The 288358-nt window shown below is 36.6% G+C and overlaps 2 protein-coding genes across 3 annotated transcripts; one reads left to right on the top strand and one right to left on the bottom strand.

Annotated features, from left to right (window-relative positions):
- Nucleotides 1-64917: 64917 nt before the first annotated feature.
- Nucleotides 64918-187095, bottom strand: GPATCH2 (G-patch domain containing 2). Its single transcript, XM_065835013.2, has 10 exons — nt 186843-187095; nt 178752-179465; nt 173493-173554; nt 165378-165560; nt 164195-164274; nt 103625-103689; nt 101175-101214; nt 98154-98224; nt 81248-81330; nt 64918-68575 (listed from the first exon to the last, which is right to left on the bottom strand). Exons 1-10 carry the CDS (start codon nt 186896-186898, stop codon nt 68406-68408), a joined length of 1524 nt encoding a protein of 507 aa, XP_065691085.1. The 5' UTR covers nt 186899-187095; the 3' UTR covers nt 64918-68405.
- Nucleotides 187096-187339: 244 nt separating this feature from the next.
- SPATA17 (spermatogenesis associated 17) lies at nt 187340-281046 on the top strand. 2 transcript variants are annotated; one of them, XM_065835014.2, is made up of 10 exons: nt 187340-187423; nt 192765-192854; nt 194679-194760; nt 202417-202467; nt 207889-207992; nt 226412-226535; nt 243762-243965; nt 249157-249308; nt 257826-257961; nt 280376-281046. In XM_065835014.2, exons 1-10 carry the CDS (start codon nt 187341-187343, stop codon nt 280454-280456), a joined length of 1107 nt encoding a protein of 368 aa, XP_065691086.1. In that variant the 5' UTR covers nt 187340; the 3' UTR covers nt 280457-281046. The 2 variants fall into 2 exon arrangements, with proteins under 2 accessions (XP_065691086.1, XP_071662075.1); XM_071805974.1 differs by lacking the exon at nt 202417-202467.
- The last annotated feature ends 7312 nt before the right edge of the window (nt 281047-288358 follow it).

Raw genomic sequence — 288358 nt, 5'->3', positions numbered from 1 at the left:
TCATTCACTCTTCTCATTTAGGCCCTTTTTTTTTTTAAAAAAAAAAATAAATTATTTTGCCAGTCTTGCTGTTCTCCTTTGGACTGTCTCCACATGGCCTCAGAGGGAAAGAGGCAGAAGAAGGCCAAGAGGAGGGAAGAAGTGGGCATAGCCTGTGCTCACACCTCTCTGCATGCTGAGGGAAGCACCTGGTAGGGCATGATGGGAATGGAGCAAATCACGGGAGATGAGAAGGTTTCTAACCTCGGAGTGAAGGAGGAACAGAGAAGGAAATGGAAGTCTGAGGTATAAACCAACTTCTTGTTTGTTCGCATGCACTTGCCATCAGAGAAGCATGACTAAGAGTAGTCTGTCGAGTTCAAAAGAAGAAATATATATCTTTTATAGCTCTCTAAAGAGTCTAATAATAACCAGAATTATCTACCCTAGCACTGAAGTGTGGCACTTTTTATACCTGAGGTGAGTCAGGGGCACATTGCAAAATGTTTTGTTTGCATTTATTTAGTTTGGAAGACACATGAATTCTGGGCAGCTGGAAGTATGGGGCATCTTCATGTGAGAATAACAAACCAAACCACCCCTCCTTTGAAGCCCCAGTTCAGTCTAGCAGATATCACCACCTTTGCATAAAATGTAAAAGCCCATGTTCTATCTAATCTACAGATGAATCAGTGGCTCAGCAGGTTACTGCCATTTATTTTTTTTACCTGTATGTGGGTTTATAGACAGATTAGATTGTCACAGCTGCTGGTTTGGAGGACTCTTCCATGATCAGTCTCAATAGGAGACTTTTCTGCACATAAGACTCACCCCGCAACAAAAATGCACTTTTTTCTTTTAAACAGTATTCCTAGTGACATATGAATGTTTACTTTTTCAAAGCTTGCCTGAATCTTTTTCCACTGAAAAAAAATCCTGTTGGCTATAGGAAGTACTTGTACCAGAGGAAAGTTTTGGATGTTTCTATAGAAAGATATTTTCTGCTGAGACTATTTTTTTTTTTTTTACACCAAGATGTAAGCAAAGTTATTTTGTTAGAAAAACACCCAATCATAACTGACTTAAAAAAAACCCAAACCAAAACAAAACAAAAAAAACCCCAAAACAATTGCATGTACCTGAATGCATGACTTTTTCTCCCTTTTTCCACATCCTTTTTTGGAGCAGTTTTTCAATTTGTATTTTTTCTGTTTTACACTGTTACCACTCAAGCATACAAATACTGGGAAGAACAAAACAGAATAATTATTCACAAATGGGAAGCAAAATATTTCAAGATCTGATTCCCAATTTGCGTGGAATTAGATGCAGTTGCTGAAGAGGCTTTTGTGCTCAGAAAGCTCTTCAGCCACCACTTTTAAGTCTGACAGAGATCATGAATCAGAGCCCTCAGCTGCTGCAGTTCACAGGCAGGGATATTCGTGTAAACTAAAATCAATAATGATTTAAAACAAGGTACCAGGCCCTCAGCTCTGGGCATGCCACCCAGTTGGCTGCCATGACAGTAGAGGAATGAATCACTCAGACAGGAACATCTGACCCCACCTTTCCATGAATCATCAGACCTCTTGAGCCTGCACCCTTGGACATCTTCCTCTTCCTGAGCTGCTCCAATGTAAACATTGTAAAATTAAACCCAAAAGGACCTGCAGCATACCTGAATCATAGTTCTGCATTTTTTTCTTTAAACTCCAAACCAACAGTTTTCGACATAGGAAATAGTACTTTTATTCTGAAGAGACTGCTTTTGTGTACGTGACACTTCCAATAGTTTGTGACTGTTCATAGAAAATTAGAATTAGGAAGCGTGACTCCAAGTTCTGAAAATATTACCCTGGTATTACATTAGATTACAAATCCATCTGTTGATGTTTGAGAAATCGCTTTAAACAGTTTAAAATAGGCTAACTTCCAACAAAATGCCTTTTAATACTTTAATTACTGTAAATACAAAGTTTAGTAACAAAAAAAAGTATTGCTAGCAGAGTGGAAAACTAGGTGCATTTATACTTCAGATGCGTTACCATTATTTTCCATGTTGGAAGAATACTTTACACACAAATATGTGTAAAATCCACTGCTGTCTGCTGAACTTGTAGTTTTTAACAATTACATTTCTCATTTTGCTTTGTGAAGACGGTTTAAAGAGCATGCCATTGTTTTCCTAACTTCTTTCTCAAAGTTGTAGACCCTAACCCCAATAGGAATGTCAAGAAACATGTGATTTGGTGAGAGTAAACGTGGGAAACAGCCCCTGATCTAAAAATATCTGGAGTTTGAGATAAGGAGGAAGGTTTTACTTCTTTCTACAGCTTTGGAAGATAAAATTCAGTATCTTAGATCAAAGGTCAAATTAATCTTTTACTCATATGCCTGTCAAAACTATAATTCAGTATCAACAAAGTCATGTTCAACTTTTCTGTGAAGTCTCATTACACATAATTGGATGTTATTTTCAACACAAATATTTTTGCACAATCCAAAGAATATTGTAACTATTACAGCCACGATCCTGAGGTCACACTGAGGCAATTTATCACTTCTTCCACTGAACTGGTTAGAATTACAGTGAGACAAATGGGCTCATCAGAATTACAGCCCCTCAGCTGCAATAAATAAAATATATATTCAAATCTAAGAGCCCTTCCCTATTACTTAATCTTTCATTTTCATTTCCCCCAAAACTTTACCCAAATAGAAATTAAAGCACTGTGGCTGAAATGGAGAGGTTCATGAGCCCATAAAAGGCACAAGACTAATGTTCTTTACGTGATGGCAAATTACACTTCTTTCTGTGCATTACAATACTTTTATGAGAGTTGCTATGTAAAAAGAAAATACTGATGATCATTTAACACAGTAAGAACTCACTTAAATGAACTGCCAGAAGAACAGAACTCTTAAAATAATTGATTTTTCCCCACATCAGATGAAAAATGCGTAACACTGTACAATGAAGTCCGTTTGAGCAAAAGTCATTTTCTGTCCATTAAAAGAAACATAAAATACATTGGGTTACTTAATTAAAAGTCTTAGAAGAACTGATTTGAACACCATAAATTTACAAAACACACACAAACTTAAGTAAAATACCTTAATTAATGCTCTCACCACATCTATGGGGCCTCCCAAATATTTTATACACGTAGAAAATTTACATCCACTACACCGAGAAGAATACCACTGTCTCCAAAAAATGAATTCATAACAGTTGCTGCCTCAGTGTTTCTGCCAGCATGCTGATGCCTTGCATTTGCTGAATGTACGGAGTGATTTGAAAATGACAGCTATCTCATGACAGGCAATACCCGCAGACAGCCTTTGAAAAAAATCTATACTGACCTCACCTCCATCCAACACCTATTGACAGTTGTCACTCAAACTGTGATATCACATAAACACTTTCCGATCTGCAGCTTAAGTTTCCATAGTAGGGCAAAATCCTGTTAACTTCTGACCCACCTCTCAGACATCCTTTCTGTTGTATTCATGTTTGCAAACTGCTGACAGGTTTTTTAAGGCAGAGCATGTACGGCTTGTGCAACACCCATACTTCCTGCCCTCTGAGTTTCTCTCCTTAAAAGCTAGTCAGAAACTTGTTGCTAATTGAAGGTAAAGAAATTTGCATCTGAAAAAGACACAGAGCAATCCAGAGAAAAATCTACAATGTTGTTTGAATGTATTCTATGAAAGACCTTTGGGATTTTTTTTTCTATGTGATCCGTTCCATCTTCTGTTATAGGTGGATTGGTTTTCCCTGTTCTGTGTCCTTTTATTTCTATACTGTGGATGCATTCAAAATGCTGTGATGAAATAACGATGAACCACAAAAATCATACTGCGGATATTGCCCAGATTATCAAGAGAGATGAGAAAGTTTAAAATAGCCCATGATTAGGAAACATAGGACCTCTATATGAAGGCAGAAGGGAATGAAGCATTCTCAGTGTTACGAAAATAATGATTTATAGCTGTAGCAAAGAAAAAAAATGTCCAGATATCACAGCTGTTGATATACTATTGTAATGAGAAGTTTTAGAAACATGGAGTGTGGATACATGTTCATAATCACATCTATCTGCCCCTATGCAAAACCTTTGGCCATTTATAACAAACTGAGGCAAGCCATACTTCAATCTGTCAAACTTTTAAAGGAAATAGTACTAGTTTCTCTCTCTCCAGCACTTGAGTAACAACTGCTAAAGGCTCAATATTCTAACAAATCTACTGATAACATGGACAGGGTTATACTCAAAGACCATAACTCCTTAATCCAGCTTTTCTTGTATGCCTTCTCCAGCCTAAAAGAGCACATCTTACTTGCACTAAAATAGATTGATCTCTTGGGCTATGTACAAACTACACCTAGGGATGTGTAATTTCTTTGCCTTTTGCTCCGAACACAAATTGTGAATATACGTCCCAGTTACAGTTTGCATTCTGAGACTAAACACAAAATACAGAGGAACAGCAAGGAACTTCAGCCAGGTTTCTGAAGTAAACAGAAACTTAGTTTTGTAACTGAACTTTTGTAATGCTTGTAATTCATAGGAACTGAGAAATAAGATCTGGTCTTTGTGAAACTGCAGTAGATATGGATCTAGAATGAAAGGCTGTCCTATAAAATTAGACAGAGTTCAGAGAAATAGATTTATTCTTAAGGATATATTCCTTCCTGGATGTCAGGTGCCATTTGTCACACCCTGGATTTTGCTGTCCATCAGGATATAGGTGAAAAAAAAAATTTAAACTGCTTCATAGCTCAAGGAATTTAGTCAAGAGACATTTTTATACAATAGAGAAATAAGTCACTATTCATTAACAAAGAATAAAAGGGCCAGGCAAATCTATATTAGAGTGCATATGTACAGTGGCAGGATGCACAACACCACATTTCTTGAAGAAGCACTGTTGCAGGGTATGCTGCATCACCACTAAAAATATCACATAATTTTGGCCTGTCTAGGTTGATGTAAGGATGCAGAAACTATTTTCTCTAGACCCACTGAAATCAAAAGACATAACTTCTGAATCTTCATGTACATTTAAGTAACTAATTCATTTACTTTGCTTTACTTTCAGGTCTGAAATTGCATCGAAGATGTAAAATAATCTCTTCCCAGGCTCCTGTCCTGAAATGGATACCACATGGCCAGGCTGCTGTGTCCACACCAAGTTCTGTGGACTTCATCATGGCTCCAGGCAGAGCATCATCAGTTTGCTTACACACTGCTGACTGCAAGATCACAGCTCAAGTTCACTGACATTATAGAGAGGCGCCAAAAAATAAAACACACACAAAATTTCACCCCCCCTTTTCTCCTAGAACAGCTTAGGAAGAGGGGAAAAAAGCTGCACAATGAGCCTGTCATAACATCCACTGACCCATTACTGAGGATCACACCTGACCTTGGGCCACCACCCGCTGCTGGCCCCAGACAGACACATTTCTTTCTTCTCCTCCCACCCAGAGGGCCTCCTGCAGCTAGAAGTGAGAAATTGATGCCAGTGTGCTGCTGTTTTATTGCCTGTATTCATGTGCACTGGGGGACCAAGATCACTCGAACTCATTTCATCTGTGAACTTTCTCATCCATCGTGTCAGGCTGGTTTGCACTCCCCTAAATTCAGCCAGTCTGAGATGCAAGTACTTGTGTGACCAGAAACACCAACCCACGGAAGTGCAACGGCCCTTAAAGTTGAACAAGAAAAATAAGTTTGTCATTCATCTATTTTAAGGATACTCTGGAGCTCTGTGCTGGTTGATTAGTACAACCTTCCTGAAATGTTGACGCTGAGCCATTAAAAAAAAAAAAAAAGACTGGCTGTTATGGCAAACCTGCTTCATATGTTGTCTGTTGGCCCAACAGTAGCACCTCTGGATTCTCTGGGGTGATGGTTACTACCACACAGCAGCTCCCAAAAACATGCAGAGAAAGCAGGGATGGAATCAAGGTTGTCTAGTGCCGTTTGGTGTAAAGGAAGGTTCTCTCTTACTGGTGTGTGCATATTGTCTCTCTGACACAGAATTATATTTTTCTCACTCATTCATTGCGTCATGAACTACAGGTTATGTATGGATGCTGAAAAGATAATTTCTAATTTCCTTCACATATACATGCACACACTTTTATATATAAATAAGAAAAATACACATATATATGCACACACTTTTATATATAAATAAGAAAAATACACATATATGTAAAAACTATATAACATTTAGGAGTTTTTCCAGGAGAGTCACCACATTCTGAGTGATTAATCACAAGAAAGTAGAAGACAACTTAAAAGAGACATAGAACCTATCTTATTGTTATCTTCCCTTCCCACTCAGTCTGGTGCTGTTGATTTAACTTTCTTAATTTAGTGATGATTACAGATGCAAATCTGACAGCGTATAAAAATCAAAATTAGAAAGCAAATAGTAATGGTTGGTACAAACATCAAATGGTGCCTTTAGCATCACATCTGATTTGCGATCTGAGAGGACAACCTCTGCTGGGAGAGGCATTCATGGTCATCTTTGAAAGCATAATGAAGATTCTTGCTGTCAGGGAACTTATCTGCTAGATGTAAATTAAGAGCTGAAGTAGCTCCTTCCTCAGTTTTGCAGGAGCCAGACATGAAATTAGGAGGATGTGGTAATGGTAAGCCAGGTGCTGCCTGACTCCACAAACCTCTTAATCAGTTTTATACAGCAAGGACATGCTTTGTGGGAACTAAAGGTCTCGGTATGTGTAGTAGAAAGAGTGTAAATTTAGTGTATTTCCTAACACGTCATTGTTAGCAGACACCAGGGGGACAGAAGAGTTAGTTAAGCTGGAGGACAGTGTTCATATATTAAAAAATGTTTTTTGGGCCAAAAATAAATTTTTTCTGGAAACTGGAATGAAGTTTCTGAAACTCTGAGATCTAACAGTCCTGACCTGTCTTCCAGTAACAGGGCAAAACCCCTCATTTTCTTTCCAACTCAGAGTGGGGTTTTATTATATTATTAAACAGAACAATATGAAATAAGTTCCTGCAGTAGTACAGGCATCACTTCAAAATCCAAGAGCTTTCTTCTAGCCTTAATCCCTATAAAGGAAGAAGAAGGAAGAATGTAAAATAGTGCATGGGTACAACTTACCACAAGGAAACATGATTCTTGTTAAATGGCTTGACAAGAATTTCGTGGTTTGGGAGACAGAAGGGCAGCAAGGGGAAGGGTTGTTGAGGGTCACATTGCTTTGCAGCCCAGGGCACATGGTGGCCTCAAGCTTTATGAACACTTACTACCACAGGGTCTATTATCTGCCAGGCACCACTGAAGCCTGAATTATTGTATTTCAATAAAAATTGCAGCTTTGGTACTTAACCCAATAACTAGATTGTTGTATTCCCTTCCCACATTGAATTAGCATCAGCAAAGAAATGGAAAGCAAGATAGCTAACCCCCATTCTCTCTGCCTCGTCAGAGATGTGTATATGGCAGTTCTGTGCTCAGACAGGCCAGGGACAGACTAAGTTCAGTTGGTGATGAATGCTGCCTAGGAACACACAGCCACAAACCACAGAAAACTCCATGCTAGGTGAAAAGTATAAAATGCACTCTGATTGTAATTATAGTGGAGGCATCAGGTAGAAGGGACAGATGACTTAATGAACGCCCAGAAATGAAAAAAACAAAACCAAAAAAACTATAACAATGTGTTGTCAAAACCTAGAAAAAAGGAAAAATAAAAACCCAAACCATGCTGCTTACAAATGCCTCCATGAATGTAAACCCATTACTCATTTATATATGAAGTGAAAAATATTAAGATAAATGATGCTATTTACTAGCATGATACACCTAACATCAAACAGATGTGTATTTTTAATGTTGGATGCATTAAACACATTATCCAACTTTCAAAATACAATAAGTGATTTATGTTAGAGGTTGAATATGCCCAAGCAGCAAGTAAAAACATAACAGGAGAAAAAGAAAGAAAAGAACAGATCAGTGCAGCTAAGAGACAAAGTCAGTAAGAAAGCTCAGAAATAACCAGAAATCTGGAAGCCAAAGCTTAAATAAATCCTTGCTGTTGGATATCTTACACAAAATCAATTTTGTTTGTAACTGTTAGCAATGTTTTCAGGATTTAATCTGCAGTCCTGCTACTCAGAGACACAAATATCTTTGCCAACCAAGAAAAGAAAAAAACATTCACAGTGTTTGTACTTTGTCAGAGCCTCCAGCTCTAGAGTACATTTTCTGAACAGGGCATCAGCCAAGATTCCTAAAACTGAGCAGAGGGTTTTCCAACCTTAGATTTTCCATATTAAAACTAAAGCAAAATAACCATCCCCTCAACATGTCCCAACTGGTACACACATTTCTCCCACAACCACGGGAACAAAAAGACAACCAGACTTTTTAAAAAGGCTTTCTCAAATTTGACAACATAATAAAGAAAAAAAATCTCCAGCCATTCTATTTACCTTAATAACCTTGTCAAAATAAAGGCTTGTCATGACTCAATTAAGACAGCTTAGGCACAAGGGTTACCTTTGGTGTGATAGTTCACTCTGAAGAGACTGGAAAAGTGCTTTAATTAGAAACTTACCTGCTTGCAGCAGGGGAGCTCCACCCTGGATGTCTCAATTTGATCAGAAGGGCTTTCCTTGCTTGTTAAACAGCACACACTTATATTTAATGGGCAGCACCTGATCAGGATAAAGAAAAGCAGATTGAAGTTTTCATACCTTCATCTCCCAATCAGTGTTGAAGAATCTCAAGTGATTTCATTGGCACAGACTTAATTTAGAGTCAGCTGACGGCCAGACCAGTTAGCTGGTACACACACTGTGTACTAAAAATATAGGTGGCCAGGGTTTGCATTTAAGATATGGGCAGAGAGTAACTTTGAGGGTGAGTCCCCTTCCTCTGTGAGGAGTGGGCTAGGAGCAGAGTGAAGGGTCTGCTGGGCTCTGCCACAGGGTTATACTGGTTGTTATGGGGATAATGGCTGCAGGGTGGGAGGTCTCCCTGCTTGCCTTCTGAGAACCGTGTAGGGAAAGAAATTAGCTTGGAAAGGGCTTAGCCGCTGTTTGTATACTCTGTTTAAAGCGCTGAGATAAAAAGGGAGGGGTTTTAAAACAAACTAGGGGACTCTGGTATAGTGTGGAGCTTTAGGGAAAACTTGTCATGGCAGAGAGTAATAGCACCATCATCTTTGACATTCAAGAGTTGTCCTGAGTTTACAAACTCCATGCACAGTGATATTAAGAATCTGGCTTTGTTTTTAAGATGTGAAGCAACAAGGCTGCCAATATTCAGGAAATAGTTCCAAGAACAATTTGCTTCATTAGCCATGGATCTGAGGCCCCCTCTGAGAACATATCATCACATCAGGGGTAAGGAGAGGCAGACTGGGTGAAAGCATAGGAATGCTTACCAGCTGGACCACCAAAACATGCAGCAGGTGGTCGAGAAGCAGCTTGCTGAAGATGCAGCTGCTTGGCTCTGCTGAATGTGAAAAGCTGGTCCCAGGAAGATGTGCTGGAAAAATGTTCCTGCAGGAGGGCAGTGCTGGGTGATGGAGAGCTTATAAACCCCAATTTGTCCTAGGTAGTTAGGATGGATGCTTAGGCTCTTCCTAGAGCAGTAAAAGGGCTGCCCAGTAACCCAGGAGGACACTGTGTAGCAAGCATGTGTTCTCTAAGAAATGCCTCCTCTTCCTGTTCCAGATGAGGAATAAATAAATTACTTCAGCCTCATATGGTGCAATATACTCCCTACTAAGTATTCAATAATCTGCACCTGGCAGGAGGTAGGGTATGAGCTAGATCTCATTTGCAGGGTAGAGCCTGTGAGTGCAGCTGTAGTTTGTGCAGCACTGCCCAGTGCTTGAGGAGCGTTTCCCTTGTACAGCTAAAGCAGCTCTTAAAAGGCTGCAGTTTCTTTCTGGAGCATTAAATTGCTGCACTCTCTGGTCCAAGAGCCTCTAGGACACATGGGAATTTGGAAAACCTCATGATACATGTGACCTCTCTCTTGCCTGGCTCAGGTGCAGATACTCGCAGGTATTTGTTTCCCACTGCTCCTTTGTAGCAGAAATTCCTCTTCTCCTCATGGTATACCTAATGCTGAAGGCATGATAGGGAGCACGTGTAAGCAAACAAGCCTTTGCTGTCCTGTAAAACTGAATCTGGCTTTTATTCTATTTGTTCTTCTGGGAATCCTGGAAGATGTGAACTGGGAAGACTTGCTGCTTTTGAGGCTGCACTTAGCTGAAAGAAAGCAGTGTCTCAGTCCCTGCTTTCAAAAACTTGCTCATCAGCACTGGATCTGGAATTAGAGCTGGATTGGTGACAATCTAGTCAAGAAGGTCAAACACAGTTTTTGTACAACTTTAAAAAAAAAAAAAAAAGAGATCTGATCTCTTTCTCACGTGTGTGTTTATGCATACTCCCAACAGTCCCTTTCAGCTCGATTCTCACACAAAAGCATGAAGGGAAATAAAAAACAAACAAAAATTATTCTAGTTACACTCCCTTCAGATTCTGAAAGATGATTTTTATGAGTGTCCTTTCTAATTGTAAGCACCTGGAGGGCAATTAGATGTGGGAGTGTTGGAAACCATGTTAAATCTTCTGTGGTTACACAGGGTCAGGGAAATCTGAGATAAACTTACAGGAGACAAGAGTAGCTAGTGTTATTAATGAATATGGCTGCTCAGTGTCAGTTGAACAGAATCATAGAATCATTTAGGTTGGAAAAGGCCTTTAAGAGCATCGTGTCCAACGATAAATGTAGCACTGCCAAGTCCACCACTAAACCGTATCTGTAAGTGCCACATCTACATGTCTTTTAAACATCTCCGGGGACGGTGACTCAACCCCTTCCCTGGGCAGCCTGTTCCAATGTCTGACAACCCTTTCAGTGAAGAAATTTTTTCCTGTAGGTGCAGAAGAACTTATTCCATCTTTACGGCCAGCTTTTAATAGCTGCCATTCACTCCACTGGGGTCAGAAGAGATGATGTGTTGTTAAAATGTGTTAACATCCAGCTGAGTCTTTTCTGTCCAAACATGTATAAAAAAAATTTCTTGTAACATTTTAAACTCATTCTTTTCTCTTAAGGATCAGGCTGGGAGTTATATTGCTATAGGCAGACCTCAGGGTATGCAGAAGCATTCTTAGCAGTATATTCTGAAATTCTGTTGATGGGGGAATAAAAAACACAACAAACCCTTAAAATTAGTTGGCAGCATTCAGACGTCAGACGTAAGATGCACCTCTCCAAGCAGGCCTTTGAAAACCTGCCTATTATTCCTTAATATTTGGGTCAGGCTTTGCAGAGCAGGTGACGACCTGATGAATTCACTTTTCACACAGGAAGATTTGTCAGACTTCTCAATCAAATTATTTATATTGCCAAACATAGTAAGCCAAGTCATGCAGAATTCTGTAATGGATGGACTAGATGTAACGTATTTTTTTACAGAATTTTGTGTACAACTGGCTTCTGATGCATTCTGTGTTAAGACGTTTCACTCTCCTGCAAATTTACAATGGATATGAATAAAATTTTTAAACTGCTTTATTCTCCCTTCTTCCCCAAAACATTCATGAACAAGTTTTCCTTGTTTCAGATTTCAGCTCCTATTTCACCCTCAGTTCTACAGATGAGGGACCAGACTTTCAGAATACATGATATATGCCCATGAAGAGAATGAAAGCAGACACGTATCTGCATAAATGCTGTAAGGATCACAAATATTCGCTAAAAACATGAAATGCAAAAGATAAATCAGCGCTACCCTTGAATTCTTTGAATTTCTCACTAGAATTGCAATGTTGACTGTTGTAAACTTTTGTTACTCTTATTAAAAATATTTATTTCTATTGAAGTCTTTCTGTGTGTGCTATGGAATAAAACCCACCCTTATCCTTACCGATATTTAAACAGCCTTAGCTGGGTGTACAAGTTCACACCTCAGTGAGGAACAGGGTGAAACATGGAAAATTTCCATGTTTGCAGCTGCTACTATTTGACATGGCAGTAAGGCAGATTGCTATGAGAACAGTGGTACATCTGCTTCCTTGCTTATGGCAATGAACCAGGCTCTCTCCATAGTTCCAGCTTCCTTGTGCTGCTCACTTGCAAAGGGATGTTAATAAATCCACAAGTACTTCGTAAAGAATTAGCATTTTGGAGGGAAAAAAAATAAAATCAACACTTACCTAAGCACACCAAACTTGGGTTCCCTACACGTGGCTCCTTCTCTTCTTCATATTGTGCGATGAAGGGTAAATTTTGGGAATAGTGGTGCACTGCTACAACCATCCATCAACGGTCTATTCCAAAATTACAATTTAGCACAACTTGGTAATTACTGTTACCTACAGAAGGGACTGAAATGCCTTTAAAATGGCTCATAAGAATATACTGAAGGGAGCCCTTGCACAGGAAAGAGTTTAACCCCAAAGCTTTGAAAAGGAAAAAGGCAAAAGCTTTGATCTTGATCATTTGCTATGGCCTGAGCTCACAGCTCAGGGCAGAAGCATTGGCCTCTGCTATCATCAGAGCCTGGGATGGCCACATGCCAAGCAAAATCTCTGCAGTCCAAACATAAGGACGGCTCTAAATAACACCGGCTACCAACAACCCAGAGGGCAGGAGTGCAAGAGCTAAGAATGAAGTGGGACAGGCAGTGCCATTGCCATGAGTCCTATTTTGGCAGCAAACAGAGGTGTTGTTTCTGAGAATGCCATCTCTAAGTTGTCTCTTGAAATAATATAATCCTTCTGTTTCCTGCTGCACCAGTTTTAAGGTCACTTTGGTCTGCTGGGGCAGTATAAAGCTGCTGTAGTTCCATGGGGAAAATTTTGGCTATTCCTCTTGGAGCAAAGCTTGAACGTCTGAGATGTTGTAGAAAGGAACATGAATCTCAGTAACCCTCTGAAAGTGCAATATACACAAATAATCTTTGTGCCTGCAATTCTCCCCTGGCCTGGATGCTAAGGCAATTTTTAATGAGGATTTGGCTCTGAATGCGTGTTTCCATGAAAAGCTTACAATCTTCTTTTCCAGCCCCCACAATAATACCTATGTGCACACAAATAATAAAGACTTGTGTACAAATATGCAGAGCTACATGCCAGTTCTTCAGCTTTCCAGCCTTTGAAGGGCTCCAGCAGCGTAGCATTTGAGAGGAGGTGGGAGGGGAGCTAAGATGCTAACACCCAGAGCAAGGAGCACAGAAGAGCATATTGCGCTGCTTTGTCAGGTTGGAGCTTTACCCTGGCACTGAAGGGAGGGCTGTAGACTGACAGAAAGTGTTTATTACCTGGACCGCAAGGAGACAACAGTGAAAGGATCAAGGTCCGTTAAAGCAGAATACAGCTGTCCCCAGAAAACTTGATCCCAGCCAACGGGCTTTGGCAAGGAACAGCTCACATGCAATAGTTGTGTTTCGCTGTGGATGACTGCCTAAATCCCAGCTTAAAGTAGTTAAGTGCTCCTCACATGATGATATCTTAGTCTGACAAGTCGGTGTGTGTGTGTGTGTGTGAAAAAATAACTAAAATTAGATTTTTTTAATATATATATATTTAGCATCTATTGTATTCCATTTTCATTACAAAAATAAACATATGGGGGAATGGATGGACATCACCTTTTTGCTTCTTTAAGGTTTGAAGAAGATATTAGGAGATGGAGGGAAGAGAAAAAGGCATGCTGGAACGAGAACTACAGGAAAACTGCAAAATGTAGGTCTTTCACCCTAAAATTAAGATGTCTAATGATAATCAGAGGAGTACCAAAAGATCATGCAACATTTCAGTAAATAAATTGTGTTCACTGCCTTCTAAAAAAATTAGCATTATCATTAAGAAGAAATCAGTCATAACAAATAGTTAAGGTAATGCTACAAGGCTTTCCTCTACTCAAAAGAGAAAGAAAACAATAGAATGTTTCTAGGCAGGAAAAAAAAAAAACCAACTTGAAAAATGAGTGTTTGTCTCTTGGAGAGATGCAAAACATGAATAAAGGGGATCAGAAAGCGGAAGTGTCCACCCTAACAGAACAAACCATCACAGGAATAAAGTCACCTGGAAGGGTCCAAAAGGCAACCGACTCTGTACAGCTCAGTCACTTATTGAGACAAAGTCTTTGTGACCAGAAAGTCCTTTGACATTAACAATTCTACTGGGCAGTGACAGTGACATCAAGTGGATACATTAGTGAATTAAACAACTGAGTTACTCCGATATGGGAGATCCTGTATTTTAATAACGATTCATCTGAAAAGTGCTTATACTATAAGACAGAATGAAAAGTGACCTGTCCTTTGAGAGACTTTTGTGCTCGTGTGTACACCATCCCCCCTCTCCCCATCTCTTCGTATGGAGAGTAGCTCCCACTTTATTTATTTGAAGAGGGGAATGGGGAAATTTTCCAAAGAGGCCGAGAAAAATTAGAAGCTTCATCATTCCAGATACAAGTAGCAACAGCTCATGAATGCAGTATTAGTTTGGGAAAACTCAGATGCATAAAATAGGCCTGCCCCAGGCTGTTTTGACTTCTTCGCAACAATGCTGCAGTAGCAGTTTAGTTATCCAGTAATGTCAAGCAACTGCTGATGACTTTATTATCCACAAAGTATGCGTGCATGCACCCCAAATGAGTCCACTGCAAATGTACTTGCATAATTAAATTTAAAGTAAGGCACCAAAGCGTTTTTAAAATACATTGGAGCACTTCAGTGAAAAGACTTCTTTCTTCCCTCTGTAGGTAAGAATATTCAAATGCAAAACTTTTCGGGTTGCTTTATTCTAAGAAAAAAACCCCGAACAAACATTTTCACCGTGACAGTGGTGGCAGGCTCTCTTTTATCCTCATCTACAAACATCTTTGTTTCAACCCTGTAGTCCCATGTGACCAACACTCCCATTTCAGTGTGTCTGCCACTCACTGGGACTTTTCTTTATTAGGATATTGTATTAGAGGGTTTGTACTGCTTGCTCAGCACTGCTGGAATATCACCTTATGAGTGAAATCAACAATGATGGTCAAAGTAGGTAGTGGACTTTGTGGAATACCCATACTCTCTTTTGGGAGTTGGGCTTGTATTATGTATTATATCTTTTTCTTTTTTTTTTTCGTCACTGTAAGCCATCTGACAACAAGGGGAATCTAGGTGTTTCAAACCTAGATTAGCTGGTGACACAAATTTTGATAATATGGCCCAATAAAAGCTAGTCCAGATGTCAATAAAACTTATTTTGACCAATCTACAAGTTGCCCTGTGCAAACTGGGGTTCTTCCCAAGTTTGCCCCCTTTTTGGATGAAAGCACACAAAAAAGATATGAGAGGATCAAAGAAGGCAAGCTCTCATCTTGTGTTTTGTTCAGGGCCATGATGGCTCTTTCACCCAGCTTTCATCTTTAGAAAGAGCATTCCTTCAAACTGCATGTTCGCTGTAAAAGAAATGTCTTTTTTTGCACATCTCTGTATGACCGCCTCACTGTACATCTCATCTCCTTAGAGGCCTGGGTTGCTCATCGCAGAGGTGACTATGCTGAAAATCATTAGTGGAGCTAAACGTAGTAATCTCTGTGCTTCAACTTCCAAGTCCAATCATCTTCTGCTTTCTAGTGAATGCCAAATGGAAATTAGAAATATATTTTTTAAAAACATGATTATAATTTATTGCCAATGTAATTTTGCTGTGGATGCCTAAGTGAAAGTGGGAGTTAACTTCCTTCATCATGTCAGAGCATACTGTAGAGAAGCTTACAGGAGCTCTTGTCTTGCTCTTGACCAGGACCTTGTGAAGGAATTATTTTTGAAAGGGCATGGAGAAAAATAGAATGCAAATACTGCTGTAAGTAAATCTGAGATTACTTGCCTTCTGAACAGTTCAGGTTTCTGAGGAAAAAGCAACCACACAACAACGACAATGACAACAACAACAAAGAGAAGAAACTCCCTGTTTTCTATTGTAGAACTGTAAACTGCTTGCTTGAATGCTTTAAAGATCACTACTAACTTTTCCCCATTCAAATCTAGATGAACAAGCATTCTTCCCTACAAAACTGTTGTAAGATACTCAGGCAAGGAAGATGCTGAAAAGCCAAGACATCTGCATAGCTTCAGTATAAGTGAAGAATAAGCAGTATATAGGTAAATACTAATTCCAAAGCATGTGCTAATGCAATGTAAACTTGTATGATATCTGCATTTTGTAGTACAGATTTCATGTCAATGTCAAAGAGGGAAAAATGTCTAACAATTACAGTTAGTGATACTGTCACTAGGAGGAAAGGATTTCATTGCCTGTCTACAGGGATTGTCTTATGAGGCCATTTGGATGCAAGATTGTGATGCCAAAACTGTTCCACTGTATGTTTAGACCCTATGACTATTGCATTATAATGCTTTAGGGTGCTGGGGCATAAAGATTTTACTACTATCATTCTGAAGCTAGTATGTCCAAATAGAAAGATCTCAGTGTTGCTTGTTTTCTCAATAAATTTAAAGGAAAAAAAAAATTGAAAATCCAAACCCAATAATTAAGATTATTAAGATTTGAGAAAAACATTTCAGTAAGGTGTATAAGCTCAGATTCTTCCATATTATTATAGCACCCACTGGTTCATGAGACTATAGGATGTAATGCACACAGTTAGAGTATCCTAATTTGCAAGATATTCTAAAAATTCCATCTTTGAGGTGTTTTGGCATTTGAACTTACATAGCTCTACTATTTCTAGAGCTCCTGAAAGGAATACCATACATATTCTTGAAATCTTTATCAGATGTCTAATGTTTAATCATTTCTATTAGCTGTTTTAATGCTTTGTTCATCTAGGGTTAAAGTTGACTGATGGGTTGCATACCTTTCCAGAATATCCAATACATGTGTATTTACATTTTTAAAGATAAAGTATGTGAAGTTAAAGTACATATCATCCCTGCCTTAAAGCCTTAACTCTGCTCCCAGACTTAAGAGCAGTACAGCTAATGGGAATGTGTATGTACGCTGTAGCCACGGCATGCATCTGACATACCATCCCCTTGGCAACCCCTTGTCTCATTTATCTTCTTGAATGCTCAGCTAACCTTCTCTATGTTATAGGCAGCTGCTCTGATTGGCACAGATGTTAATTAAACCAGGTAGTAACAGTACACACACTGAAAAGGCGGCCCTCGGAGCTACAAAAGATCCTCATCCCTGCCATCCCCCCACTGCCATGCTCAGTTATGTGCATTGTGCAAGGAGTGAAGCAAAATAATCTTAGCCATGTTCCTGAGATTTGTAACAGACTATAACATACCTGATGATGGCAGATGTAGTTACAGGGCAAGCATCAACTAGTGGCAACAGGTAGCAAATGGAGGGTGCTTTAGAGTGGGACATGCAGATGAAAAATCATTAATGTGGTGGTCACTAATACAGACTTAAGCTTAATTTCTGTTTTCCCTGCCCATGGTTAGCAATTTTCTTTTTCCTCATTTGTGCACTGCATCCTGTGATGTTCCGTGTTGGTGGAGTATTTTTCAGGGTGAAATACGGCATGAGGATAAAGACAGAATTAAAAATGCAAGAAATAGGCTGATACAGACTTCAACTCTATTTGCTTTTCTTATCTTTTGCAACTGATATGCTGGAAGAGTTTAAAGCATTTTTTTCCTACAACTTTTCATGGTGAATTTCCTTGTTACTCAAGAAAATCACAGGTACAAGGTGGTCATAACTGCAGGAAGGTTGAACCACCTCTGCAAATCCCATCACCATTCTACTAGGACATGCATTCACAGAATGCTGCAAAGGGCAGGATGAACTCCCAGAACAGTGCTGATACTTGAGTCTAGTTGGACATACTACTTTTTTAAGCCATATGCTTACTTTGACCTCAAAGTCCCTGTCCAATGCTCTGATCTGTAGCACAGCACCAGTTTTCCTGCATGCATCCAAATGGGTCTCTCTGCTGGGTCACCTTGCATCCAGCTTCATTGCAAATACCACCTGAACCTTGAATTCTGAAAATTCTGGCTGCCCCAGAAAGTCAATGAAAATTAGGTACTGGATGAGAGTGACTGAAAACAGTTACATCAGTTTAGGATTGGATCCATCACTGAATTTCAAACATTCATGGTAAAGAGAAAAGACAGAATAATTTTTGTGCATCACCTATGGTTTTGGGGATGTCATGAGAATTCCTTCTTCAAATGTTTCAGAACACCGTTTTTATACAGAATCATAGAATCATTGGTTGGAAGAGACCTTCAAAGGTCATCTAGTCCAACCCCCCTGCAATGAGCAGGAGCATCTCCAACTAGATCAAGTTTCTCAGACCCCTGTCCAGCCTGGGCTTGAATGTTTTCATTTCCTGAATCTGTTACTTCAGATCTGAATAAGCACAAAGATTTTTTCAGAACTGGGAAAATGTGTAGATTGTATGTTTCAATAAAAATGGTTTTGTATGAGACAGGGAACATATTTGGTGTAATCTTGACTAACAGCTTTAAATTTGCTGGGTTTCAGAAAAGGCTAAAAGTAAGATCAGAAATTGTCCTATTGTTGATATTTAAATAGATACTCCAAGTTTGAGAGTGTCTGGACCAGACTCACCTGCAATCAAAGCCGTGCACTGCTTTGTGAGCAATGAACAAAGATTCTCTGTACTCGTAGGTATGCAATTACCTGCTGGCAGCTCTGCAGCCACCGCTCAGCCTTCCTTCTCATCAGTCCTCTCACGCCGTTCTGTGGGGCACCGCTGCTCCAAAAGTGCTCGCTTTCCCTTGATGTGCAACCTGAATATTTAAGGCAGTTAAAGGTCTCAGAGGATGTTACCAGGCTCAAGTCATTACTCCTCTCCCCAGCCAACATGCTGCTTAAGAACTTTATGCTCTGTTTGCCTTAATCCTCCTTGCTGGTGCAGTTAGATGTGGCGTGCTCCCCCTTTCCTTCTCCTACCAGTTGTAATTTCAAATAAATCAGGATATGACCCAGTTTTATTGTAACAGTACTATTTGCAGCACACAGAGGAGGTAGGAAGCTCCTCTAAGCTCCCTGTCTTTTTGAAACACAGGAATCATATGGTTAGTCTCACACATCATGTGCCAAGCTCATACAAACTGCACTTCTGTCAGAGAAACACTACTGCCATCATAGTTTTTAAAGTAAAACATTTGGCTTTGTCTGCCATTGGAGAGCCTGCAAACGTGTAAAACTGAATATCAGATTTTTCTATTTCCAAAAAATAATCAAGAAAATCCTTCTACCCACCTGGAACACTGCTTTGCCAAGCCATTTCTGATCAATTACCATGCTCCTATACTATTACTCTGTTGAGTGCTGTCACCATACACTTTCTGTTGCTGGTTTCACATTCTGCAAACAGAATGCAGAAGAAAAAAGGAAGACACCATCTAGGAGGTGAAGCAAACACTGAAGCCCAGTCAATACATATCAGAACTTCATAATTAATAAGGTTTCAGTTCCACTTGTAAGGAGCTTAAGTCACTTATCCCTGTTCAGTTCCCAAAACACCTCAATGTTCTTGTATAAAATGTTTTATATATATACGTATATATATATATATATATATATATATATATATAAAATTTTATTTTCCTGAGTGGGTTCCAACAACAGACTATCAGCTCTAAGAAGCACTTGTTAATAACCCCATTGTACGACAGCTTTTGGTTGAAATATTTGCATGCCATATAGTTCAGAGTATCTTCTTTTTTTCCAGGCAACAGCTAAAATTTTTACTACATTATTAAGAAATATTATTCATTGTTAAAAGGTTCCCTAATGACTATAATAAAGGAAAATATTTTATTGATGTCAGCAACTAACAGCTGACTTATACAGTACTACTTTTTAATCTTCTTGTTTGCTGTGTTCTTCTTATATAGCTTTACTTCAATTTTTAGAGCAAAATCTTCTGATGCATCTCAGATGTGACATAACAGGTTCACTAATTGTGTTAAAGAAGTCAGCGCTGAAGTTAGTTAATGAAGTATGTCCTGCCTCTCCATTGCGTGTTAAATTTTTCATGCACTTTGCATGCTCTTCATTTACATTGGGAAAGCTGTCTATGAAGCTGTCCAAAAGCTCCCCTAAGCTGGAAACCCAAAGTCTCATTGTTCATGCCAGTTATTTTTCCGAATCACCAGCAGAATGTCCAAAATCTGATTCACAGGTAAAGAAGATGTTCCAGGCTTAGAAGCCAAGTCTATTTGATTGTCATCTACTTCAGCAACAGAAATTCAAGTATCAGTAACAAATCAAGTATCACCATCTAATGCTCTTTCCTTAATATTTGTAGAAGTGCCTATGATGATCTGTCAGGATATCCTGGAAGACAACAAGGAGAACAGTAGACAGTCCTTGAAAAGCTGCAAAAAGATAGAATCAAGCAAGCTAGTTTTTCCTGAATACAACCACATCATACAGAAATTAGATATGGCTTGGGTTCCAATATATTTACATTTCTGATTTACTGTATGACCTTGGGCAAGTCACTCATCCTTTTTGTGTCTTTGTATCTGCATTACAGAAATAATAATTATATTTTCTGCTTCACACGGTTCTTCTGAGGCTTCTTTAATGTTCTCAATACACTGTGCTTCACAAAACAGTGGAATTATTATAACAAATATGGCAATCTAGAATGACCATTGACAATAACAAATTCAGAAACAGTTCTTATAGCAGTTCTTATTTCTGCCCCCACGATCCCAGCCACTTATCTAACAAAAAGACCCTTAAAGAGTTATATTGTCAGTGAAAGGCAGTAGTATCAAAGCCCCAGGGTTGCTCTGGACTCTGAATGCTACTGCAAGAACATAAAGGTGAAACAGATGCATAGCTGAGCAACCTTCATTAGCAGCACAAAAGGGAATGAACAATTAGGGAGAAAATCTAATGCATTCTCTGGCCCCCCATGGCAGGGCTGGTTGTTGCAGAGCAGAGCACAGCCCATTTAAAATTACACTGTCTTCTCATGTGACTCCTTGCAGAATGCTGAAATCCCATCAGTTTTGATTACTTCACTGTTTCCCCTGGTTGAAACCATGTTTGGAGCCACGTCTTGCACACGGAAGGTGAAAGATGGAAAGGATGTAGGCATAGAGGTTTCCTACACCAAAGTCCAGCATCTTCTTGCAGTTTATTAGCACACCTCTGAGGTCCTTGCAGAGACTAGGAGACCACAATTAACAGGAGCAATTATTTAATCACACTCAAGCGGCTGAACTCAATCTGAGGGAAGGGAGAGGAGGACAATTCACGAGGTCAGAGTCGAGCCCTAATGAGCGCATCTGGCCTCAAACCCTATGACTACTCAATTAGACGTGAGACCTTGTCATGTGCCAAAGGCCTTTCGCTGCAGCCTCCAGTGCCATAGCTCGACGTTGCTCTGCTCAACACTTCGTGCCAAGCCACAGACCTTGCCCTGGAAGTCTGGGCCTTCATTAAACGCCGGGCAGTTGGGCTGCTCTGGATCTCAGCCCTGAAATAAGGGCAAGCTAGTGACAGCCCAGGACAACTACAGCCGCTCTTCACTTCAGTCTTGCCTTTAAGGGCATTTTGTTTTGTCGTCTTAAATTACAATAAAATTGCAGTCAGCTGGGTAAACCTAAAGTCCCCTGTGGTTCTTTGCTGGCTTCTGCTTTTCACAGGGTTTTCTCTCATTGAATCTCATTTACACCTATGGTTATTCAAAAATTTTGAAACACTATAATATTTGACTGAAGGGGATTAATTTTGTGTTTTAAAAAAATATAGCTAATTTTTAAATATCCGTTTGCTCTTTAACCTGCCTCACAAATCTCCTTCAAAATGGTCCCTTTTTAAGTGATTCATTTTTCATGAGAAGATGCTAACACCAGGACAGTGCAAAAATAAATATCAGAAAAGAGCAAGCAAAAGGGAATGTGTCACATACTGACTACAGGGAAACAGTGCAAAACATCTAATCACAGCAGTGCCAGGAAACTTGAACCTGTCCAAAAGGATCCAGTGCTCTCAATGTTTAATTGCTGTTGATGGCTGCTGGTCAGTCATGCATGACAATGTGTGTGTGTCACGCTGCTTCCTGCCTATGTTCATTCCTGTCAGCCTTCACTCCAGGTGATGAGTACTGCTACTCTGACCAGGGGAGAGAGAAAGAGAGAGAGGGAAAAAAAGGAGCCCTCACAGACACAAAGCAACACGTACCCAAATAACCCAAGCCAGGGGAACAGAGCACCAAAAATGGACAGCAAAGGCCAGCTTGTATCAACCTCCCTTTTCATTTATACTTAAAAAAAAAAAGCGTGGCATCTGTGACCAACAATATTCCAACTGGCAACACTCAAGTCTACTGTTTGCTTGTTTGTATGTTTGAACACATGCTTGGGGCTGCACGGAGTAGTTTGAATTATAATCTGGTAGCTATGAACATTTTGGTGAACTGGAGCTTTAAGAATCTTCTCCTTCAGCTAGTAAGAAAGTGATAGTGGGAAATGTAGGAGATATGACTTAAGAAGTCTAGAAATGGTATAACAGCTTTCCACCATTTTCTTAAAGTGACTGTTTAATGCTTTATGAATCTGGGCCCAGATTCAGCAAAGCACTTAAGCATGCATTTAACTTTAAGTATGTGAATGATCTCATCCTTATTCAGCAAAACCCTTAAATAAATGCTTAATTTTAAGCCTCCGCTTAGCTGCTTTGCTGTAGTGAGGCCTCATCACACACTTCTGCATCCTGTTATGTCTGTAATATAATTAGATGGAACGCTTCTCTTTTACCTCCCCCATTGCTATCTTCTTTTCAAAATAGAGATGATTATTCCATGATTGTTTAACTTGCAAAACTGATGTCTGGGAGTCAATACATTCTCTAAATATCCAGGACATATTTCCTCATTCACATTCCACTTCAGATCCACCTGCAGTCAAAGCTGAGGGGTCCTGTCGTTGTCTTCACCAGGGGCTCTCAGACAGCACTGCACTCTGAATCTGTTGCAGTAGTACATGAACTGAGCTGTGTAAGAATCAGAAAGCTGATGCAGTGGGGAGATTTTATTGCAGCAAAAGCACAGTAATAAGGGTTTTGCTGTTTCAAAATGGATCTGACTTTAGCTGCAATCAGGATGCTCTGAGGAAGGAACTAAAGCATCATATCTGGACCATCAAGCAGTTAGGACACAGAATATGATATCATCTCAATGATGTAATTGTTTCATTATCATTTTGTTATTCCGCCTGTGTACTGCTTTCATTCATCTTTCCAATAACTTGGAAATGAAGGTAGAATATAAAGTAAGCAAAAGAGGCTGTTTCACACAATGTTTCTGGAACATTTGAAGATGTTGCTACTGCGATTGCCACCATTTCCCCTCTCCACATCCACTCACACCCACCAGTGAGAGTCAAGAAGGTAGTTCAACTTCATTGATGTTAAGGATGATGATATGATAAGAATTATGTTTAAGTGATAATACAGAGATACACATTGAGAATCTAGAGACTCAGTCCACTTTATCTTTCCTGAATCAGCCTTTGGTAGCGATAATATTTGGAACAACTTGAATTCCTCTTACATCACTAAGAAGAATCTATGGCGTTTTAAATTATTATTATTATTATTACTACTGCTACTAAAGAGATTGTATGGACCAGGAGAGTAATAGGTGCACAAGGAAGAATAACTCCACCCAATTTATGTTATTTAAAATATGTGCTCATTCTTTTTTATCACAGATTGAAAAGCAGCAGCAAAATAACTCTATAAGAACTCCAGAGGTACATTCAAGTGTCACATTATCTACATTCAGAAGTGCCATGGAAGGAAAGTAAAAACATAAATAAGTAGTTTTGCAAGAACAGAACTGATGAAGCCCTGTTTCCTACTGCTTTGTGTCTCATAATTAATTGTGAATTACAGTTGAAGCTTTTCCCAAGGGTGGGACACATATGGTCCATCTCTCACACTCTCTGTGAAATATATAGATGTATATACTGTGTGGATTCTTTATGGTTAATAATGCATGAACTCACTCTGCAGTCTTGTTGTTAGGCAGGGTGCTTATCAGGTGTCTCTTCTTCACCATCCTCATCCATTCATCTGTCTATCCATCCAGCCTTCCAGAAAAAATAGAGGATTTTTTTTTAAGTCTTAAAGATTTCTGTTCTGTCAAATGTGACTAAAATAATTAAATAGATTAAAACCTGATTAAATTCAAACACACACACACACATATACACAAACATGCAAACTGTGTGACTGAATAAGCCTTAAGGCTTTATGAAAGGTAGCTCCAAACTGTATACACAATACCTGTAGGCATATCTTTTCATAACATTCTAAAGCTAAGGGAAAACGTTATTATTTAATAACTTGCCCTTTTTAGGCATCTACTCTTATAAAAAAAGAAGTCACCAAAACTCAAGAGAACTGCAATGTAGATAATCCAAATGTTTTCACAAAGAGCTGACAAGCTCACTGCCAATATGGGAATACCTCACAGAAGTTTAGTCTGTGAAGTTCAGGTTTTGAATGCGTTATGGATTCTGAAGAAAAGCTCAGACCACAGTGGTGTACATGGTGGCACTGAAGAACTTCATCGTACCTGTGTCCTTTTCTTTCTCATCTGCACAGATATTAATGATTTAAACCATTATAAAGTGTTGTTCTTAGTTATGATGATTTTTAGGAGACAGGGACTGTGAAAAGAGGCTTATTGAAGCACAGGAAACTTAGAACCAGTTATGGAGTTCAGGCTATGTAATGACTGTGTGTAGAGGAGGATTGCAGCAAATCACTTGGAACTTGGCCCTGAATAGATAGCCAAAAAGCTCATGTAAAATTAATAAGCAGCCTTTCTTTTAATTTTAAATGCAACCAAAGCCCAAATGTTGGAATAAATACATTTGGTATCGAGACAGAATTTTCATAAATCAGCCATGCTTATCCATATCCTTTGTACTTTGTAACCATTAGCCATACACTCTATTGAACATAAGGTTTCCTAAGATCCCTGGTGGCTTCAGTATTAATCTGAATTCTGTCATTCTACTGTCAAGTTTAAATTACCGATTTGACCACAAACTCATTAGAGAATGCCCTGCTTTATGCTATGTTTTGCCTTCCTTGATTTCATATTTTTACAAAAAATTTGCTGTTTGTTCTAGCAAAAGACTGAACTCTCTGATGTGGCAATGTGCCACATTTATTTTAGGAAGTGTTGAAAAAAAAAAAAAGGATATACCTTCATCTAATCCATAACTCTAACGTGAATTGGATGTTTGACACTATATATTTATAACAATTACATCCTGCATCCATTTATGTATATATTTTTATGTAAAGGATGAAAGCTTAATTCCCTTAAATACCAGGGGGCAAGTATAATCTGTCCAGAGGAAAGCACAGTATGGCCAGACAAAATGATAGCTCTCTCACACTGCTCTGTCATTGCAACTAAGCCCTGACATGAAAGCCTTAAGGGTGTGGCAAAAAGGACTGCCCTCCAGTGCGCTGAAAGGAAACTTCAGCATCCTTGCTCATTCGTTTTTTGTATAAAAACTGACAGATGTGTCAAAGGTGTGATAGTTTTGTGAATAAGTAATAAGTCCTGACAAGTTGGACCTTATCATTCCCTTCAGCCTAAGGTGAGGAAGGAGCCTGGGGTAAGAGCAGGGGCAACTGCAAAGCCCTGGATGGGACTTGCGGGATGGCTCGCCTCGCTCGTCTGTGCTCCTGCTGGTACAAAATGGATTGCATGACAAATCTGATCAAATTCATCCCCGGTGTAATTTCAGAGAGGTCAGTGGTGTTACACCAGAGAAAGCATTGGTCCCTTGTGTTTGTTTAGGGAAGATGACAGAGGCTTTGGAAGTAGAGCAATTCCCTGAGCCATAAGCTTTCTTACTCTCAGCAGAGCTGTATGGATACTTTACAAGAAGGACAGTGGTTATCAGAATAATGTACAAGTGCTTTGTGAGAACCCATGGCTCACAGAGGAGGGAAGATGCCATTAGTGCACTCAGGCAGTGTGACCCTTAGATGCCTCACCCAACACTGCCAGATCCACCCAAAATCTGTTTCCAAACAATACCAAACCAAGATTCTTCTCTTTGCAAAGGGATATCAGGTTCATATTACAGAAGACTTACATTCAAGTGGAAGAAAAAAAAAAAAGTAATATATGAAGTGAAAGGTTTGCCTTTCTGCAGGGAAAGCAAAGCTTTAGTTTAAAATATATACACTTGCAAAGATTACCAGTGCAATGAGAAACATGCATGAGGTATTTTGGAAAGCAGGAATTCCTAACGGAAGGGAGCATATCTGAATGGCAACACAGAAATATTTTTACATTTGTACCGATAAAACCTCATGCCCTCACTGTGTGCTTTTCATTAAAAGCTTTCATCAGAAAAAAATAAACCAATATGGAAATGACAACAGCTGAGATACTTAAGAACACAAAAAAAAAATGTTTGGGAAATTATAACGCTGCTTAATCATTTTTCTATTCAGATATCCAATAAATCAGAAAAATCTAATGCAACATTCCAGATAATAGGAAAAAAGAATAAAAAAGGAAGATCAGGTTAACATTTTGTTATTATACTTGCAACCTATATAGGGCATATAGACAAAGGCTGAGAGAAAAGGGTATGGTGTAAACCATGTGCTGAGCAACGGCAGGCAAATGGCATTGACTTTGCAGGTGATGGACAGAAGGAAGACACACAACCTCAGGGACAGAGAACAACTGGAATACAAGGAAAGCAAAAATCACAGAAACATGAGGGAAGACTGCAGGAATGGCACAGCAGTGAAGGACATCTGTGATAGAAGTCAGGAGAAGGTCAGAGGCAAGAGCCGGATATCACAGGGAAAAACATAGAGCCCATTTTCCTGAATGAAGGGTAGCTGAAACTGGGGCCTGGCAAGAGGGTGGGGGTACAGAATAGATGGGATGGAGCACAGAGAGCTGAAGTAGCCCTCGATGAGGCCAGACGAGTGCTGGCACACAGGTTCAGGCTGCGGATAACAGTCTGTTACACATTTCCCAGACTTGTTCTAACTACTGCCCACTCCCCAACCCCCCTTCCTTTCTTTTTAAAATTGCTTCAGTGCTGTTTTCCCTCTTTTTTTTTTTTTTTTTTCCTCCCAAGGCCTGAAATGCGATGCCTGCTATGAACACTGTCTTCTTTTGACATTTTCACTCCCCGATAATGCTGCAAGCTAGCCTTGAATTTTAAAGAGTGGCATGCAAGCACACACTCAAGCACTCTCACTCTGAGGCTGTCATTCTCATCAAACATCTGGAAGTCTGTTTGCCAGAGTGCTGCTGCCAAATGCTACTGCATCATCCAGACAGAATTTTGCTTCCCCTACAGGGTAAGCAAGAAGAGCTCAAGAGCTGATTTACAGCTGTTGATGTGGCAGCACTGAAGTCTGGTGCTGCAGCTCAGAGCTCCTTATTTATGGTTTTAGCCCTCAGAGGAGTTTGGTTAGAGAATGGATTGGATGTGGACTTCCAAAGCCTTCTTTCAGCCTGAAAAAACCTCCCTTTTCTTTTTATTTCTAACTTCTTTCCTATCCAGCCCTTCATAACTCTGGCCAAACACAGATGGCTGTAATTCCCTCAGACTCTGAAGACAGCATCAGTCTTGGTACTGAGACCTTGCTATGTGAAGTGCCACAAGATTTCATCTTTTCAGCCCAGGGGAAGAAGAGATGGAGGATCAGACTTCAAAGCATCCAAGTAGCTAAATCTCATCCTTTCTCTAAAGAACTTCTTGACCTGAAGGAAATCCTATGTACTTCAGGCAAAAATCCCCACCCTTTCATGAGCTCCCCACAACATGAGGGTCATCATCTTGGAATCCCAATGCAAAACCCAGTCACAGCTGTTACCCTCATAGCATAAAATTACCTAACAGAAAATTTACATCCTAGCTAAGACATCCAGCATACTGGTGTGGAGATCGGAAGTGCCAGATTTATAAAGGATTTTACTCAAAAATAGCAAAGCTTGCACAGCAGGACGTGGGGAGGCATTTGATCACACAGCACGGAAGAGGGAACTGACTATTGGGTCTGTGTTAGGACAACTGGAAGTTAAAGTACTTGGGATATTGAGAACAAGAGGTTGGAGCCAATGAAAAGGCAACTTACAAACATCTCAATGTAAAGGTCTCTCAGCTATGGAAAATTATTACCTTTTTTTTTTTTTTCCCAGGTCAGAGCATTAGGGAAAGAGTATTTAGAAAGCATGACAGTCCACTTAGCAAACACGCCTCAGCCATAGGCACAGATTCCTTCAATAAATGCTTGGTTACATGTGCGTGTAATCTGACTTCATCTAATTTGTAAGAAAAATGTTACTAAAAGGCAAGGACTTTTTCGGTGATGTTTGAATGGAAAAGTTCCACACAGGCATCTTCTGGCAGGAAAAAACCATCAGAATGAGGAGCTATTGGTAACTGCTGTGCTATCTTATGGCTGGTAGGGCAACCTTTCTGAACATGCTAGTGAGAACTGTAGCGCCTTCAGTCTTGATGATGAAATGCATTACATTGACAGCATTATCCCCACTGCTGAACAGCTAGAACAAATGGAGGCATTTAGGGCATTTAGATCCTTTTTTCCCCAAAAAACCTTTATAAACTGCTTTAGTACTCCACTTATACTTTAAAAGAAAAAAGCATGAACAAGCCCAGCCACCCAAATAACCCTAAAGAAGTTGAAAAAAGCCCAGAATATGTCAATATCTTGTTTGAATTTGGACAGTCCTAAGGTCTACTTTAGAAATCAACATCTGAACAGGAGGCTAAAGCTGCAATTTTTTGTAAGGCCCAAGAAAAAATGCAGCCCTGACTACTGCTCCCTATGGTTCACTTAAATGGAGGCATCATTTCAAGGAAGGTAGAGTGACTCATTGTAGACACAGAGAACCACTGGCATAGAGAAAGTGTACCCCTGTAGTTGTGAGATACTTAATGTATTTTAAAGAGTCAAAAGTACAACTCAAGAAAAAGAGGCAAAGGGAAATGTTGTTACATTTTGCTTTTTCAACTTGATCTATGCCTGCTTATTTGTGTCCTTACAAAGAGATGGAGTGAGCCTGAAAAATAGTGAGTTAAGAGTTAATTGCCTGACTCAACACTCATTAAGCATACGTTTGTTGTCCTGCATCATCCTGCATTTTACATCTTGCTTTCCCATATCACACAGGTCCCATCAAATATGTCCTGCCCCAAATTTCACATGTGTGCCTTTGTGTCTGGAGATACAGGGCAGTGGCCCAGGTGTCAAAATGCCACCTCCTTTTAAGCTTTAGAATAAATAACTTTGGATGCTTCATTACCCAAGAGCAGAGAGACTTATATGGGAATTAGTTGCCCTCAGCAGATGATCGGCTTATTCTACAAGTCTTATAATTTTATCTTGCTTGGGAAGAATAGGATTTAGGAGGAGTCTGAGTCATTCTATTAGAACACGTAATCATGCCTGTTTTACAGTTGTAAGAGTAGGCTTGTTATAATCATCAGCTATCTCAGTTGGCAGGAACACTGTTTATAAAGAAGTTTGAAGACTACCTGAGGCAGCTTAGGCTTCTGAACACAAAAGAACAGCAGTTTTAAGGTACTAAAGAAGTGATGGTTTAGTTCCTAGTCTTCTTCCTACATATGAATGTATCCTACTGTAGTGTTTGAATGTAGCACGTATGAAGTATTAGCTCTCAAGGGAAGAGAAGCAATGAAGACTTACCAGCACACCGACTCAGAGGTACAGCAGCCAGGGATGTAGAATAAAATTCGGTCAAGTGTAATAAATCAAATCTGCAAATACATGAAATGGTCATCAGAGGTTTTAAGAAAAAAATTTCGTTTGTGTCCCCAAATTTGTCTTTGCAGAGTAAATAGAGTGGTAAATGGCTTCTTTCCCAAAATGAAATGGATATGCATTAACCCAGCTTTTAGACATTCTTACAGGCAGAGATCTAGTGGTTACAAAGACATGAGTAGTAGATTAGAAAGATATTTGCATCTTTTAGTGGTTCTATTACAAATTATTAATTTTTTTCTCTGTTGATCTGGAAAACGTTAAAGTCTCATTCATTCCTTATGAAAAAGTTTCACACAGTGTACAGACAAGGGTCATTTGTGTCTATTGCACCTTACATGGAGGGATCCTCCCATGTAATCATAGAATGGTTCATATGGCAAAACTGCATCAGGACCAGGGTGCAGATTCACTGCTTGCAGGCTAGAATGGTCTGTCCCTCTTCTCTTTTAAAATTTTTCTTCCTAAAATGACATTTTAAGAGGGATCCACCATTTGTTATCTCTACTTTTTTTCCAGCCTAGCCAGTCTCATTATTTTTATGTGCTTATGTGCTACGGTGGTGACAGATGATCTGTTTTTTATTATATTTGCTTTTCTTCTGTTGCACACCCTTCACCTAATTTGACAGAAGACATAAAAAAAAGGTCAAAATATTAACAAAAAGGAGGAAAAGACTGGATGAAACAAGATTTTACTTTTAATCAGCTTTGTTCTAATTTCAGCTTGCCCAACAGTTTTTGATATGCAAAAGAAATGTCCTTCATACTGATTTAATGAAAATGGTCATTTTGCTGAGGGTATGTGTATGTATCATCCATTCAAGATTTGAATATGCCCAACTGAGTTTTTTTGAGTTCAGTATGCCCTCTGGTTTGTTTTCCACTGTTTTTAAAATTATAACAACTAAATCCGTTACTTTTGCCAATTCACATGTTATTAATTTTTTTCATAGCCAAATAATTTATTTCAGCTTTAAGTTACTTCTCTCAAGGCATTTCTTTGAAGGTTTTGGGTCTTTTTTCTCTCCTCCCTGTACCCACAGCCATTCATCCAATATATCATACAAACTGGTCTGCTTTGACCCTCCCCTTTTGTCAGCCACAATACTGTGGAAGGCAGTGATTTGTAGGCTTGGAGCAGCAGAGACAATACATGCCTGGATCACTAGTAATTAAGGAATGTCAGTGGTCGAGCAGGAGAAAATTCAGCTCAAGCCAAACTGAAGCATTCAGATATTTTACTACTGCATCCTTTTAGGCCTCTCCAGGCTTATAAATATTAATTTAAAGACTACCAACAAGGACAGTAAACGGATTTAGGCATAAAACTTCCTGTCAGCAGTGATTTGTGCCCAATAAAAGGAGAGCTGGATGGAGAAAGCCTGCTTCACTAAGTTTATGATAGACAGTGAAAGACTGCCATCAAAATAAAAAGGCTTTCACTATCTAGTCTGCTGTATTGCGATCTTCTAACCTAACAAACATCATACTGGTACTGTATTGTTTTCTTTCACAGGCACATTTGGCTCACTGAGGGAAAGGTTTGGGACAGGACCAACACTGGCAGTGAGTGCTGCACTGTCAGCATCATGAGAAGGGAACTTTTATATCGGTGATACCTTATAGTGAACTCTGTGATGGAAAAAGTTGACAAAAAGTCATCCCTTTCCCTCCTGATACCCAACCTGAAAGCAGAAGTCAGTAGGCCCTGTATAGCCTCTGAGAGCATGTCTTTAAAATGTGACTACATTAATTACCTTCTCCTGTCCTCCTTTCTGTAACAGTGCAGGATATATTCACTATAAACTACAATCATCTATTTCAATAGAAAATAGCATACATACATTTTGTTTCTTTATTTCTCTGAAAAGTCTACTTTCTTTGACTGGTAAGTGATGCTGTTGTTGAGTGTCATGATCACAAAAAGCTGAACACCAGCTAAACATCAGCGAAATATAAAACATTAAAGTAATTCAACTTAGCACTTTAACCATACTTCAGTAATTGAGCCTGGATACAGCAGTTCATGCTTTCCACAAGTTTAGCTTTGGTCTCTGTAATCTACATGAGGCTCAGGCTCTGTCTCTGTAGCTAGATCCATGAGCAAACACACACCTTGTAACTGATAGCTGTATATAACTTTTGGCCAGTTCATTTACCTCCACACTCTGTTCCCTGCTAGAACTGCTTTGGACATTGTTACATGGTGCCATATCCTTCTAGTCTGCCTCGTTCTTCTCATGCTTGCAGCTTCAATATTTTAGGAAGGCCAATAAAGAGATAACAACTTTCTCCATTAATTTGTGAATCTCTAGGAGTCTCAGCAAGTCATGATGATTATTTCCTTGCCTGGGGGCTGTGGGCAGAAGTCATTCATAAAATGGCTGGCCTCATCATGGAAAAATGTGAAGCTGATATCTATGGTGCTTCCGTTCATCGTCAAGGCTTGACCTATGGACGATCACTGGGGGAAAGCACTGCTTGTGAAAGCCTTCCGAGTGGAGGGCAGCAGGAGGAGGAAAACGGAACATGTATGTGGGGAAATACCCTCATGAAAAAATGCTGAAAGGCAGAGCTACGCTTTGCTGGTGGAATTAACGTGAAGCAAAGGTCCTTAGAGAGGATCATTCTGAAAAGAAATGAAAAATACATAAAACTTTGTTTAATTTATGGAATTTATAGGCTGCTGACCAGTAAGTATAAAGTTCTGTTCCCCTGGTCCTCACTATCACTCATGTATTACTTGTCAGTAAATGTGGTGCACTCAGAACATAACAGCTACGGTAATATTTCTGTTCCCACTGCAGCTTTACTACACCCATGAAACTCTGTAATCTTTAAATTCCCTCACTGTTAACATCTGCTGAAACATTATTGGTCCCAGCATAGCCAAGCTGCTCTGAAATTACATTTAGCAGAGTAGTTAACGCTAACAGTATAATTCTAGAAGCAACCATGTTTTAAAAAGGCTTTGTAACTGGTGCAGTGGCTGTGCTTCCTTTCCTTTGCTTTTACTCGTTCCTCACTTCTCTGTGTTTTTGTCATTATTTCACCTGCAGGCCAGAATTCATGTTTAAACAGCGTTTTGTTTTCTGTTTAGAGTAAAATATTGTATTTTTTTTTTCTTGGACCAGACTGTCAAAACAAACTTCTGAAAATACTCTTTATTGCCCTAGGGAAAAAATCTAGTTACATCAAATTTTAAGAGTTCATGGGGTTGAAGTCAAAAATTGATAAAGCTTTGATAAAATTAGTATATTCTAACACACATATAGGATGCTTTTCATGACCTAACATATAAGCAAAATAAACTGGCTGTTAATGACGATACTTCAATACATTCATTTGCAGCTCATAAACAGCTTATGTGTTCAGAGCTCTGCTTTTGTAAAGGAATGTTGGACAGAAGGCCTTTAACTTAATCACTGAATGTTGCAAACATCTAAACATTACTTCAAAAATTAAAATGCAAACACAGTAGAGCATTTGCAATTCTACTATGATTTTTTTAATGCTATATCGTAGAGTATATTTTAAAACATATATGTATGCCAACATAATGCCATATATGAAACTTTATTCACAGACACGTGGCAAAATATCCATGTTTCCTCGAAAAAAATAATTTGCATGTGTTTTTCTAAAAAATTAAGCTGAAAACTTCCACTTTATTCCAGTGAATGAAATATTCAAGACCATTCAGCAGTTAACTCTTCATCTAGCAATCCTACTTGTTCTCTTTCAAAAAGCAGCCTTGAAACACACATTCTAGAGCTGAAAGCTTACTGCTCTTAAATGTTTATGTTCCTATTTGATTCTGTAAGTCATGCATTTAGAATATTACCCCAAACCTAAAAATTATGCTAATTAAAATTAATTATCGAGAATTGTTGTTCACAAAATAATGAACCATATAGTTTGCAACTTTGAAGAATAATTATTGTATTACCTAGCATTGCACAAGGATAGACTACTAAATCTGTTAAATTTAACTGATTCCTGATTCATGAAGAGCAGTAAATGACATCTGCGCCAGATGGTAGTCAGCATTTGTGCTTCGATACTCTTGATTTTCTCTTCTCACATTCCATGTAGTCTCCGTTAGTATTTGCTGCTTAAGTGGCGGTGTCCGTTATGAGATCATTTAATGTAGGTTAAAGCCATGACAGTGAAGGAGTTTCCTAGGAATATCTTGCAAGTTTTTAATGATGTTCCAGTAACAACAGTGCTATATTCAAGACAATTTATGAAATATTCCTCTGTCTAGTTTTACATTTCCTCCCACAGAACTTCTAGAGACATATTTTCAAGAGACATAATTTTTGTTATTGCCTTCTTGTTTAAAATGTGATAGCCTGCCTTGTCGGCAAATGAGTGAACTAATGATTTCTTCATTACTATTAAAGCAAATATATCACAGTACAATGCTATTTGAAGCAATGTGAAGTAAGTTTTTTGAAACTCAGCAACAAAGTGATGTGCAGGGCAATCTTGTCTGAGGTGTGGATCCCTTCCTTTCCATTCTGCCATGTCCATGTCTGAACTAGCTGCTACTACTACTTGCCAGGAGAGATTCCAAATTATATCAACAATGTAGTTTTCCCTGTAAAAGGGAATTGCAGAGTCTTTGAAAGAAAAAATTAGGAGCTGTTTTATGCATCATTATCATTAACCATCAATCTCAGAGCACATTATGGGGCAGTGTTTTAGAAACTTTTTAATGTCATTTTTTGGAATCAGAATTTGAACACATTTTTTAAGCCTGTCTTCCCCTGTCATTACAGAAGCTGACACAAAAGTGGGTAGAAAAAGCCATTTTAATGCAACCATTTGGAAATTTCCACCTCCTTTATCTGGAAACCTGTAAAAACTGCAGAATTTTTGAAAAGGAGCGGCACTGGCTAATTAACTTCTAACATTCTTGCTTTAATTAATGCAGAACCTAAGACCAAGCCATTTTGGCTGGAAAGTTGCTTTTGGAAAATTAAAAATCAGATGACAATTATTTGTGTTTGGTCAATCAATGACAGGTCTGGGTAGGAATCTGATTCTGCTATTTCTGAATTATACTCGCATAAAAAAGCATGATTTCAGACAACACAACAATATTTAAAATCTTACTTCTTTTGTCAAACATACATTACTGGAATACTTGTCTCAGTCTCAAAAGTGAGGTGCAAGAAGTCTGGGACCTTTTCAGAGGAAGCCACACAGGTCATAGGTCAAATACCAGATATATTGACAGCGTGTTATGAACAAAAGCAGTGATATCTTTGGCATTGTACTATATAATAGGTCTTTCTTTCCTGACATACTTAAAACTCCCTACAAAAGTAATTTTGAAACAGCTCTAGAGATGATTGGCACTTGCTGAGGGATGTCATACCTGCATCATTTACCATAAACTGAAACAGGTACTTAGCTGTACAGAGCACTTTCATGCCTCTTGTTTTTTTTTTTTTTTTTGTTTTTTTTTTTTTTTAAATTTTTTTTAAGTGCTCTGCAAATATTTGTTAATTCCATTACTTGCTCATTGTAATAATTATGACCTGACTTAATGATCAATACATGCACAATGTTATTCTCATTTATCTTATGTATACCTCCAAATTTCTTAAGAGCCAACACTCCCATGAGCTGCCTTTCAGAAAGTGAACACTAGTCTCCTTAGGTCTTAAAAGTCCCTCAGCCTTTGGTCACCAGGCAGACTGCTTCCGATGTGTCATCTCATTGCATTGCTCCACCAACATGTGGTCTGGGATGGGGACGGACAGTTGCCCAGCTCATAATTATGATCATCTAGACTGCATAGTGCCTGAGCTAAATCTAAATCTAACTTGCTTGTATATCAGGAGCAGTGTAAGAGCGCCAGTTGTAGTAAAACTGCACTCTTCAGGCTGTAAGGACTGAGTTAAGGTTGTATAAGATATAAATCACAGATGGATCTTGGAGTCCTGACAATAAATAGTAATAGCCCTTTTTTAAGTAATGCATGAGAGTAAAATAATCATAGAATATAAAAATATACAAGAAATATACAATCCAATAGACAATAAATATGTAGCATATAAAACATACATAAAATATATAAATACATACATAAAGGGTAAAAATCCAGGCCCTTAGGGGCAGAGGAGGAAAGTAAGTAGTAATGGAACCGTACTTCCGCATGTTTGCCCCAAGCTTGACTGCCTCAGCCTCTTCCCCTACAGACTGTCCTTCTCCTGGTCCTGCTCTTCTCTGCTTTTGATTCCTTCTCTTAGTTCCATTCTCCTCACATCATCAGGTCCAGCATTACATCTTAGTCCTTCCTTCACACCCTTGAAGAGCCCTGAAGCAAATGTGTCATAAATTCAGAAGTGGCTCTTTGCTTACTGATCAGATCTACTGGATCTCCCACTCCACGCTCTCACTTTTTGGTTAAGACTTTTGGAGCATATGACCTTTTACCTAAATTGTAGAGGAAGGCGAGGTGTTTAATCATAGAATGCTGAATTAGATTAAATTAAATTCTGGCAGCCATAGGCTTGAAAGTTAAACACTGCCATACCTAACTAGCACTGTCTCTAGTTTCTGGTCCAAACCATATTTTTTCTTCTAATTAGATTAAATTGTTTGAAGCCTTTCACAGATTCTATGTATATATAATTTCAACCTCAAAGAAAATATGTGACATGGTTCATTTCAACACACATGTAATTCTGAGGGATTTCTTTACAACTGAAAAATCTAATTACAAGGAAGTCTACAAGCTCACTCTGGAAGGCAATAGTCAATAGCACTGCCATATCTACTGAACAACACTACAAGACAGCACTGACACTAGCAGACTTGATAAGACCTAAATCATCATCACTGGGTTTTGACTTTCCAGGCTATGTTCACAAGTAGAATATTAATAATAGCTTCCTTTCTCTGGACTTGCAGACATAGGAACTTAGCACTGCATCCAGTCAAATTCCTTCCCCCCCCACCCCAACCCCAAAACCAAGTACCCCTTTTGCTTCCTTTCAAAAGAGCTTCTTAAAAAGCTCCCCACAGTTGAAGTCAGTGTGGAGAAGGAAAAATAGAAAAAAAAAAAAAATCAAACCAAAACTCTCATATCTGAGCAGTTTTTATAATGCTCTGTATTATCATACTATTCCCATCAGTCAGGTCTTCCCGTCCGGAGGCTGGCAAGCACCGCAACTCTTGTACGAACAGGGCAGGAAAAGAAGATTCCCAGATCCACACCATGTCCCACCAGCAATTCAGATATATGTCCTTCCAGGCCTTCTGACCATGCATGGATCAGCAGTGAGGGTTTATGGCTGAGGAAGCTGATGCTCTGAGGTGGTGATGCTGCAGATAAACCTGTCTTTATTCTGATGCTCCTCCTGCAGCACTGCGAATGAGAAGTGCAGCTCAAGCAGCACTGGTATTTACAAATTGCAGCTCACTCTACTTATACACTTCAGAGGAGGAGTAATATGTAATAACAGCATAACGCTATTATTATTATAATAATCATTAATACACAGCCCTAAGCGATGCTATTCTAAATGTTGAGCTCTACTGCAACTTTTTCTGTCAGAAAACTAATTCAAAAAGAGATGAAGAATTTCCTTAAATAGTTTTTGAGAAGAAACATAGAAAAACAATGCTTTGATACCTAATTAAAATATGTTTTGAATTATTTGTTGCAATACTCCATTTCAAAATGACTGTTTGCTACAGCTACATGCAATGGCATGCACTAACAAGTAGATCAATAAATAAGACAAAATTCAAATGCAATTTTTAAATTGACCTAGGACAATTTTTTATTTTGGAACAGATGGTAAATTTTTTTAAGAGTGGCCTATGGCCTTTTTTCAAAGTTCTATCACTGAAGAAGTCTTCTCTAGCCAGGCTTGAGTGCTTTCAAGCTCTTTATGCTGCTTCTGACTTTCAAACGAGAGGGTGACATGGGAGGATAAGATTTGTTTCACATCTTGCATTATGTGCTCAAGCAGGTTTTAACATGAAATCATAGGTGACTGTTTGCTGTACTAGCATAATAAAAATAGCAATTTCTGTATTGTTGGTATACAACAGTAATAAAATAACAGTACTGAATGATTACATTATTTTACAGACTTGATTAAACTGAGATTAAGCTGTGAAACTGACGTGGTCAGTGACAACATTTTACTGAGGCTATGGGCAGTCTGACCACCTGTAACAGACCCATTTTTTCCCTCTCTAGTTTTAGCTTTCTGCTGCAAAACTTATTTGGCAAACTGCTTGGATTTCTAGTTTTGCTTCTTCAACAAAAGTCCAAAGCAGCTTAAAAGTCTTACTCACCTAGAAACCTAGAAATGTCTATTGAAATTAGCAACCAAGTTAAGTAGTCTGGGGCAGTGATTTACATTTATGGCACTTTAAGACTCCTTTACCCTTCCTGAGCAGTGGAAAGGTAGGTCAGCAAAAATGAGAATAAGACCTTAGGATTATGCTATTTATAAAACAATATGAAATAAAAAGAGAATGTATTAAAATGGTAGAAAAAGTGGTATTTATATCCATGTCCTGCTGTCTTATTCTTACGTTACGAAAGCCCTTTCTGTTCGGAATAGGAGAGGTTTCACAATATAGTAAAAATCATATTTTTGCAAAGAAGTGTTTTATAAAAAAGTTGAATTAAAATTCACAAAGCTATGCTATAATAGCATCAAGACACTCCTGGGCATGTTTTAATGGTCCATTAATACACGCCTCCAGTGGCTGAATGCATGAGGCTGCACATCTACAGCACATATTTGCAGACCTCTGAAACATGCCCTGTCATGTGCTAATATTATATTACAATGGTACACTACCTGGGAAGCCTTAAAAGTAGCATCCAAAAAAGAGAAAAATGTTTTTGAGCGTTGGAAAAATATTATGATTAATTGCCTGTCTATGTCTATTACATTGTTCAGTTATTCAATAAATACCAAAATGGTATTAAAGCAAATAAACTCTGTAACAATCAAAGAAAATGATCTGGTTTTAAATACTAAACTGCATGTTGAACCACATTAGGCCTCTTGTACCCATCCAGAATGATGAATCCTTGCCTTAAAGAGCTTATAGGTAAATATGGTATAGCTTCAGAAAGGTTATAAATGAAAAAGTTCCATAAGAGATGCCTACTTATTTCTGCTCTACTGTTTTCCTTCTCCATTTTTATCTTTCACTCTAACCTGTGCTTATTTTATCTAATGTAGCACTTTTTTTATTCTTTCATAAAAAGAATTTTGAAATACAAGATGTCATGAGCCTTGATTACCTTGAGAAATATGCTATAGATCCTCTTTAGAAGAACAGATATTTTTAACTCAGAAGGGCCTTTCAAAAATTCTTATGCATGGTCAATCTCTTGAGAAAAATACTTGAGTATACACTAAAATGTATTTCTACTCAGCCAAGTTTCTTCATGAGCATAAATTCCATTGAGCTCCCATAGAAGTAATGCATACCTAAAGATAAGCGTGCGTGTAAGCTTCTTGCTGGTAGGAGATGCACTGGTTAGGCCAGAGCTTTCTGTAAAGCTGCTTTTTGCATGAGGCCATGCAATGCCACATATTAAAATACTGGGAAAAACAATTTGGTCACAAGTAGGGAAGGTGTTTTTAAAATATAGTTTACTTACCTTAGTAGGAGAAAAACATAGGAGAATCTCATACGCTTAGAAGTTGTTTCTTCATTTGGCATCTCTTCTTGCTTTGACAATTAAAAACATAATTGAGGAGAAAAGGAACAATAACTGTACAGACTGATGTTCCTCCTCTCCTGCCTTCTGTAACTGTGGCATTCTATTTCACGGAGAGGTCATTTAAATAAAATGCATTAAACAACTGAATTGAATGAATTGCTTTTTAAAAAATAATAAAATACACCTTGTAAGAGATATTAGTAACTACTTACTTGGCAGACTTCTTTTTCAGTGTTTTGCTGGCAGATGATACAATTCCAGCATCACAGCAAATTTTCCCTGAGTGGAGATCTTTACATTTATTCTGGAGTTGTCCTACTCCACTTCTGTGTCTTTGGCTGAGAAGTACCTGAAAGGTTGAAATATTAAAGAAAATGAGACAAATCAAGATTAGGTAACTTCGGGAAGATGTGCTTTAGTCAAACCACGTTCATCACAAGAGATACAGTGGAAGTATAAAGTTGTGTGATATACAGGTGGTCTCATACAGCCTCCTGGCAACGAATTGACTTCCTCATCAGTGACCATTTATTTTTTCTTCCAGTTCAGCAAAGAAAGGACCTGTGGTGCTTTGCTACTAACGATGTTTTCATTTTTTAATATTTGATATTAATAGTCGTCTGCCTGCCCACTCTTCTGATGTTGGAATTGACCAAGAAATGAGGAGTAGTCCTATCTGTCTTCAGATATTAATCAAGTTGGACCCTGAAACATTTTGTGCCAAACCTGTACGATAAACATGTCTCTTCTCAGTGCTACTAGGGAAACCCACCATGTCTGTTGGGGTTTCAGAAGCTCAGGGAGAGACGATTTTCCAAGCACAATTAATAGTCTGCAAAACATGTACTACACCTAGACTCCAAATGTTCATGAAAATGAGACAGATAAAATCTCCAGGATCAGTGTTCTTGCATTTATCACAGTCTGTTAGACATACTGAAATCCAGACAGAACTTCAATTTTTCAAGCACTCTGATATGTCATAACCTGGACTGCACTTCCTTACTCACCATGCCTGGGATATGCAGGTCTGTATTCACCAGGACCACGTCAGAAAGCCTCTATTGTTCCTTGCCAGCGGTTTCATGGAAAGCCTCCAGCTCATGAACAAATTCCTCAGCCCCATGAAACAGCCCTCAGCTCTTGTTGTGATCCCAATTTGTAAGCGGGTGAACACCTGAACACGCATTAGCTGAAGTGCAGGAGTGCTGGTAGCCTCTCTGATCTCCTCTGTGGGTGATCGTGCTAGGTATGATATAGGCCTTTCAGAACAGGACCACAGATTTGTGCTGCTGATTCAGGCAAATTTCCATTCCTCCTTGACTATAAAATGCTCTCAATTGTCAGGTAGATTGCTCATTTCTCTATCAGAGGCCTTAACTCATTAGTTTTCTTCTCAAAGAAAATATTCCCTTTGTTTTTATATCTCTCTTACTTGTTGGACAGATTTGCTCTCAATTATCTTTTCTCTGTCTGCTTGTAATTTTTCTCTTTGGAAGCACATTCCTGTTTCTGAAACCAGTGCTGGCCCCTTACCAAAAATAGCAGATGTCAGGGTCTTGTGATCTGGTTACCTGTTAAAATAAAATGTGATATTGACTCTGGTGATATGATAAACTCTCTTTCTGTAAATAAAACAAACCTTAAGGAATCTTTACCTATAAATTAAACTGCAAGTGAAGAATGAAAAAGAAATATGTAGTTGGAACTTTTGCTGCATAGTTGTGATATGGAGGTACAGAATCAAGATACAGGCACCTCCAAAACAGTAACGATAAGAAAATCAAAGGAACATAAATAATTACAGGGATATCCCAAGACCAATAGGAAGAAATACAGACAGAGAACATTAAAGTTGCCAAGAAAAACTTCCTGACATTGAAATGCACTAAGCTTTCAGCCCATCTCTCAGAGGAATAGAAAGGCCCATCACTTGAAATGTTTAACACTATACTGGAGGAATCACTAGAAAAATATACTACAGGGAACAACTTGTTATTGGCAGAAAGATGGACTGAATGCTGTAAAAGGGATTTTCTATCTCTAATGTTTACTTTTTATGATAGTCATTTATGTTTTTCCTTCATTACAGGTAGAGAAAAATCTATAAAAGTTATTGGCTCTGGCACAGCATATTTAATTTCTATAGAGCAATGTTTTTGATGTGCTCTAGCAAGCTTTAATGCTACTTCCTGCTTTTCCTCATGCGTTTCTCCATATACATTTTGAAGTTCTTTTTAGTAAAAAGGTAAAATCGTTACAGGACTAAATGAATATTCCCTTTTCTTCCCTGAAGCCTTCTTGGTCTGTATGCTAATCACCAAGGAAACCCCATGTATACACCCCAGGCTTGGATTTAGCTTAAGGGAGGAAGAAAATTATGTCAGAGGTTTAAAGAGAGAACTAAAGCAGTGGGAGCATAAATGAAACATTCAGAACATGAGGAAGGGAAGGAGGAAGACATTTAGATTTGGGAAAGCAGGCATTGCATACACCCAAGACAGGAGATGGCTTGCAGCTCTTAGGAAATCAAATAGAGCAGGTGTATCAAACTCGTTTTCACCAGGGGCCACATCAGCCTCGTGGTTGCCCTCAAAGGGCCAAATGTAAATTTAAAATTTAAAACTACATTTGGCCCTTTGGTGGCAACCACGAGGTTGATGTGGCCCCTGGTGAAAATTAGTTTGACACTCCTGACCTAGAGCTAAGCAAGCTGAGAGGCGTTGCTAAGTGGCATTGGGTGATGTGAATTTCTGCTTCAGCAATTTGAACTTTTAAAGGACAAAATTTCCTATAACCCTAAATGACAAGGTGCATTCGGGATGTGAACATTATTTTTATAAGTAGAGGAAAAAGCAAATAGGGAAAAAGTAAGGGTAAAACTATACCTGGTGACGGCTTCTTATTGTCCTGGCATAGTAGTAGTGGGTTGGGATCAAAAACATGGGTGTTATCAAATGAAAGCAAACAAATAAAAATAATTTTTATATGTAAAAAATGGGTCCATTTGTTACACCCGAACTTTTCCTCAGAGCAGCAAAGTCAAAATATCAACTTCAAGTTTAAAATAATACAGTGACCCTGAATAAGATAAAGATATATCTCCCCATCACCTCCTGCCCCCTTGCTCTCCTCTTTGCAGACCACCAGGAGCTGGGGTTGGCTTTTGTGCAGCAGTGTGACCAGAGGGATGCAGGGAGGACAGAGGTGGTGCTGTGTTACCGCTCTGGGGACACCGTGACAATCCAGCCAAAAGGTATCTATTTTATCCTGTAGAGAAGCGGGACAAGGAACTGTTTCCAAAGACACGGGCTTCTCGTTTTTGCCAAGCAGCTTGAGTCTCCCTGCCTGGCTGCTGAGCAAGGGGTATGATTAATGAAAAGATGTCAGAATGATAATCCCTGCTATCAGGAAATAGTGGATGGGATTTTTTTTTCCTTGGCAAATTGGGGGGTGGTAGGAACAGTGAGAAGAGAATAAGCAAGCAAAAAGGTAATAACGAAAAAGGAAAGGTTTTGAAGAGAGAAAACAGTAATTATATATATATATATATACACATAAAATACAACCTCCCCTCTGCCCACCCCTTTAATGTTTCTCTGGTGGAGTAATAAGATACCTTCAGCGTTATAAATAGCAGCACAGATGTTGACAGAAAAATGCTCCCTTAATTACCATACAAACTGCTTTACTTGAGTGAACCGTTTAAAGCGGCCTCCAAAGGAAGTTCACTCAAGCAATTCCACAGATTACAGCTAATGAACAATATTTCCTCGCTCCTATTTAGTGCTCATTAAAATGTAAAAGCCTTTCATTTTCAACAGGCACACAATAAATAATTCCTCTCGCTCTCTCTCCCCGCTGCCTGGGAGCAGCAAGGGTGGGAGCAGGAGGGGAAGAGACCGGCAGAAGTGTGTGGGGGAGATGCAGGAGGCAAATAAGTGGGTTTGAGAAAGGCATCCAATTCATTAAAATCCCTGGAAGTGGTGGTGGTGGCTGCTGCTGCTCGTTGTGACAGGCGATGTTGGTGTTTGGAGCTGGGCAGGTAGGTTTGGAACTCAGCAGACAGCTCGTACTATCCCCTACCCTGTGCTCCTCCGAGACAGCCCCAGCGCCGGGATCGGAGCCAAAGCCGCCACAAATCGCTTCCATGCTCGCATGAATGCAACACGGACAACTGGGAGAAGACAAAAGATGAAAAAGCTGTGACAAAAAAAAACAACATTCCAGCTCGGGCTGAGGTTTGTTTGGAGCCTGTTTAAAACTTCTCAGTGGCTTCAGCCTTGCAACTACCCATTGCACATCGTCCCTTTTGTCTTTGTTTGTAGTCCTGACAAGTTGAACAGGATACTTGCAGCGTTGGAGGTTTGCTTCATTCTTTAGATGCAGGATTGTACAGGGCCAGCCTTGCTGAACAATCAAGGTGCTGGGAGGCTGAAAACTAGAGGGATCTGTCTACATTCAGGTGCCATGACATGAAAGAGCCTGTGATTATCTGTTCCCTCATCGCCAGCCCACTAGGATTTTAGTTTAATTTACAAAATAAAAATTTTACAAGCCTGTCAAATCATGAAACAAAACCATAGTAAGAAAAAAAGAAAAAAAATCAAAGTCCACAAATCTGAAATTATTATTTAAAGTCAAATTTCAGTTAAATGGATGAGTAGTACATGTAGAGGTGGATTCAAGTTAGTCACTGCAGCTGGCTGCTCACAGGTATGTGTCACACCAAGAATCTCCATTGGTTTATATAGGAATTGTTGAAGAAGCAAAAGACCAAAAAAAAAAAAAAGTTAGCAAGCCACTGAAGTGGCACGCAGCAGATACCTGCATAAAAACCGCAGGAAAGAAAGCCTATTTCACCCTCTCTTAAGACAAATGGCTAAACCAGAATGTTAATGAAACACAACACTGATGTTAAGCTGGGGTACATGGCAGAATGTAGTTGAAGGGATACAGAAACAGACTTTAACAGGCTGAAATCATAGATGGAAATATGACTCTTCCTTCCCTTGTCTGCCAAAAAAAAACCCCACAGCGGTACCCTTCCCACTGCCTTGGTATTTTTAAATTTATTTTTGATTTTTTTTTCTCTGTTCCTCCAAACTTCTAAGTGGCAAAAGGGCTTTACAGTCCCTTCCCGTCTTCTTCCTACCCCCACAGCTGGAGCTGTGGTCCCCTCTGTCCCTGCCAGGCAAGCCGCCCCCTCTGCAGCTCTGCACAGGAGTGTGAATTAGCAGCGGAGAGAGTCGTTCTGTCAAAGGAGATGCATTCCTGGGGGGGGTTGTGTATCTCAACCTTGGCGGGGACTGCCTCTCTGAACAGAGGGAACAATCTGAGTAGGATAAAAACCATCAGAGATTTCTCCTGTCTTTAATTTCAAGGCTTCAAAAATTGACAAGTGTATTTCCTGTGGTGATGTTGGTATACCCTATACCTGAGCCATAAATAAGACTGTGGTGGTATTTAATCATCAGAAAAGAAAAAACAGAAAGGGGAGAACTAAGATCTTATATTGACCTAAGCCTCAGACTTAGATAAACTTGTCAGGAATATCACTTTGTGGTGACTTTATCTTTGTTAAACTTGTGCGTGGGGAATAGGTATTCTCACAGCTTGCAGGGACTGCTGTGACCGAAGGAAACCCACTTGCTGCCTTGCCGCAATACCACCCGCTTGTTCTAGAATAAAACCTCGCCTCATGGATGCAATTAAATTTCTGCATCAGGATAATAACTACAATCATGTGTTTCATTTGATAAAAAATATTTGCAATTAATATGTGCAAAAGGAGCGCAGAAGAACTATAAAGCTGATCCTAGTCCTGCCCATGTCCCGAGCGCTTTCAGAAGAGGTGATGCCCCACTCTTACTGCGGGCTCACTGACCAAAACATGATAGGGTTTGTCCAGTCGGGAATGGTGTGACTTAATATCTCATCCTCACACTTTTCCTGCAAGCAGAAAACTCTAGTAAAGAAGTAAGTTTACTATCAGGGCAATATTATTGATACTTTCAACACTCTGTACTTGGTTTTTAACTAAGGTCATTTGAAAACGATCTTCAACACCCATCTCATTTGCTTTTTTATGCTTGCCAATTTAGTGTTGTATTCACAGTGATTAATTAGTTTGTGGTGAAGGTTTATTAGGTAATCCTTCTGTCAATCAAAAATCAGAGAGATTTCTGAGCAAAGAACATCCAGAGATTTTACAAAGATAAGTAACTGATGTTGTTACCCTTGTGTATGAAAAGTAGGAGCTTAGCCTTGACATATGACCAGATACAAAAAGCTTTAAAGCATGAATTTACTTATATCTTTAACAAGAATGTAGAAATCTCTTTACTTTCTACATCTACAGCCCATGTTTACTGTCTGATGAACCTGTAGGGCTACTTTAAAAGACCAAGCAGTAGTTTCCTTCAACAAAATAAAAACTGCTGTAGCTCATCATTTGGGAAAGTTGCTATGTAGTTCACTCATTTCAGCATGACCCAAAGCAAGATAACATTTCATATTTAAAAGCATCTTCACCTGAAAATTCGTTCAAATGTTCATATTTGGGAACACAATCTGTATATAAAAAGAAGAAAAGTTTCGAGAGAGTTCTGGTTTTACCCCTTTCTTTATGTGTGGAGTGACAAATGAGATTCCTTTTAGGGAGGGATGAGATTACCTCAACTTAACTGTTTCTAAAAATGAAGAATCAGTGGTGTACTGTGTAAGAAATGTACACTGATTATCATCTGTCTGCCTTCTTTACACATTCTTACTGACCTTTTCTATTGTTCTCAGAACTGTGCGAAAACTTACTGCAATCTATACTGCACTATTTCCTATTTATGAGCTTTCTTGTTGATGGACATACCTCGAAAAAAAAAAAAACAAAACCCAAACAAAAAGGCATAAAGTTGCAAGATTCTTCTTCTTCTTTTAGATAGGTCACTTAACTAATCTACATGAACTTGGTGTTTTCCAGAAGATCTTGAACCTCACTGTGGAAAATATAGTGAAGGTAAAGGCTTTCTTGACCAGAAAAGGTATTATATTGATGAGGTTGGGAAGAGGGCTTACGGATATTAGCCGATTAAATTACACACTACGCAAATGTATGTCACATTATGATTTTTACAGTATTAAGGTAACATGTAAAGAGATATGGATTAATACTAAGAATCTGACTAGCTTACCACTTTTCAGAATCATTACTGTTTTAAATTACATTGGTGTCAGTCTAAAAATGCAAAATGGTATATACCACTGTGAGAATAAGTAGTAAGTTAACTGGACTCCTTCCTCTGTCACCTCCTTGAGAAAGCTGTGTGTTATTTCTATCACTCAGAGGTGATGAACAGGCAGCAGCAAAATCAGATGACAAATTCAGGTGAAATTATACAGATGTACCATTTTTCCCCCACTAGTTAAATTCAGTTCTTTTTGTGGGCTTTGAGATTACAGATATGGATCTGGAGCAGAAGCAGATAAAGGGCACATGGGGCCACAAATTGGATAACTTTGACATAAGGACAGATGATATAAAACTATAATCTGTTGAATATATAATCAGACTATTTAAAAGCAGCTTTTCCAAATTAAAAAAGAAAGAGGTAAGTATATGTCTGTGATAAAATAATTACAGCACATGTTCTACAGCTTTGATAGACACCCCTCTCTCTGCACCCACTCGTATATACAAACCCAATATAGACTGACTCCAACTGATTAACGTGTATATAGACAGACAGGCTTTAGCCGAGAGTTCACCCGCAGAGCAAGCTTGACTATGCGAATCAAACAGTTCTGGAGCATATTATTTTAGTGTTACAAAAGCTGTATGAAAACACGTTCAAAATTATTCTGGAAGCCAGAATAATGTAATTTCAGTATATCTTTATTAATCATCAGTTTTTTATTTTATTATTTCCGTTTTAGCTAGACTGCATTTTATTGAATTGGCTTTTGAAAATCTTTCACGGTTTTATCAAAAGTGGTAAGGTTCCATTCAGAGGTTTCCTTTCATGCCTGAGACATGAAATTGGAGTAACCAACAATTTGCACGCATAATTCCAGCATACCAAATGAGGGAACAAAGACAGAGGCAAAAATTGAATCTGCTGCCTTCCCTGTCTTATTGCAGGAGACCACTGGAAAAAAGAAAAGAAAAAAAAGAAAAATAAAGGCAAATTAACTGTTTTCTTGAGATCCCCTGGAAAGCTGTATCACCAGCATTTCGTCTATGGGTATGCAGGAGACGCTGGTACGCCTGGCATGCCTCTGGTAGATGGATGATACTGATGGCAATCTAACTGGAACATCCTGCCTGAATATGAACAACAGATTTGTCAGTGTGTGACAGGCTGACAGCCCAGCTCCCAGCTGCTTGTCCACTGTTGTTAAATCAGTACCTTGTCTAAGTGTTCAGCAAAGAGGCAATCTGCTTCCTCCATTCGTACAGGCAGGTTGCCAGTTAAAAAACAAGTATTGGCTTTAGGCTGCGGTGCCATAATGCATTGAAAAGATGCAATCTAAACCTTTGTATACTCCTTAGGCAATAAAGAGCAGGACTTGGAAGTACAGGCTCAGACTCGAGACTATCCTTTTCAAAACAACAAGGATAACTCCACACAGGAATCATGAAAGAAATGCACGAGGATTTGAAAGCTGTGAATGACTTAATAGAACTTATTTAAGGAGGAAAATATGGTGTATTTTGGTATCAGGAAAGTAAGTTCGTGCTGCTGTACTCAAGAATGTCCCAGAATTTCTGTTATAACCCTGTCTTTAAGCAGTTTATAATTCATCAACAGTAACAATTAGCTCTAGGCTGAAATTTTATATGCAAATATGCAATCCAGAAGCACTTTAGGGGGAGAGAAAAAGAAAACCAAACAAAAAACAATCAGTAAAGAAAACAACCCTGCTAACATATACAGCAACACTAAGTTACAGAACACAAAGAAACAGATTACTGGTTTCAGGAGCTTTATTTTTTTTTTTTAAATTTCTGTGACAAAGTATCCAGCTGGTTTTGGTTCTTTAATTTGGTTGCTATTGGTTGACCATGTGAAAGAGGGGTCTGAAAATTGTGACAATGACAAAACAAAGTAAGGAGATCTGATTTCCTAACATTAATACAAACATTTTCAGCTTTTGAGTGCTGTGTGCATGTGAGGCAACCTCTGAGGTGATGCTCAGTTACCCGAGAACTGAGAAGAATTTACACCACTGACAGCAATGTCTCTTTTGAAGCAGTTTCAATCTGTCAAGTCATTCACAAGATCTATACATCAGACATCTATAGGCTGAGAAAGAACTGTAATAGTTTCTTGGATCAATAATTATCATAATCTTACTCACGTCCTTTGTGTAAGCGAGGCTTCCCAGTGGTGTCACCAGGTACCCTTGTCCTAGGTCAAATGTAGTCAAGGAGGTCTAACCGAGCTTAATGTTTTGCTCCCATTCTTGGCTGGGAGCTTTGCCCATGTAAGGTTCTTCGTGCACTTGTATCTTCTTAAGCATCTTTTCCACAAGGTCCTAGGTCAGGTAAGTGTCCCTGTTACAGAAAAATGTTTATATGCATACATTTAATCTAAAGTCACTGAGATTTAAACATGAGCTTGTTACTGTCCTCCCCAATGACAGCCCATCTCCTTTCAAAAATTTCCCTAAAAATAAGAATTATATGCATTTACACATTTAAATACATTCTTGAAGATTACTCATTCCAAAGTAACAATACCGACTTCTAAGATACATTAGTTATCAATTTATCTGCTTTGAAACTCACAGTATGGCCTTATTTAGAAAATAAGGCAAACTGGAAGAGAAAGGTGCATGTAAAAAAAGCCACTGCAACAGAATAATTTGCTTGCAGAATAATATTTTGCAACCTGTGTGGCCTACGTGGAATACATAATGGTTCAGAAAAAAAGACATAGTTGGCAGGTTTGAGTGTGAATTCTCCTCTTAGTAAGAAAACCATGTCTAATGAATGCTGAAAGAAACTTTAGGTCACATCACACCATCAAGCATGCTGATAGCTAGTAAAACAACTACATCTTATGAATAAAAGGAGAACGAATTAAGCTAATATTCTTCTATCGTGCCCTTCTCCGATTTCCTTATAAATACCAAATCAATTTGTATGATGATGTTTCCCCTTTCTTTAGAAGGTGTGTGAGATTTAGCAGAAAGGTAAGGTACTCAAACTACAAGGTTTAAAGTGAGAGCACAATCTGTTTGTGGTTTCCAAGCGTACTGTAGCTGAAGTCATTTTTACTGTTTGCCACAATCTGGAAAGCAAAGGGGGCAAAATATTTATGTAAGAAATGCCTGCTCTGCATTTCATGTCACTGTTGTTTGAATGTGTCATAAAATTCAAACATAATTCTGTGACAATTAGCTTCATAATAATATATTCAGAAATACAATGCTGCATCTTATGCCAGAAACTGTTTTCTGCTTCAGTGTTTCACTATGGCTGTGCTTTTTAAAGGAGCCAACTGTTTTAAACCAAAGCTGCTTTTTTTTTGTTTCTTTTTTTCTTCCCTGTGGAAAAGCAAGACATTAATATACTCAGTTGCTACCTTGGAGTACTTTTCCATTTGTGGAAAAAAGAGTTGCTTTACAAAAAAGAATCACCAAAGCAATGCTAAGAAGTTCAGTGTACATACACTTCATGTTAGGACATTCATAAAATAATATACTTGTTTGTTTTACCAGACTTCTTGATGATTATCTTTAATTAAATCTGTAATTTAATTATCTTTTTCTCATTTTGCCCATCTTTGTAACCTGGATAGTGGCAGTGAACATCTAAATTGCACCTTTATTTACAGCTACTTGTATGTTTGTTTCTCAAGGATAATGAAACGAAGTGCCTTCAGAAGCTCTACTTGCACAAGGATTTTTAAAGCAGCTATGTAAAAATTATAATTAATAGAATATTTAATATGGAAGCATTATCTTCTTTATCATGATATTAATGCTAATGAAAAGGTTACTGAGATGTTACTTACTTGGCCAAAAAGTAATAATGGCTAAATATTTTCAAGTAAAAAAGGAATCCAATACATTTACACAAATCAGTGGAAAATTTCTCTTGAATCCAGTGGGCTTTAGCTGTATTTTTACGTAGTAGATAGTTAAGAATTAAAAAAAAAAAACCAACAAAACCACAAACTTGCCTTTTTTTTTTTTTTTTTTTTTTTCCCCCCCCCCAATTGCTAATCACACACTAAAGTATTAATTTCAACAGCTTGAGACCTGGGGACAGGGCATCTGATCTTTGTCTCTGGTAAACCTGTGGCTCTGACACTGGAGTTTCCTCTCTCTTCAGTACGTACATAATCAGGAATAGCAATATACACCCAGAGACAACATTCTCCCCTTCTCTCTTTTTTTAAATTCAGAGGGAATAGGGCTTTGTATGTGGATAACTATTTCTGCCTTCATTTTCCCCATTTCAAGATGATTTTCAGTCAGCATGATATTATGAATCCTATTTAACTATGCTTAAGATCTCTCATTTAGAGTTAAGTGGAAGAAGAAAAGGCAAAATTGTCTCTGCAGATGTTAAGAAGAAATTCATTGCAAGCAATCATCATTTAATATCCAGTGCTGACTTTTTGAACAAGTGCTTTCTCTAAATAATAAATCAAATGAGTTGGCACTAACAATAATACCTCCGAATATGAATGAGGAAAACAAGAATATTAAAACAATAGAAACATTAACATACAAACCCCTGCTCTTTACAGGAGGGAATGTCAGAGGACGGTGTGAAAAATAGCTGTTGCTTTTAATCAGTTTTGTTGTGATCTGTGCCCAGCAGTGCTGGCTGCTGTTATGGAAAAAGAACTGGGTCCTTCCAGACACTGGGCACCTAGTCCCTTAAATCCAAGCCCGCAGCATTTATTCTTTAAGGAGTCAGCGATGATGCTGAACGATGCACCAAACTGGGCTCTTTTCCTGGTCCTGTCCCCAGCAGTGAGTGCTCACAGAACACCCTCCCCCAAAAGCACCCTGGTTCTTTTGGCCCTGAGATCTCTCTACTGGCCCTTCCCAGGATGTCCCTCCAGTTCCATGGCATAGGAAACACCCCAGGAGTGTTGTATATTAATTTATCACTAACACACACCAATGGGGTCACCTGGCAAGTACTGCGACCTCTGAAGGTTTCACAGAATCACAGAATGTCAGGAATTGGAAGGGACCTCGAAGGATCATCCAGTCCAATCCCTCCGCTGGAGCACCTAGATATTACACAGCAATGTGTCTAGGTGGGTTTTGAATGTCTCCAGAGAAGGAGACTCCACAACCGCCCTGGGCAGCCTGTTCCAGTGTCCTGTCAAGCTCAACATGAGGAAGTTTCCTCTCACATTCAAGTGGAACCTCCTATGTTCCAGTTCACATCCATTACCCCTTGTCTTACTGTTGGTTGTCACTGAGAAGAGCCTGGCTCCATCCTTGTGACACTCAACCTTCACACATTTATAAACATTAATGAGGTCACCCCTCAGTCTTCTCCAAGCTAAAGAGCCCCAGCTCCCTCAGCCTTTCCTCATAAGGGAGATGCTCCACTCCCCTCATCAACTTTGTTGCCCTGTGCTGGACTTTCCAGCAGTTCCCTGTCCTTCTTGAACTGAGGGGCCCAGAACTGGACACAATATTCCAGATGCGGTCTCATGCGGTTTATCTGATCTTTGTCTTCTGTCGCTGAAGGGTACTAGAGGTCGTAGTAAACAGCCCCTTACCTTATAAACTGAAGGGTGCCGCATGAGAAACTAGAGTTGGATGCAGGTTTAGTAAACTAATTCAAGGGTATGGATGTGAAGTCCACATCTGGGGAGAAAAAATAGCTGTCTCCTCTCTATTCAAAGCTGACAACGGTACTTTTCAATTGTTTGCATGTTGCTACAAATTACATAGGAATTGGGAACTAGGTATCACTTTGATCTAGGTATGTTTTAATGGAACTGCAATTTCTTTGGTCCGTTTTGAATTTAATATATATATTTTACATATTACATTCTGGATTAACTACATAATTTATCAAAATGTCTTTGCCTTAATACCTCTGCCATATTCAGTAATAACAGGTCATAGGAAACAATGACTGAATTGGCAGGCTGAAGATACAAGTTCCAAACAAAATGAGCAGCAACTTCTAGATTAGACATCAACCATTTAACTTGTTGAACTATCTGTTGTGATCAGTGTAGCAAATTACTTTGGAACACCATGCTCCTATGCCTTGACTTTCACAAAGATACTCATTACATCTTCTCCTACGTGGCAAGTGATAGAACATGAGGAAATGGCCTCAAGTTGTGCCAGGTGAGGATTACGTTGGATACTAGGAAAAAATTCTTCATGGAAAGGGTTGTTAGGCATTGGAACAGGCTGCCCAGGGCAGTGGTTGAGTCACCATCCCTGAAGGTGTTTAAGAGGTATTTAGACAAAGTTCTTAGGGACATGGTTTAGTGCTAGAGTTAGGTTAGGTTATGGTTGGAATTAATGATCCTAAGGATCTCTTGCAGCTGAAATGATTCTATGATCTGGATGCTGGCATGAAGAAAAATATTAAGGGGAGAATGGTAGTCAGGACTGTCCTAAACCCACTGACTGCTCTTGTGTTTGGATTAATGTTACACCTTGAAACATTTACAGAAAATGAGACACAAAGGAATGTGAAGACAACTAACACAGGAATAGTCTGGGGTTTCTCTGGGAGAACAGCATCACAGAGCAACTAAATTACTTCACTCCTTGGGTGCTGAGAAGTGAGAAACTATTTTGCGCATTAGTGCAATTTGCCTGTGCATACTGACATATCCCCGATCTGCTCCAGGCAGCTGCCACAGGAGCAGGGCTGGAGGGCTTCCCCAAAACCCTGCACCATGGTGTCAGCCACAGAAGAGCAGTGACAGTGCCTCCCAGCTTTGGGGACTGGGCCAGCCTTGTATTTCATTCTGACAGACCCAGACCTCTCTTTGCTGGTGCTGCCACAGGTGGGGAATCTGACTACTACCTAACTTGGTTATTGACATGGAGATGGTATAGTTTTAATACCTGCTGTTGAGCTCTGTTTTAGTGACCTTATACCAGTTCTCAGTACAAGAGCATGTTTTTTTTTCAATCAACAAGTGATTTTAAGGACCCTTGAGATAACTGCACTTCATCCTAATTGTATATGAAGTACATCCACAGCTTTGCTATGCTTTCAGCTTTACTGGAATTTGCTGTGGCTTTCTCCTTGCCTTCTTGGAGTATTGCCTACACAATCCCACCTATTATGGATATGTCTAAAATACAAAAAATTAGGGCTTTTGTGTGGACTGTAATGTCCTACATTTGTTCAGCATCAGACAGTAAATGAAGATGCTTTAGCAGCACATTCCTACAGGCTGATGTTCCAGACCCTACAATCAAATGTGAGATTGTATTTGGAAGCAATTGTACCAGATGGCTGCATATTATGGAAGGTTCAGTGCCACTAAGAAATTCAGGGTGATAATAATAATAATTAAAGAAGGATTTCTTAATAATTTCCCTCATGGCAAAACTATGGTCTTTTTAAAGGTGATGACCAAGTGTTATTAAGATTTCAACAACCACTTTGGCTGCTTGTTTAAAGTCAGGCTACAGCACTATGCAGCTACATCTAATACTGCTTGATGTGTGTAAAGCAGCAGGAAATCTTCAGTCTGAATGGGAGTGGAGAAAAACAAGGCAGTGATTCACCAAAGTTAAAATCTTCCCTTTGTTGTGCACTATTCTTCTGAGTGTGCATATATCATCAGATTGAGTAACTGCTGAAGGCTGAACTAAAAAACTCTTCTAAAAGGCATTCAAGTTAAAATGCTGCTTTTTCAGTATGTGCACATGCACAAAGAGACATTCAGAAAAATATGTCAAGTCCATTTCTGGAACATCCCCCACATCCTTTCAAGACAACTGAGACAACAACCATTTTGTTAGCGAGTCAGATCAGAAAGTCTGCTAAGGAGGGACACAGTAACCCCACCACAACGCACAGTGAGAGGAGGGATCACTTCTTGTCGGGCCAAAGTTGCTGCAGTCACAGATGTGGACATGAGTGAGTGTGCAGAGGAGAGGGTGGTGATGGATGGACGTGGCATCGCGTGGGCTGTGGACACACTCTTCACTCTGGGAAATAGAAGGCGCCAGCACTGTGATTTCCAGATCCTACTGTGTACCTGTGAGGGTCAATATATTTTGTTGAGAACTTTGAATACTTGCACAGGGGATGGATTTCAGGCTGTAGGTAGTTCCTTCAGTGGCAGAGGAACAAGCACTAGTACTCTCCGGTGTTCACAAGCACCATGTCGCAATCTTCAGAAGGGATTTAGAAGATAAATTAACAAAAAATAGCACAATCTTCATGCTCTGAGGTAGATCTGAGCATTAAAAGTGCAGCAAATGCACTGTCTTCAGCCAACTGCAGCAATTCATCTTACAGATATGTCTCCCAAGATACGCTTCTTGTAGCCATTTTGCATATGTGTCATTACTTACCGTGAAGCACATTAAAAAAAACTTCTAGGAGAAAAGTTAGTCAATGCTAAAGTGATAACAAAACTCAGCAGAAAACTATGAAAATTACTTCATGACAATCACATGGAAAAATTATTTTAGGTTCTTTTCCAATACACCTGCTGTAAAACCACACAAGAACATAATTCAGGTCATGTCACACAATTCCCTTTGAAATCTCGAACAACATCTCCTCCACCTGTCACCTCACTTGTAGCCATTACACGACACACTGGCCACCTCCACCCATGTATCTCTAACAAAATGAAAGTTCATCTTCAGATGTCTGAAGTAGCAGAACATTTATCACCACCTCCCAGAGACTAACCATTTTATACATTGTCTCTCCCACTGCCAGAAAGTTTGACCCACAGAAAAGTTGCCTTTTGAAATCTTTGGTTGGCATCAGTCTTGTCAATGGCTACGTACAGATTCAGGACTTAACAAAGAAGTAGGAGAAAGGTTAAATTATTACAAATACAATATAAGGATCAGGAAGAGAAAAATACCAGTCATTTTTATAATATTTACCTGCAATAACATCAGGCTTATTGTAGCCACATACTGAACTGTAGTAACTGATCCCAAGTTGTAAGCCTTTAAATGATTACATGGTGGACAAGCGCAGGCAGATACCATTTAATCAGTTGATACCAGATCCAACTGGGGGTTGGTTGCTCAGATTGCTGCTACCTACTCCTATGTATGACATATTTGAATAAAAACAGCTGGAAAAAAAAAATCAGACTAGACTTTGCCACAGGTAAAAGTTTGGTAGGAGATCAATCATATTCCTTTGTGACCAAATTTTGGTTAACCATCTTCATTAACCCTCTGCTCCAAAACATCATGTCTCACATGAAGGCTGGCACAGCACCGTGTGGCATCATACTTGGATATATCCAAAGCTTTTGTCACCAAAGGTTTCAAACCTTTGTTTATTCTCGCCCCCCTCCCCGAACCACATGCAACCTGTAGGTGGCCATTTTCTGCAACCAAGCTCATTTTAACGCATTCCAGCCATCCCGTGCCATGTCTGGCAGGGCTCTGTGGGTTTGGCTCCTTTCAGGGACAGAGATAGCTGCTTGTGGAGAGGAGGGTTAGAAGGGAACTTGATGAAAACTTCCCAGGTGCTTCCTTCTCTGCCATCACTACTCTTCTTGAAGCATTGGAACTCCCTCCCGAAAGCTGAGAAGACAACATCTTGTGGAGATAATTTGGACACCAAGGGTTTATGAATCAGGAAGGTTTATAAAGCAGTTTCTTCTCACCTCTATAATGATCAGGAATGAATTGCACACCTTTCTGCTAATATATCCACATATTTTCACACCACTCCATTCCTCACACCTTCCCATTGAGAAAAACGGAGCTTCCCATATTTTAGACAATGATTCAGCCATGAAATGTGCTGCCAAAACTGCAGCTGCCTGGGGGTTTGTCAGAACTTGTTTCTTAAACACACTATTTGCCCTAAAACTTCCTTTAAAACTGTTAAGAAGGTGTAATAGTTGCAATTCACAGTACATGCACAGTATGAATAATCTTTTGCTTTGTTGCACTGGATATCCAATACACAAAGCTTCTTCTATTTGTCATAAATATAAGCCTTGCAGTTAGGGTACAGCTGTGAGATATCTTTCTCAGCAATACTGATGGGTTGATGTCTTTTTACGAACAAACACCTTCAGAAAAAACTTAGCTGAATAGTCCCAAATGATTATATTTAAAATATAGAAATTCTTGAACTATATTTACTACATATATTTTTATGGAAAACCTGCTTATTTAAATACCCTGCACACACTGAAACTCCTGGTCATGAAAAAAGTGAAGAAAAATACTATTTGCTTTTAGGTAATCGGATTCTGTGGGATCTAATCCTATATCCTATTTATGGCTGTGCTAGCTATTCAAAATTAAAATGAACCTTTCATCCGTGTGTATCATAAATGGGCATTTATCAGGATTATATGATTTTGCAATCCATCTGAATATGTAACCAGAATTTGTTTTCTTTCCGTTTCACTATGTAATTACCATGCAACAATAACAAAAGTGACATGTTTGAAGAACAGATAAAATGCTGTAAATTGGCCAGTAATGGTGATATTTCCTCATCTTCTGAAAAACCCATTTATTCTCTCTCTCAACAAATCAAGGCATTGTCAGCCCATACTCATCTTGTGGCCAGAGGGGCCCTACCAATTTCTAGATGTAAGTGAATACTGGAATGCAGATGAGGGCTACTAACTAAGGCTTTCAAGCCCGGCAGCTGGTCTTAGCTTGCCTCAATTTCTAAATCATCCATAATGGGGCCAAGACCTCCGAAGCACTAAAAAGAGCAAGCTGACATGCTGGACAAACTGTTAATTTTTTCCTGAAGAAGCTGCTATATTGCACATCTGTCACTGGTGTGCAGACAATTACTCACAGAGTGGAAAAAAATCTGCTGCTTGTTTCTAGTGTAGTTGTTAACAGGCACAATGGAAAAACACAAGAGCATGAGAGCTGCAACAGGAAGGCTTCTCAGCTTTCTCCTTCCTTTTGTGAAGTTGCATTTAGAAATTAAAACATTTGAAAGCGTCCACACTGTGTGGAGTGCAGAGTCTGAACTACAATTAAACTCATAGCTTAAGTCAATTCTATAGCTATATTAGAGATGCAAACTGCAAAAATTTTTGTACAACTACTAACTGCCCTGAAAACACGCTTCTCTAAATTGTTGTGTTGCCCTGTAACAAACACAGGTTAAGATTTTCAGAAATCATCATTGAAAGATGATAAACACGACATGAAAGACAGATGAGAATAAACCTGCTGAAAGTGTTATTTTGTCATATTACATTCCTTAAATACCTATTAAAATTAACATGAAAAAATGCCTAATTGTAAAACACCCATAAATTTTAGCCCATAAGGTGCTCAGACTATCATCAATAATTGTTCTGAGCTGAGTGGGGAAAATGATTGCCAGGCGTTCAGAGCTGGGGCAGCCAGCCAGCCTGCGCTCAGTCCTGGAGAGCACGGGGAGCAGATCATGAGGCTACTCAATGGATATGAAAACTATCCAGTCAGGGGGTTATAATAACATTCATCAAAGATAGTAAAAGAATCCATAAAGACCTCAACCTTCAACCATGGTGGCCACACCGCTCATGACATTTTTCGCATAAATTTGTAGGTAGCTGACCTATGGAATGGCTTGAAATATTTTAATTATTACATCAGCATACAGAATGAGGAAAACACCAGCAAGTGCTATACCAAACCTCTCTGATAGCAGGAAAACCCTGGGACAGTAACCTACTGCTGGTCTACGAGCTTCTTTCCCCTGGTTTAGGAGGTTACAACATACTGACCAGAGCTCGCACCTGGTTCCAGGCCCAGTTCTACAAACCCCAAACTTTCAGAAATCTTGACTCAGAACTCCTCTTCCATAAATTCATAATTTCAATTTAAAATAATTAAATGAATGAAAGCAAAATACTACCTTTACAGGTCTTTTTCTGTTCCTCTGTCATGGGAGCATCAGACACAAATTGGTGATGTTTTCCAGGTAATACTTAGCAAGATGATACACAAACAGAAGTGGTGGCTTTCAACAAAACACGCGGTATTACAGGAGTCTCACAGAAGATTATATAGGTCATTAAGATTCAGTTGGACAGGGTGCTGGGCCATCTTATCTAGACCAGGCTTTTGCCAAGAAAGGTTAAACCGTGTGGTCTCTTCCAACCTGGTATTCTATAATTCTATGATCACAAGGTCTTACCTGAGGTCAAAACCAACAAAAAAAAAAAAAAAAATCAAATCCATTTCTAAGGAAGGTGGATTGACACCAGTTTGCAGACCACCATGTCAACAGTAAAAAAGCAGCAGTGGACAGTCCTGAAGGAAAGGTCCAGGCTGGGGGAGAATTGGCAGCTGAGAGTAGGACAAGAACAAATACTCCACATTCTGCAGGAAAATCTAAGAACCATCAAGGAAGGCTCTTCTTTGGTAGAGCAGGTGGTATATGCAACCAGTAGGATGATTTATGCTGTTTGACAAAAGCAGAAGACAACTCTAACGTACAGATAAAACCAAAACTGGCAAGAGTAGATCATACCCTTGCTGGAGAGAAATCAGAATCTACTTAAAACGTCAGCTCTATGAAGAAATGCGTGTATGCTTAAGAGGACACCAGTAGGAATCTCTGTGATTCATTTGCTAGTTGATTATATATTATCATAAATGTGCTAAATGAAACAGCATTTATTGCCAGTTGACTCAAAAAAAAAAAAAAACCCAAACCCAAAACCTTCCAAAAAACAAATGACGAAAATAAAATTTGTGACATTAAACTGACATCTTAAAATACAATGAAGACTACAAAGTTAGGTAAAAAAAATAAAACAGAGTAAGAGCATGTTTCGTTTACCAAAGTTAACAGTGATAAGAAAATGGCAGCCAAATGGCTGACTTGGTGAAGTCAGGAAATTTTGGCCAACATCCCATGTAATTTCTCCTTCCACCTACCTTCATGACCCTTACTTTTTCCCTCTCTCCATCAGTACTTACTGTGAGAAACAGCTGCTGAATGCAGCCCCACATGAACAAAAGGAGAGTTCTCATTCATTGTGCACTTCAGAAGCTGCCTTTTATCCAGCGAAATTTCTTCAGACCATTTCTCTCTAAAGGTATTTTTCAGAAACAATTAGGATCACAAAGGTAGTATATAAAGTGTCACACAATTTTTCTATGGCTTGAAAAATAATTATCAGCTTATTTGCATTGTTAAACATTAATTAGCTATGAATGGTAATTTTTTTTTAACACTGCAATACTTCAATTTCTCATTACAAAATAATTTCAGCTCTATTAATTAGTTTTAACAGTAACTCATAGTAATGGATGACACCTTAAGTGAGCTATTAAATGCACTTTACCACTGATTAGGAAGAAGACAACTAAAAAAACCTGGCTAGGTTTACATAAAGACAGAATATGAAACAATACATTGCAGATTGACTTCCGTAGAAGTAACTCACCCCTTTAAGTAACGTGGGCTTAGCAGAACCAAAGGCTTTGTCGCACTTCCATGAGGTATGTGGGGTGACCATTTAACAAATGGTTTAACGCTTAACTGTTGCTTTAATAACTTTATGTATTATATCATTCTCTGAAGAGGTCTACATCTGTATGCATGTACATGTGTTTGCCTGTGTAGACACATACAAGTATTAATAAATATTATAACTTAATTTTCTCAACTACACAGTAAAAGGCTGCATTTTTTCTTTTAGTTTTACCTTTTCGATTTGCCAGGTCCAAAGACAGAGAAGGGCTGTGGTTCTGGCCAAAATTCTTCAAATAGCCACTATACTGGATGGTAACAAAAGTCACCACAGGACACTTCCCTCGCCATGACATTGCAACCTTTTCGTCATGGTCCAGGACAATTTATCTTGCAGCAGTTCATTTGGAATGATCCCCACCCCAAACCGCTGCCTAAAAATCTGTATCTGTAACTGATCTTGCGTAACAAATGTATAAACCTCAAAGATGATGCAGATGCTCTGTTCCATAATAAAATTGCAGCCTGTGCTGCTGCTTTTAAGCCCATGCAAGTGGATATCAAATTCCATGATCAGCAGACGTGACCCTTCCATGAAGTCCAAGCCTGCACTTACCAGGATGCTAACTATTAACACATCTCAGAAACTGGTGCTGGCCCTTCCACATGCTCACCTTTAAGCCTGAAGCCATTATGCAGAATCACAGAATGGTTGGGGTTGGAAGGGACCTCTGGAGATCATTCAGTCCAACCCACCTGCTAAAGCAGGTTCACCCAGAGCAGATCACACAGGAATGTGCACAAGTGGGTCTTGAATGTCTCCAGAGAAAGAGACTCCACAACCTCTCTGGGCAGCTTGTTCCAGCGCTCTGGCACCCTCAGAGTAAAGAAGTTTTTCCTCATATTCAGATGGAACCTCCTGTGCTTCAGTCTGTGCCCGTTACGCCTCGCCCTATTGTTGGGCACCACCAAAAGGAGACCGGTCCCATTCTCCTGACATCCACTCTTGAGATATTTATGAGAACTGATAAGATCCCCTCTCAGCCTTCTCTTCTCCAGGCTGAACAAACCCAGCTCTCTCAGTGTCTCTTCACAAGAAAGATGTTCCAGACCCCTAACCATCTTCGTAATCAGCCCATCGGAGTCAATGTGCCACTGGTCTGTGGGGTGAGTGGTCACATGCTGCAAAACAGTGGCTGCTGGGGTACAGTGACCAAGAAGAACCACAACCTAAGCTTCTCATGGCAAAGACAACTGAGATTTTTAACTTGCAGTAACAGGTAACATGGTCACTACCAGAGACAGTGGAAGTTGCCTTGGATGCTGTCCGCCACAGGACACTTCAAGAATTCCAAAAGTAGTTTTGGAACAAGAATGTGGTTTCCAAAACTTTTTTTTTTTTTCTTTTTGGGCTGATGCTCCAAGAACTTGCTGCACATCTGAAGTCTCTAGACCTCCTCATGTTGCAGACTCCCCAGCAGGAACCTCAGGCAGATCTGACTTCCCAGTTTTCTGACATGGGTCCTCCTGGACTGGAAGCATGGAAATTGTCGCCAGGGCAGCCTCCAATGATGGAGCTATAACACAACCATCGGGTTGTATACCATCAGGTGAATTCAGTTTTTCCAGTTCTTCGCTCTGTGATGGGAACCATCCAAGTTTGGAGAGACTTTGTGAGACCTCCTCGCTGCAGGGCCTGAAGCCAGAAGGTTTCGGTGGCACAAACTGTCAAGTCTTCCAGGCTCTTTGATTTTCCAGAAGGGAGCCTGACTCTGTGGTAATCTGGTGTCTGAATAACCTGTGAAATACACTGTGTCTTGGCCACAGTTCATTGAAAAAGGCACAATTTCACAAAAAATCAGATTCTTTGACATAAAAATACTTACTTTTTGGATGAATATGTAGTCTGGATCGCATATGAGAGTAGCTTTATTCTAAGGAATGATTCTTTTTTCCTCTGAAGACATGAATTTGGCACACCATAGTGAAAATTCAGATTTTATTCTGTTAAATCTAAGCCAGAGAGGGAGAGTCACAACCAGAGGCAGCCTACCTGGTGCAACGTCCATCTATATTACCAAGCTGTCCAGAAGCCTTCTTCACAGCCCTAGATGTTTAAAAGAGCTCCCACCTATAGGGGCCACACTTCTCAGGGTCAACAATATATGAGTGCAACAGGCAAATATCAAGTGCTGAGACTACAATTTCCATGTCTGAACCCCTACACCATTTCTCCATGAACCTTCATCGTGGAAAACCCTGTGCCCACTGGGAAAACTGCAGGTAGATACCACATAGAGGTTGAGAGGTGAGAGGATTCTCTAGATGATAAATTCATTGTTCCAGCACTTTTGCAAATGGCAGCATTCCTGCCTGGACTTGTTCTATTAAATCACTGGCCAAGAGCTATTGTTTAGTAGCTGACGTTATCTTTGTGGGTAATGGGTAGAAATTGCCTAAATTCAGTTAATAAGAACTGTAATTCAGTAGCATTCAAATGCTCAGTGACAAAAGGAAGATGAAAAGTAAATCAGCTTATATACTCCAATGAGCATAAAGGCAACCTGGTAATTCTGTTACTTATTATTTACACCACATTAAGAAAATCCTTAAAATTATTATTGGTTTGCTCTCAGAGTATCTTATTTCAGTAATAAGGCATACCCATAGCATATAAAAAAGAAATTGGTGACAGATAATGAAAGTGTCATCTCAGATAGTCAAACTACTTGAGTTTAATCCAAATTAACATACTATCACTGGTATTCAAGAAATTGTTACATTTTGTATTAGCTATACTTACGCATGTGTGGTTAATGTTGTAGGTCACACCTATTACTACTTGAAGTCAATGGAGATATTTATGTTCAGGAAGCATTACATAGCTTCCAGTCTGCATCAGCTTGGGGCCACGGGAAAGAGAGGGGGCAACTCAACAGGCTAAAGAAATTTCAGGCTTTCAGGGTCAAAATCTCTTAAAACAACTCATGAAGGCAACAGTAGGCCCTTCAGAAAACTGGCCTAGGGATGTACTGAAAAACAACTTCACTAGACTAGTAGCAATGATATAAAATCTTGAGCGGCATCACTTAGAGTATATGTGAGATTACATTTTAAGAGGGGAAAACATTGGGTATAATCACTTAAAATATAGATAGGGTGACACTTTTTCAGAAAAATGCACAAATATTAAGGATGAATGACACCACTAAGGACAAGGCACAATTAAACTGAACATATCTATGATCAAATATTCTGAAAGATAATATCATTTTAATAAGCTTGCATATTTAGTCGGTGTAAATATATTCAAATAAAAACTACATTCCTTAGAGACTAATGACTTATATTCACAACTTCAAAAGTCAGACTCCTCAATACTTAAATTCATCATAGCAATATGCCTTGTGCAGTCATGCCAATATCATAATTTTGTATAGATGAAATACCTCATATTCATTCAAACCATTTTTCATAGCTGTTAATAATCAGCATTCTCATAGATGCAGGTTTACAGAATCTCAGTGATTTTCAGCCTTTTATTTAAAGATTAAATATTGAAATATAAGCAATATACCATCATGGTCAAAATACCTCCTATATCTGTTTTGTTGTAGGACAGGAGAGAAGAATCACAGGAAGCCCAAACATTTCCACCAGAGTTACCTGCTACCAGTGTAGTTTTCCACAATAACTTAAAGCATGCTTATATTAAAAAGTTAGTTGACAGTTTTACTAGACAAACTCGTTATAACTTTGTAGAGAATAGATACAGATACCGATACAATCTATGCTGGTAAAGTTTTTGCATAGATTTTTTTATAAAAAAAAAAAAAAACCAGACAAGCAGAACATCCATGCTGAAATTGCTGCACCTCCTCCAAGTCTTCACAGTATATAGAGGTCATTAAAAAAAATATCACAATCTTAAATATGGTATCTATAAAAAACCACCACTTGACCATGATAAAACCTTCCCCAGGGAGAATTCAAAGCAAAAACATATACCAATCTTTAAAAAAGCCATTTTCTCTTTTAGCATTTTACATTAGCTTTACAGCTGGACAACAGGTCAACACACAAATAATTTTTCAGACTGAACACACACCCCGCCCTTAGGTTTGGGACTCTATCATGGGTAACTGGGTTATGCAATTGCCATGTGCTAACTGCCACTGCTCTTGAAAACTCTGCTAGGGATGAAAATATAATTAAAAAGTCTCTTGATTTTAGAGTAAGAGGGAGGGGATCCTCACTGCTGACATGTCCTTACTAAAACTGTCCTTGGAGTTTGGGGAGAGAGGAAGTAAAACAAAGGTTCTGTGAGCTCTCCTTGGAGGAACAGATTTGGAGAACGTTTTGAAGGGAAAGCACAAGGTCCTGCCGCAGTTATCAAAGTACACATGTACTTAAAGTGTAAAGAGAACTTTTGTTTAAATGTCTTAAAAGAATATGGTAATGGAAGTACCACAAACATCTGAAATGAGGGATTTTCTGATGTCATGGTGTAACCTCTTCAGCTGGATCATGACCACCTAGAAAAGAAGTACTAGTAAAAAGGTACATATAAGGTACTACAATAGCTTTAGCACAATATGCATCTGCTTGGTACAAGATATTACCAAGCGCAATCATGTTTTCAGAAACAGCATGTTTCTGTACTCACCTGTGCAATAAAATAACAACAATACTGAAAAGGATAGTTTAAAGAAAAGAACACACAAAACCCATGAAGAATGAAGTCTATTTATTTTATTTCATCTTGCACTTGTGTTGTTAAAGCAAAGCGTTCTATACATATTATTTAGCTATTTACTGCCATTCTACACCCATGACGGACCTAATTGCAGAAAGACAAATGCAGGGACAAACTTGTTAAAATGAGCGTATTGACAATGCTTCTCTGACTTTGACAAATATTTATTTAAAAATAAGATACTGCTCATGGGTTTATTTTATTAACAGTTAATGGGTCAATTCACAGAACTTTGAGACACCATGGAACGTGTAGCAAAACACAATGCTGCTAATACTTAATGTCTCTTCACTAAACATTCTGCAGAGGAAGAATATCATGGTAACAGCTGAGCTACTGATTAATCCAACAACTAAATAGGAAGAATCTGTCAAGTGCTGAATGGTAACTTTTAGATACAAGAGGATCCTATATTTATGTAGGTAAAAAAACCCTTCAGTGTCACAGTCATTAAGAATTATAATCTGGAAATACTCGTATATGTATTTTAAAATAATGTGAGCCAGATTTACAGCAGGTATCATAGTATGATTGAAAGTTAGGTATGGGAAAGACCTGAAGAAAAAAAAACTCCATGTCCTCTGACTTTTTTCAAAGCCAACTAACATTGCAATGGCTTAAAAAAGAAAAATGTACAAAGCATTTTTGTTTTGTTTCTTAACACTAGTTTTAACTGCAAAATCGCACTACTGGAATATCTTTAAAACCACTCCTGTGAGATGTGGAAAAACAAATGAAATGATGAGTCAGAATAGGATTATTACTGCAACATAAAAGTATCTCAAAACTACATTAAAATATCTTAATAAATCACTTTGTTCTACAGCTTCTAACAGAAAAAGTTGACTGTCAACTGTGGCATCTATGAGAATACCTGCTGGAAAACAGCCAAGGTGTATCTATCTCTATATCAAAATCAATTTGACTAATCTTAATGTCTGTTACTCACTAGTAGATTGACATAAAACAAAAAGTTGTAAGATCCCCAATCAGACTGAAAAGTTCTTCCATTATGATTGTTTACTAGGTCGGCTGCTTCACTCTATCTGTATAAATGGATAAAAAAAGTTGAAGAGGTTCTCTCAACATGTATCCAGTATTTCCCTTTTATCTGTTTAAAACACAAAATACTTTCAAGTACTGTTGGAGTTGCAGACTGATTTCTTGAGGAACTACTGATACAGAAATAATTCAAACAAGTGTTATATGTGCCATACATAGAATTTCCAGCCCAAGATACGCAAGTGTTGTAATCGAAGTATAACAACGGAATTTTATCAGTGAATGAACATTCCTTTACAGAACAACCACAATTTAAAGATTCAATTTAACAATTCAGATGTTGAAAATTATTTTAAGGAATTTTTGATTGCGGTGTAAAATACAAAGAGGTCTTTAGAATTCACTTGCCCTCAGTAGCACATTGCATTGAAAGAATGGGAGCATGCCACATAAATTCACTATTGTAAAGAACACACAAGTGGGCACCTCTGCAAGCTGCAGAATTTCAGGATCTCAGCCCTTTGCAATTATGTGGCCCTGAAATACTGTGGATATGGAATGTATTTAATTCGGTTTAGTTGTGCAAGAGATATCAAAGTAGTGAACTCCTGTTATGTTATGCTCCAAAACCTTCCAATAAAAAGTATTTTGTGTTGGTTACAAATCCCAAGTCTGTTTAAAGTTTCATATTGCAAAAATAAAAACCACACAATCATATCAAATATTGAAACAGAAATAAATAGTTCTGCTGAAACTCAGAGAACACGTGCATTCAGCTATCAATAAAACCAATATCAGGTATTAACCTTTTACACTCTACACTATGTGTATGGTGAAATAATGTTCCCAAACCGACAGTACTCACAGTAGAAAGCACAGACTTTTTTTAAAAGCAAATTCTATGCTATAATGCTGCTGCTTCTTCTTTCCTTATTATTATTTTTTTTTTTTTGGAAAATGGGTGAAGATGAGAGAAAAATAAAGTAATAAAAACACTTCTTAAAATTCATGACTGTGTTTCACAATCCCATGAAGGAAGCTGTGTTCTTTTTATTGTAAGGAAATATATTTGCGAGCATCTAGAAGTATTTTTCTCTGCAGTTTGGGAGCAGGGGAAGGGAGAGAAGAAGGAAAAAAAAAGACTGGGGAATCAAATCCTGTTCCCTCTCTAGCAGGGTGAATATTGTCAGCTACTACGGGGTGGGCAGTGGGGGGACGATGACACAGGATTTTCCCCTTAGTCCATCTGAACAACAGTTTCCTTCAGCCCTATCATTTAAAGTGGAATTTGTTTTATATTGCAGACCAATAAGTACCCTAGGAGCTTGATTGGTTGGTGCTTAATGAAATTGCTTCTGCTGACATTAGGTACATTAGGATACTGATTAAAACACTTAATGATCCCTCTTGATTTTAAATTGCCAGCTTAGATTTGCAAGATGCCAAAGTATCTTTTTCCTTCCTTTCCTCTACCCTAATCCTGCTTCTCCTTGCCTTTTTTCTGTTCATGATCCTTAAAAGGTTGTGGCTCATTGGCACCAGCTCGATCACAAACCAAATGATAACACGATGTTGAACACTGCATTGTTTAAAATGTGCCAAACCCCAGAATATAAACACTGAAAGACAGTCATCTTCAAAATACAATTTCCCGGTTCAAAGCTCAAACTATTCTTACATGTGAAAACACTGAAGATTATTAATATAAAGGGAAATTCAAAGTCAGAATAAACTTTAAATTTTTTTAAATATTTGCTGAAAGAAAGATAATCTTGTAAATGTAAAAACAAGTAGAAAAGCTTTACTTTTGAGCTTGAATGTGGAAGACAGTGATACACTGCATGATAACGGTGTTGGAATGGCATTCCTACGACAACAAAGCCATTTTTCATGCTCCTATACAAAATTGCATACCATATCACCTTCCAGCAGGAAACGTGTATATCTTATGGGCAAAATGACAGCTTATCCTCAGATATTGTTAAATACTAAAAAAAAAACAGGTTTGGAAACTTTGCCTGAAAAGGGAGGAAACACAGTAGCTGTAAAAAGTTCCAGTTTCCTTGACAAATCTTATCAAGACTCTCGAGGTGAAATCATACTTACAAAAAAAATTTTCTTATATACTAAAACCTGCTGTGTCAGAAGCTTTTATGAAAAAAAGTGAATATACCGAATCTTATGCTTAATACAAACGTTAAGACTACATAAAATTAAAAAGTAGAAGTTTTTGTACATTTTAGCACCATCAGAAAGTTAGACTTGAATGCCGGTTCTGTCTCTGTGGTCGTACCTTGCAGCTGGTGTTGCTAACGTGAAGCGCATTGACTTCAGTGATCTTTGAGAGAAGAGTAACTGGGTTTGCTCATCACAACAAATAACATGTTTGCCTTTTCTTTTTTTTTTTTTTGTCTTTCTAAATTAATTTTGAACTTTATTTTTCTCAGGCAGGCAGAGCGCATTTCTGTCAGCTAAATCCAAGTCCAAGTCCTTTTGGTCTCTGCACGGCTCGTATGGGCTCTGCTATTCCTTTGCCGTCTGGTCCAAGGCCCGTGCCAGGGGTCCAGCCCATACTCTGAAGCATTCTGTTTCCAATGTTGTTTTCTGGGATTGGTTGGGTGTTTTCACCTACAAACCCTGAGATTAAAGAAACACACAGCATTAATCAGCACTGCCTGCCATGTGGAGAAGAGCAGGATAATCTCCCTTAAAGCTTTAAACCTTCTTATTCTCCTAATTCATCTAAGAGGTTGCTAGAACAGGGTGTCTTTGCACATGTTGACCTCCTCAGTGCATATGATTCTAAATAATACAGTCTTACACTTTGCTTTATTTTTAATGTTTTCAAAGACTCATTCAGTTTTTAAGTATGACAAATATTGTTATAGATCTTTCATATTCCAATACAGTGGATTTTACATCAGTGTCAAAAAACACACATCAGCAAGATTACCTGAATTTCTTGTCCTATACAGTTACTATGCCGAGGTACATCATACTCTTATGATTACCTTTCCATTCTTAGCAATATTTACCAATGCTCTAGATTTCTTTTAACAAAACACAATAAATCATTTCTGATTAAAAAAATGCAGCTGCTGCAGAAACAGTACAGAAAAGTAGTCTACTATTCTGAAATTCAGCTCTACTTTTACTCAGTTTCTTTTTTCCTGAGCATTGTGAGAGGTGATACATCCAAGTTTATCTTGGTATTTTCAATGCCATTAGGTGTTGTTCACACTTTTCTCTCCTTACCATCCACATCTGTGAGAAAAGCTACACACATAGTACAGAATAGGTCATCAGGATTCCAAGCGTTAAAATGAGATTCATTTTTGTAAATAACATTTTTTTCCATTAATACATCATAAAAAAAGAATGCCAAGTAACAAAGCTGCATATATATATATATATATTTTTTTTTTTTTCCTCCCTAATCAACAAGGTGATGCATGGATAAGCCTACCCATATATAATTGTTGTGTATGAGGGATACAAATGATATTTATTTCAAGAATCTGCAGTAAAACTTACCAAGTTACACCACACGATTTTTAAAAGGGCTGAAGTTTTGAACTAACACAAGCAATTGCATATATGCAGCTGGATTTTGTTTTCAGCTTTGTTCAACATCTCCCCCCCCAACAACTGCACCAAAAAAATCACACCCCGTGCCCAGCTTCAAATATTAACTGTTTATCTCTCTATCTATTTATTATAGCCTGCTACCTTTTGAAAAATACTGTAGGAGACTACGGTTCAGTGCTTTTGGAGACTATAATGTCTTCAATGAAGAATTTTCCTTTGGCAAGCAGTTGGCTCATCATTATATTAACTTGCTAAGCAAGAACATAAGAAAAGTTGAACATACACTTCTGAAAAGTTCTATTTAACACACACATACAAATGGTAAAGCTCCACAGTGGAAACCACACGCACAGACAGAAGTTCAAAATGAGAGCTGCACATTAAAAACCTCACGGTGACTGTGAAGATGAATTTACAGTACTCCAGCTTTATCCACTACAGATCTGTTCATATTCAGTAAAACGCTGGCTACATAAAAGGTAGACAGCTGCCTAGTATATCTCAGTTCCAGGAGTTAAAGAAAAAGGTAAATGCATTGAGAGGAGGCATCCTTTAATACTGGTTTGAAGCTATGCTTAATGCTAGGCTTAAAATAAAGGCTTTTAAGTCAGCAGCCTCCAGTCCCCGAGAGGGTTCCTCTTGAACTGACCAGCACAAAATTCAATGTCCAAGACCTCCTTTCTTTTCAGGCCCCCACAGGCAGAGGCAATTTTCATACAGACGAGTCCCTGACACTGTCTGGCATACACAACACAGGCTTTGCAACCTTCTTGGTTATCCTTTCTAGCTCAAAAAAAGAGAAGGAAAAAAGGCTACTGTTTCAACAAAAGTTCCAGCAAAACTCACAGGTAAAATCCTGTAAGTCTGTTTTGGTCCACTTTTCACAACAAGTGATGGTTAGAAATGGAGCATCATTCCAATGAACATCTGTGGAAAAATTAAGGGGGAAACTTCAAACGGAAGAAAAATCCAACAGATCTGTCAGGCAGGAAAGAGCAGTGGTAAGAGTATATTTCATGACATCCAACAACTGGAAATATTAAACCATTCATAATGCTGCTTAGGCAAAGACAGCAATGCTGCTGGAATGGTATGCAAGGCATCACCGGAGACAATGTAAACAGCTTTCTCGTTAGTTTACTTGAGGGGAAAAACCTACAGACCTTCTCTTGTAACAGATGTTATATCTTCCTATATGAATTTCAATTCTCAAAACCACCAGAGCAGCCTCACAAAAAACCACATGAAAGAACAATCTGTATCCTGACGTGTTATTTTTTAATAAACTGATCCTTTTTTTTTAAATAGTGCAATTTCTTTTTTTTTTTTTCCTGTGACTGACAGAATAATTGGAATACTTTCTGTCTTAAAGTACTTCTACAATGTATATTACAACTATTTTTCCTCCCACTGTACACACCAAAATATTCCCCGAGGAATTTTGTTTTGTTCTTATATGTCACCGGATTAAAAACAGAAAAAGAAAAGAAACCACCACAAACTTGGTTCTCAACTCACTTTTGGGCAAACGATCAAACAGCACACACCGTCCAAAGAATAATGTGTTTGGAGGCTTCCTGTTGTAGCAAGAATAAGTCAAAATCAAAAAGCCACCCAATTTGCCTATATTACTAGTTGGCTAATTACTCCTTGCAAAGGAGGTGAACATGGGTAGCTTCTATTTTAATTGTGAGAGAGATTTAATATACACAGGCCATTTTTTTTGCAGTGTAGTCAGTTTTTGTATAAATACATATCTACCTATGTCTTGAGGTTTTCAAATGACGGGTGAAAACTACAGGAATATTAATCAGTAATGCAACATATTTTACTTGAATCAGAAGAATACAGATAGCGGTATTGCCCTTTTTCACCGTTTCACCACCAATGAGCTATCAGAAAAAAACCAATTGCTTGGCTGATTGACTGTATGACATGAGAGAGCTCTTAAAAATCATGCTATACTGTGTGCTATTCCCCAGACCCCCATTTCTGTGCTTTGGGCTTTTATTTTCTAATTAAAAGCAGTAATTGTCCTTGCAATATTCATCTTCAAGTTCAGTTTTTAATTCATGCCCATGGCACTTCTTGGACTAGCCAGTAGGGACTGTGAGAGAGAATGGTCCCAGCACACTGGCCTTCAAAAGGGCTGTGCTACCTCTGGGATGTGTTTGGCCTCAACCCACCCAGGAGCAAGAGCAAAATCAACCCATTGCACCATCCCACAAAAAACTGCTATGCAAAATCAGATGAATTAAGAAAAAAAAAAAAGCAGCAGTGATACATTTTTTCTAAGTTTACTGCTGTGTGAGGCTTCATGGGGTTCCAGGAGTTCTGAGGAAGACTCTGAACTAGTAATTCGTTGTAATCTCCTGTGTAGACCCTTTTATTTCCACAGACTTGAAAATGTTTTTGGCAACTGTAACAATTTGGTTCCTGATCTACCAGATGAGTGGCTTGCGTGTAGAAGTGGCTGCCAGTACATGAGTGAGGAGCAAAGACTAAGGAAGAGTAACTTGCTTTGAAAAGACGGTGCTATAAAATACCCTCGCTTACGGTCCTGCCAAGTGAAATAAAAAAAAAGCCAGACCTCAAAGCTTTGTGTATGTGAATAGACATACTTCAAGGTCTACAAGTATTACGCATATGACCTTACATACATGGAATACAGAATCTATGAATAGAAAAAGGCAAAATAGGGAAGGGGAAAACAAAGAAGTCATCACATTTGTTAATTTTGGTATGATATTTATGATGGCATTAAAGGCTGGTTTCAATGAAAAATAAAGGTATGTAATTTTTCTTAACAGCTGTTGAGACAGGTATGTCCTGGTTAAACAGTACACTAGCATTCAGTGCCACAGCCTTGATTTTACAGTGATTGCCATGAATTAATTTAATTCCATCTGTAAGCTAAAATCAGATCAGAGGTCTAATGCTGCTGCAGGCTCCACATCTGTTTAATCATTTTTGGATACAACAGCTTGCAAAAGTTCAGGTTTTAAATTTGCTTCATATTTAAGAAATAATGTTACACCAGTGTACAACATCTTCAGCAGGAAACAAATGAGCCTATGCAGTTTTGACCTGACAGATCCATTTTATTTGCAAAATGCTTCTATAAAAATAAAAGCTCAGCAATTAAGTTATCATTTATTAAAGAATAATAAGGAACTGTGACCTCATAAACCACTATTGTGACGGCATTTATTTGCATGGTTCAATTGTTGGCTAAGACTAACATCAAGCATGTTTGGTTTATATTGGGTGAATAAAATCAGATTACAGTTAGGTTCAATCTCTGAAATAACCCTTATTTAAGATTTTTTGTTTGTTTTTCCCCCTCCTCCCCAGTTGTAAGAAAAGAATGAAGGCATATTGAAGTATTTCATCTCTGGCCACTGAACTATTTTTGATGTTAAGAAAATGGGTCTTTAAACAGTTCTGAGAAAATGACACTGTACATAAATACAGCCCTGGCCTTTCATCTTTCTCTTATATGATTAAGACTTGTGAGCAGAACCGCAATGCCTTTGCAGAGCATACCACAACTATTATTTCCTCTTCTTTTGCTCCCAGCAGCCTTAAATCCTTTAAATCCTTTCCTAGAAGGATCTCTTCTTGCTTGGGTAATTTTTGCAATACATGGCCTGCTAACCCCTTACCCCCTACCCTGGATCTCACTTATGTCTATCACAGCAGAGTCAGTCTTTCTACCTCAAATCTTCCAAGGAGCATTGTGGATGGTAATTCACTTGCGTAATTGGCTCAAGAGATGAAAATCTTGTATCTGCCTCTCTTAGCCACTAATCTATCCAGCTGACTGCAAGCCTAATTGGCAGCTTGTTTAGTAATTTGGCTCCTAAAGTGTCGTATTGATGTTGGATAAACAGCCAATGGAAGGAGAAACGATACATGCTGCTTCACTTTAAAAGCTACTGCACTTTCCCCCTCATTTTCTGCAAGTGTTTAATATTCCATCTCTTCTTTTTATTTTCTGACTCCTCACTAGACAAGTGAGCTCAGAACAGCAGGGACTGATCCTGATGCACAAGACAATAGTACGACGAATGTAAACAGAATAGTACATTGCTGTTGTGTGTCTTTTTATGCCAGCTCTCTCTAACTAGCAAAATGGGAATCAGACTGTCTAGATTTTTATATTGTTAAAACCGTTCTGGATAATTGTGCAGTCAGCATCATGAGTGTAACCAACTTCCATGCTGTTATTTTTAAAATCAGTACATGCAGTGGTTTTCAAAATTAAGTATACTATGGCTGTGTATCTAAAAACAAACAGTTAAAAAATGCTAGATTATTTAGCTAAATATCCGATATTGCATTTTTATACCGGATTTTTATATATCTCTCACACCAAGCTATCCAAGATTGTGTCTAAAAAATAACCTTAGAATGATTATAGTTCAGGTGAGCCTGCTTGCACTGTGTTTTATTCTAGCTAGCACAGAGACAAAAATAGCAGAGAGGACAGAGCTATAACTTCAGTAGGTGTTGGAAACCTCCATATTTATCCGGCATCCACAGCAGAGTTTTGTTGATATTGGCACTGCCATAGTTTCATTCCTACTGCCCCATTGCAAGGGGTATTAAAGGCATTGTCTCATAACTATGGCATGGGTAAATGCATTATTTCTTGCAGCATAGACCCTAGATTTAAATCAATTTTTCACTCTCCTGAATATATAAACATAAATCCATGCACTGATGAACACTGGGACACTAAACCTCAAGTTCAACTGGTCAGCCAGTATCATGAACCACTTGGAACTGTATTTTCAGGTGCTCTTCTCCTTCCATGCTTCATTTGCCTATGCTACATGTAAAGTGTAACTTCTCACCCAATCAGTCTTTACTGCTTCTAAAACTGGTTGGGAAGAGTTAGAATTCTTAGACTCCCATTTATCCCTCCATAAAGGGAATCTCTGGGATACCCAAGACTATTTTTTCACTTGGGTCCAAAAGGGTCAGTTTTACGCCTTGTCTATGCTGACAGAAAGACCATCACAGATGGCACTTTGGAAGAAGCGTTCTCATGGGGGACCACTCCAAAGCTCTGCTCAGACTCCGCGAAACTCAACAACGTTGCTCCCTTCTGATAAGCATTCCCTGTCTTTTACAAAGAGACTTGTGACCTTACACTGAAACCCACAGGGAAGGATTTAAATCACAGTAATAGTCCCAAAATGGACAGTGTGGTTACTGTTAATTTCAGCAGAAAGATTGAGGATTAAACTGTTGTTAGGACTACGCACATTAGGGTAGCTCTATCTGACCCTAACCCAAGAGGGATGAATTGCCAGGATGCCAGAGTTGAGGTTCCACTTCTATTGCTTGTTCTGTCGCCTATGTGGTTACGGTATTATCTTCTGTCAAATAATCTTAATTTAAGAATGAAGATCATTTCATTAAAAACTAGGCAAATACATCTGCATAATTTTTACTACAGGCTAAATAACCATTTGCCTATTTACTTATGCAAGCAGTGCTCACTGTGATCCCTCTATCAGTAATGAAGGCATCAGAACGTAAATCTTAGTTACTACATTAGCATTGGAAGTGTCAATACATAGGCTGAAAAATAAAATTCTCTTACAAGCAAGAAATCAAAATTTCCTCTCACTGTAGTGGAAATCAAAAGCAAAAATTTTCTTTATGCACTCCAGAATATAATAGGCATCTACAACAGCTTTTATCAGAAACTTTTCCACCAATTGCAAAGCTTTTATAGAAAAACTGAAAACAAAACCACAAACTAGCCTGGACTGGAAACCTGACCAATTAATTTTATATTCTCACATTATGAAAATATTTTCTCATCTCTTAAAGCAGCTACTTTTATTCCTCTGAAGTGTCAAAAACCTTCTGCATAAAGCTATCAAGTTTATGCATAGGCCTCTTTGCTTATTCAAGAAGTAAATTACATACTAACAAACCTTTAAGAAAGTGATATTTTCATAATCTATAGCAGGGCCTCTTTGCAGCAGTGCTCCCTGTTCCCTTGGGAGAAAGGAAGACTAGTCACTATCAACTGAGAGGTTGCTGTGGAGAGCTGGGATATGAAGTTATATTGACTGGGGAAAAACTACATGTACTTCCTCCTTGCACATTTTAACTCCAAAACCTTCTCTAGTTACCAAAAGTCCTGAGGGACTGAAAGGAAGATGTGCCAGGGGAGGTTCAGGTTGGACATTAGGAAAAGGTTCTTCACCCGGAGGGTGGTGGACACTGGAACAGGCTCCTCAGGGAGGTGTCACAGCCCCAAGCCTAGCAGTGTTCAAGAAAACTCCCTCAAACACAAGATGTGAACTGTGGGGTTGTCACATGCAGGGACAGGAGTTGGACTCGATGATCCTTGTGGGTCCCTTCCAACTCAGGACATTCTATGATTCTGTGATTATTGGTTGAGTTCTAGGAGAACTGCACAATGCACATAATGAAAAAGGTGATGGTTCTAACAAACTGCACCTAAAATGGAGGTGGTTCCTTTCTGTAAGGAACCACTTTATTATGGTGCCTGGCAGAGAATGAGCAGAACTTGCAGAGCACACAACTGACCGATCAGTTTCACTGAGAGTCAAGTACACAACTGTCTGATGAGACCTACCTTTGGAATTTGAAAAAAACCAAACAAACTGGTTTAGCCTTTTTTGAGCATAAATTTCTTATATATTAAGGATGCTCTCATTGGTGATATTCTCTGTTAAGTTGGTTTATGATTTTGAAATGAAGTTAAAAAAACCCATAGAATCATAGAATATCTGAAGCTGGAAGAGACCCTTAGGGATCAATGAGTCCAACCCTCAATAGAGGCAATTTGAGTACTTTACACAACCAGAAAGAAACAGCTACCTTAGGAAAGATATCAAAGCAATCCGAGAAATTATTTTTGAACCTTCCACATTTGAGAAGATGATGGCATTTAGAAAAGATGGGTACTGTTGTCTCCTATAAACCTGAGGGTTTCTTCTTGACTTTGTGTATTGCCTTTGTGTACACTCTGAATAATATTGTCTTCTCTCCAGATCACAAGAAATCAATCAGGAAATTCCAAGTATAATGTTGGTTTCTTGTTGCATTGTGGATATTTTCTTCTGAAGTTTGCTACCTAACTCTCCTCATTGCTCTGGTGTTCATATGTAGGGGGCACTGCTTGAACCAATGACCTCAGCTCAACATGAAAAGCCTTTTGCTCAGCAGGAATAGCAGTTTCCAGTACTGGATGGCACTATGTAGTCTTTAAATTTTTTAAACTGATCTAGTCAGACAATAAGGTAGTCAAAAAAAAAAATCCCAACAAAAACCCCCAAAACCCAAACCCCCAAAGCCCCAGAAAGGAGGCCCTAAAATCTTATCTGCTGCAGAAAGCAAGCAAACAAGAATGAGTATCCATAGGCTGGATGACCAAGCAGATATGCTGCCTACCTCAGAAAGGACTTTTGCACTGCCCTGTGAAAAGGGATTTCAGTCTATGGAGTTGTACATTCAGTAGACAGAAAAGCAATGATCAAGCTAAAAAGGAAGCAGGCATAGAGCAGTTTGCCTAGAGTTTTGGGAATTTACTGCCAGTTCATCCAAGTACACAGAAGTCTACCCTTTCTCTGCAACTATCTCACTAAGTTGACCTTCACCACAAACTCGGCCTCAGCCACCTCTGCTATCACAGTGTAATCACAATCTTTTTCGAATCATCGTTTCAGTACTGCAGATATTCAGGTCTGATTTTTAATCACTGACATATTAAGCATCAGCAAAATAGTTTGCTTAGCTGTTCCGTTGGCAATTTTTAAAAAGGAATGAAAACATGTACCCTTTTGATTACCTTGTTAAAGTGAGTCATGATGGCATTATAGCAGTGCTCAGTATTTCTGCTGTAATTAAGAATCTGTCATATTTTTCATTAAAACACATTCTTTAAAATGAGACATTTAACTTGGTCATTTCAATCAGTACCAGCCGGAAGTGTAGCATGCAACATGCCAACTAGATAAAGAAAATTACATCTGAAATTTGCTTTTGCAAAACGGAAGTATTAGTGCTTATAACATGTAGAACAATTTATATATTTTATATGCACATTCTCTGTATTTTAAAAATAGCTTTCTCTTTTTAAAATTAGTCTTTGCAGGTTTTCACCACTGCTCCAAACTGTAAAACATGCTACGTAAACATCAGAGCAAAAAGACTATTTTCAAATAGCCATAAATGGCTATTTACAAGGCACACAAATAAAACAATTTGGTTTTTTGTTATGAATCAGACTTTCTACATTCTGTAAATCACGTTATTAACATCCCACACATGTGAAGCAGAATCTGATGATTTTTTCCAACAGTCAAGATTCAGAGGTTTCTTATTAAAAAACCAAAACAATAATCTAAAAGGTCTTCAGGATTTAACAGGAGCTGATGGAGAAAACAAGCTTGTACAGAAGACCGAGTCAATAGGAAAGGAACTGGGTTAAATGCATATTCAGTGTATGAACATGGCATTGAAAATTCTGTAGCATCTACTGGTTTGATATGAGACTTAAAACTGGTAATCAGTAGTTCTCATAGGTTTCAAGGTTTCCAGTAGTAACAATTCTCTGCAGACAACGTACTTTCTTTTGCATACAAATTATTTTTTGTTGTTGTTTTGTTATTATTTTCATTAACACTGGACCCACTTTTGGTAGGGCTATTTCCACGACAATATATTAGTTTGTCTAAGAGGTTTTTATACAAACTTGATGGTACTGTACTGCTGCAATGAAATATGTCAGGGTGTCATATGAAATAGCTCTACCACTCAGGTAGTCAGAGGGCATGAAGTCACTGAGAATTACCTGGTGCCAAATCTGTCTAGAATCACTGAAATAATATTGGTTTCATGGAATAAGCTGTGCAAAAACCCAGATGTTTATAATGTAAAACACCTTATTCTTAAAAGAAATCATAGGAAGCACTAGTATCTTTTTTTGGTACTTGATAATCTAATTAACTATCTAGGTTCAGTAAAACACAGATGGGGCTGTAAAAAGCCTCCACAAACCACAAAATTTATCTTAGTAAAAAAGGCGGAATAGGACCCTCCTGTTTCAGTACTGTCAGCTCCTAACAATCCAAACCTCCATGATCTCCCATTTTCTTCACTGCTTTTCAACACAGCTTTTCTTCACCTTTACAAATGACATTTTTGAAACTATGAAATTCTCCATGCTGCTTGAACTTTCTTGCTTCAATAGTCTCTCATTGCTGTACAAGTAAATCTACATCCTTTGTTACTAATATACACAAACCTATTGGTATGTGACTTTGACTCCAGGCTGAGAACAGGCTATAAATTTAGAAATCAATATCTAACTCTATCAATATTCATTTTACTTTTTCAATACAAAATACAAAGGTGAAAGAGCAGTAAATAAGATGGAGTACTGAAATAAATTGGGTGTTCTTGTCACAATTAATAAATGTTTAACCAATAACACTGCTTGCTACAGAAGTCTCTGGCTTTGTAAGGTGTCTGACTGTAGTAGGTGCTACCCTTGTGAGACTCAAAACCAGAGAAAGTATTTCAATACTTCACTAGGATCACCAGTGATTCTCTTCAGTGCTACTGAACCTAAACATATAAATGACTCATTTCAACACCCTGCAGAGTGCTACAAGAATTAATTTACTCATGTAATTTATTCAAAAAATGCAAAAGTGAATTTTGAAAATACATTTTTCAATGGATTGCCTCACATTAGATGAAACTTCGTTAATTTGCAGCACATACAGCTCAAGAAAACGTTTGTAGTTAATGACTCATTTACAGACAGCCTTTCAGGTTTCACTGCGGTGTTAAATGTGGATAATTACGAGCACAACGCTTCTTTTCACTTTCAAATTTTGTTCATGTAAATATACAACATTTGTCTTGTTTTTCTTTCAAGCAAAAAGTACACAAACTCTTCTATGTAAATCTAGTCCTTCTGTTCCTACATCTTGGCTAACAAACTACTGAAAGAAGAATAATCAAATACTGATCTTTCACTTCAACCTAAATTTCAAATGTATTTCCATTTTAGAAGGAAACCCTGCTTCTTTCAAAAAATGGTAGGAAATACTGAGAAAGACAAGAAGGCCTGTAATGGAGAAACAATAATTTAGCTGTAGGAAGGTTAGCCTTTGAGAAAAGTCTAATAATTTATAAAACGCTATACACTACCTACACGTATGTACAAGTTTACTCAAAGTTTCTATATGCTTAAAAATTCACAAATCAGAAAAAACTTTTCTAAGACTGCAGAAAAAAAATCTTAATCCTCCTGCCCAGAACAAAATGGAAAAGATTGCCTTGAACTTGAAAAAAAACCAAAAACCAAACCCACAACCCACATATGAAAGTACCTCACCTGATACCTTTATCCACTATTATTCTCTGTCACTCTCCACGTAAAGGTAAATTTTGGGGGCAAAACAATCTCAAAAATGGTGAATATATAGATACATAAGATTGAAGGACCACATAATATATTTGCCTTCATATCAAAATATTGGCTTTGCAAAGTTACACAGAGGAGTCAGCTTGGAAAATACAATCTTGAATACAGAAAGCCCAAGTTAAAATAAACAATAAAATTAATTTCTTGATACTTCATAGCCTCTCGGTACAAAATGACATCCTCTAGTACTTGAAAGTTGTGAAGTGAAAATCACCTTGTGGAAATAATTACATTATTCTCTCTTCAGTCATTAAGTATTTTTCTTTCTCACTTCACATATGTTCGGAGTCTTAGAAGCTGACCCATACATTCTCTTTTTCTGCTGCCTCTAAGGTGCTTTTATAACATTTTTTAATACTATTCTTGGTCTGCTTCTGCCACTGAGGTTTGAAACAAAGAACTTTCACGAGGGTAAATTCTGTTGGAATACAAATATTAGGCTTCTCTAAAGACATCTATTTAGAATACATTGGAAGAGCTGTATGTGTTGCATATGTTGCTATAGTAATTGATATACAACTAGGACATGCAATTCAGATTTCCACAGTAGCAATATAAAAAAAAGCCTCACATAGGCGCACACACACAATCTAATCCTTCCACTATGCACATATATAATTAATACAACAAACTGATGAGAGTCCTATAAATCACTGCTAGGTATTGAAAAAGTCATTTCACAGCTGTGACATCAGCAAAATGCATCCAATGGTTGTGACCTCGCATCTGTAAAAATCTTTCAGAAATGTGCCTGCAAGTGCTTCTTATTTAATCTACAGCACTAATTTTAAAGGTGTGTTTCACAGCCTTATTTCCATATTTTCAATTGTTTCCCCAAGAATTCATATCCTGTCTTTATTGTGTAGAGTATTTATAGTATTCATATACATTCCTCACAAAAAAAATACCTTATGTCTTCTATCCCGTAATGCTTGAACAGACATAAGCAGTAGTCTTTACTGTCTATGATTCTCAGTATATGAAAAAAGATTTCTTCTCTTTAAAGAAGTGTCACGCTACAAAGGACTAGAAATGGGAAATGTTTGAAGAAAGAATGAAGAGATCCTATTTATTTCTTAATCTCCATTAATAAATAAGGATAGGACATATCTGAAGTTATATGGGAAGTTACCAAATTTATCAAGCATTTTCCCCAGGTCACTGACCTACTGCTTTGTATTTAGAGATTAAACATCTTCTGTTTAGTGTTCTGTCCCAGGGAAATTGGTTACCTGTGGGTCCTGGCAGGGGAGCAGCTTTCCTTCTCCGTTTGATGTCTCCCGTGCACAATGATCCTAAGTGTACACTGGTTTGCCTGCAAGTAATTACAGGAGAAAACTATTAACAAAAGAAGAAAACTGCCACATAAATACACAGCTTGTATAATCTGAACCTATATCAAACCATTCTCAAGGAAGATGAAGCTGCGCAGTCAAGTCACCAATCTTGTTTATATCGAAGCATAATTATGTTTGTTGACAAGCACTCAGTATCTAAATGCAGCATCATAAATTGTTACTGGAATGAATAACATAAAGGAAATGTTTTTTAATTTTCAAAACTGGCAATCTTTCTAGCTCAACATAAAACAAAACCACCGTTGCTCCTGACAGGAAAATAGTGAAGATTAATTATCTAAATAGATCACAATACTGTTGGTAGGTTATCAATTGGCTAGTAATGCCTGGCTGTCAGAACAACATTTATTACATGAAAAGTATTATCTTTTTTTTTTTTTTTTTTTTTTTAAGGTAAGATGAAGAATGGATGAGAAAACATGAAACACTAAACTCCTCAAAGGTACATGAAATAAACTGGTAGCACAGTAATTTGTCCTGTACTAATTCACTGGCAAGTTGTAAGAATGATAACAGGGCAGCACAGTATCTGGTACTCATTAAACAATTACAAGCTTACACTTGGAAAATGGAGAACTGGTAGAGCTGCAGAGGATGGCAAACAACCAAGCCTTATTGCATTAAAGCCAGCTTTTAGAAGTCAGGTACCACAGAAGAGGGTAAATTTGGAATTTCCACATTTTGAATTCTGGAATATAGTCTTAGAGAACAATTATAGTTATTATTTTTCTTAAAGTAATGTACAGTGTCTGTGGAATGGAATATATGTAGCCGGCATTTTTTTTGGAAAGAACAAGAACAGAAGGGAGGAAAATGCAGTAGTTTCTAAAACTCCACAATTTTAAAATATCTCCATAAATGTTACCAAGAACTGTGATTCTTAGCACAGGAGCATAGTGAATTTTGATAAAATTACAAGATGAAAATCGCACCTGAGAGTTTACTGTAGCATAGTAACCCTGTCACTCACGGGATCTGGTTTCAGTGTGGATATACAACTTATCCTTTACTGCATTTACAAACTTTTTAAAGCTGTGCTGCTTTTAAATGAATAAGAAATGGTCATATAATGTTGAGAGACCTCAGATCTGCTCAATAATGTGAAAGAGTGGCAGCAACACCTTGATGAAAAAAATGACAATGTACAGTCCTCTACATATGTTTGAGAAGTCACAGTAAATTAACAAATACAACAGCGCTTTTATTTAAAAAGTAAAATATTACAATAAATTTAGGTTTCACACAGAAGTGTACTCCAGCTTCACCTAGTGAAACCCTACTTCAACACTTATTTAATTCTCTCTGTTTTAAAACAGATGTTTTCCTTGCAATTTATCTAAGTTGAAACTGTGTCCTGTTTTAACATCCAGAAACTGAACTGAGTTGAACCGGTATATTAACATGGTGAAAAATTTCAGTTCCAAATGTCGAAAGAGATAAAGATATGTAACCCTTTCATAACTGAATGTACAATAAAGAAAATTAATATTTAAATACAATACGGGGAAACAATTGTCAAGAGAAAAAATATTTAAGAGATGTTTAATCATCAATAGATCAATATTTAACGTTGATACTAAACGTGCAGAATAAGTTGTGTGGTAAATTATATGTTAAACAGCGTGCGACTCTCCATTTTCTCTTCCAAAAGAAAAAGGGAGAAGGTCTCCAGAAATACAACTAGGATGAAAGATAAAAATTAATAAAGTCAGGCAATTGAACCTGAAGACCTGAGCCCCAGCAGTAACAGCCAGCAGTGTTTGAGTTATTTTACCCAGAATTGATTATCTGTTACACTACATTGAGATATCTAGATTATTGATCTGTGAGATTATGGTACTGGGGTCTCCCCACTTTTCCTCCAGGCACACCGAATGGAGTTGCAACAAATAACACTAAGTAAGGACTACTTTGTTATTGTTGTCACCCTTCATGTAGAACATAGCAGTTACTTTTTAATTTAAAATCAATGAACGTCTGAAAGGCAGCCTTGTTCCTTCAGCATAAATGAATCATTCGCCTTTGCCGAGCACAAGAGCTCGACCACCAGCCAAGGTGAAAGTGGGTATTTCTTTGTTGTCATCGAAAATTCTGTACACCACAAATAAATAACAATATGCTAAAGCACCAAATAAGCTTTGTCAAATGCAGTTTTAGGGCCACTAACATCAAACATTAGGCTAATTCACGATTCTAAAGCAGCATTTGCTTTTGCCAGGTCTTAACATTTGATCTGCACTGACAATCTAGATCACAGCAAAACAAAGATTTTTTTTTTAAAAATTATTTTATTTTTTTTAAGGGGAACAGGCAAAAACTATCACTGCTGTGGAACTGGCTGGGTAGACAAAATGAAGTAGTATTCTGAAGCTGCACGGTACATTTTGAAATGCTTGTAATGGGGGTATTATAAAGTAGGGAGAACTCTGACCCTCAATCAGGCTAAGTTCAGCATTATGTTTCGTACCATTAAATCAGAAGAGCGTGTATTACAGAAAGGAAGAAAGCTATTTGCCTGACTTCTGTCTACTTACCCCTAGCTTGCTTCCAGCTATCATTTATAAATAGTGCTCTAGAGGGAAGCTAGGCATTTTATTAGGGAAAAAATAAAACTTGTTAAGACCACCTTGCCTGAAAACTTGGCTTTTGACGTGCTGGTGACAGGGACTGGAGCAAGCAGTGTCAAATGGAATAATTTTTAAGGAAAGACAACAGGAACTTGTCACCTCATTGTATGCATTTACAAATAGAGGCTTTTCAGAGTATTAGGCCTAGTTAAAGCTGCCCTCTGGATAAACAGTGTTCCCAAGCAGCCTCAGACGAGCTGGGGAGACAAACAGATGTGACTATGGTCCCTGGCGTTTGGCAAGAACACTCACTGTCAATAAGAAAAATATGAGCATGGACAGGGCATCAGCTGCACCACGGCCGAGCGGGCCTGCAAGTGTCACAGCAGCAGCAAAGTTGTGGCAGAGGGAAATAAGAGGGCTGCAAAAGCCAGGCTGGTGTGAACTTACACTAGCATGCCAAGATTTTTGTTGTTTGTTGTTGTTGTTGTGTCATGCCTCAACGTATTAAACAAAAACACTGGAAAAGCCACTGTCAGTTTTTATTCATGTTTCATCTTGCACACTGTGTTTGGATTCTCCTTTCTGCATGGTACATAAGAGCTTCACAACTGAAGACAGGCTGGGAAAGGCAGTAACAACAAAAAAGCTACTGAAACAATAAATAATAAACAATAAAAAGTAGCTTTGATACAAAAAATACTTTCATAGAAGCAAGGACATGTAAAGCAATTCGCAAGCATCTATGTATTCTTGTGACACACATTCACTCTGACAGAAGCTTTGTTATCTCCTTCTGAAATAGTTGCAATCCCTACCATTTTTTTTTTCAAGGTAATCGCCCTCACTCTGGGAACGTGACTTGAAGTGTCTCTTTAAGCTCCCCAAACATTGCTATCCATACCTACAGAACGCAATCTCTTTTTCTGTGATTTTCATAGCTCAATAAGCAAATATTTTTGATAAGTGTCTTTTCTGCAGTTACACATGTTTGCCTCTCAAAGACATTTATAATAGGCGATGTCAGACTTTTATCTCCCCCAACCTTTGCAGTCCATGGACCATTTGGCTACATTCCCCAAATAAACTCCTGTTCTGCAGGGGAACTACAGCTGCATGGCTTTAAATGAAATTCTACCTTCTGAGCAACCGAGCCCACAAAGTGGTTCTTAATTCTTTCACTAGTAGTTATCACCTTTGCCATTATCAGAGTTCTAAGTTGACCAGTCCAGTCACTGAGGAGGAGAATAAAATGGGTGAAGGACAGCAGATACTCCTGAACATGAGTTGTAGCTCTCTGGTTTATTACATGCTTCTGTATTCACCATCTTCCCATGTGTATAAAACCCAACCAACTACAAACAAATCAACACCCTAATCCCCACCAAAATGCAAAAACAACCCCTCTACTCCAAATTAAAAAACGCTATTCAAATTCAATAATCATTCCACGGTCTCTTCAGAAAGACACCATGAAGACACAGGGTTATAGAGGAAGTAGCTTTATATGCATCTGTACAACGGTCCAAAACTAGCAAGATCGTCATCTCACTTGGGGGAATTCTGGGTACAACTGTATTAAATACAAAATGTTTGCATGTTCATTTTATATGTCTCACTGTAAGAACAGGTCTGTTGATAACTGTACTCTGTCTGTGTGCTGCTTGCAGCTGTCACTTTCCTTGCAACCTGTAATGCTTTATCTGGTATCAGTGCAGAAGCAGTTGTTGGTGCACTGTAATTGTGCCAACAGTTGCGTCATTAAAGGCAAACTTAATTTTGTCCCTTAGTCTATTTAGTGTTAAATCACTTATCAGATGACACTACTTTGCTCAGATTACTTGTAAGTAACAAAGCTCACCGTTTTATGTTCTGCTTATGTCAAAAATGCATAAAAGTACTGATTACTCACAAAGCCAGATGTGGAAGAGTGTGTATTTTTTGTTTAACGGTGTTTATTAAGTATCTGTACTCTAACTTGAAAAAAATCCTATGCTGCATACTATTACGATGCAATAATGTTTTCAAGAAGCCTGATTTCTATATCACAATTAGATGAATTGGCAGTGATCAGTACTTGCCTACCCATTATATTCCAATCAACATCTCTCAAGTGAGGAACAAATCCAGGGTAAGCAGTGACACACCATTCTGCCACAGTATCAACACATTCCTGCAGATGGCTGTAGAACTCTGCAAGTTTATCGCCACTGAATGCTTCAGCTAATGGAGAGGCTCAACCAAAGTTTATAAGTGAACTTCTTTCACAAGAAATTACAATAAGGCAAGAGCTGACCAGTTTGCATTTTAGAAGGGACTTGAGAGAATTATTTTGAAGGGGAAATTTAATTGAAACTGTCAGTCCCCAGTCTTAAAATATAGACACAAAATAGATATGAATATGGATATGACTGAAGAAGGAATGCAGTGAGGACCATGACTCACTTTAAGCTCGAAATAACTGGACAATTTCTTATAAACTTGAATTCAGTAGAGAGTATGGGAAACAATGTTCACAGTAGTAGTTAACACTGAAAAAACCAGAACTCACATTTGTGTAACAGAGAAGCAAGTCAATAAAATGATTAAAAAAATGGAATGTGTGGAACAGGTCAATTTTATAAAATCAAAGAATAATCTGAGCAAACATTCCATTATTCAAGTACCACTAACACAAAAATATCACAGAAATGGTGCTTATATCCTATATACAGAATGGACCGGCAGTACAGTACTTTAATTCTTACTGTACCTTCCTAGATTTCCATAAGTCACAGGCTGACTTCAAGAGCATCCATGGAACATATAAGAGAGTCTATGGAACAGTTTATGATCAGTTTAGAGGTAAATACCATTAAAAACCTGTTAAATATGTATTTCTAAATGTCCAATTACACTATTAGCTAATTATTATAGATAAGATGAACACAAAATTCTACACTTCCATTTGCCTGAGTCTCCAGAAGTATGAACTTAATCAAAAGGTATCACGTCAAATACACACCTCAGGCAACCGGTGCTGTAAATTTGGGAAGGTTATTCTGTATTATGTAGGTATAATGAATACTTCTAACCTTTGCCTCTGGTATGTATCTCAATACAGCTACAGAAAAGATGCATGTTGATTTCATAATATCACACTGAAAAATGGAAAGCACATTTGTTTTTCAGGAAAAATTTATGTAAAAGCAATGGCTAAGGAATTTTATAAGGAAAGATTTCCTCTTTCCCTTGTAGCACACAGCTTGGCCAAAACACAGACACAGCCTCTGGTCTCCATTTGAACACTTAGATTAGAGTAACATGTGCAGGAACATATGTGACCTTGTGGACAATTAGGGAGGGATGGCTCCTTGTCCATTCTGAAGAAGGTACCTACATTCTTTCACTCTGTAAAATATGTATAGTGCATGTGCACTTCGGGCAGATGCACAGGACACTACTTTGAGGCCAACGTTACGGAGAGTAAATGAAGATGGGTAAGAGTGAACAAAACAGTTGCATTAACAATGAAGATCTGACCTCCACACCTTAGTGTTATGGTACAGGGCAATTTTGAGAAACAATCAAGTAACATTTTTTTAAGAACATTTGAGATAAACCACACAGTAAAAATGTACTTGACTTCAGGTCAAATCAGTGTCTGGAATCTGTTTAGTTATTTGTCACAGAAACACATCACACGCATGTGTGCCTGGTGGCCATTTAGGCAGGCAGTGTATTAAATGCTCAGCACAGCCTACACCAAAGCTACTGTGACAGCTGCATTCCTGGTGGACACCTGAGCCTCTTTTCCAGAAAAAAATACTTTCAATGAACGGACACTGAGATATACGCTCAGGCTGTACATGAGGCCTAGTTCTACTTCCATCAAACCCTCTCACTCAATTAGAAGGATTTCATGGCTTTTATAGAACACATGAAAGCAGCATCAGTGATACATAGTATCAAGGATATATCCAGATTCCTGAAAATCAGAAACTTTAAAATCTTGTTTTACAGTTTGCTTGATTTTGTTTTTAATATGTGAAAAAATATGTGTTGGAAGAATATCTCTTGGCTAAGAGTGGTAGACCAATACAGCTGCAAATCAGCCTTGTCTACAAAACACATTAAGAGCCTTTACGGAAACTTTTCATTCACTGCTAAAGAACTGTCAATACAATAATGAAATACAATGTTTATGCAGCAGACACCATCCAGGCGAAATCAGTTCCACACTTGATTCCTTCACACTTTTTACAAACATTAAAGCTTTACTTCAGACTTGTCTAAAGAATGACATCATCTATACAACAGATTGCTTCACCTGCCTTGAAATGTGCGAAAACCACTGCACTAACCACAGGTGCTATGCACTTCATTTTCCTTTTATTAAATCTTAAGCAGATGTGATAAAACCATGCAACTCTATCAAACTGCTTTTATACGATGCCAATCTGTTCACAACATAATTTTAAACATAAGGGTGACATACCTGTATTATTGAAAGTCCTAGTGAAATCCTCTTATGAGAAGAATACAATCTTCCCCTGGCCCCATCAGATTACTTCATCACCTAATACAAAATCCTAATATGTTCCTTTCTGTTATCTTTCTCAGCTCTTTTAAGTGTCATTCAGACACAGAAGTAGTCCAAATTTTTCCTGAACTCTACAAATCTACACACTCAAGTCCATACTGGAATAATATCAGCAAGCACAATTGAAAATAAAAACTTATATCACTACATACGTTTTGACACGCGATCTCAAGTCACTAACGTACTTTACTTGTGAATTGAGTCTCTAGAAAAATTTCTGTAGTGGACGCCTACTGCCCTCAGAAAGGATAATGCATTGTTTTTTCTTGTTTCTAATTAGTAATTTAAGCATATGTTCAGCATTTAACTCTAAATGTTTGCCTTTTCCCTAAGCTCTAAGACAGCTGTCCAAGATGTGAATGCCAGAAAACATTTAAATATCAACATCTGTTGAATTATGTTAATTTAGTGTAATATAATTGGGCATGAGTTGGAATTGATCAAAAGTATATGAATTAAACAAAGGCAAATCCAAACCAATATCCTGGTGTACAAACAAGTCACCAAGGAACACTGAGGGAATAAAACAAACAAAAAATCCACTTCTGCTAAAAATTAAATAGCTAAAACCTAGTTTTCTTCAACAAATGACCTGATTTCACATTTTCAAGAAAAGAAATTAACATTTATACTCATTCAGAATATAGATTTTATATTACTTGATAATATTTCTAAATATTTTTGACAGAAAATATTGTTTTATTGTTTTAATGTCAACCAACATCTGATACAAATGAATAATGCCCTTGTGTGTGTAAAGGCGAAACATAGTTAGAAAATAGGTTGCAGTACTAGAATACCATCCTCTTACAGGACAATATTGTTTTAGAATTCTAAAGCAAACATTCTTCTATTTTTCTTCATGTTGCAACAACATTGTTGATATCAAAGAGCTATGGGCCCTGATCCAGCTCTGAAGTGATTTGGAAAAAATCTTTATGACTTGAGCAATAACCGTGGGCTTGAACAGATACTTCCACAGACGGACTCGATAGCTTACTCAGCTACATTATTTCTTCCAGCTATTTCTGGACATATATTTGTTTACTAAGTATGACATTCACTAAATAAAGTCAGTGCAGGACAAATCTACTACGCTGAAAAGACTTAAAAAAAAAAAAAATCACATTCTACCTATATAGTTCTGTATTACACTCATATAGAGTAGATTAAATTACTTCAAACTTTAGAACCGTATTCAAAATCCTTTACTTCTACAAAGCAAGAAGAAAAACTATAAAAATTCACAAACATCTAATACAGTGGCTTAGAAATGGAACAAGGAAAATGCCTCATCAGGTTGGAGACACTCAACCTGTTATATCAGTTTCTTTCTTTACATCTGTACTGTGAAGGTGAGCAGGCATGAATGAATTTGGTCCACTATAAGTGAGCAATAATTCAATTAACGTAGGTAAACAGCCAGCACAATGTAATGATTTTTAATCAGTCATTCAGACCTAGATCTGGACCAGTGATCCAGAAGCTTTTTGTCACATTACGAACACTATTGGTCAGTCCTTAACCTACTGCCTTCCAAACAGTTCCAAGAAAATAACAGGTCTGCAGCTGAACCCAGCATCATTCTCCTCCTTAGTCCCTCTGCTTCCCCAGTTTTAATACTATGCTTGAGAAACAACTCTTCAAAGAATCTAATTGTCTGTCCAAGATAGTACAGTTACAATGCAGTCAATCTGATAAACCTAGACATAATTGTGTGCAAGCTGGGATAAGGAGTGGAGAAAAAAGAATCACTAAAGGTAAGACTGAATATTAAGCAAATTATACTTCATAACACTCTGCACCCAGTCCCCTCAGTACTTCACATGCAACTCCATTGAGTACAAGGGGTCTGTGTCCGTAGGAGGGAAAGAAAAATTTGCTTTTCTAATAAAAAAGGAAAGCAGGTAAGAGGAAGTGAAATATTTCTTTTTTTTGGTCCTTTTCAGTTTCAAAATTTTTAAGAGCAAAAGCCTCACGTATGTCCTCCTGCTCTATATTATTAATTAATGATATTAAAACTTCTAAATACATGTGTGTATATATATAAAGTAACAGGAGCCTTGGCAAACAAACTACAAAATCCAAAAAATGAGAAGGTTGAACAGTGCCCTTTTCTTCCTTTTGGCTAGGACAGCTACTGAACATTATTTTCCAGATAGGCTTAAATGTATTATAGTAAATATTCACAATTTCAAAATATCAAATAAAATAAACAGGAAAAATCCTACAAAATTGGAAACAAACCACTCAAATTTTCTTCTAAACCACCTCTCTCCTTACACAAACCCACAGTCTCAGTCAGTGTGCCTATGCCTCAGGATTTTAGTGAGTGCACACCAGTGGATGCTGCTTTATGGATATGAGATTCAGGGATCCCTTCAAGAGTAGTAGGAACTCAATGTAAAAATAGCATGAGCAGTTTAATTTATAATAAGAACAGAAAGAGGCAAACCCATCCTTCCTTCATGCATGGCTACGCATCCTTATATTTGTGGTAAGCAGCTTTCATGTGCCTGTGTCGTGAACCAGACAGACAAGATCTAAATTTCTCATGGCCAGGGAGATGCTGGGGCAAACAAGTGGTGCAAAACCAGACTGCAAACCAGGCTCTTCTGATTGCAATGCTGCTTAACAACAGGTTGAATAGTTTGTGGAACTGCAGTGCAAGTTATTGTTCATGGCTCCTGCCCAGACTTTAAATAGCAAGAACAGTCTTCACACCTTTAAGACCAAATTAACATTATCCTTATGCCACTAGCATTTTGACAGGTATGCTGAGACTCCCTAATTGGAGCACAGACCTGAGCAGAACAAAGAGAGAGGCTAATGCAGCTGAGTGTGAGAAACAAGGATACCATATGCTAAAATTCAGGTACTTGAAAATGAGAAATTCGCTATCAGTTCATTCAGGGGAAAATTCAATCCAGATGGCACATCAGGTGGATCCAGGACTACATAATTTCTAGAGGTTATCTGATTTTTTTATTATACATATATATATATATATATATTTTTTTTTTTTTTAAATTGGGACTAACTACTTGTTAGTTAACACACTAATGTGTACCAGGAATTCAACTTAAAATGAAAAATTTTCAGCATCATTTAGCAGTTTATTTATGTGCAATATTATAAAATATATTAGATTTTAGTGCAAAACCAACCAAATTTGTCTTGTGGCTTTGTACTTAACTAGTTTAGCACTAAAGATGCAATGAAACTGCTCAGATCATATAGAAAAATGTATTTTCAAAACAGAACATGGTCTTTTCAAAATTTATGCTACTTTTGCAAATATTCTCATTATGGTAGTTAAAATATGATACTTTTAAGACACTTAATGACTAATGTTAATTTAATCAATGGATATTTTAAAACTATCCATGAATCAAATACTGAGGCTTAAAGACTTCCATAAAATTAAAGCATCACATACTGGCTACATTTTAAATAACAATGAAACTGTTGTCATCCTGTCCACCTCTCCCAAATAAAAATCTTGTTGGGACCTTAAAAACAGGGCCACAGTATAGAAAGCTCCATCAGGAATTGCTCTCTTCCAAAATGGCACCATCTTTTATTCTTCCCAAAGAAAAATACCAAACTGATGGAATAATGTTGTCTCTGAAGGTGACAGCAAGGGAGGAAAGCAATGTGTCCTCAAACATTCACATAATTTAATCTGGAACTGCAAATATTATTAAGCACCAATCATAACAGTACAGTTACTGCTTCATGGCACTCCAAAGAGGAGATAAAACTGCTTAGTTGTTAATTTCTAATGATGTAAACACATTTGGATTTTAATGTTACATCTGAATCTCCTGCATTATTAGCTCTGGGGTTACAAGATATTAACTATCTACCTTTATTAATTTTACACTTGAATTAAAATGTTTATTTAAATATTACTTTATTTTAAAAGTATTTTTGCTGGGAATATGTGTTCATATGACAGCAGAAGTGATCACCTAGTAAAACAGCTATGCATTCCTTAGCTTTAATGCAGTGTAAGCATGTGCACATTTTCATGTATAATTTTCAAAAACTGGCTGAATTTACCTCCTCTGGTATCGTAATTTCATTCCACCAAAGCCACATTAAACAATTACAGTTCTTGTAATTAACCAGTAGTCTAATGTACAGTTTTCTTATCCCAATCCATTAACAGCTGCTCAAAAAATGTAGTAATTAATGGTTTCATTTATTTCTGGCAAACCTGCAACTCAACAAATAGTTTTGTATCTGCTGCAAATTAGGACTCTTTCCCAAACAACAGATGACACGGTGGGAAAGATGGAGCAGGCAGAAGCCTTGCACATCTTTGTCTCTTTAGAAGATCAAAGAAAGAGCAGCTGTAATGCTATTTGTGTAAAAAAAAAAAAAAAAAAAAAGCCATGATCCATATCATCAAATGAAAATGAACAAGTGCCGTGCAAATGTACAAATAGGGGTTTCCCTTCCAAACTGGGAAAGACAGCAAGTCATATTTCTAATCAAAGCAATAATACACTTCTGAAAAACTCCCATCAGGTTTGGTGTCACTTTTCTCTTAGAAGCTTTCTTTAAATCCTAATTCATAGATAATACTGTTAGTTATGAAAATGCTTGAGAGTCATCTCATACCAACACAAGGCACAGATTTAAACTGGATTGAGAACAACTAGGTAAAGGAAGGAAAGAGACCATTACAGAAAACATGGGCAAGACTAATGTTCTGGGTTTTTACCGACACATCACCATTTAGTGGCATCTGGTGTATTTCCTTCATGTAACCCTTTTCACACTGCTTCCCGAGTCTGCTTTCCTGAACGTCTCCTCCACATGTGCGAAGACCCGTATCTCCGACTGTGCTGTTCAGGAGAAGACTTCAAAGGCTTCTTGTCGGCTCACAATAGAGAAGCAACAGGCGATCACTGGCACGCAGCCCTCCCTTCACAATATAGTAACAGCTGAATAGGTGGCGCTTGCTGATTTTTGAAGAAATATCAAAGTACCATCTCTACACCAAGCTATGGTCTACTTTGCACTCACAAGAAGTGGCCAACTATTTCAGACTAAGCTGCTGCTACATGGACTAGATTGTTAACACAGCATCGTTTAGCTACTTGAAACACGACTTGTATTATATAATTCTACTCCACCTTGAAATCACTTTTGTCAGTATGACTTAGTCTTCTTTAAAGCCAGGACTGAGCTGCACAAGAACTACAAATATATATTTTTTTCCTTTTAAAGGTCTCTGGGGGAGAATTTGAGTGTGGAAAGCCAACACAGAATTACCAAGATATGACAAAAAAAAAAAAAAAAAACCAACAAAAAACAGTAAGCTGTGAAAATTTGGGCACTATTTTCCTTTCAGTTTCTTAATTGATGTATGTGTCACAAATGCTACTCACAGCAGAGTAAGAAAAAATAAATTTGTAAGTAAAATAAATAATGATACTTAACAGGAACACATTGCGAAAGAAATATGACAACTATGTACAGGAAACAATAAGACGAGTTTAACATATTTAGTAGTCTGTTGTTTTCCCAATCTGCAATTCAGTTTTTACTAGATTACAGCATAAATTAACTAGTTATGGCATCAACTAGATGACCAAGGGCAAAATATTAAGTTGCTTAAGTATTCTGGCTGTTCTGTCAAATGAGGATAAAAGTACTTCCCAACCTCATAAGAGTATTGTGAGGATAAATACATTAAATATTAAGAGACAGGCAGACAGCTGTGTGATGGCTGTTCCCCATATATTTAACAACATCATCACATGCTCAAATTCAGGTAATAGCAGCTCAGCAAAATACCGTTCAATGCTGTCTCCGTAGCTGACCAAATGAATCTTTTAGCCCTGGGGAATCTTCTCTAGGTACAATTAATTCTTCTAAAATTTTACGAAGGTAACTTAAGAAAATGTGTTTTACCCCACAACGGGAGCAGGCAAACAATGAGCACATGAGCAGCTCTGGCAGTTCAGCTGCCAAGCAGCAACTTGTTAACTCACCATAACTCAATCATGTTCAATTGTTTGCCCACAGCCCCGGGGTACAGACAGACATTTGGTCTGCTAACAACTGCGCCAGATGAAGACATTACTATCCCAAGCTATTTGTTATCACACATCTGCTGGAGATTATCATCTCCACAGCTCTGCCGGAGGAAGAAATCATGCGAGCGCTCCCTAATATGGTTTGTACAAAACCAGCCAATTTAATTTAAATAGGTGAGCTGAGCTAACCAGGCTGGTTTTGCCTGGAGCATATTAAAAAATGCAGACAAAAAACCCTTTAACTGGCAAAAGAGCAGAGGATGAAGACAAGCAGCTAGAAGAATTAACACCTTCAAGCAGTATAGCTGGATTGGGGAGGGGACTGTTCTTGTCCTGATGTAGAGAGATAATGTAAACAGAGAACTTATTCAAGGCTATACAGGAGAAATAAATGCAGCTGCTAACCCAGTATTCCCTAGTACCATTTATATAATTTAAATAATTTATGCAAAAACTACATATTTGTAGATTAAAATCAAAACATCTCTGTAAAGGCAGCATTAACAGGTATATATATTTGAGTGTGTTGAACACAGAACACCACGTGTGTTGAACTGTATCAGCATAATAGGATTTATCCAGGTTCTCGGTTTTGTGATACAAGACTATGCCACTCAACATTTGGTTCATCAGTAGCTATATCAACAGTTCTCAACAATCTAATTATCTTGCAACTAGTAGAAGTTCATATTAGTTTATATAGGATTGGCTCATTGTTATTCATTTTTACAGAAGTAACTGAATACTAGCAACCCAGTACAGTAAAGCTCACGCAGAAAGTATCAGTATTATTCCACTACGAAGAGACAGCTCCACACCTTTCCGATATATTTACAGAGTAAATTATTCCACAAGTCACTGTTCTAATGTAATACGGGTATTTACATATTGTCTACACGCTGAGACAAGAACTCTGTTCAGTCATCCAAAAGGGGCAAGAAAAGTCAGGGTAAGCAGACAAATGTGTGCGTGTGTACGTATCTCATACACATAGGAAAAACAGAAAAAAGGTCTTACAAAATAGTAAGCAAAAGACAAGCCATACAGTTGTGTAAAAGGCATACAAAGATCTAGAGAAATTCAGTCTTGTGGTAAAAGCAGATTAAACTGTGTTCTGGATAAGTACAATAATTTTACAGAATGTCCAATACTTACCCAGTGCTGCTGTTCTATTACTGCATTTAGCAACGAATATTAAGACAATGTAAGGTCACAGCCACTATTTTTTCTATGCCTCTTTTTAAGGGGGTTACTCATTTGGATTACCTTGATGTGTCAACTGTAATAGTTTAACACATGCAAGAACTAATTTGAGAAAGCTTCGTAAAATGTGAGAAAGCTTCGTACTTTCAGGTGTGAGTAAACACTTGTATTCTACGGGATTTAACTGCATAAGCATGTAGTACACTGAAACGATGGAAGATATACTACACTGTGACTTAAATCTGTAACTTAACCTTGTGACATTTGATTGGTATCATTGTAGTTCAGTGATATGGACACATGCAAAAATCTAAGTCATGTCCATTTTAAGATTTCATACACAGTAATGAAGACGCACATTTGCAACTAAGGCAATGTTCACTGTTTTATTAACTGTGAACAATATTTGCTACTAAACCAGTAATTTCTATAGGTACCTTGTAAAGGAGAAACATTTTCATTCTCTGTATTGCCTGAGAAAACTAAGATGAACGCTTTTGGTAGAAGTGATAATTTCAAATCAAGTCATAACAAACCCAGCCTTTGATATCAACCACAGATAAATCTGTTGTATGTCAGGTTAAAATTTTTCAATATACATCTTGCAAATAGGATGTGTGCAGCTTGTTATTTTTACACAGCAGACGGTCTGTTAAAAATATAATTTTCATAGAAGTTTGAGAACTTCTCTTCAAGTTTCTGTGGTAGGCAGAGAAAATGGTGGTTTTCTGAAAAAGCACAAATAACTATTTGAGATAACTTGACTCCATCTGAAGGAAAAGGCATGCCAGGAGATGTCAGCAGGTGACCTTATTGTTTTTAAGGGTATTAAACTATGATAATATTCTGCGGCTTTATGTACATAATAAAAATGGTTTATTTAAGTCTTACTTCAATATTACATATCTTTTACAGAAAATGACAGTCTTTGGTCTTTCATTTGCCATCTATTTCTTCTACACAACCCTGCCAGATGTTTACTGGGATAACAGTCTACTACTGTCCTGCTGAGTGGACACAAAGAGAAGTTGAAGATCACTTCAGGTATTTCATGCCATTTTAAAAATCTCAATTCTATCTGCTTGTGTAGGTAGCAATCACTTCACAAGAGCTTCACTGGTCGAGTAACAAGCATGTAAGTCATGATTCTGAATTCCTCAGACACTGCTACAGGATAAAAAAGATCCTAAAATTACTGTAAATACAATATGTCTCTTACTGCTCACTTTGTATCCACTTTATACTCTCAGTTTCATGAAAGCAGTCTGATAGTAAGAGTGCATTTATAGTCAAAATTCATATCTAAAGTGAACTCATTCTAAAATTCTGAGCAAAAATATGATCTAACAAGTGCACTTGCCAGGAAACATATGCAGAAATTGTCAACATTTTTTTGGCCTAATATAAAATGTTTAATAGACAAAGATAATCACCATTTCTGAAGACTGGTGATTGACACTTGCATAATCAGTGTTTTAGACCATGTAACCAGAAATGAAATTTGTATTTAATATGCATATTTTTGAAAGAATTATTGGTCTCCCCTTCCAGGTATTAACCAAAGCAGGTATTTAACAATATTAAAAACTTGGTTCAGGATGACCACATACATACTAAAAGACAAGTGCCTGAAAGACAGCAGTCTCACTCAAAACCATAGTATTACATGATGATATAAATCTGCTATAACTTATTGAAAAAAGTGATTTGATAGCACATTGTCGTGTTTACAGAACAACAAAAATCCTGTAAGGTATTGTGCACAGTAAGGGAAATATTTCTGTAGTTTCTCATTTAAAAAGATATTAGAATTAAATTAATTATTTGGCAGAATGGATTCATCAAGTAACGTATGTAAACAACCCCCTAGGAACAGACTCCTAGACTATTGCCCATCAGTCAAGTGTTGAATTTTTTGTCTTTTGAGAGGGAGGAGAGAAGCTGGAGGATAGAACTAGATTTGTTTTTAATAAATCCTCACAATGAAATTTTTATTGTCATAATATGATGTAAGAACAATGTAAGTGTTACAGTATTTGTGTTATCTTCTCAACCTGAAAAACATGTATGCATAATGGTAAATTTAAACACTTTCAGTACTTAACTTACATGCCAGAAGCACAAACCTTACTTTGGTATCCATTTAATTCTGGTGTTCACTAAGATTAAGTTTAGTAAGTGTAGTTGGATATCATCACCAATAAAGTCTAATACCCGTATTTTAGGCAAAAATTATGCTGTATAAATTAAATTCTTGAAAGTAAAGAAGGCTCCTGAAAATTCTCCAAAGAATGGTGTCATCATATGAAAAACCAAAAGTTAAGAAATCAGCAAATTCATGAAGAGTATTAGTGACAGCTGCAGCATTAACTCACCTGCTAGCTGTTTTTACAGAGCTGTTCTTCTTGTGTCCTCTCTCTGATCGGTTGTCTCGCAAGAGCTGAAGCTATTAAAAAAAAAGTTCAGAACAGTCTCACAAGCAATACCTTTATTTGCTTTTTAGAAATGTTTACCTGACAATTCTGTTCTTTCCTGTCATGAGTAATCTTGCAATAGTTTTCACCCAAGACTTAAAGAGATGGACATCTAATAAAATTTTACAATAATAGCTAAGATTAAGATATATCCACTAATTAAAAAATACCTAAATAATTGAAAAATGTAAAAATTAAAGCATTCTCAAAGCATATTAGAAAGCCATGCAATTATCTTATCTGTACAATTTTACAATTTCAATTTAAATTTTCAAAATTTTATAATGAAAAACGTTGGAGAACACCTTCAATTACAAAAAGCTATTCAGGCTGGCACTTGTATCTAAGCAGTTATGGAACAGTTACAAACACTTCTAAGCCCCAGGAGCTCTGGTAATTTGAAAGTTGCACAATAAACAAAATCACAGTATTAAAGCTTCGCATAAGAGTGGGGAAGTAGGAATAACTAAAGATTTTTTTAACTGAAATTGTGACTCAGGTTCTGGAACTTAGGAAATGATGAACTTTACAACTCAGCCAATATCATCTTAATGTTGTACATGAGTGTGGCCTCCAAAAACTGACACCTATCTGCAAGATGACACTTGACTATTTTTTCCTGAACTCTCTATAGTTTGCTTCTTATATGAGGAACATTCCTGATAATTACAGCTATCTATTTTTCAGATGCAGTAAAAATAGTGCAGTCAGGTTTTAAAAGGCAATCTGAAGGACATATAAAGATAAGGGGCCTTACTGTGATAAAATATTTTTTTTATTTTCTTATCATCAACAAATCAGAGCAACTAATGTTTAAATGTAGCCAGGATTTTTACCAGCATGATATTCGTACAATGTGTATCTATTTCATGATCAAGCTGAGGAGGACAGTCCTGCTGTTATCAATACTCTCTGGCTGATAAGTAAATTGTATTTATAGCATGTACAAATACAGATCACCTGCCAGACTTTGAATTTGGCTAGTTAATTACTTGTAACATAATAACTCCAATTCCAGAAATTAATTAAAAGAGAAAGTAGTAAACGCAACCAATAGTTATACACCATGGATCTAGTGAATTTTATAGGCTGTCAAAATTGTCATAATTACCTTGCACCATCATTCTCATTTATTTTATGTGCCTAAAAACCAGAACCTATTATGTGTCAGTAGCGCCTATATTTGATGACATTAGTTTTAGTTCACAATTCATCAATAACATGTAAGCTACAAATACAGTGAATTTCAGATAAGTTCGGAAAACACAGCTCTTAGGAAATACAAAAGAAACGTGTAAAATTTAAAATTAATTCAAATCTACTAAAGCTTAATTTAATTGCCATCATATACCAGCTAAGCAGACTTTTTTTGCACTCTACACTGTATGGATATTGCCAGTATATATGATGTAGGTTAACGTATTTCTCAGCATGGAAATTTCCATACTGTTTTAAGCTTAGAACATTTGAAGACATAAGCAGTACCTCTTTAGTTAACTACTCTGTTATATGAGACAATAAATTCATTATAAAATCCAATTAAAAAACAAAAATCTCTCATTCTGATCTAGCAAATTTGACTACTTATAACACAAACGCTTCAGGAATAGGATGAAGATTTGCCCAAGAAAACTTTTTATCATGATTAATTAAGATGAAGCACACTAATACTTAAAATGCTCTGTTAAATGTGCTGCTTCTACTAGGAGATGCATTTCAAAATAATGAGAGTTAAATGCAAATAATATAAAGCCATCTGTTTAGATGTTAAGTGTCAGCTTACTGTAAAATGTTAGAAGTTCACAATTTACAGCTAAAACTGTGCTACGTTTTATCCATTCTGGCAGTTTTGGGCAAGTAATAGAACTGAGATTGAGCTCACTTCGCAGTTCAAATGAAGGAGGACAGGACAGGAAAGAGTATACGCTGATTTAAACTATGACTTACTGGAGGTACAAGTCTTGATGATGGATCACCCTAAGATGATCCAAAGATTCTACAGATCTTATTCCCTTCTGAAATTTCAAATCTACTGAAATTTGTAAATACACTAGAAAACTGGCATAGATCTAATGAAATCAACTGTGTTACATAAATTTTTACCAACTTAAAAAATGTACTATGGAACTTTAGTCTTAAATTTCAATGGAATGCTGATGTATTTAGCTACTGTGACTGAATAGTTGAAGTTAACGATACAGTTACGAAACAGAACTAGACTGGTTTTCACATTTTTAAGTTCTTGAACAGTATATTCTGTTTAGTCCTTACTACCATCCATCAAGAAAGACATTCTTCCTTGTCTGAAGACAGGCTAAAGAAACAAGTGCTATGTTGGTAATGAAATTTAAACATGTCTTCATGTTCCCTCAACCACATCTCTAGGCTTGGACCTCTAGGGACTGCACTGTAGGGACCCAGCAGACAAACTTGTGAGATACTTTTACCAATATCTGCACCATGATGGAAATTTAACATTCCTTTTTTACTGCTCTGGTCATATTAACCAACAAAATGTAGAAAAACAGAATTGAAGATTTTCCTGTAGAAGCCTGCCTGGCCACACTTGTCGCTGTTCTGTGTTTCTTGATTTTGTGAGTCCAGTTATTTGCTTTCCAACATTTTGAGAAACGCAACATTTGGAGATATTGTGATTAACAAAATCATGAAAAAAATGATCAGACTTTTCATTTAAACCATTAAAACTCAAATATACTTAGCTGAAATTAAGTGACTAAGTAAAGATTTTTAATTAAGGGACTTTTTGAAATGCACTCCTGTTAATATGTTCCCTTACAAGAAACTATGAAATCATATCTGCTTTGTTTATGATTTCTTAAAATTTAGCCCACTGCCTCTGGAGTAGAGGCAGTTATATTCCTTTATACATCTCAAACTATTCTTGATCAAAGCAATTCTTACCTGGCTGTGTTCCTTTCTAGCCCCAGGGCCAAACCAGTGGCTGTGGGAGAAAAAGAAAAGACAGGTTTAACAACAGAACTAGTAAAGCACATGCTGTCATATGACCAGTCTGTGCATGCTTTTGGGTATTTTATTGTCTGCCAGGAAAATACAGCCTTTGGCTATGTTTCATTTTAATGGGATATTTTTATTGAACTCTGTAAGTCTATAACAGTTTTGAAAGAATGCACCACAAATTTTACTTCTGAGTAGCTACTGGCTTTATAGGTAATTATATTCTGTCAAACAAGCTAAAATAATACGCAAATGACAGTATTTTAACATACTATAACGCATGTGCTATAAATAAAAGTAATTCCATATTTAGCATTGAAGTGTTACTTATTAATGATTATACTTGAAAAGATGCTTAAGTAGTGGACTACCTAGTAATTGTTAATGTATTATGTCACAAACAGGTCTGAGTTTGAATCTAAAGTGAAAGTCAAAGTCCAGAAATCTAGTGGTTTCATATCTCCATATAATTACACTATTTTGACTATTGGTAGCCTTGTTTCATAGAGACAAAAATTTGGAATAAGATGTTGACGTGCAGGGACAAGAACTCACATTTACTGCTTTTGAGGGAAAAGTCACAAAGCAAGTAAGTTCCTCTAGAAGTGTAACCAAAGATTATAAGCTTAATCTAGTCATGCTTTTTTTCCTGATGTAGTTAATTTTAATACAGCTTACTCTCATTTTTCCCCCCAAAGCAGTCATATAATGATACTAAAATTTTTAATTTAATTAATATAGTGAGAAGAAGCAGATTCCACGAAATCATCTGGTTTAAGTTACTCATTTTTTAAAGTCACAAATCTGAAAGTTTTGTGGCTTTTTGTCACTCACTTTTTGTGAGTTTGCTGACACAGGCAGTCAATCCTCTCATTCCTTCACACAAGATGACCTGTCACTGAAACCTGCACACTGCTAACTGCTTTTTCTACTTTTACAGTGATTAAGGAAAAGAAGCTGGAAATTGAAAAAGAATGACTGCAATAGAGATAAAAAATAGTAGACATTTTTATATTTTGGACATGAAACTTCCACCGACTACACTGAATAGTCCAATATCTGAGGAAAACAGGGAGATTCCATGTACTGTGATATTGGCAGTGGATGAAAAGCAAAACCATCACATTTGTGAGCGACCAAACAAATAAGGTGACAAACATCCAGAAGCTGATGAAGATAAGAGATAAAATGGGTTAGATCTAAATTCCACATAGGTGACTGTCAAGGAGGAGCGGCAAAGTGGGGTATCCTCCTCCACACAAACTCTGCTGGTTTGTGGCAAATCAGCGGATTACAGACAAAATTCTCAGTAAAATTTCTTCTAACCAAAAAATAAATCAAAGTAATTTGAATGCATCTCATGTTTAGACATTAAAAAAAATCCTCCACAAAGAATAAGACCTCATGTAATGAGAAAGTGATATTCACATCATGCTGATTTTTATGATTTTGTCCATTTACTTAATTACAGGATTGCTTGTTTGTTTAAATAACATCAACACAAGTAAAAACAAAGTGTCAGTGGAATTACTTTAGCGCAGAAATAACTTAAAAAAAAAAAATCACACTCTCTTTAGGTAACACATGTATGAGGAAGTTACGGATGCAGCAGATGTGGATTAGTAGCATAAAACAGCTGGTACTGAGGATCTGATATTTGTACTATATGTGCTTTGGTAAGTTTTGTTTTAAACCGCGGATGATTATCCAGTGGCAGTTAGAGCATACAAATGTGTCCCCAAATATATAATTTCCTAATCATACATATCTGTGTTTTAGACTTCTGATTTGGAAAACATAGGAAAATACAATCTTCTTATTGTAAGTATTCAACAGAGATAATCAAGAAATAATGTTGCTTAATGTTGGTGGCTGAACAGAATAAGAGTTTACAGCAATGGCACACAAGAGTAACTAAACAAACTGAATGATGATTCCTATTTACATGTGTCTAAACAATTAATCCAATGTCTTTTTGTGGAATTTACCATAAACTTCTTCCTCACGCAATACATCATGTTTAAGACTCAAAATCTGATGCTTGTTTATTTTCCTATACTCAAGCTTGGCATTTCTGAATTTCCCTTTGGAGAAAAATAAGGCAGGTCTTTTTTAACAACCTGTATTTGGTATCTAGCCTTAAAAGTGTTGTGTTTTAGGAAAGCATATACTTAGCAAGTTAATAAAAACACATTTACAAAGTACTGAACCTCACAGTTAATTAAGAAACATAAAATGAATCACATAGGATTAGAAATATTATTACTAAAGGAAGACCATTATGTAACTGACCTGAGGCTCTCTTATCACATGTTTGTACAGTTGTAAAATGTGGCTTTGGAACACTGTAAAGCAAACTATAATAAAAAGTTAGAACTCCCATCACTGATACTCACTCATGGTGAAGAGAGTCCTGGGACAAGTGAACTGTTTTCCTGCTACCGCCTGGTCCTGGAGTTATCTAGCGGAAAAAAGTAAGAAAAAATAGTCTCTGAATAACGGGGTAGCAATATGCACACGGTGATTGCTTATTAAGTAAACATATCACAAATATTAAACACAAAGTAGAGACAGTACACTAGAGACAGTAAAAGCAATTAGCAATATCTGCAATGTTCATGAAAAGCCTGAGTGCAGAAAGTGTTATACAAGATTTACCAAAATGCTTTATGTGTAATTCTGGTTGGATGTCAGATGTCAGACACTTACAGATGTCAGGGACCTAAGTTACTTTTCAAAAAAGTCCACAAAGTGCTTTACCTCCAGAAAATGAAAGATATTTCAAAACCCATAGTCAACATACCATCCTTATTAAATGGATAATACAGCAATAAATTTATTAAAAAATGCTCCCAACCTTTGTAGCTCATCATGAAGCTTTTGAAATTTAAGTTGATGAGAGGCAGAAAGCAAAGAAAAGAATCACCACACTGTACTGTAGTCCTTGTCTAGTGTTTTGCATATACTGAAAAAAAAAAATACATAATATGCTCGATATAACAATGGTCTTAAGAATGCATGATAGCACATGCAGACTTTTGCAGATGATGATCTTCTGTTATTGCTCAAGAATGCATTGAAACAGCTTTATTTTTATTTTTAGAATTTGTTTAATTTGTCTGCACGTGTAGATAGGTAAAAGCAGAAGAATAAGAAACCACCTGATGAAACTCATGCTTGAAGAACCAGAGCAGAAGACAAACTATTCCTGTTGGAAAGGATGCAGGAACAAATGTTCAGTTCCTTGGAGATAGTTTCATAGTCAGTAGATGACCAGAGGTGGGAATGAAGTCAGATATTCTGCCAATTTTGAAAGGAGATTACAAAAACTCAGTGATAATGCCCAGGCTTGCCAAAAATACATAAGCAGAAGATTCCCAGATAAAAGCAGTCTATTTTTTATTAAAACAACAATGTGCTCAACTCTGGAAGAAAAATACCCCTATTCATCTGGTCTCATGCTGAAGAAGAGCCAGGGCAGTCAGAGCTCCAAGTTTGGAAAAGTTTTGAAGAATATCTACTGAATAATTTGAAAGCTCCATGAGGTTGAAGTATTTGACCAGAATCTGTTTCTTTGATCTGAAGAATGACATCACTTGGAGCCAAACTGAGAAACCCTAAAGTGTTGTCACTTTTCTGGCTGGCAGTGATTGAAAGAATTGGTAATACCTTACTGCAGAAAAATCTATGCAAACATACAAATTCCTTGGCAGCTACATGGGAGAACAGCACCTACTGGTTTACCCACATTTGGAATTTACTCCTTTGCTAGACTTATTGAAGCCTTACATAGCCACACGGTAACTATAAAATAGTGATTAAATGTCACTTTTGCAATGTCATAATTCACCTAATAATAAGTGAGAAATGTCAACTCACAGAGACAGACGTACAAATATGAGCAAATATCTTAATATGTGATTTCCACATTTTAAGATTAATAACTAAACTGTTACTTTAACACTACAGGTAAACATGTAGCTTGGCTCTTGAGAGTTACATCCTGCATTAATCTCCAAATGAGGTTTTCATGCTATTCCAGTGGGTATCCCTGGAATACAGTAATCCATTTTCTACACTGTAGCTATAAGAAAAGCCGACTGTGCCTATGTCATGCTTTGTTAGAGGTTCATGATCACATTATCTCATGGTAGACCTGACACTTTTATTCAGTTTACAGTATGTTCTGTGTACAGGCAACTTATTTCCTTTGCCAGGGCTGCTGACAACCTTTTCCACACTATATTAATCTTGTTTACAGACTTTATCTCGGTACAAATATCAGAAAACTGAACTTTTTATCTCAGGGAGAAAATAAACAACATGTTGACAGAAGCAAAAGCTATTTTCTGGACTAAAATTGGTTGTTTACCTGCAGCCATACCTATGGAAACAAGTTTAAGTTTCCAGCTTACTCAAAATACATAATCTGAAATTTAATAAGCATGGAAATTTCAAGAAAAATCACTTCATAAATTGCCAGTTTTAAAATAATATATAAGCCACAGAAGTATGTTTTTCCATTAATTTATATGAGAATATGAACTTGCTTGGAATACAGTTACTACTGATCACAAAGTACATTGCTCAGGTTTCTCTTGCACACCCAAGAGGTTCAGCTACCAAGCAGCCTCAGAACATTTAGAAAACTAAACTCATAACGCATAAATACAGATCTTTGCATAAAACTGAAAGCTGATTATTGCAAGATTCACAATCTGTTAATGTAAATTAATTCTCTTTTGCAAAACTTATCTAGGATGTAAAATGCCAAAACAACTTCAACTGCTAACTCAATATTAGAAAAATCTGCTCCAAAGATCTGTTCAATCTCCACTGAAGAGAGAGCTAATTGCTCCAAAAAGTGGGAGTGGATTGCAGTACACTAAAATCAAAACAAATATTCTCTCAACTGTTCAAATTCTTTATTCATTAAAACAAAACAAAAAACTTAGTTATCTAGAACTAGTTTAGGCGATGAAATACCAGTACACAAGAAGAAATCAGTGGGTAAAGTAAGTACCAGCTTTCCGTTGGGTAAGTAGGAAGAAACAGCACTGAAGGTTTGTACATCTAACATTTTTTTTAAATTGAATGTACATCAGTGTGTGTCTCTAAGTGCACATGTGTGTATCAGGGAACCAGAATTTGCTGTGGTGACAGTGTTTAGAAGACTGACAGATCAGGCCCCTTTCAAACTAAGTCCATTCATTAACAATGTTCTTCTCAGTAATGGTCAATTATTACATGCTATTAAACATCCTTCTTATATACACAGGAGTGTTAGTTTTTAGCATGTCTATGCTAAATTAGCTGTGAGTACACAATATCATTAAGCTGATACTGTATAGTAAGCACTGATGGGAATGGTCCTTGATGGTTCTTCACCATAGGGGTCAAGGTGAGCAGGATTGAGACATCTGACAAAAGATGTCGGAACTGAAGTGGACTTGTCTGTCTTCTCATAAAATGCCCCTTGCTTATGTCTAATGTCTTTAGGTTACTGTTCCTACTGAAAAAGTGAGGTACTGTATGTTTTCAATTGGAGAACGGTAAAGTGGTTGACACATTTAACATCTGTACTTAATGCACACGATTTGTTTAGTGTCCCCTCCAACATAGACATCCCTAAAACACAAAGTGGATCACAAAGATATAAACCACTTTTCTTCTTCTCATACTTTCTGTCTCTCTTTGAAGATTGTGTTACTGCCATGAGATCCTGGTAACAATATTGAGCCACGAGGTGGTGTAAGAGTCGGTGTGAAGAACAGTATTTGCCTCAACATCGCCACCAGGAACTTGGAGAGATACCAAGAAACAAAAGGCCTGAGAGAAAGAACTGCGTGGTACAATGAGTCTCCGATACCTGAAACTACAAGTAGCAATAGCTGCTGCCCAGAAGATGGATTTCACCTGCTGCCTCAGCCAAGCTTGCCCCACCTCCTCCCTGTTACTAAGGCCAATGAAGAGGAACATGTGCAGAGGCTTGCAGAGGGTCTTGAGGTCACCCAGCTGACACAAGAAGGAGGAAGTAAGAGACCCTGAATGTGAGGCAGTGCAGGCACAGACAAAGTTTTGGAAAGCGAAGCGGAGACATTTTGGGCCTGCGAAGTGAAGTCTGCATTGCGAAACGAAGGTGGAGATTGGCCTCAATCCATGGGAGAGAGGAGGTGTGGGGTGCTGTTGCTCAGCATAAAAGACAGTTCCTAACCGAACCTCAGAGAAATCTCCCCACCAAAGGATTATGGATCACTACGAAGGACCAGCAGGACACTGTTTGGGACCTGGGACCACAGGGACGCCTTTGGACCCATGGTGGTAGCTATAATCCTCTTTCTTCCCTTTTTCTTTCCTTTTTCTCCACTTTATCGTGTGCCGCTTTATGGGCAAAATAATAAAGTTACACTGTTTGATTGAATTATAACCCCTTGGCATTTTGGTCTCCTTAATTTTGTGCTTCGAGATCAAGGTAAATGAAACATCACGAGTCCACTGAATGGACCGTGACAAGGTGGTGCCTTCTCTTTTTTTGTAACAAACAGTTGAGCCACAGGCAAGTTAAGTGCAATCTGGAAAAGTACATTTTGATGATGTCCAACAAGTGTTATAGACTACTTTACTGATATGTTTTACAGGAAGAAAATGCAGCAGATTTATTTCTAATAATATAAATATAGTATTTTTTTTCCTTTAATCTTTTCATGGATAAACTTTTGGAAAAAACACCATGGCACACTTCAAAGTTCACACACAACATGAACAGAATTGTGGCTTCAAAAGTTCCTTCTTATGAGACATTAAAATGCCTAGGAAATATCCAATAACCTGTTTCAGGCTTTTTAGCAATATATTTAGTAGTTTGTGCTTCTAGAAGTCACACTACTCCACTACTCCATAAGCAAACGCTCCTACTGGAACTTAGGTAACTAATAAAAGACGTGGAAATACTTCTAACTGTTTCTTCTAATTAAGACTAGCAGCTTTTATAAAACCTACTAGATGTAGCAAAAGACTATGGATTATATCCTAGAGGATACGAAAAAATATCAGCCTTCAAAAAGTACAAAAGAAATATCATGGGTCTGCACACGGCCCGACTCTGTCACAATCTGCACGATGGCCTGTTTGCATAAAGTGGCAAAATAAATAGGAGTGTACAGGGAAACTAGGGAAACCTCTGAGCCTCCTCGCTTGTCACCTTCCTCCTGGTGCAAAGTCTCTCCAGCAACACATTGCACAAGAGACACCATAATCTACAGCTGATGTAACTGTTTTAATATGAATAAAGTTCAAAGTCATTTTATAACTCTTAATTTCTTCCGGCTACAAGTCCTTTTACCATTTCTTGAACACGACAACAAGGAAGTGACTGAAACACAGGCAATCCAATTCAAAGTACTTCCATTTTGCAACAACTGCGTTGCCTGAGAAATTCAGACCTATAGTGATGGACAAGATAAAATGGAAAAGCATTCACAGCTAAGGGTTTTTGCCTCAAAATACACAACATGACATACCACTGCCCAAGATACTACATATGACAAACTTTGGAAGTGATATATAGAAAGATGGTGGGATTAAGGACAAGAAAGAGAGGATTTCACTCTGCAGAAATAAGATTGAGAGCACAGCAACTGTTATTTTTAAATGCTAACAATACAGAATAGAATATTTCAGTTGGAAGGGACCTACAATGACCATCTAGTCCAACCGCCTGACCAACTCAGGGCTGCCCAAGTTAGAGCACATTGTTAAGGGCATTGTCCAAATGTCTTAAACACTGACAGACTTGGGGCATTGACCACCTCTGCAGGAACCCTGTTCCAGTGTTTGACCACCCTTTCAGTAAAGAAATGCTTTCTAATGTCCGGTATAAACCTCTCCTGGTGCATACTCAACCACACCTCTTCTCCCATATGTTTTCCCACGCTACACACAATCAAGTGAGCAAGTACACCTCCTCTTTATAATTTATGTTTAACTTAGGAAATACTTTTTTTAAAAAATACAGACCATGTCCTATTCATAATTGTACCTCAAATATCTTTACCATTACTGAAAGAATAAATTTCTTAAGATGCAAGTAATTTTTAATACTGAAAGTGACATTTTAAATTGGATCTTATGCCAAACACTCCAGTGCATGCGCAACGAAAAGATACTACTGAGCTTGTTTTTTACAGGATGTTATTTCCTTGTAATGATTTGGTGGACTTGACAGTGTTAGCTTTATGGTTGGGTTCCATGATCTTATAGGTCTTTTCTAATCTAAAGGATTCTATGATATGTTTAAAGAATCCACATAAATAATTATGGAAGTATTTGACTTGAATGCTTAACTTAGCCACCACAGTGTGCCACATTCATAGTACACAAAACTAGTAAAATTTCAGCAAAATGTTGCTGAACATTAGTTACACAAATGAGCTGACTACTTTTCTAAATGAAAGAATAGGTCCCATTTTCCACTCTATAAAGTAACTGCTCTGATCAGCTACAGATTAACACATGTAAAAATTAGTTATATTAATCAAATCTTTTGAATTCCAGAAGCAGTAAAGATATCTTTTCTTGGTTCACATATTGATAGTATCTTTCCCTAAACACACTATATCGATGAATACAATTTGAAAAGTTCAGTAGCAAATCCAATTTTCTCATGCAGGAGTTTTTGCAGAACAATTGTTGTCTAAATCAAAATGCAACTAAAATAAAATCCTGGACAACAGGATTTTGCAGTGGGAATTCCAGCATCACAATGGCATTTCCATAATTCACAGATCTTTAAGTGCCAATTTATAGGAAGTTAAATCAAACTATATCAAGAGAAGAAATAGAGAAAAATCTACTATCTACATTTTACTGCGCTCATTAAGAACAATTTCTTGTTATTTTCAGCATCAATTCATTGTCACTCATTTTATACCCATTCTTCACTGGACACACTGGAAAGCACCTATAATAAGCAAAGCCCTGGATTTAAAATATATCTTTAAAAAAATGTAGATACAAGTTCTTTGACTTGGACCAATACGGAAAACTAAGAAAATAAAAGCAGCTTTCGCAGTATACATTACTAAATCATCGCCACAACCCTTGGCTGATGCTACCATTACATTTTTATTCCCTCTACAAGCACATTCTTGCAGAAGGGCCCAAACTGACCGTTCCAGAGAAGCATCTCTTTATGTACAGATTACCTGTAAGTGATGCTCAGTCAAACTCCACAGTCTTCATGAAGACATGGTTCACTGGCATAATAGTTCTGTGCCAGTTTCTTGCTACTCTAGTTATAATTCTTTAAAAGGACCTCTTACTAACATAGTGTTGCAAAAATCAATGGATCATTTCCATTCTGCTTGTAAAATCTGTGCAAGTGATAAGGAAGGAGAAAAACCTCAAGAAAAATAGGTCAAAAGACATGGAATTTAATCCTAAAGCAAACACACATCTCCCTGTACATGTTTTATTGTTTTATCTTAATAATAAAAAAGAGAAGAAACAGAAGAGCTACGCACCCTAGATAAAATGAGAATCAGTAAGTTTCTCGGAGTTGAAGATTATGTCGCAGCTACCCAATCTCTCTAGTGATTTCACACACTGTTAAGGGTTTTCTCTACATTTCTTTTCATACAGCTGATCAAAATATCTCTATTCCTTCATGTACGGTTTTCAATTGAATGATTAACAGATGGAAAAGAAAAACTATGGTATCAGAGATTAAAATAAGAAAAGCCCACTATTGAACAGAGCACCTTCAGAGGAAGATGAAAAACTGAAATCTCATGTGTAAAGGTAAAACACATAATTTCTTTGTAAGTCTTCGCAATTACAGTTTTTCCTCTGCTGCATTTCAGATAAAATCTGAATTTGAAATTAAATAATTATAAACTTAAATCAAAAAAGAGTTTTGAAAACAGACTGGGCTGGGTGTAAGGTTTGTTTGTTTTAAATGGTAACACTAGCAGAAAATATCACAGACCGTATTTTGTCCTGAATATCTGTCAAAGGGACAAACCTTTATGTACTACAGAGTAGACAACAGAATAAGTTTTATGATGCATTGTAATAATATACATTAGTGCATACACACTGCCTTTAGGTATGTGACATGGTAACACTGGAGGAGCTTATGAAAGCATGGAAAATAATACTATCGTGTATAATGTAAAAAAAATAACTTGGTCTATGAAGAAAACATCAGGCAAAATGAAAAGTGAAAATGTCCTATCTGTAAGGAAGTTAGCAGGAGAGTTTCTTTTGAGATTCCTAACATTTAGTACAAAATAGTACTATGTGGCACCATTGCTCCAGCAGTAGCTCAAAGCACCGCAAAAAGGATTGGTAAGTGTCCAGAAGAAAATATAAACCAGAAACTTTTTTTTTTCTTTTTTTAAATTAAACCAACTCCTTGTTTAAAGGTAAATGTAAGATTCTCAGGACTGTGTAAACACCACACTGCACCATTGTTTCAATTTTCTATGTTAGGAAAGGGAGAATCTTAAGTGCAGCTGTCTGAATCGTATTAGATATGGTAATAAAACAATGGCCAAAATTCTGCTACTTCATTAACTCTGTAAATAGCTAATATTTAACAAATTTCATTTAAATGAAACCAAATAATCTCCCTTAGTAGAATGAGCTGCTAAATAAATAGTGCAGTAATATGCTGCACACAAAAAGAAAAAAGTCTTTATTATATTTTAGCTGTCTGTTTAGACATAAAACTTATTTGAGGGCGAAATGCTAGCTGCACTAAGTCAACAGGATGATTACTTCAGTAGTGCTGGGACTTTTTCCTTATTAGCTAAGAATCTTCTAAAATGCTGAAATAATATTTTTACTTGTAAAATTACCAGCAATAAGTGAAGTTACCCTCACAGTGATACAGACAGGAGGAAGTAGCAGAGCAGTGATTAAGATATCAGCCTTGACCTGGGAGATGCAGGTTCAACTCCTTGCTCTGCTGCAAGGTTTGCTGTTTTGACCCTTAGTAAGTTGTTTTATGCAGCTCAGCCCATCATTTGGGAAAAATAAGGAAAACATACAAACAAGATCCCTCTTCCCCCAAGTAATCTGTAATAGTTTTTCCTTACTTCATTAAAGTAATACAACGTAATAACAGTAAAGATTGTACCAACAACAAAGGATGTCATCAAAGCATTTGCTTTAAGGCTGCTTGAAGTGTATTACTGAAAGTGATTTTTATTCCTACTGCCATGGGACTTATTACAGGAAACAGAAAAATATCAATATTAAAAGCATTTATGTATATAAGCAGAATTACTCATAACAGAACTCTTTACAAGTACAAGTCACACTATGACAGCTCATGGCAGCATAAGCTTGCTCAGAGTGGATTAAAAAACCCACGCACACAACAAAACCCCTATTTTCGCATCACCGCCCAGCTGCAGGAGCAAGCTATGAGTGGCCTCTACTGGCTGACCAACGGCTACAGAAGTCACTGAGCTTTTGCTACGAGTTACAATTCTGCTTACCAAGTGAGTGAAGAAATAACAGAAAGAATATGCTTGTCGGTGCTAAGTAATTCACTTACACTACAGCTAAAACTAAAGCCTGATGAGTAACGAGGTATACAGCAGTGAGAAGAAAAAAATACCTTTAATACCAGCACTGCTAGGATTTGTCAAAATATATACTATAAAAATATACATGCAAAAGTCCATTTTCCAAAAGCTGATAATGGAATTCAGCAGATTATACTGTGCTAGCTCGAAAGGTGGAAACAAACTGGAACCTCAAGTAGTTAATAATTTGTTTATATAAGTTATGTTTTCTGTATGAAGACTGAATTACTTCAATTATTATATCAATGGTTTGATTTAGGTGCACAATTAGAAAGCCTGTTGTGTCATCTGAGAATGTATGACATCAGGGACTATATAACTAAACTAGTCATAGATGTGCAACAAATTTGGCCTTACCCTTATTTATAAAAAACAATAAAATAGAGAAAAAAAAAAAAGTAAAAACTGAAGCATGAAAGTGCATCTATTGCCACAAAGATGATCTACAATTTGTTTTAAGTACATAAAAATTATATTCTTATTAGGAAAGAGAAACATAAAAAAAACTACTTATGGTTTAAACACCACAATAATAGTGGATAGCAGAACTTGAAGACAATAAGAGCTGTTCAAAACACGGCAAAAAAACACCTCATTAGATTATTGTGCTATATCCATATTCAAATAAAAAAAACAATATTAGATGAAAAAAAAAGCATCACTAGACAAGAAGTATTTTTTTTGTTTCTCCTTTCTTTTCTATGGGAATACATACCTGATATATCATTCTTGCACATTTTAATTGCACCCTATCAAGAAGGATAATTGTCAAACATAAGTGACTACCGATGCCAAAAAGTGATTGCCTTCATAAGCAGCTGTACGGTGCTCGCACACAACACTGAACTCTGATATTTCCAGCTCCTGTTCTGAATTCTACCCCATTTCAGAGTCTTACCTCATTTCAGAATTCAGTCCCATTATCTCCACTGCTCAAAATTGTTCACAAGGTTATCTAGCTGACATAGAAGATAACCCTCCATCTCAGTAGACACAACTGGGATATGACATGCTGACCCACAGTAAGCCCTGATTATGAGCTTGAAACATACACCATATAAATGGAACTTTGAGCAAATTCATTTGTTTTAAAGTATTTTCATTTTACTTCTACATTAAAACTAATTTTAAACAGGCTGACAACAATTCCATTAATCTATACAGCCATGAATGTATTTAGACATAGTAATGCTAGATTTTGACTATTATCAGAAAACAGATGAAAAATACTATGACTAAAATGCAGAACGCAAGTAATGCTTTTTTATTAAAAAAAAAAAAAAGGGATTTTAGTTTAATAAACTATAACTAAACTAAAAACAAATGGCCAGCTACTGCAATTAAACAGAATGCCCCATTGCCTGTATGCACTGAAGCCCACAGCCTTATCTCGCAGAGGTAGGCTAAGAGCAGACAGACAGACAGTGAGGTCCCATCCTTTCTGTCTCATTCTTCACATACTACTGCAGTTCCAGTGACAGGGAATGCAATCAGGATTAGCAACCCCCAGCAGCAGTGGGCAGAACTGGTCTGTTAGGATCACTCTCCTCTCCCTCTCAGCAGCAGAATGTTTTCCTATTGTAGCACCTACAGTTCTGCACGGTCCTAGAGTCTTGAACCAGTCAAGTTTCATTTGCATGAGAACGTCAATACATTTTGTTTTTAAAAGGGGCACCTAATGAGCTATATTACAACCTGGACAACACTTACGCTATTTTCAGGAGAATGAGATGATAAGAAGACTGGGCACAAGAGAAGGCTGATAGCAGCATACCTAAGAGTTCCCTACACAAAGAAAGTTTTGGTTTAAAAGGTTACACTTTGGTAAGATTTGGAATAAATTACCTTTCAAAATATATACAGCTTGATCAATAACAGACCTTATTAAATTTATACTTTTGAAGTGCTAAAATAAATACTTGACCCTTTAGGTTAGATGACATTTAAATAATCAGTGCCAACAAAACAATTTTTCTTCATTTCATGTGAAATTCCCATGAGAAGGGCTTGTACAAGCGGTGAAACAGCAGGAAAAAGGCTGTAGGGGAGTTTCAGGTATAAAGTTGGCCAGTTTCACTCTTTACAGTAGTGTACACAGATGACACTTTCAATTATTTTGAGCTTGCCTGTACACAAATGGTTTATACCCTGCAAGCTTACATGACTGGCAGATTTTAGAAATCCTTCAGTATTTACCACTTTCTCTGCCATCTGAACTTTTAATGTATAACCACTGTTTCAAATTGCAAATGCCAGTAGAGATGAACAGGAGAGGCAAGCAGGAAGCTTAGAAATCAACTTTTCATGTGGGTATTTTTAAGGTCAAGCTAAATCCAGGCTTCTTTTTTTTTAGTTTTTTTAGTTTTCTCCCTAAGCAAAATGATCTAGAAATAAAATACATTTTAAAATACATGGCAATAAATAACATTTTTCTTAGCAAGACATTCTCAAGCTTTTCCATCATCTTGTCTTCAAATATCAAACGTAAATAATTTATGACTTCTACTACAGAAGGAATTGAAACAAGTAGGTTCTAATAGGGAAAAAAAAAATTCAAAAGTGGGAATTCCACTCATACATTTTAAAAGAGACTGTCGAGCTTGTTATGCTTAACAGCAGTCCCACACTGGGATATCAACACTTAGATAAGGTAGCACTGCATTTAAAAACTAACATAATGCAGATAACAAAGATGCATCCCACCACAAGATCATAGATGGACTGTGCAAAGTCACCACTAACTTCAATTTAAAAACTAAACTGTATTATCTTACTCTCAAATCCCTCCTCATCAGTAAGAGTGCTCCAAGGTTCTCTTTGTATGGTATCAAGCCCTACCTAATGGAGAACATCACAGTACGCTCTTAAGCGTGAGCCTACTGTTCCTTACAGTAAATTAACTTGTATTGCATCAAAATGATAGCGATCCCAAAATGCTAGATCACAAAGGAATGGGAGTCCTGTGTTCTAGGAGCAAAACACTGCTTGTATCTGCTAAATGCAGGTTTCAGGCTCAGTACCTTTTATTTAGCTGCTGAAGCAATGCTACACTGATGGGCTGTTCCATTTCCTACCAAATACCTGAGGGCACTCAGCACAGTGAGCATGAGTCAACAATGTGCTCTTGTGGCCAAGAAGGCTAATGGTTCCTGGGGTGCATTAGGAAAAGAGTGACCAGTGATTTGAGGGAGGTTCTCCTTCCCCTCTGCTCTGCCCTGGTGAGGCCGCATCTGCAGTACTGCGTCCAGTTCTGGGCTCCCCAGTTTAAGAAGAACAAGGAGGGAGTCCAGCAGTGGGCTATGAAGATGTTTAGGCGTCTGGAGCATCTTTCTTAGGAAGAGACACAGAGAGCTGGGTCTGTTCAGCCTGGAGAAGGCTCAGAGGGGATCTCATCAATGCTTATAAATATCTCAAGGGTGGATGTCAAGAGGACGGGACCAGACTCCTTTTAGTGGTGCCCAATGATAGGGTGAGGGGCAACAGGCACAGACTGAAGCACAGGAGGTTCCATCTGAATATGAGGGGAAACTTCTTTACTCTGAGGGTACCAGAGCGCTGGAACAGGCTGCCCAGAGAGGTTGTGGAGTCTCCTTCTCTGGAGACATTCAAACCTGCCTGGACACATTCCTGTGTGATCTGCTCTGGGTGAACCTGCTTTAGCAGGTGGGTTGGACTGCAATGCTCTGCAGAGGTCCCTTCCAACCCCAACCATTCTGTGATTCTGTATTAGGCCTGGTTTACTTTGCAAGCAGGTTTAACACTAGAAAGCCTGGTAGTATCTCAATTGTTGATAAGATTCCCAGATTCCTCTCAGAAAAATGAAAATCGCTGGTCAAGAGAATGCTCATCTATTTAGTTATTAACTGGACTCTAACAGGGTAAATATGACATTCCACAAAGTTAACTGGAAACTGTAAGTTTAAGAAGAGTTACAGCAGATAAACAGCTCAAGTCATGGGAAAACAAAATATAAACAGGCACTCCTGTAACTTCCGCTGAATCTCTTAAAGAATTGTATTTAATTGCAGCATTCAAGAAATTGCATGTATTGGCATAAAGTGCTGTTGTACCTATCATACCCCCAGCAGCATTAAATTGTGCAGGTGGCCAAGAAGAAAAATACATGTAAACAGCCATTTGAATTTGGCACTATGATCCACAAATATTTAAGTAGCAAAATCACAAATATATAGTGATATATTAATTAGGAGGAATGTTGTTGGCAAGAGATAGATCTTCACTGAATAGGTGCTATAAATACCATGAAATATTTTGGAACTTTTTCAGATTCTTCCTGCGTATAACCACGTGCTGAGGTAAATAATCAATCGAACAAAAAAACTTAGAGAAAATTCTGGAAGGTTATCAAAGCAGTACTTATTCAAAGAGGAACAATTCAGCTTACTATAAAGTCAGATGTTATCTGTCAAATATTGGAACAAAAGATGGTATCCACTGAGGGAATGCCTCTTTCTCCAGGTGGGAGAAAAAATAGTACTGGTTCAAGATGGTTCAAGGTACCTTCTTGGAAAAACAACAGATACAAAAATTTTTATTAAAAAAAAAAAGTCTTTGCAACTCTGAAATTGATTGATGCAGGCACACTTGCCCTACTCCTGTTTTGCCTAGCTCATCCTTAACCTCAACTAAACCAGCTTCAAACAATATGAAGTGTCCTGAGCCTGGAAAGTTTTATATTTGCCTAAATTGAAACACAAAGAAATGCTGGTGTCAGAGTAAAAGTAGTGGGTTAATTCTTATTCCCATTAAACCTTTTCAGAAATATCTTTGATTTCGGCCCATTACAGGAATTCATTTTTATTTCCCACTTTTACTTGCAGACGTCTGAAATCTGCTTTGGAAGCTTCTGCTCTAACCAAAGCCCTACCTACTTCTATCACAAGATCTGGGGAAAGAACTCTGGTTTTCATTCATTCAAAGTAAAAGCCCATCATCTCCAGAAGCTTTCATATCAAATGACTTAAGACAGATTTTATGGCTAAAATCAACAAAAGTATATTTTCCATTTGTACCTTAAAGTTTCTGAAGTTATTTCCTATAATTTTTATGGTCCACCGTTATAGAACCATTTCACCCTGATGAACGACTCCTTTCTAGTGGGACTTTTCCATACCCCTTGAATTCTTTGAATGGACTTATTAATCTTTAGATAAGTTGGTAGTTTACCATGTGCAAGACTATTTCTAGTGAAAGGCAACTTAAGTGAATGACACAATGCAGTGCTCTCAATTTATTAAAGAATAAAGTAACATTGTATTTTAGTGAAACCTAAACATTTGCTTAATTTCTGACATTTAAAAATATTTCAGGAGAATATCATCTCCAATGTTTAGTTTTAGAAGTCAAATAGTAAACATACGAACAGAAAACAGCAGGGGAAAAATGCTTGATACCTGAAAAAAGAGATATGACGTACGTCCAGATCATCCTTAGGTAACTGGAGAATCTTTTATTCACCACACCAGCAGGCTTAACCTTTTAAAATTTACAAGACCTAGGAAGGGGAACAATGTGTGGGAAGACCAAGAGTTTCTGTTTTGACGCTAGGTATATATGTGTATATATATATATATATATATAAAATATATATATTATGCTTGGAAATCACTACAGTTTAAATGAAGGAGCTGCTTCTTAAATCCAAACACTTCAGTGTCTGTTCTCCTTCCACCTGACATGAGAGTCAGCCAGTGAATGCCTTCACGCCTAAAGAACAGACGCTACATCTTCTCTGTATGAATAACATTTTCTTCCCAGTGTGCTTTAGGATTCTGATCTACACAGAAGCAATTGCCTTTTTTTGCATTCTCACTCACAAAGGCTATTTATGCTTTTGGTTTCTATGAAAAGACATTTCTTTTTTAAGCCAGGTACCATAATATGAGAGATGTATGGCAGGGTTTCAAAATCACTACTAATGAAACTAATTAAAATATTACAAATATGAAACCTCAGTAAAATACTGGAGACTTAGGATCAGTGTTAGTTCCTCATCGCCCCACAGTTTAATACAATTCTCCAAAATTCTGCAATTCCTAAAAGTTGGTTCTCACAGTTCCTCAGGAATCCTCATTAAGTAAACAACTAATAAGGTTTGAGCTGAAAATCTTACTCCTAATACAATGGAGTTCTTGTAAGTTTGAAATAAATTTCTTCACATAGCAAAGTCATAAACCTGCAGACAATGCTGCAGACAACAAAATGTGTGGCAGACTGAAGAGACCTGGCAAAACCCAAAGAAGATCCCCAGTAACCCCTCCAAACTGCAGCCACTCATTTTAATGGAGCACTTTGTTTCTCACTAGATGTCTAAAAAGGGAATAAACACTGTAGACGTGACAGTATCCTCCACAATTGTTTTGAAAGTTTGCTGACTTCAGAACCCATAAAACTTTAGGCTGACTAGGACAGGATGTACCTACAACCCCTCACATGCCATAAAACAGTCTGCATTGGCTACAGAATCATCACCTGCATTCAGCTCATCAAAGTGAAGAACCAGAGCTCAAAACATGACTTTTTAAAGATGTCACACAGCAACAGAACAACAGGAGGGGTAACGTTTAAGATGTTTGAAAATGGAAAGACCTAGGAACCCTAAAAAGCAATGTCATTTTTACTTAAAGTATGATATACACATCTTAAAGGCTGAGTTTTACTTAATATACAAAAGATGCATTCTCACTAGGAGTATTTAATTTCTCAGCCATATGACTCAGACATAAATACAGTTTTACACGCCATGGTGCACTATTTGTAGACTTCCTATCAATACATGAAAAACAGATATGGACAAGCATTCTATCCGAATTTAATTACTTTAAGTTTACATAAATGTTTATTCCAAACCTAAGTGCAAATATCTTTAAATAGTAAATTATGTCTCACACAGTGACACCTCAGCTGAAGCCTATGAAGATGCCAATTCTGACATTTTAAAGTGTAAGTTGCGCTTGTGTGACAAAACCCCCACCTTAAGCATTTCACAACGAAGTGAATGATACTGCAAAGACCCTGTACAGATATATTACTTCCAACTCTATTAGTTCTAACTTCTTTTACCCTTATTTACTTTTCTGAAGGGACTAGCCTTTCAGTCAGTATAAATAAGTACATTAAATGAGCTATAATTAATTAATTGATAAAGCTACTGTTCTTGTACTAGCCGAGGAGCCAGTTCTAGAATGTACACTCATAAATATTTATGGTTCCAGGACAGTAAACTTCAAATAGACTTGAAAAAGGAACTGTTAAGAGCCAAAATACTGTATGTCTTCTTCCATATTGCTAGGCTGTAACATTTGTATTTAACAGTTAATTATCTCATGATGAGAAAAGGTTCATTGGCTTCCATTTTTGAAGTAGTTATATGTATTTAAACTATAAATATCTTTTGGCTTTTCAGCAAGAGCAGCCTGCTAGATATTCGAAAAAGGCAGCTGCCACATTGTTCCCTGGGTGCAACACAATAGCAGGTCAAACTTTTGTTCCTCTTGTCCTACAAACAATTTTCAAGCCCACGCTCAATAAATAAATTTGGTCTCAACACTCCCAATCAGGGCTGCACAATCCCCTCAGTAGCAGACCTATGATAAATGGACTTATTTTCCCAAATCAAACACTTGAATTTAAATTCAGATGAGTTAATGCAAAGGTCAACATTGTAATCAGTTCTTTTGATCTTTATAGAATTTCTAGAGTAATACATAATAAATCTGAAACAAGGCAATTTGCAGCTCTGTATGTGTGGCTGGTAATAAAAATCTTAACGATTAGAGCCTTTATGTACTTAGGGAACGTTTTATAGTAATAGCTATAGTGAGAGCCTCAATGCATGGGGAATGATGGCAATAGATAACAGTGAAAGACATGATTGCTTGATTCTTTATATAGTTTATACAGTATGTATAGATTATACATTATAAATTAAAGCCCAGTGTTTCTGAAGAGTCTCCCAATGTTTTTCTAATATCCTATTTTGAATTTGTATCCTCCACAAAATATGGCCTTCAAAAAACTTGTGAATTTAACAAATCTCATACATTGAGAATTTTATTGTTTCACATACTAATATGTTATGTCAGCTAACTGTAAAGAAAAGAGGAAACGAAAATGTTTGTGTGCAAAGTATGTACATATGTCTTGGTGTCTTATTTAGAAAGCAAGATTTTTTTTGTTCTGAAAGCATGTATTTAGAGGTACAGTACATCATATCTCTTGTGAACAAAAAACCCAATTATTAGACAAAACATATTCCAACTGATAACTGGAACATACAATCTTAGAAGTAGACTAAAATGTCAGTGGTCATACAAGGGTAAAAGCTTTTTTTTTTTTTAATAAACCCTTAATTTTATTGATAATAATAATCAGATTACTACCCAATCACTTAAGCTATAAAAACATGTTCCTTTTCCAATATTCACAAAACGAACAGGATATTTAAGAACTGGTGTCAGACAGCATCTTGCATAAACATGCAATTATGTAGTAGAGCAAATGTAGGCTATAGTTTAGGAACTGCAAAAAGAAAACTTTTCGAGGAAAACTAGGTTTAAGCAACTGTCAGCAATGACTGCACAGGAGGGACCAAGAGTTCATCCACGGAAATAGTGACTGAGGACCCCACTTGTCAGGGAAGATCAGTACTCTGCATCTATTCAGTGAAGCTGAGAGATAAATAAAGTTGATTATTTGTTTACTTTTCCTATTCAAAAGTCTCCTATTCTCACAGAACACATACACATCTCTTTGGTAAAAATAAAGCTCCACTTTATCTCACCCTAAATGAATTTAGGTGCTAATTATACAAACTACGTAAACACACCATCACATAGAAGCATTACTGATATTTGAATGGCGTTTGTGAAGAAGAAGTAAGGCTTATGGCTTGGTTTTGCTGAAAGACATTGTTTCTTCCATAAGAAATGAAGTATGTGACGCTGATTCTCTTGGCATACTTGGATGAATGTCTTAAGTTTCATGAACCGAGATAACCCAACTGTTTTAAGGCAAATACACTTGCTGCATCATATAGTGGTTATGAAGTACATCTAAGCTTTAAGAATTCTCTAAAGAATCTGACTTGATACTTCATGACAGGTCTATTAAAAGTTATAATTAGTCAAAAAAAAAATCAATACACCACCTAGTATATATAAAACTGATTAAAATCACAGCTGATCATCTTCAGAAATGATTATATACAGGGAAACTTCTTCAATAGACTTTCTTAGTGGTACTCCACATGAGTCTGAGAAAAATACTAAACAGCAAAAAGCTAAGAATGCAAAACTGGAAAAACAAACAAACAAAACCTCCAAATACTAAGTCACAGCAGCTAGGATACAGGCAATGTAAAAGCTGCTCATGGCAAGTACACACAAACCAATTTTCACAGCTCTCAGGCTGTCCTTTTGAAAGAGGCTGTTGGTTTCTGGTGATTCTGAATTATTTCATTAAACTCCCATGTCTCCTCCTTGCTACGAGACAACCGGTAATCTCCCAAAGAGGACACCTTCTAGGAAGACACCAATTGACCAGTGGTGATCGGATTTTGGTTCCTCACATTTGAACGCACACACCGTACTACTGGCTCAGTGTGAAGATGACAGAGGGAAAGCACAGCACCCAGGGCTTCAAAGACAGTAAATTACAGTAGAGAAAAGCAAATAAGTTGTCATCTATAATTATTAAAGTACTAAACTCAAGATTGCAGGAAGGTACATTTGGATTAAAGAAGAGAAAAACAACTTACATAGGATAAGATCATGGACACTGAGGCAAAATGCATAGGGAGGCCCTAGGGATAGAGAATCTTCAATTTTATAGAAAACCACCCAAAAAATAACTCTGTGGTTTTGAAATAGAAGGTAAGTGACAATATAAGCAAGTAAGTATGACTGAAGACCACATCATCATATTGGAGGAAGGCTTTTGCTTTCAGTGTTGAACGAACAAAAGGCAGCAAGATGAAATTGTACACAGAGTCATATGGCAAAAGGAAAACCAAAAACCAAAAAGCAACAAAACACACCACAAACTCTGCAAAAGCAAGGTGTGAAACTTAAACCACATTTTTAACTCAGATACCTTGCTGTACTGGATTGTTGGCTACAAAACCAAATCTGGAAGAATCTTAAAGAAAAGCACCTTTATTTTGAAACAAATTGGGAAATGCAGTGGAAGGATGATACTGCAAAGACATTCAGCTAAGAAAACAATCTTTGTAATCACATTCCAAATGGATATAAACCCACAAGTATGATTTTGCCAAAGCTAGACAAGGAAATGTAACTGAAAATACAGAAAGATAGGAGTCTGAGCAAAAGATTCAAACTATATAGAAAGACAAAAAAAGAAAAGCTGTTTCTTAGCAAGAAAGCCAAATAAGATTTAGAAAGAAAGCTAAGTCAAAGCTGACACACACTATTGACTGATATGACAAAGGCTGGGAGCATTCTCCACAGTGATTAAAAAAGGGAGTTCCATATATATGAATAAAAATAATGATAGCCCAGACGGGATACTGGAATACTAGAGGTGGGAGACAAAGGATGGTGTGAGGTGGGGACAAAGGCTACTTATCAATAATTTATTGTTATAAAAAATGGTTTTATTTGTGCTTTGCTATAACAATTAATACTAAATTCTTCCCACTATTCCACCTGCTATCCTCTCTTCAACTATATCATGAGCTGTATTTATATTTCTCTCAGACAACTATTTTGTTATTTCTGTTCAAACTGAGACCACCACAATAGTATATTATAATTTTGCTCTTAAATATATTTATTTTAAACAAAATCGTGATTCTAGAATGGTAGCTACAAACTCGCTTTCAGCTGGCAGATTAAAGCAACCCCCCAAACACCCAATATGCAACTATAATTTAGTAATTAAACATTTTGGTAGTATAATTAGTGCAAACACATAACTTGCAAAGTAAGAAATATAATAATTAAGATGTGCAATTATATAATCATCCTGTGTAATTACATGGGCTTTCTAAAAAACTTTGCTTGACATGATGAAAGACCATTTTAAGAGATTCCAGATCCTCTCACAATTTGTCTTGTGGATTACATCCAAATAACCAGTTCATATCACAGATTTAAATGATGAAATGTTTTTTCTTTAGAATAAACTGTCTGCAAACACAAACGGTAGAAATTACAGAGCAGCCATGTAATTAAAAATATCAGTAATAACATCTGAACTAAGAGCCTGAAGTTTACAATGAAACTGATTTAGATTTTCAAGGCAGTTCCTGGTGTAGAGATCACAGAAACATAGAATCATTTAGCTTGGAAAAGACCTTTAAGATCATACCCAATCATTAAGAGGAGTGATATGAGATGCTCATATTACAAAAGATGCTTTTGCTCTACCATATTAAACAAAAACTAAGTTGAGCTGCCAATAGATCTGTACAGGATGGGCTAAACAAGGTACTACCATAACTGTTTCCATCTATTCTTTTGTTATAATTATTTGCTTTTCCAATATAAGCACTACTGGAACAAAACAAAGCAGGAAAACACCCTGTTTGAAGATTCTTGGATTGGCATGATGGTTATCACGTTTCAAAATTCTGAGCAATTTTATGGCATGAAGATCAAGCACGGAGCAGTTAAAAAAAAATAGAAATAATCATTGCAAGTAAATGTTTGAGAGTGTTTAAGGTACCGAATCAAAATGTATCTTGTAGCACTGAGAGAAAAGACTAAAGAGATTTGTGACAGAAACTGCTCCCATCATCATTTTTATTAAAAAATAGGTTTCTATGAAGAAAATTATGAATTCATGTGATTTTCTTGTACTAATTTTTTATACACTAAAATATCCACTGTGTAAGGAAAAATGCAACAGGGAACCATAGCTGTAGAAGACAGAAAACCATCTTTACAGTACAACAGGTGATAAACACATCAGAATAACAACCAATATTGAGATGATTGCAAGAATATTGACACTTTACACACAGGTTTTCAGAACCCATCACTGCAGTACCTCGATTCCACCACAGAAACAAGAAAACTCCATCACAAACCAATTTCATTCACTGATTCAACTAATAAGCAGTACTATAGTTCAGACTTCTGATGCCAAATTAATTATAGAGTATTACTGAACCTGGCCAGACACCCAAACTGAAGAAGGTGCCAGGTTATCAGAGGACTAGCTATAGGAAAAGCCTTAAACTCTTTTAAAGGTATATTAATCCACCCTACTTTTCTTTCTCAAATTTAATAGGAAGTGTGCTCAAAGTTTAGTTGGGAAAAAACTTGGGAATTTAGTCCTGTCATGGTGTCACAGCTCCATGAACCTAAGATAGCTCTTTTGCAGTTACACAGCCACTTTCCAACTCTCAAATTAGTGTGCAAAATTGATTTTTTTTTTCTTCACTGAAGGATAAACTGAAGTTTGTATAAACACTCCTATGGTGAGGAGTTACACAAAGACCAGATAATGCTTCTGACACCACCATCGCTGTTTCTCAGCATGCTTATGCAGTTTAGGTACCCTTCTTATGAAAAGGCTCTGAAATCTAAATTTTGTAGTCAGAAAAAGGTACTTGCCTACAGCCCTGCCTCAAATTCCTCAGCTCTGCAAGAAAAAATGTGTTTCAGTCATATCTCTACATTTGTTAATTCTGTGCATTTCTGTGTGTGGCTGTTTTTGCCTGACAATGAAATGCCCAATGACCTACATATACACTGAATATGACACTAGGGAATGGAACAAACAATTTTTTTTTTTTTTTAAATCATATTTTTCTATAGCAATCAGAAAAACAACAAAATATTTAATTAAAGTGTAATTTGTAGGTATTTACATCTTTTGAGTCTTGCTGTCCTCTTAGTTGTAAATGAGTCAGTCATTAATCAACAGAAAAGTAAACCCACCTTTTAGAGACAATGCTGACAAAAAAACCCCAAATATCATCTTCTAAATAGTGCTACTAAGATTTAGTAGGCATAAAAAAATGAAGGCATGAAAAAAATAGGGATTGAAGACAACTACTCTTCTTCAAATGTAAGTTATTTTTAATATCTCTTAGTGCTTCAGTTTGATCGAACACAGACTAAGCACAGAGAATTCGGAGAGATTTTTTTTTAATTACAGTTAATGTTAGACAATATTAATAAATAATATTTAACTATTAGTATTTACAGCACTTCAGAGTTCTCAGTCACTGTCACAAAATTTGTAATATCACCTATATACTATTTACATCAGTTCTTATAGGGAAGCAAAAGAAAAGCACTTTGAATTTTTTTTTCTACTTCTATTTATGGTCAGTGACTTGTCTCCAAATTATTCCCATTCTATTTTACTATCCTTCCTTTCTGCGCTCCTCCCCCCCCCCATTAGTCCCTTGCTATCTTCCCTCCTCCTACAATTCATGCTCTCACATCCAAAAACCAACCCAATCCTACCAAAAAGCAACAGAAAGAAAACATTCCCACTAGAAACAGTATTGTTTCAGTCAGAAGATATCACTACTTGTGAGATAATAATTTTGCTTCCTGCTTCTGTTTAAAATTGTAAAGCTCCTTGGGTCTAGAATTATTTTTACTTCCTATTTCTGTATTGTCCAGCGCAACGAAAATCTGAAGCTTTGGAATCCCACAATGCTCAAGCTCATCAGTAATTAGTTTATTTGCTAAAAAATTCCAAATTTAATTGGCAGATTACATGTAGGGTACACAAAAGAGATATGTCACCACTTTTAAAATCAAAAGCACAGAACAATCCTGACACCAGGTTAGACACACTGACGAATTCAGCTTACACAAAACTAAAAAGTACTTTACAATACCTGTCTTGGGAGTTTGTATATGGGGGGAGCATCCATGTCCAACAGAGGATTTCAGCTGGACAATGATGAAAAGTCCATATGTTACAGTGACACCATAAATTATGTTAGAACGTATGGTCAGGCCACAGAGGGGCTCCAAAAATAGGTTAGAAACAGCTCTCTGACTGAAAACAAATTGCCTAAATTCCAATATGAGAAAACAGTGTTCTTGACATGTATTTTCACGTGGCTACTGCTGTTTCAAACTAAGTCTACAGAGATAGAATACAATATGCCGCTACTTTAAATTTGGAAGTTGTTATTCTGTCAAGATACTAAAATGCAGAGAAATCTGCATGGGTCTGATGCCTCCGGGCTTCAAGATTATGAAATAAAGAAAAAGTGAGTGATGGTATGTCAGTTGGGCTGGACAGCAGCTATTGAACCTGCATTATGGAAAGAAAATCTCAAAAGACTTTTAATCATAGACATGAAAATGTTTGTTGATAAATATCACACAGCTGAGGCATGTATAAAATGTAACAATTTTGAAATATAAACAAAAGAATGTACAAGCTAGAATAATATTCTTCCATTGCACTTAATACTCTTAAAATTAAAAGAACACCTGACTCTACATATCTATAATGCATCACTTCACAACTTTGAATCTTTTAAAGCCAGGATTAAGCTTTGTAAGAACCTACTCTGAATGCAAAATAAGACAGCTTTACAGAACAAACTGCTGTTAAGCAGCTTGCAATCTAGACACTATAAAATTCTAGCCTCTAATAAAATCACTTTTATTTTAAAACTATGATGTCTGATGGGATTATTTTTCTTGCAACTGAGTATCTTAAAACACAAGTAAAAATAAATTTACAAAGTGCAATTATATTGACTCCATAAATTAATATTCAATAAACTCAATTGCCTTCTGTTGAAGAAGTGCTACACCTCTGAGTGGGGGGGAAATCAATCTGGGATTCACTGATTAACATGTTATGTTGATTAATCCTATGATCTCATTGAAAAGTCTAAAGATCAAACGAATATTAGATAAGCTGCCATGTTAAACTAAGCAGTATTCAGTTTTCACATTTTATTTCTCATGTACAACATTTTTTTGAATAATCCTTCATGCTTGTCTGATAAATACATTTGAAAGCTACACATGTGATGTAAACCCAGCAGAGTTGTACTTAGCAGAGAAAAGCACCAAGTTAAGATGCATTAAGACAATTAGGATTTATACTAATTACAAGAAACTCGCCAGGGGCTAAGCAACCCTGCTACTTCTACAGTTGCATTTATGAAGCTCTGTGTTCTATTTTGATATTTTCAGGTAGTCTAAAGCATGCTACTGGGAAAACACAGACAAAAACGCCATTGTGCATGTATTTCTAAATCCTTTTGCATTACTACCTTAAAGTTTTCAGTAACTTGGCATCCACTAGTCTAGCTTGTTTTCCTGACTCAAAGAAATAAAAAGCTCCGTTAATGTAAAGAACACTTCTTACGAATACCTTCGGCTAAGTTAAAACAGAAGCTTGAAATAAATGAAAAGTTTCCTTATTTTAATTGCCATTGCTGTACCAAACAGCACAAAGCCATATTGTCCCACAGCATGAAGTGATCAGATATCTGCCCAAAATGATGGACAGCTCTGGCCCAGTGAACAGGCAAAAAAATCCCATTTACTCTCTGCCAGATGGGACCTACTGGACGCTTCAGCGCAAACAACTCATCCTTCTTCAGACCTTCTTGTCCGACTCTTGAGTTAGCTCCAGCTGATAATGATGGATATCAAGGCTACTGTAAAGTGGGTGACAACAGCAGCCTTGTTATAACTGCCAGTCTTTCAGTCTTGTCATTATTACACATCGAAGATTTATTTGAGTTTATTGTTGTGCACCAGGTCTAGCCATTTACAATTCATCACCTACTACAGAAGGTTCACAATAGTGGCCAGAGCTATAATTGCCACCTCCACCTGCTTCTGGAAATGATGAGGTCACCACCGAGGGCAGCCCAACATCCACCAGCACCTGCAGACAGTGCCACCGACGTTACTCCTGGTATGTTTGGAAACATTATCTTGGACATTTTGGAATGCCAGGTTTTGTTTGTAGCTACTGTATACACACACTTCAGAGTATCCCTGAAGTTCGAGTTCTTTAACAGCATAATAAAACTTTACACCTGCTTCAGAATCCGTTGAGCTGGTGTCATAAGTTTTCTGTGTTTGTAAACTAATATTTATTTTAGGTACCTATAAAGAATTAATGTTTTCTTAGGTACCGAGAAATGTACTTTCCAGACAGGCTTTCTTAAAAGTACAAACCAACATGATGCACAATGGGCTAATGTGTAAATAAAAAATAAGTAGCTTAAGAAAACAATTTCATGCAAAGAGCCATGTACTTTTTACCATGGGTTTCTTACTGCATAAATATTTCAAAAGTGGAAACTGGTTACTTACTGCTGAAGTTTTTCCTCAGTGCTGGTAAATATTCAAGTAGATAAATGCTGCCTCCAGAGAACAACACTGGTTCCTCATCAGCTCCTCCATTCCCACTACTTAATGAAATATTTTCTGGTTTTATTACAGTACTCGCAATACTTTCTTCTTATTTCATTATTAGAACGAATACTTTAGATAAAGTGAAAAACTTGTGAAGAATGTCTCTCTTCTGTTAGCAATTGAAGATATATTGTTAAGAAAACCTGTCAATTTATCTAATGTCCACAAAATTCTTAAACTCAGTATGTGGAAACCAAGAATAATGCTTCTGCTGTTCACTACAGGCAGTCATTTAAGGTAGGAGGTAACAAGTCAAGGATTTAGTCAAGTGGCTTGATGAAGGAAAAAAAAAAATAATAAAATTCTGTTCAGGTTTAAGCCAGGCTGGAGGTCCATCAGTAAAGAGGGTTACTTAGGACCTCACAGTAAGTAGTAAGTAGTCACAGAAGAAACACTTCTACCTAGAAGTTAATCAAAAGGTGCAACTTTCATAAAATAAAAATAAAATAAGTCTAACCCGGTTAATGGTTACATATGCTGCTTAAAGTTTTCTAGTATTGTTAGAGCAGCATTATCCTTCCAGTTCTTATGTTAGCTACATTACATGAAGGAGAACTGTGTTATATTTATGAGGAATTTAATAAGTATAAACTTACTGTACACTCTCAGATTTATAGAACTATCACATGGACATTGAGGTTATTAAAAAAACAGTTCAGGATTCAAGTCAGTCATTAAAAAGGTATTTTCCAACAAAGTCTCATACAGAAGTGCAAACATACACCAAATGATTAAATTATTCAGAACTCAACATGACCCAGCATTATTAAAATATCACTGATGGATTTGCACATTTCACTTTCAAGTAACTCCTTTCATCCAGGAGAAGCTCTCTTGATTTCCACCCCCCCCCCCCACCTCCCCTTCCCTTGATGTCACACAAGCAAGAAACAGAGAATTGTCTTGGAGTAATTCCTTATTTTAAGTGGCATCTTTTAATTTCCTATCTAATAAAGCAAAATGATTTAAAGTCTCAGTCATGAGGCTTCCAATAAAGAGAAGTATTTTTCCTACACTACAAAACACAAATAGTCTGGAAAAGCATGTCAGTGTAAGAAAATATTGAAGAACCTTTCAGGTTTTTAATATCAAAGCAAAGGTTTCTTTTGTTATTGTCTGGTATAACGTAAAAGAGGAGACTGTTTTTTTAGGCAGTCTTGCATCATTATTTCACTTGTTTAAAAGCCCAGTCAGGGCTGAACTTTATGTCCTATGAAGAAGTAAATCTATTTAAAATATAAAAATACATATTTAAGTTTAATAAAAGATCTGAGAATGAAAAGTGTGTATGTGCTTTGATTCCTGAATAAGTACACAGGTTTAGCAAACAAGAACACGTTCTTAAACTTCAATCAGTTATAAGTTATGATGCTTTCTTTTTAAAATGTATTTAATACAACACAATCTGCCAGTTAGTTAATTTTATAATTCAAAATATTTGCCTATTATAAATGTGTTATAAAATACCATTTAGACTACAATCAACCCCTGGGGTAAAAGTCTAAGTAGTATGAAACACAAGATAGTGACTACAGGGGTATCAAACTTTCTGGGTTTCACTCAAATACAAGTTCTATCTGCAAGGAGAAGGTGTAGTCAATATACTAAGATGATTTCAGACTAGATTCTTTGTCAAATACATTGTGAATACTTAATGAGCAGTATTCCCAAATAACATACTACATTTATGAAGAGTTGTAAATTTTTTTTTTACATGATTACTGCCAGATTTTTAAAGTTTTTGTTTTCCAAGCATATTCTTAAGGTTCATCTCACACATCGCTTCACTAGCTCAGTACTTTTGGACAGTAACATGGAAATCTGGGTTGCTCCTTTACATTATTGGAATGCAAAACAAATTGTTTATATTTTAAGTTTTGTGGATGTAGCTACAGCCAAAAAAACTTAAGAGATCTTGGAAAGAGACTGCATTGAATACATGGGTAAGGCAGAGATCAAGCAAACCAAGAAAATAATTCGGGTGAATGGTGTTAGTCTTCAGCTCCGCATCGACAAAGTGGCCCCTTGGTGTTCAGGAAGCCAATAAGTAAAGAGAGGCGATGGTGCTGTTACATGACACAGTTTCCTTCAGTTTATTTGGGCATAGGGAAAAAGCTTTAAATACAGGTATTTGTTAAATCAAACATTCATTAACAAAAATTATTCAGCAGCATTTCCAATAAACAAAAAATCCAACAGAAAAGTTAAAGAAAGCTTAATATATTTGGGATTATAAAGTGCCCTGTCATTCATAACGATCAAGAGGCACGAAAAACTGACTAGTACATGTGTCTCTGCGCTTTCAATAAAGGGATGGCAAGTAAATGGATGTCAAGAATCTTGGAGGAAGAATTAATTAATGCTGAAAAATATAAATAAAATGGTGACAGAAATGCAATGCTAAAAATTACTAAAATAGCTTTAAAAAGTTTTTAAATGCCTTAATTTGACATGTGATAAAAATCATCACTCAAAAAAGATAACATTATTTGCAAATTGAGCAAGAGGACCTGATGATAGCCATATATAATCAGTTGTCACCTTGCAGCTCAATTAGCCCTCATGTAAAAATGAGGCATGTAAGGAGAAATGAGGTTTTGACATTATCTCTGCCAGCAAGATAATTACACAGCCTTCATTTAACAGTAGGGCAACACTACTGTAGCAACAAATTAACTCAGCTCCATTTGCAATTCATGGTGTGTTTTCTCATTTAATACCATTTGTCTTACCCCAAGTGAATGTTTCCATTAGTTTTCTCCAGCATAGCAAAATACTCTTTGACTTCATACATTACATCACCAACTACTTTAGTTCCAGTAACTTTCTGAAAGCTGTATAAATTTGATTAAGTGATTGCCCCCTTCGCTCCAGTTTTAACTAAACCATTCTTTTTTTGGTTTACAGCCAAATAATAATACAGCAGGTGCTTTTGGATTTAATGAGCAAGGAACTGACTACATTCCACATTCGTTTCATTCCTGCAGTTGACACCAAACCCCCAATTTCCTCTGTTTTATGAAAAAATATATGAACACACATCTATCTGTTTTAAGTTCAAATGAAACTCCATCAGCCTTAATAATCAAAATGATACACATTGCTTAATGGAATTATTATTATTTAGAACAAGTTTGTGCATAAACCTGAGACCTGGAGACTTAAGCCCAGATTGTCATGTCTGCCTTTTGTTCAGAAAACGTGCACACACAGGATATTCTTAATGCATGCAACTCAAATGCATGCATCTCAAATGATCCTAAGCAAGGCACTGTGGGCTAGAACTAACTTCTCACAAACATGGATGTCTGCTGAAGAGCTCCACAGTAAAAGTACTGAACATTCATGTGCAAAACCTAGGAACATCCTTCCTGGCAGTAATCAGCCAGATCTACATGAAGCTTTTTAGGTTCGAAAAATAACCAACAGTCACCTGCTGCTGGCTTCACTGCCAACTAAGCAGAATGTAGCACACATGTCTAAAAATTACCATACTTTGTGGCCTAGGAAAGTGTTTATATGCTATTACATACTGTTTTGTAAATATCTTAATTCCTAGTAATCTTTATAATGTACATAATTGGTACACCCTTTTCTGAAAGCAACATCAAGAAAGTATTTTCTAAATCTTTAAAAATCCCTGTCCTCTAAAGGAAGGTCCAACCGGCATCACAATGTCAATTACACTGGAACTGGATAATGCATGAGGACTGTCTGTTCTGTGTTATTCAGAAGGAAATGAAGAAATTAATTACTGCTTTCTCTTCACCTCCATTTTCTTCCTCAAAACCACTACTTCATTGTGATAAAATAAGCTTTTTTAATTAAACAAAATTCAAAGATGATTTAGAACTTCTTGATCTTCCCAAGAATTGTTACTATAAAAGCCTAAAAACTAGGACAATTACTATTGTACTGACAAATGCAGAGAGGAGACAGTAGGAGATCATCCATCACAATGACGATCCATCACAAAATTAACCCATCCAGAACATGGAGGCCTAAAACCTTAAAATGGTCACTGCAACTAGTAGAAATTGTGGCAGCTTAGAACAGTCAGGTTTCTCAAAAGTGAGTTCCCTCTTTGTCCGCTTAGGAAATACAGGGCTATTCCTCTCTGCATCAATAAACAAATTTTGCAAAAAAGAAAAAAGGCATGGGTTTTAATCATATACTGTAAACGATTAGCTGGTTTTTGCACCAGTCATAGGTCTGTTATCATTCCCATCATATTGAAAGCTTATCCACCAGATGCCCTCCTCTGACCCTCCAGTGGTTCTTTGTGCGCTCAAGATAAACACACTGACACAATGTTCTTCTGTATTAACCACCGTGAGGTATTTGGAGGAGTCTTTGTTGCCATAAAATAAGGAAAGTTGCTTTAAAAGCATTCAAATTGTGTTCCCTTGCAACGAACAAGAGCAAAATACGATGCCAGCACTTTGTGTAAGGTATTCCATGCAAAAACTAATTAAAGGGTTTGAAAATGGTATTATAGATACTCCTTTGAAACTTTACTTCATTTAAAATTGGCTACCAATTTTGCTGAATGTCACCTTTTTCTAGTAAGAATGAACAAGCTCTCTGATAACGATCTAAACCACTTCAAAAAGCATAACCAGTCTTTTTTTTTCAAGTATTTAACAAACATGAACTCTCTGCTTGCCAAAGGAAAGCGACAACTATTTACCAAATTAATTAAATAGAATAACAGATAGAACTGACACACTGATGATTTATCTAACTAAAGTTCACAAGATATATTTAGTCTATAGTAAAAGAAAGGGTGTCACTTTTTGTTACGTGATGCCAAGGTGACTGCTTATATTTTGAACTGCTAGGCTAATTCTAGCCTGAGCACAAATCTGTCTTTTATTTCATAATTAATTCTCAGTGTCAAAAGCAGTAGATGTCTTTTTTTGTATCAACACACTCTGTCTGTTAATTATACCACCATAAAAATCAGACTTGAAAACAGAACAATGTTGTGACAGTATGAAAAAGCACAGAAAGAAGCTTCGGAAGGAAAGACAGACTTCAGGCTCAAGCAAGCAAATAAGTGAGCTTCTAAACACACCTGATAAAAGATTTAACTTCAGAAACTTAGGTTTCTTTTAATACAATAACTGAAAAGAAGTACATTCAAAATGAACATGGCTTAGTCATGCTGGTATCTTAATATGCAAAACAAGTGGTATTGATTTACATACACAAGGGTTGTATTTTATGCCTTTACTCAAAATACTTGTATACAGAATGTGGAACCTTTATCAACAGAGAGAAGTCTGTTAAGGGTAGAACAGTGACAGGAGAAGGGAAAGGAAATTCCTGAAATATATAGCTAACATTAGTGCTCTGGATCACTCTTTAAAAAGTACCACTGTCTACACAAGTGCTTGAGACTCCACAAATTAAATTCTTAAGAGTTAGAACCTATGGAACAAATTCTCCAGAACCAGCTCCTTCACTGCTGCTATTCACCATCTCCAATGCAACTAATAAAGCATGGCTGTGCACATTGTACAAGAATCAGGACTTCACTGTGACAGAAAGCTAAACACCCATTCGCCTTGAACGTTCTTTGATGTAGAAGTCCTTGGATAAACTCTAAGTCTTCCTGTGTGTTCAGCATATTGGTCCTGCACTCTTCCTGATTGAAATGCAATGTAATTTCATTCAGAATTCTCTCTAAACAGTGTTTCAGCAAATTTCTTTTGCAGCAGAATCAAATAGAGAGGGTTTCCCTTCAACAAGTGTATCTTCTGGGTTACATCAAACTAGGTTCACAGTCTCAAGGATGTTTAGCTCTGCAACCTGAAACACTGACTTGTAGTTGAGGTTCTGCAGTGCAGAACATCCATGTTGATGGTTCTCAAATGGACCTGCCTTTCATTCGTCAGCTTTCAGCTAACACAGATCCCAAATCCTTTCCTGAAACCTCACCCAGACATCTCAGAGTCAGTTTAATACTTAGACAGGAGCAACAAAAGGAACTAAAGGAACAAAACAAAACCCAAACCACCTCCTCCTTGCTCCTATTTCCAAAACCTTTTAATATCCCTACAAAACTGTGACCAGCAGCAATACTGGTGTCCCAGTCTTCCTTCTTGCCTGCTATTCTCAACTTTGGGAAAAGTTCAGGTTTCAGACTCAAAGATTTCAGGATTATTTGACTTCCACCACCAATATATAAATGAAAAAAAAAAAATCTAATTCAAGCCTTCCATCACTTTTCATGCCCCACACGTATTTTCCTCTGTTTTCTTTCACGCCATCTCCTCCTTCCTTGTCTCAGAGACCAGATTCTGCATTTTTTTCCTATATAGATATATAAATATTTTTTTTGTGCTGTTAGCATTAGCAGTTCCTTGACTTCTTCCTGTCTTCTTGTGCACACATCAATTTTCAATAGTCAAATACCCTGATGTACTATTTCCCTCAATCTTCCCCTCTCCCTGTGGCAGGGAAAGTGTTTTTTACATTTGGAAAGTACCTGTTAGTTTGTGAGAACAACAACAAACTTAAGTACGAGTATGTGACACACAGGTCCACATGGAACAAAAAAATGATGAATTGTAAACATGCTAGAAGTAATTAATGAACTCCTCCAGTCCAAATAGTAAAGTTAAGCCTTCCAATGCTTTTGCCTTCCTTCTTTCAATAGCTATCTTTTCCAGACTAGGTTTGGTCTAGCCTTGCTCTAGAATTTTTGATTTTTTAGCAGAACTGCTGAAGTTAACACCATACTGCTGCTGGAGAGGAGAACTGGTTATTAATTCATCCTTTCCTATCGTCCTCTTATATCACTTGGCATCTTCCACCGGCCATGACGTTCACTGCATTTAGTGAGCTGATTCAACCCAGGAAAATGCTGTGGGGTGGGAAGGTGCAAGCCAGTGGATAAACTCAAGCAATTTCAGTGAAATTCTGAACTATTCCACTAGGTGGAAAGGAGCAGGATCTACTGATACTGTGAATCCTCTTACCCTCTTCTCCTCTAGGGACTGCAAGCTGTTAAACCAGTTCAGCTGTTCCATTTAACTTCTTAAGATACTGAATAAAGCGTTAACACAGGGCTGTTGGTAGGGAAAGATTACCATAGAAGATTGTTTCAAGTTCTTTACTGAAACAAAGGCCATACTGCTGACTTAAACTATTCTGCCTTGAGTAAGAAAGATGAAAACAGAATCCAAGAGCCAACAAGCTCAACCACAAGAAAATCTAATATATATTAGGAGAAAAATAAAAAAAAACCCAAAACCATAACATTCTCCTAAAGAATGACTTTACTAAATGAGTTCAAATGAATCATTATAGTGAAAGTATTCAATTTTTTTACACTATTGACATTACTAAGTCAAAAGCCTGATTTTGTAACTTGAAACAATATTTCATAATAACTTTTTAAAAAGACCTCATGCCTATTAAAACTATTTCATAGAATACACTCACAGAAATATGTTATTTTGATAACAAAACAAAGGCTAACCTTTAAAAATATTTATTCATTTCTTTACTTGCTTTTAATGAGGAACTACACATACACGAATTAAAAGTGTTTTGGGTCACTTTCTTGGACATTCTCTTGTCCATCTGACAACTGGCTAGATAAAATTATTTAACAAGGCATCATTGGATGAGACCATTGGCTGGAATCACAGTAATTCAGGTTGGAAGAGGCATCAAGGGGTCTCCAGTCCAACTCCCTGCTCCTTAGATCCGAGGTTAAACCAGGTTACTCAAGACTTTATTCAGCTGGGTCTTGAAAACTGCTGGAGATGGGGCTTCTGGGCAACTCTGCCATTGCTCAGCTGTCTTCACAGTGAAGTGAAATGAGACATTACCTCAAATCTGAATTCTCAGCTAGTTAGATAACCACAATGTATTTCAGTCTTCCAGCCAAAACAATTAATTAAAAGAAAAATGAGAGACAGAAATGAGACTTGTATGCTGATGGTGAAAGAAGCCAGTAAAATATTCTTGAAATAAAATGGTACCACAGTTGCATCCGGAGTTTCGTTCTATGGAAAAGATTGTTTTGAGTTCCGGGTTAAAAACAAAAGTAATTTCAAGGTAACTTCGTTTATCATGAGTTGCCATATTCACATCCCAGTCTGATTAATAGCTCGGATTGTCATATATTATTAATGCAGAAAACAGTAACACCAAAGGATAGATGCAAGTTTAAGAAAAGTGAAATATTTCAATTAAAATATTTCAAATTTTACCTTAAACAGGGGAATTGAGTTTGGCAATTCCCTCCAAACCAGCAGATAACATACTGACTATACATATAAAATGATGCATATAATAACGTTCTATTATTATGCAGTGCTTGTGCATGTCTACACTAGAAAGGCAGCGTGTTTCCTTGAGGCAGAGATGGTCTGTTAAAGCTAAAGTCATGCTAGTTACAAGAATTACCTTGCTGGGCCGATGAATGAGATAGTATCTTTTATTGTGTAGACAAAAAAATTTTGAAGTTCCATTTGCCTGTGCATTAAGTATTAATTGTTTTTACACATACAACATTTTCTAAAATGACAAAGTAACATTGTAAACTACTGTTTTTTGCTTCAGTTACAGAACAGGAGAAAACTTAATGTGTAGATAAGTTTAGGTTACTATTTTAATGCTTTCTGGGCTTCTTGTTCTAGAAGCAGCAAATCAATGTAATTCAAATTTCATTCAACAGTATGAATATTTACTTACACCAAAGCATTTTCTCTTATTTATTTAGTCTAAAAAAATGTTTCCATAAACAAATTTCCATAAGAAAAACGTTTCTATAAGAACATTTCAGATATTGGGCCAGATTCTCAGCATAAGAATTTTAGGACCTACCTGTACTTTAAAGTGGAAGTAAAATATTACACCTTCATAGCTTGGCACCGCAAAACCTAATATTAAAGATAACTTCCTTGTTAAACAGAAAAGGCTGTTTTGGGGGTTTTATTTTCATTCCTGCCCGTTTCCGCTTTCTACCTATCACTCATGCAGAAACATTAAGAGGACAAGCTAATACATTAAACAGAGCAGTTTTAATGGCTGATTTCCCTATAATTGCTCAACAACTTCACAAAGCGAAGGCTTTGGACAGAGGATATAAGGAAGGAGCTTTGATTTAGACATGAGGAAGAAATTTTTTACAATGAAGGTGGTGAAACACTGGCCCAGGTTGCCCAGAGAGGTGGCAGATGCCCCATCCCTGGAGACATTCCAGGCCAAGCTGGACGGGGCTCTGAGCAACCTGATCTGGTTGAAGATGTCCCTGCTCATTGCAGAGGGATTGGACTAGGTGACCTTTGAAAGCCCCTTCCAATCCAAACTATTCTGTGATTCTACAATAAGGCAGTCAGCCAGGTTGTAGACTCTGGCTGGTTAACATTCCTTGCTGTTTTAACGGTGTTAATTCCCAAGACAGGCATTGCTTCTGATGTAAGACTACCAAAGCACTTGAATTTAAATGTTTCCCTGTAAAATTTAAGCACTTGGTCAAGTGCATAAATCTCTATCGAGAGACAGCACGCACCCTTTCAATATTGAGTACTATTCAGTTAGCCAAAAGACTAAGTGAGATTAAGTCTCTGCCAAAACTGGTTCTTAACCACTCAATTAAATCTGACATGCTTTAAAGAGACAAAAGGTGTTTAATCAGTTGTTACGGGTTTTTCTGACAGTTTGAGCATACGCAGTCTACTCTGCTCTTACTCAAGCTAATACCAAAAACTTCTGCAATGTTACTTCAAGTCCATGAAAGGCAACAAGGTATACTTCCCATTTCCAGACCAGACACATACTGGTGCAAAAAATAAATGTGAAGCTTCAGGTAACAGAAAAGACAAAGTAAGTTTTACAGGGATGAGAGAGAGACCATCAAATCTAGTCAGGTTTCCAAACAACTCCATAGAGCCTTATTTCTCAATTTTAACTTATATAATTAAAAAAAAAAGGTAAAATCCCAGCCCCAAACAATCCATCCTAAATGACTCCCTAATGCTAAAAGGGGCTGTCCCACATCCCCCTTTCCACGCTACTGTCAGCATCACAATCCTGTCAGAGCTGATGTTCCTGACCTTTTCCAGATCACTTCCAGTTCACTGAAAAGATCAGAAAGCTAACCTCAAAAGAAACATCTGAGATTTTTTCCCCTGTCTAGGTGATTTAAGGCAGCTTAGCTGTGGCAAGATGTAGGGGAGGAATTACATGGCCTGGAGCAGGTGGGACACAGGTTTAAGACAGTTAAAGAAAACAAGGAACAAGGAGGCAAGCAAGTCTTTTCCGTCTGGTCAGAGGAAGCCACTGGATCAACTCAGCCAACCCAGAGACCTCACATTTCAAATTTTCCTTAAATATTAGAAACCCAAAATATAAATTTCATTTCTCATTAACTGAAAGACTAAATAAAACTTTGAAAATCTCAGCAAACAAGCAATATTCTGTTTTCTTCAAGCTCCCGACAATTCAGATAACACATCGCACCTGGAAAGAGGCATACTGAATTTGTGTGTGACCAGCTACAATTCGGCAAACAATTCACATGCAGAACTGCCTCCCTTTGCAACAAACGAATTGCATTATAATGGAATGAGTGTAATACTTGAAAGAATTGCTTACAATTGCACATACAAGAGAAAAAGATAGCTAAGTCTAAATTAAGATGTTGGCTATGAAGTTTCCAATAGGACCTTGACATGACTGTTGACCTACTCATGACATGATCACACCAGTAAGGATTTGGAATTCTATTAGTATTACCAGAGGAAAAAAGTCAAGGAGTCATCAGGAAAACAAATCTATATCTGCTACTCCATCAGCCAATTACTGTTGTTAAAGTGGAATTAGATGAGTATTGACAATGCGAAGGGGATAAGGATTAAGCAGATGACAGAGTATACAGCTACCATTGCTGGTGTCACCCCCCTCCCACCCTCATCCTACAGAAAGCCTGAAAACTCAGATAGGAAAGGAATATACTATACAGAATACAGTGTTACAACTCATGTCCTGAAGTAGCAGTTATATACATTAACCTTTCAACCAATCACAAAACCAGGCCAAAAACTAAATATAGTATTGGAGTCCACTAAGCCAAAAGTATGACATTAAGTTGACAACTCACTTCAACCTCAATTATATGAATGCTATGATGTAATGCAATTAAGTTATGTTAGAGAATTTTTTCTTAGTTATTGAAAACTATTTTAATGTTCAAAATGAAAACAAAAATTTCTGTTAACTGTAGCAGTCTTCATGAGGTCAATGGATTTCTGACACTTGAGAAGTATAAATATTTTAAAAATACCAGTTAATGTGAAAAAAGACAGACCTTGAATTCTTACTGATTATTTATTTTGACTGATAAAGCTATCATGATGCAACCTGGCTTTTTCATTGGCTGCAATCACCATTTATTTATTTTTAAAACAGACTCAACATGTAAAGAATGTATTTCCACATGGAACAAAGATACGCAAATACTTGGCAAATAGTATCCCCTCCTATGGTCTAGGTTCCTAGGCATACAACTTCCTAAGTATAAGCTAAGGGACATAAGTCAATCAGTGTAAATGAAGCTAATAGCGATGTTGTGATGGATTTATATAAATTTTAGTTGTTTATATTTCTTACTGAGGATGCTAACACTACTGGCAAATATGGCAAATCTGCTGGACAGATTGTGTCAAATTCTCTTTTGAATCAGACACTTATCTCCTGAAATGCCATTATTTTTAAATAATGAAAAACATTTGTTTTTAGCAAAAATATTAAATTCCTGCAGAATTACACAGCTGCAACATGAGTTTTTCCTCCAAGATCAGTAGTACTGAACCATGAACTCTGTCCCTATGCAAATCAAAGGAAGAAAGTTACATTCAAGCAACTTTGTAGCACTGTATTATTCAGTTTGCTTATTTGGTCCAAACAAACATCAAGGATGGCACATGACATAAATGCAATGAAAGAGGAAATCAGAAGTAATGAAATCACTGAATTTCTAGAGATCAAAATTCCAAATGAGGGATTAAAAAAGATAGTATGAGCATGCATGCATAATAATTATTTCACTTTCTTTAATACAAATTAGTGCTGATAGATGTAAATATCCTTCATACACAGTCTGCATTCAGAGAACCAGTATACAATCTTTTCTGTTCCATGCTTCACCCAACTAAACCTAGTGTAGACCCAATTCTTATTTTGGGCTACCAGAAATCATGTCTGTCTCCTCCTTGACCCACCATTCTTGGAACTGAAGGGACCCGCCCATCTTGAAAATGCGCCAAGAATTTTCTTGGCATTATCTTTCATCAGTAACTTAGGGAAACTTAACCTTAGACACTATTAAAACAGGAAAACACAACTTTTTTAGTATATTCAGACAAAAGTTAGAGCGACAATTAGAGGCCACTACAGCCATAGAACTGGCTGCATCAAAAAAAAAAAAAATCAGTATGGCTTCTAATGGTAAAAAAGCTTCAAGTATAACGAACTGAAACATAAATAACATTATCTAAAATAATTAAGGATAAGAGAGCATTCTAATTACTAAACATCACTAAACTGGCCAGCAAACCAATAAAATCAGTGTTTCTGAAGTTTCTATTTTAACTAACTCTACCTGTTCATCATACATTCTAGATAAAGAAAACTGGAAACAAAACAAGCAACTCCACCTGGCTTCTTATGGCTTTAGACCTGACATTTAACTGACTTTGAGGTCTAACAAAGGCACAAACACTGATCAAATGTTGAAGCATTTATGAAGTTACTCCCACATGGGTTTCTCCCATGCTAATCACTGAGTCTATGCGACAAGCATCTTCTCAAGGGAGTTAATAAATTTAGGTTTGTCACCTCAGCCTCGCTACTTCTTTTCAAGAGACTTAAGGTATTTAATAATCATTTACATCAGAATGACTGTCAAATTTAGGCGGATTGTGAAATCAACCAGGAATTTCTGAAGATACTGGAATGAGACAGGAAGAAAGAAAACTGATGATAGCTCACCTCACTTCCACAGAAAACCCAGTTAAAAGAGGCAAGAATAAAACTGGCTTTCCACTAGTAAATTACAATCAATGACACACCCCTCCTTCCTCTCCCCAACAAAACATTTATTGCACTGGAAAAATAAAACGGTACCGACACCATAGGATAACCCTTTACAATAGAGGTTATTCAGGTCTACTTATGCGTTTCAATTCATTGTCATTAAAAAGCCTACAAGACGACACCTAGAAGTTCAAATTAATGTGATTTGGAGAGAAAAAGAAAGCTGTTGAATATTTTTTTTTCCTAAGTTATATTGTCTCTACAGACATGAAGCGGCTCTGGTATGATTTTTTTGTTGCTTGTGCACAGAGCAAACACCACAGACCTCACAGCATTCTTAGATGTTCTACTGCTACGAGGCTCTAGCAACCACCATCAACTTATCCCTGAACACGGAAACTACAAACAATTTCCCAGAAGTTTCTCAACAACTCTGTTGATGAATGTCACCCAAATGAAGATTTTCAAGGGCCCATGAAAATGTTTCTACAATTTTCCTTTTCTTCCTTCTTTGAGATGTTATTTCTATTCAAACAAATTAGCTGCTATCATAATCTGTTCCTTCACCTTGCTGCAAGTATTCAGATTTAAAATTAGCACAGTATTAAAATAGATCTTTGCTTTTAAAACTTAAGTAACACACAGGTTTAATACCAATAGACACGTGCTAGCAAAACTACTGAGAAAATTCCGACATTTTAAAAATGAAAAGAAAATGATTGTTAGTTTCTTTTTCAGCAGGAAAAAAAACCCTACCTGTGTCTATCACTACCAAAGAGAATCTCTTAGTGACCTTCTAGAATTTAAGCAACTGGAATGACAGTATTTAAAAGCAAAACAAAAACCCAATCAACCCAACAAAAATCACCATAATTTTTAGGGAACTAGGCAGTCACTAGGTGGATTAGCATTTGGAAGATTTGTATGAACTTAGTAAGCGTGATCTACGTCTACATTTACAGACAAAAATACACAGTATTTTCTTGATCTGAACCAGACTCATGTTCTACTATGCATGTTCTACATGCTTTACATCTCATCTCCTCTTCAGATCAGCAATCAGTAGAATAGGCTGAGCAGATATAAATATAGATATGGACATAAAAAGTTTTAACAGACTAAGAAGATGCCCCTATAGTTCAGCTGCCACACACTTAATCACTGCTTACGTAGGCCAAAGGACGTACTTTAACATTCAGGTGCAAGAGAACAGAAAAGAAAGAGAAGCAGTAAGATTATTTGCACTGGTGACTCTTGTACACATATTCTAAAAACAAACTACTATTGCACAAGTAGCTGGTTGATGACAAGAAGAGATAACTATATAGATACCTCAAAAAAAAAAATCAAACATTTTACTCAAGAATATCTACAGTAAAAGCAGTCATTTTGAGAATTTGGCATTAGTCTTACACTACCACTAAGCTTAAGAGCTCTGAAGCTCAAATTAACATTTTTAAGGTATTAAAAAAACACCCCTAACCTTAGACAGAATTTTCATTTTTAAGCACTTATTAGAAGTTGAAAACTCAGAAAGAAAACGTAATGGTCACATTTGAATGACTGCAACTTTGCACGAATTCACAGTGCAACTGGCTGCAGCTTCTCTCAGTTAGGGGACATTACAAATACCTGTAACAGTGATTGAGAATAAAGGGCGAAAGAGCAAGAACACATAAACAAGTAACATGTAGAAACATAAACTTAAACCAATCCACTGAATGTAACCTGCCTTGCCAGATCTTTTTTAACGTATTGGAAAAGTTGCTCTATTTAATATTGACAAATAGATGTGTAAATCAATACATTTGGAACAAGCGATATATTTTAATTTAAAAATGTTCAAACTGTAGCAGTAAATCTATGCACTTAGCACATACAAATCAGTGGGATTTGCTTGTTGGGTACTTTTGACAAGATGGTATGTAAAGCTCAGATGCAAGTAACACAAAAGAATTTTTGAAAAATATGCTAGCTGAAAATAGGAACATGTTGAAATAAACTCTATCACCATTGGCTTCAATTTACTTAATGAAGTCAAGGAAAGGACAGTACAGAAAAACTATCGAAATTCTCAGAGTTTGTCTGTTTTGCAATCTGCTCCACTTGTTACTGTCAAAGTTCAGACCCCAGCAGTTGTCAGTAAAATGAATGTCAGAAGGAGAAAAAAACGGGAAAAAAGCAGCTCTAAAAGTCTCAAGTGTAAGTAAAGACTCTCCATTTCCTTCTTATGGTATAATACTGCCCCCACACATTCTCCCCATGCTACTTCAAAACTATCTTGACATCTTTCTTAATTTCATATAAAAATATACAAATCTAAAACCCATTACTGCAATTTCATATTTTAACATGGACTAAAGCATAACAACAACATAATATAGAGAACAAAACCAACAGTTTTAATTAAAAAAAAACACCAAACATACTATGAGAAAGAGAACTCTATTTTACAAGTCAGCAAAATATACTATGGCAAGTTTGAAAATAACAGCTTGGTAGAAAAATAATTAAAAAAACGGGAGGAGAGAAGTATCTTAACTATGTATTGAAAGAGCAACTATTTGAGTAGAAAGAGCAGGCAAGCTAGGACAGTCTTAAAAGAATATCAAGTTAAAGAAATGTTAACTAATATATTTCGTAATAGTTATTTGTGATTCTCATTTTGTGTTCTTTATCACTTAAGGGTAATTGTAACAAATGTAGATAAACAATTCTTAAAAAAAGAAAAAATCTGTAGGGACTATTTCAGCAATGAAATTGCTAGTCTTAAATTTTTGAAGTTATTATGAGTTCTTATTTTAGAAACAATGATGTCACCTTCATGACATACTACCTGTATAGACTAAAATTTTTCTTGGCAGTGCTACTGCTCTTTGTGTTTGCCCTATTTGCTATAGCCTAGCATATAATCAAAGTTTCTGCTGTTTCTGCAAATGAATTGTGGTAATTTGAAATTAGACTACAGCTTTGATCATAACAAACTAGTGCTAATAAGGCCAACTGTTCATTCACCATTATGTTATGCTATGCTAAATTTGTGATGAATGGTAAAAGACTGATTATTATTTTCGTTGTAAGTACAATAATACAACATTAGAACCAAGAGCCAGTACTGAATCATTCAAACTGGATTTCAGCAACTGAGATCTTATAAAGAGTGAGAAAACATTCCTCTTTTCTCTTCCTTTCCATTTCCTGTCAACACTGATCAGTAATATGTTCATTTCTAGCAGCTAATCCCTACCCAAAGCTAAAACCTCAACACACAAATGATTCCTGGGAATTGGTTGTGGATAATAAAACAAAAAGCTGTTTTAAGAATCACCTCTAAACTATATTGGAATGTGCAAACCCCAAAACATCCTATTACAGTCTCAGTATTTCAGATTGCCCAGCAAGCTGACCTGGCATCCTTTAACATGACAGTGGGAAGTGTATTTAATATATCACTATTGTTTTCGAAAAAGGTTTCTCATGTCAAATTTTACGTTGAATAGAGGATTAAGTAATTTAAAAGAGAATATTTATCATATCCTTGCTACTAAATGTGAAAAATGAAAAATATCAAAAGTATCTTGAAATAACTACCATCTTCCTGATTATTTGGGTTCTGTCTTCAAAACAGGCTTTTTTCTATCAGCCTACACACTGATCACATAACAGAGTTTTTGCTGTACTTTGTGTAGCAGGTAAAAAGTCAGACCTTTCCTGGTAAGCTGCCAATGATTTTTATCAAAGTCTTAAAAATTTTCCAGTTTGAATGGAAGAGGGTTGCTGGTTACAATACTCCATCCCTTGCAATCCATATAAATTCCTTCTGTTGGGAAGACTGTCCTGAGTCAGTCTCAAACCCAGAGCTCATAATGCTGCTAAGCAGTCTCAGCGTTATGTTTAGCATTGACGCACTGTCAAGCAAGCTCAGTTATTGCTTTTCAGTCTCTGCTGTTACCACTCTTCAATGACAATGTGTAAGCAGGCATTAGACTCACCGTGATAAATAGATCTATTGAAATTACTACACAAACTAGTACAAACAATGCTGGTAAGGAAGGAAATTATGAATGTAAAGACTACTGACAAAATAACCCAGAGAAAATGCTGAAGAAAAGGCACAAAAAGAAAATGTCACAAAAAGTTTGTGGGAAATGGAAGTCCAGGAACAAGTATCTGTGACACTACAGGATGTGACCTTTCCCCTGTTTCCTCCTCCAGACCTGCCTCAGCAGTGAGACTATGCAGTAGCCCAATGCAGGACTGACGCAAGAGAGAGGAGGGGTTCTGGTTTATTTTTTGGCTTAAACGAGACAATGAAGCAAGACATTTTTAGCTCATATTAGGACAACACAGTATATGAAGCTTAATGGCTTAGGGTCACGTAATATGTGCCTCCATGCAACGGGTTACATGATGGAGGCTGCTGAGGAGCTGGCACATCAGCCAGTGCCTCTCTGAACACTTGACTCTGCTGACATGCAGGTGTCCACCTAAGGAACCCTACACAGATTTTCTTTGGCTTCTGGAATCCATACATCTAAACCATGTAAGGGGAGGCCTATCTGGCCCAGTCTGTCAACTCAGAATACCAAGAATGAGAAGAAAGGACAGCACCTCACTGGAAACACTGGTGATACTGACAGCACAGCACACAGAATCAGACTCCTAGAAACAAAAGCCTCAAGCACTAAGATTTGACATTGTTTTAGAAGTAAATATTCCATGATTTTAGTTGTTCTAGTAATTATAAATAAACTTATTTAAAAAAAAATACTTCAGCACAGAGAAAGACTTTGCATTTCTTTTTGGCAACACAGACATTATTCATCTGAATAACACATGAGGAAGAACCTTTTATTTTACCATACCCCCATTTTAAAATTCCTTTATTTTACTAAATATGCATCTTTCTGCTACATGCTCTACATCAAAGATCTTCCCTTGCTCTTCTTAAAGTCCATGCACTATAAACTCTATTCTGCGTCACTGATTTTAAATTTCACCTATAAAAGTCATTTTACATATACTACAAATAAAAATACATGCCCCACTTTGAATATTAAAGTTGTAATTCAATTTCAAGGTTCTTCTGACAGTATTTCAGTATCAATCTTTTTTTTCAAGATGCTACTTGAATCCCTTTCAGTAAATTCACAAACCACAAATCAATAGCTTAAAAGGAGATCTATTGCATCAAGAACTTCACTAGGGCTTATTGCAATCCATTCAAACAGTACTGAGAAGTTGGTCCTATTGTATAATAATAGGAATTAACAAATACGAATAGTTGAAATTAATTTGTAAAACTACATGATTCCATGTTCATAATCCATACCATACACACATTCTTTACAACTTGCTAGGTACTTTCTTCTTGCATGCCTATCAAATGAAAGGGAGGGTATTATTAGCTATTAGACAGATATAAAAACCCACAGACACGTAAATCCAGATTTACAGACTGAACTCCACCCAAGTCTCTGTTCCTTGGATTTTATTAGCTTTAATTGCTCGGAGCTACCTAACTATTAGACAATACCAGGCTCAGACTGGATGAAATGGATGAAATTTACCCTTATGAATCTGGATTACAGTCTCAAAAGACACTCCTCTGTAAAACATGAGATTCTATCAATATAGTCATTGCCGGAAAACTATATAACATACAATTTACATGAGGTACAGTGAGCATATTTACCAAAACTATAGAGTTTTCTACATTGAAGAGAAATCATAACTTTTTGAAAAGCTATCCACTGTACTTGGAAATTTATTTACTTTCTTCTCGTTAGGAAGCAAACTGGTATGAAGGAAGTAATTTGCAAGGCTTTCTTAAAGTACGATTAGTATTAGTAAGCTATGTATGTCACACATAGGTGTTATCCAGGCACAGAAGAGGTTTTGTACCAATTATGTACTCAGTTTTCAGTTCTGATTTTATATTCTCCAAGGCATTTTATTGAAGTAAATAGTTTGTGTAAGTAACCTTAGCAATAGACATAAAAAAACCCCCCAAAACAGCAATGCTTTAGAATGTAACTCTTTTTCACCCCTGTCCATTTTCTCTTGTTTCTCTTTGTACCATTGTGAGAATCTACACATACAAAACCAAGTCAAGGCTGTCTACCCTGTACTGGGCACAGCTGGCGGGGCTTTTGCAGCTGGAGGGGGTGCTGCAAAGGCAACCCATGTAGGATGGTACCTGTGGGCTTCGTGATGGACAAAAGGGACCCACCACGCTCCAAAATGGAACCAGAGTAGACCCTGATGGCTCCACAAAAGAAAATTTACAAATGGGAGGTAAACACAGAAGTAGACACATACAGGAGGATACAGTAGGCAAGATGTCAGAGGAGGATGAATGCTAAACAGAGGAGATGCAAGAGCTGATACTGTGAGAGGTGCATGAACAGGCACAAGTGAGAAATAAGACAGACTGGCAGGGCAGACAATAAAGCAGAAAAACTTCTGAAGCAAAGAAGCCACCTGAGCAAGGGCTAGAAACAAGGCCAAGAAGGAGGTACAACCCTAAAGGGACTGCAAGCCCTGCCAGAGCAATTTGGTAAGAAACAAGCAGCAGCAAAAGGAACCACAACATACTGACTCTCATCTCCTATGCCTCCCATCATCCGACCCAAGTGACTGAGTGTAATGTACAATGGGGGGATTGGAGACCACAAAATGGGGAAGAGAGGTGTCTAGAGAAAAGGTGAAGTGGTCTTGTCTCAGTGTTGTGTTTTTTTTTTTTTTTAATTTTGATTTTTATTTTATTTTTTCAACAGCCCAACCAGTAATTCAAAGGTTGCTTAATGGCAAAAAATTAAAATGACTGACATTCCCTGACTTGAAGCTATGTTTTAGCCCATGACACACCTCTAAGCAGGAAAGCTGCCAGCCTTAGAAAACAGATAGGTAAGTTTACCCTGGAACTGCTGTACTTCATAAATACACATGTATACTTAATACTGTATCCTTTATGCTGACCAGAGCTATGTTCCTGTAAAGACAATTTACTATTATATTGTTTCATAAAAGTCATAGTTCTACCCACATTTTTACAAAATAATTTTTTAGCTTGGTTTTCTGAGAAAAAGGAAACCTGCATAACTATCTGCAACTTTTGATGTCCTACCACGCCCTCACTAACTTTTAACCAAATTTTGGCTGGCTCTGAAAGGGGAGATGTCTTAAAAATAAGTTTCCATTTGTGACAGTGATTGGGCAGAGACACCCAAATCAGTTCCCTTACGCTGAGGAGAGATCAGCACAAAGTCAGCTCACACATGGAGCCTGGAACAATTCACATCATTCACTGCCCATTTTCAAACTGGGAGTTAGGAGTCACAAGGATCGTATATCTCTATGCAGATATAAAGAGATATGAAAAGGGACCTGCAGGTATCATTGGGAACAGAGTAAAGACTGAAGTCACAAAAACAGGGAAGGGGGAGCTACAGGATTTTTGTAAAGTGGCAGTAGAAAGAAGTCCTTAAGAAATTAGAGTTCTCTGTGATGGTCAAGAACAATTTTAATGGCTAATTGCATTTTATATATTGTCAACGTGCAGACAGACATCTTGTTGAACCTTCAACCTGTTGAAAATGGATGTTCAGAATCTACTACGTGAAATCTAACACAGTAAACATATGAACTTCAGTTTCTGAAAGACCTAGAAGCTGCATCCATTTTTCTAGCCAACAAAACCAAGTCACTGCTTCCCAATGTAAACAAAAATACATATGTAATTCAGAGTCATCCACAGCCAGGAGAGCACACCAATTGGTTAATACCTGGCCAGAACATCACTTGGCAAGAGAAAGGCACACAAAGATCACAAGCAAAAGATCAGTATAATTCATAGTTCTTAGGTCAATCTGCTTCGCTTGGAAGAGGTTAAACAAATTAAAACAAAGAACATGGCAAAACACTGGGACGACCTCAACAGGATTCTCCATAACCTCAACCTTCCATCCCGCCGCATATGACCAAAAAAAAAAAAAAAATCACAGCAATACCTGCCAAAAGAAAACTGCCTATCTAACCTCATTTGTTTGACAGCTTTCAAATCAGCCACTGCTGCACAGTGTCTGAGACCCTGACAGACTCTCAGGAGATCCCTAACCAGATGTAATTTGCACTGAGAGAATTAATGAGGATTCTAGTCCTGGTTTATCACTTCTGCAAAAGAAGGCTTGAAGTGCCTGGGATTTGCCAGCCTTCCCCAAACTGTTCTTCAGAGACAAGTTCTTAAGGCTATAGGTGCTGCTGCTGCTCAAACAACAAGCAATACTTTGTCAGGCCACACGACAACGAGATGAGACTAAGCAACATTGGATACGCAGATCAAAAAGACTGATCTATACAAAGCACACAACCTTTTAAACTTTAAGAACGATGTACAAAGCTAGACAAGAACCACCAGCTTCCTCAGAAAGCTCATCAGATGACATGTGTTAAGGAAAGCACACAAAGCTTTAAAAGGTCTGCTCTGAGAGAATGTGTGCCAGGCATTTTGCCAAAGGATAGATCATTAATGGTTTCAAAGATCTCCCCTTGGAAAGGGGGCTGCCAAGACAAATCCTCTTAGTTATACTAGAAAGGTTAAGTGAGGTCAAAAAGTCTCACCTCCCCCAGCTGCGGGCACTTCACTAGTTTGATAATTTTGATAAAGAAATAAACGAATGCTTTAGGTGTTTACATTTAATTAGTCTGGTGCCAACAGAGTTTCTAATGACCAGTATTATACTTGCATTTGTGTCTGCTTTGATTAGGTCTCTTAACAGCCGACCAGCTCTGTCACTTCACTGGAATAATCTATTTTGTGCAAGTCAAGGCTAGTTGAGGCCTCTTGGCTATGTGTAACCCTGACAGCACAGTTGGCCACTTTCAGCTCCTCCAGCAAGACAGTAAAATCAAGGGGACACCAGGTGTACCTGAATCTCCAGGCAGTTTTCTGTCCCCCTTTAGCTTAAGGTAGACATTAGAGCCTGATTATTTTCTCCTGAAGGTGTAAGAAAGAGCTGTGCTTGGTAACACATCTTGAAAGCCACAGAGAGCAGAGTGGACAATACCTCAAGGATATTATTTACCTTCCAAAGCAATGTGTTTAAACATTCACCTGTTCCCTAAATATTGCTATGCAGAGGAGGCAAGAATTAATGTTCTCTCAAGAATAATAATTCAACAGTTTATCTTCATGGCAACAAAAGCATAAATGAAAATTGAATGGTATAATATTTAGTATCCTATCAAAATAGCCACAATGAGAGCTATTAATTCAAACACATTCTTCAAAGTGCAATATTCCCATTTCGATTATTTTGAGATCAAGTTTCTTTGCCTTACTAATTTAACGGAAGAACTATAGAAGAAACACATTCAAAACAAATTCAGAATTTTTGTATATATAGAAAAACACAACAACATTAACTGAAAGAAACATTAACTTGAAGAACCAGTAACAAACAGTACACCAACAGCCTGCAATAATCTTGGATAACTTTGCTAGAATTTCAGTGAAAGCTCACTTTGAAATTAAAATATTTTCTAGTCTCATCATCACTACACAGTAAACTGGCAGACTACAGATATAACGGATGCAATCTGATGCAATTAGTAGTTTCATCTCTATTAATCTAGCATTAAAAAAACCCCACTAAACGATTAAGGACCTACTTCTTCAAGGTCCCACAACCTCTCAATACATGACCACAACTAAAAGCAGGCAGTCATATGAACAACTTCCATGCTCATGAAGGATTTTGGGTCTGCTGCACTCTCATACTGCTCAACAGTTCTGATCAAACCACCTGTAGTAGTAACTCCCCTGAAATAAGCAAAACATGTACAAATTTTCCTCTAAAGAAAAAAAAAAAAAAGGCAAAATAATCCTCTTTGACCAAAACCTTGAAAAATCCATGCAAGTATACTGCTTTTCAGAAAGTACTTTTCCCTACCTCATAACATGTACAAGAAGACTATAATGGAACACCTGGACAACCACTGGAGTTTGCTACTAATGGGTTATATTGACTCTGCTTATGTTTTGTCATTTTGTGTTGCTTTACTGTACGTAAACCTTGAATTTATTTGTTTGTTTTTCAGAAATTGTGCTCACTATAAGACAGTCTTCTGATTTTGAAGAAAATACATTTTGCATTAAAAAAGTGAAAATTCTCTTCCAACACCATACACACTTTCCGAAATAAAGAATGAATCCTGGCAAACAGTAAAGTCTGAGCAAGGACAGTATACTGAAGTACCGAAAAAATTATGTTTTGAAGTTAGAAAGATTTTACACAAAGTTAAAATGATCAAGTTTTTCTAATATGACAATTGTTACTTCTTTAAGTTCATTTACAGGCTTGCATCATTTTACTCCATTAAATATTCATTATAGCAACTACGCTCACTGATGCTTTGCTATCATCTTTCCTTTTAGGCACTTCTTCCAAGTACAGAAGGATGTAGCAAAGATATTTACTCGTTCTACAGATCATGCCTCCTCAGGCTGTTGGTTGCAAAATGTTCCTTTCAAAGGTGATATCTTTCTGGATCTTGCCAAAAATTAGTACCAGATAGATCATCTCCACTGCTCCACGGCAGTGAAAAATACATATTGAAAGCAATTAAAACAGACAACATACTTATAACAATTTGCTAAAGGACAGAATGAACATAAGCAATACCTCTGTTAGGTTCTTCCTCTAATTCTATGGTACTTCGATCTGCCTCTCCCACGTAGGCTGTAGTCTTACAGAGTACCTCCCTCAGAATAAGAGTCTTAAGGGGACTCTAGACAGATTTTCATAATTGCTGGAAACTCAGCTTTGTTGCATGCGGTTTTTGACTATTTTTGTAACACACACTATTATAATTGAAAACAGTAGTACAGGGTAGTACCTTTTTTAACATTTTAAAGAGGCAATCTTTAGAAAATTCTTGCAGAGTAAGTTGGCTAAATATATGCATTACAACACATGTACCCCTTAACAAGTACTCTGCAAATTAGATTCGTATTTGTACACAATTAGAGCAAGGCTTAACAAATGTGTAACAGAATCATACCTCCATATGAAAATAAGAAATTAACTTCAAGAGAGACACATGAACATATTGACACTATTTTTAGATGAGCAGGTAAGACCTGTAATTAAAGCCTGATCTTTGCCTAAGAAAACATCTGTTTTCTTCACTGTGTAATTAGTAAAATTAATGAATTCCAATCCAACCACACAAATGATTTTTGTAACTTTGAAATCAATCACTTTAAAACCCAAGATGCTGTCAGCTACACAAATTTACCAATAAGTGATACTGTAGATCAGGTTCAAATTATGAATGTAATTTTCTACTTACTTATGATTGAAACATCTTCTAACCCTCTCCCTCTGTTCTGCCAATGTTGACATTTATAATATAAACAAAACAGATCTGTGCATTAAGAAATTTGATATGACTACTGGTACTTTGAGCTTCTCATATATAATTGCCAGAAAACTGACTAAAAGAGCACACTGTTTAACTGGATCAGAATAGGAAATATGCTTATTGGTAGATTTTTAAAAATTAAGACTATCCTTCTCTGACACATTTTATTATACACAGAGCAGGAAACTGCTGAACAGTGAACACAATGTCACAACACAGATTAGCAGATCAATCATTAGAGAAAGTGATGAAAAATGTATTTTAAGAGATTTCCTTCTTGGAATACTGTTACTTTTAAGAATGTGAAAGGGCAGGTGATCACACTTGCAGAGATTAGCATTGAATAATTACAGATAAAAAATAATGGGAAATACACAGCATGCTTTGGTGATCTCCAGTACTATCATTGTCTTGCTGCTATAAAGGGACAACAAAGGAGGCTTCTATCATACCCTGTATGCTCACAGCTGGTTTCTAATTCAGAAGGGCAATTCTGATTGTCCATACCAAAAAATCTTTGGCCAAAACCTATGTATCTGTTCTTGTGTTGTAACTATTTCAATCTTTCTCTCTGAATCAGGGAGATGTGCAGGAGAAAACCAGCTAACAATCTCGTAAGTACTTGTTTTATGAATCTGGCCCTCAGTCAAGAAGTTGCAGTGAAAAGTCTTTTAATCACCTTCTGATCAGAATTTACTGGATTGTATCTAAGTTCAAGGGTATTAAAATGTGCAAAGGAGACTATGAAAAAATGGCTAGGTTATAGATTTTAACTTCTTCACTAGAAAATTGACTCAAAATAGATTTTCTAATTTACAATGAATCAAAAGAAAAAACATTAGACCATAGCAAAAGTGGCACAAATGTATCAAAAAGCAAATGAATAAACATTTGAAAAGATTTATTATTAGAAATTGTAATAAATTTTGGAAAGATGAATCGATTTTAGTTAAAAGGTATAACTGACAATTTATTGGGCGGGAAGATGCATTATTTTCCAATTGTTATCCACCTACAGTAAAACTGATTTGTGTCCTATTGTATTTTATGGAAAAGGAGAGAGCAACTTTCAGTGATTTAGATTAAATGTATTAATCATAACCAGGCACTGTGAACTATATATCTACTATTAAAGAAGATTTTTGACATTTAATTCTGTAGCAATATTTTGGCTCTGTACCTCTCTTCCTAAATCCAATTCCTGCTACAGTTGGCAGATTTCTCCCTTTTAATTTTATGAGGCTTAAAGTAGCATTTAACCACCCATGCGGTAAATAATGCAGGATTAGAAATATTTAGTGTTTTGTTTCCCTTTGAAGAGTACTAATCCATCAACCTCCAAATATTTTAAAAACATTTGCCACATTCTGGCAATATTTAACGTAACATTCACTAAAACATGCGATGTAAATGAAGTTATTTTCCTGAAACAAACAAAAAAATAATCACATTAAACCCTAAAGAAAATATGCATATACATCACTGATAAAGAGGAATTAATTTTATGAAGATATCAGTTTGTGTACAAAGAAAACTTGCATAAATCCTTCAGAGTTTTTAAATATTATATATGATGTGACTATTACATAGTTTATTCTCAATAATCTGAACAAAATCTAGTTAAGTGTTCTGTTCTCTGGCACAAGAGAAAAATACATTTTACAATTCTTATACCCAACTTAACATTGAAATGCTTGCTTTTATTTATGCAATTCCCCCCTTGTTTTTATGCAGTCCTTTCCTATCTTTCCTTCAAGTCTTATATTTTACTGCATAGTAAAGCTGCCTTATGGTAACTTCTAACAGGAAAAGTTCTTAGTTATTCTAGGTACTACAAATTGTCTTAAATTGCTTTAGACCTACATCAATGACTAGATTCTAGACTTTAAAAACACACAAAAGAACAAAAAAAAAGAGAAAGCACTATGGCAACAAACTCTCAATTGCCATAATGCATTAGTTCTCTTCACAAGCATGACATAAAATAGGAAAAAGGTTTCTTTTCCTCCAGTTTGGCTATATTCTATAGAGAAAAGAAATGCAGTCTACTGCTTACTGTATCTATCTGTTTAGGTCTTTGTAAAATAAGTCTCTTAGAACTAAGTAATCTGACAGGAAGGGATCAAGGAGAAGGGGAAATTGGGCACATTTTATCTAATGTTCTGTAAAGTGAATTTCACAAGTGTTTTAAAAAAAGTACATCTATAGTAGGACAGCTGCAAGAGTTTGCCCATCAGCTAGCAGTAAGAAAACGACTGCCTAAATAAACAGCTTTCAGTTCTCTGAGGATAGGTTTCTTCCTTGGCTTTTAATTATCTGCAGGAGTGCTAAATAAATAATAATAAAATCAGTCTCATACTTGTGAATCACCTGTCAAACAAGGGGCTACATAAAATTAACAAATGAGAAAAGGAAAAACAAACAACAAAAATCATATCAGAGTAAGAGTTTGCTGAAGATTTTGCAAGTGAGTGAGTGGAACAGATTTTGAACAGTTATCAAAACCGGTGGACTGAAAGGGTTCAAGATGATCAGTTATAATCATCACTTGGCAAAGAAACTAAAAAAGCAGCGTCTGTGTCCTAACTGAAGGAATAATAACTAAAAGGCAAGGACCAAGAATCTCTTGTACCACGCCAGTTACAAATGCTGATATCAAACCTTTTACTGTTGTCCTCTTTAATCTGATATATGATATGTAATTCAGTAATTGGACAAGTGGTTTAAGTACACACAAAACAATGACCACTACACTTTGGAAAAGATCATACCAACATTATATGTAGGGTTTTCCACAACATCAAGAGAACGCTAAGGCAGGAGCTTCAAGTTTTCCTGTGACTCACCTCATAATTCACAGCATTATTAATTTACTGATTACCTTCAGGAAGTAACCTTTCCATCCTAGGATTGCTTACTACCATTTACTTAAAGTCAGCATTGCAGGTTCTGATATCAGATAAACACATTTAACAAAGTATTCACCTCTGCAACTCATTCCATTTGAAGATCTCTCAGAAACGGATTAAACAAAGCCTAGAGTTCCATAAAGAAAAGGGTCTCTTCTGCATTCAGTTATGCATTTACTTGTAAATACCATGTGATAACTATCAGAAGAGACAGTCCATGAGAAGTTTTGAGTACTTTCTTCCCTCCTTGAAACTATGCTCTCAATATGCACATTCGATTGTTTTATTTCGAGAATGAAAATGGTAGCAAACGTGTCATTTTCCAGCTAAGTCACAGGTACGTTAGGCTACAACAACCGTGGTTCACTCTACTTCTTTATGGTTATTTCTAAGAGGTTATAGAACATTGTCTTTACATCTGACTAACTAAAGTCACAGTAATCAAACAGAATGGCAGAGGAATACCTCTTCATTCCTATCTTATCTATCTTGTTAGAAAAGCAGTAGAATAATTTTCTTGGGCAATTCAGTTTCTACACAATGCACCACGTGTGTTTGCTACTTTATTTTCTGTGCTATATTGTGAAGTTATGTATCAATGCATCTCCATGACAAATTGCTGGAGAAGACACTAAAGATCCAGTTTAATTCCCTGTTTTTACAGCTACATCTTAGTCTGGGTTCAAGACATACGAACTCAGACTGTATACAAAAAAAAACCAAAACCCACAACCACAAAACATTCTAAGTTGCAGTTTCTATTTTCACTTTTGTTATGAATCAAACAAGACTAAAATATTTTAATTCATCTTCACCCTAATGATTTGAAAGATGCGCTGCTAAATGATATTGATCACTTTAGAGTTTTTTTTAAAAATATGTATTACGTAAAGTAAAGCAAGAACAGAGGTAGCGAACTAAACAAATGAGCGCATCAGAGTATAAATTGTGTGTGTCAGAACAAATCTAAAAGGTCACTATTAATAGGCTTAACCTGGACACCAACACATAGGCAGAGTATTCCTATTAGATGTCTGGAGTGCCACTGTTTTCCCTATAGATAGTCACCCTATGAAATGCAACTGCAAAAACAGATGGACTGCTTTCAAATTGTTATGCTTTTGGTGGCCCCTCATTCTCCCATACCATCCCTTTCGGACAACAAGACAGAGTAGAAAAACCTACTCATGTGAATGAGTTGCCGCTGTATGATTAGCAAGAAACTTTCAACAGCTTAGGAGTTGTATCTGATCTTGTACTTGCTTCCAGTTAAAAAAATACTACACAATGTGTTAGCTGAAATCACTGTCATGATTTACTTGACGTTTATAATGCTACTACTGTGTAAATGAAATGTTGCTCATCGGCTATGCCACAGTATATTTGTGCATGTGTTCCTCACCTGTTACACATAAGATTTTTCTGTCTGTTCAGAGGATCACATGATTAAGGTCAGCACAAGGAAATACAATTCCTAACACTGGACACAAGACAATGTTGCTTTACCATTACTTCTTCAAAACATTTCTATTGAGGCATTATGAAGTGTCTAAAATAGACATAACTGAACCAATACAGGCTTAAGAAGTCAAAACAGGCACATTCCAAATGTCTGCAAAAGAGACATTTCCTGCAGCCAGACACCAGAAAGGGGGATTTCTTTGTGATCAGCAGGAGAAAACAAGAGGAATAATTATGCTGCCTCATATTTTTAAGTCAGAGTTTTTCAAAATCGTTATTATCTGTAAAGAGTGCTGTAAAAAAATATAATAAGTGTGTCTTCAAGACAGACACTAACTGAAGAATAAAAGGGGTATTATTATGCTATTTGCCCTCGTTTAAAAGTAAACTTAAATGTAATTGCAGCTGACTATCATCTGAGCAGCTGGGTTAAGGTGAATTACAAGGAATACTGCTCAGACTACAGTTCATAGCACTTGTCACCATGAATAAACTACAAGATGCATTTAAAAAATAAGCAGCACATTTGGCATTTCTGAGACAAATGCTGGAAGGCAACTATTTCACTGAAGTGAGATGCTTTTTTTGACACTATACTTGAAGTGAGAGTCCAAGAAAAGGGACTAAGTCACCTCATTCACTTTAGCTAGACAGAAGTTAATCTTTGATATTTTCAAGGTATGCTTTGATTGTCACAACAGGTGAAATATTGCAAGAAAAAACATTGTGAGCTCTGTTGCGCAAACAGAGTATCTGTTTCAGTAGTTGCACCTACAAGATATCTTCATTTTGTTGAATACAAGCTATTAATTGCCTGATGCCTTTAAACTATACTTTTGTCTTGATAGGCATGTGTTTTGTAAGAATTAAACCATGACAATTCCAGAGTGTACACTCTACTTTACAATATAAGTGATACAGAAGAAAAAAATACAACAGATTCACCTTCACCAGTTAACGTCTTTACAACTGTTATAAACAAGGCTGAGAATTCCTCTAGCCTTTTTAATCATTGTGGAGGGAAGAGGGGTTACACTTAGGTAATAGAAGTAATAACAAAAATGACCCACATTAGATTTATTGAAATCTATACATTTGCTATTTTAGTTACCAGTAGGTCCTTTTTGGCTAATGAACTGCAGCTTTAAACGAGACAGAAATGCTGTGGTATTATTTGTGCCTGTTTACTGGTTTCATGACATCAAGATGATCATAGATTTTTATTAGACAATTACAAGTGACACAAAAATCACTGGCAGTTAAAACAAACATAGGCAGAGTTTATTAAACCATTCAGATCTCAAAAAGGATAGGTAGAATTCAAAATACTTTGTATCAATCACAACTATGCTAACAAAACTGATCTACTAATTCTAGCTAGCACTCTGCCTCGAACAATCACAATATTTAACCTTGTTTCAAGTATGGGTACTACCACTGGTACTACCAGTGGTGGGAACCACTTTGAGAAATACTGACCTAGTATGAAACACGGTACAGGTACAATTATGATTCTTTTAATAAGTATGATAAGTTATTAATTTACTCACTAAGAAGCTTTTACTCTTCCATCAGGTGCTTACCATGGCAGGTGGACAAATTATATTATGCTTGCATCAGTATAAGAGAGAGCTTTAGCAAAAAAAGCACTTGAAAATTAATTTGTGGAAAAAAGAACCTCTTACTATGCAAAATACATAGCAGGTGTAAGAACAGTAAGCAGTTCTCCAAATATTATTAGATACATGATGTTAAGAACATCACAGATAAGTCAACATCATCCCCCAATATTTACATCCCATTTTTGAAAAGTACATTGTTTACAATGGGGTTCTGCAATCTGACAGAAGCTTTTTCTTTCCCCCCCCCCCTTTTGTTTTCTCATAAGATGAAGCTATTTCAACATGACTAAATTCTGAAGTCTAGAAGAAAAACATTTAACTCATTCCTTGGGAAAACTGGAGCATTTTGGTCAAGTGACTGAATACGGGAAGAATCAAAGGTAGGGCCTAAACTGCCATCAGAGCAGCACCTTCTCTGCTATCAATCTGATTTTTTACTGTCTGAAAATCCATATCTGCAAGGAGCACAGGAATGCACATGCTCCTCAAGAAAGTTTTTCCCTCTGTGTTGTAAAACTAAGGCACTGAGTTAAATAAAGTGAGGATTAAAAGAGTATGACTTATTCACTACATTTACATAAATTTGAGACAATTACAGACAAGGAAAAGATTTTTTTTTTTTTAAAAAAGGAAAAACACAATAAGAAATGCTTTTAATAGCCAAAAATATTTTCCATGACAGGAAAGCTTACTAAAACCCCCATTATAAAAACCAAGCGCCCTTACCTACCCTTCCTACCCACTTAAAAGAAAATTCATTTGCAGCTTTAGCAGCATAAAGTATCAAAATGTCATCCTCACAGAGGCCTAATATTCTTGATATTGAGTGAGTGAAAGCCTGGAATCCAACAAGAGTTTAGTTGTGTTATCAGACATCATCTAAACCACTCATTTCCACAAAGTTTGACAGAGACACCCCAAATGACAAAAGTAACTAACTGAAGAAAATAATTAAAACCCCAAAGACAAGTTATTTCATGCACCTACCAAACTGAATTGTTTTCTATCTGACTATATGCCACACGTTTAGTGTAAAAGAATTCTCCACAACACCAAATCAATTTTAAGGCTGTCTTTAAAATCATGAAATCAAAAACCATGACAAAGGTGATGGATGGAAAAAAAACTTGCAGAGTTGAAAGAAAGCATCATTTTTATCGGTGATGTTTTTTGCATTTTAGCCCAGTGAAATCACTTCCTTCTAAGAAATCAGTATTTCATTTATAGAACTACTGCTATGTTGTAGAACTTCTGCCTAATAAAATGTAGGGGTGGGGATAGTTGTTCAGGCCATATATATAACTGCAGAACTCAACCAAACCCAGTAAGATTTCCTGCAATATACGTTATTAAAAGAGTATATTAAACACTAGTACAGTATGAAAGCACACATATCAGTTTCCAGTTATAATCACAAAGTTGCTACTAGCAACTTCATACCAGTGAGATCAAAAGCATGGTGTCATAGAAAATCATGTTTTTCTATTTCTTTTCAAATAAAGTACTGTTACAAATGATGCTGCCACAAAACGCAAAGACAACCTGAAAAGCCAGTGTTGTATGCAATGAAATATGCCTGATAAACCATTTAATTATGGATTCAATTTTTTTTCTCTCATTTTCTTGCTCAGCTTTTTCAGTGGTCACCTCCTGTATGACAACTCACTCATCCTGCATGTTGGATTAGGCAAAGATTTTCATACTATTTGCAGGCTAGGTTTTTACTTCTCTCTTCCTTGTCCAGTGTGGTATGATCATTTTAAAAGTGTTTTGACTCAAAGGCAGTACACTTGATGGCAGAAAGACCCACAAGTTTGTTCAAATTAAGCAACTAGTCAATGAAATGCAAAAAGAGCATCTGGAGAAGATCCAAGTGCGAGGTGTGGCTACTTCAAATTAAAGTTCACTAACTGGTCCATAAAGAGTAGCATTCTTCCTCTGATTCTGTGCTCCCACTGCTTCTAGAAACCATGGTGTGAAAGTTACTTACGTTGGCAGTTTCCTTGGTATATAGCAAGCAATAATCACACTCTTAGTCTGATTCTCTTACAAGAAAACATTGAAACAGTTGGGTGTTAAACGCTTTTTGACAGAGGATGACGATATACGAAAGTATTATCATAGCTATTTTGCCTTTCCTAAACCAGTGATCTCTTCAAGGCTTCGCTAGATGTTATAATTGTGAACCTTCAGTTAAACCTTTCCAAAACAGTTTAAGCACACATTGACAGTATGCAAAGGGCTAACTGCATGCTCACATTCCCAAGAGAGAAACTAGACATCCTTAGAGTGAAGACAGTATATAATGTGTGTCTTTTACAAAATGTATTTCAGTAGAAAGCTCCATTTTTTTCCTCAGTCTCCCTTTAAAAATCGGTGATACAGACATTAGATTCCTCCACGTTAAAAAAAAAGAGAAAGAATTAAGTCACACAAGTCTTTTCAATGAGTTGAGTCTGCAGTGTTCTTTCCTCAGGATATTAACCTTTCTAAAAGCATCCTGACTCTTCTTCACTGTTACCACCTAATAGCAGTAATTACTTCTTGTTCTCTGTTATCAGGTGTCACAGATATTAAATGGTTCTCTGTTTTTGTCATTGAAGTACCTAAAAAAGATTTTCACCAAGAAGCAATCACTGACAAAAGGAAGCACATGAGCTCTGGTTTATATAGCTGTGTTTGCAAAGACAGACGCAGCAGATGTGCCCACAAACATAGTCATCAATAAGGTCAGAAAACTGCATCTGAAGAGCCAGCTGCACATCCATTCTATATATGCATCCCTGCCCAAACATAGTGGCTTAGAAGGTACATTCACATGTCAACCTTGTTTCACAACACTATGTAAATGATATATTTAATAACTGGAAGTAACTGAATTATCAGTCTTTAGTAGACAGGCTTGCGTTTTTGTTATAAAAGGAACTGTGATACCATCTTTATATATAAAATATCATGACTGGAAGAAAAAATGGGCTTCTAAGAAAGTGTAGCAGAAAATAAACATTAGGATTTTTTATTACATATATGCATTCACACTATATCTTCATCACTTGAAATTTAATCACCTTTTTACAATTTAGAAGAAAAGGCCGTTTTTAGGGTAGTTAAGCCATGTATCATCAATACCATGAAGCTAACCTATCAGTTATAATAGCTCCTATAAAATACCAGAGTGAAATTGCAATAAGCCTAGAAAATGGGCTACAAATCCCAGATATGCTCAAGCAAGCACTGAACCAAAAATAAAAATAGGTAGATAGGAAACCAAGAACTAGATAGCATTCATCTAATTCATGACCACTAACAGCAGAGATCACAGGCCAAGGTTTTAAAGCATCTTATTCAGTTCCAAATGGCAATTGTTGGACAGAGACTTCAATTATAAAAACCTTGTCTCTTCAAAATGAGTTAAATTTCTAACACGTCCTTTCTATTCTCTCCAGATACAACGGCTCTTAAATTTCTCAAAAGCACCTTGTTTTGTCTAGTCAAACTAAAATTTGAAAACATTTAATGTTGTCAAATAATAAAGAACACTGACATTGTGGTATTTATCATGCTGGGATATGTTTATTACAAACTGACAGAGAGTCTCTCAGATTCTTCTACTCTTCCAAACAGTATTCTGATAAAAAAGAAAAAAAAAATGTATTCATTGCAGTGCAGTTTAACATTTTCATTTTAAAAGTCAAGTCTCTCTTCTCCTCATAACCTCCACCAAATAAAAAATTCTTAAAAATTCATTACCATCTTATTTTCGAGAGAAAGCCAAGGGAAAATCAAATTATTAGATTGTACAAAAACATAATGACAGCTGGATTTTTTCCTTCACTTATAAACATTACTCCCAGAGATGAAGACACTAAAAAAACCTCAAACATCTCATTAGTAGTCACAACCTTAGAATAGACTCCATTCAAAGGAATGCATGATGTCTATGACAGTGCATCACAAACTTGCTATACATTTTCTGCATATACCCCTTCCCTCAGGCCACACAGAAGTCAACCAAATAAGGATAGATTCTTTTAAAGCAGACTTTTGGGAGAGAAAAAAAAAACAAACAAAACAGAATTGTACCCCAATGTATCCTAGACTGCTTTCAGTATCAGAAAAAACTTTAACTTTGGTTTGATTTTTATTGCAAGAGGGGAGAAACATGTTTTTGTATACACAAGATACATACTGAAAATGTTACATAATGTCTCCACACACCTTTTCCTTCACTCAGTTCAAAATAAGTACTGAGAAACAGTCTAGCCTATTTCTGCCATCCAAGTACACACAGATATTCCATTACAATAGAATTGCAGTGTGAAGAATCTAGCTATTAAAAAAAAGCAAACAAAAAATATCAGGTAGCAGTGGCACTGTGGTCTTACTGTTCCATTACCTATCTACAATATTAGGAAACAAGCATGAGAGGCATATACCTTATTAAGAAAAGAACAGTGCAAATTAGCTTCCAACAATAAAAGCACCTACCAATGCATTCTGGTTTCCGGAAGCCTTCTTTATGTTTCTTGCTGGCATTCCATGAAGATGACTGAATCTACTCTGGAAACCTAAAAAAAAAAGAAATTATGAATCGATTTAAGAATATTTCCTATACCATATAACAAATGAAATTCAACATGAAATACCAATCTATTAATCTGACTTCAGTTAAACAAAGACATCTTAATATTGTCAAACATTGTACTGGTGGAAACAAAAACCACAGAATGGGAAAAGTGAGAGAAAGGATAAGGTGAACATAAGTTTATGTGGATATTCTTACTGCCATCCTAGTTCTATGCACAGTTAGCTGCATAAGCAGAGCATACTGCACTACAGTAGAAAGTGATTTTTGCATCACTTACGACTTTATTATTACTAGAAAATGTTAAAGCTGGTGAATATGCAGGGATCAAGTCCTCAGACATAATTCTAAGCCTCAAAAGAGAATTCAATGCATTCAATATGCAGAGTAGTTTAAAAGTGCTTCTATAAAAGACCTGTATTTGAATGGCAAAAGAGATTCTTGTGGCAGACAGAAGGTACAACAAAATTCTTTGGCAGCAAGCTGAGGTCTGACAACTTCCATCTTTAGACAAGAATGGGTTCCTAGCTGTGAACACAAACAAACCCTGGTACAACTTACCACTGAATACACTGAATCCACTGTTGTCTGAAGTAGTTTAAAGAAGAAGAAAAATCAGATTTTCTAAGGCACAATCTCAAACCTTGCTCTAAAGGAACCGTTCTCTCCTCTCTACAGACAATATGGCCCAATCATAAAGCAAAGCAGACAGTCACGCTACCCTTTCCAACCTTTGAATTAATTAACTTCTACCGAATTCTAAGCATTATCACAGAAGCAGTGGACAAAATGGAATGTAAAGATTCACTTTAAATAACACTTAGTTCTCACTGCAAACATCAAGACAACAAATAGAAGAGTAGGCTATTGAAATGAGCCAAGTCTTACACTTTCTGACTTTTCTAATCACTTATGGGTTTTTCCATTCTTTCTCTCTAATGATATCTTAAAAATGAAATAGTTCAAGGAAACAAACCAGTAGCTCCAAGATCTCGTCAACATTTTACGTATTTTGTATAATCCACAGACATCTTTCTACTGTACTGAACTGGCTCTACAGTTTGCATTTGCTTGATTGCTACTTACCTCTCCTCCCTGAGCGGGACATAAGAGGGAAAGTACCAGTTAAAATACTTTCAAAGACTGGATCAGGCAATTCTCTCTCCAGTTCTGTAGAGTCTTCTTGTTCCCACCATGGAACGACCCCCGTAATTCCACATGCTCCACCAGGTTCATTTTCATGAAACCAATCACTCTGCTCATCATCACCTGTGGGAGGGCAGCATCCCCCCAAAAAAGAGGGAGGAGCAGCAGAGATAAAAACCAGATGTTACCAGCAATAATGACTCTCACAGGGCAATTATTGCTTTTGTTTTATAACAATATATAACTTATTATGCTTATATAACAATTACTCATATATAGCAGTTTTATTTGGCAAATGTTTCTCAACACCACGACAAGCATTGCCATCAAAGAAACCACATAAAATGTAATGTTTTAAAACCAATTTACAATAGTGAAAAACAATAATAAACTAGTTAATCCTTTGGCAATAACTCCAGGGAAATCCATTTAAGTTACTGCACTTTACATATTAACAAAAAACAAGCTTTAATCTCCTGCAGGGAATTAAAAGGTATAAAACTATGAAACTAGTTCTTTGCAGCTGATAATGGTATATAATTAGCTTAATTTCATGATTTGTATGGCTAGTAAAAGGGGAAAACAATCATGAACAGATGTGACTAAATGAAGTTAATCTGATTAAATTCATTTAGAAATAAGTTTTGAAAAAGTTGATTTTAAATGAAAACTGACAGTATCATGTGACTGAGAATTATACTGCATTATACCACAAAGCTGGTCATTCTTACTGACAATATTTATAGATGAAGTATTAAAATATTTGGACTTAAAGTCAAAAGTAAGACAAGACTGAAAATCTGATCTTAAACTTGGCTCATAATCACACTGGCAACTAAAAAGAAACTGCTATGTTTGTTTTAAAACATGTTGTTTTAGTTTTGGGAAAGAACAGAAAATATCTTAAGACACAGCACGTTTCCTTTCTTACTCACAAGAACTAGATTTCAAAGGATGTGCTCTATACTTTAATTCTACTTCCAAGTATCCAAAACATGTCTCACTATTTCTGCACATAAATTGTTTAACACTTCAATTTTTAATTAGGCAGCACTAAGCAAGACACAAATACAAGATTTATTAGACAATTTTCAAGAACAAAAAGCATTCATGTAAAATTTCATTGCCACTCCATCCAGCAGTGGGGGAAAAAAAAAAAAATAAATGAAAACCTGAGCGAAAATTTGAGGAAAAATAAAATTCAACACATTTTCTCCAAATAAATTGTTGCAATGAAGAGAATACTTCAAGACCAAGCACAAGTGAAAACAGTTGTAAACATTCATCAAGATAAGTACTTCAAGAAAATATAGAATAAGGGCCCTCACTGATCACTTGCAGGTGAAATGTGATCCTTATATCTTTAATGACCACTACTAACAGCAAGATTTGCAGAGACTAGAGAACAGGAATTTTAGATGAAGGGAAAACAGAAGTAGAAAGACATACATAGGTCCAAACAAGACTTGAATTTCTTTGTGTTCCTGACACATTTCAGATTACTCTCTATACTTATTCTAATCCTCGTTTATAGTTATGACATTTCACAAAGGCATTCACAACTAATTCTATCCTTGTTTTGTTACAGCCATGTATGGTTTCTTTGTAGGATGTCTAAGGCTACTAAACAGTGGTAGTGGTGGAAGGAAAATCCCACCCTTTCATTACATTGATCTCTGGTTCTGAATGAAGTTTGAACTTCTTTGTTTAGATTTTCCAAACTTTTACGTAGATAAACTGAATATTTTGTCCTAAGATCAGAGCTCTAGTAAGGAATACTATCAGGAACTCAAAACTAGTCTTGTTACACATAATTCAGCTATGAAAGTAAGCAGAGAATTCTGAGATTGGGTTTCGCAATCAGCTCAAGGACAGAAGCCTGTAAGAGGTGTGCAATGCAGTCTTGAAACAAAGAGCTAGAATTTAAGACTGGGTTGGTGGACTGCACGATAAGGCAAACAGTGGCTATGGAAAACTGGTATCTTCACTATATGCTCAATAATGGTTCTTTGGGAAAAAATATAAAGTTACTTTTCCTTTGTGTGCAATAGGAATACTATTATGTTACGCAACTATCTGTTAAGACATTTCACCTGTTATGCTATTGTACACTTCCCTAAGCACTTATGTTGCTTAGTGCCAAAGGCAGAATAAAGGACTTAAGATCTGAACACTCTAGCTTTTCCCACATGACAGCAGAATTCAGGCATACCTGGGTTTTAGCTTCCTTGTCTATAACAACTCTGAATCTTTTGACTATTTTCAATCCTATTATTACCTAGAGGCAAGCATAAACCTATTACTACTATTCTTATCCAGGTGAAAGTGCCCACAGGTATTTTGTTCCCCAGTTGCTCCACCCTGAAGGGATGCAATTTTCCAAGAGTCAGGGAAGATCACTCCATTTGATGGATTCCTAGCCTCTTACATATGTTACAAAGTAACACCGAGGCCTACTGCTCAAGAGTTTTGTAACCAAATACTTGCCTTTTATCCTACTAAATCTACAGCTCTGAAAAGGCAACAGTATCTGTAGCACATGTGAACTTCTCAGAATTAAAAATTCTAAATACTTCAAAAGATTCACTGCATTGTCCTGTTAAGGCTGCTGAACCTCTACTCAGCGCAAGACTAGAGCAAATTATCATATTCTTCCAAGCTACAGAAAAGGTAAAATCACCTCCAGATCTCCAAAGACTGATGTCTGAGCCCATGCATTCTTCTAGTCATATATTTAAAACACAACAAACTTGTTTGTGGGTAATGCTAATGCTTCAAGGAAGTACTTCAAAGCAATTTACATTCAATTATAACTATACTGATAAAAAAATAAAATCAATTTAAATCTCAGAAATGTCAACTTCTATTCTAAAATTTCAAGGCACTTCAGTTCGTGGCTTATTTATAAGCTTTCCCCTCTCCCCAGTTACTGTTTCCCTAATTTTCACTTCTGTATTATTGAGTTTACATATTTATGAAATTACCACTCCTTCATGTTAAATTACTTCTCTTCCCCTTTAAGAAGTTTAGAAAATGATTTATGCAGGCTTCTTATGGTTCCCCTATGGACACAAACCCCATTTACATCACCATCACCTTCATGTTCAAAATATCTTCACCTGAATCTTATTTTAGCTAAAGCAGTGCAGGATTATAACAGACTTCCCACTGCAAACAGACAGGGTTTTTCCCCTTCTTCCTCGTTTTATTTCCAAACGGCCAGACTACCCTCCATAGCAGTCACATGTTGTGTGTGTGATTTCCTGTAACAACCACAACCTACTTCGAGGGCTACGGTGAAGAGAGCTGGGCATCAGTGTCCCACAAACATTGCTTGCTGCTGTGCTGCTCCATTACCCATCAATTCACACACAGAGAGCAATAGCATCCTACGGTATTCTTTGCTATGCATGTGCTACTCTCATTTCTGTAACCAGTTTCTTGCTTTCTAGGTTAAAAACAAACAAACAAACAAAACCACTGCCAACACCTCTAATAATCAACAGGTAACATGGGAAGACTCACTGTAACACACACTGGGAGTTTTAGGAAAGCAGGAGCTTAAGTTACCCATCCGCAGAGGCACATTGCAGGCTGCCCTCCGCACTTTACAGAACCAGCTTGGCAGAAACGATAGCAGGACACCGTTCAGACACCATTTAAACAGCTAATTCTTCTGATTCAAGCTGGAAAACTTCACATGAAGGCCTTCTGCCACCTGCTTGTCCAACATAACATCATACCCTGCCCTTGGGTAGGAGGACTGTACAGGTATGCCATTAATAAATTGGACCAAGGATATCACATGATCTCAGTTTTATGTTCACCTCTGCCACAGTGATCCACATGTAATATTTAGGATTTCAACTATTCAGGTCATATACAACAAGTTAACACTATTTTTCACCTGCAAAGACAAATTAATTGGTCGCAACAGTCCAAAACTACTGGTGATTATACCTGGTATTGCACATTCCATTTATTTTATATATGGAGAATGACAACCTGACACCTGCAGTTACTGACATGTTATACAAGGTCCAAATTAGTTTCTCACTACAGAAGACAAAAGGATGGAATTCTCATATATTGAGTCAGTAGTGGGTCATCTTCATAAAGGACACAGTAATGAATATATGTTTAATCATAAAATAATGAACAGCTATCTTCAAAAGCTCAGCCACATCCGCAGTGGAAATCTGACATTCCCTGACCTTCTCCAATTTTAACTATTTAACACTTTATTAATATAATTTTCCTCTTACTTGCTTAGATCTTAAAGGACATTTCAAGTGCTGCATGTCATGATTTAAGAGGTCTTAAGTCAAACTTCAAAGTTCCCCAAACGTACTAGTAGGTGTAGATGGACTAGGAACGCAGAATATAATGTTTTATTTGCCATAACCACATTATACAATTCATTAAAGAATATACTTGCAGTTTGACTTTTTTTTCCCAAAACAGCAATAATACCAACTAGTGTTTGAATAACATTACACCGTTGTTAACACTGTGTTGAAAGCTCAACTTTAAGCACTTTTAACTTATAAAGCGCCTTTGTAAAGCACACCTGTAAAGTGCCTTGAAACTGCAGGTGATCCTACTTGCTAAGCCTACAAGAGAGTTGTATTATACATTGCAATGTAAGATTGGCCATTTTGATTCAAAACTCTTCTTGCAAAAGTTTTCTACACTGGACATAACACCGCTTATCATTAAAGTTTGTAATAAATGCAAAACAGCCTGTAAGAATTAACTTGAGGTTTGTTAATAGTTCAGCAGCTATATCCTTCACTGACTGTACCTGCACTGAGCATCTTCTGTGATCTTTAAGCTTTTGCTGGACAACTGTACAGGGTAGGCAATGTTTCACAGAAGAAAAACATTTGCCACACTGGGATTGGAAAGCATTGGGTACTAATTACTTCTGGCAAAAGGCAATATGACAGAAGAACAGGGCACAGCAAAAGAGCTGCTTTTGCCCTCTCACATGACCCAAGACAAGCACCTGGATATCCTGGGGAAAGAGGACAAGCATGGCGAGGCTCGGATGAGATCATCATAGGAACAAAACAAATCAAACAAAAAGAGCTACCAGACTGGAACAGAGGCAGGCTGGAAAGGAAAAGGTTATAAAGGTTTTTAAAAAAAGGTTAGATGGTGCACCACATAGTAGAACCTGAACACAGGATTTAAGTCTTGGCAACTTTATCATAGCGATCAATGACAATTAAAATATACCTAGCAGTTATTCCACTACTACCCCCTCTTATAGCTACACCTGGCTTTCTTGAATCAAATTATAAAAGCTGAACGTCTTCCAAGAGCCTGTGCACAGAAGAGTACAGTTACTGTGGTAGAATTTACTTCCATTTGTTTTCTGAAACAATTTTGAGAAATCTTAAAAGTTGCAAGGTCAGGCACTCTGAAGTTCAGAACTAAATATTCAACTATTTAACTGACTTGGACAACCGCTTGAAGAAATGGCGGCTTTCGATCACTTTCTTTTCTAGAATGTCTGTCCCATAGGATGAATATGTTCTGGGAATTAATTAGGGTTTTATACATAGTATTTGTCTGCAATAAATGAGATGTGGTTCTTAATCTCAGAGGCACAAAATGAACAAATGTTGCCCTGGAGAACAGGATTGTGCCATCCTTTGCTACTCAAACTTCTGAATGATGGCAGGCACATCATTTAAAGCAAGTATTTCACCAGGCAGCATTAATCAGTCTCTGGTTCTCCACTTGACTTAGTCGGGACATGAAGTCAGAAGTGCAGAAAATTTGAACTAAAAATGAGGTCAAGATGCTGATGTTCTGAACATCTATCCTGGAGGAGGGACACTGGGAAGACAGAAGTAAGTCTAGCTTTTAAAAACAGACAACAAAATAGGCCAATTCTTCCCTTAATTCTTTTCCATCCTCTCCTCTTGCAGCCTTGTTCATCTCATCTAGGCTTTTCCTTTGCCTTCATCAGATTTATTTTCTCCTACTTTTTTGTTTTTAAACTTTTTGTGTGTCTTACCTGAGCTAGAAATCAATTAACAGACAAAACAACCTCATTTTCATAAAGCAAGTACAAATATAAAAATCACTAGCATTTTCTTTGGGGGAATAAGTATTATTAGAAAATTTTAAAAATTGGTTTTGCAGTAGGATCTCTGATAGCAATTTCATGGAAAAGTTTTCACAAAACCGAAGCTATAACACAGATATAAGAATGTCTGAGATTCAGTGCGAAGCTAATGGTCTTCTGATCACGGCAAGAAAATAATTAGTTCAAAGTAGAGATTAAGAAAATAAAGTTTTGTCCCGACAATATCCTTCCCAAGTTTAATTACTGTTGTTCTTCTATGTTTCAGAATACTATTTCAGGTCTAAGACTTTCTGTTTGAAAATGAGAATCAAACTGAATCAAGGTACAAAAATTGAGCAGGTAAAAATCAGAATTACAGTTCTATAGTAAAGAACCAACACTAGAACGGTAACAACACACCAGTGAAAGAACGCTGTCGTTCACCGATCCCTCCCCTTTTCTCTTCCCATGAAAAACATAAGAAAAACAGAAAGTAAGTGGACATTTTCAACCATATTATTGAGAGATTTAGATAATTTAGTTCAGAATTTAAGGACAAATATTGATACAAATATATCATAAGCGTACTTCAAAAATGTATGTAAACATGAAATGTGGTAGGACATAATACACATATTACACAAATATATAGGACAAAAGTTTTAAAATTTCCACGTCAAAAGAGAAATGTATATAAGGAAGTAAAAGCAAATCTTTTTGACATTCTGATATCAAAATACTTTTCATCTGAAGTGAAAAGATCAATCTAAACTTTCAAAGAGAGTCTAAATTCTGCAAGAAAGTCATGTGTTAGCACAACTGAAAACAGATACCCAGAGTGGGAGGTACAGTTTACGCGGTACAAGTTACTGTTAAGCAAGGAATGTAACACCTGTTTTAAGTCTCCCTATTGTAATGTTAAAATTGAAGAGAGACAGTAGAAAAAAACAACAAAAAAGAAACAAAACAAACAAAACAAAATAAAAACAACCAAAAAACCCCCAAAACAAAACAACTAAGGAAAAAAGCCAAACCAAACAATAAAAGACACATACAAACACCACCACCAAGAAACATTTCCTTTAACAAGAATCACTACTGTGGAAGGGGTTGAGATTTGTTATCTTGCACACACTCACGTAGTCTGTGGCAAACTGCATAAGAAAACAATCTCAATTACCATTAACCTGAAATTGCTGACACAAAAGCCAGTCTTAAATCACCTGTGAGTCTATTTTTGCCTCATTTTTGTATACTGTCAAAGACAGCATGTTTTTAATCCATGAGATGGGCACTAACATACTAGCATAATACAGGTAAATGTGTTGCATTTAAAGATGGTAAAAAACACTGAAACTGAAAAAAAAGTCTTATATTTCCATCCTTAATAGTTTTATCACATAAAAACATGAGAGAACATTATGCATACTGGAAGAAAACTTCAAATTTTCACTGCATTTTAGAGTAAAGAAAAATTTTTGAGGAGAGACTTAAATATCATGCATCTTCTAATCTCAGTCTTAGACTGCTGGAAAAGTAGTTTGTTTAAACTACTTTTCAAACAAACTACTGAATGAAAAAACTCTAAAATCCTGCCATATCAATTTAGAAGAAAAATAGACACTTCAAAAATATTTTGAGATGCAGTATTATGATTACAAAGTCTTGTCCAAAAATTGGAGCAAGTGAAGAATTAAAACTTTACAGTATAGATAACCTTCTGGAGACACTCATGTTGTAAGTAAATTTATTATATTACAAAGACTACTTTTCAAGACAGCTTTTGACTAAGTCAGGGATTCAGGACATCCCCTAGTAACATTTCAAAAAACCCAGAAAGCGAGCTATTCTTCAACTCATTAAAATAGTAATAGCAACTGAAATACAGTAATTAATCTATGAAGTAACTTCTAACGCTTACAGAATTTCAACTGATGTGGTTTGAGGGGTGGAGAAGGGAAAGATTGTTTCAATACCTTGTCTTCCCTCATCATTGGTAAACAAACCAGCATCACTGCTGCTCAGACTGCTGGATTCACTGTAATAAGAGAAAGAAAGAAATAGATCAAAAGAACAATTGATCTTTCAGTCGTAAAATTTTAAGGAGACAAGGCTGTGATCAAATTGAACTTAAGCCCAACAAAGATCGGAAAGAAAATAGGATGATTTTTTCTTTAATCCAACTGCAAATATCCTAGTTCCATTAACTACAAAGCATATTATTTTTGGCACATAAAACCAGAGGAATCTAATGGTACCCTGACAGTAAGCCAGATGTGACTGCAACGAGGTGCTGACACAATTGATGCATTTTATTATGTGCTTCCATCAAATGCTCACTGCTTCCTTCTTATGCTGTGCAATTCAGCTTGATCCTGGAACACCACTGCTCAATAAAATAGGAAAAGTCTCAATCAAAAGCAGCCTAAGCCTTCCTTCAGCAGATGAAATATTAGAGTCTGAAAATTGAATTACCTCTCTAAGCGTCATTTGCAAGTATTCTGGAAAAGACACTGCTTGAGGTTTCATGACATACTACTTGGGAAGAAAGAAAAAAGTTTTAACAAGGGTAGCCAATTACATCAAAATAAAGATCACCCCGAAGAAAGTATGATCAACGATCGTAACACCAACAGAAAAAAGCAAGTTACAGTTTACTTTTCTGTCATTTCCAACGTGGCCCTAAAATTAGAATGTGTGTATACAACATGCACACACTTCTCTCTTAATTCAAAGACATCAAAATCAATAGGCTTTTTTTTCTGTATACATATCATTACAAACAATATTCCATGTGTCTCCAAATAGCAAAATAGACTTGTCTTTTAATAACACAGATCACGATTCGTTGAGTTTCACATAAAAGGATTTCTGTAAACCTCTTATTTCAATTTGTTGTCCAATAGAGTATATCTGCTAAGGAAACAATATTCTCACCAAAACTTAATCATGTTTTATTTACAGTGAGATGTAGAAAAATTAAAAATAAAAAAAATCAGTTTACCACAAAAATTCAAGCACAAGTTATAAATACTACAGCTACTCTCAAGCTTCCATACAAGCTCTTTATAAATACTGCAGGTCTGTTTACCTTTCTACACTTACAAATACTAAAACACACATGCAGTCCTATACTTGAATTTAACTGGTTTCAATTATTTTTAGTTACTTTCTAATAAGAAAAGTAGTTTTAATTTTCAAATAGCTAGGAGACTCAGGAAAATTATTTCCTTTTACATGTTAACCTCTCACAAAAATAAACGTCATTTTTAACGCTTGCAGTATAAATTATATAAAATTAGTCTAAATTGTGCTTAATTAAAAGTATATATTTGGTTTTTGTATCTTCCTTTGAGAGGCATCCCAACAGGATTTGAAACACAATAGAGTATCAAGTGACAGAAAGCAGTGATTTTTTTTCAGAAAAATACATACACAGCTCTGTGTTTGAAGATTAAGTTTTCTTAATCTTTGCTGTATCTTCTGCTTATCCATATTTTTACTGTATAAACAACACTTAGAGCATCTTTTATACATAATCTGATCAGAACAGACTTAAGCACTTGCATAGTTGCCCTAAGCAGAAGAAAGATGACAGGCAAGCAATGAGAATGGAACCATCTCTGATGGGGGAGACAAAAACTTGAACTTCCTAATGTTGCAAATCCTGGTAACTTCTTTCTAGCAAGCACTCCATCCTCACTTTAATTACAACATAGATGGCTTTACTGTCCTTACATTTCCTTATGCACAATTTTACTTCACACTCAAAGAAAAAACAACCCCTTTTCATAGATTCTTCCTATCCATTTGCTGTCTAATTGCACTTTTTAAAATGCAAGTTAGGAAATCCTTTCAACCCTAGTATTTCAGCAACTCTCCCCACTAAAATTTCCAATTTTGAGAAGTCTCCTTTTTTTCTTCTATTTATTTTTCTCTCTAATGTATTTTAACTGTGAATTATTTCTTACTGAAGGACCACCAAGTTCATGAAAACAAACACCTGAAAATATAAAAGTTATGCAGAGTATTTTTTTTTTTATTAAGTCAAACAGTAACACTGGAATATCCATGGCAGCCACAGTGTTCATTCTCCTAAGGCCACAGTCAAACAGGGCAGGGATTACAGCAGAAATAATTGCTACATGGCAGCCATTTCACTTAATAAATTCAAAACCTCTGGAGATAATACATTAATGTCTAAGTACATGAGAGCTGTTATGACGGAATTTATTTCCAGTTTTAATATAATTTTGCACTGTATACTGCCAATTCCATAGCTTTGTACTAAGAATTCCTTTCCCAGCATGACTTCCAGGAAAAGGAAAAGCCCACAAATTCCTTCTAGTCCTATAAACCAGGGTACGCAAGCCAAAACCTGGAACAGCTCTGCTATCCAAAAAGTTTTCACAGCCCTATTTACACATCTGTTGGAAACAAAGAAGAAATAATTTTTATTATTAGTCACAGTCACTAGCAAATTGTTTTATACCTTGGTTTCACACAGACTTGTGATGTATTTTACTAACCAAGCCTGTTCCCAAGAACTCTCACTGGCAGTTTGGAGGGTGGGTGGGCAGCTTCACTGCTGCTCTTTCAAAAGGCGAAATCGAAATTTCTCCTCTATTTAGTCACTTAAAATGGAAACAATTACCAAAGCTTGCAGGAATTAAATGTCATGTGGAATTTCGATGCATTGCAAATTTGGCTTAAACTGACCAAGGAGCTAAGCATTGAGAATATGGGACAATGAGCTCTGATCACAAAAATCTCATTTCCAGTGCTCAAAACCAACATCAAAGGAATTAATCTTTTGGGATCATTTAGATGCTGACATTTTAAGAGCTTTAAGACTCCTCCTACTACTTCTGAAACCTGCACTTGAAAAAGGGTTATTGTTGTGTTTGGTATTTGAACACACACAGATAAAAGACTGCAAAAGAAGTGTGACTTCAAATATATATGTTATTTTGAAGTAATTTCATGTATACACAGAAAACTTCTCACTAGTTTTAGATCATAGCAATTTAACTCCCATCAAAAAATATTGGCTTCATTTTGTTTTTAGAACTTCTATAAAATTAATCCTTGTTCTTGGAATAATTAGTAAACTGTAGGCACATAAATGTACAAAATTAGAAAATATTTTAGACTCTTTCTCCTCTTCCAACAAATGCTATTGAAGCATGAATCTTATCCAAGACGCTTCATTATTTCTCCATATCTTATGCAGTCTTACAAAACTCATGTTCCCTTTTAAAATCTGAGCTTTTAGAACATACACTGAGTTTGCTAGGTGTTTCCAATTCTTCTAGCTAAATGACATCAAGCAATAAAGGCACTATTGCATTTAAGTAAAGCTAGTTTAAAACAAGTTAATATTATTCACATACAAAATATTCAGATACAGTACACACTTGAGAGGCTCAGATATGGTGGATTTCTAATCACATTTTGGAACACAAATTTTCTAATTCAGTGGTGTTCAAGCCTTTTGGTACAGATGACCATTGCAAGAAATTCAGTAAAAACCATAACCATATGCATGAGCAGAAAACACTATGAAGATGAGAACGGTTTTAGAGGCCATTTATTGGGGCCAGAGACAAACATTTCAAGTACAATTTGAAAAATGACAGCATTTGATGTAATAAAACATGAATCATTTTGAAGAGGCAGATGAACTTTTAAAATCAATAACACTTACTTTGTGGAAAAAAACATTACATATATATATATTCAGACTGACCTGAAAGTAGTACACTTTTGGGAGCCTACAAGAGGATTTTTATATCAACCACTCTTCGCTCAAAAATTAGCTACAGAATTTTTGATTTGGAAAGCTGTTACCCTTGTATTAGAACAGAAGATCTTTTACAAATAAAGAGGCGACAGGAGTATGGGCATATGATGAACCATGCAATGGTGCCTAACTCCAAGGAAAATGTAACCATCTGTCTTTATGTACCAAACTTGGGGGAACAGATTCCTGGTATCAAAGAGGGAAGTTTTCTAAAGGCTTCCTGGCAACACACACTCCTGTCTTGCATGTCAAAGTGATTTGCCTGAAGTTAGACTGGCAGCCCTTAAGGACTGCTTTCTGCTCTAGTAATTAAGGCATTAGGAACAATCTGCAAGACTCAGGATCAATTCAGTTTTTCAGTTGCTTACTGTCCACAGGTGAGGGACAAAACCGGTATGTAATAAAAAGGGTTAAAAGAACTTTTGCAGCAATAACCGGTGTTAGTCACTTACCACTAATGCTGCTATTGCAGTAAGTAACTGATCTGTCTGCTCTGGTCAAAGTCCCTGAGTACTCTCTGTATCTTAATTCTACCTCTCCAGTAAGGCAAACACTTCACAATGTATAGATACAATGCCTATAAAAAAAAAAAAACAGGGACACTAGTGCTGTCAAGCAAATGGCCTAAATTATGTGTTTTAATATGAATCTGTCTTGTCAACAGTTCTGCATTCAGAACCAGGCACATGAAATAAACATAATCAAGCTTACCAGGCCCTGCAGGTAACATCCCTTGTGTGTGGTGGAAAAATGACTTACACCTTACTGTGTTGTCAAAATAGTACTTTGGAAACAATTACCATTGTAGTATGACTGCTGTCTGGAATGGATGGATGAGGTATACTGCCAAAGGGTCATCATTCCTCTATTTTTCTAATAGTAAGCTCAGGTGTTTCTGAACTGCAAATTGGTTTTTGCATTTCGTAAATGATGTATATCCTTGGCAACCTGCAGAGTCTTTATGCCCATGACACATCAGAACATACTGTCTAAATGGTGACTCTAAACACTGACAACCTTTCTGATGAATAATCAAAGCAGCAGTGTCTAAAAAGTGGAAAAAAAAAACCCTTAATTTTTGTCTGAGAACTGTCACCAGTTGAAATACCCAGAAAAAAACATTTTAAACTTTTGTACATTCTGCCATTTTTAATCTTGAAACAATTTAAATGTATTATTTCAAGAAACTGTTTTCTTGGTTATTCCTCTGCTACATGACTCTCTATTTCACATTGAATTCCTTAACCTGAGCAACTCATACGGTTTAAAAATATTACTTTAAAAAGAGTAACCTCTTAAAACAGATATGACAGATGATTGCATTTTGACTGTGGAATTAAAGAAAATTCCAAAGATTGCCAACACAAACAACAGTAATAAAAGCAAACAAGTATTTTCTAAAATTTCTGTAAAAAGGAAAAGAAAGAATAACCTGTCACTCATGTTCTCATCTGAGCCTTTTTGCTCCTCATACTCCATTTTATCCTTGTTTGCTTGGCTCACTTCTTCATTTTCTATAACTACTCCTTCATCCAAGATTTCTGGTCCTTGTCGAGATGCAGCTACTTTTCTTTTTTTCACTTTGCTCTTGGAAAACTCTTGGTGTTGGTATGATTTATTGTCATTGTCCATTTCTTGATCTCTGCTGTTATCCTGCTGTTGAGTTATTGTCCGTGCATTAGCGACTTCTGATGGCAGATCTATTGCCATCCGTTTTACCTTTCTTCTCCTGCGCAAAGTTCTGTTTCCCAAACTGTCAACAGCCAAATCTGGGTCATGCCACAGAGGTCTTTTGCCTCTAATGTTATTTAAGTTTGAGGAAGGCCTCCGTTTAGCAACCAACAACTGATCATCAGAGTCACTGTGGTCTTTCTTATTAGTATGATTCTCCCTGTAGTCCTTGTTTGATTCTTCTAAACTGGAATCAGAACCCTCACTTAAGCAGTGACCAGTCTCCCAAGGATGATGGGTGGTAAATGAACGTCTTTTTCGTCCCCTCCTTTTCCTTGCCTGTCGCTTTAGAAGACAAGACACACTTCGAGAATGATCTCCAGTATCAGCAAAACCTCCTCTGGCTTGCTCTGAACTTTCTTCCAGTGCCGAAACTAGATCGTGAACCAGCTCCTCCATGGTCCTACTGAAATGCCTATGTATTTCACAAAAAAAAAAAACAGAAAAGCAAGAAAACAACATAAGAATCTCAAGTGTTAAGTGTGAACTTTATAACAATTTAATCTGCCAAAACCATTTTAGTCACCATAGGCAAGGTAGTCTTAATGTCCATCCTATCAAGATTATTGCATTCAAACTGGTCCTACGCAATTTGCAACACATCCGCATACGTTCCTTTTAAAAGGTATCCTCCCAAATTTCTGTTTTGGAAAGGAGAGAAGTGGGGTTATTTTTGTTGTTGTTGTGGGTTTTTTTTGGTTGGTGTTTTTTGTTTGTTTGTGGTTTTTTGTTTTTTTTTTTTTTTTTTTTTTTTTTTTTTTTTTTTTTTTTGGGCGGGTAGGGAGCACATTTTAAATTTATGGATGAGAAATGGAACATATAATATTCCTCTTTGATAGTGTTTGAGGGATTTCTATTTAAGAGTTGTCATAATTATCCTTAAGAAAATCTCTTAATGCTGCCTAAAAGCTAAAATGAAGTTAAAACAGTAACTTTGTTATAGTGTATGTCTTTTTTTAATAGATACTAATTCTGTCCTTCCAAATGGCTGATATCTGTTTGATTTTTTTAAAATATTGATTCAATGGAGTGATATTGAGAGAATACTCTGCTACAGGTAACTCTAGAGTATTACACGCAAAGTTTCCTACCACATGTAGGCACTCATTCATAGAATCACACATATGTGTAAGGAAAAAGATCCCTGAATACATACACTGTCTGATTAAGGCCTTATCCTTTACAAGTTTTGCTCCCTCCTGCTCAAATTTCACTAGCATTCAGCACATCTTTAACTTAGTATGCTTTGGTAAGTTCACCCATATTCACATGAACATAATTATGAAATGAAGAGAAAACATCAAATGATTGCTGCAGAACTTCATCCTACTCCAAAGGCTGTGAACCTTCTCTGTAATCACCACAACCAGGTTCTCTCATCAAAGCATCAGAAGACCTCTGTCATTGAGGAAAAGCAGAGAATAATGTTCACGCTCTTTACTACATCACACGAACTGTTAAATGTGGAAGACATTCAGTAAATTATGTACAAGATGTTTAAAAGTAAGACTCTTCAATTTGTTTTACAGTATAAAATAATGAAAGGATCCACAAATAGTGGAAAAAATCTGGAAACATAGCACACAGGTTCCCTCTCTCACTTAACCACAAACCTTAAAGGTACTTGATGGTGATGCTTGAATGGACAGTCATGACCATCAAGTACACAAATTTCAAATATTAATGGTGGAACTGAAGAGCACATTTAAGAAATCCAAGCTGGTTATGAAATATTTTACCTAAAGAAATTTATATTCTCTTTTTAAATGTTTTTCAGAGACACTTAAACATTTCAAGTGCAAGATGAACAACAGCATGGAGAGAAACACAAGCTCATTTTGGATTCCTGAAACTATTGTGTCATTTGCATTTATTTCTCATGTCTCTTTTTCTGTCTTGCTGTAATCTCTAGTCCTATTACTCCCTCTTAAACTAAAATTTTCTTTGGCTCTTAGTACAGCAGAATCATCATATTATCTTGTAAAGGATGAGACAGCCCTAGAAGAAAGCTATACTTCTCCTTAATCCATTTGGTTCAGAAGAATCAAAACCTCAATAATCACATGAAAATACTTCTCAGAATTAAGAGAATCAATACAGTAGGAAAAGCAGTCCAAATGAAGCAATGATTTTCTGACAACTCAGAGAGAAAGAGAAAAGTGGAAGCAAATGAACCCAGAATTTACTTCGTAGAATCAAAACTATTTAAAACTAATTCTTCAAGTTTTCAAAGTTTCTGCAGAGAGTTTCTGGGGTGTGTGTGGATTTATCACTTGGGTTTTACTTTGTTTTTTCTTTGCTTATGTAGTAGGAATTCCAAACACCAGCAGAGACAAGTCCAGGTATATCTGTACAAGGTTTCTACACATGCTGCTGGAACAGAACCCACACTCAGCTCTTAAGATGAACAGGTTTCTGCTAACATGACAGGACATGAACTAGCATATATAATATCTGGGGCACAAAGTAGAAGGAAAGACAGGGACACTAATGTCTTACATCGTAGTGTATGATCAATTTGTGCACCCATATGGATAACCATATCACTAAAATCAATGTAGCTCCTAGAGTGGGCATACCAATTCACTCCAGATAACAGTATAAAGATGGTAGTAAATTTGCCTTAGTTCTATAAAATACTTCAAGATCAAACACAACATACGCAGCTTGGATTTATATATTTAATCTAAACTTGCCTTGAATTCCCCCCAAAATATTGTCAATACAGATGTTACCAGGTCAAAAGATAAAACTTAAGAGGAGTGAACACCCTTAAGTGTTTAAGGGATAATATGATTCTTAAAATGCCCTGAGCAGTAAGGCACTTACTTTCCATGAAACTATAACTTTGAATCTTATGAACTCCTGCAATTAATCTTTCCTACTGAACATCAGGTCTCTTCTGAACTAAGAACTGTACAGGGCAGAGACCTTGTTTACCGTAAACATTTCAGTCATGGTCTCATGTATAGTATAACTGTATCCTAAGTACATTATCTCTTGGATGGATCAGACAAATTAATACTATAATTACTTCAACATATTTCCTTAGGATTATGAGAATTACTTGATCAATTTGGGACACTGGAAGCCCCTTTGTAATAGATTGAGAATACAATACACAATTTACTTCAGCTTTTTATTCACACTGCACTTTCAACATGCCATTGGTTGATATTAAAACTCCTTATCCTGAAATCCCAAGAAATCTCTTTTGATTGATTTTACTGGAGCTCTCATTTCTCTTCCTATAATTGAAAAAAAAAAAAATTGGCAATAGTAACTAGATAGAACAGTTAATCTGAAACCTGCCTCCAAATTCAAGAGTGTTTTTCTATCACAGCATTATTTATCAGACCAACTCAGTTTTGCAACTTTCTCCATTGTTCACAACCAGCTGTCAAGCTTGTATTCCAAACCTGAAGTAATTTTAATCATCACTGCAGATGTTACCGTACCAAAAATATTTGCACTTCAAATAGGCTGAAAAATAACTATAGGAAACATTAAAGGAATTACCAGCGAGTATCAACTGCAGTCAGTAAGATGAAAAATTTCAAAGGCTGTAACAAGGAATGTAGAACAACATATTGAGATACATAAAATATTGAGTCGCAGTTTAGCATGACTCACATAAGGCTATAAAAATGCTGTTACAGCAACAGCCCACAGCTAGCAATAAACTGTAATGTCTTCACTAGGAGAAGATTCTGTTTTACTACAAGAAAATCTAGTTTGTCTACACTGACCTTTACATTTATCTGAAGCAATTTTAATGTAGTTCACCAAAGGCTGACCCATTTCCTCTCTAACCCTTACCAGAACAGAGCATAGAAGTACTGTTGCAGGAAACAGTATAACTGCTTTCACCTACTACAAAACAGCTCACTCAGCTTGCGTTCAGCATTCATGTTTGTATTGAAACTCCTAATTGAAATAACGGGCACTTGCTTTTTCAGTGAAAATCAAGTATCATATTTGTTCACTTCCAACCAAAAGCATATAATAATGTAGAACTCCAGCTGCTCACTAAATATTAAAAAAAACCCCACACACACTGATGGGAAAGATAATTTAGTTGCACAACTCATAAAGAGAGGTAATATCCCTTACTAAACCAATAGCTGCATTTACATTTACTTTCTACTCTGTACCTTTTCCTGTTAAATAGACATTGGGTTTCTTGCAGCTAAAGTTATGCTGCATCTGTGCCTTATCTATTCTGAAAAGACAATTATTTTTGTTATTTTCACAACCCAACTTGATCACAAGCTAAGAGGACAAGAAAAATCAAGTATCTCCTTGAAGATGAGGATTACAGAAGCTGACTTTCTATAATCTTTTCCCATACGGATTCTCTGATGTCTCATAACAGCTGTATTCACAGTGTACTTTTATTTTCAGACAGGTGCTAATTCAAATCCCATTTCTCTACCTCAGAATCACAAAGCCTTGGAAACATTAGTTTTGAGATCTCTGCTTTACTGACGAATGTGACTGAAATTTGGATTGAACAGGTATAAGTACTTCAGAGGGAGCAGCAGATAATAAATCTCACTGCCTTGCCTAAAGAATTTATGGATTTGAAAAAAGTGTGTGATTAGAGGAATAAAACGTTGCTAGTAATTGCATACAGTTAAATGTATTAGCACTGTATATTTGATATAGAAAGAGTTCATAGAAGTTTCCAGCAAGTGTAGTAGTTATTTCTTTAACTAATCTTCATTTTTTTAAACTCCTCCTATATGTTTATTGTTTTGTGAAACTGATTTATATACACACATAACTGACTATTAAAAAGGAGAGTTGGCACACCTTGAAGATGAGAAATAGCCTGGGATTATGGGTTTGTTTTTCCCTTTTCAGATATAGCTGTCTCTCAAGTAGTCTCAAGAGTCCTCAATTCTTGTAAGTGTTCACACTATCTTATATCAAAGTCAAAATAATTGATTTCTCACATTTAATTTCTGGAAGTTTGTTCTAACACTGTCACATTTAAAAATTTTATAGTACAAAAATTAGATTTGTATTAAGTTTTTTTTGGTCCTCAAATCCAATTTACTCTGAATGTGTTGCCAGTGTGTTGGCTTTTAGTCTTTACAGGAAGCACCGGGCAGGATTCGCCTCAGAGTGGAAGGATTTTCTGTAGCTCTATAGTGAGCCGTTGTGCTCCCCAGCAATGGTTGGTACAAGGTAGAATGCATTTTGGTTGTGCAGCAGACAGTGCCTAAAGGTGTGGATGTGGAGCTAGATGTTTTGTGTCCCCTGGTGATGGGTCATTTGATGACAGGTGAGTTTGAATAATCAAGGCACAACTTCTATTTCTGATATATACTATAACTTCTATGTAACACGGATTTATCAGTTACTTCTTCATCTACCATCATATCTTGCTAGTTATTTATTAATAATACTTTTAACTAAGTTGTATTGCTCTGTTTTGCTTTCCCCTTTTTGTATCCTCAAAACCATGAGGCTTCTCTTTTTTTGAATCCATAAGCTGACATGAACTGCATTTAATAATGCTCTAACACAAACGAATTGGTCAGCCAGAAATAAGATTTGGAGCAACTTCTCATGAGAGGTAGCAATTCTTACGATCCCATTGCTGCCATTAACTGATATGCCTGCCCTTTTCAGAAGTATGACTTCATTAATTGACAAGATGGAGATTCACATGAACTCTCAAATGATGGTAATATGCTATAGCACCAATGTCATTATTGAAAGAAACAGAGTGCCCAGTAAATACCTAAAATGCAAACAATTCCTAAATTGTCCCACATATTCCCTATATACATGAAAAACATTCAGCTTCAGAGGAGCTTTACCACCCAAAGTGAACACGCTCTGCAGCTGTTCTGAATCTACTCACTCTTTAGGGTCTTAATGTTTTTAGAAACACAAGTTCATAATTTTCTACATCAAATATTAAACATCGAAAAAAATATTTTCCTGTATCTCACTTGAATGAGTTTCCTTTAACAGACAGCTTCTGAAATAACTTATACATAAGGAAAGAGAGCAGCTCTGAGGAACAGTCAGATTTTTAACAGTTCTTCCTTCAGAACTGTTAAACTAACAGATAAGATTTTGGTAATCCTCTCTGTACTGAGTTCCTTTGGGAAGTATATTTGCACAAGCAAAATCATTACTGTCAGATGACAACTACAGAAGAATATGCCAAATTCCCATACCTTGGGTTGCTGAACACTATTGTTAAAACCTCTGGAACTAAGTTACTTTATGTAGACACAAAATCGTAAAATTTGAAGACAAATGACAAATTAAGTATATAATAACATTCTCAGAGTACAGATAAAAGTTTGAAATGTCTTCAGCAATGTTTCTACTGTATGCAGCATTAGTACTGAATTAAAATTACTTCTGTCAGTAGAGTATACTTCATTCTCTGCAGTGTCTTGAATCACATCAACAGAAGTAGTTTACATCAGGCAAATTCACATTCCTAGCAATACTGGCAAACAATTAGCAAATATATATCATATGGGCAAATAAAACCCTCTTTTGAAAGCCTTCTCATTTAGAAAAATGTGAAGAAGTCATGAAAATACCCACAGGAAAAAAAGTGGTGGTGTCAGAAGAAGTGAAGGAGGAATGGACTTCTCTACAAAAGAAAAATAAGTGTGGAGCCCTTCTCTTCCTCTTCTTCCCCAGGAAAAACAAAACAAAAAAATCAATTTCAGATCTGGGAACTCGATTGGCAGGTGTACATACCATAGCCTCAAGGCCTCCAAGTATCAACATTCAAGAGAAAAAAAACACAAACATAAAAAAAAAACCCACCATGCTTCTCTCCACTTCGTTGATAAAAGTGAAATGAACTAGAAGTTACACACAACAGTTGATACCTAACATTTCATGAAAGAAATTAAAGGCTTCCTGGCTGTTTGTTCCGGATGTCTTGCTTCCATCCAGTCTCTCCACTACTAGTCTTTATACTTCCACAGCCTATTAACAAAATCCTCCCCTTCTTCTATTCAGTTATTCAGTTTCCCCTTTTCACAGCCTACAGTAAAAGCCATCTGGCCTTTCAGGTCACTATGCTAGTATATGGAATTATGTAAAACATAGTATATGGAACTATGTAAAGTTGTGAACTCTGTTGCAGCAGAACTGACCACACTTTCCTTGCTCATTAGCTACAGCTGCACTTGTTGATTCTCAGTTTACAACAATTTAGCTTCAGAGCAGCAAACACTCCAACTGCTAGTTTCTGCAGCACATGCTGCACAGAGGTTTGGCCTTAAGAGGGTCTACCACAAGTAGAAAAACCAAAGCAAACACAAAAAACTAAATAAGCTTGTAAGGGAAGTTCTGATTTATCGTTTGTCTGCTGTCCCTTTTAGGAACGAGAGAAAGTTTCTTTCCCCAGCCCACTGCTCGCTTATAAACGCGGCGCCTCGTTGAGACGTGCCAGCAACATCTGTCAGGCCTGCAGCCCCTCCAGCCCCGGAGGTCTGGGGCGCAGCACAAAGCACCGACCTCTCTCTCCCCGCGTACCCGGCAGCAGCAGGGGAGAGCAAGCCGGGAAAGGCCTGGCAGCCGGCCGGGCAGCGGGGGGGAATGGCCGGGGCGGGGGCAGCGCTTGCCCCCACGTTTCCAAGTCCCACACACAGCGCGGAAACGGTGTCTCTGCTTCCCTCCCCCCAAAACCAGCATCAGCCCCGCGGGTCCGCAGAAGGGCAGGGGGCGGCGGAGACGTGCGTGTTCCCTGGGCGGCGCCGCCGAACGGCCCCGTGCCCCGCCGCGCCCCCGGGCCTGGGCTTACCAGCTCTTTCTCGCCGCCTGAGCTCGGGTCGGGGTAGGCTCAGCGACCCGGAACATGAACCCGGCGCCTCCCCCGGCCGCTCCCCGGGGAGGCTGGCGCCACTTCGCAGAGACTGGGCCGCTGGGACACGGGGCGAGGGCCGGCGGCAGCGCCGGGAGCTGGCGAGTGAGGCCAGGAGCAGAGGACGCGGGTGGCCAGAGCTGCTACTCAGTCCCCCATGATGAGAGCCCGGAAGCAGCTGCTGCTCCGGGAGGAAACTGGGCGCGACCATCTCAGCTCTATGCCCTCCCTCTCTGGGCCACTGCCCAGCGGGGCCATGTCCTCTACAGCACCCCCCACCTTGGCCCTTCTTCTGCTCCGGTCCCACTCCGCGAGGCTTCCTCTGTCCACGGTGCCCCGCTGTTCCCTGCCGGCAGGGCTGCTGTGGGGAAAGCCACCCCCGCACCTGAGTGGAGTGGTACAGCCCCGTTGCCATGGTGGCGGCGTCGGGAGGGCGGGATGGAGGGAGGGAGCATGGCCGCCCTGGCCCGGCTTCAGGCGAGGCTGTCGGGACTGCGGGAAGAGTATTATCGTAGGAACAGGTAACCGGGTGTGCCGGTGGTAAGGCGGGACGCACCTCCTCATGCTGGGGTGGCGCTGGCAGGGCGGGCAGCCCCCCATCTCCCCCGGCAATGAGATGGCGGCGCTCCCGCTGAGAACGGTTTAGCTCTAAACCCCCACCCCCAGACAGCACCCACCCCCTTCCCCCAGATACCTCCAGCGTGATCCGAGGACACCCGATCGCAGCAGCGCGGTTTCTTTAAGGCGTCCGTTTGTGCATTGAAAATGGTGTCCCGCTCTTCCCCCGCCGCTTGCTGATTTTGAGGGAAAAAGATCCTCTGGAAACTCCCTAGAGGCGCTGAACCCCGGCAGCCGGGCCCCTCTTACCGCGGACCCGGCCCCGTCCCGTCCCGGCCGCCGTCTCCCCCCGCCTCCTCCCGGCTGCGCTCCCGCTGCGCTGCCCATCCCTGCAGGTCACTCCCAGGGAGCCCCGGGGAACCCCACGCCAGCAGGGAGCCCTTGTTATGCTCCCTCAAATCTAGAACTTTCGCTGGACGTTTAGTTCGACCTGTTGAAACGCACTAGTTTTTAGTTTGGGTTTTTTGGTGACTTGACGGGGAACCCCTAGCTCCCGAGCAAGTTGATGTGTGTTATCCACGCTGTTTAAAATTGAGCTGCGTTTCTAAATTAGATTGTGCTGCTTGAGTTTCTAGTACTTGGGACATGTTTTGTCTTTCTCTGCTGGGCTAAGGAGATGTTTATTCTACCGAAGATCCAAGTGTCCCATGTAGGGACTGGCAGGCTGATCTACCACATCACCTGTTACCCTTCCCTGAGTGGGATTGTGCTGCCGAGTTTTCTCACTGCTAAGGTGGCATTGGCCAGCTTTTCCAAAATCAGATTTTAGGAAACAAAGTGTTTTAAGACCTATTTTAATATTGCATAGCTTTGTCCTGTAAACATTTTTATTCAACTGTATTATTGCTACTGCTGTACATGTAATGCCTAATACTCAGAAAAAAAGCATAGTTGCCATAGTTGCAGTTTTGTTTTTTCTTCACTAATTAATGAATCATTTGGTTTAGAATCTAATTACAACATCATTAGCATGAATAACAAAGCTCCCAGACATCACTGAAACTTACACAGAGTTCAAGTCTGGCCTGCATATAAAGTGTTGTGTTTTCCTGTTATTTCCCTGAACTTCAGCTTGTACTCTTGTGGCTGTACACACAGCAGTTCACTCAACGAGCATCAGTTAGAGGAGACTATACTTGTATTTCATATATTTCAGGTTAGAAAGAGCAGACTGAGCCAGACACGGTAATCCTTTGGAGGGCAGCATGTTTGATGTTTGGGGACTGTTTTTTCGGCAGAGCTTTCCAAAAAGGGATTGTTTCATTTTTAAGAATAGTCCATCAGTTTCTTAAAATTCAGATTTTTCAGCTGAGAATTTAAATGACAGGCTTCAAACAATCCAGCTCCACAACTGAAGGGGTTATCTGTAATCTGATCTTTGTTCTTTAGGGTAAAAATCTTGAACTACTTCAACACAGCTGTCACTAAAATCCTGAAATAAATTAGAATATCTTGCTTAGACATCTTGGTAGATCTTTATTTAACTTTTAAACTTAACAAGTCAGTTTTGGGCGTTAAAGAGTGTCAAATTTGCAGTGATCTTTGAAGTATTTTTTAAGCATTTGTATTTGGAAGTCAGACAACAGCTTTCATTTCCCTTTCAGAACCGTGTTTTATCTACATAATGTAATAAATCAGCTACATTTGCCAAATCTGGAATGTCGTGAGCACATGAATCAGTATAATCTGTGTGGTCACTCATCATTCACAGATAGTTTGAGGACATTCAGACAAAAATACATGATAAAAAAACAATTAATTATTCTATGAAGTCAGTATTCTGCAGTGAAATACTGGATTCCCTGGAGGATCTGAGTTGATCTGAAGCATCAGAATGTGTAGAATAATATAGATTACCAAGTATTTACCTTTTTCTGTATGTTGCCCTGTTTGCAAATACCTTCAGCGGTACAACAGTAAGGATTTAGTTTCATGTGTGTCAAACACATTTTAAGAAAAAAAAATCTTTCTTCATGTGTCTATTAAGACCTAAAAGCAGAATTCTGTAGAATATCTAGAACACACAGACCCTCCAGAGCAGCTCGACTTAAAGAAAGCCTGGTGAAAACTAAGTACTCTTGCTAGCAATTAATGCTGCAGGAGGACCATAGTAATTGAAGTGCCTTAAAGTAAATCCCCAAATTGGAAAACTTCCTTTATCTTTCAACCTGTATTTGCTATTTTACAACTACCCCTGTTCCATTTAGAATTAGAGCAGGTTGATGACTTTAGTGCCTTGCCTGTTGGTTGTGGTTAGACAGGTTTGCCTGATCTTAACAAGGTTTTTCTGATCTTAATAATGTTCCTGTGATGCTTTATACAGAACTCTGTTTATGTCAGAGGTACGAGGCCTTCTAAACTGACTGCATCTTTCTAGGGAAAGCACCTTTCTAGGGAAGGACTTGCTTAATGATGGCACAATGAAAAAATTCTATAAGTCTGCACCTCAAGTAATGCCCTGTCAGCATAAGCTTTAGAATATACAGGATCTGTTAGTTCATTCTCTTATTTAAAATGTTAAATAACTTTGTCACTTATTCATTCCAGAAGCTAGTTTTATTTACTGTAACATCTGTATGCCGGGTACTGACCTGAAGTATGCCTTTTTAACATTTGGTAAAGTCTTTGAGAAGTATCTGTGACTCTAAAAGCATAATTCAAACAGTATGACAACTATGCAGTCTGATCAGGAAGGGCAGATACCAGCTTGAGCCACTTAGACCTCAAACTACTTCTGCTGTCAAGGCAAGTTGAAGGTGTTTGTGGAACTATACTTGTAAGAAAAACAAGTCTGTTGTTGGTCGCCTTCAATAAACTTAGAAGGACTTCTAAACTGACTTGGCCAGGCAAGATAGAATGCTAACTGCAAAATGTTCTCTTCCAGAAGCAGACTGTTGCTATTGCCAAGTGGGTAGGACTGGTTTTGGAGCTGTCACCTCTGACATGGCCAGTCCCATATGCTCTTCATTTCCAGGCTGAAATCATGGCTGCCTGTCCAGGTCCAAATCGCTCATACCCTTTTAATCGAAATCATTTACCTCTAGGTGAAAGTATTCTGGAGGTGTCGGTTTCCTGTAAAGTGTAGGAAGCCACACAACAGAGGAACAAGGAAGCTCTTTAGCATAAATGCCAGCTTTGATATCTACTTATTTTTGGTCCTAGGTAAAAAAGTCTGTGCTCCACATTTTCCAGATACTGGACAGGTCTGCTGCATTGTCAGATGAAAATTTGTCCCCACTTACTGTAATTTGAGAGCACATGCTGCACCAGATGACACAAAATGAATGGAGCTAATGCTTCTTGATCTCTGGTAGTAAATCTGTGTTTCATTTTTCAAGAAATATAATGAGGATAATCCTAATTTATTAGATAAAAATTAATCTTGTTAGTGTTTACTGAGGTAATTAATGTTGACAAAACACTTTGTTAGGAGAGCTAACTAAGATCAACTAGTTAAGAAAACGAACTCATAGTAACCTAATTGTTCTTTTGCAGCAGGTGTAACAAATTGAACTATTTGGTAAATATGTTCCTAATAAAAACGGGATAGCAAAAAGTCCATGACCATTACAATATAAGTTTAAATTCAAAGACTTTACAGTTATTGACATTTTGAAACAAACAAACAAGTAAATAAAAGCTAGAGGTGATCTCCTAGCTGTGTTCTACTGCTCAGTGTTGAAACTCATCGTAGTAATGGTTTCTTCCTGCACTCTCTGAAAAGTCTCTTTCAGACTCACACATTTATTTAATCTCTTTTTAGATTCATGGTTTTCCCTACATGACTTCTAGCTTTGTCACAAACACTGTTCTCCTAATAGTCAGTCACAGAATGAAGGCCAGGAAGGGCTATCTCCTGGAATTATTTTTTAACTTTCTTTCCCACTTGTGTACATGCCTTTTTCTTGTACTATGTCATCTGATACAAAGCTTTGACAGCTAATAGTTCTTGAAAATCTCCTCGAAGTCATCGATTCTCAGTCTACAACTGTCTTGCATCTTCAGCTGCCTCACCAGTCTCTCTTTCTAGATAACCTTTCTTCTCGTGCAACTTAAAAACAAATTCTTCATTTTTCTCTGTATTCTCCCATTTTTGTTAGTTGCTCTAGCATCTATGTTAATCAATGATGCAATTCTAGGATATTTTCTAATTATGTTGTTTCCTTTTGTTCCCTCCTTGCCTGGCTGCAGCACATGCTATTATGCTGCCAGTTTCATTTATACATTATCTCCAAAATCCATGTCTTTGAATTTCCATTGTGAAAAGTCCTTTCAAGTCTCAATAAACTGTCGCATTGACTACTATACCTCCATGTAAGAGATTGCCATGGTCATCCCTTTGGAATCTATCCAAATTACTTACACCATTTGTTACCAATTCCTGACTTCCTTTTAAGCCACACTAAGATTTTGTATTCTGACATTCTAGGGCTTCTAAATTTTGGAAATTTCCATATCTAGTTTCTTTCCTATACTTTCATCCTTCTAATTCATAATGTTTTTAGCTTACTGTTGTATCTCACTTTCCTTCAGTCACCCCTTCTTTTTTATATTTCTTCCTTTTAAATTCCTTCATAAGAAACTAGCTAAAAGGTCTAAATCCTCACCTTTCACCCTGTAAGCTCAGCTCGTATTCATTAAAAGAATCTACAGACAAGGTGTGTATCTGTCACCATTATTGGTGCTATCACTGTCCAGGTAATAAACAATGAAATATTTTGTATCTATCATAAACCAATGTATTTGAAATAGATTTAACCCTTAATATATGCTTCTCATCAATTCAATTCATATTTATCATGATAATATTGACCACAGTTAATTTATATAATGTGCATGTAAATATACAATTTTATGCATACCTACAGGATTTTTGTTATAATTCAGGCCCAATTATCATTATCATAATTATCATAATATCATTATCCACATATTTCACTACAATGGAAGAAATCCATGACATGCTGACATGGATATTCAGTATCGTATGGGAATAAGAAGTACCTTCTCCCAAACCTTACATTATCTGCAAGTTGCAATACTCTTTATTTTGTTATCTTCATAGCATACAACTAGTGTAGTTTATATTGTTCTGCACTATTATTCAACTATGTAAAAATAAAAAGTGAAAAACCTGGTGAAAAAAGATCACATACTGCAACAGTAAGACATATTTAGAAGAATTTTTCTGCTTTGATTCTAAATTACCATGCTGACAAGTATTACTACTTTTTATATTTGCAGGTCTATAGATGAAGACAGAAAAATAGAGTACAAAGCTGCTGTCAAAATCCAAAGCTGGTTTCGAGGATGCAGGGTCCGAGCCTATCTGAGGTAGTATTGTATGTGAAGTCTATTTTAATCTGTATTCCAGTCTTGATTTTGCCCCCAAATTTCTACTTTATTTTAATAAAATGGGAGCATTTTGAAAAACAAACAAACAAACACACACCACCACCACCACCACCACCAAATGTTGTTCTGCTTTTAGATAGAATTAAATATATGCTGTGCCACTCTAAGAAATAATAATATTTGACTTTCAGAAATGCAACAAATTAAAATGGTATGATGCTTGTAAGTAAAATTGACATGACCCATCTTCAGAGTAGATATACAATATTGTTTGAGAAATCTTGCCATGACTGGGAAGAAAAAGATGCTGTTTGCAGAGAGTTTTCTTATCTCTGTTTTTGTGGACGTTAGAGAAAATTTGCCCAGTGAGTGTATGGTAACTGGACTCTTACTGTAAAAATTTAAGTTCTGCTGGATTAGATCAGATAACTTCAAAAAATCTTTCTTTACATCATTTTCTCCATATAGACACCATTTACAATTACTTTGTTCTATAAAATGCCATATTGGCACCGATATAAATTTTTTGGAAACACTGTAGTTGGTCCCTTCTCCCAAGAGGCCCTCCTCCATTTTTTATGATCGTAAGCCCAAGTGGTCAAACTCATATACTTTAATTTCTGTATCTGCATAAAAAATAAGGCTGTGAGGGAGAGGGATTTTTACATCACCTAGTTTGACTTCTTACCTATTGCAAGTCATTATATATCATCCATACATACTGTATCAAGCCTAAGGAATCAGGAGGTTAAGTAAGAATTATCCCTTAATGACCAGTGTTTCCCTCATAAAAAGATAGACTAGAGCCATTACGTGCATTTGTTAAAAAAAGGACTGGTAACCTGTTTTCCATTCCTAGTTCAAGTGTGTTGTTGGAGGATGCAGCCATCACATACAAGTGTTCAGCATGCAAATAAACATGATATTTTGGTCCTCCAAGGAACATCAGCTATGCCATAAATGTCAAAAAACCCCTACAGAGGATTGGTGGGTGCCCCTCTGTTTCCAGCACATCAGTAACAATAACATGCTGCAGAAGAAAGTGAAAACCCATGTGTCTTTGACAATCTGTTCTGTACAAAACCTCACACATTTGGGTTTAGTACTGACCAGCATAAGAAAAACAACGTAATTGTGATAAGCATGTAAGAAGAACTGAATCAGTGAAGCGTAGAAGAGGATTTTCTCTGCAACTATGTACGGAGTGATCCTTCTCAGTGTCCCCTTTCCAAAGACGGATGTGATGTGTGACTTAAGAGCACAGGCTCAATATAGCCAGTTGTTAGTGTTAGAAATTACCCTCTGAGTGGCTCTAGCTGTACGGCAAGGCTTCTAAATACGATATCCTTAGTTAGGTGGTATGAATACTCCCCAAAGTACTGATAGCATTATTTTCTGCAAAATTCATGAAACACATCAATTATGGAAATTTTAGTAGCATAATCAAGTATATACATAATAAGGGGAGAGTAAAGATTTACTTGCAACTAAACAAGGTGCAATTTTATAAAAGCAAAAATGTAGTCTAAAAATGTCAGATATCTGTGGGTTTTATCACATATTTAAAAATGCATTTTTTCAAAAGTAAGGCATGTGTATATAAATATTGGTTTACAAGTGTGCATGTGTGTGCACATGTATATATGCAAACATGGATGTGTATAAAATATGTTTGCAGTGGCCATCTGTTTGGGATAAGTATGGATATAATAGACTTTATGTTATTTTTTAATATTAGCAAAAATAAAGTTACATTATAAAGTCTCAAAATGATCATTATTTTCTTAATATATTTCATTTTAGACATCTGAACAAAATGGCAACTTTTATACAGAAGTGGTGGAGAGGTTATCGAAGCCGAAGATACTTCTTAAAAATGGTGAAGGTAGAGTAGTAGATTTTAAAATTTTGTTTGCTTATTTATAGAGTAAATATGAAGTCATTCATTCACTCATCTTGAAATTAAAGACCTGAAACTTGATTCTTTATACACACAGACACGTACTTAACTTTACTGTCATGAAAAGCATCATTAATTTCAGTAAACCGACACAAAATGGCTAAGTTAAAGTCAGTGTGTGTTTGCAGCTCTGGAGTCCTCAAGCCAGCAATGAGATCTGCTCATGCAGAAGCCTGCCCACATGATGCTAATTGCAGGATTGGAGCTTTTTAAGATGCTTTTTTACCTGGCAGAACTTTTAATTCTGAAAATAAAATAAGCTAATGTGTCTACATATTGCTGTTCTATGTTTTAGTGGTTTAAATTTCTTACTTAATGAACCTTGAAGTATTTGAGGTTTTGCCTTAAGGCACACAGCAGATCACAGTCAATCTAATTCCCTTGGCAGACTTGAAGATAGCAAAAGTGTGTGATAGCACACAAGCTAAAACCTCTGTTAACAGGTTTAGGAGATTAAGAAGAACCTAATTTGCATTTAACATAGAACAATTAAGCTTTTAATATGTAGTTTCCTTCACTAATTTATCAATTTATGTTAATGTTGGACAATAATCTTAAAATTGTTAGTCATTTGTTCTTGCTTAATTTTGTTAAATTGTTGTCTTTCAGTCAAAATAGACAAGTCAAGAAAAAGAAAAAAAAATGAGCCATAGTAACTCATATATTATAGGCTAAAGTCCATATCTCCTGCTAAACTATGTTTTCAAATAGCAGGATTTGTGTGCCTGAAAGCTTGTCTATTTCCCCCTCCTGTCTATCAGTAATCTAGTTAAAGATTTTATGTTTTCCAGTTTACCTGGTTTAACTAATGAGTCATCTTTTCAAGCTATGGTTTTTAGCCTACCTTCTAAAACATTCTAATTTTTTAATACAGGGCAGATAGCTGAATGGTTGGATTGGGTTCTGCTTTAAAAAAGGAGAACTTCAGCTGAGTATTATCCCTGAGTTTAGGGAATGTTTGTTTAATCCAGAAAAGCTTCTGTTGAAGAAGAGACACATTATAATGTTAATATATGTTAAAATTTGTTAATGAAAAGAAAGGATCTGTGCAGCCACTGGGAAAAAGGAAGGAAGAAATCAACCTCATGTGGAACATTGACTCATATGCCAAAAGATGTTGTGGAACTCCCTCTACTGCAGATTTTTAAGAGGAATTTAGACAAATGCTTATCATGGATGGCTTAGATACGCTTTAGGCAATGCGATGTTTTAGGTGAAGTCATCTCATGATGTCCCCTCAATTTCTACATTTTTTCACAGTTAAAACATTGTAGTGTGGGGAATTTCACTTCAGAAACAAAGCAATTTACATGTTTCTGTTTTTCAAGATGAGAATAAGCACCATGTCATTTTTTGGCATCTGATCATTAGGTCTGTAAGAGGGCTTAAGCAGGACAAAGGTCTGATGGTGGCCATTTTACATATTTTTCAATCCCCAGGCATTATAAGGACTTACCTTTTGGCCACCCCACGTCCAAATGCTAATTTCTGTATAGTAATCAGCTTCCTATTTTGAACAGAATGATGTCCCTTCAGAGACTTATTTTCATATATAATGGTTGTAAAAACAGTGATGCTCAGATAAGATGCAAAATGAACACATCACCCTCCTGCTTCCTGTCCATTGCACTGTTCTGAGTGGTGCTCTGCAGGTGAGATGGCAAGACGATTCTTCCAATTCTTCCCAGAGACCCAACCTGTAACAGCATTTGGAATTGGTACCCAGTCACACACTGATTTCCTGAAAATAAAAGCTACCCCAAAAATAACCCCTAGCATGATTTTTCAGGATTTTTAGGATGCTTGAAATATAAGCCCTGCTCCAAAAATAAGCCATAGTTACAGTTCCTTAAAAAATACATTTAAATAGTGTCCAGACAGCTATACATATAAAAAAGTAAAATTAATTGGCAATAGAATGCAGCAGGACAGATAGACCCTTCATGAAGAAAAGCAGACAACTGATAGTTTCATTGCCAATGTACTACAAACAGGCTACATGGACAAGGGGTACTCATTTAAGGTAAGCGCTATTGCTAAACATGAGAAATTGGGGCCAGTGGTTCTAAAGGTGTCGAGGGTTAGGATTGCGGGGTGACAATCAAACCCTGGCAGATGTATTGTTAACCTCCTCTCCCCGCCCCCACTTCCCCCTTTGCCCCTCCCTCTCCCCACTTCCCACTCAGGACAGGCGATCGGGAGGGAAAGAAGGATAGAGAGAAGAGAGTTGGAAAAGTTAAAGATGTTTTACTAATGCTACTAATAAGAATAGAGAAAATAATACAAAATATACAAAACCAATCTTGTAAGTCTCAGCAACTGCAGAGCCAGCACCCAAAGTCCTGGATTAGACTCTGTATCCAACCAGAGCTGGATTCAGTCTCTCACTAGGCTTCAGTTCGCAGGGACGACCAGCAAGGTCCTCTCCTAATGTCAGCCATGAGGAAAAAAACGGGAAAAAAGGGAAAAGGGCCGAGACCCTCGTGATCTCCCACTTTTATATGAAGCATTCACATGAATGGAATGTTATACACCATTGGTCAGTCTCTTGGTCATCAGTTTCTCGTTGCCCCTCTCGCGAGATGTCCATCCGTGCTTATCAATAAGTTTGCATTCTATTGCTAGGTTTAACCAAAACATGTGTTGGGTTCTCCAGGAAAATGCAGCTAACATGAAGGCTTTAGCTGACAGGCAAATTCACTAAAAGAGAAACTTGTTTTTAACAAAACCAGGACAAAAGGAAACAGAGTCACAAGAAATTCATGATGGAATTCAGGGTCTGGAGCATTATGATGATGCTTCACAATGTGATGACATGACTATATTTGAATAAATGTTGATTTTTTAGTTCAAGAATAAATGTAGATTGTTGTTCATAGAAAAATATGGCATCCCCTGAAAAAGCACTAGCTTATCTGTTGGAGCAAAAAATTTTATATAAGACCCTGTCTTATTTTCAGGGAAACAGGGCAGGATAAGAGGCAGTCGGGACAAACTGAAACACCGGAAATTCCACTCAAAGAAATAACTTTTTTTTTTTTTTACTGTGGGGTTGATAAAATATTGGAATGGATTGCTCAGGGAATGCAAACTGTCCTTGTGGAGTCTCCATCCTTGGAGATAACCAAAACCCAATGGAATGAAACCCTGCACAATTGAATCTAATTAACCCTGCTTTGAGCAATGTTTTGGAGCTCCAAAAGTCCCTGCCAACGTCAATCGTTCTATGCGTCTATTACTTCTTTCTTCTTTGGCCCTCTCTTCTTAAAAATACTCTGACAGTTACATTTGAAGATAGAGTCTTTAAAATTAGCAGATTTCCTGTAATAATGAAGCCACGATAGCTAGCATCATAAAACCCCCTCAGCTTTCCTTTCTAGAAATATAGTTCTGAAAAGAAAAAAAATTGTAAAAAATCTTTAATTAGTAAAGCCTTATTTGTATGTTGTTCTTCAAATAGACATAACTGACAAGCCCTTGCCAAGTCTGAAGTCTATGGAATAATGTAGGACATAAAATTGTGCAAGCCCACACTTAATACACTCCTCCTATATCAAACCATTAAGTCATGCAGTTGCTGGACACCAGCACTTAACAAATATTAGCCAGGGCTCTAGAGAAACAGAATCTCATCAGCAATCTTATGAATTGTACAGCAACCACCACAGAAAACCACCTTTTTCCCCTCAAATGCTTATTTTTGTGCTTACCATCTCTTTGATTGGAAAGGGACAGCCTGATTGGAAGTCAACCAAAAAGCCATGCAAGTAACACATAAAAAGTCACCTTTTTCTCCCTTTATACTGCTATATTCTGTATTGTATGTTTTGGAGTGGACTTAAATATAAAGTTCATATTCATTCCCTATATTCATTGTTATACTATCTTTACTTAATCAGTAGCTGAATTTGGAATATAAGAAACAAAAATGTTCTCAGCGGCTTAATGTAACTTTTAACTTAAAGGATCACTTAATGATTGCTTTGAACTCTTGCTAATAGCTGCTGTAATGACTCCTGCTCATGAAACACAGGGATACGTTTGACATGATACTTCCTTAAATAAAAAAAAAATTAAAAAAAAAAAAAATTGGTCACTTTAAAATTTATCTGCTGATAATGATTGGATCGGTAGCTACTGCCAGCAAACAAGACAAAGCATATGCACTAAATACCCATGATTACTTGATAATAAATCATTTTAATGATTATATTCAAAATTGTGAAATGTGAGTGGTACTGATGCGGAAAATAACAAAGACTGAGGCTCATCAGACTGGCTGTCCATATGTGCATCACTACTAATATTTCATTTGTTACTCCTCTAGTGCTTCTGCCTTTGATTGTTAAAATACATTAACTTAAAAGAAATATTGGTGTTGTTTATATGACTAAACTTATGTGCCTTTCTATCTTCTAAATATAGGTGTTTTGGTATAGAGCTTGGTTTCTTAATATTAATCTCAAGCTAAAATTAAGAACTGTACTCCTATTGTTTTCCTAACAACTTAGTTATGTTTATTTTACTGAATTCTGAAAGGCTTGCATGACCTGCAGGCAAGTACGAATTTTAAAACCAGGCAGACACCTGAACATGAATCAAACTGTACATCACTGTTTCTTTTTACAATATTTCTCAAAGTCAAAAAATCACTTGTTAAAGTAAAGAGAATTGTAACATTTCATTGTTATATGAAGTCAGCATGCATGATGGCCATATTTTCAGCTCCCCGTGGAACGAGATGCAGTTGAAAAAAAGTGAATATTTTATGTGATGTAGTTTGACACCACCCTAAATAGTTTAGCTTCAACTCAGTAACCAGTTTTAAATAGTCCCAGTGCAACAGGAGTCTCTCAATCAAATTTCTGTTCCTCCTTTGAATTTGTCACTTCGTATTAGCTGTTTGAAGAAAAAGAAAACACCAGTCGGGATCAGATCACATTTGTAGGTGTTCCTCAAACATGTTTTTAAACAGAAAAAGAGAAAGTAGTGTAACAGTTTATACACAAAAGGCTTCACATGTGTTTTGGAATCATAGACATAAAATAAACCAGCAGAGAGACCTGTATGTTAATATCAGAGACAGATACAAAGACTTAGTTGTTCAGAAGTAGAGATGGTGCATGACATGGCAAAATAATTCTTCTCAGGGAATCAACCTTGCAGTGTCAATGTAGAATTGGCACCCAGTGAAAGAGTGAGAGGCAATGCTGTGGGCACAAGCTGAAATGCAGGGAATTGCACTTAAGCTTGAAAAAGGAGCCTTCTGGACAAGAAGGCTCTGGTTCAGGAAAGAATCTTTAGTTTACCGGGAAAGCATGTACATGTAGACTTGGGTTGAAGCACTAAATTATGGCTATGCTTTTGTGAGTAGGGATGAAGACATTCTCCACCACTTATAGTAGCAGAACTTGTACATATTATTCTACTCAGGATTAGGAAACAGACTTTGGCTTTTGGTACAAGGGTAAGGTTGTAAGACAGTTACATGAGCAATTGTGCACTTGGCTGACTTGTGATTTAGAACAACGCTGAATGAAAGCAGGAATGTCTGATTTCCTTGTTACTGTGAGTGACCTTGTTGAGTAGTTGTAGGGTAAGGCCTGGAGTTCTCACACCTAAGTGAGGCAGGTAAGTTAGGACCTGAGTTGCCTTTGACTGTCTCTGTAAACACTAGACAGCAATGCAATTGCAGAGTTCTTCAATACTTTGCCAGGCTCAGAGGGGAAGTGACCCCAATGTCTTTCAGTATTGATGATATAAAAAGTATGAGGATGATATGTCTCCAATTTTGGTTCTTCAGTGAAATGGGATGGATGCAGACCTAAGTGTTCACAGCTTCCAAATATGAGAAGAATAAACAAAAAGTGCGAGATTGTTTCATTTAATCACTGATGGACAAAATTCTGATGATCATTTTTAAGCTTAGGAACTTCTATTAAATATGTACTTCACCTGTTTGGTGATGTGGCAACTCTTACATTCCCTTCCAAAGAAAGAAAAGGTGTGCTGCAAAGCAACATTGTATCAATTTAATCAAACAGTTTAGGAATATAATTACACTGGTCAAACATTATTTCATTCCAACATTAGCTCTCTACAGTTAGTATCACCCAGAAAACATTTATGGAGGCAAAAGGGGAGATGGAGTCCACTATTTATTCTAATTTATACCTTCGGGTTGGAGATTCCCTCAAATATATACATATACGCGTGTGTATGCGTGTGTGTGTATACACCAACACATACAGGTGAAACTTTTTTGAAATTTATTAGTCCTGCATTTTTCTTTCATATAGGAAGTATCTTTTCTGCTGTTTCCATTATTAGTAGATTGGTATGATATTAAAGTGAGCATTTAAAATGCACCTTAATTAAACTGCAGGAATTATGCCTTGCTTAATGTAATGAAGAAAGAGAATTTAAAATGAAGTAGCATCATTGTGTTCATTTGTAAATAACATATTGCAGCCAACTGTTTCTTAATTGCCCAGACTGTTGATAAATAATCCAGTCCTGCTGCTCTCCACAGACAATTTGCTTTGGATCAGACTAGGCAATTCAAATAACACTAATTACAGTGAAACCCTTTTATAGTGAATTCCTTTTTGCCATGGGGGAGAAAATCACTATATCAGGGGAAAGCACTTTTGCCTTTGATTTGTGTCTAAAACATGAGAAACACATAAAAGCTGCATGTTGTGCTAAATAAAGGGCATACTCTTGCATTCAAAGTACTTATATTTTACTTTTTATGATACAATTGTGAATTATGTTCATTTTGCATTTGTAATTAGAGGGCGGAACAGATGTGAAAGCTTAGTTTAAAGTGATGTATCCATTAAAATAACCTATGCTGCCAAGTGATTGCTTAGTATAATAGGGGATTCGTTCACTAGGAGAGAAATTCTACTTTATTGGAAAGAAACCAGGACTTCAGGAAATGTTTTCTATATCAGGGGATTCACTGTAACATGGTATCATTGTATTTATGATTTTATGATGTTAAAATGAATATTAAATGAAACAAAATTCCCAAGGATTACTCGGGAGGCAGCTAAGTACATAACATTTAGTACAGATGGTTGGAAGGCACAATTTTGCTCCATCACTGCATCCGTATCCTTGAACGATTTCGACTGAAGACAGCATTTCTTTGAATTTTTCATTAAACCAGACGTCTTGAAATATGTATTCCTTTTATGTTTCTGTGAGTTTTGGCTAAAAGAACCCCAGTGAATAAATCATACAATACTACATGTCACCAGCACTTGTGAATATTTCTGCTTTGTTATTCTTCTCTCAGTAGAGCACCATTGATTATCAAACTCAGCGGAGAGCATTTTATGATCATATATCTCCATTAGCTCCTAGTTTGACTACCATAGATTTTTCTGGTTAAGCCTGCATTATGTATTAGGAAGCCTATCTCTTCAATACAAAGTTTGATTTTATTCTCTCTAAGCCTAGAACTCTTATTATGTATTATGTATAAAGATTCTTATCTTTTATATGTAAAAATAGGAGCACTGTCTTTGTGTAACTGAAATATATGCCATCTTTTTTTTCCTTGATTCACAGACAGCATATTTTATTATGAAGATGAATTTCTACAATGAAGTGGCTGTCAGGGTAAATATTTCTTCACTTGTTAAACAAATGAAAAGTCAATTGTGCTCCGAATTTGCTTTTAATAAAATGAGCAAACCAGAATAATATATACTTGATTGATATGCTGATGGCAACAGTGGGAAATAGTACATAGTTAAAAATTTAAGTTACACTCAGTAGTCTGGGTTGTATTTGAAAACTGTAGCTGAATTTAAGGCATCTGCATGTGTCTTGCCCCATTTAAATGTTTATTGTACCTTTCCATATCCGATACTGATAGAAACCCCAAACGTTCTATCTGCGAATATTCTTACAAATATAGATATATATTTACAATTCCGACAAACTATAGGGCTTTTACATCTGTTGATGTGGCTGTGCTTTTTCTTTTGTTAGTACCTGACATTTGATGTATTAAATCTCAGAATTGTTACTCAGAGAGCTCAGGACAATTCTATTGCCTAAATGTAGATGTGGAACTGCACTGATTTCATTTATGAGTTAATTTTGCTAGTATAAACAGTCATTGAACTTCAATAAATATACAGCAAATTAAGTTTGCTATGAAGAAAACTGCAAAATGTATTTAACAAGAAATCAGCATTTTTTTCCCCAAGTTTTGGAACTACACTTAAACAAATATGTAAAAGAAACACGGGAAGGACATGAGGCAACTCTTGGGATGAAATTTTTTTATGTGACTCAATTCTTTTTTTTTGTGGAATAAACCTGCTTTATTTTAGAGGCCTTTGTCTTTATAGGCAGGACAATATAGCTTTTGAATTCTACCAAATGTAGGAATGTGGTGGGGAGGGTGAGTAACCTGAGGAAGCTTCTGTAAAGTAGGAAGATTCTTAGAATTGATTTTAATTTTGTGACATTTCTGGTTCCAGAATAACTCAGACTCGAAGCTTGTTCCCATCATATTTTTTACTTGATGCTGGTTCTCTCAAAGGCACAAAATAGAATGTTACATTTGGAGTAACGTGTTACATGTTAGAGAGCTGGAGGTGTTTAACAGTAATATAATTCCTGAAAAATGCACTTTTTAAAAAATTATCTTTGATTATTTTATTCCTTATTTAGCTAATTTAAAAGTATGCCATAGTGGGTAAATGTTGTATACTCATGCAGCTGAAATCAGTGAGAAAATACAAGATGCAAGACAGCTCTTAAAAGTTGTCTGTGTACTTTTAGAAGGCATTTGAACACCACATTTTAGAAGTAATTATGTATTCTAGTCAAATGGAGTTTTGCATTTGGTCTTTCATTTTTAAAAGTAATTGAATGCGTTCCCATTCATTTGTAATGGAAATATAATGTTGAATCATTAGGTGATATAAATCTTCAAAGTACCATTTTTTCAGTCATGTCCTTTTCTTTAATGGAAGTTTAAATCAGGAGAAAACAATAGAACAGATCTTTATTTAGTTGCATAAGTCAGAATACAATTCTCTGTCTAAATCTTGTGCAACCATATCTGCAGAGATTTAAAATACCACCATTCTGAAACACTGAACGGGGCTTTTTTTTTTTTTGGTTTTTGCTTTTTTTTGTGTGTGTGTTTTTTGGCTGCCATCTGTTTTTTGAAGAAGGAAGCAAGGTCCAGGACAACAGAGAAAATATAGAATAAAGCTTGTTGAGTTTCTGCACAGAAGATACGTGACCAGAATTCAGGTTCCTTAAGTCAACGGTGCCTCAAATTCACATAGTGTGAGCTTGATTCATGATTAATAGACTGAAGTGTTCTGAAAATATAACAATAACTGTGTATGGTTTTCTATTTAACCACTTAGTTTTATCTTATGGTATTACTGAAATATTTTTTTCAGTTTATGGTCACTGATTGAAAAGGCACTTCTCATTTTGGCAACTGAGGTATCGCTGAGGCCATACGCTTGCTCAGTTTCAAAATCAGTCTACATCTCTGTCTCCCTGGACTGCATTTAGTTGTAACCAGAACTATCAGTTTTACCTTTTAAAATTGAATCAGAGAACTTGTTTTAATCAATTTTAGTTCTGAGTACTAGGTCAGTATATTGTTTTCTTCCTTAAAAGATTTGAGTTTGCTATGAATTTCTAGCAACAAATGTAATCCTATGGAAAAAGAAATATTTCCATGAGCAGATGGCTTCTGATATATCAAGGTTTTGCCATTTGTTTTAGTGCTTAAAATAAACATTATTTATAAGACCACTTACATTTTGATGTTACTTAATGAGGAATATGCATCATTGATTTGACTAGCTTAAGAGGTCATTTAGAACTTGCCCGTTAACAAGCTGTAATCTGCTGAGCACACAATGACTTTGTTTAAAATTATCTGTTCAGTACTGATCAATGACAATAATTGTATTGTACCAATCACTGCTGAAACTTGCTAATTACTTTGAAGGGCATACACAGTTGTCTCTTTTTTTTTCCAAGAATTTTTTAAACATTCACCTTGAAATTAAAAAGTAATCTAGTTGCAAAATGTTATACTTCCTTATAAAAGCAAACATTTAGAACTTTCACACTGAAAATATGAACATCATCAGAAGCTTTGTGTAAAATGTTTTGTTGCAAAAAGATTAGTCTTCAGTTTTGTGATCTCTGACATACAGAAATCTAGCATAAAATAATTTGAGACACAATGCAGGGTTTTTTTTTATGTTTCATTCAGTTGAAATCAGTGAGATCATTCTGAACAGAAAGTGGTGTAAATAAAGGTAGAATGCAGCATTTAATTGGTACACTGAGCCCATTGGAGGTAATTATAGCTTTATGCAATTTGAGTCTTTTGTCTTTCAGTTTGAGTTTTGATCCTGTAACCCAGAAATATCCAGTTCTACATGTATAACTGTGAGGTGAAGACTGTCAAAAAGAGTTTCAAAGGGACCATAATCCTGCATTAATGAGCACACAGCTGTATGGGAGCCAAGTTGCTCTTGTTGAGAAATGTTGAAGCCAAACAGAAAAACAAAGCTAAGATTCTTATTCACGTGCAAAGGATTTTGCTTAATCCCAGATCTCTGAAGGCATACTCGTTCTTTGCTCTTTCTCTATCCCTTTTTAACCCAATAGGCTTGTGTATGAGAAACAGGAGTTGCAAAGAGTATGATATTTACTATCACCCAGTGCAAAGAAGCGTGTCTAGTGTTTAAGTTTTCTTGTTCCCATGTTTAGGTGCTCACAAGATATTATTTATTCATATTACAATATTTACAGGACCAAAATATTTTTTTAATTCAGAAACTAAACAAAACAAAACAAAAACCAAAAAAAAAAACCACCACAAACAACATCACATAGGTAAAATAAAACACCAATTTTAAAATTAGTTCCGAGTCTTATTTGAGAAGAGAAGAAAATACATGGTGATGCAGAAAGGGGAAACAGAAGAGTGTACTAACACTAAAAGATAATATCCTGTAATTCCTAATAGCTTGAGTGCATCATCTATTTTCTTGCTGGCACGTCACTCAACAACTCATTGAAAGATTTTCTGTGACACTTATTCTCTTGTTAAATCTCACATAAAGAGATAATCATAACGGTACCACAAGATTCCATCAGTTGAGACTGAATGCTAGTTTTTACTTTAAAGAAAAGCATTTTGGCTTTTGTGGTTGCAAAATAGTACCAAAGACAAAGTGTGAAAACATGCAACCCTGCCTTAGTCTGCTTACAGATGGCTCCAGCACGTTGCTGCTTCCAGCTCAAGATACGGCAGGAGGTGGAAAATTGCACTCCCCAGACAGGATGATACAGACTCTAAAGTCACTGAGTGCAAAGGTTCATTGACATTTTGAGCAACAGGCAGATTTTTTCCTTTGCCGTCTTCCTGAATCAAACACAATAGGACATGACACAATTTCCTTTTTTTTTCTTTTTTACATGTTTCTTTGGAAGGAGACAGGTAATTAAAAACAGACAGACAAAGCAACACATAGATTGCACTCCACTTACCAAGTCATACTTTGGTTCTGGAAAGAGAAGGATTGTTGTAAAGTTTAAAAAAAAAGACAAAAAACATTCCCTGTAGATACACTGAAGAGTTTAAGTTCTCGAAGAGACTTGTAGCCAGAGGCCCACAGGAAAAGGAGGACTTTTGGCAAATTACAGCATTCTTCTCTTTGGTGTGATTACTGAAGGTGAGCAGCTTCTCTTCCGGATCATCAGACCTCAGTCTTCTTGCTTTAATGTAGATTCTGCCTTTCAGCTGTTATGTCTCTTAAGATTTCAAAGCTATAAATGTCAAAGAGATGGAAGTGAATGCAGGACTGAAGGTGATGCAGACCAGAAGATAGGAATTGGGAGAAAATTTAGAAATATATTGAGAACAAAAGGAGACAAAATGCAAGGAATGAAGTAAAGAATACTTTGTAGGAAGATAAATAAGTTCAAAGATTGAAGAATGTAAAGAAAGAGGCACTAGACACTGAGAACAGAGGAAAAGATCATTAGCCTGTTTTCCAGCTATATCGATCTGGAATACACTGACCACTTACAGGAAAAAAATGAGGAGTCAGAGCAGCCCTCAGCGTGACTGAATGAAGCAAGTTACAGGAGTAGGAACAAATATAGCTAGCCAAATGGAAATACTGATTTTTTAAATTTTTTTTTACCCAGTTAGTGTTTACTTTCCCTTCCCACAAAATGCCTAGTTAGTAAACCTGTAATAATTTCAGAAACATCATGATCAGAACCTTCAAATATCACAGAAGTTTTAACCACATGGATTACATTCCACTTACCAACTGATGTTTTTTAAAATGCACCAAAATACGAATACTTTGTGGTGGATGATGCTGCCCAATTTCTATTCTTAATACAACGTTCGGACTATCCACAGATAAAGAGGTTTCCTTTTTCAGTTTAGCTTTATCTGTTATGCAGGAGGAATAGTATTTTGTGAGAAAATTATAATCAATGTGCGACAAATAGACATGCATTGTCTTACATTGGCGATGAAAGAGCTGCAAATTGTAATTATGTTTCCAGAAAGGCTATACGTTGACTTACTGAGGCGGCTTCTCTTCAGTTTAGATTATATCCAGAGCAAAAATGTAAGCGTGTAGCAGAAGATATGGGATGGGTGGTGACTCAGTAGGGAATGCATTTTGTACCTGAGAAAAGGCACCACTTCTGTTATCTTTATTTTTTACCATTCTTACATAGAGCAATGTCATTGGCAATAACAGGCATTTCTTTTCATTGCAATGATCCCAAATAAACTGTGGTTTAAAACTTGACTTATTTTCTGCGTTGTCATTTAATAGGAAGTTCGTGTCACCGTTTAACTGCAATATGTTCCATCCTACCCTTATTTTCTTCATTGAAACATATTGGTGCTTCTACTTGTAAGGAAACCATATTATTTGGGAAATAAAACACATATTTGATATGCACACAAACTTTTATTTTGAAATACACTAAGCAAAAATTTATTTCCTCTAGATTCAGAAAAGATGGCGAGGCTATTATGTTCGGAAATATATCCATAATTACTATGCACTGAAGAAATACCTGGAAGCCGTTTCTATGAATAATGAGTTTGTCAGGTAAAGATAAAAATTTCGTGAGGTAAAGCATTCATTTCCTCTTCTGTTGTTTGTAAAAACTTTATGGCACTAACTAAATGATTTGAGTGTAGGATCTCCTCCTTTATCAAATACATATATAGATATGTATCAGTCATCAATGTCTTTATCCTATGCCTGTGCATGTTGTGGAACATTCTGTTCTCATTTACACTGTTATGAATCTGGAATATTTTCTTTGAATTAATTAGAGGTACTCTGGGCTAATACCAGTTTAATAAAACAAAATTTGTCTCATCACCTATGCCCAGAACTCATAGATTATGATGCCCTAAATATGGTTTGTTGAACTAGATTTTTTTTTCCCAGTATACACAACAGAAAAAAAAAATAATTAGAATTTGTTTTGAAAATCGATTAGTGACAATGAATGTAAGTGCATATTTGCATCTAAGTTACATGTATGAGCCATACTATGAATATTAATTGCAAAAGATACTTGTGTGGACATAGTGGAGCAGACTCTTTTTGTAGTTACAGGATAGATTCATTTGCCTATTAGATTTCTGCTTAGAACTGTTGTTGCTATGTGTTTCTACTCTCTTTCTTCTATCCATCCCTAGCCTTTCCCTACTCATAAGTTGAAAGCTCTCTAAAATAGAGGCAATTATTTCCCTGTAACCCGTTTGATGTCCTGATCCATGACTATTTCTTCAGGTAACAGTGGAAACTGACAAAATATTGGGTGATTATGATCATTCCTTTCTTGTTGTAAGTAAAAGGATGTTCAACAAAATCCATCTAGTTTTTTCTATTCAGAAAGCCTGAGACAAATCTTTGCTTTCTGAAGCACAGAAATATAAGGGAGTCTAGTGAAAAGGTATTTCTAGATCACATGGAAAAGATAATTCAGCCAGAAGACTGTTAAAAAGCATATGCAAGTTATATATGAAAAAAAAAAAAAGAAGCATTATCTGACTTTTTTGGATGCTGCTTATTAATTTATATCATTTTTCCACAATTATAGGTGATGCTACATCCACTTTGTCATAGCATTATAACTCATGCATTACACTGTTACTTATAATGAAGCACACTGATAACTGCCTACCTATAATCTCTCATTCTTGTTGATGTAAATGTATTTTGTACAGAAAGTTAAAGCATAACTGAGCAAAACCAGACATAAAAAAGTCTGTCATCTCTTCAGCTGTACCATTGTGTTCTGAAAGCCTTTAAAAAATCTTCTCTTCTTGAAAAGGGAGAATCCTAGGAAGACTAGACTAACTCTTGGAAAGGAAATGAAGCCATAACTTTTCTGGTCTAAAATGCATATAACTGGATGAACTGCAGAGATACAACCTGGTTCTCTCTTTACGATAGTTCTACCACTTGTCTCCTTTCCCTGCCTAAACCTGGAACAAGGCTCGTAACATGTTGATTAGATTGAGCTTTGATGTGCATGAACAAAGCAAGATAGCAAGAATTATTCCTGCTGTACTGAACATGGATTGATGGGAACTTGGTATTTTATTTCCCCATACCTACAGTAGGTCTCTGCTGGGTACATCTAACTTTAGAGAACGACAGAAATATTTGTCTTTCAGTACTTTGACATGTTCATCAAATTCTCTAGTACTTGTTCCAAGTCATTAGAAAGCATAAAGCCTGTGCACCAGTCAAGCATTTTAATGAAGAAATACATTTTTCTCTTTTATTTTAACAGGTAAGGTGAGCACTATGACTTCAGGTGCATCAAAATGTGTCAAAGTTGGTCTATCTGAGCTCTTGCCTTGGAACTGATGTATTGATATTCTGCTAATTTGAATTCTGTCTTCTGGAGTTCACATAAATATATACCTTTCAGGTTAAAAAAATCCATCTTTCAGATTAAAAAAATGTTAAAAATTAATTTTTCAGTTAATTTGGTCAAATGAATCATATCGTTTCAGTTTTAAAAATGCATCAGTTCTCAAGTGCAATCAAGAGTCACTTCAATAATCTCTTCACTGGGGTACATTTGAAAAACTGATATGTATATTATCTTCAACATTCTTCTTATGAAATCTGACAGATGTTTAGTGAAGATCAGGTGTAGGCCCTCAGCCAAACAGATTTTTCCTGTCACTGGGCTAAGTTGCTGCCAACTACTTTGGCCCCAAGGTAGCCCACTGTGTTTCTTATGAGGAATACTGAACAAGGTGGAGGACAGATCATTTTTATCAGCCATCACATTAAAAGTGGAAGAGTATTACCTCATTGTTCATAAACATTTTTGTGCATATAAAGTTATTGCAATTCTTCATTGTAAAAAGCACCAGTAACTCTCTGAAATTGAAGGAGTACATTTCTGAAGTGGCTGAGGTTTATTACAGCATCAGAATTATGGACATTTACATGTTGGTAGACAGAGCCACTAATACACTTGTGCACTTAGGTTAGGCTGGCTTTGAGTGTTTCACATCTCTAGAACAACACAAAACACCACAACATGCTACATGAAGTAATGCATTTTTTCCTTATGTGTCTTATAGCTGTATTCGTCAGAATATATGCATCAGTGCAGTTTGAATTCTAGTAAAGAACCAAGTTTTTCCACAAAAAGCAATAGAACCACAGTAAAACAGAGACTGATTTTAAGTACTTCAGAGTGGTACAACTCCTCTCCCCCCCCCACCGAAAAAACAAAACTAAACAAGAACCACAAAAAACCAAAAAAAAACCAACAAAAAACCAACAACAACTAAACACAAAAAACCCCACCAACAGAAAGAACGAACACACACACACACACACACACACACACACACACACACACAAAACAAACAAACCCCACCCAAAATTACACACTAGAAGCTTATAATTTCAAAAGTTTTTTTAAACTGTCTTCTTTCTAGAATTACGATGTAGTTCTGAACTGAACTACAACACCTGAAAGGAGATTGTAATGAAGTGGGTGTTGGTCTCTTTTCCCAAGTAAAAAGTGATAGAATGAAAGCAAATGGCCTCAGGTTGTGCCAGGGAAGGTTCATATTGGATATTAAGAAAAATTTCTTCACTGGAAGGCTTGTCAAGCACTGAAACAGGCTGCCCATGGAAGTGGTTGAGTCATCATCCCTGGGGGTATTTAAAAGATGCATAGATATGATTCTTAGAGACATGGTTTAGTGGTAGACTTGGCAGTGCTAGGTAAATGGTTGAACTCAATGATCTTAAAGGTCTTTTCCAACCTAAAGGACCCTATGATTCTATAATATATGGCTCTCAGTCTTATCTTCTAGAATACTGCTGGCAGAATTTTTGTTTATGAACAACTACTCGAAATCACATTGAAATTCCTCCTGAGGTTTGTTTTTACCTGTTCGTCTCCAGAACCAGGTGTTGTACTTGATTTTCTCCTCTTTCATTAAGGAGGAGCCTGTATCAAATTATCACTCACTTGTTTCTAAGAGAAAATTCAGACGAAGTTACCATGAAATTTGGACATTCTGTTAGTTTCTTCTAAGGGTGTCTTAGAAGAGTTATTGAAAAAAGTTTGTTTCCTTTTATCTCCTCCTTTGGCCTCCTTTCCGCCCCCCCCCTTTTTGCTAAATACATGACACTTCCCTTACTATGGGGTTGTCTCAACCAATAGCCACATCTTTACCATCCAGCTTTAATACAAGCCGTCCTTATTCAATAGCTGTCCTCATTTAGTAACCAGACCTTTATCATTTGTCTTTACTGTCAAAGCCCCAGGAGAAAGTAAACTTAATAGAGGCTGCCCCAGTTTAAAGCCATAGAGAGATATAATTAAGTTTAACACAAATTGATTTAACAGAAATTGACCTAAAATATAATTAAATAATAATAGTCATATTTTGTGTGAGTTTTCAAACTGCTTGTCCTAACTTAAGGCACTTGTTTTGTATGAACTGAAGGTAACTACTGACTTTAGCTCCCAGACTGGCTGAGGAGTAGGTGGGTTTTCCACCAGCATTCCCATTACTTCCCACTGTTACAGAAACAAGGGGTGTGATGGCTGCTTGTGTCCCCAGTTGGGTCCATAGTAGCTGAGAAGTCATTAAAAGTATCCTTTGACAGACAGCAAAAAAATGAATTTGAACCCTGTCTACATAAGGGCATAGTCAGATTTTTCTTGACATTTGTATAGTTAGCTTCTGTATAACAGTGAAACGAGTTCATTAGTCCTGAACTCTGTTTTTCTACAAGATTTAGGAAGTTCTAAACCAACCAGGAAATGTTCTTAAATATTTATTTTCCAAAATTTTGCTATTTAGATTTTAGTAATAAGTCTTCATGTATAGCATCCATTTGTATTTAAATAAATACCAATGCATACTGTATTCTATCTGAATATGGATTAGTTGGCTGGCTGCATATATAAATACATGCATTAAAATATATTCCATTACTTCTCAGTGAAGTCAGTGTATTTAATTTTAAGGGAAAATACCTTGTTTTGAAACATTCTTAAAGCTGCATTTAGCATCTCTAAGAACTGACAAAATGGTTACAAGGGGAAATATGCCAAAAGCAATTAACATGGGCTATAACTCCATATGATGCATTAGAATTTTGTTTTATGTGAAACAGTTTCCAATACATGATAAGCAAATGGACATCACTTCACATAAATTAGCATGCTGGTGCCATTATATCAGAAGAATTTATGGATGATGTCAGCCGCGCAACTGTGTGATTAACTTGCAGTTCTTTGACTAAGGTTATCTACACACTGGCCTTTAAACTACAGTAAAGCAACTTTGCTATATGTCAGGTGTGCAACTAGAGATAAGATTTGGGGATGTAGTGCTCCATTTACTGATGAATGGCACCATTTAAATTTTTCCCTAGGCACAGAACTCAGTGAGACAGCAGTATCAGAAAACTAACAAAGCCGTGGCAAACATTGGGTGTTGGGGTTCTTGTGTAACCAAGGCAGGTAGTTTAGCTTTCTTGGCTACTGAATAAACTCAAATGTAGCAAACTAAGACCTGACTCTAGCTTTAGCAAGCATCCTAGTGCCTGTAAACACTGTTATGATTACAAATTGTGAATTTCACATACTTGGAGGATATACACCAAATTCTACTTTCTATTGTTGATGGCTCTAGTAGTGAAAAAACCTTGAGAGTGACCCTAAAGAATGTGACTTTCAACCAAGTTTGCATAGCTGTCCTATGAGTGGATTTAGTATCACAGTCATCATTAAAGCTTTTTGGTCTTCAAGGAATGTCAGGGAAATAGATAATGCAAAGAGATATAAATCACTTCCTTGGCAATATGTATGTTCACAAATCCTTTATACAGTCTAATTTTTTACAATCTTAATGAAGACTGAAGTAGAGTACTGTTACATGTTGCTGGTGATCTAATCCAATATTTAGCTTTTCTGCAAATATGCCTGAGCATGTACTACTGAAAAAAGTAAGAATATCTGGCTTATTCTTGATTACTAGAGCATTGCTGAGGTCTATGTACTTTTAATACTTTGCTTCTTAAATCTTTTGAGTGGGCTTGAAATAAATCATCTGTTGACGTAGTAATATGAGGAGAACTTGCTCAGCCTCCATCTGGTTGTTCCTTTATGATAAAGATAAGTCCATGTGCCAGCCATTTTCTCCAGTGTCAAAGTGTTTTGAGAAATGTATATATTGCCTTATAATTCAATTAAAATGTTCCTCCTCATTGACTACAAAAGCAATTGATTCTGTAGTCTATTTTCAATTAGTTCCAAAGCCTTTCAGACAGCTCCTTAGAATTCTTGCAACAATAAAAACCTCATTTTTGTAATGCTGTCTTTCACTTCATGTTTAATTAACTAATTTATCTTCAACCCATCTTCTTTTCCTTGTCTTCAAAGATATCTAGAGGAGATACATTATGCTTTTTGACTTATTTACTTGTAATTAGAATTTTCAGAATGCAAACTTATCCTGTCAGCTTTCTTTGGGGGCCATAGAAATGAGGACAAGTGCCAAATATGCTTTTTTTACATATTATTTTGGAGCAGTAAGGCACATAATTTGAGATGTCTATGCCTTTTCCAGAGGATTTTAGATTTTAAGCTTTTAAGCTTTAAGCTTAAAATTTTAAGCTTTAAATTTTAAGTTTAAATTTTAAGTTTTACTTCACTTGTATCCAAAGGAAGATTTTTATTTTGAGTGTGTAGAAAGAAATTTTAGATCCTTGCATTTACTCCTTGGACCAAATAGTCTGTGGTGTAGCTGATTACTTTTGGTGAAGGTAGAATAAAACAGATGTGACAACATAGTATTGTAGAATAACCATAACTGCTAGATCTTGTAGGAAAGTTAGAAGTGTAATCCACTGAAGATCACAGAGTACTTCCATAGCTACAAACCTGATGTTGTTAGGATAAGATATAAAAAATGAGTTATTTGCTTCTTCTCTGTGATTTGACCTAGTTTCCATTGAACAATATAAAGACTCTCATGTTAACTTAAAGAGAGAGTTAGACCAGAGAAAATCTTTAAAATGATGCGTTTTAAAGAGACTCACATCTGGTTAAAATGTTCTCTACAGTCACATATTTTGTGATGGCTGTTGCTTCTCAAACATGTCATCTGTAAATCCAGCTTTCTTCACAGACTCTGGGCATAAAAACCTTCTTTGACAAGGCATTCCATTTTTGGGTCTTCTCTTTGCCTACCTTTATACCTATTAGCACAGTTTCATTTACGTATATACTTTTATACAGCATATATGCTTATGTACATATAGATTTTTAATAATGCATTTTGCAAAACAAGACACTTTACATGGACTTTTTTTTTGTATTTTTAGATCATTCATGAAGTTGAGATGAATTGGCTAGAGCTATAGAGAGGCAATACCCTGTTTTAACTCCATAGGAATGCAGTGAGGTTAAGGTAGGAACCATTCAGTATAGCTGAATTTCCAGTGCAGACTCAGCTAAACATACCTCATGTGCTTTATTCATGGCTCTCTTGAGCAAGTCATGAAAAGGGTCTTACCATGTTTTTAGCTGGTTCTGTCTCTTATGGATCATGTTCTGCACATACACATGAATAACATGAATAATGTAAGTTAACTGGTTAGATTGTAGTCTTTAAAATATGAAAACTATATTTCCTCATGTATTTTTGTGTAGTACTAAACATACCATTAAGAGCAGCAGATTAGACATTAAGCTTTGCTTCATTTGTATCCAAAGGAAGATTTTTATTCTGAGTGTGTAGAAAGAAATTTTAGATCCTTGCATTTACTCATTGGACCAAATAGTCTCTGGGGTAGCTGATTACTGTTGGTGAAGGTAGAATAAAACAGGTGTGACAACATAGTATTGTAGAATAACAATAGTTTTATACCTGTGAGCTTTGAAAGTGCTGTAGTGTCTGGATAGAGGTTTTTTTTTTATTTTGAAATAGGTCTGTTAGAATTACTGACAGCTTGTAAAACATTTTCTGTGCAAGGAAACTGCCTAATCTCGGTATTTTATATTGTCTTACACAGACAGACTTCACAGTCTTGTATTTTGTCTAAAGTAGGATCTTCAGTGTAAAATAAGTGGAAAAGGGGAAGAGGTACAGTTTCATTAAGCTCTAACATATCATTGACTGTCAGGTAGGTCTTGTTATGCTGTCCATCCTCATTTAACTATCCCACAAGATCTCTTAATGAAGTTAAGCCCCAAGTTCACTCCAGTAATTCTGTGGCAAGAGTTTGTGCAATGTAACAATTCATCACTTGTCAGGAAGGCACTTTTAGTTTATACATTTAATAAGGGCATCCTCTAGCTTGGTTAATTAGAAGTGAACAGTTTGCATATTTACTAAATGCGGAGTGTCATTGCCACCACGGCCTATTGCCTACATGAATTATTTCTCTATCTGCAATAAACAGCTGGGTAATTATTACTGCCATAATCAGATAAATTCCCTCTGTAAGGCTTTTCTTACATGGCAATTCTTTGAACTCATCCAAAGCTGAACAAAATTTATGAACTCCAGCAGCTAGGCCACTTTTTCATAGTGTAGTGTCCCTGTTCCCTATTTCAAGGACATGTAGAGTATCATAAATATTGTGTAAATTAGGAGGATAAATATGATTACCTAAAGATTACATATTAATAAACTTGATTTTCAAAATATAATTTTCAGGTTGTAACTGATTAAATTATAGCAGTTCTGGTTTTATCTAATTGTAGAGACATGACAGGCCATCTATATACAGGCTATACTAGGTTATCAGGGAATTGCTCTACCACTTGGAGACTAAAGACTCACGGAAAAGTATATAAATATTTTTCATGTGCCTTTTGGAGAACTAGTCATTTCAGCTGTTTAGGTCGTTAGAAGTATGACAAATTTTATGTGCCATTTACTTAACTCACTTAAAGCAGTTACTTTGTCATTAAAACAAGGTGATGGTTCTTTTTGGTGTGCAATTTTCAGTTTGATAATGAAGCATAAAATTTAAATGCATGATTTTATGTGTTAGTTTAGAAAATTAGATATTTCTTTATTTGTAGAAGCAATTTGTATACAAAAGATTATGTAACTAAACTTGCTTTATGCTCTCCAGATATTACAACTCATATGTGAATGTATCTACAAATACATGACTGAGTTCTTAATTTACACATACAGCTTTTCCACAACGTGTGGGAATGTGGTAAATTTTTGAGCTCTTCAAGGGAAAAAAAGAAAACCAAAAGACATAAGTGTCATTTTTTCTTTTTAATTAATGCAGAACAGTCCATTTGATTTAAGACCACAAGTCTTTTTGATTACAATGTAAGATACTGTGTCTGAGTGCAAATAGACAATTGGTATTAGCTTCTCACATACTTCATAACTCCTTATTCAATAACTAGTGTATCATCTCACAATTTAACAAAATACTCAGAGATAACAGGAATATTAAGGAAGACCAAAACTAAGTAAGATGTTCTTTGGCACTTGCACTAGCCCATGGAAGGCTTTTGAGGCTAATCTGCCTTTTTCATTTCCCATTTATGTGGAAGAAATAGAGACTACAGTGGTGAAGGCCTTTGAAAGGAGCCACACCACAGCTGTGTTTTGTTGTTGTAAGTGTGGTGTCTATGCATTGCATTTTTGCAAGTTCATGATCTGATTTTTGACTGAGTATGTGAAGGCTTATTGATCTTTCTTTGACTTTTTTTTTATTTTATGTTGAAAAATTATGGTATTTCCCTTTATATTGCTATATCCTATACTATCCCACAAAGTGTCATTGAATTGCATGAGATGCAAAGCAGTATATGGTCTCACAAAATCACTTCTTTTATTTTAAAAGAAAAATGTCCAAAATGAAAAAAAAAAGAAAAAAGGATACTTTAAAAATATATATATGTACAGTCTCTGTTAATTTTTTAAAATTTTCTAGATCATTATAAATAGACCGTTCTGATATCTAGGAAGAGTTTGTTGTCTTAAGTACTCAGTAAGAGAAAAAAATGGAAAAACTAATTGTCTTCTATTTTTACAGTCTAGAACATAACAATGAATAACAAAATAAGTTTTGTTTTGTTTTGTTTTGTTTTGTTTTGTTTTGTTTTGTTTTGTTTTGTTTTGTTTTGTTTTGTTTTGTTTTGTTTTTTCTAGTGATGCTCAAAATAATCTTATTCTGAATCAGATGGTTTAGTCTGACTCCAGATCCATCACCAGTATCATATCTATCAATAAGAAGTTTATAAGAAAGCCTATTAAGCTCTTGATGAACATGCTAGTCTTGATTTAAGAACATCAGAATATGGAATGCACCTTTTTTTATTCTAATCTAAGAGTTAATTACCTTTGGTGTTCAGAGTATGTCCCATATTTCCCCATTGAAATAGTTTAATTTTTATCTTTGAACCATTGCTTCTTGTTAAATCCTTTTCTACTGAACACTCCTTTAATATTCACATTAATCTAGCCACCTTTTAATATTCTTTATGCTAAACATAAACAATGGAGGGCACTGCAGGATGTTTTCTCTCCACTTAAAATAATTTTTTAGACCATTTTGGATAGGCTTTCAAACATTCTTTAACATGCTGTCAGAACTCAGCACAGTTATGGTGCATAAAAATAAAATAAAATAATGTTTTTCTTTCTGATGTGTTGTCGGCTTGTGCATTGATTTATATACCTTTTCAATCACAGTATCATAAAAGAGTTCTTCATCTCTATGAATGCTAGTCATAATAACACCTCTAAAAGCCATAGTTCCTCAAACTGTGAGCATGATGTTTTTAAGACATGCAAAACTTTTACTTATTATCCCCCTTTCAAATTCTTCAGGCTCTTTATCTCATAGGGATAATTATGTGAATCCATTAAGTTACTTATGCTTGACAGAGGAGCTAAATCACAGTGTTTTACCTTGAACTTCATAGTTCCTACTGCCTTCAAACCAAACTGACATGACAAAGTATTTCAAGAAAGCAACATTTTCCACCCCTGTTCTGCAAGTAGGCTATTCTTTTCTTGTCCAATTAACTACATGATGGCAAAATGTTTACAGCCTCATCTCAAACTAATTTGAGCTTTCAGCTGTGTGGCACCCAAAATAATGCAGAACTCATTAGCCTACTTCTGCTTGCTGGTGGGAGGCCTCACCACCACCTAGCAATAGTGCTTAGCTATTCAAGAAGGAATCTGGTACTCAGAGCAGAAAATTATGTGCTTAGGCATATACAACAGAACCTAATATTGGAAGTACTCTTTAGGTGTGAATAATTGGATGCCTAAATATATGGTTAAATGTAGTCTGATTTATATGCTAGAAACCAAATTTGAGAGAATAGACTTTAATTCTGAGTGTAATATCTTGCATGCCATACTAAAAAATGCCTGATTTTTGGGGGGTGTTGATTACTTCAAAGTTTTCAAGACAGTAAGAGATAAGATTTCCTAGCACTTCTGGAAACTGAGATCTACTTGATAATGTCAGTTTGGTAATTAGCCACTGCTGTGAAATCACATACAAATAGCACTGCAGTATTTATAAATGCATCACATCTCTCTCAAAATAATTGCATTTGCTACATTAAAAATATTCTAATTTGCTATGTCTTTCCTACTGTTTTATGCTTCATTAAAAATGACATCATAGGTGCTCAAGTGGTAGCACTGTTCCATGAATATGGAATTTGAGAAAACCATCAGGTACTGTGAAAATCTCTATAAAGTTCTGAGATTTGGCATTACTGTTCTGCTATACGTAATGGGTCAATACATAAAAGCTCTCCCTGCCTTGCCATTGTAAAACCTGTTTAATGTGAACAAAGTGTACCATTTTATTTGCAAACATATGCAGACTTTTATATGAAGGTAAGTCAAAAATATGAGTCGGGCAGTAGACCTCAGACAGATTGTTTCATAATACCCCGAGAGGGAAAATCAACTTAGCTGATGACCTTTAGAAGTTAAAACGTCATGTTTGCTTTCTAAATCACATAATGTTGAATATTGTAAATGTTGCCAAGTACCATATATTAAAGTAAAAGGAATACAGAAATGTCTACATTGTCCTGCACTGCTGCAGAGAGATAACAGTTAGCTTAAATGAGTTCGTTCTAGTACTGGGAACAGCTTAACTGTGGCAAAACAGAGCGGCATGCTTTCCTCTAGTTATTACAGTGCAGATGGTAGCAGATATAGTCTTCTGGGAATTGCAGTGCCAAAAGATAATGGATACTTTCACATGACATTCACTAGAAAACTTTGAATGGTATTTGGCTGTTATTAGACATCCTCTTTTATATGTTGGTGGAAAACTCAAGAACATGACTGCTCTATCAGCAGATTAGCACTGTGGTAGAAATGCCCACGGCTGTTAAACTGCTATCAGAATAACTTGTGTTAGGGCTCTGCTATCCATTCTGGGCCAGATCAGCTTTGTTACCCCCAAATACTAATTTCACTATTTAAGGTAATCAGTTAGGCTGATTTTCCACGAAGGAGTCAATAGCAAACAGACATGGAGTGAAAACATTTTTCCTGTTGTAGTTAACTCTATTAATATAGACCTGAGCGCAAATAAAGTTGAACCAACATATTTGGATCCAGTTCCTCAGTCAACAGAAGCTTCAGTGTTGTAGTTACTCTTACGCCACATCCATAATGGGTGGGGTTTACAGTTTAAATAAATCAAAATAATTATGCTAACAAAATATCATCATTTAAATTGGACCTTTTACAAAAATTATTTTTAACTTCATAGCTTTTTCTGCTGCCAATGGGTTTGAAGTAAATTTAGTTCAAGGATTTATACACATGAGGGAAGAACATTTGGATCAATAAGTTTGCATGTTTCCAGAAAACTGAATAATTTTAAAAGCTATATTACTAGAAAGGTAGTTTTTAAAAAGGTATGAGGAAAAAATCTGTATCAGTTATTACTGAAATCTTAATTAGAACATTCTGTATAATGGATTAGGGAAAACGCTCCCTGTTTTAAACTGATTCTACAATCAGTATTTTGAAAAGCTGTTTCAGTCTCTTGAGTAACTGTATAGCAGTGGAAATTGGAAGGATAAGAAGGATACATCAGTCTGTTCTTTCCTATCGTCTGGTACACATTGTGTCCTGATCTTCTGATCTGCACAAGGTGTTCATTCACAGTACGCCCTTCACCATGATGTTCATCGCATTTCCTCCATAGTATATTGATCACATTGTGGATGTTGCCAGTTAAACTAGTATGTCACTTAATTCCATTGACAGTGTACACTATGTAGTTAAGAAAAGCCAGGCAGAATATATTCTACTATGCACAAATTATAATGAAATTTCAAGGTGTAATTAATTTATTTCTGTAAAATTAATAATAATAGAAACTATAGGGTGGTTTTACATGCCTACACATCAGCTTTATTTTTTTGTTTGTTTTCATCCTAAGGAGTCATATTGGTTTCCTGTTCACACTGTACTGCAATGACAGAGCAGCACCATTCCTCCAGATTTTAAAGAGAGTGTCATGATTAAGTTGTCAAGTAGATTGAGATTAACATTAAAATTACTAATAATTTTGGATATCCATTTGTGATAAGTCTCCTAGGCAGTGTGATACCTCATACCACAAATAACTGACTGCCTCTTTGAGCATCTCTTTCACTGCAACTTGAGATCAAACATTTTGGTCATAGGATTCTGTCAGGATACACACAGGAGCATGCATCATAGCTGAGAGGAGTAAGGAGGTTACAAAGCTGCTCTGTTCTGCTCATTGAGTCTGAACAGCTTCATTTAAAAAATCAGAAAAATGTTGAGGATTATCAAGCCATCTGATACTGCACAGCTAACATAAGTAGGTAGTACATGTGTTCTGTTAAAACATCACATTTAATATACAGAGGTCTCCAAACTATTTTTGTATCCTAGGCTAGTCTATACATATATTTCATTTTTTCATATATATAATAGATTAAGTCAAATGATATTATCATGGCAGGTCATATTCCATTCTCACCTACACCAATGTAATGTGAAATCAAGTGGCGTGTAGTGGTGTGCCAAAAGTATTGTCCCACTAATTTCACCTTCACTTCCATATTCACTATGTGAGCAGAGAGGATGATGTATAGTCAGGAAGGTAAAAATCGATTTAGGTTATCTCCTTTTATGATAACGTCGCCTACTGCCTGTGTTGCAGGAATTTTATGATTTGGGGTCTGAACTATTTAATCTCACAATAACTTCATACTCTTTCTGAGTACTTTAGGCAACTATACTATTTATTGATTTTCTCAGATGCCCTTTACTTCAGTTAATATTATGATTTTATGGTTTTCTGGTCAAAGGACCACAGAATGCCAGTGAAAATGCAAACAGAATGCAATAGTTTGATAAAGTTCAATAAATGTAGGTCAACGTGAATTTGTAAAATGATGCAGTTCTATGCAGAATTATGAAAATCTGTATATTGCTGAAATCATCACTTGAAGACCTTTCCAAAAGTGCCAGGAATGATATTATATGTGTGTTTTTAACCTTTATACAGACAGCAGGAGCACTGTCAACTGAATTTGCATCTCATAGCTGGAACCAACACCACTGCCTACTGCATAATGAAGTATCAGAATAACAATAAGTTACCTTGTCATATGAAAATGTTTCATTTTCAAACTATATAAAGCAGATAATTTTATCATTATCAATTCAATAGCTACTTCACAGATTTGTTACATGATCATTTTTAATTGTGTGCTTTGAGCACACACATTGATAAACCTGTGCCTATTTATAATTACATGAAACATTCCCTATCACAAGGAAAACACAGGTTTGTTTTTTTTTTTTTTAGCAAAAGAATGAATATATTCACTTTTTAAAACAAAATAATGCATCCTTAACTTGTGCTAATGAACATTTATACTCTTCTGATTTGTCGAACAATTTTCAGATCATGGTAAGACATTACACTTGTCAAAACTTACACGATTCCTCTACAAAGACATTCCATAAAAATCTGTGTGGGAGAAACTGCGATTGGACTAAGCTTATATGGGAAGCCTGGTTTGTAGGAACATGCTGTAGATGCTGTTAATATACTGAGATACACTTTAAGATAATGAAAATATGATGTGCTAAAAAATTACCCCCTTTTTCAGTTGTGACCATTTAATAAGCAGTACTATTGCAACTATGAACCATGCAACAGACAGACTGTTTATAAGAGTAGAGCAATATTATTGATTAGCTTAAAACTCATTTTGCTTTTACAGAACTCTTTTTCTCCCTCAAAATTTGGTGAAGCTTTAAAAACACAGGCCATAAATTTGCCCATATTCAGTTCTCCCACTTCACACTGAACCATGACAGGTGCATCCTCAAGCATATTTGGTCCAGAGTCATGAGTCATAGCTGGTATTCATAATACCACATAGTCCCAAGCAAAGACTGCGTACTATTGTTCAATGAACTGAAGTTATACATGAACAAAGGGAAGACTGTCAGTAAGTGTAAGGGTTTAATCCAAAGATCATTTAATTTCAACATATTTTTAATTGACTTTAGTGGAATTTGGCTTTAATTTCTCTGGGCAGCCACACATATATGAGTTCATGAGCATGAAACTTCTCAATAAATAGGTTTACATGTAAGCTATATGGAAGATTAACTCTATTTGGAAGCCCAAGTTTATGTCTTTAGCATCGGTTATAATTGCACACGTTTTTCTGTATGGTAGCAGTGAAACTTCCTGCACAGTACTTAATGTGTGAGTATTAATCTGCTAATGTATGAAATAGTATATTCCTATCCAGCTATTGTATATTCTGTGCTTTTGTTGCTCCTATTCAAATTCTTGAAGTACGGTAAGATAAAAGAAGATGAAAGTTTCAGGTTCAAATAGTTTAGAATTAATCTATTTTTATGCTAAAAACATCTAAGCTTTCCAGTCAAGCAGTGTTTGGACTACTACATACTCCTTACTTTGTACTGCCTCTCAGGAGAGAATCATCTTGGGAGCTGTTGTCCCCGAAACAGAACTGTCTGCATATTCTGTACAACTGTAAAGGGCAGGGTAATGCATGATGGAAATATTTTAGCACAACTGTCAAGATGTGTGGGCTGCAAAAGTATGCTGGAAATTATTTGTAACTGCTTAAAAACCCTCAAACTTTAAACAGATTATAGTTCAAGATTAAGCAGGATGTGTGACAATCAGGAAAGATCATGATGATTTGGATGATAGTACGGTCTAAAAAGATCATGAATTGTATTGAATTTCAACAAGTATTTTAGACTTCAATTAATTTCAGCGAATTATGATTATTAATCATTCATTCAAAGCAATCCTGCATATTCAGATTAATGTCAATGGGAAACATTTTACATCCCATTATAATTACATCTGTTATACAAATTCATATTTTTATCATTATTTGTGGGTTTTCATCACCAGTTGTGTTCTAAATAACAAAGCTTCTATATCCACTGTTGAGAAGAAGTACATGACTATATAAGAACATGAATAAACTGTAGTAATGTGTTGATAGACATTTCATCAGTTACAGATAGCGGTACTAAAGTTAAATAGAGGACTCTGCAATCAAAAAGGATCAAGAAATAGTATTAGATATGGAAAACATGGATCATACACTCTGATATTGAAATTAAAGTGCCATAGAACAAAAGAACAATGTTGGTACTATATACATTTTCTATTTATTAATTTGTTTATGATTGATACAGAACAAAGAGTTTCCAAGTATAAAAGCCTATGTACCTACATGCAGTGACTCTGAAATCTGTACCTTAAGGACAAAGAAAGGTCGACAATCTCTCCAACTCCTAGTTCTTTGTCAAAAATGGACACAGTTAATGAGGTTTGTTTGGTACAGCACAAATTCTCAGACACAGATAGAGATCCTTTCAATGGAAACAAATTTGTTTGGCTTTACCAGGTTACTTAGCGATTAATAATAGCCTTGAGATGCAGGTCAGAAAGGTCATCGTCCCCGCTTGCCAACACAATCTAAAATGTGCAGCTAGTCCAGCTCTGCAGGCTTTGAGGCCCCGAAACGCTATGCATAAAGTAAAACAGGCTATTTTCCAACTTCTTTTTTCATATTAATAAGCAATTTTCAAGAGAAGGGTGGCAAAATGGGGGCCATGCCACTCTAAGTAATTCATTTATTTTGCAATTTAATCTTATGTTGGAAAAAAATTACACTGCTGCAAAAGCATAGCATGGTGATTTTTAAACGTCAGTGTGCTTCATAAGTAACCTTGTATGAAATATTGTATTAGCAGCCTTTAGCAGTAAACTGCAACAAAAAGTATTTCCAGAGACTGAAACAGACCCATACATCTTTTCTGATCTTCAATTTATTTCCTTTTTGTTCTATTATTTTCTTTTACATTTGAAATAAAACATGTTTAATTACTTGATATTTTACTTCTTTTAGTCGATAAAAACTTGAAAGATAGCATGAAACAAATGAAAATTCTGAATTGCAACTTGTATTTAAGGAAGTGATCTCATAGTGTTTGTATTTATAAAGCAATTATTGCTCTCACATATTTTGATGAATTTATTTAACATCATAATAATTAAAATACAAATAATAAATTTGAGCCACAGTCTTAAAAACACTTTCAGGAGCAGTATGACTTTCTCATGGGATTATTCCTATCAGCGAACTTCTTCATATGCATATTTTGACAGGATTTGACCCTTGTCCTAGAGTGTCTTATTTGGTACTCTTTGAAATGACTGAGACAATAAATGTGGACCTCTCTATGTAATCTGTTTTGCTGGAATATTTTCATTATCTAGATATGTTAATAATATATTTTTCTTTGCTTTTTATTTTACTGTATACACACATGCTTAAAAAATAAAAGGCTAGAATTTACTCACTTAATTACCTTTTAAACAATCTAAATGCTTGACTGAATATACTTGGTGTCTTTGGGACACAGGTTAATTTGAATTAGCCATTTCTTAATAACAAAAATAATGAATGTTAATCAAACTAACCTTTATTTTAACTGGTTCAAAAATTCCAAATATATGTACTGTACACAATAACATGGAATTTTGTTTCATATAGAACAAATAATTCACTCCACTGTTTGCATAATTTATGGCAAGCCTGGTTCTATGAAAAAAAGACATTGACAAAAAAATCTACACCCATTTTCTGTTAAAGTTTCCCTCTAAACTTTCAGCTAAAATAACGAGTTTTCTCCATTCTTTGAAAACCTGTATTAGATACAGATGAAAGAATTTTCTACGACTAATTGAATATACAGGCCCACCCACTTAGATGACACTAGGTGTTTGCAAACACATATTTTTTTTCCAGAGTGGAAAGTGACTTGTGCAAGAAGCCTGATGTTATGGCAACTTCTCGTGAGGACATTACACACAGAAAAGGTTTACATCCAGTTCTTCTCTATGTTTGCATTCTTAATGAATGTTAACTTTTATCCTATGTTTACTGTCCTCTCTCAATCCATAAGGTCTCACCTGTTTGCAGATCAGAAGGAGGTGTTGCAAGGCTCTACCTGAAACATAAGTGAACAGTTTTTACTTTGAAACCATTTGAAGGAAAATCACTAAATTATATTAACTTATGCTTAGAGAAATTCAAACCAAAATGCCTCTTAAAGGCAGAAAAAGGACATCTATGAATGCTACTTTATCAAACTTAAAAAATACGTAGGTTGACATTCTGCGAAAGAGTGAGAAATATGAACTAATATACTATTGATAGTTTTTATAATTTTAATCCTATTTCTTCACAGTTATATCCATGTAGAATCTTGTTGTGGTGGAACTGAATGAATCTTTATTTTACCTTCCAGCGGCATCAGGATACTGCTAATACATAATGGCAGAACATTGTGAATCTATAAAACGGTTAAAGTAAAATAAAACAGTAGCACATCTTTTATTGTGATAATATAATTAGCAGACTTATTTTATTACAGGAACGAACTCCAACAGTACACAGAAATGAAGGAAAATGAAGAAAAAAGGAAAGACCTGGAAAAGAAAGAAAAGGAAAAGCAATACCAAGCACGAAAGATGCATTACCTCCTTAGCACTGAGCAGGTTGGTGGACCTGTCCCTGACAGCTCATGCAAACCACTTGGGTCCCCAGCTTGACAGAGATAAACTAGCAGGCTGAATGGGACATGACTTGTTGAAAAGATATCACAAAGACACTACTTCGAGTTCAATTTAGTGCTTTTCTATAGGCAAGAGCAGGTACCATGACTATTCCGTGACAGCAGCTTCATAGAGGCAGCATCAGCACTGCTGGCAGAAAGAGTCCAAGTCAGCAGTTTGATCTGCCACTGTGATAACACAACACGAAGGGCATAACCTCGCTTTAAAAACTCATTTTGACTGGCTTATTGTTGTGTTGTTGCACTTGTCAAGAGCTAACAAGTTATTAAGCTGAGGAGGGATTTCATTTTTTTTTCCTTTTTTTAATTGAGCTAATGCTTGGATTGGTGCTGTGTTCTGCTTGTTTTTACGAAAGATTGTAAATGCAGGTTTTCATCTAAAGTTTTTCCTAGAACTGCCTGAATCAGCTTATTTAGTATGGTTGTTTTCAAATAGAAATGCCTCATAAATTTTAAATATTTACTGATTAATTTGTTTTGTATTGATAAAAGTGGTATTTTTTTCCAAGCTTTCTTATGCAAGCTGCTTTAAAGACAGGTGAATATGGCAGTAGATACACAAAACTGATATGATTTGTAAAGTTTGTTAGTTTGCCTTTTTTTTTATTTTGTTCTTGTGAACTTTTGTAAAAAAAAAATATTTTATGTCCGTAAGTGTTTGGTGACTGGTTGTTCTTCATATGGATAAGGAGTTAATGTGTAAACAGGGTATGCTAGTATGAACTAAGTGCTTGCTTTTCGTAAGTTATTAATTATAATCTGCATGTAAGAACTGCGAATCTTAATGAATATGGGAAAAATACCATGACACTTAGTGTCAGAATATTTAATCTTTCCCTCCGTTTGGGAATCATTTGTGATCTATCCAATAAATAGAAATATAGTTTAATTAACTGGATATCAGTTGTGAAAACTCAATTTGTAAACTGAATTTAAGTACTTATATTTGAAAAAAAAATGCATAGAAATATATTAGTAAGAAATAGCATAAAAAGTTTTCTGAGGGGAGCTAGTTAATAACTGAAATCATCTCACAATAATTGATTTGCCTAGATGTAGGTCTAAAATACTAAGAATTATCTGTGCAGTGTTTTTATAGTTTTAAACTGTAGAAAATTGCCAATTCTTTTTTCAAACAGAACAATTTATGTAAACAAATGCATGAAAAATACTATGTTTACCTGGAGTACAAAAATCATTTGGTTAGAGACATCGAGTGACCCGTGGTCTACAAAGATTTTAGTAAACTTAGTTCGCTTCTGATGATACTGGCCTAGCAAGCTGGAACACATTTGTAAGAAATGACAAATAGTGCCTTATTTCAACCATCCACACAGACTACTGGTAGGGGGCAGCAATAACTATTACGTTCTGATGAATTTGGCTTTCTAATTTTACGTAATTGGAGTTTAGCTAGCGGTGTTTTTCAGAACAAAAATACACTAGGTTTTGCTTGCTGAGATGGTCTGTGAATACTGGTACTTAGAACCAACAGAATATTCCCTTTATCACAGAACTGTGCTCTAAGAACCATCTTCTTTTGCATGTGGTATTTAGAAACATGAGTGACTGTAAATACAACACCTAAAGACAGCCTGAAAGCAAGCAAAGATATATATGAACTGCTTATTGCAATCAAAGTCTGTATTCCATAATTGCATATAGTTATAGAATTTGGCATTCTATCTTGCTAAGACACAGGGCAAGTTACTTCAGTGCAGAATTTACTGGTTTAATGCTCTATGTCTGGCATTTTACTTTCTATAAGCCCTGTGTTCTGATCTGACTACAGCTGTGTCTTGCTGTCTTCCAAGGGTAGTTAATTGGATTACTGGGCAAGGTCTGTTAATGTCTCAGTAGAACCAGGCAGTAAAAGTCAACGCTTCTGAGTGAGTTTAGGAAAATATATAGTTTGTAAGTAGAGGGCATAGCAAATGAAAAAAAGAGGTTGATGAGCTAGATTTATTGTAGAGTCATGTATTAACTAAAGCCCAATAAGTTGTAGACATGATCTGCTAAAGTTTGCTATGATCTTTTCTTTCATGCCATGCATAATAAGGTGCAGTGATGAAGCTGAGTCACCTTGTGCATCAAGGCTGCAGAGGTACAGGCAGGTTACATGGACAGCGTTACAAAATCTGAATTTGTAATAATTGTTTCAAATAGATCCTATAATTTTCAATCCTTTTGTTTTACTACAGGCAAAAAGGGTGAGGAAAGGGTATTTCCTTATTGACAGAAAGGAACTAAGGAGTTGTTGCTTCTCAGTTTTAGTAAAGAAAGACATGTCCAGTTCCATTCTCCATTACCTACAAGCTGAAGCCCAGAAACTCATCTCAAAAGTGTGTTACAGGTTAAACAGGGAGATGATCAAACATTGTAACATTGCATAATGCAGCAGATGATACAGTGATCCTTTCTGGCCTTGAAGTCTGTGAATCCTTTATCGATTGCAGAATTTGCTTGTCTTATTCCACAGATTATATACAAAGTTGTGCCCATTCCTAATTGCTAATTTGCATTTCAAAAAGTAATACTTAAGCATGCTAGTGTCATGAATGTACAGGAATGTCTACCATGTATATAATAGCATGGTCTATGATGAAGTCAACGTTTTGTCTTTTTCATTAATTAACTTGCTATTGAAGCATTTATTTCTTCCATAAACTGTTACCTTTATGAGGAAAAAAAAATGAGGAAGAAATGGGTATCAAACTCTGAATTAGTATGCATTATTTGTTGTTCCTGGTACCAGGTATATACACATAGTCTTATACAGACAGATGTGAGCCTGCTTTGATTACTTTCCAAGCCAATCTGGAGCTATAACATGGGGCTGAACCCAAACTAATTAGCCCTGTTGAGAGCCACGGTATATTAGCTCAAGAATTAATGCAGTTACACAGCTTCTGGTCAGCTCAAAATATGGGCAGAATAAGCATGTGCATGCTTTAAACTCAGGAACAAGGAGTTTGATCTGCCTACAAAATATTATATAGGTATAACTTGGTTTGTCTGCAGTTTTCCACCTTGCTGGGGGGAGGAAACTAACACTGAGGGAAATCATTGGGTGATATAAAATGTATGGTATTATACTATAATTTACAATTTTCCTATATTTTTTTTGCAAACAGTTGACTGAGTGTATTTTGCTGCAGAAACTTAGCCAAACATGACTGTTTCCCATTGCTACTTGTATAAATACATTGCATTTGCACAAACTTTTTAATCCACATAAGAACTATGTTGTTCATTTGAATAAAAGAGTATTAGTATTCTAGCAAAGAAGTTTAAAGAAAAGAAAGTTAAACAAGTGAGTGTATTTGCATAATCAATAATTACTAACAGTAGTAATGTTAATTTGCTTTTTTTAATAACATATTAATAATGTATATTAATAATCTAATTATTGACTTTCTGTGAAAGTACAATGTTATTCCTCCTGCCAATTTCAAAACATAGTTCTTTGCTTTACTAAAAAACAGCTACGTTTTAAGCATGGACTCTAAAACTTCCTCATTATAAAGTACTGAGCTTTTAATCAACTTGCTATATATGCCAGTTGTATCAATAACTAGTCAAGTAACGTCTTACACACATGAACTTCTTTTGTTTGAAGGAAATTTCTCTTACATGATACCCATAATTATGAAAAAAAACCAACAGTCAAGTCCGTGCCCTTCTTATTACACGATGAATTATGTTGTCTGCTCCACCTACTGGTTGCTTGGTGCAAGAGATTGCAGTGAAAAATATAGCAAAAAAAAATAATCTGCGAGGTGGCAACTGTGGGACTTCAAAACTAAATTCCATTTTAAGCATAAAACTCTATATTTCAGATTTTAAAATTTATATATATTTATATAACAATGTTTTCCTTCTCTGTTTTTACCTAACAGTCTGATAAATTCTGCCTTCATTATGAACATGGTAAAAATTGCAGTACATATTTAACATAACCTTACCTTTGTTAACACAATAGAAATAATAGTGCAGATGTATATTTTTTCATTATTTTTATCCTTTTTGTAATGAACTGTGTTGTAAGTTCTTATCAAGGCAAATTTTTCTTACTAGTCCATAATGATAGGATGCTATTTCCACTACAGTGATGATGATTCTTTTGATAGCTACCTTTAATAAATAAACTACTTATTAAATGTGATTTTATATTATAAACACATTTATCTATGTAGATGATCCTTCTATAGCCCTGTGGTTCCTCTTTCTGTATTAACAAAATTCACAATAATTGAATAGGTTTTTACTTCTGCTCTTTGTCATACTAGCAAGGTTGACATTCGTAGAAAGGGCCGTACTTTCCAAAGTGCTGACAAACTGCTTTTAAAGTCAGTGGAACACAGAATCGCTGAACACATTGATGGCACTTTGTAGAGGTGGATATAAAAGAGCCCACATTTGTTGGAATATGTGGTTGCATGAGTCCTGTCGCTGGTATTTCCAGCCTTCCAACAAATTTTGCAGTTGTTCTTTGTCTTACAATAACAATTAGAACCAGGTGTATAACAGACTAAATGCAAAGATTCGGTATCACGCTCGAATGCAGACCCATGTTGTCTGTTGTTTAAGTACTATATAATAGGTTTAAGTAATAATGTTACAACTTTGTTGTACAAGTTACAAAATCTATGACATATCTTTTAGTCACTGCCACTAGCAAGACGTGAGTTATCTTTTTGAATTGCAGTAGTTCCTCCACTTTTCAGTGACTGCTTGGTTGTGTCACTCTCTCTCTGTTGAGTGAAGGGTAATGTGTTTAGAAATGTGGCTTGGTATTTGCCTCTAATTATTCCCATTGAACTGATGCATTGGAAAGGATTACTTGCAGGGATATAATAACTGGTGCTATAAAATAAGGAAGTACTTCTACTTAGTCTTGGATGGGATAACCCTTTTCAGGCAGACATGAACATGTGAGAGAATAACTCTTGAATGATTTAGCACTGTAGAAAACAGTTAAAAAACAAAAACAAACAAACAAACAAAACCACAAAAAGCTTTAATAATAATAGTGTCCTCAGGAAGGAAATGTTAGCATCAAGTGAGTAACAGTGAAAAGTTCTAATTTTAGCAATGAGAACTGAGTTTTTTCATTCTTTTTCTGTGCAACAACCTACTCTATAAGCAACTTTCTGTGGACTCTGGATTAGGGCTTTTTTGTATAAAGGTAGCAAAAACATGCCCCAATGTTACGTTTCAGCTTTTGCTTTTCAGACCAGGTTCATTTTGGTTTTCTGTAGTTATTGTAAAACTCTATCTCTTTTATAAGTTCTATCAGTCATTATTTCATGTTTGTCAGTTAATAGAGTAAATAATTTTAAATTCAAATTCTATTAAATGCTAAAATATTTTTTATTACATTTTTCCTTTCAATAGAAATGGCAATTCCTAAACGTAGCACTGACTGTGTGCATCCCCTCTTTATACTACTGAAAATCAGGAGTTAATTCTATTGAAGTTACTGTATTTCCATCAGGTGTAAATGTTCTAAGTAAGGAAGAAAAACCCCCACAAAATCTTTCCTGGAGCAGACTAATGAATATTCAGAAGACACAACTGATTAATATGCTTCTAACCTAATGTGCTGTCCTGTAAGAACTTGAAAAATAATTGGTCTAAAATGACACTGTTTGACACCCACTCTGTCTCTGGACACCTGGCAGTTTTATTCTTATAAAGGTGAGGACTCAGTGGATAAAGCTCTGGCCTTTGATCATCAGATCCACAGTATAAGAGACAAGGCTGCAAGTTTGGTCATTTGAGCTTAGTCCCGAGTGAACAGTCCACATCACAAAATGATTATACATAATTTGTTACTATTGGCAGAGTCTGTTCAGGAAAGGCCAAGGACTAGCATGAAGAATGAATTAGCTCTTACCTTTTACATTTTATTTCCTTACTCTTTACTGTTGTAATTTTATTATCCTGTCTCTAAAACATTCAGGGGATGAAATTATCATTCATTATAAGTACTCATACTTTCTGAAGATGAACTAAAATGGTTAATTTTTTTTTAATGTAGGTGCCCCAATCACTGAACATCCCCCCCTATCCATGGGTGTTTAATATCCACTCATCACTTCTCTGCCAAGAAGTCAGGTATTTCTGAGTACTTTCCAAAGCTTGTACCATAAAAAAAAATCTCATTTAAATCAAAGAGGAGAGAGTGAGCTTTCCTAGCTCTCAGGCAGGCTGGCAGCTATGTTTAAATAGCATTAATATATAAAGCATTTCCTTCTTACAATATTTGTGACAGGTATGTTTGATCAGAAAGCTTTCTTTGAGTATTCACTTCCACAGTGGAAGCCAGATGTACTGGTCTATTCACAGGTATTCACTATAGTAAAACCATCCACTCTTGTGCCTCATAGGGCACTACACACGCAATCTCATTTCACTTGAAAGGAATCTCCATTAATGTTGCTTAGTGTTTCTGTCTAAAAGAACTACAAAGTAAGGCAAACTGAAAGCAGCTAGTAACTGAGATGTTTGTAGTTCTGGAAGACATTGAACCCCAACAAAGAGAAATGTTTATGTCTAGAACTTAGTTCCACTCGATTTGGATTCCAAAAATGACCTTTAAGTGATTTGCACACACTATCAAAAATCTTCTCCTAGAATCTGAGTCCAGCTTTGGCCCTTTGGGATCACTCATATTGGGAACACTTGGGACTGTAATTCTACTACTCAACACAGTATCATGGTGATGTGAAAAGAAGGCAAGTGCTGGAAGCCAACGTATACCTCCAGAATCTATCTGGTGCTCACTCTGCCAAAACCATTTAGTGAGGAAGTTTACGACTTCCATAGATTTTCTAATTTTGCTCCTCTCCTTTTCAGTCAGCTTTTCTTTTTCTCTAAGAAGACGTCTTTGTTTCCCTAGAGAGGGCAAGTACAATAAAAATCAAAACTAAGATGGCAAGCATGGTAATTTTCATGCCCGGAAACGGGTAACTCCATAGGTTAGGGAGCAGCGGGAAGAGGATGAGGAAGTACTATCTGCTGACACCATAACCTGCCTCCTACAACAAATAACTGGCTATGCCCCATTTCAGTTGCATTTCTCCCCAGTGTCAGTGAAAAGTACTTCCTTCCCATTCACTTTTCTCATTCGTCTCAATCTAGCACAAGTGGTAAGTGAAAGTGCTTCCAACAGAAATCAGTAATTTCTCCCTTTGCCATACTTCCCAGAAAACAAAATATTTGTGTCCTATTTTTTTAAAGACAGTAAGTGAATGAGCTTAAAAATAAGACAAATTTAATAATTTTAAGCATGTTCTGTGACAGTATTGCAAACTCTTATTTTTCCTAAAGGCTACTTACTACAAAATAATTTCAGTTTGTTTGATAACTTGATACCTGTGCAAAGAAGTGAGAAAGAGTTTACACTGAAAAAACCATGTCATTAGAAAGAGCTTAACAAATGATAGGATGTAAAGTTTGAGTGCTGCCTTGTGACTGATCCTATGCAAGCTTAGTTGTTTAAAGGCATATCCATGTAGACATGGCAATATTTTTCAGAGCTTCTGTCTTGTTACTAGCCATGTCACTCATACTAAGCGTATATTAATATAGCATAGTGGCATCTCTGTATCTACCATGTATTACAGCACTTAACATCTCAGCGTCTGGGATTAATCATTTAAAAATCCACTGTCTAGAAGGTTCCCTGTACTTAAAACATTATTTCTCAGCACCTGAATTGCATGATCTCTATTTGTGTGAATTTTTTCTAGACAACAAACTTCTTGCTTAACTCCTGTGGGTAGGATTAATGGCAGAGTTTAAAGCACAAGCTGTGTGATCTATCAAAAGTGTACATGCTGAGATCTTAGAAAAACACGACCACATTTTGTGTTTTACTGTCAATTGGGGTGGAAAAAGGATTGGATTGCTGCAGGGTTAGAAAACTGATAGGAGTAAGTTATATATTGAATGTTGTCTTTGTGTATGATGTAATAAACACATTTATGAAAGAATCTATAGCAAAAAGAAATCACAATGTATTGCAAATATCAGTTAAATAGCTCTCACACAGAGCCCCATTCACATACACTATCACAGAGTGAAACTCCACTGACATTCCTGAAATTGTTACTGGGATAAATTTGGTTGATGTGTAGTAGTCCAGCTGGTATTTATACAAGCTTGACGTGATATACGGTCTTGCTCAGGTAATTTTTGAAACTATTATATCAGAAGAAGTACATGCTAAGTAAGAGATAAGTGCTTAAGAAGAGGGAGGTTAGTAATGGCATGGGAGAAGTCACGAAGATAAAATGCCGTACATTTCTCAACAGCAAACCTTCCTGTTGATTAAGAAGTGGTGCTGATGGTATCCTTGCTTTAATGAGACTTCAAGATGAGTGATGTACACACCAATTCTTTTGGTTTTTGTTTTTTTGTATTTTTTTTTTTCAGTTCCTAGGCAGTGAATAGTATAATGGTAAAGCTCTTTTATTAACTTGCACAGTTTATTCAATATTAAATGCTTTTGTTTAGTATCTATTATATAGTGTTAATTTGGGAATTATGTCTGTCCTGTAACAGAAGTGATGAAAACTGCATATCTTCCCCCATCTATTGTTTTTTTATCTTGCATGTTTCTTTGCTTCCAGTTTTTCTGCTTTAACAACCTTTTAATAGAATCTTCATATTTTCATTTTTTTTCTTATTACATCACTCTTTTCTACTCATTCCTGACTACATTTACTAATCTGACTAACATGGCTCTGTTCCCTCTTCTTTATTCTTTCCTGTATACAATACTATGACCTCCAATTAAACCTCCACCTCATTGTTTATTGGTCTCATTGAAGACTGCTTTGTTAAACATATGACCACTTTGAGTTTTTAGTCATTGTCTAATCCTATAGGTTTACTGCAGCAAATTGTTTAATAAATCTGTCAGAATCTCTGTCTGTGAGGGAAAATTCACATGTAAGCACAACGCAACACATGAGAAACAATGAAAAGCAATGAAATGTTACATTGTTTGGTTGCATATATGCATTTTTTGAGAATTGAACGATATTTTTGTTAACAAAGGAAATAACCATATGATTTCCATTTTTATCTATCTAACTGTTAAGAAGAGCTTCTCCTATATTCTGGTATGTTGTTGTAAGTAACTCTTGGTATTACAAATTCAAAGACACTAAATGGTAAAATTACAAGGATTTTTCTCAATCCAGTGAGTAAAAGAGTGAATTTTGAGGTGATTTTTTCTTACAAAGCTGATGTTTTCCATTATGACAATGATAGCACATGGAATTCTAATTTTAAGTATGTAAATAATATGCCATATATAAATAAATGTTTTAAAGCTCTGGAAACGTCTCACAAGCATAAAGAATTTTAGCCTCGAAATAACCCTGTGTAGTAAGAAAATATTGTCTGTGTGTTCATATGCAGTTATTGAGACATGGAAGAATAAAAGCACTATCAGAGATTGTTCTTCAGACTAAGCTCTTTAATTCCGATTTATATAGGGTGGTTGTAGAAACAGATTGGTTTTCAGAAATTCCTAGAATTTTATGCGATCCCATACTCACTCCAGCACTTCTTAAAGAAAAAAATGATAAGATTAGTGGAATTTCTCATTCCTGTTTTAAAAATACAGTTGTTAAGAAAGTTAAAATGTATTTGTCTACTTGTTTTGAAATCAGTTAGAAGTTAAACGAGAAGTCAGTAGAACTTTGAACGCTGTCTCTGCTTTGTGTCTTCATCATAAGAATGTTGTTTCCTGTGCCATCGCTCACCCATTCATGTTATTATCCCTGATCTAGTCAAGTCATCAAGTGCCTGTGTAAGAATTAGGTTTGACAGAATGAGCCTCGGTCAGAGAGAGAATCAATGAAAGGTTGGAGACATTTTTGGGATGCCTCTGCATTTGCCGGGCTGCTGCGCTTTGGATATTTTGCCACAATGATCCACGCATTGAACTGAGAGTTTGTTTCTCTTTTGTTTTGCTACCTAAATACCCAAGCAGTTGGTACCTGTTTGGAGACTCAATTGGAGTTTTCTTTCTTGCAATTGAACTTAGTGCATGTGCAAGTTTAGAGGTTGATTTTATGGTCTGTGGCCAGGATGTTGGACTTGAATGTTTCCTTAACACCTCATCGTAGAGGCCATAAAATTGCAGTCTGGTTTACTTATAAATGTACATTTAAAACATGATTGCACTTTTATTTTGATATCAAGCAAATATTTCACAGATGAAAAGGACTTTACAATCTGAAGGCAGAATAACAATAATTAATGCTTCCATTACACTGTTTAAACAGAATATATATTAAGAAGAAGACAGGTAATTAATCCCACTTGAAAGAATATACACTACTCATCACTCATTTATGAATTCTTCAGTCTCTGCATAAAAGCAGTATCTCAAACAAAGCTAAAATACCTTAGGTACAGTAACACGCTAGGTCCTCCAATTCTTATTTAGATGAAATTCCTGAGAGTGTAGTTTTATAAGGATTACAGGATCAGGCCAAAGGATTAGCATTAGCTCAGTGAGAGCTGAACCTACATGTATAAAGCTGGGCAACATTTTTCCTATTGTCAGCCACAGTATGGAAATTTTGTCTTGAATTGCAGTGTTGAACCACGCTATGATATTTTTCCAATATCTGAATAAAGTTTGCACTATATTTCTTAATTGTTAATGTAAAAATGTGTTAATATTAGTTTAAAAATCACAGATTACTCCTAGTAGAAAACGTTCTAATATGCTTAAATATTTTGATGTTTCAAAATTGAATTCATGGACGTAGTTTTACTATACTTGTTACTAGAACAGTATTTACGGAATTTTTATAGATGGCTCTTTCCCCACTTTCCCCAATAAATTTAATATTGAAAATACTACCCTTTTATTTTCACAGTATATGAAATATTCTGGTAGCCTGCAATAAACCAGTTATTTAGAAATTTTTAAATCCTTTTATTTTACAGATATGGTTGCAGCATCATTTAAACACCTTTTTTTTTTTTTTTTTTTTTTTTCCTTGTGAATTGTTAATGTTTTAAGGTATTTCTTTTACCTCCTAGAGAAACTATATCTGGGGATTAACAAGATTGTTCACTGGAATTCATGTGGAAGCATAACTGCAGTAGTTGAGAAATGATCATGTTTCCTTTTAGTTCTCAGCAAGAGTAATTGAATGTTGAATATCTTACTAAACGCTGGACTGTGACAGTGTGTTAACACTCCGACTATCTCCTAACAGCAGGGCAATTATTTGCTGAGTGGGATTTTTATAAATCCCCTGGCAGTAGTATGTCCTGATAATTATGATGAAGTGCACTGGTCAGTGTTGATTCAGCAATCCCATCTCTAGCAAATATTTCATTCACAGCTCTCCTTCATGCTTTTACTTTTATGGCTTTTAAAGATCTCTTGCCTCTCCTCTCAGCTTGCTTAGGTTTTCTACAAATTACAATGGAGCAAAAAAGGATTTTCAAGTTAAGTCCCTATTTTGTTGAAGTCTTTTCCTTCTCATTTAATTCCTTCTTAAGAGACCAGAATGAGAAAGTAAGACTTTATTTAGGTTCTTACTGTGACAATTATTTGCAAAGGCTTCCTCCCTCAAAGCTGTTTTTTTCAAGATTAAATGACTGTTAGAAAAACCCATTTATAATAATGATATATGTTGATTCAGAAATTCAGAGTTGATATGGAGAAGTAATTAAAACAGATCATGCCTTTATTATAGTTTATCTAACTTAGAATAAAAAATATCGTAAATATATGAGGATACACTTTCTATTGACTTTATGTTTATCTTTCATCTTCAACTCAATTTCATTGATTTTTAATTTTGCATGTGTGTAATTATTTGCAGTGCAGTAACTACACTGTATCTATTAGGGAATATTTTGTTTGGAATTTTATATGTAGACTTTGCAGCATTTAAAACTGTTTGCGTTTTATTATACCACTTGAGATCGACGATCTTTTCTACCTGCACCTCTTTCTTTCCTTTCTTGCTTCCTTCTTCCTATTTCTTTTGCTGCTCACTTCCTTCATAGTTTAACTTTCAAGAGGCAAGCTCCTTAATAATTTATGTATTGTATTCCAGGAAAAAAAAAGTTACATTTCTACATATAGAAATTATAAACAGGAAAAGACAAAAATGGATGTTCTACAGCATAGACTAAATATAGAATTACAGGTGGAAGCAATGCAGAATATATGAAAAAAAAGAAACAAGCAAACAAACAAAAACCAAACCAAACCAAAACCCAAAACACCAACCAAACAGAAAACAAATTTTTTCTTTGCTCTTGTTCATTAAGTGAATATATGTTTTATGATTTTTTTTTCATTTTATGCCACCATTAATTATAAAGATAAGAAAATGATTGGGAGGAAACTAAGGGATAGAGAATGATAGAGTGTTAGAAATGCAAAATGATTCAAAATATTAATGTAATGCTAAGGATGACTGGGTAACAAATGGTACATTTGCCAGTATGCTTGACCTGACACAATTAATATTCCAGGTCATGCTTGGGTTTCCATGATGGAAGGTCTGAGGCAGAGAATTCTAGGGGAAAAATATATCTATTGTATAACTCATTTCTCTCCCTTTTTTTTTTTTTTTTAAATTTTCCCTTACAAATCAAAACCATAACCTTAAAAAAAATATTAAAAAAAATCTGTGCTTTCACACCTCATTTGCCATATTCACCACTGGGCCACCATTCACCAGAAGGGCCTGATGCAAGGAGGTCAGTAAGAAGCTATTAGCAGAGTCCTCTCCTGAGATTTCTTTGGTATTACTGAGGTGGAAGTTAGCATGACAGTACTGCAAATAACTCAGTTGTAGGTTTTTTTAACAGCACAGATTTCCCCATAGTGTTTGTCACTTTAGAAAATTGTTCCTGGAAATAAAGTCCCAGAAAGCTGGTGTTGACAGAGGACCTTCTTGGTTGTGAAAACACTGGTACCTAAAATGTGTCATTCTCCCTGCAGACAAAAGATACTTTTTGTAACTTACAATATTTTGGAGAGTAACACATTTTCTTATGGACTAAAGGTGGGGAAAATATTGGAATCAATGGAATCAATGACATTGTATTTCAAACAAATAACCTTCTGCCACTGAAAAAGCAGTATTAACTACAATGGTTTCGTAGTTGAGAGAATATTGTATTAAAGTAAGGAAAAGATGAAGTAATGCTTTTAACACATTGTACTCGTCTCAAGAAGATATGCAAATTTATTAAATACCAAAGACTTCGATCCTTCAGATTCTTAGATTTCTGCAGGCTGCTAGCTCCTCGCAGAGGGTAGAGACAACAAGGCATCCATCAGTGCATAGCACTTGTGCAAGAAATTACAAAAATAAGACTCTGATTTGCAGAGATATTTAAAAGTGAATGGAATAAATTTTACCAGAGATTGGTCTGAAGTTGAAAGTAGAATCAAACTCATCCCCTTGTCCCTTCTACCAAACTTTGCCAATTTTAAGTCTAGGCCTAAAACATTACCACAAACCTTGGGGAATTTAGAATAAATTAGCATTAATTTTATCTAGATACTAAGTCTGCTGATTGCTCTGCTATCTGTCTGTTTGAATACTTAAACACATATAATTAAAATATACAGTAATTAACAAGGATTGCTTGAAAAATTATTATTTAAAAATGCACTTCATAATAAATTTTGACCCAGATCTTGGAGAGTTTCGAGTGTAGAAGAAGTAACAACTTTTAAAGTGTCCAACTGGCCTCACTGAAGCTTCAAATCCATTTTCATAGCTGGTACACTAACTGTATGTTTAACCTGACAACACGTCAAAAAAAGAACAGCAAAAGTAGTTCTTTCTTCGGACACCTTTTTGGCAACAATAGTTCTAAAGACACTGAATCAAAGGATTCCCACATTTATTATGGGCTGGTTTGTTGTCATTAGAAGTCCTAAAATCCAGTCCTATTTGTGTACCTTGGAGTATTCGGCAGCATCTCACAGTGTTAGAACTCTTTATAAACTATATTTTTTTTCTACTGCCAAACATTGAAACAAATAAATGCCAAGTAGAATATACTTGCTATCTCAGTAGAGATTTCAAAATGAAGTTTCAGAAAGCCATTACACTCATTGAGCCATTTACATTTCCTTCAAGTATTACTAATAGAAGAAATGCCAGACAAAAGCAGAGCCCAGACAGCACATCACTTTAAGGTTATTCTTGCCTGTAACTCTTCAGAGGAAAAATGTCTAAATTATTTAAGATGTTGTAACACCTCCTACCCAGCATCGCTACCCTAAGGGGAAACAAAAAAAACCAAACCTGTGCTTTGTAGATTGAATTTTTGTTGTTGTTGTTAATATTTCCTACTCAGTTTGCTCTTCAGGTTTTTTATTTATTTTCTCTTTTAAAGAAAAGGTTGAAAAAGGGGTATAAATTTTGGGTAGATGCAGACCTGATCAGGATATGCTGCTGATCCACAAATCCATGCCCACCACCTTCAGAGAGTTGTCATTATGTGATAGCGGTTTATTCTAGGTCATCCTGATTCTTCATGGTACACGTAGAGATGTTTTCCTTCTGAAAGCATTTACATTCTCAGTGACATTGTAGTTTTCTATAAAATACGTGTGTGTTTCTCCCACTAGCAGGGAACACATGGCATGGCTAGGATGCGGTCTCCACATTAGGCAGGATACAACAGCTGAAGATAGGTGGCATTGGAATGGGTGGACAAAGATGATGTAAAAATACAAGGAGCATTTCAGTGAAATGGAGAAACGGTAGTCACAGGCAATCACTTTTCTATTTTGCTGTCATCTACAGAATGAAGGCAAAAATTCATTGATCAGACTATAGGCAGAACCAATGACCATGGTAGGACTAATGGGTGAAGAACCAGAATGACCATGGCATGGAGTTGCTTTGTATATCTCCAACATGGAATCTAATTTGTATGGAAGACCTTGACCGTAATTTGAGAGAACTTGTGTGACAAGTATATAGTGTAAATGCACGCAGTCAATGTGGAACAGTACAATAAAGCCTGAGACAACATATGGAATTTGTGGTTTTGTAGCACTTACAGGTCAAAGAGTGTTTGCAAACAAAAATGTACTGGGCTGAAAAGAAAACTGCAATAGGACAATGTATGAAATACTACAAAAATAATAACAGCATTAGGAGGATCTGTAACTTTATGAGATGTTTATGTAAGAACCAGACTTGTAGAACCAAATGTTCGAAAAGCAGCTAGATTTTACAGTCCATACAGACCTGCAATTTCACATTCACTCCAGCGATTCTACTTACTGACTATTTGAAGTGTGGATCCCTGCCATTTTACTTTGGGATCCTGAGGGGCTGAAGCACCAAACATGGGTTGTTTGGCATACATGTTTCTACCACTTATTTCTATTCATGTCTTCTTTCCCATTACGCATTTAGACATGTAGTAGAATAGTTCACAGGGTTTGAATAGCCCAACATTATTTAGAATAAGCAACCATCTCTGAATATTTTTGACCATAAAGCACCAAGTTTTATATGGGCCTTAGTTAACTGTTTTGACACAAGAAATTAGAACTCCCCAGTAGCATATATTAATGAAAAATGCTAAGAGCTAACTGGGGAGTGTACAATCCTCTCAGCCCCAAGAGATTAATATTTTATGAGGAGGATGATGCTCTACTTAGTTTTCTCATGAGTCCTCAGTAGTGTTCCAAAGGAGAAATGCAAGATTTTAGACATTTATTATTTTCCTTAACTTTCCCTGCATCACAAAGGTAATTTCTTTTCCTATTTTTATTCAATACTTCTTAGCAATTAAAATTATGATAAAAGCAAAGGACAATATATTTTAAATAAGCAAATCTACTTTAAAAGTCTTAGGAATACTCCAAGTATATTGTTATAGAAAATAAAATTATCCTTAAAGTAACTCAGTATCTTTAAATTAATTTTTGCCAGGTGTATTTTAAGCATATATCATCTGTTTTATAGGAGATTTAGTGGCTTTGTGCAATATGGTATAGGAATTCTCATGTTTAACCGTTCATAATTAAATCAGTATACTAACATATGTCTATTTGAGAACTGTTTATATGCAACTGATAAAATCCCTACAGTTGTAGGAATGATTTGGGAACAGTCTGTCACATAATTTTGACTTGCCAAATATTCACAGATTGTTAATGATGTAGATTACTAGTTCAGAATTTGCAGTGTATGCTTTATATTAGTAATTGTTATATTAGATCACACTAGTGATGCAATTAGTGATGTATCCTGATAAAATGAAATATCAAATTCAGTGAAGAGTGAATCTGTCAGTTTAATTCACAATTCCGAATTTTTATTGTAAATTTTTGTTTTTCACAAGTTTATACTATAAAAAATAAACACATATGAATAGTTAAAGGAATTCAATGTGAACATTTTGTTGGAAAGAAGCAATTATTGTTTTTTGTTATTCCATAAGTTTTCTTGTATTTCCCCTTAACTAATCATGCAGTTTTACTTTTAAAAATGCTACAGTTGCCACTGTTTTAGTTCACATTGTGAGTCAACTTGCAGAGAGTTTAAAGGGACAAGAGTTATGTTCCTTTGCATAAGCATTTATTTTACTCTTGGAGTGTGTGTTTGGAAATAATAGGTAATTTTGTATGGTGTATATGAATTTAGATTGGAATTTTAATTAAACTTTAAATTTCAAAACAACCATAACAGTTTGCCTTTAAAACTAGATGCAAATTTGTATACTTTCGATTATTTTTTAAGGCAAAACTGGCATGTTGCACTGATTACTGCTGTGAAAGGTAGAAGATTGAATGTGACTGAAAGAAAATATGGATTTGAGATACAGGAGGTTTTTCTTCCATAAAATGAAAGTTACACACATCTAAAGGGCTGAAATCCAGATTATACATTACATTATCCTGTTTAAACCCTTTTATAACTGTAATGCAATGTCTTGACATACATTCAAACTGTAGATCTATCCCATATCAGTAGTAAATGAAACTGTGTAAAACTGTTTATCATATAGTTTTGTTTTTTTTTTTTTTTAATAGGTTTTATTTCCAGAATGAACACAATAATGTGTTTTAAGTTAGTTGAAGTCAAAGATAACCCCATCTTCTGCTCAGATTGCAGGCATATACAATTCACCATTCAGAAAATCCCCAGATCCAATGGAACTGCTGCTACGGAAGTCAAAGCCATTGAGTCACAAACGACAGCAAATGAAGAGTCCCTTCACCTCAGAGCTCTATGACTGGCCAACCTGTAGAAGGCCTCCGATTTTTTCCACAGCAGAGCCTCTGCCACCTATTGGTAGACAGAAACCTCAGGTAATATATTTCAGTGACTCTGAGATAGCTTTTGTTCCTATCTTTTATCACAGATTATCACAGAATATCTGGAGTTGGTAAGGGATCCATAAGGATCATTGAGTCCAAAACTCCCAGTTGTGGATTTAGGTTTAATATATAGATCTAGTGCCTGCATTCAGAATAGAAAGTCCTTGAAACAGATTTGTCTTAAAGGAAAAGAGATCTTGGTGGTACACAAAAGCAAGGAAATATGATTCTTTAAACTTTACTTTTGCCCTTTGGGAAAAAAAATATTATTTCTGACATTTCAAAGGGAAGATGTAATGTAGTCGAATATCAATATTATGAGTCAATAGAGGTAGAATTCTTAATTTCCAATTTTAAATCAATAAAAAGTAAGAGAAATTAAAGGTAATCAGACAAATTACTGAATTGTGAAAACTTTTTCCTCTTTTGTTTTCCACATGAAGTCCAAGTGACATCCTCTCTGTACAGAGTAGTTCCTTCTCTTTTGTATCCACTAGCTGTGTGTCAGCTTCAATTACAAAAATTTCTACATTTAGTTCTGCAGCACAACCAAGCTGCCCAGCTCTCATTCTTAACTGTCATGATCTCAATTTTAATTTCAGTTGATGTCAACATCTGTTGCAGATAGCTCTTTTTTCCTCTTCTATAAGGTAATGGAGATCTCTGAAAAAATGCGTGAGAGCGAAACTCCCACAAGATGGCAAAACAAGTTTTGCCACCTTATTATCAAAACCTGCTGAGAATATGCCCAATATACACAGCAGATAGACTTTTGAGACCTTTGTGTTCCTCGCTTGATGACAATACAATGACATGTAGCTTTTGCCAGTAAGTGTCTGATCCGATTGCTTTTGGGGTAGAAGTATTCTGTCTTTCCTTCTATTCTGAAGAATTTTGCAGTTTGCCCATTCTACTGAACCCTCTGCTTAGTTCACACATACACTTTCAGTACCAGTTTGACTTTGATTTACCACAATGTCTTCAGAACGTCTTACATTTATTTTATACTCTGTCCTGTATTTATATTGTTTATTCCGTATTTTATTTAGAAAAACAATGCTTCTAAAAGAGTTCTTCTCAGTAACTTTCACTGATTTAGCAGCAGAAATTTAACAATAATGAACAATAAGAAATGTATAGTAGATCTTTATTGGTATTGTACATCTCGAGCTCAACACGTTGATTTTTACTGTGTTATTAAAACCCTTGGTAGAAGTGATCTGTACACAGTCTTAAGTCTGAAAAATTGCTGGATTCAAATGATGTGTATGCATGCCATCTGCCACAAATAATAATATTAATAATAAAAACCTGTGGTTTATTAATTGCATCCACATTGTTCTTCAGTGGGGACAGCCATGGATGTACTGGCTAACCAACACAGAAGAGGCTATTTTGTCCCCTTTATGTCACGACTCACTTGTCCATGGCAGGATGAGTCTGAATTGGTGGTGGGACATGAAGGCAGAGGCAATTGGGTTAGATCACGAAAAGGAGATGCAGGCCTGCCAAAATGCCTCTGGAGGAGATGAGCCACACAGAGGTCCACGGCTTAAAACAGTAAGAATCAGCTTCAGGGCTGTTCTCCAGCTCTGTCCTTCCCTCCTTATGTTCTCCTCACCTTGACTGCTTGAGCTTCCTCATCGAGTGAACTTGTTGACTCCTACCAGAATCAAGACAAAGCGTGAACCAATAAACAGTTTGGGTGATCAGGGAGTTTGGAGTTGAGATAAATACGACATTATAGCTTTACCATCTGGGACCAAAGGGGCTATGACAGTCCTTCAGTGGGATGTGACTGAATGCACTGTCTCTCAGGGTAGAGGGGCAGATTTTACCCAGTGGACATGGTACAGAAATCATGTTTTTTAAACAGAGAACTCAGAGGTTTTCTGTTGTTAAGCTGCTCTTACAAAACTGTTTTACTGGATCCTGAAGTATTTTATAGACCTTTCTAAGTTCAGATGCACGCACAGCAGCCATGCACAGATAGCCTTTTAGAACAAACCAGAAGAGTTCTGTTTATTTTCTGCACCTCAAAGAGGGAATTTACTATATAATACTTTAATCCTTTCAGCACCCTGGGATGTAGACTGTGGGGTAAATTTTCAAAGCAGAGCACGTGGATTTAGCTGCATGACTCTTATTGATGTTAATGGGAGTCACACGGCTAAATCCCTGCACAACACTTTGACAATTTAGGGTTGTGCATCTAAGAAAAGGACACTGGTTTGAGCTGATGAAACAGCTGGAAATGAAAACCCATCAGAAACCATCATCCTGAAAGTCGTATGGTGTGACAATAAGGAATTTAATTACTAGATACACTTGAGTCCCTGTTCTCTGTGGTAACACTTTTTGGCCCCAATCTTCTTTTTCTAATATCTGTCTGGCCCACTGTGAGTCACTTATTACTTCACTGTTCTTTCAGGTACCTAAAATTTGTATTGCTCGCCAAGTTGGATATTTTATATGAGAATGTCGATTATATATGTTTAAAAGAACGAAAATTAACTGTCTATTGGCTTTCTCTTAGGGAAGTGGGTATTTAGTATTTTATAGGTAAGCTCTGTGTGTGTGAGATAGTGTATTTAAAAGAAAGGTTTTACTGACGCTTATACATCAGTTAAATCTATCATTTTTATTACTGAGTTAACTAGAATTACAGTTTGATGGAAACACAGTTAATGCTAAAATTAGTCATCTGTTCATTAAAAGGCATTAATAACAGAAAGCACATTACCATTTCAGGGGTTTTTGCGTGCTGTTAGCTGTTCTGCAGTGGAGGCAGTGAAGTACATATGATTTCATGTACATCATAATTTTTATCATAAGTTTCTGATTTTATGGTAAAGTAGTAAGAATGCCTATCTGCTAACCTTTGCTTTGCAGCCCAGTCAGTACTGAGAAGATTTATGCTACTCAGTACAAATTCCAAACAGAAAACAGAGAGATGTCTGAGTTGCTTTCGGGGTGAAAGTTGTTGGTTGACTCCCTCTCTGCCTTTCCTAGCCTGATCTCATGAGGAAATTTTCGTTTTGAGGCAGGACGCCTGAACTGGTTGCAGGCACTTCCAGTTTCTAAACATTTGTAAGCACCGTTCTACCACAGATTCCACAAATCTAAAGTTCATCTTGTAAAATGCAAAAAGGGAAATGGATTTTTTAAAAGTCTTGTCATCTTAGATATATTCCTTAGGTGCTTATTGCTAAGTAAGTTTCTTCAAATACATGATCCAGAGAAACGGAAAAAGCTGTGGGGAATGTTTAGAATTATCTTAATACACTAACATATATAGCCCACTTTTGTTAGTGATCACACCACCTACTTTGAGAGATCTTTATTTAGTTACATTCTTCCTCCCCTCCTTCCACTACTAGTTGGACTTTTAATTTCATTCGAACTATGGATTGAGAAAGTCTTAGAAGATCTTAGAAATTAGAGAAGGCAAAAAATCCCTGCTTGCATATCTGACTTGGTCCTTACCCTGGTGAGTCAATATTTTACAATGAAGAAGAAATACAATATTCCGAAAGACTATTTTATAAAAGCAAACATATTTATCTTGATATTATTTGACAATAGTGTATTTCTTTCTTCTTTGCTCCTTACATAAACTTCATGCAAATATCTTGCAATACAGACCATTCATTTTTTATTATCATTTTTCAACTTTTTTATAACTTGATCATCAGATGATGTTTTCCTAGAACATTGCTTTTTGGTTTTAATGACCTATTCTAGTATTGATTATTCTTTCACAGGCAATGATGCTTTTCATTCTGTTTTTAAAGACTTATTGTGGTCATATTAAATGAATGTATTATTTTATGCAAACTTTGAAAGTAGAAGCAAGAAAATATCTGCAAGAAATGTAAATGCTATGTTCACTTGCTTGCTAGGACCTTTAAAGATATCTCCACATCATGATGCTGTGCCTTTAAAAAGTAAAGTTCCTGTAAAAATCCATTAACTACTTTCAAATATAGCAATCCTCCTGTCCAGCTGTGAAAAGTACTAGATGATACTTATTTGCCATTTGTGTTATTTACGGTCCATGACTTTTATGGTAACTGGTTCCTATTATTGGTTTCTATTAATGTAAAACATAAGTGAACATAAATGAGGCGTGAATCATTTCTTTTTATTAGCCCCACAGTCTTCACTCAGTGCTTGCGGTAACTCCAGCTGTGACTTGTTAGTGATAACCTATTTAAAGAAGGATATCTTTAAGAATAAAGGCTGTTATTAGGGTTCTTTGTTCATAGTTTCAGGAGATTTCACGAGTTCATTGCAGGATCAACAAAGATGAAAATAAAATAAAAAATAATTAGCAACACTTCTAAATCCAGAGTTGCCACTAATCTGTCCTGAGCGTAATACTGCATTCATTATATGCCAGGTAAGTTCTTACTGGTTAGTACTTAAAACAAGACATAGGATTTGTCACTTTGACAACACAGGGAAGGACTTCCTGCTGCTATTTATCTCTGTTGTTAAAAGGTAGATGTTGGTATGATCAGGAAAAAAAAAATAAATATGTGCATATCGAGTGAGGCTTGTAAAAGAATTATGAGCTTTTTTTTTTTAAGAATTGTGCAATTAATGTGGAATTAGACTTTTCGAAAATGGACTATACACTTATGTTATTGAAGTCATTACTTAGAATTGCGTTAGAATAATTCTATCTTAAGTCATGCATTAAGTTCCCTTCCAAGTAGCTTTAAAGTTAAATTGAAAAGAGTGTGTTCTTTAAGGTAAAACATTATTTATCCCAGGAAAATGAAAAGACTTAAGCTTACTGCTTAAGCAGAATCTAGATACAGTTAATACTTGAGTATCAGATTTTATTCAAGCTATATTTTTTTTTTAAGGAAAAATTAACTTTTCCTAATCAGTTTTAACAATATATTGTTTTAAATAATAAATATTTATTACTAGCTAAATAAATCCAGAGTGCACATTTCTCATAATCTCTTTGGAGCTTTGCAGCATGTTATCAACCTTTGTGTTGTCTGTAACTCTCTCTCCAAATGAACTGCTTTAATTATTTTGGAAGAAAGGTCGTGCTACACTTCCCAGACATTTTGTGTCCTCTTTCAATGCTGATGTGTCATGAATAAAAGAAGCAAAGAAAAGAACTGTAACCCCACAATAGAACACATTACCCTATACCTTTCAGGGGCCTTTCCGCGATACTGCTGAAGTATTGCAGCAGCGCTACAAGCCTTTGGAACCAACCTTGCGAGTGGCAGCATCAATCAATTCACCACTAGAGAAGGCCAGAGAGGAAACGAAAATGGAGGAATGGCGAAACCGTGTACATGACAATGAGTAAGTTCTTTGTTTTTTCTTATATTGTTATGGGAATGTTTTCTTTATTCCGTTGCTTTGAGAAACCTTTCATGCCTGACAAAACAAAATGTCAAAGCTGACAGCTTACGAGCAAACATTCTATGTACACACTTCTAAATTCTGTGTCCTTAGATTATAAATGGTTCAGGGCAGAGACCCTATCTTGTAATTGTGTGACATGTGCCATCCATATCTATGAATCTATAGAAGAACTTGTAATAATATGTGATGCAACAGATGGGTTTAATCGGAAACGAGAAAACAAATGCAAATACTGTTTTGCCACATGTACCTTGCCAAGGAAAAAAATACTGTTTCAGTCTTAGTATTCAGGGATTTTACAGACTATGGGAGGAAAAAATGGTGTTGCATGCCAATGAGACTTGCTTTCTCTCCCAGTAGACCACCAAAGCTCACTTGGAAGGGAAAGGAGCATATGTTGCACATGTTAGAACATGATGCAAAAACTGTAATCATCTTTGAGGCAGTTGGGTTTCCTAAGTCATAGCATCTGTAATAGTGTCAGACAGGCCAGTTCTTTTCCATTCTATCCCAAATACAGACAGAATCTATCGCAACAGATTTAAGGCTATTGCCAAAATATTTCCAATTATTTTCTTGTCCTTATAGTACATTTTGCTCAATGATAATAAAAGACTGATAGGTCACCCTCTCTGGCTTCATAGTTAACTAGAAAAAAAAGAAGATGTTTTGTCAACTTTTCCCTTGAATTCACTGTTCTTGGCAATCCTCCAACACTTTAGTACCAGAATTCAGGACAGAAAGGAATCACTCTTCCTCATGAGCAGCCTGTGATCCACTAATTCACTGGAACATGATGTTTTGCCATCTTGGATCTGTGTCATCTTCTGGACTGTGACTTAAGAATACCAGAATCAATTGCATTTACATGATTCGGCTTTTATGTTTTTATTGTTGGATTATTTTCCTCACATTTTCCCTGATTTAACAGTGACTTTAAATGGAAATTCTACTCAAAACCAGTCTTGAAAGTAAAAAAATCTCTTAGTTTGGCTACTTTTCCACTTGCAGGGAATGTTAGTTTTTATATTTGGTGACAAAAATGAGATAGAGTGCTCTTTATTTCTTTCATGCCAAAAACATCACTGAGGTAAGCTAGAAGTAAAAATGTATTTCAGTTTTACATTCTTCTCTGTATTTTTTCATTTATTGAAGTGAGAGGGAAGCAACGTAACTTTCACATCTCAGGTTAAATCTGAGCCTTTTTAAACATCTTTGTTTCTAGCTTCTGCCAGTGAAATTAAAAACCAAAACAAACCACAAACAAATATACAAACAAAAAAATAAACCAACCAGACAAAAACTCTACTAGGTAATAGTTAATATTCTACCTCACATTTAAAATGTTCTTTTCAGTGAATAAGTTTTGATGGATACATTCCATGTGAGGACAGATGATATCCTGCGTTTATGGGTGTGACTATATTGCCCAGTCTTTATTTGATGAGGTTTTTCCAGACTTTACTGTGTCAACATTTTTATGAAGGTCAGATCTTGTAATGCATATTTCACTGACTCTCTTCAGTGATTGAATTGTGAAGCTTTGGTCATGAAAAGTTTAAATTTGGAGTCTCCAACTTTGACAGATATTAGTTGATCAGGGGTCTTTATTTACATTATGGGTAAGGAAGTATTTAGTGCCATACTTAACGCACAGAAGCAATGTCTTAACACCAATGATTCTCAGCTTTATGCACGTTAAATGCATAGTGTATTATACATTTTCAGGCTGTGATCATTCCGTTTATTCTTCATATTCAACCAACTGTGCAAGGATCACATCTGTAACCTTGAAAAGGTGATGACAGAGTTGCAGGTCATCATCAGGACTAACGCTCACCAGTAATGCTGCAGCTGCGGTGTGGGATGCTGTTCTCCAGGGAGGAGTCAGCAAAGGGTTACTCTGGTTCTACAGTAGTCTTTTCTCAGCAGTGTCTATTATGAATTGACAAATTTCTCTCTCTTTCTATGTAATTGTGTACTTTGGGACTGTATTTCTTCCTGGTAGTGCTTCCTGTGCTGATTATTCTTCTATTTTCAAAAAATATGGAGAGAATGAACAGCAGAAATGTGTGGTATTTGTCGAGAAAGCTGGTGTTTGCGTAAAATGATAAACTGAATCCTTGATGTGTGTATTTCCAGAGTGAGTATTGTGCGATATCTCTTAAAAAAATTGTCAGTATACCTGTAGTTTCCAACAACATTCAGAATTCCCACTCGCCTCTGATTATCAGGGTTCTTAAAAATGTTAATGTGTTCTCTCTAAGTGTTTCAGGCTCTGAGAAAGTCTTTGCTTCTGATTAAAACACAGAAATAATTCAAAAAGTTGTCAGAGAGTTTGAGGCAGGAGGAACCAGTACAAATTAAAGCAAGAGAAAACGTTGTGCTTACTTAAAGCAACGGCTGTAATTTCCTATTTTGTAATGATGGAGCAACTGGATAATCTAGCCTAATAAAAACGATTCCTTTTTCTCATGTAATTGAAGCTGTTACTGCCTTATTGTGCTATTTTTCGTACAAATGAAGTGATTTGCCCCTCAGCTTGCATAGGAATGACAATTGAACTCCTTTGGGATGGCCGCTTAATAAACCAGTGTCTAGTTTGAGACACTGACTGCTGGATCCAACAGATTTAGATCAGTAAGCATGAAAAGTTCTTTACTCAGTTGCATGCAGCTGCGTGCTGGCCCATTTTCTATAGAACAAAAATGTAAATTATTTTCATTAACTTTGCTGAAATGTCTCACGTGATATGCCTTGTGCTTCAAAGTATGCTCTTAAACATCTTTATAAAGTCAACATACATCAGAATGAATTGTAATTCGTTGATAGAATAGGGTTAAAGCAGCAATAGTGTAAGGCTGAGGTTTCCTGATTTATTGTAGTCTTCTGGTGTGACAACAGGCAAGGCATCTGAGTTTCTGGCTGCGTCCGTGCTCCACACTGTACTGGAGATCTGCTAGTCCTGAGCACACTGGTTCACTTGTGCGCAGCAGCGTGCAATGTTTGCACACCCTGCCTCTCGCGTGCTGTGCAGACATTGCAGCACCAAGCTCCTCATGGGCTTGTTTCTCAGCAAGATAATGCTTTCCTTTAGAACCAGCTCAAGTGCTTCCATGCTGCACAGCACTGTGATGAAAGGTATACTTACAGAGAAGTTAATGGTCTAAATAAGCTGTGTACTTGGGGAGCAGCAATGTTTTCAGTGGCAATAAAATTTAAAAGCAAGTCACTTTGATAAGAGTTAAGATTTAAAAAAATATTTATTTCTACATTTATAAGATCTTTTACTGTATTTCTGACTTAGCTGCAGTGAAAACAGTTGCTACATTTTATGTCAGACAAATGCAACACATCTGAAAACTTTTTTCAAATTATACTTAGTTTTTCACATGCTTTGCAACTTCAGTAATTTGCATATTTTCCGGACTGTTATTGTATTATGATAAACAGGGATTATCATACATTTTCAGATAATGTTTTCTTAACAATTCAACTTCTATTTGTAACTCTTCCATTTATTTTAATTACTACCACAGTGTGCAACATTTATTAATCAGCAGAGTCTTTTTAAGTTAAAATACTAAATTAGCTAACCCCATTAACACAGAATACTCCAAACAAGCAGTAATAGGAGAGGTAGTTACTGTGCAAATCGTATTATACATGCGGGTGCTCTAGGGCACAGTTAAGCATGATTACCCTCTTTTGATCCAGTATTCCTCTGCTTCTTCCAGCTAATTTCCACTGGAAATTTACAAAGTAGCGCCTTCATTTTTCCATCTTAATTTTTCTAATGAAGTTCTGCTACTTTATAACACTGGGGATACAGATAATAAGTCTGTGTATAATTAAGAAGTTCCGGAATTTACTGCAGAAGAGATCTCTTTTCCTACAAGAACTAGAGTATGCTTTTCTTTACCACCTAATATTATCTCTGACAGGGGTTAAATGAAAACAGCCAGAGAATTCTTAGATTTACTGATGTTAGGATAAAAGAGATTGATAGTTTATTGGAAAAGTATACATTTAGATTATTACTGTAGAATATATTTGTAATAATGCACCCAAAATAACTTTCTTATACCAAAAAACACTGCCATAAAGGTAATCTGACCAGATATATTAAGTAATCTGTCTTTGTTTTTGTAAATAACAATTTGATTTTAGTATACACTCATTATGAACTAAATAATGGCTGCTTGCTGCAGTTGTTTTGCTATAGAAAACCACTATGCTTCTTCCTTTGTTCCTGGAGTGAAAAGAGAGGCACTGCTAGATTTGATGAAAAAATTACTTCAGCTATAACCCAAATTTGAAAGCTTAAAATTAATTTCCTGTTTCATTTGAAGGAAAAAAAAAAAAAAAAGATTCACAGCTTCCTGATAGAGAAGCAGAATTTCTTTGGAGCTAATTGTTCATTGTCTTCTTCAAAGGAGATAAAATAGTTTTATTTGAATTAGATCAAGACAATAAGGAATTGAATAGCTATTGCATAGAACCACGTCAAATAAAAATGTAACACCACTATCACACATCTAGAGTTAAGAGTTTGGTTGTATTTCTACTACTAAATTACAAAAATGTACAGTGCATGCAAATATTATGAAAGTTTGACAAACCATGGAAGCAGAATATTCCTCTTAGTTCTCTGGTTTTAGTATCTCTTATTGTGCCCTGTTAGTGCAGTGTGTCTGGCATCAGATCTACTGCCAGTTCTTTCTCGGAAGCCTGGATCAAGATTGAAGCATTTTTGGTACCAGGGTTATGTCCTTGCACTGCTGGACTGCTGGGATTTTGCCTCTTGGGCAGGTCCAGAGAATGTACCAAAGGACCACTCTGCTTTTTTCTTTTGCTGCCTGTAAGTTCAAGAAAAAGTGAATTCCTCTGAACTGTGTCCTGTTGGTAGGTACCATAGAGCACTGGGATGCTACTGCCCAGCAGTAAATGGTGGACCTGACAAATCCTCCTACCTGTTTGTACTGCTGCTCTCTCCTCTCACATTGCCATAGACACCAGAGCCCAGTACCAACTGCTGCTGCCATCATCTCAGTCAATCAAACTGGAAAACCTTCAGTGTCTCAAAGGCGTCTTCCATTTCCTGTTGCAATACTGAGAGATATTATAATAAAAGAGACAGAATGGAGAGAAGAACTGGTAGGTGAGGAATGCACAAAGAAAGATCATGAGGGGGTAAAATTGTGGGAAAAAGAAGGTTTAGAAAGATTAAATTAATCCAGCAAGGAGTTACAAGATAGGATGAGTGAAGGGAGAGAGAAAGTAACTTTTATTTTCATTAACAACGAATATCTAGGCTATCTTTTGAAATTTAAATACACACCACCAGCAGCTGTCAGGTCCACAACTGACTATTAAGTTGAGACTTCTAGGTCTTTTTACACTAATTAGGTTCGACATAGTGTGGTCCTGGCAACAGTGCAGCTGGCCTTCATTACCATTGACACGGCCAGCTTTGGTCCTCCTCCTCCCTCAGGCTGTGTATGTTTAGTACTGCTACTTGTGGAACCTGAGATGGTTTCCGATTTCTGGTTCCAACTCTTTCCCCCTTGTCTTGAATGTGTTATTTGGCACATCTCTCATTCAAGGATTTGTGGTGGGTGAAATGAAATAATTTTTCATTTTTTAATTTATTTCTCTAAGGAAAGTTCACCTCCTATGAGATCACCAACGTGGGAAAGGCTTAGCTTATGCTGACTCTGTTTTATGGCAGAACATAACATCAATACGGAATTCAATTCTTCTTTGATCCTGCTACTTCTGTCTCTGTCATATTTACTGAAAACCTTTAAGAATTTCTGAATTTACATTTAAATCACAAGAAATATCTGAATCCCAGATGTAGGAATCCTCTGAGTGAGCTTTTTATGGAAAAAAAATATTGAGGTCTAAACTTTTGCAGTTGATAATGATGGCATCATACCGTTGTCTGGCTTTAATTTTCTTCTCCTTCCATCACTCCTTCTGTCACATTCAGAGCACATACTGTCATTAATTTGGGGAAAAGCTGTGTCAGGTGTATATATAGAGCTGCAGAACACAATGCCATTACTAAAGTGTTTTGCAGTGCTATTGCTTTTTACTATTATTATTGGTTGTGGGGGTATAATGACTTTTGTATGACTCCCATTAATTTGGTTACCCTACTTCACAGAAAAAATGTTTTAATGTTCTTTTTAATTACTTATTCACATAGAGTAATAAAAATTATTGTTTTAAATGGACATTGAATTTGCAAGCATATGATCCTTTCTTGTAGTTAGATGGTTATTGCTATAAGGATCTGCCCACCTGCTCTGACAGCAGAACTGTAGACAGAAGGAAAGAAAAAGTTTCTACTTTAGACTACTTTATATAATTATACCGTATCTTTAATGTTCATTCATTTCAGTCTTAATATTTTCATATTGTTCAATGTTCTTCCTCAAAAATTCATGATTGATTTTATTTTAATATTTTTTTTTTTTTAATTTTCACTCAGCCAAAGCCATACATTCCAGGCTGCATGGCACATACTCCAGTTGATGATCTTAGAGGAGATATGCAGCAGAATGCAGATCACATTTGTGCTAAACTACATGTAGCACATACTTTTAGTTGTGTCTTAGGTGTTACAATATATGTTGTTTGGTTATTTTTTGGAATCGTGGTAGAACATAGATTACTTATTTTGCAAAAAGGCAAAGATTGGCTGATACGCAGTAAAATCAAAACCTCTATGTAGGAAATTTTATTGAGAAAACCATAGTAATTTACTTTATCTCCTACTTTCCTCAAGATTTTTTTGCCATTTTGTGTGTAAATTTTACAGACATAGTATTCATATTTAATTGTGAATGCTATGGCTCAACTAAATTCTGTGCATATATGGGCAAATCCCTAAACTGCTAGTGTTGTCTTCTCAGCTATCCAGTCCCCTGAGAAAGCCAATTTTCTTTCATGTCTGAACAAAAGAAAAATGTACTATTAAAATGCAATTCAGAAGTGATAAAAACTGCAAGTGGAGCAGCCGGCTCACAGCACCTTCAATGTATTCTCTGGGACACTGGGGCCACATTAATTTTTGTGTGTGTGTGATGTCCATCCCATGTGCAAATTAGCATTACAAGTACCATAATCTGTCTTATGTGAGAGTACCCATTCCCATGAGTATACACATGCTCCTATAGCTTTGTATAATTTAAAAGTCTGCTAACTCAGTATTTTTCTTCCGCTAACTTTACATAACATTTGCAGTACTTGATAAAATAAATTGAGATAGCTGGCTAGATTCTAAAATAGTTTATTTTTATGAAGTGGACAGACAGGGTTTTTTGTTGTTGTTGTGTTTTTGTTTGGTTGGTTGATTTTTCCTGTTTGTTTGTTTGTTTGTTTTAAAAACAACAATACTCAAACAGTTGCTGATGGATCAGTTAGTCCAAACAAATAATTTTCTGAGTCTGAATTAACTGAGATACAAAGAAAGGTATTTTAATCCCCATCTTTATCAGAAACTTGTTTGGCTGTCTGACTCTTACAGGGACTCTGGATCCTGAAAAGCTTTCAACTGGGAAAAGGTTTTAATTAACTTCACCCATTGTCATGGCAGTTAAAATGATGTTTTAAACTTCTGATGCACATATTTCTAATTGTATTGTGTAATAATTTTTCCTACGTTTGTAGAATAAAGAATGCATGTTGTTTTTTTTCAGAATACCAGCACCAATAAGCTTAATTCACAAGATATTAATTTTTATAAAAATGTGCCTGTTTGCTTGCAAACTGAAATAGGTGGAACTAAGACATCTTTGTAGGTTCTCATGCAGATCCTTTAAGATAAGGTGTCTTTCACCTTCCTCCATACAGTTTGCTGTGGATCCTATCCAGAAAACCTGTTGCTGCCCATGACAGTTAGGACATCCCGATCCATCTGATGGAACGATCATGTTGAGGTTATGTGTTGGGGTCCTACATGGCTTATAAAGTGGATGTAAGTTCTCCAGCAATGAGCTCCACTCCTGTGAATGGTGTGTGCTTCCCACTGAGCGCTGGCACAGACTGCTCTGCCTGCTAAGACGTGAGGTGTCAACATGAAGTTCCCAATAAATTGAACCCCACTCATTCTCTCTTCACATCACACCAGTTGGTAGTGCAGATACAGCCAAAGTAATATTCTAATAACGCAAGTGAACTGGGTTATATCTTTGTACAGAAAGTCTTCATTTAATCCTAGCGAAATTCTATATCTCATTGCTCCAAGTTTAGTTTAAAAGTGGCTATAGGATAAATTGCAGTAATCCTCTCAAAATACTGAGAGGGAACATTAAGAAGGCATCAGAAAAAGAGGAGGAACTCAGGTCCATGTCACCTCCTGTAGTGCTGGTATCTATGATTGACATCAATCCTGTAGTATCTAGGGTAGAGAATAACTGATTTTTAAATGTTCTTGAATTTCAGATTTCTACCATTTTCTTCATATCATAAAAATGAAAAGTATGACCCATCAATTTGTAGGTCAGGCAGATATGGCCAAGAAACTTATGGAATTAAACACTTTCGAGAAGTACAGCCTAAGAAGTGGATAGCAGGCAAGGTAAGTCACTGTAAAAATTAAAGACTAGTTTACTTCTTAGATTGTTATTTTATTAGAACTAAGTGAATTTGGGCCTGATCCAGAGATCATAAAATCCAATGGGAATCTTTCTAGCATGTTATAAAATCACATAGAGCCAATGTGATGAGATGCCAGACTTCTTTGGCTCTCTTTCTGGTAAGTTCAATTTGAGGAAATTCAACATGTCTCCCACCTATGATTTTTAAAAGCCTGATTAAGTACAGCTTTGGTTATATACGTTTTGCAAAATTTTGTCCTATGTGTATTGCCTTTTCTACTTTAGGAGAGGTTGCATGTTTGTTCTTCCACATTAAGCTAAACCTTCAGAAAATTATGGCAAGACCTGATCAAAAATAACAAAATATTTTACTGCTTACATTCTTTAGAAAATTCTAAAAAATAGTGAAGAAGCACTTTTATTTTAAGAAAGTCTCAGTAAACTGCCTGCTTTCTCAGGAGCATCTCATATATTTCTGGTTTTGTAGTGCTACAAGAGGTAATTTTCCTCAGAACATGTTCGAACATGAGTTTGTGTAATGTTTGCATTACTTCTATTTGTATTAGGTATCATAATCACATTAAATTTCCCAGTACAAGGAGGATAATGGACTTGGTAGAGAGTGCAGCACAGAGCCACAAAGATAGCTAGAGGAGCAGCTTTTTATGAGGAGAGGCTGAGAATGCTGGAACTCCTCAGCATGAAGAAGAGAAGGCTCGAGGTAGATCTTATCAATGTGTATGAGCACCTGATAGGAAGAAATGAAGAGGAGAGAGCCAGGGTCCTCTCAGACTGTGAGGGTGACAGAGCACTGGCATAGGTTGCCCAAATAGGTTGTGAAGTCTCCATGCTTCGAGACATTCAAAACCCAGCTGGACACAGTCCTGAGCAATCTGCTCTAGGTGAGTAGGGGGATTTGACTAGATGATTTCAAGAGGTCTCTTTCAACCTAAATAATTCTTAGATTTTGAAAGATATGATTACTTACTTTCCTGAAAGTAACTTAATCTTTGTAAATAGATAACAAGTTTGGAGGAATCTTAGTTTGAGAAGAAATATTTCTTAAAATAATTGTTTCTTAAAACTTTAAGCTTTAAAATTAGTTCAGAGTAGATTTTTGCTTTTCTAGCATATATTAATTAAATCTCATTGTAAATAAAGGCACAAAGATCAACATTCAACAAAAAGATCTGAGTTTGTCTTTCAAATGCAATGAGTGGAAGATGTGACTGGCTGAAGTTCCACAGTATAAATACAGTATATAAAAATATCTGAAAGTCTTATTGGTGGTACTCATCTTGTCCTATAAACTATTCTTTTTCTGGTCCTTAGCAGTTCTTTTTCAGGCTCAGATGATGATATCACACATATATATTACTATATAAATTATGGGTTCAGCTGAAACAACTAAAGTCACTTGTGATCTTGGACAGATTTCAACCTAAATCTCTGGAGTTGACCAGCTGTATACATTAACCCAACATGACATATAGCCTTCCAACCCCAATTCTAAATCAATATGAAGCTTCAATTAGGAGCCACTTACCCAAACAGAGAGATAAGAGGAGAAAAGAGCTATTTACGACCTACTTACTGCTTTAATGGGTCATTATTATCAGAAAAACAAAACAAGAAATGAAACAACGACCACCACCAACAAAAACAACAGAACCCAGAAAACCAACCAAATCAGCTCCACCTCCTCGTTATATTTTCTTGGCAAAGGTCCTATAGGCAGTCGTGAGGTCATACTTTTGTACATGTTAAAGTTGAAAGAACTCTCTGTCCCTTTCATATTCTTAAGCTGTATTAAAGCTTTGTATGTATCAGTGTTTTGAACAAAATTATCCTGTTGTAATGGATCATGAGGCTAAAGGACATGTATCAAAATATTACAAAAAAAATCATTTTTTTTTTGCTTAACCCTTTGCCTGCTAAACACAACCCTCCTCTGAGTTTCCTATATTTTTGTGAATGCAACTTTTATTACCACCTGAATAGCTGATAACCATGCCGTGATGTATGTTCAGCTTTTGACAGTATTAGACCAGAGAAATATCTTGTATCATTGCTGCTAAGACAAACTACTATGTAAGTTCTTCCAAGGAGGCAATTCAGTGGTCAGTGGATCAGTGACCCCTCAGAGCTGCTGAGGTATTACTTGGTGTTAACTGGTAATAGCTAGCTTTTTTTCAAACTATGTATTTAAAAGTTTCCCTGTATATGTACATGAACATGTCCTACTTTTATTTTCCTGAAGGTTTTCATGTGTTTATAAGCATGCAGTTTAATTTGAGTCACAAAAAGATTAGTATGCAAATTATATAATTACTTTAGAAGCAAAATGAACAACAATGAAAATATTGCCTTGTATTTCTTCTGGAAAATGGAAGTGTATTAGAATAGATTTCCTCTAAACATAATAATTACCATATCTATGTGAGGAAAAGTTAATAGTTCTTTTAATCTGGCTATAATCTGAACATTTTTATCTCATTCTGTTTGCATTTTGAAGAAGTTTCTGAGTTAAGGGAAAATCTGTTGTATTCTAATTCTTCATTAAAAATAAACAAGAAATGGAAATACTATACCTCTAGTAAAACTGAATATAGTGTAAACAACTATAAAAAAAATAAATACTTTGCATATTTTAAATTTAATATCCTATGTCTAAATACCTTGGAATGCCTTTGTTAGAATTTATGTTAGAATTACCAATACAAAAAATTTACCAGTCACTATGAATTTAATCTGCAATGATAGGTTCCAATGTAGCCGGACAGTCAAGGGATCAAATAGACTAACTATAATCTTTCAGTTGTCAAAACATTCACATATGTTCATATTTACTGAGGCAGAAATGATAGCTTACAGCCTTTAATCGGTATTGGAATTAGTTTGCATATGCATTTTAGAAAACGGACTTTAATGACAGCCTTTAATATTTTCTTATTTGCAAAATTCAGGAAGTGACATTTTAAGATGCTCCTTCCTGATAGATTCTTTGTTCTGATGCCTTATTACAGGTGAATTACAGTACGACTGCATAACTGTTTCATTATTTGCACAGGCATTTTGGCCCTAAACAGAATTTTATTATCTACAAAGCATAAAAATACCCAGTACTGCAAAGAATTAATTTAGAGAACCTAAGCATATTGCACAGAACATAAAGTTGACCTTTACCGTCTACAGCTTTTAGAATGGAGTGGGATGTGGAACACATCATAGATTTAATGTGGCACAACGCTGTCTGCAGAAACTTGGGTGGGACTGTGACTGCCTGCCCATTGCACCCGATGATTGAATCTGCTGTCACCAGCATCCTGATAATAATGAACATTCAGCTTAACGACCGTGATTATGATTATCATAATTGATGTGCAAGTGCAGTGTGTGGGGATCATTACAGCTGAACTGTACAGCAGAGAAACATGCCTTAGTTATGGATAATTTTACTTTTATGCATTGATTGGGATAAAATATGCCTTTCAAGTTCAACAGGCCAGCTTAATATAATTTTAGGAAGATTTCTACATGTATGAATTGGTGACTATGAGCTTCCTGCAAAACAGTCATTCTAGCTGTTTGTTTTGAATTTTTTCATTCAATTAATAACGGGAAATAATTAAATAATCAGATGTTGTTGAGTGGAAATCACTTATGGAATACTGCCAGCATTAATCAAATATCAAGTTCAAATATTTCTGATTGTCATGGCCTTGCTTAGGCTAGGAAGAATAGTCCTTGTAAATCACCACTAACACAATTCTGGTTTTGGTGGAGCAGGAGAAACTGGGTTGTAGTCTACACTACTGGCATTTTTGCACTTTATTAGAGTAGACAATAGTTGTTCCTTATATAAATTCTATCACTTCTATCTTTGTCACCAGAGGCAGAGAATTAGAAGTTCACATTCAGACAGTGTAGATAAAGGCACAATCAACAGCTTCAGTCCCTTTTGTTGGACAGTGGTTGCCCTCAACTGAGATTATATGAAGTGCTTATTTAGATTGTGACATACTATATAACAGATAAAAGCCTGTATGTGTATGTATTTTTAGCCAGAGTTTATATAAAACATATTACAACATAAGTATAATGCAAAGTAGAGAGTTTCACTAATTTACACTGGGTGTAAATTTGGATCTTTTCTATGGTAAAAATTCTTGATCTTCGATTTGCTTTCTACCATGAAGAATATTGTAAGGATCAAACCTCCATGAATGTTTCAACTGCGTAATTCCTCTCACATGACTTTACATTTGGACTTTCTATAGTGAAAAATAGAACAACCTGTGTGTCCAGGGAATTTATGCTGTTTCATATAGTCTGATGCCTCTGAAAGCTCAGTCGCCTTGGTGGTTTTCACTGTTGCTCACATTATGGCTCAAGTGTAATCACATTACCAGGTAGGGCCCTGATTTCTAGATATGTGGGAAGAGGTCCATAAGGAGAACCTGATACAGCCTGAAAATGTCAGTGTCTTAAAAAGTGCAACTCTTCTACATGGCCATGGCCAACCCGCTTTTTTCTACATTCTTCTGAAACCACTGTGTCCTGTGGTTCCACAACAAATTTATCTTTGTATAGTATTACTGCGAGGGAAAAATAGAGTAGGGAGGGGGCAAGTGGTTTGTTCTGTGTGAAAATTAGTTTCATTCCTTGTAGGACCAGCAACATACTCACAATAATTGTGTCTAGTGGATGATGCCATTTTGTGGCAGAATTGTTTGATACACTATTCAGGTTTTTCCATCCCTTGACTATACTGAATTTCACCCTAACTCCATTTTTCCTAGTCTTGCAGTGATTGGACTTGAGATAGGTATAATGTATGTGTGAAGCTTTACACTTTTTCTCTTTTAGCTTGTGACTCCATGACAATTTTTGAAAGGAATTTGCTTGCTTTATTTTAATTTTAATTAGGAAAAAATATTATGCAAGAATATTTCCTCATACAATATGATATTGGCTAATGAATGTGCATCTGTACTATCAGTCTTTTTATATGTTTTAAAAATTTCAGGGCCATATTTTCTAGTACGTTTTGTGTCAGAAGTTACTAACATACAATGAGAAGAGCGAGCGTGTTTTTCGAATATCCGATTCTTAGTTTCCCAATCCAACTGCAATGTGTTTTCCTAGGCAATGCAGAGCTGACATAATGTGGCAGCCAGAAGTGACTCTATTGTAAGGGAATTATGAGACGATCTGTAAGAGTTTGCTTGTTACACTGCCAGTTTCCTCATGAGCCATGTCAGGGATAATAAGGGTCGTTGCCAAAGTGAGTTGCACTCCAGCAATCCCCGGCCAATAACATGGCTCCTGTATGATTATTACTGCTGGCATGACTTCATGCATCTATTCAGATGCTACAAATGGACCCTTAGTTTGAGTTATCAACTATCTGTTTCCAAGATAAGGCTGCTTTTTGTCACTTTTCTGCCTATCCGGAGTCCTGCACCAAACTAAATCATTTAAACCCCAGGATCTGGTCCTACAACAATATATCCTACAGTATTAATGAGAAGTCTATCTTTTGGGCCTTGTAGGATATATTTTCTGCTCTCAGAACAACCATTATGAATCAGAACGCTGCTATATCTTCGTGTGAAAATCAACTTGAGTAATTCCCTGGCTCCACATAGGGTGATTCCCAAAGTGGCTTTACTCTTCAGAGCTGCGAGCTCCTTAGAGCTCAGACATTTGGTGACCTGGTTAGGCTACAACAAAAGAGCAGTATTGCCAATTCAATATCACAGACCAGTTTAATAAGCAAGTGATCTCTAACACTGGGTACCAAAAGATGGCTTAAAGTAACTTCTGCATCTTCTACTTCTGAACTTTTTGCTTTTTATAGTAAATGTCATAATAATATTGTTGAGAAGCAAGTTATTAAAAAAGGCGGGAGTATATCATATCCAACAGCGGGAACATCAGCCATTACCTCTCATTCACTAGGATGAAATATCTCTCATTATATTATAAGATGCACCCATTTGGTCTTCTAGGAAAGCAAATGGCAATTTCAACATTTGACAGCTGACATAACAATTTTTCCAGATTCCGTACTGAATGACTGTGTCCTATTTAGAGAAATCAATCTTGTTATGAAGATAGCTTTCAGAGCTCCCGTTGGGAAAGTTCTTGAGCTGTAGATTGTTTCCTTTGAGATAAGATCACCATTGCTGGGCTTCCTTTGAAAACTGCTGCTCTCGATACAATGCAAATGATTATTAACTATGAGCGATCATTCAAACTCTTCTTAGCCATAGAAGAAAGGTAAACACTATGACGCAAATTAAACCATACAAATATATTCCTGGCTACTGTTTAACTAAATGCAGAAAACAGCCTGTGGGTAACTGGAAGGCTGAAAAGAAAGGCTGGAAAAACATTCTGGTGAAGGTTACTGATGAGTTACAGGGTCCAATTTTGAAGGGACACTACAAAGTAGTGACTGAGAACAGTCAAACCATTCAGTTATTTGCATAAGAAAAGATACTGTCACCACTCTTCTAATCAAATCCATTCTAGTGGTTATTTGTAAGGGTTTGTCTGCAACTAGTTGAATATTTTATAAAACCTGTTTTTCAGTTCTCTAATTTCTCAATGGGAAAATGCAGTCCCTCGATGATGATCCAAGGCTTTGAAGAATAAATTGATTTGAAAGAGAAAATTAGATGGTACTTATTATACTGTCTAACTAGCAATCCTATGTCATTTGTCTATTGGATGATAAATGTCTTGCTTTGCCTACCTTCCTCATTTAATAATGTAACTTGTATGTCAGTGGCATAAAAGAAAATCTTGCTTTTTAGTTAGAACTAACTTTAACCAATATGTCTTTGAGGGAGATATATGCACATTTTAACTTTCTAAATAATCCCATTGTATACATTGCCTAAACAATTTTAAAGCCTCTTGTTTAATCAGAAACTCTTTAGAAACAGAGTATCTCAACCAATTCCTTCAGTACATGCTTAGAGTACATTACAGTAGCTTGTGTCATAGCTTTTAATACTCAGTTGAGCTGGAAATGGTAGAGTTTGTTGTTACACCTAATTTATTTTGTTTATATTTTTTTTTAGATGTTCACTGTTTGGGTGTTATTTTGTTTGTTGGAATTGAAAAACCTCATGCTAAACTGGGAAGTGCTTGGCCTTTACCTCTGGTAGTTTCGGACGGGCTGTTCAGCATTCTTGGAATTAAGTAGATTTGGTTGTGTGTCTGGTCAACATAATGTATTTCAACTCAACTTAATTTGCCACAATACTGAATTTAAAATACTATATTTTGAAGTCACTTAATTCTTTATGGAACATATCTGCGAAAGCAAACTACTTGTTTTTTGCTAATACCCACCTAGACCTTGTTTGTGCTGGTTAGATAGAGTTTAAATGAAAGTTACAGAAAGCTTTTCACAGTCCTCTACGAATTACATGTTCCATATAACTACTGAAAAAAGCAGGTATGAGAAGTGATCCTCAGCACCTAGCATAACTGGGATATATCCATGGAGCTAAGCTGGTTTGCATTCGGTAAGGATCTGGCCTATAATGAATGTAACCGAGATGTAGATAAATGTTATTTAGAAATAATGTTCTAGGAAAAATTGTGTTACACATTTTCCCAGAAAAATACACAATTTTTTAATCTCATCTTCTCATGCACATTGCTGTTGAGTTTGCAAATTGAAGTCTAAGATCAGAAGCACATATTCTGATGACTTATTTCAACAGATACAGAATGTTTCATCTGAAAATGATGCCTGAATGACGTTTTGTTACACTGACCTATTATGATTGAGTAGTTGTATAATTCATAGTGTTATTATCACAGAATCATTTTGGCTGGAAGAGACTCTTAAGATCATCAAGTCCAACCATAACCTAACTCTAGCACTAAACCATGTTCTGAAGAACCTCACCTATACTTATTAATACTTACAGTTGTTCTGGATGGATTCTCAGAGGTTACGCTGAGTGTATGCCCAAGCTGAGAGAAAGGCTACAAGATTTTGTTGTTTTGATGGTCTCTCCAGAGAGCAAGAGTAGCTGATTCTCAGAGCAGTAGGACTTCAGTGTAGTAAAATGGATTTTAGAGTAACCTACATTTCCTGAATAGGAAAAATCACAGTAAAAGATAGCTTTGTGCATGCACATTGGAGTGAAAGAGGAACTCTAAGTAATACAGACTGCTTCATGTCTTAATGGTTTGATGTAAATAGCTACTACTTCTTTCTTTAAAATTTATATTATGAATCAACTCTGAACTTGTTTTCTCCATTTTAATGAGTAATATGATATTCACTTTGGAACACACTTCAGTATTTTTTCTTTTAATGCAATGAAGAGCTGGTTTCAACATTCCTTTTATTATATAAACTCAACTTAGAAGGATGTCCCACCATGATACACATAAGAAACTACATTTTTTCTTCTCTTATGGTATTTGTTGATCTTAGCATAAAATAAGTAGGGAAACTGAAAGGCATATCCACATAAGGAATTGTTTATGAGTAGGTATATCACCATGTGCTAATATTCTATAGAATGAGAGTTATGGAATTATTCAGTAATAACCTTTGCACTTCAAATTCAGACTTCACTTCCATTTAAATAACTTTACAAGCTTTGAGTTAATGCACAGAGGCAATAGCACCTAAAGTAAAGGGCATTACACGTAAAGACTGTGATGGACACAGTGTGTTTCACAACCATATTGTTTTTGTTTTCCATAAGAGTATTTGAGTAGGAATTTACATTTTAAGTGTAATAATAGGAACTAATAATATGCCCAGATAGTAGATTTGATACATGTTAGTATCTATCATCTGTAGTTGTATGAAGGAATGACAGCATAAGTGGTAAGCACTTCTTATTAGTAACTGGATGTCCTCCCCTATTAAAGCATAACTTGTTAGGTATGAGAGTCTCAAACTTAGAGGAAAAAAATAGAAAAAGAGAAACAATGAAAACATCGCATGTTAGCAGACTTTGTACACTAATGCGAAGCTGCTTGATTGAGCAGTGCAGTGTCAACCATGTCTTTCTTCTAATGCTAAAAGTAATGCACAGAGACAGAGTGACAATCAGAGTACAGCCTCCCATCAGCTGTAATTAATCTTTTAGTTAGCAGAGACTAGAAAAGCTTCTCATCAGCCTCTTCTGAAGTCTGAGGCACCCTGTTTTTTGATGTTTGCATTCTGAGTAAAATTGTCCCCACCAGTTCTAACAAATTGAAACACCAGGCTAATTATGGCAGCTAATGAAGTGTGTGGAATGGTCACAGCTTGTCGTGAAACTGTTCCTTCAGCTCAGATTAGAGTTTCATCAATCACTTTTTTAAACTGATCCAGAATTGCTTCTGCCCAGTGCTTGGCATTTTTAATGCTGTTTCTGTAATTGTTTTTTTCCCCAAAGCTTAGGCTATTTTTTGAAATATTACATTCTCAGGACAGGACTTACAAACTCCAGTTTATAAAAAAACATTTCATTATTACCTCTATCAGCTGATCAAGAGCTAGAAAGCTAATAAAAGAAGCACAAATATAAAATTTGATATATTGCTTTTAATCCAGCTAAAGGTAGCAATAAAGCATATACACATATATGTATATGAATCATTATTACTGTGGGCTGGATGTATACTGCAATCTCATGAGACATGGTTTGTGGGCTGGATGGTTCAAATCCCACTGAAGGACCTAAATGAAATGAATGAGTCTTAGCTTATTTCCTAGTGGATTGTGGTCCTCCATATATCACACAAAGACTTTGGCATGATTTGTAGTTTTTGCAGATGCCCAAGCCTTCGGCAGGAGGAAGACCAAAATGTTTTGCTATTTAAACGATTTCCACACTTCAGGTCAAATCCAAAGTCTTCAGAGAAGCATGGGAAACTTTACAGTATAACTTATATTGCTACTATACTATCAATGAATAAATTAGCATATAAAACATTTTAAAAATTCCTGGTTCCTATTCATTTGTAAGATATAATAGTACCCAACTATACCTCGAAAGTTCTACTTAGCCATTAAGGGCATGGATGTAAAGAAAGTCTAAGGCTAAATTCTTTCCTCAACACGGACAACGGAGTGTAGAATTTAGTTTGGAAGTTATCCAACTGAAAAATGAAATAAGCTTTTGCTTACATATGACCATAGAATACACTTGCAAAATTTGTTATATTTAGTATGTATAACATGTTTTCATATCAGAACCAAGACAGTATGATTTTAGTTTTTGAAGTGTTCAGCAATCTATTTTTTAAATATGTGCTTACACATGTAATCCATTTCAGTTTTCTGAACACTATTGAATCTGAAATAATGCTTGGCTATAAACTGTTCTGTTCCCTGAAGTTTCTTAATCAGCAGCAGTTTGACAGGACTAGCTTCATGTCAATGCCAAAACAAATCGTGGCACCTGAGTGAATAGTCAGTGTTGCTAATGCTGTTCCTGAACTGGATCTAAGAACTGGTGAATTTACACAGGAGAAGTGCCACTGAAAAAATAAGAAAAACATGACACACAAAGAAGAGTTGTTATATATGAATAAATATGGACGGAAAAAATAGCAATGCGTATTAGCTGAAGAGCTATTGTTCCAGTTTTATTAGTTATTGAGAGCATTTTTGAACCCTGGATAGTAGATAAGTAGGTTTTCTAGTGTTAGCTGACCTCCAAAGTAAGCTGTCTATGAAAGGAGCAAGGCCTTTTCCTGTCTGATCATTTTGATCTCTTCTGAAGGTAGCTTACTTGCATTTACAAACGACAAAAGCTGTTTTTCTCTTTAGCTTCCATCACTGCTAGGGCAAATTGCTGACTTACGTTTAGAAAGCTGCCCACCAGGACTCCCAGGTCCTCTTCTGTAGAGCTACTACCCAGCCTGTCAGCCTCCAGACTGTTTTGTTCCTGGGGTTAGACTGTGGCAGGTGCATTTGTGCAGACTGTATTTTGTGAGAAACTCTCAGGACATTCCTCTAGCCTATCTACATCACTTTGAATGATAGCCCTCAAGTGTATTGATGGCACAAATTTGTTTGGTGTTGTCCATGAACCTGTTGAGAGTGCATTGCATCTCCACCTCCAGGTCACTGATTAAGATATTAAACAAGATATGTCCCCAGATAGCACCTGAGGAAACATGTTTGTACCCAGGTTTCAGTCCGAGTACAAACTATTCATTGCTACCCTTTGAACCTGATTACAGTTATTACAGATATTAGTCTGCACTTCTAGGCTATAATTCACCAACTTTGTTAAAAGGATTCTCTGGGAGATTGTGTTGAAAGCCTTGCTAAAGCTCAGCTGGGCAGAACCCACTCTTCTCCTTTGATCTGCATATCTAGTCATTTCATTACAGAAAGCAATCAGGTTTTAGAAAAATGTTTAACAATGTTAAAACAGATGAAATCTAATTGGAGTACTGTTTTTGCTGCATATGCCAAATACAGTGCAATCAATGTGCCTTATTTCTTTTTTTTATTGATTCTAAATGATTATGACTTCGTTTATGTGTGTGTTTGTTTTTAATCAGATACAACTTAACCTGATAAGATTAAAATATTTTCAGTTAAGGATTTCAGCTCAGAATTTTTCCTCCTTAACTCCTGGTGGCATGATTTTGGCAAGTTGGAGGTAGTTGCAACTTCATCTTGGCAGGTTAAACATTTTCTGGCTTTAGTCCAGCAGGTTAAAAGTGGTTCTGGGTTTGTCTTGGCAGTCAACACTTCACTCTGGCTTATTTTCAGCTGGAAAGAGAATGTTGTGGTTGAACAGATTAGACAATGAAAGGGGCAGCTTATAAATGGCATGAGTTACTTATCCCTAAGTGCATTATTTCTAATACAAGTCCTGCTGCTAGCAGTGTCTGTGATGGACAGGACAAGGAGTTGGTTTAAAAATGCAAGCACTACAATAAAAATATATGTCCTTTACTTTTCATCAGATGCCTTTAAGTCTCTATTTTTTTTCTGTAAACAGGAATGCAGTCTTAGGCATAGTTCCACCTGGGGTTTAATAACTTCATAAAAGAGTTATGTATTACTCAGTGTGTTTTCACACTCAGCAATGTTATTTATACATCTTAAATAAATTCAGATGAACATCTACTTCCCTCTTCAAAAATATTTTGTTAAAATACCCTGCAAGTAGTAGACATTTGCATGACAATAGCAAATAAACACCTCTTGGGATTTCGAATACTTACTAAAATATTTCAGCTGCACATTGTTTTTTTAGCCCAAATTCAGTAAAGTTCAAGGTTATCCACCTATGAAATAGCTTGTGGAGAAATCCACATTGGTTTCTTAATTTAATTTACTTGTAAAAAAGGCTACGTTAGTTGAAAAAATAGAATATTATCTATGGCAATTTTGTTTCAAATACAGACATTGAGAACAGAATTTGGATGCTGTTGTTTCGTAACAATGACTAAAGTATGGTACAGCATTCACTGTAACTTTCTGTGTGGCAAACAATTTTAGTATTGATGATGTCTCTGAATATGTCTAAAAGTATCTACATAAAGGTGATTTATTCCTCTTCAGTAGATCTGCTTCATACACATAAATAAATTCATTATCTGAACAGTTATTTATGAAGGAGAATATGTTTCTTTATAAAACATTACAAAACTAGCACATGTTTGGGAGGAAGGACCAGACAGTGTCTGGCGTATAGATCATCAATAAATGGAATAAATGAACTTAGAGGATACAGCTGGGAATTCCACTCTTCCTTCCCCTTGGGAAGCCACAACTACTGCAGGGTACTAAGTACAGGTAACAAATGCAAATTTGGACCACAAATCTTCATTGCTGGTTGTATTTCACATTATAAAAAGAACAGGCTAGTTTCAGATCCCAGGTTAATTTTAGTGAGGCAATACTTACAAGAAAAAGTAATTCACTGGACTAAATCCTTCCCCATTTTTTCTTTGTCCTTCCTTGCACAAAACTTCCATCAAAGACAAGAGGTAATTTGCCTTTGCTTGTCAGAAAGCGCTGGAAGGGTTGACACATTTGTAATTGTTAATGAACACAGGTATTGCAAAATATCTCATGTGTTTTGAAATATTTGTGCTTCCCTTGTAGAATGGCTCAAACTATTGCATTCTCAAAAGCATCAGGATTTTCTGTCATGTCATGGCTTAATTTGTACAGCTATGGAAGGCTACAATGAGATATGGTTTTAGTCCTTTGTCCAAACTGCTTCTAACCGTGTAGGAGCAGAAACAGGGTCTTTTAAAGGCCAGAACACATCCTCTCCTACCTTACACAGAACAGGACAAGAAGTTTTAGAACTTGACTCGTGTTAACCAGTTATCTCCAAAACATGAACTAGCACAGCTTACCTACTGAGCTAAGAAAGCAAACTTCAGTGAGCACAGTGAGTCATCCACAGTCTAGGAGGTTCCTCCAGTGTATTGACGATAACTTCCTGATGCAAATGTTGGATGAGCCAACTTAGGAGAGGAACGCTGCTGGATCTCATCCTCATTAACAAGGAGGGTCTGGTTGAAGCGGTAAGGGTTGAGGGCTGCCTTGGCTGCAGTGACCATGAGATGATGGAGTTCAGGATCTCATGTGACAGGAACAGAATACCAAGCAGAATCGCAACCCGGGACTTAAATAGGGCCAACTTTGGCCTTTTCAAACAATTGCTAGGGGAAATCCTGTGGGAAAGGGTGCTTGAAGATAAAGGGGCCCAAGATAGTTGGTTAGCATTCAAGGACTGCTTCTTCCAAGCTCAAGATCAGAGCATCCTGACATGTAGAAAGTCAAGGAAGGAAGCCAGGAGACCTGCATGGTTAAACAGGGAACTGCTGGGTATGCTCAAGTGGAAGAGGAGAGTTTACAGATCATGGAAGGAGGGTCTGGCCACTCGGGAAGAATGTAAGGCTGTTGTCAGAGGGTGTAGGGGGACAACTAGGAAAGCTAAGGCCTCCTTAGAGTTAAATCTTGTGAGAGGGGTCAAGGACAACAGAAAGAGCTTCTTCAAATACATGGCAGATAAAACTAATACCAGAGGCAATGTAGACCCACTGAAGAATGAGGTGGGTGCCCTGGTGACAGAAGATACAGAGAAGGCAGAGTTACTGAATGCCTTCTTTGTCTCTATCTACTCTGCCGGAGGCCCCAGAGGAGGGCAGGACAATGGAGGAGTTTGCCTCGGTTGATGAGGACTGGGTTAGGGAGCAGTTAAGCAATCTGGACATCCATAAATCCATGGGTCTGGATGAGATGCGCCTACGGGTGCTGAGGGAGCTGTCTGAAGTCATTGCTAGGCCACTCTCCATCATCTTTGCTAAGTTGTGGGAAACAGGAGAGGTACCTGAGAACTGGAGGAAGGTAAATGTCACTCCAGTCTTCAAAAAGGGCAAGAAGGAGGACCTGGGTAACTATAGACTGGTCAGCCTCACCTCCATCCCTGGAAAGGTGATGGAACAAATTATCCTTGACATTATCTCAAGGTATATCAAGGATAAGACGGTCATTAGGGGCAGTCAGCATGGCTGACCAAGGGGAAGTCATGCTTAACCAACCTCGTAGCCTTTCATGAGGACATAACCAGGTGGACAGATGATGATAAAGCAGTGGATGTGGTCTATCTTGATTTCAGTAAAGCATTTGACAGTCTCCCAGAGCATCCTTGCATCTAAACTGAGGAATTGTGGTCTGGATGATTGGGTAGTGAGGTGGACTGCGAACTGGTTGAAGGAAAGAAGCCAGAGAATCGTGGTCAGTGGGGCAGAGTCTAGTTGGAGGCCTGTATCTGGTGGAGTCCCTCAAGAGTTGGTACTGGGACCGGTACTATTCAGTATATCTATCAGTGACTTGGATGAGGGAATAGAGTGCACATTCAACAAAATGACAGAAAAACTGTGAGGAGTGGCTGAGACACCAGAAGGCTGTGCTGCCATCCAGAGACCTGGACAGGTTGGAGATTTGAGCGGAGAAAAATTAAATGAAATGTAACAAAAGCAAGTGTAGAGTATTGCATCTGGGTAGGAACAACCTCAGGTTCCAGTATAAGTTGGGGAATGATCCATTAGAGAGCAGTGTAGGGGAAAGGGACCTGGGAGTCCTGGTGGACAGCAGGATGACCATGAGCCAGCACTGTGCCCTTTGTGGCCAGGAAGGCCAATGGCGTCCTGGGGTGTATTAGAAGGGGAATGGTTAGTAGGTTGAGAGAAATTCTCCTCCCCCTCTACTCTGCCCTAGTGAGACCACACCTGGAATATTGTGTCCAGTTCTGGGCCCCTCAGTTCAAGGACAGGGAGCTGCTGGAGAGAGTCCAGTGCAGAGCCACAAAGATGATTACGGGAGTGGAGCATCTCCCTTATGAGGAAAGGTTGAGGGAGCTGGGTCTCTTTAGGTTGGAGGAGACTGAGGGGTGACCTCATGAATGTTTATAAATATGTAAAGGGTGAGTGTCAAAAGGATGGAGCCAGGCTCTTCTCAGTGACAACCAGTGATAGGACAAGGGGCAGTGGGTGCAAACTAGAACACAGGAGGTTCCACTTAAATACGAGAAGAAACTTCTTCACAGTGAGGGTGACAGAACACTGGAACAGGCTGCCCAGGGAGGTTGTGGAGTCTCCTACTCTGGAGACATTCAAAATCCACCTGGACACCTTCCTGTATAATCTCATCTAGTTGTTCCTGCTCTGGCAGGGGGATTGGACTAGGTGATCTTTTGAGGTCACTTCCAATCCCAAACATTCTGTGATTCTGTGATGAGCAGCAGAACACTTCCTTCTCAGAAAAGTAGAGAAAGGGATGAACAGAGTTATAATTTCCATGAGTGGCTGCCACAGAGGAGCACAGACCACTGTGCTGCTTGTACTGGATACATCATGCTGGACATATCTAAACCTGTGTGATTATCTGATCAAGTTTTTCAAATTCATAAGCCATAATTAGCAATATTTCATAGTTTCTAGCAAGCACTGTTTGTGTTTATTTCCTCATTTATATTTCCAAAAGATGAAATGTGTAAAAGTCAGTGATAGTTATAAATCTGCATGAATATTTAAATGTAATAATAATGAAATGTTTGTTGCATAAACTAAACTGCAATTAATGTTTTCTCTTTCTGTTTGGAAGATAGGCTATTAAAACAGTCTAGTTAGATTTCCTACTGTGAACATAATTTTATGACTTTTTTCTTTTTTTTTTTTTTTACAATACATTATCATGTCAGTGAAAGACTAAAACTAACGAGTAGAATAAGCTTGTCTGATGTTAGCATAACACAGAAGGTTATAAAGTTGCCTTTTATGATGGCTATACAATATCATTTTATTTTAAGATCTAATAGGAAGTTGATTCAAAGGGTAAGACTTGCACTTACAAAGTTATAAAAGCAAGTAGAAAATTGCCTTCTACCATAGTCACCCAGTCTTTTTAAATCAAAGAGTTTTATTGTTGTTGATGATGTTTGCATTTGCAGAAGGTAATTAGGGAATGATTTAGACATCACACTCAGAGCCCTCGAGCTTGACAAGAAGAATCATAAACTTCGTTTAGAAGAAAAACCCAAAACAGCAACAAAGCAGGCAGTTTAGAGTTTAGGGGGGAAATTGCAGAGAATAGAGGGAAACAGGATTTTAACATTTTATGTCAGTTTGACCACCACTGTGTTGATCCACAATATGGAGAAGCTCATTAAATCTTCATGGCAGTACATGTTTTTTCATTGTGCTTACCCGCAAGAGCAAGATTCAGAGGGTTTCAAATTGCTAGCAGTAGTAGATAGTTGAAAGACAAGGTAGATGATGTCTCCTAGTTCTCCTCCTCTGCATTGCACTGGAAAGTTGAAGATGGACAGGCATCATTCAACCTCCTTCATCCCAGCAGTGGTCACTTGTCTGTGGTGGCACAGGGAGGTCCGGTCAGGCACACATTTCCCTGGAAGTCAATACCTCTGCACTGACACAATGAGCTCCAGTGCCCAAGGCATGATCCAGGCTTTTGTTATTATCTCTTTTTTGAGAGGGGCTGGTTGACCCAATTGGTTAACATATTAGCTTTTCAATTTTATAGCCTTAAGTCACAGAAGACCTCTTCCTGGTTTTTTTTGATATTTCTCGACAGTGGTAAGCAAAATTGGCAGTCTGTGCCCACCAGCCACAAAAACAATATTATGCCAAACAACTGTGTCCTGAACTTTATGGCTAATTAGCTGTTGAAACTATGCCCAAGAAATAGGTTCTGTTGCCCATGGGAAGAAGGGTAGCCATTATTAATGTCCCAGCTCATCTCTCTCAATAGGTCTTATGAGCAGTGCTGCTTAAAGAGACTAAATGTACAACAGGGAATTAAAAATTATAGTACCCCTTTCACTGACTGAAATATTGTAAACTTGTTTCACTGGGGCCAGGATTGGTGTCAATGTACTTTGTGTGAAAAGTGCAATAGAAGCATTAGTATTTGACAGCCCTGGTTGAAATAAGTGAAATTAATGGAGCTCTTTTCATATACGACAAGGCCATGGCACCCCTTTCATGCTGCTTACAGACAGAGAAAAGTCAATACTTTTTTATTACTTGATGCTGACCTACATTCTGCACTACAAGTGCCAGGCCCACTAATTGGTTTCAGTTGTGAGAAGAGTTTGCCCCAAAGAAACACTGGAGCAGATAAATCAATCTTTTTTTAGGGTAGCTTAGTGGGTTTTCAGCACTTGAAATGATATTTGTGTTGTATTGACAGAATGTGTTGTTACACTCATTTCGTCATGTCAGAAGGCCCTGTACTAGTTGGAAGTATTGTTAATCAGTATAGATAAATTTGCTAAGAATAAAAGTTAGCTGGACCAACATTTTACTTGTTTAACAGCTTGCTGTTTCTGGTTTGCTTCCTTGTAGGAGACCTCTGTGACTGTTAACAGGAAGCTTACTATGACAGCTCAGTTTGAAAGTCTAATTTTATGATTACAAGCATTAGGATCATTGGGAATACTTAGATGTGACCACTTAGTATTAAACAAACTGGATTGTGGACTGTGGCTGTACAGTGGCACTTGGCAGTACTGCCTGTTTTACAAATGTATCGTGTTCATGAACTGTGTCCCAGCCTTGTGGGGAAAGGAAGATTGCTCTCAAGCTTACCCTGCGCTAAGGACCTAACTACTGCATGAACGTTTATGCAGAATTTCCCGTTGCATCCTCTAAAGACTTGATGTGTACTTGTTGATTCCAAGCTAAAGGAAAGTGAGTTTTATTCCCTGTTTTTATTATTAAATAGCGTGAAGATAAAATTAGGGTTCTAGCAACTGTATCCACTTTTCAGTTATTCCTTCTACCATTAATTCTTCTCAACAGATATAATTCCAACACTACAAAATTTTTTCTGAGATCCAAACCTTTCATGGCTTGGTTCACATTTTACGTAGCACATGGTGTCATTGTTAACATCATGCAATTCTATAGTGTCTTCAGTATTGTTAGATTGCCTCAGAAGAGGACTCAGTGCTCTGAATCACCATTATAGGTAGAATACTCTTCATTAGAGAAGTTATAGAATTTATCGTTGAAACATCTTCACATGCTGCTTCTCCTAATCTATGAAGGAAATCTGCATTTATCGTTCCAAGTTTATCATATGCTTGCCAGCTTCGTAATAGTTACCAACTTGACAAATTGGCTGTCGGAAATTACCCAAAGTGTGCATGCAGGAGCTGACAATAAATGGTCATACTTTCTGGCCTTAAAACCTGTGAGTAGGTATGCTGCTGCTGTTTGCCTCCTGTTGCTTTGGTCTGAAGTGGCTGACTTCCTACTTTATTAAATTTCCAAGAAAATACTTAATTGTAATTCATATCTCATTCCAAAGTGCATTTTTATATTACAGGGAATTGTACAGTACTCTCAAAATTGTTTGGAAAGAAACACTATTAGTGTGTATTTATCACTAGAATATGAGGGAACGCATTTTCAAAAGCCTTTGAGGTGATATGTAAGTCTACAAGGTCTTGTTGGTTTGCCAATGTTATTTGTAGTTGTACTCTGATATAAAATCTCTTTAGAATTTGGTTTAAATAATAACATTCCAAACATAAACTATGTGAGGATTTAGCAAATCTAATCTGTGATGTTGGAGTGTGTTGATTGAGACAAATATTTGGCGACTTGAAGTCACCTTTTTTGACTCCATTGTTTAGAACTGATGAGCATACATGACAGTGAGGGAGTCAAATATATTGGAAGGGTTCATAGGTCTTGTTAAGCTCTGTCAGTTGAACTTGAGTCACTTAAAATTTACTAGAGTAAAAGGAGTCAAAGCTTGACAAGTTTGAAGAGGAAGTAGTGTATTGACTTCATTTGGGAATTTAAAAATACATCTTGGTCCTGAGAAATACAGGCCTCTGATGTTGGGAATTATATGACATGATTTAAGAATGCATTGTGGAAAAATTGCATAAAGCTCAGCTCTGTGTTCCTATGTTCCTGAGACTGCAAAACTACAGGGTCAATCTCACCAAGATGTAGGAATTCATATTTGTAAGCTAATTAATTCCAGCTACCAACAATGAGCGACTGGCAGTGAAAATAATTTTCAAGAAGCCTGTTTTTCTCCACTCACAACTTTTACTCTTGGAGCTTCAAAAGGATTATCTACATAACTTCGTAACTTCTGTGCTGTGTAGCAATCAGCTTCAACTCAAGATGATCCTGGCAGTCTACCAAGATCAACCAACAGTGCACTGCAGTGCTTCACTGCACAATTTGAACCTACAATTCACCATCAAATTAGAGAGACATGAGAACATGGTTTCCAATTCCATCCCCTTTATCCTGCACCAATGATACAGTGGGACAGACCCTCCTCAGCGCTGTGAGGTAGATCTTGCAAGGCCAAGTGGTAATTTCAGGTCTTAATTTCTCCCACTGCTGAATCCTGATGAAAATCTACATCTGCAAATACAGAAATTGCTAGGCTTCTTTTCCTAAAAAGATATTTATATTTTATATGTATGCTGTGCAACATTTATCTAGTATACATTCTAATCTTCTTTAATTAGTCTAACTGTAAAGCGAGCAGCACTTTTATTTATCCATCAGACTGTGTGATGTTTCCTAAATGTGGTCAAGTACAACTGCTCTCATCATAATCGGAGCCAGTTGTTTAAATGCTCAGTTGTGAGTATCTAGTGAAATAGCTTTAAATAACAAGATAAACAGTACAGCTGCCAACTCAAAGTAATCTTACACTGAGGGGGCGTGTGGCACAGAAAATTTCCTCTTTGTCATTTTGATTTGAGTTTGAAGCTGGACCTGGGCTTAGTTCCAGCTCAAAAAACGGTTCACTTCAAAAGCTCCTAAATCGTCCCAAGGAGCTAATTTTGGCAGCCAATTGTTTTTGTTTGGCCAGGCATCCTAATGGCAAAAGCCGTCTGCTCCAGCAAATGAAGACTTCTTCAATGCTCAGCCTTACCATTCCTGATTTCATTCTGATGCAGGGGGTGTACACCTTTTACTGGTTTCCCTGTCTCACCCAAAGTTCACTGCTTTTGTGTTAAAGTGTACCTGTCTTTCATGTAAATCAAAAATATACTTCCTATTTTCAAAACAAAGGATGCCGCTCTTAATTACTGCTTAATCCTAAATTATAGCTGTATTATATGTTTGCTTTCTCAGCAACTAGAGCTGTTGTTTTTTCTATTCCTGCGAACAATATTAACATGGTGGATTTACTGAATTAAATATAACTAGTTTCACTTTAGTAGGAAACTATTTGCAGTTATGTTGGAGTTAAAATAATATTTTCTGCAGTAAGAAGGTGCTTGTGATGCCAAACACACAATGAAAAATAAAATACTATGCCATTCTGACATTATAATATAAAAATATGCAAATGGGATGTTGGATAAGAAATTGTGTGTTACAAATCTAAAGCTTGTGAATGGTTAAGAATGGAGCAGTACTCACTTTCAGCACCACAAAAGGAATATTTCATTTTGAATGTACTTGCCTTCCTTGCTGTTTCAAAATTCATGCACCAGAATGTTGGAGGAATCATAGCGAATAGCTTTAAGTATGAGAAATAAGATATGACATGGTCACAGTTTGGCAATACACAGTGCAGATGAAAGTCAGGTGGGTTGTGTCAGTGTTTGCGTGAAACTTCCCAGAAGTCAGAATTGCTTTGTCTGTTTATGGAGATTCAGCTGAACTGTGGTCTGTGAAGTAGTTAAATCTAAATTATCCGGGGAATTATAATTCTGCTTCATGTCATTTTTTCAGAAAAAAAAAAAATAGTTTTCACTCTGTTTTTGAGAGAAAACCAAACCTTTCCGATTGTTAAATGTGTTGCAAAGGTAAAAATTTTAGCTTTTTTTCACTCATGGCCTCAGACATTTTGTGAACACATTTCCAAGTGGTTTCTCAGAACATCATGTTGACAATAGAAAACAGTAGAAACTTCTTTCTTAAAAATGAATCATCAGAAAGCTGATAATTCAACTGTGCCTTGTTACTTTTGGAAAGGGAAAACAACTCTAATGCAAACCAAATATTTTGTATTGCTGATACTATCCCCAGTATTTCAAGGTCAAAGAAAAGAATACTATTAAGAATTATTTAAAACCTTGATCTTAAACACCATGTACTTGCTAATCATTTACCATGAGCACTTATTAGTAAGTAACTAAATCAAAACATTGTTCAGAATACATAGGTTATTTGACTTGGTTTTTGACTGTATTTATATTGCACTCTTAAGGCACAGGTCCACTTGCATTTCTCCTATTCAATTTAGATTTGTAAGTATTTGTGTTTAAAAAAAAAAGAGTGTAATAACCAATAACTTCTCCTGGAAAAAAATACATTCAGGTATCACCCTGTGTGTATTTTTATCTACCAGAGCTCTTAAGCAACTTGTTGCCACTAATACTTATTTAAGATATTAATTTTTTTACTATTTCTCATGGAACTGGTTTAATATCCATGTTTTAATGTTAACCAAGGTAGAAAAATTAAAATATTGCAAAGATATTTTGGTGTCTTTAATCTACCTGGTTGCCAAGGAGGAGAAAATAATTTTGTATATGATGATTTGCAAAAGACTATAAAATCTAGTTTTCAGAGAAGAAAATTATGTCAGTGCCTATAGTGACTTAGAGTTGAAATACATATTTACTTACAAGAAAATAATTCAATTCTTGTGCTCTTCTTCAGTCACGTAATTATAATGTAAAAATATATGTTTAATATGCATTATTTTGCATCATTTGCATTTTAACTCATATAATGAAATGAAAGCAGAAGACTATATATAAAGCTCTAAAATACCTTACAAATAATAATAATAATAATAAAAAGGTAAAACCATGAAAACCAAACTTAACACTTTTTTTATCTTTCTTATTTCTTTAGGACTTTCAAACAGTGTCACCATCAATCGTTCTCTTTGAAAAATTGGGAAAAACGTATTCCAGAACTGGGCAAATAGTCTAATTGTCCTGTAAACTTCACAGTAAAGACACCTGATAAGTAATCAATAAATGTATTTCAGCAAATGCACAATGCTATGTTGACTGAATGTCCCGTGAAGTACTCTTTCTGCAAAGTGAGGTAAACTATGTCCGAAATAGCGTTAGTTGATTTTGCTTGATTTCTAAACAATAAAGTTTTCAACTTTTTTTTTTCAGTTTTGCCCAAAAAAAGGTATTGTCATAGGAACATATTTTCTGAAATTGCTGTATTTTAGTTGATGTAAATCCTTTAGAATACAAAACCAGAGTAATCAAGTAAAAGACCTGGAATCACGTTGTATTTATTACAGATTTGTAAGTGAGGTCAACACTGAAAAAAGAAAATTTTCAAAGTTACATCTGTTGTTTTTTTCTCACAACTGTAAATGTATTACTATGTTGTTCATGATTTTTAGAGTTAGTATACATACTTTATAGATACTGTTCCATGTCTTCAGAAGGAGAGGATAGGCTTTTTATATGGAAGACACTATTTTAAATCCTTTTAGCTCTTCTGTGACTGATAAAACAACAGTGTTGAAAAAATAAAGTTGTAACAACCTATACACCTTATCAGTTTTTCCATATCCAGTTAATTTTCTTTATCCATAGCTGGGTTTACTCCTAGTGCCATGCTGAGGAAACTGATATGTGGGCACATAATCAGATGATGCTTGGCAAAAAAGGACACATTTGATGACACAAAACCAAAATTTGTTTACTGGGCTCACATGCGTGCAATCCTGCAAAATATTGAGCATTCCAAGAGCTCATTAACTTCAAAAGACTCAAAGAATTCAGCATCATGAAAGACTTCAGCATTTCTTAAGAGCAATTCATAAACTAATTCTTATGTGAGTGAATTTTTACAGAATTTTTATACTCTAGGATACCGTGTTTGCTTTTCATGTCCTTTGAGTATATATCAAATATATCTCTTTACAATATTCAAATCAGTTACTCAATTGTAAGCTTTTTATTACTGAAATTTGTTATGTGATTCTTTTGTCCCCTATGAATTTGAAGAAAGCCTCCATGAGATGTCTGTTTGTAGGAATACTTCCTGAACTAGGACTCAGAAATTTCACTTCTGCAGGTTTTCAGCTGTCAGCCTACATTAAAAAGTTTTACTGCTGTCACACACAAAAGTAAAAGCACTTTCAATGCCATCACAGTAGGTTATGAGTGCAGGCACTGGGCTGTAGTATCGTTACTTTTTGTACTTTGACTGAGTCGCCCCGATAAGATTTAATCTGATCAAATGTATCAGAGTGCTTTAGGTGTTTGTGGAAGGCATTGAACATGAGACACTTGTGCAAAACTGTTGATGAATAAAGATGCCACAGTAATTTTTATATGTGAGAGCTATCTATCTGATTGCTTCAGCTTTAAGGTAGTTCATCACAGTAATTCACCCTGTGTTGCCTCTTTAACTTCATACCACTGTTTCCCATCAGTTCGATTAGAAATGGCAATACCTTTATCAGATTAATCTTTCTCTCTCTTCCTTTCGGTATCTCTGACCCAGGACAAAACAAAGCCTACCATGCTGACCAGCACTGGCAGCAGTGCTCATACCTAACGGTCTGGAGCAGATGGACATTAAAACCAACACGTATAATTTTGACTGATTGATACAGACACACTTTTCTTCCTCTTAAGGAAAAAAAACATAACAAAAAAACTTTTTTTATTCTAATCAGCTAGCTGCTTCCCAGAAACCTTCTTACACAAAACCTGGTCTGTTCGTTTTATTAGATAAACACCCACAAAATTAATTAAGTAGCAATCATATTACCTGTCAGGTTTGGGGTTGTAGGTTCTCTTGCCCATTAGATTTCGTAGGGAATCCAATATTTTTCTTTGACTGTAGTTCACATAGCATTTACATCATTAATGGGCATATAACATCCAAACTATTTTGTGTGGCCACACTACAATCCCAGAATCCCTTTATTTCTGCTTCAGTACATTCAGCAATTATTCCATACATTTATACAGACCATTCGATAATTATTCTAGGGGGACCTCTACCAATTCTTCTATTATGTAGAGACTTCTTATTATTTCTGTCACTCTCTTAAACTGCATATAAACACACATAGAAAGTTAACAGAAGCTTGAAGATATTTGTAAGTATAAAAGCTCATCAATCTATGAAATTTTAGCTGGATATTGACTTTTTTTTTTTTAACTCCCATCCAGACCCTTGCGCAATCTGAAAAGCTTTGTGAGCATGGGCTGGGGAACCTGCTCCTACTTTTTTCTACATATGGATGAGGCTGATAGAGAAAACTCCCAATATTTAAAGGAACGGCTAGTAATAATTTAAGAACCCAGTTTTGGGATATCTTCATCATGTTGGATTTCCTTGATTACAAAAGAAGCTCAGAATATATGATATAGTGCAGGAGACACCAGTAGATTTTTATTATGTAGAGGAATCGGACATAATGAATGATTTAAAAAATAATTTGAAAGTGAATGCTAGCAACTGTGCAGTATATAGGAAAGAAGATAAAAGCTAAATTTTAGCCCTGAGGTGGACCTAATTTCTGTGTCTCTGGGACAGACTATCACTTCCGTTTGGTAACCCTCTGCAGCAAGCAAGTGAAAGTGCCTGTCTGGCAAAGAAAGTTTTGCTTTGCTCTTGTTTAAATTGAAATATTTGCACGTAGCAAACTTACATTTTTTATCTAAAACCAATCAAAGCTATAATTTTGATATTTTTATTTGCTACAATAATATAGTGAAGAAGACAGTAAGGATTTTTATGATATCATTATGTAACCATTCTGTCGATCAATATAAACACTAAGTGATTGTGTTAGTGATTTTACTTTACTCCTATTTATCTTTCTTATTTATATAGCTTACCATATCACTTTTAATTATAAAATTACTTTTTGTAATATATATGTTTTCTTTATTGTAGGTTTTTCTTATTAGTAAAATAGATTTTTTTAATAGCATTCCACTACTGAATGGTGCGTACTTTAGAGAAGGTTTCTTCCATGTTATAGAGGATGTTACAATCAGTTCTCACTGTACTAAATCTTAACAACACAGAATGGGTATAGATAGAGACACCGACAAAGGACCACTGAGTATTTGAAATGGACTCATGGATCTTGATAAGGCTGGAAGATGTGTGGCATCTTAGAAGTGTAGCTGGCTATGACATTTAGCAAACTACTCACAACAGTATCTAAAAATTGGAAAGAATTACTGTGATGCCAGAGAAAGAGGCTGTCTTCAGAAAAAGCAGCATAGTTACTCTAATTGCCCCATTAAATGTATTTCAGTCAATTGTAGTTGAACAAATGTGAACAATAAAACATATACAGCCAAACTATACCAAAGCAACCTGGTGGTGTTTTCTGCAATACCAAAATATGTCCTCCAGTGTGCAGGAAGACATGCACAGTCCTTTTCAGCCACAGAAACACAAGTATCTTTTTGTGATTTGGACTGATTTAGTCCATGTGTACAGAGAAAAAAAAGGCTTTTTCATACTTTGTGGCTGAAGATGCTTATCATGTACCTTTAGGAAGCAGCACTTACTGGGAAGATCTTGTCATACCAGCTCACTAACAGAATATCTCTGATATGTCACTTAGGTATCTTTGTCTAACGCATAAAAAGCCTGGAATGTAATATGTTGATGTCCACTGATATCTGAACAATATGTATAGATCATAGGCTCTCTTGAGAGAGTAAATAATGTTATTTATTTCCATATCAGATACACTGGCCTACATGCCAAGTGATAAAGGTACAAAGCCTCTGTGCTGATGATCAATGCTCTTTGGGTTTAATGACCACTGGGGATCACAACATTCAGAAAAAGGATGCAGGCAAAGTCATTAAAATGGAACAGCAATGTGATAAAAGTTGCTCACAACATCTCACATCATAAGAACTTTCAGGGATATTAGAAAATGTCTGGTAACATCTTTTCTTACCAAATCTATCCGCTGCTACTCAGTAGATTAAGAATCTTTCGGTGTTGTGGCCCAATAATTTTGTTTGTCTCCTACATAGCTGATGTTGTAAACACAGAAAATCTCTTAATTTAGGTAATTTAAGAACTGTCTTCTGGACTGATCCAAGACATTGCCAACACTTTTCAGAGAAAACATTTAGCTTGTAATGCCCTCTAGAGGCAGAATTGCTATAATAGTGTTGACCACAGATTTACTCTACACTTTTTTGTGCTGCAGCTTCCAAACAACAGCTTTCAAACAACAGCTTTTTTTTTTTTCTTTCTTTTAATAAGCCACTATTCACATTTCTATAGCAGCAGAGGTCTAGAACCATTAGGGGCTCTGCAACTGATTTACATGCCTCATTCTGGACTTGTATTGAAGTTGTCTCCGGTTCAGATGCGGCCATGCATAAACTGCAAAGCAAAATGATGGTGCTTGTAAGCAATCATGGAGTTTGCTATACCAATGCTTGACATTGAATTAGACTCTGAAAGCCTCAAAACTAAAACTGAAATTAAAACTAAAACTATTTCTAACAGTTCCAAAGGATATGTTTGCAACATGCCTTCATAATCCATAGTCCTCAATTTAATGAACTTAGAAGTTCTGCAGAGCAGAGTTTGTTAGAAGGATGAGGAGCTCTGTTCCTTCCTGGCAGCCATGGGCTCCTGTATTCAGAATAGCAGAGACTAAAAAGCAGAGGATGTGCGTAATTCTTTAATTTTAAAATCTGGATTACTTCATATTAAAACAGAAGTACTACAACCACAAAGAAGTCACAGAATGGTTAGGGTTGGAAAGGACCTCTGGAGATCATCCAGTCCAACCCACCCGCTAAAGCAGGCTCACCCAGAGCAGATCACACAGGAATGTGTCCAGCTGGGTCTTGAATGACTCCAGAGAAGGAGACTCCACAGCCTCTCTGTAATCAGGAAACCAGTTTGAGCCTTGAAGATTCTATTTGCCTTAACTGCATTTGTAAAACACTTCTTTTAAATAAAAATTCTTTCACATGTTGAGAAACATTTCTGGTAGGCCTAGAAATGTCAGCAAAGAAGCTCAGACAATGCAGAGCTGGCTTAGCTTCATGTTCTTCCATCTTCTAATAGTTCAGCTCATTAATGGGAAAATCATCTGGCTGCTGGCACAATCAGATACAGTCACTTATCAGCACATTGAGTTCAGTTTATAGTACTCCGATTCATATTCATGATCAGAGGATGCAGTGGAGCAATTCATTAGCGCACTGCTGCATTAAGCAATCACTGCCAAAATGTGACATATTGAGAGTTTGCATTAAACTGCTTCCTTTGAGAATCTTTTGGTTGATAAATTCATAAATGCAGAAATCTGTTGAGATAAATCATGCAGGCACTTCAAGAGAAAACATTGAGACTCCATGTATATAACATTTAATTAAAAAATAAATCAGTTCAACTGAACCCTCTTTCTTACTCTTAGGTGCTTTTTGCTCTCTATGAATCACAGAATTACATAATGTTAGGGATTGGCAGGGACCTCAAAAGATCATAGATCATCTAGTCCAATCATCCTGCCGGAGCAGGAACACTCAGATGAGGTTACACAGGAAGGTGTCCAGGTGGGTTTTGAATGTCTCCAGAGTAGGAGACTCCACAACCTCCATGGGCAGCCTGTTCCAGTGTTCTGTTACCCTTACTGAGAAGACGTTTCTTCTCAAATTTAAGTGTTAAGGTTGTTTTTGTTTTCGGTCAAGATACTCGATATCAAAACCCAAATCTTCTACATCCTGTATGTCTGCTCATGGTATAAGTAAGGGGCACTTGCAATTTCAGTCCGTGCATGCTCAGCTCACAATGACTCTGTTTTTAAAAAGGGATGGTGCTTATAAATTAGAGAGAAATGCTTCTTGTGTACTATTGTGAGAAGAAGGTGAGGCCGGGTTTAGTTACCTTCTTACTTTTTCCTACTTGAGTTTGTAGCATTGTATTGTGGTGTTTCCTTGTCCACATGCTTCATCTCTTTCCACCATATCATTTTCTACCAACAGTTGTTTTTCCAGTTTGTCATGTCTTCTTTGGATTTATAAAAAGTCTGAGCTACTCAATGGTAAGAGAAGAGAAAGGAGGAGAGGAGAGGAGAGGAGAGGAGAGGAGAGGAGAGGAGAGGAGAGGAGAGGAGAGGAGAGGAGAGGAGAGGAGAGGAGGGGAGGGGAGGGGAGGGGAGGGGAGGGGAGGGGAGGGGAGGGGAGGGGAGGGGAGGGGAGGGGAGGGGAGGGGAGGGGAGGGGAGGGGAGGGGAGGGGAGGGGAGAGGAGAGGAGAGGAGAGGAGAGGAGAGGAGAGGAGAGGAGAGGAGAGGAGAGGAGAGGAGAGGAGAGGAGAGGAGAGGAGAGGAGAGGAGAGGAGAGGAGAGGAGAGGAGAGGAGAGGAGAGGAGAGGAGAGGAGAGGAGAGGAGAGGAGAGGAGAGGAGAGGAGAGGAGAGGAGAGGAGAGGAGAGGAGAGGAGAGGAGAGGAGAGGAGAGGAGAAAGAAAGGGAGGGAGGGAGGGAGGGAGGGAGGGAGGAGAGCTGTAAATTTCTGATCACTCATACATAAGCAAAATAGGTGCTACATGGTGCTACATGTTCTTTTGATATGCCATTAATGTAACTCCACAGCCTTGAGTAGGATTATTCTTGTTTTTTCACAGTGGTATTTTGGCCAAAATCTGGGCCAGTGAATCACTGTTAAGAGGAGAAAATATGCATCATATGTAAAAACATGAAACAGACTGCCCATAGTTCAAGTTTTTTGCAAAAATAACCATCTCACACATACCTAGCAGCATGTAAGAACATGTGGTCAGCTGTGTTTCATACACTGACTGAACAGCCTCTGACATGGGTCTCTGGTTACGTCAGAAGACATTTGCTGGCTTCATTTTTCCTGTTTTCCAAAGCTGTGTGCCAGATAGGTGAGATTCCTGTGTATCTGGTAGAAATCACTCACTGTATTGGTTTTGTTTCTGTGCTTGATCTTTGCTTTTTTCCTCCCACTTGTTCCATTTCCCCTACAATACAGGATACCTCTAGTTTATGCTAATAATTGCATAAAAACCAAACCAAAACAAACAAACTTGACAGAGTCTAGTTAAAGATTAATGGAGAGTAAAAAGCTCAAATCTTGAAAAAAAAAAATATCTGTAAGATTTCTTTCCCTCTTAAGATCCTGTATTTTCTCCACCAAGAAGTGTTACCATTTGCAGATGAGGTAAGAATTGGTTTGCCATCAATCTTCTTCTGTAGACAACAGAGCAAATGGAGGATTCTGAAGCTGCCAGTGTGGTTGCTAAACATTTAAACATTGCTTCAGAACTGAAAGATATTTCTGATTTCTTTCAGTTCCATGAACACACATACGACAGTGCCATAAACATGCACATTTTGCAACCGTTGGTCTGACTGAAGGGCTTATATCTTAATCTCATTCAGAGCAACTATTGGGGCTTATATCTTAATCTCATTCAAAATATATCATAGTATTTAATGACAGCTATATTTTTTTAAAACTTAGGTTTCATCCTTAAGCCTCCCTTAGTCCAGATGATTACTTACACTATCCATATTGCTAGTCTCTTTTTCTGAAGTCATATACAATCAAAATGATGAGATACAACCTCAATGAAGTACTTAGTTGTTCCAGTAGTAAACTAGACACAGAAGAGCACTAGACTTTATGTATATGAAAACTTGTCCAGCTCTGGGCCCATCATGTTTTTTGGTGGCTCTGTTATGAGGATAGACATTGTTGTGGTTTCACAAGAGGGTTCATGTGCCCTGTTCAGAAGAGAGGAAAGGAAAAAGGCAGCACAAGAAGTTTAAACACCAGGGCAAACAAAGAAAGAAAGTAGTGACTGGAAGAACCATAGAAACAATCTT

Source organism: Patagioenas fasciata, chromosome 3, assembly GCF_037038585.1.
Source record: "Patagioenas fasciata isolate bPatFas1 chromosome 3, bPatFas1.hap1, whole genome shotgun sequence".
Lineage (NCBI taxonomy): Eukaryota > Metazoa > Chordata > Aves > Columbiformes > Columbidae > Patagioenas > Patagioenas fasciata.
Note: the sequence above shows the minus strand (reverse complement) of the source record. Positions and strands in the feature narration are given on the sequence as shown.

What these genes read in the sequence shown, in the direction of transcription:
- GPATCH2 (XM_065835013.2), bottom strand. Translation starts at nt 186,898, where the DNA reads ATGTTCCGGGTCGCTGAGCCTACCCCGACCCGAGCTCAGGCGGCGAGA. An exon ending in CCGGAAACCAGAATGCATTG is followed by an intron (nt 103,690 to 164,194) that starts GTAGGTGCTTTT and finishes TTTTTCCGCTAG; the next exon opens with ATAACTCCAGGACCAGGCGG. An exon ending in CTAGAAAGGAACACAGCCAG is followed by an intron (nt 98,225 to 101,174) that starts GTAAGAATTGCT and finishes TTTTTTTAATAG; the next exon opens with CTTCAGCTCTTGCGAGACAA.
- SPATA17 (XM_065835014.2), top strand. Translation starts at nt 187,341, where the DNA reads ATGGAGGGAGGGAGCATGGCCGCCCTGGCCCGGCTTCAGGCGAGGCTG. An exon ending in TTGGTAGACAGAAACCTCAG is followed by an intron (nt 243,966 to 249,156) that starts GTAATATATTTC and finishes TATACCTTTCAG; the next exon opens with GGGCCTTTCCGCGATACTGC. An exon ending in AGAAGTGGATAGCAGGCAAG is followed by an intron (nt 257,962 to 280,375) that starts GTAAGTCACTGT and finishes TTATTTCTTTAG; the next exon opens with GACTTTCAAACAGTGTCACC.